The 288,358-nt window shown below is 40.8% G+C and overlaps 2 protein-coding genes and 2 non-coding genes across 4 annotated transcripts; all 4 read right to left on the bottom strand.

The window, feature by feature from the left end:
* Nucleotides 1–107,824: 107,824 nt before the first annotated feature.
* Nucleotides 107,825–107,928, bottom strand: LOC129538713 (U6 spliceosomal RNA). Its single transcript, XR_008682267.1, has one exon. It is a non-coding gene; the product is annotated as a U6 spliceosomal RNA (small nuclear RNA).
* Nucleotides 107,929–109,260: 1,332 nt separating this feature from the next.
* LOC129538349 (myosin-IIIb) lies at nt 109,261–243,364 on the bottom strand. Its single transcript, XM_055398473.2, has 10 exons — nt 243,260–243,364; nt 241,425–241,554; nt 203,916–203,995; nt 195,006–195,083; nt 192,795–193,000; nt 159,690–159,801; nt 158,155–158,317; nt 156,517–156,597; nt 138,833–138,932; nt 109,261–109,330 (listed from the first exon to the last, which is right to left on the bottom strand). Exons 1-10 carry the CDS (start codon nt 243,362–243,364, stop codon nt 109,261–109,263), a joined length of 1,125 nt encoding a protein of 374 aa, XP_055254448.2.
* On the bottom strand, nt 141,727–141,799 carry TRNAG-CCC (transfer RNA glycine (anticodon CCC)). The gene has a single exon. It is a non-coding gene; the product is annotated as a tRNA-Gly (tRNA).
* A 3,500-nt stretch (nt 243,365–246,864) lies between the features above and the next one.
* MYO3B (myosin IIIB) lies at nt 246,865–268,361 on the bottom strand. Its single transcript, XM_088841503.1, has 9 exons — nt 268,275–268,361; nt 267,207–267,323; nt 266,605–266,709; nt 262,781–262,864; nt 261,758–261,960; nt 256,607–256,705; nt 256,174–256,288; nt 247,901–248,027; nt 246,865–247,121 (listed from the first exon to the last, which is right to left on the bottom strand). Exons 1-9 carry the CDS (start codon nt 268,359–268,361, stop codon nt 246,865–246,867), a joined length of 1,194 nt encoding a protein of 397 aa, XP_088697629.1.
* Between the last annotated feature and the right edge of the window lie 19,997 nt (nt 268,362–288,358).

Here is a 288,358-nt window from a genome sequence, read left to right as displayed (position 1 = left end):
AGACCTATTCAGTACACTGAATAGGTGCTTCAGTGGTTTGATGGCTGTTGATTGGCAGGATCCAGATCTGGAAGTGAATGTAGGATGCTGGATTTCAGGACATAAAGTCTTGGGATTTCATGCTGGTTCAGGAAAAGCCAAGGAAGCTACTGATTGAGGGTCCTTGGAAACCCAAGTGTAGGCCCCATGGAGGAGCCCAATGCCCTCACCGGACAGATGAGGAAACTACAGTTTTGAAGAGATTCTGTCCCAGCTTCTACCCTCTTTGTCCTCTTTGATCATGTTTTCTCCCCTCTTTTCTGAAGTGTGCTTGGTGAGCTGTTAAACATCCCATACTCTCTTCCTCCTTCCATAGTCAATGATCAGTAAGGCTCACAGTCCATAGTTCCATTTATATATTTTAGAGTATTAATTATGTAGGGTTTCCCAAGTGGTTCAATGATAAAGAACATGCCTGCCAATACAGGAGAGGCAGGAGACGTGGGTTTGATTCCTCGGTCGGGAAGATCCCTTGGAGTAGGAAATGGTCACCCACTCCAGTATTCTTGCCTGGAGAATCCCATGGACAGAGGAGCCTGGTGGGCTGTAGTCCATGGGGTCGCAAAGAGTTGGACACGATTTAGCGATTCAGCATGCATGCATTAATCATGCAACCTTTTTTTTTTTTTTAAAGGGCAACAAAACCATTTTACTAGGTTTTTGGTTTAAGAATTTTCACTAGGCCAAGCCTATTTGATGTTTTCTCAGAATGGTTGGAAAATAGTTATAAAAAAGTTCTCTCTCCATTTCTCTGAGTAATAGTCTAGAGCAGGGGTTGGAAACTTTTTCTATAAAGGGTAGATAATAAATATTTTAAACTTTGTGGGCCATGAGGGTTTTATCATACTGATCTGATACTGCTGTTACTGTCTGAAAGCAGCGATGGACAAAACGCAGATGAATGGGTGTGGCTGTGCACCAATGAAACTATCTATAAAGAGAGACTGTCAGCTGGATATGTCAACCACTAGCCCGTTTTCCTGCATGACCATGGTTACTCACAATTCTTGCGTATCAGTACTGAAGAAAATCCATATTATTCATTTTACCATCTGGATATTAAGTACCAGATAGCTGAAGCAAAGGCTAATGAATTTTAGTCTTGATTTTTTCAGTCTGAATGTTCTGAGAAATGTAAGCAGAAGTGACTGCTAACCAAAAATTGTGGGTCATGGAATCAGCATGCTATTAATATTCGTAATGAAGGACTTTTCAAAATAAAGACATTGTGAATTTAGGGTTATACTTCTACATCAGTTGAATATTTGACTTAAGAAAAATTGGAGCATAGTTTCTTTATAATGTTATATTAGTTTCTGCTGTACAGCAAAGTGTACGTGTGTGTGTGTGTGTGTGTGTGTGTGTGTGTGTGTGTGTATCCCTTCTTCTTTGGATTTCCTTCCCGTTTAGGTCACTATAGAGCATTGAGTAGAGTTCCCTGTGCTGTGTGTTCTCATTAGTTATCTATTTTATCAACAGTTTAGCTTAGGTTTTTAGCTTAGTTTTTCAGCTTAGGTTCTAGCAGTCAGAACTACTGCCTATGGCTGCCTTTGCATAACACACCCCAGACTTTTTACTGCCTGTCAGTCTCCAAAAAGTTTGTTTTTCTTGGTTCCTTGCTTTAGTACCAGCTCTCAGAAGTTAGCACATCTGAGAAACTAATCACAACAGAAATGTAGATTGTGAGGAGAGAGTTTAATGCACTCTTCTTTCAGATAAAAGATGGCTTAGGTGGTCTTCAAACAGAAGGCTCACCATCATCTTCCCCATTGTTTTGTTAATTTTCACAAAGAAATCTAGGATATCTCTGCAAACTCCTGCTGAGGCTATTCCACACTGCCTCAAGACATCCAGTAATTTCATATTTCATAAGCTAATAGTTGTCTGAAGCTTCAAGTTTTTTCAAACCCTGCCCCACTGGACCGCACTGAACATTTCCACACCTCAGTTTCCTGTAAAAATGCTACTAATGATGATGATAACATCTATCTAACAGATTACTGTGAAGATTAAATGGAACATTAGGGGGTAAAGCCCAAGACTTGGCATATAGCGGTACTTAATACATGCCAGTTCTATCATTCTCAGATAAAAATTATATGAAAGCATCAGAATATTATATATTAAACTGCATTTTGGCTATCTGTCCCAGGTGGATCGTCATTTAACTACCAGTGTACCTTAAAGGACAGTGAAATGCAGGCTGCATGGCTCCTGGAAAGAACATGCTTATAGGACTCTGATACATCTGGATTGCCTATTGCTCTTTCCTCCTAGCTCTCTGACCAGGGTAAGGTAACCTTTCTGAGCTTTCTGTTTACACTTTTCTCCTACTTAACATAGCCAGTGTGAAGATTTGATAGGAGAACGCCAGTGAAATTGTGTGAAATAAATGCATTAAATATTTAAATTTCAAAAATGGCTTTAGATGTCCTCGATTATATCTGTAAATATGTGAAGTTGTTGGCAGGCACTAGGTCTGGTATCAACATCTTATACATTTGGAGAATTAGAGAAATATTTTTGGAAAGAAACCATCTCTTTTCTAAGAGATATCCGTTCCGTGTACAAATGAGGCAGGTCTTAGACAGTCTGATGTAACCAGGCAGCCGGACAGTGAGGCACAGAGAGCCTGGAACACAGAATAAATTGACTTAGAGCCTTTCCTCTCCTCTGTTGTTGCCTCACTGTGTGACCCCAGGGCAAGTCACTGGACCTCTGCTCTGTCATCTGTAAGAAGAGTAGATTGGCCTAGGAGTTTTCTAAGTCTTAATAACTGTCCCCAAATAGAACCTTTGTGCATACAGGGCAGTGACATGTCATTTTTATGTCCTGAAGTCTAGCAAGTGACATTCAACTATCCAGTGATGTCAAGGAAGGTTTAATTTGTAGAAATATTTTCTTGGCAAATCAAACTTCTTTTGTTGTTTTATTTCTGTTCCCTTCCTTTTGTTTTGAACTGTATATGGCTCAGTAAATCTACAAGAGTGTGTGAATGAAGAAAACATTCTGTGTGATTCAAAAGACTAGCATTCTTTGCTGGCTGGTTTGGAGAACAGTAAACAACAGAGGTTTACATAAGTGGGAAACATTATGCAACTAAATAAGCAAGCACAGGCTCTCCCCAGGTTCATGTTACTGGTTCATGTAATATCATATGTAAATGCACAAAATCCTTCGCTACCTGAACATAAGTTTATTACAATGAAAGCCTGATTTGACTGCGCACTTCAATAAAAATAGCCAAACTGGTGTTTACACATAGCTGGGTCAGTCTTTCAACCAATTAGCCTGATCAATAACTAGTCTGACTTTACTGAGAGGTCCTCAATGGATCAAATGATTTAAACCACTGGGTCTGATTAGATACAGTACTGTGAGCAAGTCATGGTTACAAACAAGAAAATATTTAAGAGGAAATATCTCAACATCCCTTTAAAATTTCTACTTCACACAAGGAAACCCTCCTGCACTGTTGGTGGGAATGTAAGTTGATACAACCACTATGGAGAACAGTCAGGAGGTTCCTTATAAAACTAAAGATATAGCTACCATATGACCCTGCAATCCCACTCCTGGGCATATATCCAGAGAAAAACATGATCTGAAAGGATATATGCACCCCGTATTCATTGCAGCACTGTTTACAATAGCCAAGACATGGAAGCAACCTAAATGTCCACCGATAGAGGAATGGATAAGGAAAATGTGGTACATATATACAATGGAGTATTACTCAGCCATTAAAAATAATGAAATAATGCCATTTGCAGCAACATGGATGGACATAGTGTCATACAGAGTGAAGGAAGTCAGACATAGAAGGAGAAATATGATATGACATCACTTACATATGGAATCTAAAGAAATGATACAAATGAACTTACAAAACAGAGACTCACAGACTTCGAAAACCAACTTATCCTTGCAAGGGGGAAGGAATAGTGAGGGAGTCTGGGAAGGTCATGTACATATTGCTATATTCAAAATGGATAACCAACAAGGACCTATTGTATAGCACATGAAACTCTACTCAATGTTATGTGCCAGCCTGGATGGAAGGGGTTTTGGGGGAAAACATTTAGATGTATGGCTGAGTCCCTTTGCTGTTCACCTGAAACTACCACAACATTGTTAATCGGCTATACCTCAATACAAAATAAAACATTTAATGTCTGAAAAAAAAGTTTCTACTTCACACAAATTTGACTTAGGATGAAGACTATCATAATTCAGTAATAGCTACATAGAAAAGGGGCACCATATGTAATTAAAAAAGAAATCCCCCCAAATTTATTTTAGAATATAGTCTCTGAACTTTGAAAGATATATATATATATATATATATGATATAATAGTCTCTTTCTCTTGAAGGTTATGTTACTGTCATCAGGGAACTGGCACTAAATAACTTATGAAATCCCACAAAGCAACATTAACAGTATGAAAAACCAACAGTCACAGCCCTGAACAAACCACTCTTCAATGACTGCTTTAATGTCTAGGGCAGTCTAGTTATTACAATGATTTTTCACTTTTGAACCTCACCTATTTCATTAACAAAAAATTAAATCTCTCCTATCTTCAGTCTAAATCTCAATTCTACTCCTTCTCTTCAGTCTCTGATTGCTTCCATCCTAAAAATCTGGATAATCCTACAACCTTCTTGAATTAACTTTCCACCCTTTTCCTTCTTTTTCCTACTAAGCTTCTGGAGAAGTAGTCGGCTGCCACAGGAAACTAAAGTGACTGTCCCAGACATCCAGTTAATAAATTACAGAGCAGTTCAGACCTTAACCTGTTTCTTCTGCATGGGGTCATCTTTAATTTATCCCTCCCTATCCCTTTCTTCCCTATTCCCTACCACTCAACACATAAATGATATTTTTGCAGGAGGTATTGTTTTCATACCCTTTCTACTCTCGTTCCATACTCTCACTAGGTGCGTGCTTGTGTGCTAAGTCACTGCAGTTGTGTCTGACTCTGTGCAACCCTATGGACTGTAGCCCTCCAGGCTCCTCTGTCCGTGGGATTCTCCAGGCAAGAATACTAGAATGGGTTGCTATGCCCTTCTCCAAGGGATATTCCTGATCCAGGGATCCATCGCATGTCTCTTACATCTCCTGCACTGACAGGTGGGTTCTTTACCACTAGCACTGCCTAGGTCTTTGCTTCCTTTTGCTGAACACCTAAGACTTCCAGCTGATCTTGCGCTCACTTCTCCCCTTCACAGTACTGCCAACAAGCCTTTGCCAAATCCCAGCTCCGTTCATGGCATTTCTCTGAACAAAGTCTCCAGTGGTTTCTTTTTGCCAGTAGAGTACAGACTCCCTAGCACAACAGTCAAAGTTCTCTATAATCAACGTCTCTAGTTTTACCTATTATATATGTTCTATGCACTAATCAAACCAGAAAAGGACCTGAATTTTCCTGCTGCTTTACTAGTCAAGATTCAGGATGAATACTGATTCCTTCATGAAACATTCCTTTAGGTTCTGTCCTCTAAGATTACTACTTTGCCATTTCCTAGTAAATATTTATCTACGTGTCACACCTTCCTTTCTATATTGTAAGCTCCTAGATCAGCTCAGTGATAGTGTCTTGAAACATTAATATCTGGAGGTTAGTCATGAGGTATAGAACAATCATTTATTTTTAATAATAGTTCAAATTTATTGAATGTACACTTAAAAAGGGTGAATTATATGGTATGTGAAATTTTTCTCAATAAAGCTGTCATAAAAATGGAAGTTCAAATACTAATATTTGTAAATAATTTAAAATCATTTAAATAATTTTAAGCAGAGCACTGGGCTTCCCTATTGCTCAGATGGTAAAGAATCTGTCTGCAATGCAGGAGACCTGGATTTGATCCCTGGGTCAGGAAGATCCCCTGGAGAAGGGAATGGCAACCCACTCCAGTATTCCAGCCTGGAGAATTCATGGACAGAGGAGCCTAATGGGCTATGGTCCATGGGGTTGCAAAGTGTCAGACACACTTGAGTGACTAACACTTAAGTAGGAAAAGTTACAACAAAGCAAATAAAGCATTCACACATTTGTATCTATTTCTTGAGATCTCATTTGAAGTGAAGTGAAGTGAAGTGAAAGTCTCTCAGTCGTGTCTGACTCTTTTCGACCCCATGGACTCATCCATGGAATTCTCCAGGCCAGAATACTGGAGTGGGTAGCCTTTCCCTTCTCCAGGGGATCTTCCCAACCCAGGGATTGAACCCAGGTCTCCTGCATTGCAGGTGGATTCTTTACCAGCTGAGCCACAAGGGAAGCCCAAGATCTCATTTAAATGGCAGTAAAGAAGAACTGAAAAGAATAAATGCAAAGTTGTCATGAGAATAAACTCAAAGATGGAATTGTCAAGGGAAATGATTTTAACATATTTCTGGAAGATGAAAAGTGGATAAAGAGAGTATCTGCTTCCAGTAATTAAGAAATAGGTAATTCAAACTGCCTTTCTTTGAGGTCAAACAGTAAATTAAGAAAAAATTTTAAATATACCTAACTGAAGGCATTGGAAAGCTAGCAAGAGAGTGAAGAAATACGGAACCAAGGTCTAGGTGAAGACAGAAATTCTAAGAGGATAGCTTAGCACTGAGGGTAACTTTTCTTCTGGGAGACATTTGTCAACTCCAGAAGAGACAACTAAGAAGCTGTTAGGTTGAGCAGTGTGGGGCCAATGGGACAAAAGTTGGACTCTTAAACACCTAGCCTCCAACACATGCACACATACTCTGACTTGGATTGCAAAGAGCTCCCCTCTAGCAGATAGGGAACCAGATGCAGCTGCTCTCACAGGGACCGCAGGTCCATTTCCAACCATCCCAGACTCTGAAGTTGGATTAAAGTTGTCCTGATTTATTCATACCCCAGCAAATATTACTGTCTTATGGAGGAAGAGAATACTATTCTGAGTCTCCAATTACCTTTACAAACAACTTTGTACATATAATTTCCATCATGAAATAAATAATAACTAAGACAGTAAGAAAACATGAATGAGAACCATATCTAGTAAAACTGTTGGAAACCAGAGAGAGGGGAAACCATAAAAGCAGCCATGGTAAAAGACAGATTACCTTCAAAAGAACAATTTGGCTAAAGCTGACCTCTCAACAGATACAATGAGAACCAGAAGATAAAGTGCTGTCTTTAAAGTTCTAAGAGAAAATAACTGCCAATATAGAATTGTACACTCATCAAAAATATCCTTCAAGAACTAAGGTCAAATAACGATATTTTCAGTTGACCAAAACCTTATAGCAGCAGACTCACACTAAAGGAAACTCTAGGCAGAAGGAAACAGATTCTAGAACAGAAGGTCAGAGATGTGGGAAAAAATGAACAGACATGAAAACAAAAATAATGTCTTGTGGGATATAAAATACGTGGTAAATTAAGATAACCCATAACAGTGGGAATATAGTCAAGGAATATGATAGATAGATAGATACTGTGAATATCTAAGGTCCTTGGATTCTTGCATTATCTAAGAAGAGGGTATAAATAGCATAAGTAATATTAGATTTTGATAAGTCAAGGGTACACACTGTAATTTCTTGGATAACCATAAGAGAACGATAAAAGTGTGTGTATTTGTCTAATAATATAGCCTCAGAATATATAAAGAAAAAAATTGACAAAAATAAAAAGGAATAGGTGAATTCATAATCACAGAGGGAGATTGTTAACATACTTCTCTTAACAACTAACAATGAACAGAAGCAGTCAAAAAATCAGTAACAGTGGGAAGATGACAATTGTCAAACTTGAACTACTGTGTATATATTAAAGGGTGTAGAACACACCTAATTTTAAAGTATATATGGACTATTTATAAAAGTTTTATTAAAAAAATCATATGCTAAGCCATGGGCAGGAGGAGAAGGGGACGACAGAGATGATGGTTGGATGGCATCACTGACTCAATGGACATGGGTTTGGGTGAACTCCGGGAGTTGGTGATGGACAGGGAGGCCTGGCGTGCTGCAGTTCATGGGGTCACAAAGAGTTGGACACAACTGAGCAACTGAACTGAAAGTCTCGACAAATCATAGTAAATTAGTTCTTTGGCCATAACACAATAAAGCTAGGTTCAACAACAAAAAGAAGAGAAAATGCCTGTATGTTTCAGTTCAGTTCAGTTCAGTCGCTCAGTTGTGTCCGACTCTTCGCGACCCCATGAATCACAGCACGCCAGAAATTAATAAATAAATTTCCAAAAATCTTATTTAAAAAAGGTCATAAAAGGAATGAAAATGTTTGAGCCCAATAAAAAAAATGGGCTTCCTTGGTAGTTCAGCTGGTAAAGAATCTGCCTGCAATGCAGGAGACCCCAGTTTCCAGTGCAATGTGGGAGACCTGGGTTTGATTCCTGGGTTGAATCCCTGGGTTGAGAAGATCCCCTGGAGAAGGGAATGGCTATCCACTCCAGTATTCTTGCCTGGACTATTCCATGGACAGAGGAGCCTGGGAGGCTACAGTCCATGAGGTCATAAAGAATCGGACACGACTGAGCAACTTTTACTTTCAATAATAAAAAATACTTGTATGTTGCTGCTAATTTTATACTTAGAGGGAAGTGATAGCTTAAATTAATATATCAGAAAGGAAGTCATAAAATTCTAAAAAGTTAGGAAAAATAACAGCAAATTATATCAAAGAAAATATACAAAAACTATAGCAGGAGAAGTGTGTAAAATAGAAATCAAATAGATAATAAAAAAGATGAACAAAATAAAAAATTGTTTTCCTTAAAAGACTAATAAAATTGACAAACCTGAAAAGACTAGTCAAGGAAAAAGAGAGAGAACACAAATTATCATCATCACAAATGAAAAAGGGGACCTTACTGTAGATTCTACAATATAAAAAATATCTTAAGATAGTTTTTGAACAATTCTAAACAAATCTGAAAATGTAGAAGAAATGGACAAATTTCTTGAAAAAGAAAACCTACCAAAACTGACAGAGAAAGAAATAGAAAATATGAATAGTCATGTTAATAAAGAAATTTATTCCATAATTAAAATTTTCCCTTATAAAAAACTGTAGGCACAAATAGCTCCCTTAGTGAATTAAAATTTTTTTAAGAAGAAATTATTGTCATGCTTATACCAACTATTCCAAAGAAAGACAAATTGGATATTATGAGAATTAAAATTTTACATGCCAATTTTATCATGAGCAGAGCTATAAAAATTTAAAAAAAATTATCAAATGCAGCACTGTGTAAAAGGATAATACAACACGATAGAGTTGTATATATTGTAAGAATGCAGATTTATTAACATTAGAAAATCAACATGCTGCTGCTAAGTCACTTCAGCTGGACACTTCGTGTCCGACTCTGTGCGACCCCATAGACAGCAGCCCACCAGGCTTCCCCATCCCTGGGATTCTCCAGGCAAGAACACTGGAGTGGGTTGCCATTTCCTTCTCCAATGCTTGAAAGTGAAAGTGAAGTCGCTCAGTTGTGTCCGACTCCTAGCGACCCCATGGACTGCAGCCTACCAGGCTCCTCTGTCCATGGGATTTTCCCGGCAAGAGTACTGGAGTGGGTTGCCATTTCCTTCTCCAAGAAAATCAACATAACTCATATTTATCAAAATATAGGAGAAAATTCATAGGCAATTTAAATACATACAAAAACCAAGGATTTGATAAAATCAAACATGTACTTATAAAGAAAAAACTCTCCTACAAGTAGAAGAGATAACAAACATTTGGTAAAATACTGAAAGTTTTCCCTTTGAGATTGGGGAAAAGATAAGAGTATTACTCTTAACCCTCCTAATCACCATTGTATTGGAAATCTTAGCCAGGTCAGTATGGCAGATTGATTATAAACATGATTCCATTTTCTATCTCTCCGTGTACCTATGCCTTTTGTTACATATCTGACTTTGCAGCGCCTCCCATCAAGAGATGGATTCTATTTATCCACCTCAAATCTGGGCTAGCCTTGTATTTTGGTTTGGTTTAAAGAATGTGGTGGAATTGACAATGTGCCAGTCCTTAAGAGGCATCTCTCTCTTTTGGAGACAGACACTGCCGCTGGGGATAACAGCAAATTGAAGGATGAGACATAGAACTAAGTTAGCCCAGCTGTCCCTGCTGTGGCTCTAGATATGTAAGGAACCCAGCCAACATCAGTAAAGCTGCTTAGCTGACCTGCAGCTAATTTCAGATGCACAAGTGGGCCCTGGCAAGAACAGCTCAAATAACAGAAACATTCAGCTAACCCATAGACTTGTGAGAAATACGTGGTTGATTTGTGTGGTTTATAGTGCAGCAATAACTAATTGAAACAGGCAGTGGGTCAAGAAAAAAACAAAGTATAAATATTGAAAAGGAAGAAAAAGTCTATAATTATTTGCAGAGGGTCTAACTGTATATGTAGAACATCCAAAAATATCCATAGACTTGTGAGAAATACGTGGTTGATTTGGGTGGTTTATGGTGCAGCAATAACTAACTGAAACAGGCAGTGAGTCAAGAAAAAACAAAATATAAATATTGAAAAGGAAGAAAATACCTATAGTTATTTGCAGAATGTCTAACTATATGTAGAAAATCCAAAAATATCTACAGGTACATTATTGGAATTAATGAGTAAATTTAGCCACGTTGATAGATCTCGAGTGCAAAATATCAATTGCATTTCCATGTAAGGACGATGTCTTAGTCTGTTCAGTCTGCTATGGCAGAATACCATAGCCTGGGTAGCTTAAACAACAGAAATTTCTCTCTCACAGTTCTGGAGGCTAGGAAGTCCAAGATTAGGGTGCTGACAGATTTGGTGTCTGGTGAGAGCCTGCTTCCTGATTCATAGGAAGCTACCTTTTCACTGTATCCTCACATGCAGAAGAGGCAAGCAAGCTCTCTGGGATGTGTTTTATAAGGGCATTAATTCCATTTATGAGGGCTCTGTTCTCATGAAAGTGAAAGTGAAGGTCACTCAGCCATGTCCAACTCTTTGACCCCATGGACTATACAGTCCAAAGAATTCTCCAGGCCAGAATACTGGAGTGGATAGCCTATCCTTTCTCCAGAGGATTTTTCTGACCTAGGAATCAAACTGGGGTCTCCTGCTTTGCATGCGGATTCTTTACCAGCTGAGCTACCAGGGAAGCCATGACCTAATCACTTCTTAAAGGTCACACAGACCATCAAATAAATTGGGGATTAACGTTTCAGCATACAAATTTTTGTGGGGACATAAACATTTAGTCCATAGCAAGCAACAAATAGAAATTTTTAAATAAAAAGTTACATATGGTACAAATTACATATGGTATATAGGAATACAACTGACAAAATGTGTATAGGATTTCTCACATAAAACTCTAAACCATTATTGAGAGAAGAAATAAATAAATAGAAGGATATATCATGTTCATGGATTGAAAAATCCAATATTGTATACATGATAATTCCTTCTAAACTGACTTATAGACCCAAGATAATTCCAAAGAAATCCCAATAGGTTTTATTTCCTCTGGAAATTGACTAATTCTACAATATACAAAGGGACAAAACTAATCACAGGTGTTTTGGAGAAGAAAAACAATGTTGCAAGATTTGCTCTGCTATATACTAAGACCTATTATCAAAGTATGGCATTTAAGGTAAGGATAACAGATAGATCAATGGAACAGAATAGAGTATCTGGAAACAGGCCGATGAACACTTGGTTTATGTAAATAGTAGTAATTTAGAACAGTAGGAAAAGGATGGCCTTTTCATTAAATGGGGCTGAGACAACTGAGTATCTATTACAGAAAACCTGAAAATTGACCTTTACTTTCCAGCATTCACAAAGTCAATTCTGTGTGGGTTGAAGATCTAAATGTGAGAGGCAAAGCAATTAATGCTTCCTGAAGATACTAAAGGCAAATATCTTTATGACCTTGTTAAGTAAAAGATTCTTGCTGCTGCTGCTAAGTCACTTCAGTCGTGTCCGACTCTGTGCGACCCCATAGATGGTAGCCCACCAGGCTCCTCCGTCTCTGGGATTCTCCAGGCAAGAACACTGGAGTGGGCTGCCATTTCCTTCTCCAATGCATGAAAGTGAAAAGTGAAAGTGAAGTCGCTCAGTCGTGTCCGACTCTTCGCGACCCCATGGACTACAGCCTACCAGGCTCCTCCACCCATGGGATTTTCCAGGCAAGAGTACTGGAGTGGGTTGCCATTGCCTTCAGGCTATAAAAGAGCACTAATCAAAAAGGAAAAGATTGATATGCTGTACTATGTTAAAGTGACAAACTTTTTTTCAATCAAAAGACTTTTTAAGAAGAATAAAGGTCAAGCCACCTACTTGAGGAATTATTTGCAACACATATAACTAACAATGTATAATACATTCCTCAAATTAAAGGAAATAATCAATAAAAAACAGACATGTAGCAAAAGCAGATATCTAAAATGGCCATTAAACACATATAAATATGCTCAATATCACTATTAGTCAGCGATGATGTGTGAGCTATAATCATAGTAATACCCTACTATATACTTGTCAGAGTGCTCGTATGAAGAAGACTGATCACAGCAAGAGTTGGTGAGAATGCAGAACAATGGGAGCTTTCTTATACTACCAGCATGACTAAATTGGTTCATCACTTAGGAAAAAAGTTTGGCATCATCTGCTGAAGTGAGGGTATGTGTACCTTCAGTTCAGTTCAGTTCAGTCACTCAGTCGTGTCCGACTCTCTGCGACCCCATGAATCACAGCACACCAGGCCTCCCTGTCCATCACCAACTCCTGGAGTTCACTCAAACTCATGTCCATCGAGTCGGTGATGCCATCCAGCCATCTCATTCTCTGTCGTCCCCTTCTCCTCCTGCTCCCAATCCCTCCCGGCATCAGAGTCTTTTCCAGTGAGTCAACTCGTCGCATGAGGTGGCCAAAGTACTGGAGTTTCAGCTTTAGCATCAGTCCTTCCAAAGAACACCCAGGGCTGATCTCCTTTAGAATGGACTGGTTGGATCTCCTTGCAGTCCAAGGGACTCTCAAGAGTCTTCTCCAGCACCACAGTTTAAAAGCATCAATTCTTCGGCGATCAGCTTTCTTCACAGTACCTTCAGTTCAGTTCAGTTCAGTTCAGTTGCTCAGTCGTATCCGACTATCTGCGACCCCATGAATCACAGCACGCCAGGCCTCCCTGTCCATCACCAACTTCTGTAATTCTAATCCTAGGTATATAGCCAATAGAAAGACATGCAAATATAAACTAAGAGACATATACAATAATGTTGTGGTAGCAATTTGCAAAACAGACCCAGATTTGAAACAATTTATATTTGTCTATCCAAAGTAGAATGGCTAAATAAATTATGGCATAATTATATCCTGGAATACTATAGTCATGAAAATGAATGAACTGTGTTTACATCCCATAACACAGATGAACTTCATAAATATAACATTGAATAAAAAGAACAGGCCCTCTCAAATTACATACTACATGATTCCATTTATATAAAGTTTCCCAAATCTATCTATAAAAGATAAAACCTAACTGTCGTGTTTAGGGATATATGTAAATGGTAAAACTATGAAGAAGATCAGGGAAGTATTTACCATAATGTCATGAGAGTGTTTCTCTTTGGGGAGGTAGGTGGGGGTAGTAGTGATTGGGGAGGAGGCTTCTAGGGTGCTGACAGTGTTCTGTTCTTGACTGTAGGAGTGGTTACATAGATACTCAATTTCTGATAACTGAGTTAAGTCTTCTGATTTGTGCATATTTCTGTATATGTACTATATTTAAAAATTAAGTTTAGAAAGGGGATGGAGGCATATCTGCAGATGAACCAAAATGGAGGAAGAAACAGCAGCTCAGAACATGAACACCAATGGTTTCCATGAAGTTTTAAAACACTGTTCTACTATTCTTGGAATTATTTCTATTTTGTCCAAGGATCATTATTCTATTTGTTTTTATATTACCTGTCAGTCTTCTGGTTTTCTTCATGTCAGGCATTCTCACAGAGCTACTATCTGAAGTCAATGGCACAAAAAAATAGGTATTTAATTATATAATTTAAAATTTAAAAGGTAATCAACAACAATATAAACACAAAATTGTAAGCACTGGAAGAAGAGAGGGGTGAAGAAATTGAGATAAATGCACATCTTTCATAGAGGGGAGAGTAGATATTGTCTAAAATGACAAATCAACATCAAAGCAAATTATTCAGAGACATGATGGAAACCGTTAAAAGAATTAGAAATAATTTTTTAAAATGACTGTTTCTGGGAGAGGGACTAAGTTTGGGGCATCGAGAAAAAGAATGCTCTGGACTGTTTGACTTTTGCTTTGTTTTTGCTATATGCACATTACCTTCATAAATCTAGTAAGACATCTATAAGATTCCAGTTTGCATCTTTCTCATCTAAAGATTTAGGAATTGCTCTTTGAGTTTGTGGCATTATAACTAGTCAAAGTATAACATCTGCAGTCTGTCTTATCTATTCAGTAACTAATAATGAACATCATTTCTAAAGTACTGTTGCTGCTCCTGCTGCTGCTGCTAAGTTGCTTCAGTCGTGTCCGACTCTGTGCGACCCCATAGATGGCAGCCCACCAGGCTCCGCCATCCCTGGGATTCTCCAGGCAAGAACACTGGAGTGGGTTGCCATTTCCTTCTCCAATGTGTGAAAGGGAAAAGTGAAAGTGAAGTCGCTCAGTCTTGTCTGACTAGTAGCGACCCCATGGACTGTAGCCCACCAGGCTCCTCTGTCCATGGGATTTTCTAGGCAAGAGTACTGGAGTGGTTTGCCATTAGGAGCTATGATATTACCGAAGCAGTTATTCTATGTGACCAGTTATTTTAGAGCTTCTGAATTATGATTTTATAATTACTTCTATTTCCTTTTAAACTTTATTTATAGATATATTTTAATTAGAAACAAGCCTGTGTATACAATTGTACGCAGACAAGTGGGAGATTACGAACATTTATATTCAACAGTTTGAACAGCTAATATTATCAAATCAAAAGTAGATGAATCAATGATGAAAGTGAAATTGCCAAAGCGACTTATATTAATAATAATGTTAAAATCTATATATTCTATATACTATATTTTAAACAATAAAATAAAATGCATTTGTGTTTCTGCTCTATTTGCATACCTTATGAACACACATTTAGGGTGAAGATCTGGAAAAAAGATCAAAACTCATTTTTTAAACAGTAAAGTTTATTGAATAATTGGCTCTATTTCTTTTTCTTGAAACATTACAATTTCTGAGATCTTTAAATGCCTCATTTCATTATTTGTGTCTGTAAAATGCTTATTAGAACTCTCCCCTTTAAAACTTTGGTAACAATTATTTTTTCTATTTCCTCAAGTTTTTTTTCTCAAAATCTAGGTACTCTCATATGTTCAGTTCAGTTCAGTTCAGTCGCTCAGTCGTGTCCGACTCTTTGTGACCCCATGAATCACAACTATCGGCCAAATATTTTTAAAGTAGAATATTAAGAACATCTTTTCTAGAGAAATGGTCTTGTTAGATTTTCATATCACACAGCAGTCTCACATATTGTTCGGTATAGAGTAGTTACTCAAAAGAGTTTGATGCATTGGATCACACTGAGTCATATGGTATAATATGATTAAATAGGACCAGCTATTTAATATTTATATTTAATATTAATATTTAATATTTCCAAGCTTCAGTGAAAAATCAAAGCTTATGGTATAAGAAAAGTGATCAATCCTATATCACATATAACTGAAAGTAACTTCAGGTATGTTTGTGTAACTAAGTCTCTCCACTCACTCAAGGGTGGGCATGTCCTCCCTGTGTTGGGCACTGTGCTAGGCTCTGTGGCCACAAAGGTGGACGAGACAAGATACTTCCTCTGCAGCTACTCATGGCCTCATGGAGACAGTCAACCAGGCAATGGACAGTTACAAAATGATGTGACATGAACTCTGATGGGTCCAAATTTTCTTTTCAGTTCATTCCTTTCTTTTTACTGTCAAGGTGATAAAGGTGTCTTAGTAAGGTGAAATAAAGAAGCAAAGCTTTATCAGAATAATAACTAGCAGGAGAGGGGTTCATTTGCCTTAAAGGAAGAACTTGAAAGGTTCAGGCTTCTTCCCCTAAGCATGAAACATTATCCTGGCCTCAGAGACCTTGAGTGTATTCCTCTGGGATAGGGGCACTCAGCAATGGAGCCCCAACCCTGTGGTGAGGCGGGAAGGATAGAAAAGACCAGCAAAAGGAAAGAGGGTGCAGTGCAGAGGTGAGGAGGAAAGGGACTCCTGGATTTTCACAGGGGCAGATTCTGCATGAAACGCTGTGGTAGGAAAAACAAAGAAATATCATCAGTGTCCTCAGGTGAGATTGTTACTCTCGTAGATGTTGGGGCATGAATTATGGGTATTGCTGTAGTGGAGGTGTGTTCATGTCCCACAGGGACTCAAGAGATAAGAAAAGGAGGGGTTGCTCAGCTCAGGCTACAGAGCAGATGTTGTGGGGGGAGAGGAGGAGGTGATGGAGATAGGAGAAAATGGTTTGGAATCTGAAGATTGTTCAGTAAGGCTCCAGCACAGACCACATGTCCAAAGAAGTTGATCCCATTGCACCTTTCTTATTAAATGACAGTCAGTGAATCACCATGATTGTCCTTACCCTCAACAGACTTGGGAGGCAGGAAGTATAGCTCAGTGCTGAGCAAAAGATGCCCCTTTTGAAGATGAAGGAAAAAAGAAAGGGTGGACTGAGTTGTCTTCCTCAGGGATAGAGTCCACAGGTGACAGAGATTTGTAATATTCATCTTCCCCATCAAGCACTTTGATTTGGCTGCAACAAAGGAAAGAGTTTCAGCGGAAAAAGAAAACAAGTGCAGCAGTCACCAATGGGGCAGCTAAAATTGTGTGAGTACCTGGAACAGGGCTGGGCCCTCACACTGGGTGGTGGGGCACAGCTTAGTGTAGCTCAGGGTCTCCCAGCATGGAAACTGGGGTCTGATTCACAAAGCCTTTCACATCTGGGTCACACACTAATAACGGGCCTGATTTAGTGGTGTCTGGAAGTTGGGATCATATTGCGGTTTGATTTATGTGAATTAACTTGTCTTGTTCCCTCTAGATGAGAAAGCTCCCCTCCTGACCATCTTTAGCTCTCAAACTACTACCAATTGCCTATCTCACTGCTATTCTCAATCGAGACGCCCACAGTCAAATCAGCCACAAACTCTGTAGTGTCCCCTGGCTAATCATTGGGAGAAAATATCCTCTGTGTACCTTTAAGGCTCCAGGGTAGAGGAATGTGGAAGAAGGAGTATTTGCACTACATGGAGTACTCTGATTGTGGGAGAGTTTTATACAGCCCAATACATGTCTCGAATTATAAGGACAGTATAATTCCCTGGGATAATTATGAGAAATAACATTTACATTTTGGTGGCAATTTCAGTCTTTTCAGACAGAATAGATTCAAGTTTTGTGTACTTGCTACTGTGAAAAGTAGTTTCCAATGTCAATAATAGTGGTGATACCCCCACTGCATATTTTTAGAAGCCTCTCTAGAAAGTTTTGCATTTTCTGTAATATCACAAAGGACCCCTTCTGTTTACAGTTGCTTAGAACTAAGAAGACAGGTATTTACCCAAGTTTTCTTGGCTTCCTCTTGCTCCCTTGATATTCTAGAGTTCCCTGTGGAGAGGGCCAAGAACACACAGTCAAAGCAAAGCAGCAAGTCGTTAATTTTTAATTCAAAGTGATTTTGTGTTGAATGCAAGCAGATGCTGATAATATCAGAAGTCACAGCATAATTTTTTTGATCAAAGGGCTCAAGTGAGCCTGATGAAGCATGCATCTTGCTCGTCTTTGATAAACCACATCAATTATTCACCGTGAAGGCAGACATCCTGACATGAAAGCAACAGATAAAGAGCCTAAGCACATGTTCAAGACGAGAGTATAAGAGAGTGGGGGTGGGGCTGGAGGGGCTGGAACAGGTATTAATAACAGAATTATTAACTGGAAACAAAGCCAGTGAAACAGCTTTATGGCCACTTTGAACTCACATTTAACTGGTTATAGTACATGGTGTCCTCAGGGCTACTCAACATTTTGGGCTCCTGACATCTTCGGCGAGGTGTTCGCTGCTTCTGTGCAAGACCATTTTCTGAATCTGCAACAGGATAGCAGAACTTTTCTGTCAACTGTCTGAGGTTCTTGGAAAATTAAGTGTAAAATTGCTCATCACATAAATGCATTTAGCAGAAACCCTGTCCTATTTTAACAGGCAAGTTAGAGCTTTGCTAATATCAGGAGAAATACGCCACACACACACACACACACACAGACTTCTAAGTGTAAACAAGGGCAGCTATCAGGGACTTTGCCTTCATCTTTCTTATCTGAGTCAGCAGTCAACAGTGACAGAAAGCAAATTGGTTTGTCCATGCTGGTGAAGTAGAGGTTGGTGGTCAGCCTTTGTCGAGTAGAGAATGCCCTCTTGGCGAGATAGTTAAGGCAATGAAGGCAGTCTGGGGCAGTTTGTACCATGTCCTATAGCGAGAGTTCAAAGACATCTGGAGAACACACATTGTTGGGTAGATGAGAAGCAAACTTTTTGGTGGGATACATTTTGGAGGCAAAGTGGCTTGAGCTAGTATTTTCTGAAATGCTTTGAACAATGCCACTGAGCCATGCAGTCTCTGGAGGTAGTGTAAAGGAGAAGGGGAAAGGATGACTGCACGATTTCACGGAGCAGCCTCTCTGTCTCAGTCCTGATTTCAGAACCCTGGACCAAGGGTGCACTGGAGATTAAGAAGCCACGTGTACAATGAAGTCATGATTTATTTCCCTTCCAAGCAGGTGCTTTTTGTGAAACCTGCTATCCTTTTGCACTATATCTGAATCAGAATTCAGCAGTTCCAACTTCTTGCCAACACACACACAGACACACACACACACACAGCTGCCATAAAATACTGCTCATGAGTGTCATGGTCTGGAGAAGAGATATCACTTTCCTGAACCAAGGATATGTATGCTGCTGCTGCTGCTGCTGCTAAGTCACTTCAGTCGTGGCCGACTCTGTGTGACCCCATAGACGGAAGCCCACCAGGCTCCCCTGTCCCTGGGATTCTCCAGGCAAGAACACTGGAGTGGGTTGCCATTTCCTTCTCCAATGTGTGAAAGTGAAAAGTGAAAGTGAAGTCAAAGAGCGATTTGTACTTGGAATCGTAGTTTGATTTTATTAGAGATTCTTACTCTACAAGGAAATTCTAGGGGAGTTTTCTGAGTGAAGAATGACCCAGCAAAGACCATTATGAAGAGCAAATTATCAGTTTCCTAAATATGAAGTTTTGCATTTTTTGAATTGGAACATATCTATGTTTGAATAAGACTATTAGAACCACACAGGGCTTTAGGAACTATCTGTTCTAAATACCCATTTTTTCACAAAAGGAAACAGGCCCATAAATGTGGAATGACTCACTCCAGTTTAAGTGGCAGAGTAGAGACCCAGCCCCAGATCTCCTACCTCCTATTCCAGCAGCTAAAAAAACTATACCATATTTTCTTTCTTAATAAAAAATTTCTTTTAAAAAGTCAAAGGTCTGAGTAAAAGTAAGCTCCATGAAAAAATATTAATTAGCACAGCAGAATGATGGTGCTTGCAGAGGATTCCAGTAGCCTGGACAGACATCCCTGTCCACTTCTTCAGGAGCTGTGCAGAGAACAGGACTCCAGCCTCTTGTACTAGCAGCAACCTCAGAGTATAAGAAATCCAGAACTGAAATGGGTACTTTCTGATAGTTCCAACATACCATATGCTTTGCAAAGTCCATATTTTGTAATATGGTAGAACCTGAAGTTGTGAGGCTCTTTTATGTTATACCTTCAGATTTATAGATTAATGAACAGAAGTGTTTAGAGTTAAGGTTGCCTGTTTTAAGCATGTACTAGAGATCTGACATCTATTCTCTTTTAGGCTTTCTACTGTTATAGGAATTCCAACCCTAGCAACTCAAAAGACTGATCTTAAATAGTTTGGGGGTTCAGCTGAAGTTCAGCCCAGTTCAGTTGTTCTTTATGTAAAGATTACAATTGATCAGAAGCCTTTATTTATATTCTCCACTAGAAATGCTTAATATAAGACGTGGTTCTCAATTTTTGCTCTTGATGAACTTGCTGTTCCATGGGTGGGTGTTCTTTTCCTGATTCTTAGAAAGAATCAGTTATTGGATTGAATATTCTCTTTTTAAAATTTCCCATAAATTAAAACAAAATATTAGTATCTGATGGTATCTATAACATACTAGAATCTAGAATAAGCTGGTGTCTGATTTAGCATCAAATTTTAATTTTTATTATTTTAACTTTAATACCTTCATTTTTTATGATGTTTTTCAAAACACTGGGACAGGTATTTTGCTATTGGAACAAAACAGTATTAGTGATATATGATCAATCACAAGCAGCCAACTAAATTGAGAAACAAATTCAATTGCTGCTGTTGCAACAACTGGACAGCAATGTGCAAAAATATAACTTAAATACAGAGCTTACAAAACATATTCTATATGTGAGGTAATTTGCTTGATAATGTGGGGAAGACAAAGAGAAATAAGACAAGGTCCTTGCCTTCAGTCTAGTAGAGGACACTGTGCCTTAAGAGGTTAGTGACTTGCCTAAGACCATAGCTATCGCTGCTGAACTCAAATTAGTTCTTTTTTTAATTCTAAATCTTTTACTTTTCTCAATACAGTTCTTGATTCTCACAGGCCACAATAAATTCCAGATGTTATATAGTTAAACATTTTAAATAGCCCCATGAAAACTGTAGAAGGAAATGAAATAGACTACCTATCTTAACTGTGGAAGAAGATAATAAGGACAAGGATGGGTTCAATTATATTAAAGTAAAATATTCTATATGATGAACAGTAACAAAACCTTCAGATGAAAGAAAGTACAACAGAAAGATTAAAAACAAATTAAAATATAGAGACATGATATTATACATAATGTGGAAAGGCTGAGGAGAGAAAGATGGTAGTTGCTAAGTCATGTCTGACTCTTGAGACACCATAGACTGAAGTTCACCAGGCTTCTCTGTCCACGGGATTCTCCAGGCAAGAATACTGGAGTGGGTTGCCATTTCTTTCTCCAGGGGATCTTCCCAACCCAGCAATTGAACCTGGGTCTCCTGCATTGCAGGCAGATTCTTTACCAACTGAGCTAACAGATATATTTATACATGTTGAAATACGATTATGAAATGAGATACTGAAAAATATTCAGCCACCTTGACAAAGAGCTTCAGTTAAAACAATTACTACTGCCCTTCTATTAGGATAAATTGAAAGGTCAAAAGACAATGTGGGAGTGGCCCTGGATACACAGATGAGTCTATAGGCTCCCCCTCTCCGGAAGTGACTTGACAATAGATAACAAAAGCTATGCAACTTGTTTCAAGGACCATGTTCCAACAAAGTAAACGAAAAGAGGACAAAAAGACCACTTGTATGAAGATGGATGTAACACTTTCTTCAACAGAAAAAAGCTAGAATCATAATAAATATTTAATAATTGGGGAGAAATTACGCTGAGATATAAATATGATGTCATGTCATGAAAGCACCAATGAGGATAAAAATGGGTATGATACTGATACATGAAAATTCAAAATAAGAAAAAGAAGCAAAACACAAAATAGCATATGGTACACTGATTAAATCTACGTATGCATGCACTTTGAGAAGTTTGTCAAGGTTTTATTCCTTAGAAATTTAAAATTTTAAAAAATAATAAGGCATGTAGAACAAAAATTATTGTTTTATTTAGCATATAAAGAAATTACAGGTGAGGAAGATTAAGTCTGTAAGTGGCAGAGTGGATGCATGAATCCCTGTCTTTTAGCCCTTGAGCCAATCAGTTTGACCATAAGAGATACAAAGCGACAGGATTATCTGGCAATTTCCTAGTTCATCTGACTGGTTTATGTTAAACTGGGCAATTTGAGTTCGAAGACATACATTAGAATATGACTTATTTGCTTTGGAGACAATGAAGTTCATATTCTGTAAGTATCCAACTTCCGCCTTACGTAAATATTTGTAAGCCAAGTCAAACTTTGGTTTGTAATACTTTGGGTTTTGTGTGTGTGTGTGCATGCGTGCGTACTCAGTCATGTCCTATGCTTTGTGGCACCATGGACTTTAGCCAGCCTGGCTACTCTGTATAGAATTTTCCAGGCAAGAATGCTGGAGTGGGTTGTCATGCCCTCCTCCAGGGGACCTCCCCGACCCAGAGATTGAACCCACATCTCTTGCATCTCCTGCATTGGCAGGTGGGTTCTTTACCACTAGCAGCACCTGGGAAGCCCATACTCCGGGTGACACCTACCTACTGTGCTTTTTAAAAGTATATTATATCATGAATACCAGTTTGCATTTAACATAGGTCTCTTTCCTTTTCAAGAATCTCTGTACATTTTTTTCCCCTGCACCATTTTGGTTTCATTTTTGAGATCTTGAACACAACCTTCTCTTCGGAGTTGTCACAGAACTCTATAATAAACTGGATATAAATCTGTCAGAAAATGCAAGGAATATGGAGGGAGTTTCAATAGCACCAGGAAATGTTAAGCCATGTCTGATTCCTGCAGACATTTATTAGGGGATACTCCTTATTATATGTGAACCGTGAACTTCCAGATGTTCAAGCTGGTTTTAGAAAAGGCAGAGGAACCAGAGAACAAATTGCCAACATCCTTTGGATTATCGAAAAAGCAAGAGAGTTCCAGAAAAACATCTATTTCTGCTTTATTGACTATGCCAAAGCCTTTGACTGTGTGGATCACCACAAACTGTGGATAATTCTGAAAGAGATGGGAATACCAGACCACCTGACCTGCCTCTTGAGAAATGTGTATGCAGGTCAAGAAGCAACAGTTAGAATTGGACATGGAACAACAGACTGGTTCCAAATAGGGAAAGGAGTATGTCAAGGCTGTATATTGTCACCCTGCTTATTTAACTTATATGCAGAGTATATCATGAGAAATGCTGGGCTGGATGAAGCACAAGCTGGAATCCAGATTACTGGGAGAAATATCAATAACCTCAGATACGCAGATGACACCTTATGGCAGAAAGCAAAGAAGAACTAAAGAGTCTGTTGATGAAAGTGAAAGAGGAGAGTAAAAAAGTTGGTTTAAAACTCAACATTCAGAAAACTAAGATCATGGCATCTGGTCCCATCTCTTCATGGCAAATAGATGGGGAAACAGTGTCAGACTTTATTTTTTGGGTCTTCAAAATCACAGTAGATGGTGACTGCAGCCATGAAATAAAAAGATGCTTGCTCCTTGGAAGAAAAGCTATGACCAACCTAGACAGCATATTAAAAAGCAGAGACATTACTTTGCCAACAAAGATCCATCTAGTCAAACCTATGGTTTTTCCTGTAGTCATGTATGGATGTGGAGAAGGCAATGGCAACCCACTCCAGTACTCTTGCCTGGAAAATCCCATGGACGGAGGAGCCTGGTAGGCTGCAGTCCATGGGGTTGCCAAAGAATCGGACACGACTGAGTGACTTCACTTTCACTTTTCACTTTCATGCATTGGAGAAGGAAATGGCAACCCACTCCAATGTTCTTGCTTGGAGAATCCCAGGGATGGCAGAGCCTGGTGGGCTGCCGTCTATGGGGTCACACAGGGTCGGACACGACTGAATCGATTTAGCAGCAGCATTTATGGATGTGAGAGTTGGACTATAAAAAAAGCTGAGCACAGAGGAATTGATGGTTTTGAACTGTGGTGTTGGAGAAGACTCTTGAGAGTCCCTTGGATGGCAAGGAGATCCAACTGGTCCATCCTAAAGGAAATCAGTCCTGACTATTCATTGGAAGGACTGATGTTGAAGCTGAAACTCCAATACTTTGGCCACCTGATGTGAAGAACTGACTCATTTGAAAAGACCCTGATGCTGGGAAAGATTGAAGGCGGGAGGGGAAGGGGGCAACAGGGGATGAGATGGCTGAATGACATCACTGACTCAATGAACATGAGTCTGAGTAAACTCCGGGAGTTGGTGATGGAGAGGGAGGCCTGGTGTGCTGCAGTCCATGGGGTTGCAAAGAGTGGCTGAACTGAACTGAACTCCTTATTCCTTAATTCCAAGTCATTACATGGCATGACTGCACAATTATTCAAGCCTGTGGTGAGAAACAAATGGCTGAATTCAGTTGATGGCGTTGTTCTATTCCTTTAAATGACTGGTTTGGGAATTTAATATTTTAATTTTCTTTATTGAACATGCAGGTATATTTTAACTAGCATGGCTAGATCAAATACAGAGTACCTGCCTACATTTGAATTTCAGATAAGCAACTGATACCTTTTGAGTGTAAGTATATCCTGTGCAATATTCAGGACATATACAAAAAAGTGATTGGTTATTTATCTGAAATTCAAATCTAGCCAGGTGTCCTATTTTCTCCCCTAAATCTGGCAACCCTAATTCAAACACAAGTTTAAGTCACAAATGAGGCTCTTTGTTTTTCTCCTAGCATCTCAGAAATAAAGAAGTACTTTCTCTGTTCTGTTTGACTTGCTGAGTTAGAGCTATTTTGACCACAAATGCTCTTCCCAAACATCGACCCTAAGACTGTCTCCCTTTTCATTAACTAATCCGGATGTGCCAGTTTTGGTAAATTTCCTAGCATGGTTACAGCAAGGGAAAGACAACCACAGGGATGGCAGGATGGGTCATGTAGCCCGAATATTCTCTGGCTTGGTAGGACAGTACGGATTCCAAGTCTTGAGAAGTGGGCAGGCAGGGAGCAGGGTTCCAGGAAAAGCCAGTCTTTTGCACCCTCCTTGAGTGCCTCAACAGATATGGATACTTTCTGAGCAGTAGGACTGCTGATCTGATTGCCATTTTGTGGATGAGGCATTTCCAGGGTTGCTTGCCAAGTAAAACATCCTCTTGAAGCAAACAGAGTGTTCAGTGGTCTGGATTTACCAGTCCTATATGAAGTTATGAGATACATTCTATACAGGGTCATTTTCTTCACACTACAGCAGATGTTCAGCTTTTAAAAGTACCAGTGTCCATATATAATGCAGAGAGCCCAGCTTGGTGTTCTGTGACGACCTAGAGAGGTGGGATGGGAGGAGGGGAGGGAGGCTCAAGAGGGAGGGTATGTATGTATAATGATGGCTGATTTGAGTTGTCGTACAGCAGAAACCAACACGACATTGGAAAGCAATTTTCCCCCAATTAAAAAATAAATTAAAAAATTACCAATGTCCAGATCAGGACTGACTACACATTCATGGACAGTAGCCCACCAGGCTCCTCTGTCCATGGATTCTCCAGGCAAGAAAACTGGAATGGGTTGCCATGCCCTCCTCCAGGGGATGTTCACAACCCAGGCATCGAGTCTGGGTTTCCTGCATTGCAGGCAGATTATTCACTGTCTGAGCCACCAACCAATATCTATATGTATAGATACACATAGATACAGATAGATGGATAGATAGACAGACAGACAGATAGATAGATGGTGCTGTTGGTAGTTTAGTCACTAAGTTGTGTTTGACTCTTGGGACTCCATGGATTGTAACCCCACCAGGCTCCTCTGTCCATGGGATTTCCCAGGTGAAAATACTGAAGTGGGTTGCCATTTCCTTCACCAGGGGAAATCTTCTTGACCCAGGGATAGAACCTGTGTCTCCTGCATTGCAGATGGATTCTTTGCTGCTGAATCACCAGGGAAGACCAGATGGATAGATAGATTTAATTTCCTTAGATGGTTATAACGTGCAGCATGGTTCAGAGCCATAGTACTAGACCAGTAAGAACCACTTTGGCATAAACTGTTCAATGATTTGCACTACTTGAAAAATGCAGTCTATGGGACTTCTCTGGTGGTGATTCAGTGGTTAGGACTCCTCACTCCCATTGCAGGGGGCATGGGTTTGATCCCTGGTTGGGGAACTAGGATTTCTCATGCTGCTCGGGCACAGCCAAAAAAAAAAGAATGCAGTCTATAGAAAATTGTATAATTATGAAGTCTGTGGAATTAGGGTTGCCAGACTTAGGAAAAGAAAAAAATATTTGTCTACATTTGAATTTCAGATAGACAACCAGTGTGTTGCAAACTGCTGGCTCCTGCTATGCGGTGGGACACGGGCTATGTCAGAGAAGCTCAGAGTTGTTGCTGGAGTTGTTGTTGCTATTCAGTTGCTCAGTCATGTCCAACTCTTTGCAACCCTATAGACTGCAGCACGCCAGGCTTCCCTGTCCTTCACTATCTCCCGGAGCTTGCTCAAACTCATCACTGAGTAGGTGATGCCATCCAACCATCTCGTCCTCTGTCACCCCCTCCTCCTCCTGCCTTCAATCTTTCCCAGCATCAAGGTCTTTTCCAATGAGTTGGCTCTTCACATCAGGTGGCCAAAGTACTGGAGCTTCAGCATCAGTTCTTCCAATGAATATTCAGGGCTGATTTCCTTTAGGATTGACAGGTTGCATCTCCTTGCAGCCCAAGGGACTCTCAAGAGTCTTCTCCATGTGGAAGAAGGCCAGGGTGGGATGATTTGAGAGAACAGCATTGAAACATGTATATTATCATATGTGAAATAGATCACCGGTCCAAGTTTGATGCATGAAACAGGGTTCTCAGGGCCGGTGCACTGGGATGACCCTGAGGGATGGGATGGGGAGGGAGGTGGGAGGGGGGTTCAGGATGGGGAACACATGTACACCCATGGCTGATTCATGTCAGTGTATGGCAAAAACCACTACAATATTGTAAAGTAATTAGCCTCCAATTAAAATAAATAAATAAATTAACAAAGAGAGAGTCTTCTCCAACACCACAAGTCAAAAGCTTAAATTCTTTGGCACTCAGCCTTCTTTATGGTCCAACTCTCACTTCCATACATACTGGACAGAGAGTCAAAGGGGAGAAAGTATGCCTTGGAAGTTCAAATTGTTCCATTTTAAGTCATGATATGGAGGATGATAATCTCTGTGGTTGAGCTCTGACGGTCAGGGAGCTTGGGCCCCTCTGCTGGCCTCTGCTCAGAACCTGGGCTTGGACTCAGGTCTTTTGATTCGAACCCCACAGCCTAGGTCATGGCCTGTATTTTGATGCTTGTTCTTTAACTGAGACATTCTGACAAGTTTTCAGCTTACTACCTCTAACTTCAGGAGAGACTAAGGAATTCAGTAGGTTTTTGTAAAACACACACACACACAACCAGAAAGAGAGATTTTCTCCTGGGGTGCATGTAATTCAGATCTTCCTTTCTAAGATGAAAGGAAAGCTACAAATTTTCCCAGTTGCCATGTTATGTCATGAACAATCTTCTTCAAAATTGCAAAATTGCTACAAAGAAAACATCCCTGAGTTACATTAGTGCCTGTGGAAGATGGTGGAGTTTTAAATTGTCTGTGTGGAATTTTCTCCTTATTAGTAAGGGAAGTGGTAATAACGTCTCCTGAAACTATTTCATAGCTCAGGGCTTGACATACACTCACCAAATAATGAATGAATGAATGGTGACTATTCATCAGTCTTGTTAAGGCCTGTTCCATTTCTGCGGTCCACTCTGTTTCTGTCAATTGGGATATTATTGCCAAGGACTTTCCTATCCTGGGACACCTCTGGGGAACCTTAGTCTGCCAACAAGGGAGATGAAAATGGCCTTTAACAAACAAGGTTTGTTGTGTAATTTTTTCTTAAAATCATTTCAATATTTTTTCTAGGAATATATATTGACTTCTTTAAAACAAAAAATTAGTCATTCATATACTTTGTTACTGCTTTTCCTCATACTTAACAGTAAAGTCATAAATATTTTCCCATTATTTAGCCTAATTTAAAAATAGTACCATATTTTGAGTTACATTTTTAAAGTAATGAATGAACATGATGTTTAAATAAGTTAAGCAATGAAAAGAAAAAAACAAAAAAACAAAAAATCCTGATCCCATTGCCATAATAAGCAGCAAATGTTGGAACACATTTCTTTATCTGTCTTCCAGATTTGTCTAAATGGCATCAATTCTAAAGTTGCATGCTATTCTGTTTTACGAATGGGCCATAATTAACTTATACAGTTTCTTGTTTTGGGCACAGAAGTTGCTTGCAGTGTTTTTCAATAATAAGCAATGCTGTGGGGCGCATACTCATAGTTTGAGCTTTGACAATTCACATTATTTTCTTAGGATAAGTCCCTAGAAGTGGAATTATTGGCCACAGATTATATATATTTTAAAAATTTACAATTTTTATTTCCAACTGCCTTCTAGGAAGTACGTAGCAAAATATACTTCTATCACCTGTACCTGAGATGACTTGTTTCTGAAGGCTTTCAGTATCATGGACCAGCATCTTTAAGAAAAAGCCTGACAATTCAATAGGTGAAAAAAATGGCATATCATTTGTTTTGATCTGCATTTCATTAATTACTTGAGAGGGTGAATGCCTGCTCTTTCCTCCTGTCCGTGGTTATCAGTCACCTGTGTTTCAGGATTCCTCTTGAGCTGGTAGCAGCAACAAAGTTCAAACGTCCTGGCTGGACCTTTGAGGAACTAGTTGGACTTTGGAACCATGGACCTTGAGAACCAGTTGCCTGTCTGGTGTAATGAAATGGTAGATGAAAGTTCCCATAGGCTAACAGGTGTGGAGATGCCTATTTTTAAAATTGCCATGTTGTAGGAAAGTATTTTTCAAACTTCTGTCATTCAACTGCCACATAAACTTTTTTTTTTCTATATTCAAGACACCTGTACTGTTCTTTAATATTTTAAAAATCAACTTAATTTCTTTTTTCACTTAAATACATATCTTTTAAAATGAAGCTTTACTCACTATTGTAAGTGGAAAACATGTGTTATTTGCCATAAATAGAAGAAAATCATAAAGTAAATACAGTGAGAATAAATATGATTACACCTGAGCTAGATTCTATTCCCCACAGAATGTTCTGGGCTTCTTAAAGTTTTGTTTAAAAGATAGGTGAAAAGAATTTAAGACATACTAATACCACTAAGACTTTGTCCTTAATCTGAAGAATTTAAAGTGAGAATTGTAAAAGGAATAACTTTCTTTTACACAATTCAATGTTATGTAAGGTCATATCCACACACCATCTAAAATCAACGTGCGAACTATCAGAGATCTACATCCCACGCTTTAAGAAACATGAATGTTGCAGAAGAAAAAAGGCAGGGGAGTCAGAAAAACCTGAGTATGAATCCCACCTCTAGTACTTGTTACAGGTCTGAACTTGCTGACGATGATCATGCAAGTAAGGCTGCAGTGAGGATGGCATATAACATATGGAAAGAGAAAGCATGGCAGCGGAGGCAGAGCAGGTACGCTTAAGGGGCTGTCATAATTCTTGGTACATGAAAGTGGTTCTCTGCCTTGTTTATACATTAGTATCACCTAAAGACCTTTTGTGGAGAAGGTAATGGCAAGCCACTCCAGTACTCTTGCCTAGAAAATCCCATGGATGGAGGAGCCTGGTAGGCTGCAGTCCGTGGGGTCGCTGAGGGTCGGACACGACTGAGCGACTTCACTTTCACTTTTCACTTTCCACTTGCACACATGGGAGAAGGAAATGGCAACCCACTCCAGTGTTCTTGCCTGGAGAATCCCAGGGACAGGGGAGCCTGGTGGGCTTCTGTCTATGGGGTCACACAGAGTCGGACACGACTGAAGTGACTTAGCAGCAGCAGCAGCAAAGACCTTTTGAAAAACACTAATGCCTCAGCCTCACCCCTGGAAATCCTAATTCAGTTGGTTAGGATTAGGTCTCTGGAATTGTTATTATTTTAAAAATGCCCCTCCCCCTTTCAGATGATTTTAATTTGTAGCCAGGATTGGAAAAGACCAGAGATTTAACTCTTTCTTAAGAGCTTAGGTTGATTTTGTGGATTTGTTAGCTGCCATCTTGAAAGTCAGCCCAGGATCAGAGAGAAGTTCTGCAAGGATAGAAGAAATTCTGGGAAGGGGAAGCATCTCCAATAGGACCCTCAATGTCATCAAGCATTTTCTTTGCCCTGGAAGCTGCAGCAAATGGCTTGAGCCCAAGGCAGACATTGATTTCCCTGGACACTGGGAAAATTATTTCTCTTATTCCAAAAGAAAAGTTTTGCTGATCATGGAAACATTATATCTGGTTTCCAGAAGTACAATGCTGCTCAGTACTCTTCTGGAAGTTTCTATATGAATGTGTGACAAAGCTGAAAAGCCATTCAAACCTAGTAAGACTTCCTTTAAAGCAAAACAAATGCAAGACAAAATCTCTGAGGTGTTAGGAGGCTTGAAACTGGTCAAAAATGTTTAAAAGGTACAAGCTTAGAATCAGTTGTACAGATTCCAGTGGGTTGTGTTACTTTTTTTTCTTTTACTTTGCATAGTGGTCAGAATGTTTACATCATCAAGTCCCATCTCTCTGCTTTTAGGAGTTTTTAAACTGCTTATTTTGAGGTCTCACAGCATTCCTTTCCAGCCAGGTGTCTTCATGTGGGGATGACCCACTTCTTCTGTTGTATAACTTTGGTCCTGTAGGGGGACAGGAATTAAGGCAAAAATGGCCGCCCAAACTGTGCCCAGTGGGAAAACGGCATTAATTCAGCTTTTTCAAAAATGTCAACATGAAAAAAAACCCCACAACCTGGATGTGCTGCTTAGCAGACCCACAGTGCCAGGCAGCAGGCTGGGAAATGCCATTTCTGGAGCTCCTAATGAGATGCAAATCACCTAGTGAACTACTCGGGAGATGGGAAACAATGTCCTGGGCAAAAGCAGATAAAAATGGAACGGAAGAATGTCTTTGAAGATTGGGACGACATTTTAAATGCTTGAGGATATGGGACACCAGATAGTGCTGGTTTTACTAAACTAATTGTGACTGGGTCTTTGATTCCTCATGGCAGGGGATTCTGGGGCGTTCATCCCCAGCTCTGCCTGGCTCTCTAAATTGGGCACCTGGTTCCGGTTTCTGTTGAGAGAGTGCAAAGGGCTAGTCAGCTGTACTGACAGCAGCACTGGCCTTGGGGTCAGAAGGCCTGGGCATAGTTCTGGGTGAATTGCCTACCTCCTTGGGCTGCCACGTTTTATCTGTAAAATGGAGTTGGACTAATACAGTGATTTTTTTTTTTTTTCAACAGAGGATGGTGATGTGGGATGTTACATCTGTTTTTGCCTGGAGATGCTGAGCTGTACTCCATGGAGTCATGCTCCTTCCCAGTGTGTGAGCATCTGTGTACAGTGAAAGATGTGCCTGATGGAGGTTTGTTGCATGAAACCAGTGTGAAAGCAGGTAAAGGCTGAGAACCATTAGCTGAGAGGCTCTTTAAGGTCCTTGCCAACTTTAAGATGCTGTAACTACAGACTTCCTGCTATTTGGCCTCTTAGTACCTCATCTGCAAAATGGACATAAATGCTTTTGACCCTACTGGCTTGCTGGCATTTAAAGATGATCAATCAAAATACATTTTGGGGAAAAATTCTCCATAACTATACCAGAACTTCATTCTAACACAATTCAGTCATTTAAAATGAAATGCTGCACAAGGTGGCCTCATCTGAACCCCTTTCTGGGTCATTTGGTTACTGATGGACTAAAAGACCACGTTTTAAGCTCACTTAGTCTTTCCCCAGGTGTGAGCAAAACCTGCAATTTACAGATTAATGTCATACAGCTGTACAAACACCCACCCAGGTTCATAAATTCTACACTATTTTTTACAAATAGAGAGAGCAGTCATTAGTATGAATGAGTTGGTTTGAGGGAGATTATACACACAAATGACTGACAGGTATGTGTGTACCTGTGGGAAACAGTAGGGAATGTGAATAACAGAGGAAATGAAATCACAGGTATGATTTTTGTTGGCATTAAACTAATGAGATGCAAAAGTGAAATCAATGTAGTATTGGTGGTGAAAAAATAGATTGTTCTGGTTCTTTAAGTTTTAATCTCCAAAAACCCAATAAAATAGGAAGTATCTGGGGGAGACAAAGTTAAATAGAAAATAATTACATTTGGGTTATTTTCCTATTTTGTGCTTCATGTTGGAAAAAAAATTCTTTGGTACACTGTAAACTAAATCTGACTCAACTATCCAGTAAACATTTAAAGATTTATAAAAATAGTGAGACTCAAAGCTCTCAGTTCTCTGCTCAGATTGAGTTTAGACTTCAGTTCTATAGGGTCATACAGAATTACTTATGTTTTCTTACAGTTTGATATGAGGTTAACAAAAACCTCATATGGTTTATAGTGGTATGAACTCAAAATACTGATCTCTCATGCCCTCTACTTCCCTTTATTTTTATAGAAAGTTATTTTGTCATAAGCAGGTCATACGAGACCTGAGTTTGAGTTTCTCCACTGGACTCAAGATCTCTCAACAAATGAATGTCATCAACTTTCTTCCCCTTTAAATCCCCCTTCTCTGAGTCACCTGACCAGTATAGCTATAAGCACATTCCAACATGTTGCAGAAAAAAACAAGCCAAGTTTAACCAAAGTAAATACTTACAGCTATTATCAGCATACCTGAAATGGGTATCTCCTGGGTTATACAGTGATTTAGGCCTTGAGAAGGAACTTATCACCTTCCCTCAGGCTTCTTTTGGAGTGATTCTGTATACTGACACATATGAGTCATTGTGATTACTAAATTTGACCAAAAGACACGTTCTGGTGTAATTTTAAGTTTCCAAACTAACATATTTCAGGGGTTTTGTATCAGGAGTCTTCAACTCTTGAACCTACAGGAAACACTCTTTCAGTGTTTCCTGGCTTATTCAAATGAAATTTTAGCAATCAGAAGCCTGGTAGCATTTATGTGACAATGTAGGGAGAATCATGTTAACAGGAGCTCTCCACTGGAGCGATCTTGGACATGCGTGATGGTGAGAGGAAGCGCGCCACTAGCTCTGGAAGGGCAGGAGCTCCCGGATGACTTGGCACCTTCCCACTTCCAGCTCTCACTGCCTCTCACCCTGCATGAGCCGGGGACCCAGCAGGGAGGGGTTAAATGAGTTGAGGAGCCAGTCCAGCTGGGGGTCATTAGCAATCAAGGACCAGCATTAAAAGGCAGCAGGAGACTAAGGGTCTCTGACAGGCTTGGCTCCGTGCACCATCTGGAAGAAAAGAGGCTGTTGAAGCTGGATTTAAAAAAAAAAAAAAGAGACTGTGGAGATCCCCTTCTTGAAGATACATGAACAGTGATATTATTTTCCAAGTGGGTCCTTCCTTTTTGAGAGCAGGGCCAAACAGCCTCATTTCCAGGTCAGTCCCTGGCGATAATGGACCAGTTGCTGGCACCTGGGGCTGGGCCAGCCCAGGAACCTGTCTAATGGCTTGATAGTGGCTAGTGATCAGAACATCCATGCTGGATAATGAGGTACTGGCATTGTGAAGCCTGAGTGAGGGGCAGACTTCATAGCAAATAACATATTTAACTGTATGTCTGTGCATTATAAACCAATCTGTGACAAAAAAGAGAAAACCTGACAGCTTTACTTAGGATATTCCAAGTTGATCATTCAAGTTATAATTTTTGACACAATGAAAATTTAAAAACAAGCCAAGTTCACTTCTTAAGGTCATTCTTAGGCAATGTGTACAAAGAGGTAGCAAATACAGGCAGTCATGCTGCTGCTGCTGCTAAGTCACTTCAGTCGTGTCCGACTCTGTGTGACCCCACAGACGGAAGCCCACCAGGCTCCCCCGTCCCTGGGATTCTCCAGGCAAGAACACTGGAGTGGGTTGCTGTTTCCTTCTCCAATGTGTGAAAGTGAAAAGTGAAAGTGAAGTCGCTCAGTCGTGTCCGACCCTTAGCAGCCGTCACAATTGCATCTACCTGGTCACTGACAGTCACATTATTCACTAAGTTGTTTTTCTCTTTTTCACTTTTGGGTCCCTCCTCCCCTTTCACCTTATATATAAATAAGAAAGAATCAAATGTTTACAATACAGAATTGTATTTCTTTTGGTCACAGATTGTTGTAGGTTTACAGATAAATAAACCTTATAACGTGATCCCTAAGATATATTACAAGACTAATTTAGAACAAGCTGCTAATCTCTTTATAAGAATCATTAACATTATAGTTGAATTTCAAGAGGAATTTGCATTCCAAGTTCATTATTGTGTGATTCTAACACTGGTCTTCAGTATACCTTTAACTCTGATAACAAAGAAGCCAGTGCAATCAAGCAGACTCAGGGTTGTATTTGTTTTTACATGGTTGGATGTACTCTTCTGGAATTGTTAAGAATGAATAGTAGGTAAAATCATCCTTAAGAAGCTTTTGGCAAGTTTATAGATGCCTGGGAAAGGGAAATGTAACAAGGAAGATCTAGGACACAGTAGTCTCTCAGATTTAGGGTCACCAGAGTGGAGTGGAGGGCCAGATGACACTGGCTGCTGATCGAGGCAATATACATAATTTGGAGAGAAATCAATGTGGTTGGCAGGCCAATAGAAACACAAGATTCTGAGAGTTGGGATTTGGATAATTTTTAGTCATCCTATCCTAAACTTTGGACAAATTTATATCCATTATTGGCTATCCAGTCACACAGGACAGAGCTTATTTAAAAGGATATATACAAATCCACAGAGACAGAACATTGTAGACTCAAGGCACGGAGGAATTCTACACTTAAAGTTCTATAGCTGGGCTCATGCTGATTTTGATGGTTCCCATGGGAAGTATTCTTAGGTGTATAAGTGTGAATACGTGAACGTGACTTCTAAATAATGGAGACTGAGCACTGATTAAAGTTATGGGTTCCTGGGAATGGATATGAGAAATTTCTTTCAGATAAATTGTTTGGTAAAAACATCCAACCTTGATACAAACTTCCTGCCAATCTCATACTAAAACTCCACAAAAGATCTGTCTACTATTGTCTCTGTAGTGTGGCATCTTTTATTTTATTGAAGGCGATAGCAGAAGACTTTTGCCATCTTCTGCCTTGTCCTCTCGGAGAAGGCAATGGCAAGCCACTCAAGAACTCTTGCCTAGAAAGTCCCATGGATGGAGGAGCCTGGTAGGCTGCAGTCCGTGGTGTCGCTAGGGGTCGGACACGACTGAGCGACTTCACTTTCACTTTTCACTTTCACACATTGGAGAAGGAAATGGCAACCCACTCCAGTGTTCTTGCCTGGAGAATCCCAGGGACGGGGGACCCTGGTGGGCTTCTGTCTATGGGGTCACACAGAGTCGGACACGAGTGAAGTGACGCAGCAGCAGCAGCAGCAGCAGCCTTGTCCTCTCCCATCCCTAGGAAGAGAGTCCTCAGGGAGGAAGTCCTGATCTACTGATTCCATTTCCAATCTGCAGAGTTCCCTTAGGCTCCCCTGTGCGTAATGCTCCCATTTTGTGCAAATGGTGAAGTTTTCCGACAATAGATATTATTCCAAGAGCTAGTTGTTGGACATTCCATTTTGCCAAGTGACTCTGGCCCTTGCTCTTTAAAAGGATAAAACAAACAAAGAAACAAAAAAACATAATTGTTTAACACATATGACTTGTTGATAGAATCTTTATTTAGACAAGTTTTCCCAGTCTTTGGTTAAATGTCTTATTTCTGTGTGATGTTACATAGGTTACTTTGAAGCACAGCAGCTTTCTGCTCCATAAAGATTAGGTGATATATCATCTAACTGCCAACAGAGCTAAGTTTCTAATTCTATTCATTCCAGAACATAGTTGGTTTGCAGTGCTGATGAATTTACTGTACTATTAACTGTGGTTGATCTGTGAGTCCTCATGAAGATTAGTGAAATCACAAACAGTAAAATAGACTCAGTGAATTTTTCTGACCTCCAAGATCTACAACTACTTGCTCCAGAGACTTTAGTCCCTTTTCTGTGATAACACAGCTTTGAAGAGTATATTTCCAGCTTTGTCTCTATGTACTGAGAATTACATGTACGAGCCTCACAGTATATAAATTGCTTAATAATTGCAACAAGCATCTCACATCTAAATATGCAATTCAGATTCTATCTACTACCTAAATGCAAAATCCTTGAGAGGGCTGAGTTATGAAATTATTCAAACAGAAATATTTCTAAAAAGTTCTCAACTGATAAAAAATACTATACCCTGTTTCTTTTTCCTGGGTATGATTTAGTAATAATTAGGTATCAGGATATTTAGTGTAAATATCAATATGTTCTATAAAATAGAATAATACTTACACATGAATAGGGAAAGCAATTTTAATTTATTTGTGAGAACTACCATAGCTGGAAAAGGAATATCCAAAGGTACTTCACTTCTGTTCTTCAAGACCCACCCGGAGTTTTGTTTAAAACTTATAGAACAGTACTGACCACCTGATAGAGGGTAGTCAGTTTCATCAACAGAACCTAGACATGTATAATCAGAGATCTTTGCCTCAGCCTCCCCTTTTGAAAATTTGTAACATTCGGCCACAGAGCATGATAATATGTTGGAAATAAAAATTTCTAAGTGTATACTATTTCAAATCCTGAAAGATGATGCTGTGAAAGTGCCGCACTCAATATGCCAGCAAATTTGGAAAACTTAGCAGTGGTCACAGGACTGGAAAAGGTCAGTCTTCATTCCAATCCCAAAGAAAGGCAATGCCAAAGAATGCTCAAACTACCGCACAATTGCACTCATCTCACACGCTAGTAAAGTCATGCTCAAAATTCTCCAAGCCAGGCTTCAGCAATATGTGAACCGTGAACTTCCAGATGTTCAAGCTGGTTTTAGAAAAGGCAGAGGAACCAGAGCTCAAATTGCCAACATCTGCTGGATCATGGAGAAAGCAAGAGAGTTCCAGAAAACCATCTATTTCTGCTTCATTGACTATGCCAAAGCCTTTGACTGTGTGGATCACAACAAACTGTGGAAAATTCTAAGAGAGATGGGAATACCAGACCACCTGACCTGCCTCTTGAGAAATCTGTATGTAGGTCAGGAAGCAACAGTTAGAACTGGACATGGAACAACAGATTGGTTCCAAATAGGAAAAGGAGTATGTCAAGGCTGTATATTGTCACCCTGCTTATTTAACTTATATGCAGAGTACATCATGAGGAACGCTGGGCTGGAAGAAGCATAAGCTGGAATCAAGATTGCTGGGAGAAATATCCATAACCTCAGATATGCAGATGACACCACCCTTATGGCAGAAAGTGAAGAGGAACTGAAAAGCCTCTTGAGGAAAGTGAAAGAGGAGAGTAAAAAAGTTGGCTTGAAGCTCAACATTCAGAAAACTAAGATCATGGCATCTGGTCCCATCACTTGATGGGAAATAGATGGGGAAACAGTGGAAACAGTGTCAGACTTTATTTTGGGGGGCTCTAGAATCACTGCAGATGCTGATTGCAGCCATGAAATTAAAAGACGCTTACTCGTTGGAAGGAAAGTTATGACCAACCTAGATAGCATATTAAAAAGCAGAGACATTACTTTGCCAACCAAGGTCCATCTAGTCAAGGCTATGGTTTTTCCAGTGGTCATGTATGGATGTGAGAGTTGGACTGTGAAGAAAGCTGATCGCCGAAGAATTGATGCTTTTGAACTGTGGTGTTGGAGAAGACTCTTGAGAGTCCCTTGGACTTCAGGGAGATCCAACCAGTTCATTCTAAAGGAGATCAATCCTGGGTGTTCATTGGAAGGACTGATGCTAAAGCTGAAGCTCCAATACTTTGGCCACCTCCTGTGAAGAGTTGACTTACTGGAAAAGACTCTGATGCTGGGAGGGATTGGGGGCAGGAGGAGAAGAGGACAACAGAGAATGAGATGGCTGTATATCATCACCGACTTGATGGAGGTGAGTTTGAGTGAACTCCAGGAGTTGGTGATGGACAGGGAGGCCTGGCATGCTGTCTTTCATGGGGTTGCAAAGAGTCGGACATGACTGAGCGACTGAACTGAACTGAACTGAAGTGGATACTGGTTGTTTGCCCTAATATCTCCTCCCCTCTGCTCTGGTAAAAGAGCTTTATCTTTACTGTGGGGAACATATTCCAGGAATGTGGATGTGGCTGCCTGCCCGTCCTCTGCTTCTTCCCCAGACCAGGCTGAACACATGATCCAGGTCTGGTTCCAGGCCTGGGAGCCTGGAAGAGTGTCTCCTACAGAGACTAGTTCATGGGTGGACACACAGGCCACAGGGCTGGAGCTCCTCTCAGAGATCTGAGATGGGGCACTGGAGGAGAAAGAGCGCTTTGCTCTTTGGGATTTCAAGTTCTACCTAGTGGATATTGGTTCAGGACTGGCAGTGGCCATTTGTCATTGAAAGTGACATCCTGAAAGGCTGAGCAGCGCTGAGAGAGGGAGACATAGACAGAGGCCTAATGACATTGTTTAAACCCTAATAAAGTGCATTGTGGCCTAAGCTAGTTTGAGATGGGTTTCTGGTTCTCGGATCTAAATGAGTCCTTGCATAGTTATTACAAACGAGTAACCTAAATAGTTATTGTCCTTCCTGCTAATTACCAGCATTGACACTCCAAACCTGCACCCAGTATGGAGCCCACTGAGTTCCTTTTTCAGGAATGCCTAAGTTTCTCAGATGGGTGTAGTCCATCACAGATTAGGTCATTAGGTCCTTCTGAGCCACTAAAAAGTTAATACATGGAGGTTCCTAAAGAAATATCATGCTTGTATGGTGTGTGTGTGTGTATAGCATTTCATAATTTTAATATTAGCTAGGGGTGGAACAAGCTAAGTGTGCCAGTGTAATTTGTGAGGCATCCACTTCTTATTAATGAAGTAAACAGAGGCATTTATGAGGAAACATGAGCAAGGAACTCAGCAAGCACGTGGGCAATTTCCCACCTACATCAGACAAAACATGAAAGAGTAACTCTTAATTACAACCAAATATTAGCTGGCCCCAGGGAACTCATCATCCCATCTCAAGGTCTATATTTATGAAAATTTAAGCAATGTCTTAAAACATGTTAATTTGTTCTTTGTTTATTTCTTTCCCTGACAGATTAATTTATTCCAAGGGACTTTGGTTCTCAAGCGCTAATGTATCGATCGGGCCCAGGAACGACATAACTAACAGCCTGGGGAGGAGATTTTGGTGGAAAACAAAAGTCTTTCTTGTAGTTTTCCTTAGGTAATTAACTTTGTATTTGTGGGCCCTGGAATGCTTCCAGTTTTCTTGGGATTTGCATCTCTGACTTTCAGATCAATGGTTAATTTCACAAGAGAGGCTAGGAGCATGGGGAGGGGAGGATGATGGAGAAAGGACTTCAGACTCGAATAAGAGGCTCAGAGTACATGGAGGCTATAAGAAAAGTTATGTGTTTGTTTTTTTCTTTTCCCCCTCTACTGGGTGATGTCTTTCCAAGAGCTTCTATGTAAAGGGCATTTAGACATTAATAAGAATCTGCAGTACTGGCTCTGGAGAAGGGAAGGTGAGGAGCCTGTGAGGAATGCTCTTTATCACTTATGGAAACATTTGTGAGTTTTGGATCTTCCCATCTTATATAATCTCACTGGGAAGTCTGAGCAATGCTTACAAAGTGCCATCATTTTAACTTCTGTTAATGGCTTATCAGTCACTTTGAGGCCCCTGAACTGTACTGAGAAGTCTGTGGAACTTACACACTATAAATATTTATATCTTGTATAAAGAGAAAGTACATAGCAAGTAAGACATGGGATTAACCCTACACTCTGTTCCCTCACCAACATCATGCTTATAACTATATCATAAGACTAACTTAGCAGAATAGAAAGCCTCCAAAAATGAACCTGTCCTCAAATTTCAGGCAACTGAAATTTTGTCTATAGGTTGTTTTAAAGGTATACAAGTTTTAAAAAGTACATAGAAATCAGTAACCCCTAATCATATTATTTCCCTTTCACTAATCTTTCAAATCAGCATGCAGAGAGATTTCTGTCACTCTCTGGAATTCCTGATTTCCACAAGCTTTGTGCCTTTACTTAGAACCTGTCATATACAACAAGCCTACATTATTACTTATAAAATGCTAAATACAAGTCAGAACTCTAAGGTACATATTCTGGCTGTGTAATACTGCTTTTACAAATGGGTTAAATGGCATAAGCCTAGTCCTATGTACTACTAGGACATAGACCTGAAATTTCGGTGCCTACTACCAGGTGAAAGCAGCTTCCTGGTGGCTCAGTGGTAAAGAAACCGCCTGCCAAAGCAGAAGACTCGGGAGATGCAGGTTTCGATCCCTGAGTTGGGAAGATCCCCTGGGGAAGGAAATGGCAACTCGTTCCAGTATTCTTGCCTGGAAAATCCCATGGACAGAGGAACCTGGCGGGTTGCAGTACACGGAGTCGCAGAGTCAGACACGACTGAGCACACATGCATGCACGTCAAGAGAAAGCAGTGGCTGCTCAGGATTACTGTAATAGAGTTACTTTTATCCCAGTATTCCTATTGCTACCCCTAAAGTGCTTCTCCCAGCAGAAAGATTCACATCCCTGCCCTGTTGAACTCAGGAGTGGTTATATGACTTTTTTAGGCCCATGAAACACAAAAGGATGTGTGTATTTCCAGGTAAAAGCTAGAATGTGGTTCATTCAATTTCTGCCACAATCTCTACCAGCAATGATCTGGACAAAAACCGCTACAATAGCCTGGGCCCTGGAGTGAAGATGACACAAAGCAAAGCCACTGCCAAGCCACAGTGGTACAGCATGAGTGAGAAACGAGCCTTTGTGGTTGTAAACCACTAAGGTGTGTAGGGTGCTTGTTTCGGCAGCATAGTCTAATCTATCCTGACACAATATCTTAAACTAGAGATAGACACTTCATTTAACGATCTGTTAGCTGGCATCTTATGAAATTGCCATTGGTAGTAATAAGTGATCTAATAGAGCAATCTCATGTGATTCAGCTTATTATAATTGAGAAAAATTGTAATATAAATTTGTATTCATGACTGCTTTCCTTCTAAGCTATAACTGCTTATTAAGAGCACAATTATTACTTTTATTTTCCTTTTATGAGGAATATCATAGCAAAGTCAGAAAATGGTGGGAATTTAAATATGCATTCCTAAATCCACAGCAATATCACTGATCAACTGTCTTCCATGTGTCAGGTCCTAGGGATGCATTGATGAGTAAGACAGACATGATCCCTGTCTCCATGGAGAGTCCATTCATTCTAGTGGTGGAAAGTGAAAAGTGAAAGTGAAGTCGCTCAGTCATGTCCAACTCTTTGTGACCCGGTGGACTGTAGCCTACCAGGCTCCTCCATCCATGGGGTTCTCCAGGCAAGAATACTGGAGTGGGTTGCCATTTCCTTCTCGAGGGGATCTTCCTGACCCAGGGATTGAACCTGGGTCTCCCACATTGCAGGCAGACGCTTTACCGTCTGAGCCACCAGGGAAACCCCACCCTAGTGGTGGAGTTCAACTCTAAACACGTAGATTATTGCAAATGACCTTAAATGAAACAAATCTTCCAAGGCTTTGATGTCCATGGAGGGAATTTGAATTTTAAGCCAATGGGAAGCTACTGAAGGAGAATGGGAAGAAAAAAGACATGCCACAGTTTACTTCTTTAATGCAAATCATTTTCTCTGGCTGGAGTACCACGTGCGTGGAGGCACAAGTGTGGAAGTAAGAAGACCAGTGAGGAGGTCGGAGGTGATGGCTATTTGGACAAGGCTGTGGTGGTGAAGAAGAAGAGGTTGAGACAAAATCAAGAAATGTTGCAGTCAAAACAAAAACAGGACTTGCCAAAGGACTGAATGTAGAAGGTGAGGGAAAGGGAACCATCAAAAGAGGCTTCCAGGCTGGCTTGGGTTCTTGAATGGATGGTATGCCATGTACTGAAATAGGGAACACCCAGGGAAGGCAGAGGCTTCTGAGGCTGTGAGGAAATCAGGGGTTCGGTTTTGGACGTGTGAAGCGTGGGATGACTACGAAACTTCTGAGTGGAGATGCTGAATGGGAAGCATGTGTGGAATGCAGAGAAACAATCTGGGCTGGACACAGGAACCGAAGAGTCATCAACACTTCAGTGGGATTTTAGGTTTGGGGAATAGGTGTAGATGAAGAAGAATATTGGATGCCTGAGGAACCCCAGCATTTAGAGGTTTTAGTAGGGAATCAAAGCGTAACCAGGAGGTTGGGGGAAAGCCAGGAGAGTAACCTTCACAGACACTAAGAAAGGGGCTGGTTTATGAAGGCCGAGAGAAGAGAAATAGGAAAAGGACAGAGAAGCTCCCCTGGACCTAGCAAACCGGAGGTGTTCCAATGACTTGGAAGTGTGTTTCAGGGGAGTGGTGAACCCAAGAAGTTCTGTAAGGGAGGAAATACAGGCAATAGGTACCAAAGATGTTTTAATATTTGGGATTGACATATACACACTAGTATATATAAAACTGATAAACGATAAGGACCTACTGTATAGCACAGGGAACTCTACTCTGTAAGACCTACATGGGAAAATAAAAAAGAGGGGATCTATGTATGTATATAACGGTCGGACACGACTAAGCGACTGAACTGAACTGAATAGCAAAAATTAACACAAAACTGTAAATCAACTATACTCCAATAAAAATGTTAAAAAAAGAGTACATTTGCAAAATCCGAAACAGCAAAAACAATTGGCTAAGAAGTGGAACAGAGAAGAAGGGCGAGGGAGGAGAGTTCAGAATTAACTGTATTTATTTTAAAAAGACTGTGGAAAACCCTGGAAGTGACTGAGCTTACCTAGAAGCTACCAGATTGTTTTCTACCATTAGCAGAAATGTAGGCTTGAGACTTAGCTAGCCAGTTATAACCCTGCACATCTGCAATACATGGCCACTTTCTGAAATACCATGTTCCTCAAGCATAGTCTCCTCCTCCACTTTCTTTTCCTATATTTATGGAAAATGCTGACCTAGCTGGATTCTGTATCTCTTGGTATAGTTCACTTTCCTCTTAGCTTAAGGGTTATTAGATGAGAGTAGAATTTCATTATACATTTTAGTCAAAACAATGTTTAATTAATATTTTTTAATTGAAAAATTTACACACTTTAGGTATAGGACCAGATAAGCACAAAAGATGACAGAATGAATAATTCCTCTCCAGACCCCTAGTCCTTGCTCCAGAGAAATCACTGGCATTACACTATTGTGTGAAATAGCCCATGTAGATACAAGTAGAAACCAGTCACTTCTGCTATTAGAACAAAACCCAAACCCCCAAACCCCTCAAATGTAGCGTATTTCTACACTCCGTGCCTTGCTTTTCTTATATTTCAATATAATATGGAGACTGTTCCATAAGAATACATATGGATACAACTCACTTTTTGTGGCTTCCTAATATTACATTTTTTATGGTTGCAACATCATTTGATAAGTTTCTATTGATGAAGATGTATTAGCATTTTAAAACCAGAAAAAAAGTCAAGTGATTATATAAAACTTTACCCAAGATTAATTGAACAGCTGTTATCCCCAATCCCGAAGAAGATTAGACTGGGAATAACTGATATTTTCATATTTTGTGATAAGTTGGTATTCTCATGACTTTTTCATTTATGATGTTTGGGGATATCAGCAACTTTAGCCTTTAGAAATAATAAGCATAAGTCATAGGAATACTAAGGAAAGAATGAATATGAAAATTTTAAATCATTTAGAAAAACAATCCTTTAGAGTAAAGAAACAGTATATGGGCTATCAAATGGCTTATATAACAAGTACATGGTATTTTTTTTTTCTTGAATAATAAACATGCTATTAGATTTTTTTCAACATGGCAAAGTTTTCTAAAGATACTTTCTTTCACACTTTATGTTACATGAACAATTAGTATTTTCAACTTCAAACAATAATGCTGCTTTTGGTAGAGGGGGAGGAACAGTCAGAGTTCGGGATTGACATGTATACACTTCTATATTTATAATAGATAACCAACAAGGACCTACTATATAGCACAGGGAACTCTGCTCAATATTATATAATAATCTAAATGGAAAATAATTTGAAAAAGAATATATGCAAGTATATGTGTAACTGAATCACTGTGCTGTACACCTAAAACTAACACAACATTGTTAATCAACTATGGTCCAATGCAAAATAAAAATTAAAAAAAATAAAAAAATTTAGAATCTGTCTGCCAGTGTAGGAGATGAGGGGTCAATTCCTGGGTCAGGGAGATCCTCTGGAAAAGGAAATGGCAACTCACTCCAGTATTCTTGCTCCTCCAGTAACCCCATGGACAGAAGAGCCTGGCAGGCTGTTGTCAATGGGGTCACAAAAGAGTGGGAAACAGACATAGCACCTAAACAACAAAATTAATGTATTATGGAAGTAAAGGGTGCAAATGCCTTCTCCTAGTATCATCACTGATTAGTAAGGTGTGTCTCAGGGGTTAGGGAGCTGGACATTTGTGTGAAAACACATAAAATAAGGTTTGGTTGTGAAGGTTTGAAAGTCAGCCTTAAAGATTTTGTCTTTTATCCTGTGAGCCTTGGAGAGGCACTGAGGTTTCTGATCAGGAACACGACACAGTATAGCTGTCCCTCAGCATCTGTGGGGTGCTTGGTTCCAGGATACCCCATGAACACCAAAATCCATGCATGCTCAAGTCCCTTATATAAAATGGCCCCTTGTATCTGTGGGTTCAACCAGACCTCAGATACAGAGGGGAGCGCTGACTGTAATTGGTAGTAGTGTCATAGAATGAATTAGAGGAGGGGGAAAAGGGAAAGTGGAAAAGGACTCAGCAGGAGTCCAAGCTGAGGTGATGAAAACCTTGGCTAGAGTGAGAACAGAAGAAACAAAATGTGAAAAGGACCCAAGAGTGAATCTTAACCTTTTTTCTCTGTCCCAGCATCCCTGAGAAGTGAGACAAATCCCATTAATTAACATTGAATCAAATGCAACAGAAAACGCAATTAAAAGGCTAACCATTAAAGCATGTCACAACAAATCATTAAAATATATAAACAAGGAAGTGAGTGTCTTCAGAGTTTTCTATTGCTTACATTGAATGGGCTGCTTTTGCTTTTTTTTTTTGGTGCCTTCCATGAGCCATTGCTGTTATAAGGCAGGAAGGCAAGACCTCCAGGAAGGGAAGATAGCAATGATGGTTGATTCATGAACCTAATCATTTGTGCTAGGTAAATTCCAGATGGTTTAAGAATAAACACTTTAAGGATATTTATATTAAATCTAAATGTTAACGAAGTCTTTAAAATGATAAAAGAGATGGGTGAATATATAATTGGGGTGGGAAATAACTCTATAAGTATTATACCAAAGACAGATAACTCTAAGGAAAATACTGAGTTGACTACGTTAAAATGAGAAAAAAAATCATAAAAAACTTTTGACAGTGAAAGAGCAAACAAAAAGAGAAAAAATATAAAACACAAACAATAAAGTGGAAAATATTCACAACTTTTATATTTAACAACAGATCACTATGCATAATGTATAAATATCTATCATAAATCTTTGAGAGGAAGGTATTTCCTACTCAGAGATCTCTTCAGGGAATACAGCCCACTGGATAAACCTGAAATGCCTCTCCTTTGATGGAAAGGCAGTCATAGTTACCCAGAGTATGGCCAAAGGATGCTCCCAGTGTTAACAGAATTATATACCTTAGCTTGATATAGTCCATTTTGCTGATTGGTGAGGAGACAGAGGATGACTAAGAACATGATGGAGATGGGGGAGGTCTTATAAAAATGAAGAAAGGATGCATGGAAACATCCTTTCTGTGTCATGTTCCTGATCAGAAAAAAATATCAGAGAAATAGCAAATCTATTTTTCAAGCAACACAACAAACTAAGAATGTGAAGGCATCTAAAACACAGAACCCAGCCTGCAGTAAGACACTTTATTAAAAGTGTACTGAATTTAAGCAAAGGCTTGACCAACTAGAGGCAGAGAGGAAGCAGGCCCTCCCTTTAATAATAATCACAATAAAAGCTAATTATATGATTATGACTTACTAGGTACCAGAGGCTTAGCTTAGCTCTGACATAGGTAATTTCATTTAATCCTCATTGTGACTTCTGAAAATTGGTACTATTATCCCCATTTTACAGATTTGGAAACTGAGACTCAGGAAACTGAAATGCCTTGCATGGGTTCACATAACTAGAAAATGGCCAGGGGACTAAATGTTGACACCAGAGGCCATGTTCTTACTACTACACTCTGGTCATTTCCTCACTGGCCATCTCTTAATAGCAGGGAGACCACATGTGGTCTGAATGGATCCAGGTTCTCAGCCTGCAGCCACAAGCATGGCTCTTGGTAGAAGGTAGAAGTTCTGAATTTCCACATAGGATGGCTGAACTCCGCAAGTGCCATGAAGAATCAGGCTAGGCTAGGAGGCTGAGAGACTAAAAAAGGAAAAGCCACCACAAAAGAAACGGTCTTTTTAGGCCTTCTACTTTTCAGTGACCAAACTGCACTCTGTTTATTCAGATGGAGGCAGGCCCTGGTGCCAAGCACTGTACGTTGCTGGGGACGTTGTCCGTGTGGTCCTTTGATGTCACGTGCATCCCAGGAACATCCAGCTAAAACAGGGAGAGCTGCTTCGTGTTTATGCCTCTAAACAGAACCATTTGAGTATACAGACCAAAGACCTGGTCTAGGAGCACTGCGTTTTCTCCAATAGGGTGATTCATTACTAATGTCTTAATTTTGGACACTGCAGTTGAATGTGAAGCCATATGCTTTAAATTAAAAGCACACTAAGCAAATCACAAGTTTCTCAAGATGGTGCTTAAAGTCTGTTTTGGCATCTGTTGGTTGCCAAAAGACCCATATGATCCTGTAATTAAACAACAAATATTTTCTGCAAAATCAATCACTTTAGCTGTCCCCAAATGGTATGATTACGTTTAGATGTTATGTTGAGAAATAAGTTGCACAACTAGACCGTTTTAGAATTGTTTGTTCCCTACTCTAGTACTGTCCTGATCTTTCTCTTGGCGATTTTATTCCAATTCATTATATCAAAATGCAAAGCTTTTTAGTTCCAATAAACATCAGAGCCACAGAACCAGAAATATTGGCAGCAGAACCACCACTAATAGATACTGTTATATATACTTGGTCAGAAGAGTCCTTCACCATGTGGTTGGTACCAGAATCAGCTAAGGGTCTTGGCTGCAGTCATCAGAAACCAATTGAGATCATCTTAAGTAAAAAGGGGAATTCACTGGAAGGAAGTCAGGGACTCACAATGGATAGGGAGGTAGTGAACCCAGCCTGGTAGGATCCAGAGGCACTCTGGAGAGCCAGGGAGTGGAAAGAAGCATGACCACTGCTGAGCTGATGCCTCCGCCTCTTCCTTCCCATGTCCTTGCCTGGTTGGCTGGTATCCTGGGGGGCACCACCTTGGCAGGACCTCTTTTAAGGGTTGCTCCATGGCTGTTCTGTAATAGAAGGCAAGATTGCTCATACTTTCCACCTAGATGGTGAGGAAATTACCCCCAAAAGATGGGGTTGCTGAGAGCAAGTCAAGGTCAACAATAGGCAGCCAAAAATTCTGGTACCACACTTCGAAGATGGAGACCATTTTCAGGCCATGTTTTCCGACCTAAGCAGGAAAATGTGTGGGTAGAAAACCAACTCTCTGAGGGTCACAGAAGATGTAAAGATAGGGTGAAAGTTGAAAGCTATATCGCTCAGTCATGTCCGACTCTTTGCAACCCCATGGGTTGTAGCCTACCAGGATCCTCCGTCCATGGGATTTTCCAGGCAAGAGTACTGGAGTGGGGTGCCATTTCCTTCTCCAGGGGATCCTCCTAACCCAGGAATCGAACCCAGGTTTCCCGCACTGTAGGCAGACGCTTTAACATCTGAGCCACCAAGGAAGATGCAATAGCGAATGAGCAGACGCTAGCAAGCGAAAGAGACTCCTTCCGGAAAGAACCGAAGCTTTCTTCACAGGCTTATGACTGGTGAATGTGTGTTTAGAGCAACGGCTTCCTAGGCCACTTCAGCTGGGAGGTTGCCTTCTACCACATGCTTCATTTCTTATCCTCTTACAGGGCTTTCTCCACTCTGGAAGCAGTGAGGCAGGTGGGCAGGGGTAGTTGAAGGGAGAAGTGGAAAAACGAACAAAGGAAGGGATGCTTATTTCAAATGGCTTGTTCTTCCCCCCGTGAATGTTATGGGTAGGAAGAAAACACATTATCAGAATTAAGGAATTTCATGGCCAAATTAAGGCCAATTAGGAATGTGAAGTAATGCTTAGGTATGTGGAACAGCTAGAAGCAACGTTCTGCATGATTTACATTGTACTGAGGCCCAGCTGAACTTAGCTAAGATCTCGCTCAAATGACAGAGAAGGCAATGGCAAGCCATTCCAGTACTATTGCCTAGAAAATCCCATGGATGGAGGAGCCTGGTAGGCTGCAGTCCATGGGGTCGCTAAGGGTCGGACACGACTGAGCGAATTCACTGTCACTTTTCACTTTCACACATTGGAGAAGGAAATGGCAACCCACTCCAGTGTTCTTGACTGGAGAATCCCAGGGACGGGGGAACCTGGTGGGCTTCCATCTATGGGGTCACACAGAGTCGGACACGACTGAAGTGACTTAGCAGCAGCAGCAGCAGCTCAAATGAGGAGGGGAAGATGGAGAGCCCCAGGCTGGAGCCCGTCAACAGAGGGCCCACCTAGGAGGTGAGACATGAGGGGCTGACGGGCCCACTTTCTCTGCGGGCTGGTACCAGAAGCAACAGCTTCTTGGGGGCCAGGGGTTAAGGGAGGGATACCTCTCAGAATGGTTGCGATGAGGCTTCTTGGATTCTTTTCAGTATTTGAAAAAACCCAGCCAGCATCAAAGACGGGCTAATTACAAACTCAAATTTCTTTCCTTTTGGCCTGAAATGAACTTACTCAGTGTAGTGCCATTGACTGTATCATGGTGTGTTAAGCCTGAATGGTAACCATTCCCATAATTAATAAAGTGGTGAAATTAATTTTATTAAATAAACTATATGCTTGGGAGAAGATAAAATTTCAAAATATATTATCCATAAGAGAAATAATAGTAGGTGTTATAAGTGACAAGACATGTTGGGAACACCTGCATTTGGGCATTTTGACTGCAAGTGTTTAGTTGCTCTGTTGTATCCAACTCTTTGCGGCCCCAAGGACTGCAGCCTGCCAGGCTCCTCTGTCCATGGGTATTCTCCAGGCACAAAACTGGAGTGGGTTGCCATGCCCTCCTCCAGGTGTGACTGGAAAGGTCTCCACTAAAATGCAACCAGGTCTAGGAAGCATGATTTCATTAGGTATAGGGACCACAGGAGCCTCATTCATTCATTAGATTAGTTGATAAAGGGGCAAGAATTGGTTGGGGTTAAGAGTGAGAAGAGAGGCCTATGAAGGCCCAGATGGTATGTCCTTTGGAGCTGGGAGACCCTGGAACACCCTTAAGGCACTTAGGAAGCAACAGAAAACAAGAAGTGGGCTGTGTTGGGTGGGGGCAGAGGTATAGGGCTAATAACGGCTTCTATCTCATCATCTAGTCTTGCCTGTCTAAAGTTGTACTGGACAGTTCACCTCTCCAGTGACCATGAGCTTTCCACCCGCCATCTGGTCATCTTTAGTTAAGGCAGCAGTGCAAGAATTACTGCCATTTTTTGAACACCTCCTATCCAAGAGGACTGGGCTGCCTGATTAGAATATACTAGAATATATTATCCCCATGACTCTGTAAAATGGTGGTCATGGTTCCTATTTTACAGATGAAACTTGGGAGGGTAAGTGACTTGCCCAAGATCCCAAGGGCTAGTGAATATGGGAGCAGACAGCTCCCATATTCTCTTGCACAGGTGTTCTGTAGATAGGGAATGGGGCGGGGGGTGAGGGAGTTGGCGGGGTACTTCCCTGACCTTGGGCTCCACACAACCCTCACAGCTGAGTCAACTGGGGCCAGTGAGGCTTTAATGATCACCTTCTGTACCTGGTACTGGGCTGCCTTCAGCAAAATAGATGAAAAGTAACAGATGAAGGTGTGTTAGTGCAGTTTGGCCCTGAGGGTGTGTGTGCTGGGAGAGAGTGCATGGCCACGGGGTGGCCAAGAGCAACAGGGAGAAGCAAGGGGAAAGCTGCGAGAAGGAGGGGGTGGAACACGGGTGGGGTTGGGGTTTGCATATGAGGGGCTGGTCTTGGGGCACAGTTTACCTCAACATGTCTGCTGCTGACTGGGGCATCAGGAGACGCTCGGGAGCTGCCACCCACAGGGAAGTAATCTTGTAGCACAAGTCAGCCATTTTGTTGTTTGCCTCTGTGGTGAAGTTCCCGTTTGCTATGAGATAACGTGTTCGATGTTTGTTATGAGGTGATAGGAGCCATTTCAAGTCTGTTTACCCAGCACAGGAAACATTGGTTTACTTGACAGAATAGTCTGTGAGGAAGGGTTGGCTTTAGGTGTTCTAGGGGGCTCACATCTTGCAACCTGGATTTCCTCTCTCCTACTGTCTCCTGCATCCCAGTGACCCTGCTTTTCTCTGTCTCTAAGCTCTGCTCCTCCCTAGGCATTGACCTCACTGTTTTGTACAGCCTTTCTCTCCCTGGCCGGAATTGGGGAGTGACAATGTGGAGGATGTGATCCGGGGGAGGGAGGCAGCCATATGTAAAATCACAAGTGGGCCTAACTTGAGGCATTTCTCCCACCCTGAACCAGTCGCAGTGGCTGCGGGGATACCAGATATACCCGGCCAGGGTCACATAGTCCAAGTTTAGACCAGGAATTGGCATAATTTGCCTGAGAGCCTCATCAGAAACACATGAAGTGTGTGTGTCGGGGAGCAATTTCCCAAAGGAAGGAAAGTGACAAGATCAGAAGAACCGGAGGAGAAGGAATGCTGACAACACTAACCATTGCCGGTTACAGTGTCATGAATATCACAGTGTACAAATTCAGAGAGCTCCACGAAATAATATGGATTCTCTAGGAAAAATGGGCTAACATCTCATGACACAGGAAAACCTCACAGATGCTCCTGACTAATGACTACCAGGGTGCACATCAGAGAGAACTGGAAAAAAAAATAACAGTGGAAAGCCAAGGCTGCATCGTGTGCAAGTATATGGAGCTCATTTATTTTAAGATGTGCAGTTCTCTTTTAATTATTTATGATACCTCACAGCATACTGTAAGTGGATCTCAGTATGTTTTGTGAGACTAATGACGTTGTAGGAATCACAGACCTCACTTGGGTCTGTATTCTCAGCTCTTGCTAAGAATTGGGAGAGAAGCAGGAAAGTTGATATTCAGATCTATTTATCTGCTTGGAGATGTACCTTTTCTATGCTGATGTGTGCAAGAGGCCACGGGCTTTGGAGTCGGTGGACTTAGAGAAACTCTCTGAACCTGGGTGAGGTACCTCAGGTCACTGAACCTCAGTTTTCTTCTTTGTAAAACATAAATGTTAAGACTCTCATTAAAATTGGTGAGAGAGTCATTCATTACTATGTTCAAACAGTGATGAGCATCTAGCATGGCTATGTGAAAGGCTCCAAGGATGCAGCACTAAACAGAATGGACAGGATCCCTGACATCAGCGAAGGAGACCAAGGAAAGGAAATAATATTCAAAAGACACCTGGCACAGAGCCTGGTACACAGTAAGTGTTTAATAACTATGAATTATTTTCCCGCCAACCAACTCACTCATCTTGTCTTAATCCCAAAATGGTAGCAAATCTCTTAATTTCTCTGAGCCTCAGTTTTCTCATGGGTAAATTGAGGGGGTTAGAGATATTCTTGGAGAAGGCAATGGCAAGCCACTCCAGTACTCTTGCCTGGAAAATCCCATGGATGGAGGAGCCTGGTAGGCTGCAGTCCATGGGGTCGCTAAGAATTGGACACGACTGAGTGATTTCACTTTCACTTTTCACTTTCACACATTGGAGAAGGAAATGGCAACCCACTCCAGTGTTCTTGCCTGGAGAATCCCAGGGATGGGGGAGCCTGGTGGGCTTCCGTCTATGGGGTCACACAGAGTCGGACACGACTGAAGTGACTTAGCAGCAGCAGCAGCAGCAGCAGAGATATTCTAATATTTCATCCTGCTTTAAAATTCTGCAGATCTTTGGTTCTCTTTCCTTTTCACCCAGGGCATAGAAAATGGGCTTATTTAAGGGAACCTCCCTGGGGACTGTCACTTAACTCCTGCCTTTAAAGGGCAGCTTTATTATTGTTGCCAAGCTGGCACCCATGCTATCAACCTGACCCCAGTGTAAAGCTTGCAGAGGTTTATACCCACCCCATCTAAATCAGCCTCAACAAGCACCTCTATCAACATAAAAGCACATATAAGAGTGATTTTATAAGACATGTAAGAGAGTGTGGTTATGGTGTGAGCTTTCATTCAGATAGATTTGGCTGAAATCTCAGCACTAATAAGGACTTTTTGGACAAATGATTTAACCTCTTCATGCCTCTTTTTCCATATGTGTAAGTGAGAGGAAAAAAAATCCGCTTCAACAGGGATGTTGTGAGGATTGAATAAGATAATGTATGGGGGGTGGTGCCTGGTGTGGAGTGTATTAGTAAATGGCATATACTACCTTGAGTTGAGAAGTGATTGGATGTTAATTGCAAAATGGTAAATGTCAGGATCTTCTGCTGGGAAATAAAGTACCTGCAGCTGGTTCTAAATTTAAACTATCACTCTTATTATGTTTTAAATGAGTTTAGTACATAATATTTGTGCATTCTGTAAATACATTATTCTTTTAGCAGAAGGTTGGGAAAGAGATATCATGGAAGTTAACCAGGAAGTGCAATGCTCACCTATGAAACAAGAGGGCTGGATTAGGTGGCCTTGAAGATTCTTTTAAATTCTAAAGTTCTAGAATTCCAGGCTTTGCTGTAAGTCTGTGGGGGAATTTGCCAAAAAAAGGGGAAAAAAATTCTTTCGTCCTACTCTGCTTCACTTTCTCTTTCCATACTGGACTAGTCAAATAATGGCCACCAACCTCTCTCGTCATAACCTTATGTTTTCATAGAAAATCTGTTTTGTTCAGTGCAATGTGAAAGTATGGTTTACAACCCCAGCACATCTTTGATTTTTAATCTTTTATCTTAGAGAAAGTGGTTGGAACTCACTTAGCATAATCATGAGAAACAACAGAGGGCCTGTGTGTCTTTAACACAGAGATGCAAGAGTTCTAGGCCTCCTGGGAATGAGGGTGAAGGTCTCAGATTGCAGGTGCATATTGACACTGAACAAGCTCTTAAATCCCCAGGAATCCTCTGGTGTTCAAAGGAGAGCAATCAAAACCTAAACTAGTTATTGTGTCAATAGATTTTGCTAAGGAAAGGAAAAAATTATCATGCCTGAGGCTATTGGAAAAAAAGTTCCAAGTAAGGAGGAGAGGTAGTAAAATATCCAAAGGCTCAGCTTGGTGATGTTCACTTTTAAATGTTGAGAGCAAATGTGGTATTATGACTGTTTTCTTCTCTCGGCCCATTGTGACAGGACTCTGTGGCCTCTGAATATTGGTACATACTCTTTCAAGTTAATTTACTCAAAGATCCCACTACAAATCAAAAGCCTGAGGGATGGCGAGTGTGAAGAGAGTGGTTCAGCCGAGTGTTCTTCCCAGCAGCACCCTAGACGTCCTAATGGAGAGAAGCCATATGAATACTCCAGCCCACATCCCAGGAAATTCTAAATTTGGCATCAAAGTGCAGCACCTCCTCCCACCCTTCCGTTGTACATTTAAAAGAGAGCAGTGGACCATTTTTGTTCCCTCCAAATTCAGCCAGATTTTCTTAGCTCAGTTCTATGTCTGTCCTTCACAGAGGTAAATATGCAGATGAAGAAGATCTCTCAGGAAACGATTCTGCAGATTCAGAGAGATTTGCGGCAAACAAAACAAAAAGAAAGAAAGAAACAAACGACCATATAATGCATGACTTCTGATAATGGAAATGAAAATGTTTGAAATAAAAGTTTGAAGACAATAGTTTTAGCTGGTGCAAGGAGTGGAGCATTTGGGTCCTGGCCTTCTTGGGCTTGGCTCCCTCATTACAGATGTATTAAAAATAAAATATTTTAAGGTGGGGGTGGGCCATAATGAGGAATTTCATTAGATGTAAAACCAAAATATAGAAGAGTAATTTCATTTGTTTCCAAACAGCTAGGGTGCCAACTCTTATTCTCAAAGCAGAAAAGTTAGGATAGAACTTTACAGAAAAAACAAAAAAACCTTTAATTTTTGAATCTTTGTCCTTTTATTCATAGGAAGCATTCACTCTCCTATGACTTTTGGTTGTTTTCAGAGAAAGTAATTGTACCAAGTATTCTGTTCTTGAAAGTAATTTCTTATCATGTATACATATATTTGGGCTTCCCTGGTGGCTCAGATGGTAAAGAATCTGCCTACAATGTAGGAGACCCAGGTTTGACCCTTGGGTCGGGAAGATCCCCTGGAGAAAGGAACGGCTACCCATGCCAGTATTCTTGCCTGTCAAGAATTCCATGGACAGGGGGCCTGGTGGGGTATAGTCCATGGGGTCGCAAACAGTTGAATACAACTGAGCAACTTTGAGACAGTGAGAAATACATATATTTATATATATTTGTATATATGTATACTTATGGACAGGGAGGTCTGGTGTGCTGTGATTCATGGGGTCGCAAAGAGTTGGACACAACTAAGCGACTGAACTAAACTGAACTGAACTGAACTGATACTTATATATCAGAGAAGGCAATGGCAAGCCACTCCAGTACTCTTGCCTAGAAAATCCCATGGACAGAGGAGCCTGGTAGGCTGCAGTCCGTGGGGTCGCTAAGGGTCGGACATGACTGAGCGACTTCACTTTCCCTTTTCACTTTCACACATTGGAGAAGGAAATGGCAACCCACTCCAGTGTTCTTGCCTGGAGAATCCCAGGGACGGGGGAGTCTGGTGGGCTTCCGTCTATGGGGTCACACAGAGTTGGACACGACTGAAGTGACTTAGGAGGAGGAGGATACTTATATATTTATGTGTATTTTATTTGTTTATATATGTATATATGTCTATGATGTAAAAATATATAATATATACATATGTGTATAGATAGTATATCTCTGTATATATACACAAAGACATATGTGTGCATGTATGTGTGTGCGTATGTATGTATATATATATATATACACATCTATCTATCTATCTATATATATATAAAACACTTTTCCAATGGATATTGGCAATTTGATCTCTGCCAAAAGTGTTACATATATATAACCAGGAACCAGAGATCAAATTGCCAACATCTGTCGGATCATAGAAAAAACAAGAGAGTTCCAGAAAAACATCTACTTCTGCTTTATCGACTACGCCAAAGCCTTTGACTGTGTGGTTCACAACGAACTGTGGAAAATTCTTGAAGAGATGGGAATACCAGACCACCTTACCTGCCTTCTGAGAAATCTGTATGCAGGTCAAGAAGCAACAGTTAGAATCGGACATGGAACAACAGACTGGTTCCAAATTGGGAAAGAAGTACGTCAAGGCTGTATATTGTCACCCTGCTTATTTAACTTATATGCAGAGTATATCATGCAAAATGCCAGCCTGGATGAAGCACAAGCTGAAATCAAGATTGCCAGGAGAAATATCAATAACCTCAGATATGCAGATGACACCACCCTTATGGCAGAAAGTGAAGAGGAAGTAAAGAGCCTCTTGATGAAAGTGAAAGAGGAGAGTGAAAAAGCTGACTTAAAATTCAACATTTAAAAAACAAAGATCATGGCATCTGGCCCCATCACTTCATGGCAAATAGATGGGGAAACAATGAAAAGAGTGACAGACTATATTTTTTTGAGCTCCAAAATCAACTGCAGATGGTGACTGCAACCATGAAATTAAAAGATGCTTGCTCCTTGAAAGAAAATCTATGACCAACCTAGAAAGCATATTAAAAAGCAGAGACATTACTTTGCTAACAAAGGTCCATCTGGTCAAAGTTATGGTTTTTCCAGTAGTCATGTATGGATGTGAGAGTTGAACTATAAAGAAAGCTGAGCGCCGAAGAATTGATGCTTTTGAACTGTGGTGTTGGAGAAGACTCTTGAGAATCCCTTGGACTGCAAGGAGATCCAACCAGTCCATCCTAAAGGATATCAATCCTGACTATTCATTGGAAGGACTGATGCTGAGGCTGAACTCCAATACTTTGACCACCTGATGTGAAGAACTGACTCATCGTAAAAGATCCTGATGCTAGGAAAGATTGAAGGCAGGAGGAGAAGGGGACAACAGAGGATGAGATCACTGGACACCAACTCAATGGACATGAGTTTGAGCAAGCTCTGGGAGTTGGTGATAGACAGGGAAGCCTGGCATGCTGCAGTCTATGGAGTCGCAAAGAGTCAGACACGACTGAGTGACTGAACTGATAATACTTTTGCCTCTGAGATCACACAATTTAGACAGTGCTCGTGATACGAATATTAACTATAGGAAGCAATAAGTTTGAGGCATATTTTGACCAAGCTAATACAGACATAAATCCTCTATGATTTTGTGTTTGGGAATAGTCGTTTTCTTTCCTTTACCTATCTTGTGATTTCAACAAAACAAAAACCCATACCATGCACTGTTGCAAAGGCATGTGTGAAAAGTTATCCAAGCCTTCTCTGCTACAGCGTTGATTTTTCTTTATCACAAAGTGTCCCTTCAGTAAAGGTGCTGCAGTTCTTACTTTGCTGGCACTGGGAAGAGTTGGCAAGACAGAAAACTAACATATCCATTTATTAAAAATATGAATTGAGTTCCAGACATTTTACTTAAGTGTTGTTTACACAAACTTTTAAATATTTGGATAATCAACTGTCAAAGTAGCGGTTCCTGGAAGAATATTTTTCATGAAGCTGCCAAAATATCTGATTTCAACACCAAAATTAATTTCCCAAAATTTTAGATTTAGTTTAAATCAAATTTAGATTTGATTTGGAGCCATCAGTAATTAAATTTTATGAGCACACGGCAGAATCTCTGGTGCCTGGCAAAGTCTTCAGGGCCACTGAAACCAAAACTTCCACCATGTGACCTTTATTCAGGGGCAGCTCTACTTTTAAATTAAGAACTTTTCATCTCACAGAAAATGAAAAATAATGAGCAATTTCTTTGAGTCACATATCTCTGTTGCCAGAAAAATAAAAGACATCGAATTTTTCAGTAACACACATAACCAGGCACCATTTTTGCTTTTATGTAAAGTATCAATTCCACATGTAATTGCTGAATATTTTCTAAATTAAGAGCCCATGTGGTGAGCGGGTGCACACAAAAAAGATAATCAGAAAAATCTCGGCATTAAAATATAGCCTGCAAGTAAAAACACATAAATCACTTTGGTGAGGCCCAGCCTGCTGTGAAAATGACAGCTCTCAGCCTCATATTTCTGTTGAGTCTAGTGCGGAGGAACCAAAAATCCACTGGGCCTGTGAACTTTAGGTCATAAGGTAAAGGCAACTGAAACAAATAGCTACAGAGCACGAAGTCAAAGACCAAACCTGAGCTTATGATATAGTCTCATGATAGTCTGTGCTAGAAGGAGAACTGCATTCTAGTTTCTACTATTCATTCCACTGCTCACTAAATTCATTTCTCCAAGGGTGCCACTTTCCCAACTGAGGACAATAAAACCTCCTCTCCCTGCACATACACCGTGTGATTTCTTAAAGTGATTTCCAACTCCAAGAGTTGTGACTTATTTCTTTATTCAGCTGCTTGTTCAGAGCCTGTTGCTAATGAAGTCACAGCTGTAGGTTATCTGGGTCTGTTACGTTGTTCACAAATGGTACCCCAGTGCTGGCTGGTCATCTCACAAATGTCACGAGAGGCAAGTCTGAGAGCACAGCTGTGCCTGATGTGACCCTGTGTCTACTCCTGGAAAACCATGAAAGCATTTGCAAAAGTGGAAGCGGCTTTACAAGAGCTCAAGGCCCTACAGTGCGGGGTGGGAGGGATGGGGGAAGTAGAGGGTAGTGGGGTTGAGAAGGTGAGCAGACCGTACAACCGCACTACTTCTTTCCACCCTGAGAAGCTTTCAAAGGTGACTGAGGTATAAGAACAGATACTTTTTTGGTCTCCCTTAGAAGAAAGATATGCTCAAGTGACTCCTGAAACTCTTTTTGACTCAGGACACAAAGAATCACTAGGAGTAACACATTATTCACCTGGGATGCATTATTCAGGCTAGTAGAAACATTTGCAACTTGAGGACGTGCTGGAATTTATGTGCAAGACTTATTTGTCAGGTTTCCTCTGTCTGCATATCCCCAGAGCTGTAGTCTTCAGCCTTGGCTGCACCTTAGAGTCATCTGGGGAACTTTCAAACAATCTTGATGGCCAGGCCACACCCTAGAACAATCATATCAGAATCTCTGCAGGTGAGATCCAGGCAGGTCAATATTTTTTAAAGTTCCCCTGGTGATTCCAACATGCCGCCAAGGTTGAGAAGTGCTGTATTAGAGGAATGACAATCTGAAGCACGGACCCTGACTCAGGAGCTGAGAAGGATGGAAATGCTATCAGTTATACTGACTTGTTAAAAGTGTCCCAGATTTCTAGAGTAACTACCTAGTGTCTACTGAAAAGTTATTTCAGTTTTCCTATTAAAGGTCAGAATCAAAGGCAGACAGCCTAAAAATAACTCATCAGTAACTTGTTTGGCTGATGAAAATTTTGGAAGTTCCAAGTTGTTTTTTAATTTAAGCTTATTGCCTTCTCCCTTTGAAATATTTTAAGTATTAAGAATCACCTTACAAATCATAAAAAGTCTTGTTCACTGTGTAAACAAGTGTGAAAAGTCCAAAACAAACCCTATGAGTATACCCCAGTGCCGACATAGCCTTCTACCTAAAATTCAAGAGACACTTAAAGAGGAAAAAACCAGCAAAGATATTTGAAGAGAACTGTATTTCCTTAAAGGAATGGCAAGTGATACATTTTCCACATTAATTTATATCCACCCTTCATCTCCACAGGCTCAATTAATAAAAGCTATGCATAAATCATAGGAGAGATCATTAAATCAACCAGTTCACAGTGCTGACTAATTGGTAAATAAATACTTCATGAAAATGGTGATGGGTCTACAGATTCTGTTTTTCTTTTAAAAAGAAAAAGTAACCATAAAAAACTTTTAACTATAGCTTCGGTAGAGATAGCCACACCTCATCCACTTTGATTTTATAATACTCCCGAGTTTGTTGAAGGGAGTTATACCACAAAGATAGAGCCCCACAGGGTGGGCCACAATTCTGGATGAAACGTTTATACTTAAATGAAAATTTCAGATTTGTTTAATTAGCCAGATGCCTGGTAGCATGTACACAAGACATCCTAAATCTGGGTGTTACCACTCTTCTGTTTTGGTCCAGTTGTTTGTCACATCATGAGCGTAAGTAGAGACAGAGGAAGAGGAAGCAAGACAGGCACAGGAGAGGGTGAAACAGACCTTTGCCGGGACACCCTGAAAACAGAGACACTCTGTAAATTAGCTTGCTAGCTGAGGTTTTATTTATTTTTAAATCTTGTAAGGTTCTGCTATATATGAAAATTCCTGGGTTGGGAAGATCCCCTGGAGGAGATTGTGGCAACCCACTGCAGTATTCTTGCCTGGAGAATCCCTATGGACAGAGGAGCCTCGTGGGCTGCAGAGAGTTGCAAAGAGTCGGAAATGACTGAGCAACTAAGCACAGCACGGCACATGCATGAAAATGACATCTTCAGAGAGAACAGTTTTTTCCCTCACCATGAGACCTGGGCTTCTCTGGCAGCTCAGTTGGTAAAGAATCTGCCTGCAACGCAGGAGACCCCGGGTTGATTCCTGAGTCGGGAAGATCCACTGGAGAAGGGAAAGGCTACCCACCCCAGTATTCTTGGGCTTCCCTTGTGACTCAACTGGTAAGGAATCCACCTGTAATGTGGGAGACCTGGATTCAATCCCTGGGTTGGGAAGATGCCCTGGAGAAGGGAAAGGCTACCCACTCCAGTATTCTGGCCTGGAGAATTCCATGGACTATATAATCCATGGGGTTGCAAAAAGTCAGATACGACTGAGCAACTTTCACTTATGAGACCTGAATCTGAGGTCAGGCTGTACTGCTTGATCACTGTGTTGTCTTGGGCAAGACGCTAAACATCTTTCCCCATCTGGGGAGAATAATGGTACCTACTTATAGAGACATTGTCTTATTTAAGATACTGTGTGAAAAACATTTTAACCAGGTGTGGGCAGAGAAGAAAATGCTTAGTAAATAATTATTGCTGTTATTTACTACCAGCCTAGTACCTGTCTTGATTTTTCTCAGAGAAATTCAATTCTTACAGAAATAGATCCAACAGAACAAAGACCCAGACTCAGATGTAAATACAGATCAATGAGCCTTCATAAAATAAATGAAAATTCAGGAAATTGATGCCTTGAACTCTGACCTGTCATCCTTGTTTCTCATGGAGATCTTGGATTTGGCCAAGGGAATGGTGAAGGCAAACTTAGAAGGGATGCATTGTTGCCATGGCCTGTGGGAAAAGGCTCAGGGAGAATGAACCTGACTGTTCACTGGGGGCCTCTGCCTCAGGAGGACAGCAAGGCTGAGCTTCCCTGCATTGAGTCAGGATGCAGTGGGGCCCAGAGGTGGACCAGCGGGGATCTGTTCTCAAGAATCTATCAATCTATTAGTGGAGACCAGAGTTAGCTAAACACACAAATATGCTTAAACACCAAAATCAGAGCCCCTTGAGTTCCATTAGGACCTGGGGGTGGGCTCTGCAGTGTGGCAGCAGTCCAGGGGCAGTTTGAGTGACAGGAGTGGCCAGAGGGCCTGGGGCAAGGTTGGGCTCCCAGTGCTCTGGCCAAGGCTAGTTTTGCATTTGTGGAGAGGGGTTATGTCTCCTTGCAAGCTGTGACTTTCACAGCCTTTGAAGTGAGCGTTTGCAGAAAAGGACCTGTCAACCTCTAGAGAGTAAGCTCAGGAAGGCATCCTGTGGAAAAGTGAAAGAAACAGTCCCATTTCTTCTTCCCTGGACCCCCAGAGAGAAAAGCCACAGCTATGAAAGGTTTAAATATTGAATGTTTGAACATTGCTGAGCACTTATTTCTCTCTTCTGGGGGACCTCAGTCACAACTCCAGCTGGGATTTGTATTTTCTTAAAGAAAAAGATGAGAGAGAAAGAAATAAGTAGAGGAAGGAAAGAGAGGCAAAAGAAGAAGGAGAACTGGGAGTAAAAGCAAGAGGGTGAGGAAAACTGGAGAGTTCTCACCAGGTGCCAATTAGAGACTAGACAATGATGTGTGTCAGAGACTAGCCAGGGATGTGTATTTAAATGCAGCAATCCCAAGAGGGAAGGGAGGAGGGAGAAGTGGAAGAGGGATGGACTAGGAATTTAGGGGTGGTAAACTATTGCATTTAGAATGGTAAACAAGGCCCTACTGTATAGCACAGGGAACTATATTCAATATCCTGTGATAAACCATAAAGAAAAGAATATAAAAAAGAATGTATATATGTGTGTAACTAACTGAGTCACTTTGTGTGCAGCAGAGGTTGGCACAACATTGGAAATCAACTATAGTTCAATAATAAACAAGTAAGTAAATAAATGCAGTGACTCCAGCAATGGGCCCAGAATTAAAGAGAAGAGTGGTGAAGTCATCCTTTCTCAAAAACAGTGCTTTTCCCCCAAGGCTTCATTCTATCCTGCACACATTTGTCTCCAAGCCTATATTGTTTTGTTTCCTTCCAGAGTCTAAGACAGGAAGTAGCAGTTGTCCACCAAACTTCCTATCTCTACCCTCAACCCTTCCCAAACTGTTTTCTCTGAGTAACATCAAATCCCAGGAGCTCAGGTTCCTTGCTTCCTGGGAATTTTCCAGACCTACTTACTGGTAGCATGTGTCTCTCCAGATATCACCAACTTCAATTTGCTTACAGTCCTAGAACCTCTTCCTCACAAAGTTATGTAACATGAAAGAGTCTTTCCTTTGACCCTGCAAGGGTTAAGTGGTTAGAAGGTAGTTTACAAATCAACTGGGTGTCTTACAATTGTTAGCCTATCCAACTTAAGGTTATCTTACATTGCATGCGTGCCTGCTAAATCGCTTCAATTGTGTCCGACTCTTTGTGACCCTATGTACTGCAGCCCTCCAGGCTCCTCTGTCCACAGGATTCTCCAGGCAAGAATACTGCAGTGGGTTGCCATGCCCTCCTCTAGGGGATCTTCCCAACCTACAGATTAAACTCATGTCTCTTATGTCTCCTGCACTGGCAGCTTCTTTACCAACAGTGCCACCTGGGAAGCTCATATCTTATGTTAGATTAAGATAATTCTTGGCTTTCTGGGTTGTTTTCACTTGTTAATAATGACACATACCTTTCAGCTCCTTTCCAACACATATTTTTTAAGTTTCATTAAAATTGCTACAAAAGATTCTTGCCTGAAAAGATAGCTTATTAACATATACCATCATCAAGAGCATAATGGTATTACTGTATCTAAACATTAGCTTTTGTAATAAATCAGATAGAAATTAAATTGCTTAGCCAAAATTGTGAGGGTTCAGCAAGACCCAAGCTTGCAGAGGAGGCTGTAACCAATCAGAAGGCCAAATGAGAGTTGGGCACAGCGTGGGGTTCCTCCTCATAATCTGACCAGCAGCCCTTCCACAGCAGCCTCAATAAGCACACAGTATCTGTAGAAGCTGGGGGACTACAGTGTAAACACAGCTTCAAGGCCAGTCTTCTAGCTGTTCTCCAAGCAGCTTACGGTCCCTAATGTCTGCCCATGTGGGGATTCCAGAGCCAGCACTGGCTACAGCTATCTGAGAAGCAGTGTTTGGAGTTTCCCATTTACTGAGGAGATGCAAAGAAGGAAGAAAATCCAACGGATTTTGTATTAAATCATTTAACAAACATTAATTAATATCTATCAGTGAGCAAGGAGCCCTACTAAGATGTCACAGAAAATGTCTGGAGTATAACATCCCAAATCCTTAGCCTGTTGACAAGACCAGCCCTTTGACTGAACTTCTTCCAGTCCTTCAAGTTTTGTGAATGTTCCTTGCTTTCCTTTTTCTCCCAGTTTTTTCATCATTCCCTTTGCCTGAAATATACTTTCTGCTATATTGTATGAAACTAATTTCTTCTCATCCTTTAAATATAAGCTTAATTATAACTTTTCTAGGGTAGTCCTCTCTGATCCTTGGGACAAGGCTATGTTAATTTTCTATTTGCTCCCATAGCCTCCTGAACTTCGCTTTTCACATAATTCCTTTCATGTTTATCACTGCTTAAATGTCTTTCTTCCTGTCTGTAAATTTCATAAGGCGGGAGCTCTCTGTCTTCTTTATAACTATGTGCCAATATCTTAAACTTCATGCCTAGTACATAATTTGCTTCATGTTTATTATAAGAATTATTTAATTGAATAATAATGTCCCCTGCCTACAAGAACTCCTCTAACAAGAGAGGGGGGAAAAGCACAGATAAATGCCAAAGTATATGTGTGTGTATATATTTAAAGTATACAAAATTAAAACCGGACAATAGCACAAAGAAAAAATTCCAAATCAAGAGTTGCCAGTTTCTGATTCTCCTAATATTGAGTAATATCACATGGATTTCAATTCCTCCCTATGGTCATTGTTACTGTTGTAGATATTTAGCCACTGCTCATGAGAATGAGTAAGAGGAACTCAGTCTCTATTTTGTTCCTCTATAGCTCAGGTTTAAAACTTTTAAAAACAGTGTGTGTGTGTGTGTGTGTGTATTTCAGGGACACAGTGTTCAGTCTTAGCTTTCTCTAAATAGGCAAGTTGTCTGCAGTATTATGATGATCAGTGAAGTGACATCACAGGGGCTTTGGCTGATCAAAAGCACAACAGTAAGAAAGCACCCAAGAGCACTGTCTGTCAGGATTCTGCATATAAACCTCTGCAAAATATTTACATAAGTCACTGGCTCCATATAACTATGCTAAGCTCTGAGGAAAAACTACAAAACTATATTTAATGCTATAAAGCATTAACAAGCAAAATGCAGTGTATAAAAAATACATTATGATCAAATAGAATACGAAGATTTCAAGGATGGTTCAATGTTTTTATAGTCTTAGAAATGTGTAATGCTAATATACCACGCTACCTAGAAAGTTAAAGAAAAACTTTAGTTCTGTGATTCATCTAAATCAATGAAGAAATAGAGTTTGACAAAATATGGTACTATTACATGTTATCAAACTAGGAATAGAAGATAATTAATTTCATAAAATTAATTTATTAAAAATTTACAGTAAATATCAAACTTAGAGGTGAAACTTTAGAGGCATTCTCATTAAGGTCAGGAAATACATAGTCATACTCATTAGTTCTCCTAATATCCAATCCTGTATTGAAGCTTCCAGAGAACATGATGGGATAAGAAAAAAACGAAGGCTATCAGTGGAAACGAAGAGATAATTTTTCTCTTATGTGTAGCATTGTCATAGGCTATATAGGAAGCCTGAGACAATCCATAAACTATTGAAACTAATAAGTGTTTAGCAAGTTGATATTCAAAATCAACATACAAAAATCAACAGTGTTTCAGTTCCACTTATAATAATAACAGAAAATATAAGTGTGGCAGGCCATCCCCAAGATGATCCCAATGAACCCCTGTCCACAAACCCTGCTTTCCTGGTATTCCTGAGTAAGCAAAAGGAAAATACATAAATAACAATGTATGACTTCCAAGGTTGGGCCATTTAAGATACTGTGGGTTCATCTTTTCCCTCTTGGATTACTTGTGGGTGGAAGCCAGTCACCGTGTCATGAGGACACTAGAACAGCCCTAAAAAGAGATCTATGTGATGAAGAAGTAAAGCCGATGAAGAAGTAAAGCCTCTTGACAACAGCCAGGAACTGAGGCTTCCTTCCAACACCCGTCTAGCCATAATTAAGCCTTCATATGACTGCAGCCCTGGCTGATATCTTGACTTAAATCTCATAAAAAATGCTAAGCCAAAATCACAGTTAAACTTCTGAACTCCTGGCCCTCAGAAACTGTGATACAATAAATGTTTGCTGTTCTAAGTAACTAAGTTTTAGGGTAATTAGGCAACAATAGATAAATAAGTTTCAGAAACATTTCATAAATTAATATAAGAAAAGATATGAAGACATAGAAAATTATTTTTAAAAAATTATTAAATGACATAAAAGACATATTGAATAACTACAATATTCTTTACTAAAGGGGAGAAATTCTTTCCAATTTAAGTTACATATTCAGGGCAAAATCCCAATCTATGTCCTCTGCAACTTGCTAAGCTAATCCTAAAATTTACATGGAAGATCAGAAGAACAAGAATACTCAAGAAAAATTTGAAGGATAACTCCAGGTGTGTGGAGTGGGATAGATAAGGCTTGTATCCCAGATATCAAAATTTATTACAAAGCTGTTCTAGCTTAACTAGAACATGGCATGGTATTGGCATAAAAATAGACAAACAAATCAATGGAACAGAATAGAAAGCCCAGAAAGAGAGCTGGAATCTTGACTGATGTGATAGGCAGAATAATGCCCAATCCCCACCTCCAAAAGATGTCCATATTCTAGTTTTCAGAATTTGTGAATATGTTAGGTTACATAGTAAAGGCGAATTAAGCGTATAGATGGAATTAAGGTTGCTAATCAGCTGACTTGACTTTAAAATAGGGAAATTATCCTACATTAACTGGGTGAGCGCAGTGTAATCACAAGAGTCTTTAAAAATGGAAGTGAGAAGCAGAAGAGTCAGTGTCAGACAGATGGCATTGTGAGAAGGGCTGGGTCTGGAATTGCTGGTTTTTAAGATGGAGGAAAGAGGTAATGAGCCAGGGAATGCAGAAGGCATGACGAAGATGGAAAAACAAGGAAATGAATCCTCCCCCAGGACCTTCAGAAGGAATGAAGCTCTGTCTAGACTTTGATCTTAGCCTACTAGGACCCATTTTGGACTTCTGACCTCAAGAATTGTAAGATAATAAATTTGTATTGTTTTACACTACCAAATAGTGGTAATTTGTTACAGGAGTCATAGGAAATGAATATAATCTATGTTACAAGCCAGTAGGTAAAGAACGTACTATTCTACCAATGGAGTGAGACCAATTGGTTAGCCATGTGGAAAAAAAGAAAATTAGTTCCCTCTCTCATGTTATATACAAAAATAAATTTGAGGTAGAGTGAGTACCTACATGTGAAAAGCAAAATAGTAAAACTTTTAAGAGACGTAAAGTTTAATATTTTTATGAGCTTGGAGAGGAAAGATTTCTTAAACAAGGCACAAAAAGCGTGAGCTATAAAGAAAAGAAATTGGCAGAACTATGTTAAAATTGAAATCATCTGTTCAGGAAAAGATACTATACATAAATACAGAAAACAAGACACAGGCTAGGAGAATATATGTGCAATGCATCTAAGGCACAAGAAATTAATATCCACAATACAGAAAAAAATTTCCAAACCAATGAAAGAAAGGCAACCCATTGGAAAAACAAATGAAGGATATGAATAATTAGTTCATAAGAAAGAAATTCAACTGCTCATTAACATATGAGAAAGTGCTTATCTATATTACCAGTCAAAGATGAGCAAAGAAAGCCATGCGTCGTTATGTATCTGACTGGAAAGATTTTTTAAAAATCTGAAAATTCTAAGGATTGGTGAGGATATGGGAAAAAGGAAGAGTCATAGTCTTCTGGAATGAGTACAAATCTGTACTTTATTTTTGGAGAGAAATTTGGCAATATTCTGAACATTAGATGTGCATCCTGTGTGACCCAGATTCCTATTTAGGCAGGGATGCGCCCTTGTATATAAGGTGATGTGCACAAGAACAGCTGTCATAGCATCATCTGGAACAGTGAAAACTCATGAACAACCAAGTGCCAGTGAAAAATAAAATAGACGCTGTGTTTCTTCCATGGATTAATAAAAGAGTGCCACATGTGTCAACATGGATAAATACTGGAAACATTTTAAGGAAAAAACTAAACTTGCAGAGTGATGAATACATTCTGCACTTGTAAGGCTTAAAAGATACACTATTTATAGCCAAGATATGGAAGCAACCTAAATGTCATCGACAGATGAATGGATAAAGAAGATGTGGTACATTTATACAATGGGATATTATTCAGCCATTAAAAAGAATAAAATAATGCCATTTGCAGCAACATGGATGAACCCAGAGACTGTCATACAGAGTGAAGGAAGTCAGAGAAGGAGAAATATTGTATGATACCCCTTACATGTGGAATCTAAAAAGAAATGATATAAATGAACTTACAAAACAGAAAGAGACTCACAGACTTAGAGAACGAACTTATGGTTGCCTGCACACACTGCTGTATTTAACATGGATAACCAACAAGGACCCAGGGTATAGCACATGGAACACTTTTCAACATTATGTGGCAGCCTGGATGGGAGGGGAGTTTGGGGGAGAATGTATATGTATCGCTGAGTCCCTTTGCTGGTGACCTGAAACTATCACACAATTGTTAATCAGCTATACCCCAATACAAAATAAAAAGCTTAAAAAATATATATACTATTTATGCTTTTGTATAGAGAAGCTTGTGTAGGATCTGAAGCTTATACAATTGCAGGTGGTGTCCTCATTAAGAAAAAGATTATAAATAAAAATTTTAAATATAAACTAGAATATAAAATTAGGTACAGAATTGAATATTAATTTTGAATAAGAAAAATACAACAAATCATAAAATTTAAAACGCTGACAAATATCTGGAATAATAAAATCCAGAAAACAACATAGTATGATTACTAGCTATTCAACACATCTTTATATAATACAATGTTTTCTTATAGTTGTTAGCTTCATTCTCCTTGACTGCAATTAAAAATTTTTTTTAACTTTTTATTTTATGTTGGAGTTTAATAAATAAACAATGTTGTGACAATTTCAGGTGGACAGCAAAGGGACTCAGCCATACAAACACATGAATTGATTCTCCCCCAAGCTCCCCTCCCATTCAGGCTGCCACAGAACATTGAGAAGAGTTCCCTGTGCTATACAATAGAATCTTGCTGGTTACCCATTCTAAATACAGCAGGGTGGACATATTGATCCTACACTCCCTTTCTCTTCCCCAAGTCTTCACCACTCCCCACAACCATAAGTTCATTCTCTAAATCCATTAGTGTGTTTCTGTTTTACAAATAAGTTCTTTGGGTCACTTCTTTTTAGATTCTGCATATAAGGGATGTTATATGATATTTCTGTTCTGTGTGACTTATTTCACTCAGTATGACAACTTCTAGGTCCATCCAAGTTAACTGCAGTTTTGTAATCAATTTTTTTTTAAACTGAGTGTTCAAAGACAATTCCATTTTTTTCTAGCATGGCTGATCAACTAATAAAAGACAAAAAAGGATCCTTTAGAGAAGATTCTCTAAGCATCACAACTCTAACTTCTATCCTTGCACAGCAGAATGGCAATTTGACCTTTCTGGGCAGAGCTCCCAGAGCAGCCTGGAGCCTGGCCCCTGAGCAAGGGCAGATTCTTCTCTGAGGTTGAGGGAAATCAACCAGGGGGAATCTATCAGGGGCAGAGCATCTCTGGCTTCTGGGAGCTAGAAGGCTACAGAGGTAGTCCTGGCAGCCCCAGGGGTCTGAAAATTAGACTGACAAAGACAAATAAACAGAATGAAAATAAATTTATTTAATATAAATTTTATACGATACAGGAGCCTTCATAAGGAAATGAAGACCCAAAGAAATGGTTAAGACTCAAAGAAATGGTTGACCCAAAGAAATGGTTATGCCAGGTGTGCTGAAGATTAGAAAGATGTGCTAGGGCAAAGGGACAAAGGTGAACTCAGCATAGGAAACTAGGGGAAACTAGCAAGGTGTGTTTAATCAGATTGGATCACCACAGAATTGATGTTTTTGAACTGTGGTGTTGGAGAAGACTCTTGAGAGTACCTTGGACTGCAAGGAGATCCAACCAGTCCATCCTAAAGGAGATGAGTCCTGGGTATTCATTGGAAGGACTGATGCTGAGGCTGAAACTCCAATACTTTGGCCACCTCCTTTGTAGAGTTGACCACTGGAAAAGACTCTGATGCTGGGAAGGATTGGGGGCAGGAGGAGAAGGGGACGACAGAGAATGAGATGGCTAGATGGCATCACCGACTCGATGGACATGAGTTTGAGTGAACTCCGGGAGTTGGTGATGGACAGGGAGGCCTGGCATGCTATGATTCATGGGGTCACAAAGAGTTGGACACGACTGAGCGACTGAACTGAACCGAGGGTATGAAATGAAAATTCAGGATAGTGATGACTGTGGGGATAAGAGACAAAGAGTAGGATTGGCGATAGGGTGAGGGCGGTTTCAACAGTATTTCGAATTAAAAAAAAAACTTGAAGCAAACAGGGTGAGATATTAAGACAACTTATGGGGCTATTTTCATACTATTTTTCTTCTTTTCTGGATGTTTGAAAATATTTTATTACTTTAAACATATACATATATAAAAATCAAAGCACTGACTGCTGGGGTTGTAACTGGCAGTGCCCCCTCCGTGCTCAAATGACTTGAAAAGGTTTTGTCCAAAGAAAGGATATTGTTTAAAAACGACAGATCTTTAAATTTGGTGATGCTTATTCTCCAGTCCTTTGCTGGTCATAGTTTCTCCATTGTATTATACAACCAAGAAGCACATTTCATAGCCTTAATATGAATAGTTGCTTCCATAGTGATATGCTGAATAATGAAATTCAATCCACAAACTTTTTGTTGCCTAGGATTTATGGACTAATTAGAATATGAATTTCTTAAAAAGAATAACTTGTTCCCCATAATATATAGAATTTCTGTAATAAAGTCATTTCTCTAAGAAAGCGATAAGCTCTTTGGAGCTACTGCTAAAGATCCAAGCCTTCAGTAAGCTTTCCAGGCCCTCCATGTAATGCTTCCATCAGTCGGAGGAAAACACAATTCCTGGGGGCTCTGTTCACTTAGACCATAATATCTACTCTTCAAAGCAAGTTTCACAAGTGAACAATGTGAATATTTTAACAGTTAGTTCAGAGAAATATGTGCAGATTGTGGATAATACAGCAAATATATTAATAGCCTAAGATATTTAATACATTTCAAACAAAGTATAAATTATGTAAAATGCAAATTTTAACAGTATTCACTGCATTTACCTTAGGATGCTTTTGAGACCCTTTAACAGGAAATGTTTATTAAGTTTCCAATACTCTCTCACAGGGAATTACTTTTGATATTATTTGTTTAAAACAAAGTACTTCATAGCAACTCAGGAGAGGGTGAAACTTCAAATACAGAACAGCTGTTCTGTATTTAAAGTCCAGGCCAGACCTTAATATTGTGTTTTATAAAACAGATCTAATTAACATTAAGTTGCTTGGTCACCTTTTTGCCCACTCCTGCCTCTTCCCCCGAAACAAACCATGCTGAGTCACTAGACGTGATAGCCCTAAGAGAGCACAGTGACCTTGTGTGTGTGAGAACCCACTTTCTCTCAGGCTGACAGCTTGGCTGTATTTGGGGGAGGGCACATGTATCTCCTACTTCTTCGAAAGGAACCCTGGAGAATACCCCAAACAAGTATTGTGTATGCAACCTTGTTTACAGAGGATGTGGGCATAACATTAAATTTATCTCAAAAGTATCAAATGAGAAACACATATGGCATGCGTGCACGTGCCCCCCTCACCCAGACATTCTCACATACCCTGCAGTTGTAGAACATTTTGCAGTTAGAGCAAAATCTTTCCTCTTCACATTCAATATCTGGAAATGCTTGAGGTTTGAGGAAAACATTTTCATTAAGTGTTTGATGTTGTGAAGGAGCTCCAGGCAGTGGAAGACTGCTTTGGTTCACATTTCAGAAGCTCCTCAGAATTTGGGGAGAGGAGCTAATGAAATATTTCCCTGTTTAAAGTCACAGGAAAATGAATCTTCTGAAAATTTAAGATATTCCATTTTAAAGTGCATAGTAATATAAAACACTACCTGAAAGCCATGATACTCCAAAGGGAGATAGGGACCCATCATCTCCTTAAAGAAATTCACATCCTAGTAATCTTCAACCCAATACTGATAAATGGGGTGCTGAGTCACAGATTACTAGAATTTATTCTTAAGTCCAGAGACTGAAGAAACCTAGCTTTTATGTGTGAGCTAGCAATATTAAAGTGAAAACGAAAAAATATTTAGTCTTCTGATACAAACCAATTAGCCCATATACCTATCTATTTACCAATACATTCAACCAGCATTTATTGACTGCCTCTCAGGTTACAGATGTTATAAAAAGGCCCCATTAGGCATCCAAACAAGAATGAGCTGCAAACTTTGCCCTTCAGGAGATTAAAGTCTAAAGGCAAAAACATTTTTTTTCCAATGGGGAATAAATCAGATAATAGGTCCATTCTATAACTTTTTATTACTTCCTAAATAGTTAGATATGAAATTTTTGCTTCTTATCCCCACAACTTCTACCTCTCCTAATCTGAAGGTCTTGGTACCCAAGAGACGAGTGTTTCCACCTGGGGATATAACAGTGGCTCCACTGAATTGGAAGATGAGACTGCACTTGGCCTTTCTGGCTCTATATTTCATTGAGCCAACAGGTTGTTACAGAAAGGGATTACTGGATGGGTTGATCTTGATTTTCAGAGAAATGTGATTACACAGTAGTTCAAAGAGGACTCAGGATGTTTTCCAGATACCTCTCAGTATTTCCACGTCCAACAGTAAAAGTTAATGGAAAACTACAGCAAGCAGAAATATGTAGAAGCAGTGAAGATTCAGACCCTTTAAGAATGAGGTAAGCAAGCTGAAATATTGTCTGAGAGATCACAGGGTAAGGAATAAGGATATTATAAGCATGAAGTAAGGCATTATGAGGGCTTCCCCATCTGGTAAAGAATCCACCTGCAATTTGGGAGACCTGGATTCCACCCCTGGGTTGGGAAGATCCCCTGGAGAAGGGCATGGCAACCCACTCCAGTATTCTTTCCCGGAGAAGCTCCATGGACAGAGGAGTCTGCGGGCTACAGTTCATAGGGTCGCAAAGAGTCAGACATGACCGAGCACAGCACAGCACAACACGTGGCTTTATGATTTTTTCATTTATAATAGAAGGACTATAGCAGTTCTATGTATTTTCTTTTAGCCTTTCTTATGCACAAGTGTGTATACACAAATACACTAATTTCTTTTTCCTTTTCTTCTTCTTCTCATACTACTAACTAATACTCTCAGTTTCACACAGCTTGTGATGGGATGGGACCTGACAAAAATCACGTTTCCTTTTCTATATGACTTCCTATTAGGCTCTGCCAACAGGAGGTGCTAGAGGGAGACTGTGAGGCTGGAGGGGGAAAGGTGGGGTTTGATTCCTCCTGTTTGCTCCTGTTCCAAACAACATCACTACAGCCAGGAATCTTCATTCTGGCAGCAATGCTTAATTCCAGCAGTCACAGTTGGTTCCAGCATGCAGTGGCCGCTCACTGCCAGAGCCAGCCTCACTGCCTCCCCTCTGATACCAGTGCCAGCTGGACAGTGACCCTTCCCAGAGGTCTGGACTTTAGCTCTGGGAGGCTCCTCATCCAAGTCTAAATTCTAACAATATGAACATCTTTTGTTCCTCAAGCTTTAAGAGTGATAGCTGCTTCCTAAAGCTATTATCTCCAGGAAACTACAGGGTCTCTCCCTTTTGCCTTTTCAGTTCTCTAATACTGGTTACCAACTAAAGAGCTAAATTTTCCCAGTTAAAGTAACTGGTATGGTTTCTGTCTCCTGACTGGACCCTGACTGATAAATATTTTTATTTCTCTAATATACTTTCTACCCCTTCAACTATACAGAGCAGTCCTATCTGGGAAAGACAGACCCTGCTCCTGACCCAGGGATAGGCCCTAATTGGTCTGAGTCAGAGCAGCTTCACTCTCTTCTTTAGATGATTGGTGTATACGACCCAGGCCTCAGCCTATTAGCTCACAGCAATGGGGACTGGTTAGGCTAGTCCGGAGAAGGCAATGGCAAGCCACTCCAGTACTATTGCCTAGAAAATCCCATGGATGGAGGAGCCTGGTAGGCTGCAGTCCGTGGGGTCGCTAAGGGTCGGACACGACTGAGCGACTTCACTTTCACTTTTCACTTTCACACATTGGAGAAGGAAATGGCAACCCACTCCAGTGTTCTTGACTGGAGAATCCCAGGGTTGGGGGAGCCTGGTGGACTGCCACCTATGGGATCACACAGAGTCGGACACGACTGAAGTGACTTAGCAGCAGCAGCAGGCTAGTCCAGTCAAATTGTGGGAGGTGGAAGCTCTATCTCCAGGGGAACAGGGCTTTGTTTAAATGTGAAATCTACAACTGCTGTAGCCATTTTGCCATCTTAAGAGAAACCAAAGAGAGAATGAAGGTAGACCAGGCAGGATGACAGAGTCAAGGGAATTTCAAAGAACAGAGCCTGAAGTCCTGAGCATGTCATGCCTCGTGTACTCAGGACATTTCAATTAAGTGAGCCAATAAATCCTCCTTACTGTTTCAGCTATTTTGAGTTAGGTGGGCAATTACTTGCCAGCAAAAGCCTTACAATGAAGTCTTATAATTAAACATATGTGTGACTATAAAGGACCATACGGACTTATATTATGATACGGTTTTATATACATGCTTTGCATTAAGCACTCACAGAGTACGTAACCCAAATGGGGAGAATACAGTAAATACTGAAGAATGGTAAGTCCTTCACCTTTGTTTGGGTCCTTCAACTAGAGTTATCTTTTATAACCTGTCTTCTTCCCTCTGTACCTTAAAAATTAAAAAAAAAATCTTTTTATCTTAATAGGAACAGTTTTTCTGAGTCTGTTTTTCATATTCATCAGGACATGTAAATATGTTTATTTTTCAATTTTTTGGTTGGTATTTCTAATATTCTGGGGATAGGAATTCAGATCCATTAGAATACATACAAGTTCAAATGAATCAAAACCTGGAAACAAATTTCCATCAGCTTCGCCTTCAGCTTCTTATGCTAGCATGTTGACAGGCCAATCAGGAGAAAAGGACCAGTGGCAGCCTGCTCTTATTTCTAGAAACCGGAGATCTTGAAGCTCCCTCCTCTGCCTCTGACCTATTTTTTTGCCAAGCCATTGAACCCATGCCCTCTGCAGTTGAAAATTAGAGTCCTAACCACTGAACTGCCAGGGAATTCCCTGTTCTCCTTCTTAAACATTCTTAAACACTGTCAAAGCCTCAACCCTGGGCCTTTGACCCTTTAGTGAGGAGAAAAGGCAAGTAATAAAAATCACCCTTCATATTTGCATAGTGCTCCAGTTTTCAAAATACTTTAGACAGATAATTTAAATTGGATACCAAACTTCCCGGAAGGGGAACAGGGGAGGTATTACCACTTTATTGACATGGAAGGCCAGGGCTATGACTGACTTATCTCGACTGACTTCTGTCCCCAGGCCAACCTAGCAAAGTGACCTTGATGTAACTAGAGGTGATCAAGAAATATAGGCGAGTGAATGAAACTGAAAGACAAAGGAGCCTTGGCACAGCGACTTCCCTACAACATTCTCAGGACTGCAGAGTTCAGTGGTGGAACTAGGACAGGAACAGAGAAGCTCCTCTGGAGGGGGCTGGCTTGGGACACGTTCGCACAGGGGAGGGCTGACGGTTAACCACCAAACTGAGCCTTCATGCTACTGCTAAGTCACTTCAGTCGTGTCCGACTCTGTGGGACCCCATAGACGGATGCCCACCAGGCTCCACTGTCCCTGGGATTCTCCAGGCAAGAACACTGGAGTGGGTTGCCATTTCCTTCTCCAATGTGTGAAAGTGAAAAGTGAAAATGAAGTTGCTCAGTCGTGTCCGACCCTTAGCGACCCCACGGACTGCAGCCTACCAGGCTCCTCCATCCATGGGATTTTCCAGGCAATAGTACTGGAGTGGCTTGCCATTGCCTTCTCCGGAGCCTTCATAAACTGACTCATTTTCTGACAAAGCCGACTATACAAACCTCCTTCCACATGTGGGACTCTCTCACGGAGAATTATTAGGCCACCAGGCCTCTGGTGTTTTTGCACAATGGCCTACAGAATTGGCTATGGGATTAAAAACAAAAAGAATGGAACCTCAAAGAAAAGGGAACTATACAAAATAAAAGTGACTTGGAGATTCCCCCCACCACCAAAAAAAAAGATGTTCCCCCACCCATCCTGCCCCTATCTAATGGTACCTAGGGAGAAAGTAGAAAGAGCACTGTACCTGGGCTGGGGCCTGGAACTGCTGGCATGTATCTTGAGTGAGTTGTTATGTTTTAGGAGTCTTTACTTCCCTTTGTAAAATAAAAGGCTGGACTGTTCACCCATTTCTAAGGACTCTTCCAGTCATGTGATTCTAGAGGGAACTGGGTATGGCAGAAAGGGTTTCTCTGTTCAAAACCTGCCCTTGCCACTTACCATTTGTCAAACTTGGACAAATTCTCTCTTTAAAAAGAAATAATGCTTATTTTTTTCTTCCTCTTATTAAAGTATAATATATGTATTATAGAAAATGTAAAACATACAGGCAAGTATGTTAAGGAAGAAAATAAGGATCTCTCATAATTCTGCTACCCAGAGGTAATCAGCTGTTTTAGGGTGTTTCTTTCAGTGATATAAATTAGGGGTTGGCAAACTCTGACCCTCAGGCCAAATTTTGTCCACTGCTATTTTTTTTATAGTCTGTGACCAAAGAGTGGTTTTCACATTTTCAAATGGTTGAAAAATAACCAAAAGAGTAATAAGATTTTGTGGCTAGTGAAAATTATATGAAATTCAAATATAGGTGTCCATAAGAAAAATTTTATTGGAATACAGTAATGATGGTTAGCTTATATACTGTCTTTTACTCAACAACAGAAGATCTTGTGCCCTGCCAAATCTAAAATATCTGGTTCATCACAGAAAATAGTTGCTAACCTTTGATATAGATAAAATAAATATAAATATGTATCTTATATTCTAAGATTATGTATCTTATATTCTACTTTTTTCGCTTAACACTTATATACAAACACTGGTCACTGTAAATATTCTTTGTAAACATGACTTAATAACTTCCTAATATTACATCATCATTTAAGATGTTGCTGGATATTTGTTTTATTAAAAATTTTCACTGATAATTTTCAGAAACATCCTTAGGCATAAATATTTGACCATGTCTCTTATTATTTCCTAAAATTAGATTCCTAGAAGGGAGATGACTAGCATAAATTATATGGATAGTTATAGATACTCAAAAGAAATGCGGTATCAATTTATACATACATTATTCTCAGTGAGTGAGAATGCTCATCTCTTAGTACCCTCTGAGTAAACAGCATTAAAGGAGAGAGAGGGGAGATGAGAGGAGGAAGGGGAGAGAGAGAGAAAGGGGGAGGTTAACACTGAGATTAGGTCCAGGTCTGTGAGCATAGTTCCTCTTCAATGATATGCTGGTAAGAGTTCTAGGAACTAAAAGGTTTGCTTTGAGGGTCAAAAAAGATGTGAAAGCATTTTGTAAACTGTTAAAGAAGGATCACTGTCTCATAATTATTATCATGAAAGCTACCTATATGAAACAGCCAGTAGTTCACCCCCAGGGTGGAAAAACCACTCACCATAACTGTCGTTTCTGTGAGAGAATCCGGTCTTAACTTTACAAAGAGTATTTCATCCCTGTGTTACATTCTTAAAATTAGATCCATGTGTTTCTTTTAATTAGTATTTGATACAGTATTAATATTCTTATTTATCTTCTGCATGCCATATGGATTAAATTCTCATTACCTTTGATCTTAATACTTTTAAAATATGTAAATCAGCAGACACCCTCTTTAAAGCAGTGTTTGCATCCCTGTCTATTATTGCCTTGGGCAAAAGGAAAATATCTGCATTGCAAAAAATCCCCAAATTGTGTTGAAATCTTGAAAACTATATATTACACAGGTCAATCTCAATAGATTACATAATGGCCAACTGAAAATGAAGCCAATTAGAATTAAATATTGCTTAAACCTGATGAAGGTTAATGAGAGCCCACCATGCATGCACATCATCAAGATGGTCACGTTTCAGGGTGAAACTGGTTAAGGCTTTGTGATTTACTTAACTTCAATAAACAGAACACAGTAAAGCTTTTCTGATTAACAAAGATAAGCATGCTATATTAAGTGCTTCAGTGTTCTGGGTGAAAGTCTTTTCGTTCGTTTTGAGCTATGGCAAGTCACTTTACTTTCTTGGTTCTTAGTTTCTTTCACCATGATATGGGGGTGATTAGGCTGTTGAATTCTAAGGCATATTTCAGCTCTAAGCACTAATTGGAAATAATAATAGGGCTGTTATATAACATATTTTAAAGGAACTTTAAACTTATTGGGGACTGTAGTTACTAATTAATTTAAGAACTGGAGAAGAAAAAGTGCACCTATGGTTGATTGATGGAAATTATCCTAAACAAGACCATTTATATATCCTTTTTAAGACCATCCAGTCTTTCAGAAAGCTTTTTATTAAAAAATGTATTGTGAAATATATATTGGCACTATCTTTTCACCTCTTAACTTGAAATATTCTTCTAGCTATTGCTAGGATAGTTTTTCCTTCCCCTTCGAGCTTGTTCAATTAATAGTATAAAATATTTTTAGGGAAACTTTGTGTCAATCAAAGGTCCATAATCTGCATGCCACTAAATACCACAAATTATTCTTCTTATTTATAAGGTTATTTTCCTTTTGTCAGCTGTTAATTTTACTTTGGAAAATAAAGTTTCCCAGGCTTATAATGGAGTTGAGAGCCCTCTTTGGTTTGTAGGAGGACTAGAGTTCTTAGGTCCAGATGCAGTTCTTCCCGGAAAAGTGCAATCATGTGTTCATTGTGAATTAATTACCAAAATAGCTACTCTCTAATTTCTTGGACTTTGATTGACAAACATCCTAGATCCTACTAGTTATTATATAACACAGTTTGATTCTCAATTCAGTAAAACTTTGCTGATACAACAGTCTACATACATATCTCCTAGAAGAAGTCGAATCTCTAGAATAACAGATATCTTCTATAGAGAGGAGGTTTTGCTTTAGAATTTACAATATACAATACACACACACACACACATCTTTTGTTTGAGCCCTAATGCTGACTAGTAACACACTGAGACCAACTTCAAGGTATAGCTGAATATCAAGTATGGAAGATTGGAGTTTATATGACAAATTACTGAAGGGATGAGGAATACCTAGAAGAAAACCAGTCATGACACAGATTCATTCTCATAACAGACTGACCCGGAAAAATGAGAACAGGCACGGATTCACAATTCTGTGAATTTGTTTTCCCACGTTACACTGTGAATTACACTGCGAATTTGTTTCCCAAATTTAGCCAAATATGCTTATGGCTATTTATGCTTATCAAAATCTGCGATGTTGCACCAGGGGGTGTCTTATGTGACTGCCAAACTTGACCATGAGGCAGGGCCTGTTCCATTGCTAGGTGGAGAAAATGCCAACCTTTGACAGCCTCCTCCACTCTTCTACTACCTGACCACCAAGTTTCATTTGTATATTAAGGACAAACCATTGTTTCAGACTTATTTCTCTAGCTTTATTTTATCATAACCTTAACAGCTGCCATTGAGACTCATTGCCTTAAAAAGTTATTGGAAAGGAATCACTTTTCTACAATGTGTTGAGGAAGAGCACAAGCCAGAATCTCTTTCCAATAGTTTCTACCATGAATCAATCACCAGGCCCTTTCAGCTTCCCTATGGGAATCATTCTATCTATCATCACTTCAGAAGATGTCACTCTACAGCTCAGCACACAAGGCCCTTTCTGATCTGACGCCTACTTACCTCTATAGCTCATTTCCTACTGCTCCTCAGAGCTTGGCCTATGCTCCAGCACAAGACACTCCATCTGTTAGCCCTGAAGAATCATCTCAAGTTGATCTTCTCCTGGAACCTTTCCTGATTCCTAAATGCAAGTTGAATGCCCTAACTCTGGGTTCCCATTTCAACCTGTACAGAACGACATAATAACAGTTATCCCACCTGACAGGTATGGAATCATATTCATCCTTCTCTTTCTGTGGCTTATATCAAAGTAAATAATAAATGAGTGTTTATTTAAGAAATGAACAAATCTTTTAGTTGCTCTTGCTTAAAAACATCCAAAAACATCCTTTAGAAATTCAATTCAGTTCAGTTGCTCAAGTTGTGTCTGACTCTTTGCAGCCCCATGAATCGCAGCACGCCAGGCCTCCCTGTCCATCACCAACTCCCGGAGTTCACTCAAACTCACGTCCATCGAGTCGGTGATGCCATCCAGCCATCTCATTCTCTGTCGTCCCCTTCTCCTCCTGCCCCCAATCCCTCCCAGCATTAGAGTCTTTTCCAGTGAGTCAACTCGTCGCATGAGGTGGCCAAAGTATTGGAGTTTCAGCCTCAGCATCAGTCCTTCCAATGAGCACCCAGGACTGGTCTCCTTTAGGATGGACTGGTTGGATCTCCTTGAGAATCCCATGAACAGTATCAAAAATACCACGTCAGGGAACAACAATGGCAAAAGGCTTAAGGAGAAGGCCATGAGAACTTCAGATTCCCGTCTGTCATTCACAGATGGGTTGCTGGGGTGCTGATAATCTGTGAAATAAATGTTTATACAGATATGTGTGCGATAACTGAGAAACTGTCTGGGGTGCTGCAAAACTACAAAGAAAAAATTGCAAATAAAGAATCTAAACAGTAGCCCAGAATAAAACACAAATGGTTATTTCTTCAAGGACCAATAATCAGAATGGTCATTTGCAAAATAGAATCAGCCCTGCCAGTCATACAAGAATGATTAGGGAAAACCACCAAAAAAGCAGGGTTAGGTATCTGCTACACTAGAAGTCTGTGTCCCCGCAACCCTGATTCAGTCCATTCGGACACGACTGAGCGACTGAACTGAACTGAATCCTGATTCAACTGATTCATACATTGAAATCCTAATCCCTAGTGTGGTAGTGTTTGGAGTGGGGCCTTTGGGAAGTGATTAGGAGCCTTCAATGGACCTTGTGCCCTTATTAGACTGAGGAGAGGTACCTTACCACTTCTGCCATGTTAAAGACACCCAAAAGACCCCTGTCTATAAACTAGGAAGCAGGCCCTCACCAGACACTGAATCTGCTGGCACCTTGATCATGGACTTCTCAGCCTCCAAAACTGCAAGAAAGAAATGTCTTCTGTTTAAGCCACCCAGCCTGTGGAATTTTTGTTATAGCAGCTGGAACAGATGGAGGCAGTGTAATGACACCAAGTGGAGTAATGTATTTGCTGTGGAAGATGATAGAGTGGTCCAGAGCCCAGGTTTTTCAGTGAGAAAAACCCATGTGGAATCTTGGCTCCTGGCTGTGGAGTGTGGGCAAGGAACCTAACCTTTTGGAACAGCAGTTTCCTTATCTGTGAAATGGAGATATTTTGCTACTTTGTTCACAAAGATCCAATTTAAAAAAGACTAATTTTAATTCAGAGTAACCCAAGGCTGCTGCTGCTGCTGCTGCTAAGTCGCTTCAGTTGTGTCCGACTCTGTGCGACCCCATAGACGGCAGCCCACCAGGCTCCCCCGTCCCTGGGATTCTCCAGGCAAGAGTACTGGAGTGGGTTGCCATTTCCTTCAAGCATAAAAGAAAGAGCTAAATAAAAAGGAAGACAGAAAACCAACTCAACTCCAACCCTCTAAACCAATTTTTTACATGCAATTTCTTTCCTTCAAACACCATTTTCATGCTCCTGTTACAGCAGCTGGGAGAACTTGGTTTTCACTCCAAACTGGAGAACTCTTTTTCTTCAGCCAAGAACTTGTGTATTAGATCTAAATTTGATTTCACAATGTTTGAAACAATAGTTCTGGCAGCTCAGTAAGTTAATCTTGGCTCTTCCCCCTGGATCATACCCGTGTCCGAGTCTCCTTAATCCTCTTCCAAATTAGTTAAATTAGGTTTAGGTGGGTGAAGTATTTACCAAATACTCTCATCTTCAAATAATCCACGTCACCTTATAATGAAAACATTGTTAAAAGAGCCAGATCCTGCAAGAAAAAAAAATTAGCAAAATAGCCTGAATTCTAGAATTTAGGGATTAAAAGAGCAAAATATTTTCCATGACTTTCAGTTTTCTTTCACTAACAATTCAAAACTTGAAGTTTGAGAAGGTAACCCAGTTTGGTTTTAGAGTCTCTCTCTTTCAAGGTCCTAGGAAGGAAATGACTCCTCTGCTTATAGGTTAACACATAATTCAAGTGCAGCTTCATAACTTCCAGTGAAATATCCTTCAGAGGCTGTTGGTGATGAAACATGTATCTTATTATACAACCGTTTTTACCTAAGACATCAACCACATTAGTAAAGAGAAGAACATATTATTTGAATATTGCTGGAAGTTGCATTTTTTTGTGGGGAATGGAAAAGTGAGACTGACTTTAGCTAACTTTTGGAAAGATGGGTGAACAGCCATCGGAGAAAGCTAAATCACACAAAACTGGCACGCTAATATTCCTTGGAATAATATTCAGGTCCCAGCTAATGGGAAAATATAGGTATGATGATTAACAAACAAAAAAGTGACTTTCACAATTTTATGAATCACTAGTATTTTAAGCTTTTTTTTTTCCCTCTCCTCCAACCTCCCTCACCACCAAGGTTGAAAGAGAAAATGACAGACTGGATGTCTAAAAATATCTGTGGATATTAAATACCAACTTATCTAATAGGACACATATGCCACTGACTTCATTTTTGTAGGCCTTGTCCTACAAAAATGTTTTTCAAACAGCTGGCTTTGTAGGCTCTAGTATCATGACCAGATTCCTACTATAGTAACTGCATTCTGGAATCAAAATATCAAAGTATTTTGGTCCATGGAATTTTCACAGTCTCCATTTATGCTTTAACCTTAATACTCCAAGATCCAACTGAAGACCACTGTTGAGAGTCACTGAAACTCACTGACAAGTAAAGGTATCTTAGGGACAAAAGCCTATACCTTTGCGAATGTGGGGAGGTAGATCACATAATCAAACCTGGGAGCTGGATGTTTCAAAAAGCTATGGTTCTCATCTCTTTATTGAGCACAAAAAGATCCAAACAAAGTCACACAATAGCTAAACCAATGCCATCTGTGTGGAAATCATACTTTAAACACAAACAAAATCAAACGCTCCATATGCCACCACTCCTGAACATTTGCTAGAATGTTTTTGAGTATTTATTGTTAGAGTGTCAGTGTGGTCAAGTGAAAAAAGCAAAAAAAACAAAAAAAACCCAACAGGAAGTCCCCTGAACTCTTCCAGGGCCTTCTTCCACACTCTGCCCATTATCACCATGCATGTCATCTGTCTTGTCTGGGGATGCTGTACTCTTTCTGCCTCTGGCTCTGTCCCTTCTTTAGAAGAAGGGACATGTAAAATTATGAGACTTTAGGAATTTTGCAAAGCAAGCTTTCAGCCTCTGCCATGTCCTGACACATACAGAAAAAGAATACCATTTGTGTTGTGTAAACAGAAGCACTCCATTTACCTGGTTGGGCCCTACTGCTTTAATATCTTGGCACAAACGTAACTCCCCCACAACACACCAGTGTACAGTGTACTGCAGCACAGCAGTTGAAGACCTATTGCAAAGTGCATTTGTTTCTAGGTGATGCTAATACTGTCACTTTAAAAAGTTCCTAAATAGAATATGAAATCTGTATTTGGAAGCACACAAAAATGTGCATGACTCTTCATCATTCCATTCCTAAATCTCATTGAGCTTTTCAGTTTGCTACTGCTAAGTCACTTCAGTCATGTCTGACTCTGTGTGACCCCATAGACGGAAGCCCACCAGGCTCCCTCCGTCCCTGGGATTCTCCAGGCAAGAACACTGGAGTGGGTTGCCATTTCCTTCTCCAATGTGTGAAAGTGAAAGTGAAGTTGCTCAGTCGTGTCCGACCCCTAGTGACCCCACGGACTGCAGCCTACCAGGCTCCTCCATCCGTGGGATTTTCTAGGCAATAGTACTGGAGTGGCTTGCCATTGCCTTCTCCGTTTCACAGTTTAGATCTGTGTTAAGACTACTTAAGACCCTAATTTCCAAACACTTGTAATTATTTCCGTTCCCCATAAGAAGCAGTAAAAGGGGTGGCTTTCTTCACAGTGACATTCACTTTGTGACTCTGGCTCTGTGTTGTTCTTTTCCATTGGACTTTCTGCCTGGATGCATCTCAGTATCCACTCAGCAAATCAAGTTGTTCCTTTCCAACTTCAGTCAAAGGCCCCAAACAAAACATCTTATGCTGATCAGAAGTGAAGCTCAGTGATTTATTCTTCACTGCTCTGATTGGATCTGTATCCTGTTAGCTTTCCTAAACCTTTCATTACATGACTTTATATGAACAAAGCAATGTCACACTTTCAGGTCCAAAGAGTTTCAAACATTTCTATAAGTCCCTTTCTTTGAATCTCCCACAGTCTTCACTAGCATCACCTAAAATTCACTGGTAGGGGAGAAATTTAACATTTTCAGTTGAGAAACTTATAGAAATTTACAAAGATCTTATTGAAATTTTTATTAATCTCATTAATACTCATCTAGTTTTGATTTTGGCATCAGAATGACAGTTTCAGTAGAAATATATTATAATCATTATTGTTGTTGTTCAGTTGCTAAGTCGTTTCTGACTCTCTGTGACCCCATGAACCACAGCCCACCATCCTCTACCTCAGCTGCCTCCCGGTGTTTGCTCACATTCATGTCCATTGAGTTGGTGATGCTGTCTAACCATCTTGTATGCTATCTAACCATATAAATACATAATAGTAATATGATAATAAGCTTATAACTAAACATCAGGTTAATAACTGAAATCATTCCCTCTTTGTCCCGCATTGCATCATTTTATTTTTGCTCTTAGAAAGAGTCTCTGCGAAGACAACATTCTCTTCATGACAATGAATGCAGTTCAAATTTTTGTTTTAACTGAAGGTTGCTTGCAAAAATTCTATAATCTGTTTTCTACAGGCCACTGGGTTGAGTTCTCATTTAAAAATATGACAATATTAAAGGTTAGATGACTGACGAATATCCATGCTAAAGTTCTAAGGCTCTAAGTGTGTGACTCAGGCAGAGAAGGCTGCATTTCTTCATCAGGTCACTGCCCTCCTCTCAAACCTGGACTCAATCATGCTGAGATGTGAGGACTGCATGCACTCTACTAATCTTCCTGACTTCTAGGAGGTACCAGTAAGACAGCAGGACACTAATCAGAAACATCTGAGCTTCAGAATTATACAGAGAGGATTTACGTACTGAGAATGAGACCCTTTTCAAAACGCCAAACCCATTCACACTTGGTGTATAATTTTTTAAAATTTGAGCTTTCTTTTGCTGGCATGATCTGATAATACCATAGATTCCCATACTTTGAATAAGTTTGGTGCAGATAATGTCAATGCTGTGGAAAAAATTAAAAATTTTCTCACTAGCCACTCATATTTTTCTCCATAAAATGGGTAATAATATTTAGTTTCTGGGGTAAGCAGAACTTAGAAAAATTCAAATGATAGAATTCTAGCCATAATGCGTATTCAAAATGAGCCTAAAATGTACGCTTTATTTTTTTTAGTTGTCTATACAATTTACATGGTAAAAATTCTCAAGTGTTACAATCAGTAAAATAATAATTCCATAGCCATTTTCTAAAGCTCGTTTTTTCTTAGACACCATGTTATGCACGTAAACTGAATTTTCTATTCAAAGTCCTTCTAACTCAGCAGCATTACTTCATCCTTCCCTTTGTAGCTTAAATAGTGAAGAACAAGTCTCTTAACCTATTTTAGATACTTTCTTACATTAAGTGATTTAAGTATATTCTGTTGGGAATTTCTGAGAAAATAATGCAACCTGCAGAAGTTTCTATTTCAACATATTTTCATCATTAAAATCCAAGAGCATTTTAATGTGCTATAACCTGCTGATATGAAGTCCAATATTTCAAGTTGTCTTCACTGATTACTCTAGTCAAATTCTTTTGCAACAAAGGTTAGGGGATTTTTCAGGTGTGTTATGGGAAAAGTGTTTGAACAGAGGAGGAGAAAAGACTTTAAAGTAAGCTACACCCAACTTTCAGCAGGGCCTGAGATCATCTCTCCAGACTATGCAAATTTATCTAAAATGAGTATGCTTGTCAATCAGATGACCCAGTTTAGTTTTTCTCTCAGTCAAAGCACTGCATAAGCTAAATAAACCACTGAGCAACCTGATTTGGTCTACCTTGCTCCCTACAGTTTTTTGCCAAGGCTCACTACTAATCTCTTTTTCCAGTCTTGTTTAGAGACCACATTCATTTTCATAGCTGATTTGTAAAAGAAAGAAAAGATAAGAAAGGAAAGACAGACACACAGAAAGAAATCTCATCCCTAAAGTCTCCCACTGTTCTTGACAGATGGCTGTGTCCTGTTTCCTAAGCTCTAGTCCATGGTTACCAATGTTGACCAGAAATATTTACAACATGAGACTAAAATGCAAGATGCTCTTTGAGACAAAACTCATTTTCCCCTAAGGTGTCTACCCATCTGAATTAATTTATCATTTAATAAACACTTATACAGCACCTACAGTGTGCTAGATACTATGTCAAGCACTTTCTTGTTTCTCATCTATCAAAATTCTCAGAATGTCCAAGAATTAACATCATTGGGTTCTTTTTTATACTTCAGTACAACTAGCCAGAGAATAGTATAAATTGCTTCCAATGAGCTTGTCCAATTATGTACAGAGAATAAGTTTATGGCACAGGTGTTTCGGAGTCAAATGATATATTGGCAGATTTGTCCTCAAAGAGGGTGTTGCCCTGACACAAACAATATTATGAGTGCCCTTGTTTCCTTGTTTTCCTGACAGCCCAGGTATTATCTTTTTTTAAAAAAATCATAGCTTGGGGCTCCCCTGGTGGCTCAGATGGTAAAGAATCTGCCTGCAATGTGGGGACCTGGGTCAAGAAGATCTGATGGAGAAGGGAAGGGCAACCCACTCCAGTATTCTTGCCTGGAGAATTGCATGGACAGAGGAGCCCAGCAGGCTACAGTCCATGGGGTTGTAGAGTCAGATATAGATGAGTGACTAACACTTTCATTTTCACTTGTAAAGCAAAAAAGAAATTTTCATTTTTTTGTATTAAATTTGAAGTTGAACATTTGCATAGAGTCCTAGGTCATTTGTATTATTTTTCCTTTTATGAACTTCCCTTTAAAGCTCTTGATGAATTCTTTCTAAAGGGGTGTTTGCTTTTTCCTTCAGTTTGAGGTGCTGATGGGCAGTTTGAGGGTATAAATCCTACTATTAATACTAGGATAGAGGCTCCAGTCATTTCAGTTCAGTTCAGTCGCTCAGTCGTGTCCGACTCTTTGCAACCCCATGAATCACAGCACACCAGGCCTCCCTGTCCATCACCAACTCCCAGAGTTCACTCAAACTCATGTCCATCGAGTTGGTGATGCCATCCAGCCATCTCATTCTCTGTCATCCCCGTCTCCTCCCACCCCCAACCCTTCCCAGCATCAGAGTCTTTTCCAGTGAGTCAACTCGTAGCATGAGGTGGCCAAAGTATTGGAGTTTCAGCTTTAGCATCAGTCCTTCTAATGAACACCCAGGACTGACCTCCTTTAGAATGGACTGGTTGGATCTCCTTGCAGTACAAGGGACTCTCAAGAGTCTTCTCCAACACCACAGTTCAAAAGCATCAATTCTTCAGCGATCAGCTTTCTTCACAGTCCAACTCTCACATCCATACATGACCACGGGAAAAACCATAGCTAGACGGACCTTTGTTGGCAAAGTAATGTCTCTGCTTTTTAATATACTATCTAGGTTGGTCATCACTTTCCTTCCAAGGAGTAAGCGTCTTTTAATTTCATGGCTGCAATCAGCATCCGCAGTGATTTTGGAGCCTCCAAAAATAAAGTCTGACACTGTTTCCACTGTTTTCCCATCTATTTCCCATGAAGTGATGGGACCAGATGTCATGATCTTTGTTTTCTGAATGTTGAGCTTCAAGCCAACCTTTTCACTCTCCTCTTTCACTTTCCTCAAGAGGCTTTTTAGCCTCTTTTTTCCTCTTCACTTTCTGCCATAAGGGTGGTGTCATCAGTAGATATTAAAGGAAAAGGAGACCTAGAGAATTAAAATACTCAAGAAAAACTGCAGCAGAACCTTGGCTAATGTGATAATGAAATCAATTCTCCCATGCTATCATAAATGCTTTGTAATATAATTTTAATAGTTATATATTATTCCATAATATATGGGTTTCACTAGTGCCTGCAATGCAGGAGACCTGGGTTTGATCCCTGGGTCCTTCTCTTTGGAGAAGGGAATGGCTACCCACTCCAGTATTCTTGTCTGGAGAATTCTATAGACAGAGGAGCCTGGTGGGCTATAGTCCATGGGGTATAGCGGTATCAAATTTATTTAATTGTTCTCATAACTTTTTCTAGACTTTAAAAAGGCAAATTATGAGTAAATTATTGGGATAAAGGACTTGACCATTTTTAGAAGTCCCTCAATATATACTGAAAAATATTTCTGCATAAAAATTGTTCCTTTATACTTCTACCAGCATTCTAAAAGTGTGTCTTTTCCATTGCTCTCATTTCTAGACTCTATCATAATAAGTAACTTCACTTTGTTTGAACAAACTGTTTCCACAAAATACACTTGAATATCTGTCTTAGAATTTTATTTGTTGTTATTGTTCGGTCTCTAAGTTGTGTCCAGCTCTTTGCAACCCCATGGACTGCAGCATGCTAGGCTCCCCTGTCCTTCACTATCTCCCAGAGTTTGCTCAGATTCATGTCCATTGAGTTGGTTGTGCTATCAAACCATCTTGTCCTCTTCCACCTTCTTCTCCACATGCCTTCAATCTTTCCCAGCATCAGAATCTTTTTCAATGAGTTGGCTCTTTGCATCAAGTGGCCAAAGTATTGGAGCTTCAGCTTCAGCATCAGCCCTTCCAATGAATATTCAGGGTTGATTTCCTTAAGGATTGACTGGTTTGATCTTCTTGCAGTTCAAGGGACTCTCAAGAGTCTTTTCCTACACCACAGTTAATTCTTCGGCACTCAGCCTTCTAAAGGTCCAACTCTCACATCCATACATGACTAATGGAAAAACCATAGCTTTGACTAGATGGATCTTTGTTAGCAAAGTGACATCTCTGCTTTTTAATATGCTGTCTAGGTTTGTTATAGCTTTCCTTCCAAGAAGCAAGCTGAATTTTATAACCATGTCTTATAAGTGGCCTCTTTCCTGCAGGTCTTGGTATTCCATGAAGAGAGATCCAAGGATAAATCTGATCATTAAGGAGGGACTATTTGATTCATATGACTTGAAAATTCCCCAGGTCAGAAACCAGCAAGAAACTATGTCCTTAGCATATGTGCCTGAGATGATTAAAGTCTATCTTGGGTAGGCACTACTAGTTGTCTACTCAACCTTCATTCTTGCTTGCTTCTTTCCCAATAGAATGCTTTTTCACAGGGTAACTGAGTAACTCAAATTGCTTTTAGGTTCTCCAGCAGATAAAGGAGGGCCCTGAGAAGTAAACAAAAGGCATTTCATAGGGCCTCCAGGAAAATCCTTTTTGTCCTTTCACAAAGAATGCAGCCATGGTGGCTGTAGCTCCAGCAGCCATCTTGAGATCATTAAAAAAAAAAAAAAAGCCAAGAGAATTGCAGAGGCATGGCCTTGCCTGACATTCTTGATCTCTTCAGTCAATACAAAAAACTGCGTACCTCCAGACTTCTGGTGGCATGAAGAAAATGAACACTTACCTGTTGAAGTCACTGTATTCCAGTCTGTTTATTTAAATAGAGAACAATTCCTAACTAAGGCACTGTTTTAAAAAATATATTCCAGAGAAGTGTTTTCATCTTTCATCTGTCAAAGAAAGTGTGAACTTATTAGGAGTGTGAATTTATTAGGAACTGAATTTATATTGGGTACTTTTAAGTGGTTTAGTAGTTCTTCCCAGTACATCCATTCTCCATCTATTTCTACCACATTTTCTGACCCAGAAACTGACCTGTATGGAGTACTTTGGCTTCCCAGTGGCTTGGCTAATAAGGAGTCCTAACAGGACATTGGAAGGAAGGAAGAAAGTGAGCAGAGAGAGATAAAATACTTTCTCTTATTCCACAGCTCCCTTCCTGTCAGGTTGTTGTGTGTTGACTATATTCTTTTTTTTTTTTTAATTTTTAATTGAAGGATAATTACAATATTGTGTTGGTTTTTGCCATACATCAACTTAGATCAGTCATAAGAATATATATATACACATATGTCCCCTCACTCTTGAGCCTTCCTCCCACCTCCCACGCCATCCCACCCCTCTAGGTTGTCACAGGGCCCTGGTTTGAGTTCTCTGAGTCACACAGCAAATTCCAACTGGCTATGGGCTTCCCAGGTGGCGCAAGTGGTAAAAAACCACCTGCCAAGCCAAGAGACTTAAGAGATGTGGGTTCAATCACTAGGTTGGGAAGATATCCTGGAGAAGGGAATAGCAAACCATCCCAATATTCTTGCCTGGAGAATCCCATGGACAGAGGAGCCTGGTGAGCTATAGTCCATAGAGTCACAAAGAGTTGGACACGACTAAGTGAAGAGGAACTCAAAAGCCTCTTGATGAAAGTGAAAGAGGAGAGTGAAAAGGTTGGCTTGAAGCTCAACATTCAGAAAACAAAGATCATGGCATCTGGTCCCATCACTTCATGGGAAATAGACGGAAAAACAGTGGAAACAGTGTCAGCCCAAATAACGGCTCCAAAATCACTGCAGATGCTGATTGCAGCCAGGAAATTAAAAGACGCTTACTCCTTGGAAGGAAAGTTATGACCAACCTAGATAGTATATTAAAAAGCAGAGACATTACTTTGCCAACAAAGGTCTGTCTAGTCAAGGCTATGATTTTTCCCGTGGTCATGTATGGATGTGAGAGTTGGACTGTGAAGAAGGCTGATCGCCGAAGAATTGATGCTTTTGAACTGTGGTGTTGGAGAAGACTCTTGAGAGTCCCTTGTACTGCAAGGAGATCCAATCAGTCCATTCTAAAGGAGATCAATCCTGGGTGTTCATTGAAAGGACTGATGCTAAAGCTGAAACTGCAATACTTTGGCCACCTCATGTGACGAGTTGACTCACTGGAAAAGACTCTGATGCTGGGAAAGGTTGGGGGTGGGAGGAGAAGGGGACGACAGAGAATGAGGTGGCTGGATGGCATCACCGACTCTGTGGACATGAGTTTGAGTGAACTCTGGGAGTTGGTGATGGACAGGGAGGCCGGGCGTGCTGCGATTCATGTGGTTGCGCAGAGTCGGACATGACTGAGCGACTGAACTGAAGGCGACTTAGCATGCATCTATTTTACATGTTAGTGTATGTTTCCTTGCACTGTCCATTAGTCCTACCTGCCGCCCCCACCACCGTGTCCATAAGTTTGTTCTCTATGTCTGCATCTCCATTGCTGTCCTGCAAATAGTACCTTCAGTACCATCTTTCTAGATTCTATATATATGTATTAATATACGATATTTGTTTTTCTCTTTCTGACTTATTTCACTCTGCATAATAAGCTCTAGGTTTATCCACCTCATTGGCACTGACTCAAATGCATTCCTTTTTATGGTTGAGTTAATATTCCATTGTATATAGGTGCCACAGCTTCTTTATCCATTCATCTGTCAATGGACATCTGGGTTGCTTCCTTGTCCTAGCTATTGTATATAGTGCTGCAATGAACCTTGCCATACACGTGTCTTTTTCAGTCTTGGTCTTCTTGGGGTATATGCCCAGTAGTGGGAATGTTGGGTCATATGGTAGTTTTAGTCCTAGTTTTTAAAGAAATTTCTATGCTATCTTCCATAGTGGCTGTTTCAATTTACATTCCCACCAAAAGTGCAAGAGGGTTCCCTTTTCTCCACACCATTTCCAACATTTATTGCTTGTAAATTTTTTGATGATGGACATTCTGAATGGTGTGAGGTGATATCTCATTGTAGCTTTGATTTGCATTTCTCTAATAATGAGTGATGTTGAGCATCTTTTCATGTGTTTATTAGCCATCTATATGACTTCTTTTTGTAGAAATGTCTGTTTAAGTCTTTTGCCCAATTTTTAATTGGGTTGGTTGTTTTCTCGTATTGAGTTGTATAAGCTGCTTGTATATTTTCGAAATTAATCCTTTGTCAGTTGTTTCATTTGCTATTATTTTCTCCCATTATGAGGGTTGTCTTTTCACCTTGTTTATAGTTTCCTTTGCTGTATGAAAGCTTTTAAGTTTAATTAGGTCCCACTTGTTAATTTTTGTTTTTATTTCCATTACTCTAGGAGGTGGGTCAGAGAGGATCTTGCTGTGATGTATGTCATAGAGTGTTCTGCCTATGTTTTCCTCTAAGAGTTTTATGGTTTCCAGTCTTATATTTTGGTCTTTAATCAATTTTGAGTTCATCTTTGTATATGGTAATTAGGAAGTGTTCTAATTTCATTCTTTTATACGTAGCTGACCAGTTTCCCCAGCACCACTTATTAAAGAGACTATCTTTGCCCTATTGTATATTCTTGCCTCATTTGTCAAAGATATGGTGCCCATAGGTGCGTGAGTTAATCTCTGGGCTTTCTATCTTTTTCCATTGGTCTATATTTCTGTTTTCGTGCCAGTACCATACCGTGTTGACCGTGTTCTTGACTGAAGGTCATCTGTCTTCTCAAGACCCCTCTACTCACGTGGTTCTTTCCTTCTGGGTTCCAGATGCCATGTCCTTTCCTTTCCTTTTAGGTATATATGCTAACACCTCCACTGTCACTAGCTCCCAGGGTACGGTAGTATGCTATATAGTTTTCTTATATTCTAGCCATAACCTTTTATTGTAAAATAATCTCTTGATTTAACAATTCTCAATCTATCCTAATTTGACTGTACAATCTATTTCCTGCTGGGATTCTGTCTGATATGTTTCATATTATACACATACATGCATGTATCTATATATCTATATCCACACACACACTCATATATACACACACATGTTTAGACTCACACCTTCAGGCCTCCATGTCAAGGTAAAGAGCACTAATTGTAATAGGATAGGAAGGAAAACACTGTTAGGTGGTGAGTAGACTCAAAGGAAGTCTGTAAAATGTTACAATAGTGAATCACAATCATTTTCTGAAAAATATTTTCTAAAATGCAGACATTGCAATCATTTTACTAGCTGGGGGGAAGATGTCAAGGATCTGTCAACACGCATACCTCATCACCAACTCAGATATCTTCTCTTTACAGAATTATACAACTTTTAGGGAATTCCGACATGACTTGATCCAACCTACTCACTTTTTAGTGAGGGCTAACCGATTGCCGCGAACTCCCAGATGTTCAAGCAGGTTTTAGAAAAGGCAGAGGCACCAGAGATCAAATTGCCAACATCCGCTGGATCATGGAGAAAGCAAGAGAGTTCCAGAAAAACATCTATTTCTGCTTCATTGACTATGCCAAAGCCTTTGACTGTGTGGATCACAATAAACTGTGGAAAATTCTGAAAGAGATGGGAATACCAGATCACCTGACCTGCCTCTTGAGAACCCTGTATGCAGGTCAGGAAGCAACAGTCAGAACTGTACATGGAACAACTGACTGGTTCCAAATAGGAAAAGGAGTACGTCAAGGTTGTATATTGTCACCTTGCTTATTTAACTTCTATGCAGAGTACATCGTGAGGAATGCTGGACTGGAAGAAGCACAAGCTGGAATCAAGATTGCTGGGAGAAATATCAATAACCTCAGATATGCAGATGACACCACCCTTATGGCAGAAAGGGAAGAGGAACTCAAAAGCCTCTTGATGAAAGAGGAGAGTGAAAAGGTTGGCTTGAAGCTCAACATTCAGAAAATGAAGATCATGGCATCTGGTCCCATCACTTCATGGGAAATAGATGGAGAAACAGTGGAAACAGTGTCAGACTTTATTTTTCTGGGCTCCAAAATCACTTCGGATGCTGATTGCAGCCATAAAATTAAAAGACGCTTACTCCTTTGAAGGAAAGTTATGACCAACCTTGATAGTATATTAAAAAGCAGAGACATTACTTTGCCAACAAAGGTCTGTCTAGTCAAGGCTATGATTTTTCCCGTGGTCATGTATGGATGTGAGAGTTGGACTGTGAAGAAAGCCGATCGCCGAAGAATTGATGCTTTTGAACTGTGGTGTTGGAGAAGACTCTTGAGAGTCCCTTGTACTGCAAGGAGATCCAACCAGTCCATTCTAAAGGAGATCAATCCTGGGTGTTCATTGGAAGGACTGATGCTAAAGCTGAAACTCCAATACTTTGGCCACCTCATGCGACGAGTTGACTCACTGGAAAAGACTCTGATGCTGGGAAAGGTTGGGGGTGGGAGGAGAAGGGGACGACAGAGAATGAGATCGCTGGATGGCATCACTGACTCTGTGGACATGAGTGTGAGTGAACTCCGGGAGTTGGTGATGGACAGGGAGGCCTGGCGTGCTGTGATTCATGGGGTCACAGAGAGTTAGACACGACTGAGCAACTGAACTGAACTGAACTGAACCGATTGCCTCAAGTCAGATACCTTGTCTCTAGACATTTGATCAGGTTTGTTGTTATAATTTGGGGATTTTATGAGGTTTTGTTTTGTTTTATCTGTATCTTGATTTTTTCCTAAATTCTATCTAGTTACAATTCAGCCTTCGTTGAAAGAGAAAAACCAACAGCAGTTTTAAAACTCTAAAATACAACATATGAGATTCCTGGGACCATTAATATTTTTACAAAATTAGTGGCCTAAGAAGTCAAAGCTGGGTAGCATCTAAGTTCAGACTGATATTAATGAGAACCAAGAAGAAACTGCTTTCAAGGAGAGCATAAATACTAATATATGTTGTGCATAAATTATCTGAGCATTTACAAGTGGCTCAGAAAATATTAACCCTATTTTGTAGGGAGTTCAAAATAAAACGCAAAATAATTTTATCTCAATCTTTAAGTTCCAACTTCCAGTCTAGAATTCTAAGAATTCTCCTTCTCTATGAAGCATGGAAAAGTGAACAATAGCTAAGTAATATTTTTTAATTAAAAAAGAGTTAAGGTGATGGAGAAATAAATGGGGTTCAATATTTTAGTCTTTTAAAGAATGCTGAGGTTTTTAAAAAAATATTTTAAAGGGATCAGTGTTTTTTTTATTTTAATGAAGAAGGAAAATACTATAGCAACCTGCCTTGGCATTTTTGAGAACTAGGTAGCTCTATCTTTTTTGGATTGTATGTATGTCTTCTAGTCCCAAGGCCTTAGATCTTGGCATTAATAATGTCCTGGATATGGTCATAGCTTTTAAAGGTTATTTGATAAATTACAGAATGAACAGCCCCAAAGAGAAGTCTCACTGAGAAAGCTATAGCAATCTACAAATAGTTAAAGAACTAAACTCGGAAAAAGAAGTAACTTTTTTTTTTCTTGTTCAGTTATTGGGAAACAGGAAGAGAAGTCCTTCTATCAAGCTTTCTAACTATAAAATTGATAGTCTTCAAAGTTAGTCAGCTACTCTCACCAGTACAGATTCTTAATCTGGGATGTAGACCCTGATGGGACTATGAAGATGTTTGGGGAGAGCCTGGCATTATGCACAAAATAGTATAGCTGTGCATTTGCCCACTTTTCTGGAGTTAGGGGATGTGAATTACATTAGTTTCTCAGAGGGGCTCTGGATATAAAAAGGTCTGCAAAAGAATGTGTGAAATCAGCCTGCATGACCATGTGTCAGGAGTGCCACAGAGAAGATAATCACTCTAAGCTCGATGTTTATAATTCAATGGTTACAGATAATGTAAGCAGAACTTTAATGTAGTGTGTGTTCAATCCTCTAATCACTCAGTCATTATTTATAGGTTGTCCTTCAGATGGGTTAATTTGCTTAGAGTGGTGGGTTGGAGGGAGCATCTATTTTAACTTCCCCTTTATGGGGCAATACATAATGTGATGTACTTTTTCCCAACGCTTTCCCACAGAGTTTGTTTGGTAGAAGCTGCAACATGAAGTGGGTTCACCATTAATAAACTGAATGAGAGGATGCAGTCTAGAACAAAGAATGGCAGCCTACAACAGATGAGAAGAGCCTGGTCCCCAGATGGCAGCCGAAGTCGAAAATCAGAGCACAGGGTGCAAGTGTGAGGCTGGGAGCTGAACTGCTCTGGTCATGGATAAATATAGCAGTGAAGGACAAACAGAACAGACACTTTGTAATTTGACCCTTGGAGATCTGGAGAGGATCCTTGGATACTCTGTCCCCGACTCATACCCCAAACACTCAGACCCTGGGTAATGAACTAGCATGCGAACTGTCCTTTTGGAGGACAAATCAGTTAAGAGCTGAAACAAGCCTCAAGCTCTTTGCACTTAACTGATTTCTACACAAAGGCAGAATTTGGCATTTAAAGCCCACTGGGGGAGCCCAGCCATTGTATCCTGGCATCAAAACTTCTCCTTTGAAATTAGGATAGTGTGTAACTCATCCCTCAAGAGTTTTGCAGATCTCTTGCATTTGTTTCTGGGGCCTGTTTGAATTTGTTCTTTTAAAGAGGCTGCTCAGAGAAATTCTTGGCACTAATGTAATGAAAAGGGATATCATTAATTTCTTCCTTTAAAAAGGAAGGGTCCCTTTGGGACCACTGATCGCCATGTATATTAGGTTAGACAAATCCAGCCTAATATCTGGGTAGACTGGCTGTTCTAATTGCTGACTGCCAAGCAGCCTAACAGACCTTCTGTATAGTGGAGAACAAAAATGGGGTTTTGAGTCAGAGGAGCTCTCAAAATCCCTTATAACATGTAGGTGGATTAATGAAACATAACTCCTTCCCAATACACAAATTGTCAGACAAAGCAAATGTCAACGAATTAGTCCAACTCTTTTTAAATGTGGTAAAGTTTCAGGGTGATAAACTCTTAAGACTTGTGGTGGCAACGGGAAAAAACCAAGTGCAGTTTGTAGAAATCAGCACACTCTGTAAGACTTGACAATTTGAACAGAAGGAAGGAAGGAGTTGTTAACTTGAAATTAAGAACTTTCGGAAGGATTCTCTGAGGAGTGGGAAAACACAATGGCAACAGCTAAACATTTATTAGATGCTCTACACATGTCAGGCTCTATCTTCATGCATTAAGCCCATAATCTGGAGTCAAACTATGGTATTTAGGATGCATACTTAGGGGGTGACTTCTAGGGAGGAGGAGAATCATAATCAGGAAAGGGTATCAGAAGGCTTCTGAGGTGCTGGCAAGTTCTATTTTCTGATCTCAGGTGTAATTGTATAAAGACATCATAATAATTCATTATGCTGTCCATCTCTATTATAAACCTTTTTTTTTTCTGTCAGCATGTTACATTTCAGAATTTTAAAAGGTGTTTCATATCTCAGTGGGTAAAGAATCTGTCTGCATTGCAGGAGACACAGGAGACACAGGTTCGATCCTGGTTCAGGAAGATCCCCTGGAAGAAGAAATGGCAACCCATTCCAGTATTCTTGCCTGAAAAATCCCATGGACAGAGAAGCCTGGCAGGCTACAGTCCAAGGTGTTGGAAAGAGTCAGACACAACTGAGCAACTAAGCATTCATGCACATTAAAACAACCACAATCTTATGTCTCTCATGTGAGAGCCTTTCCTGGTGTGAAAAGGAAACAGGCAGAGGGCCAGAGACATCCTTCTCCATTCTGTCTGGTAAGTTCCTGATCCCCTTCAGTTCTCAGCTCTGCTGTCAGCCCACTGACCCTTCTCAGCTCCCACAAGATCACAAGGGTATCCCTGTCGTAGCATAGCTCCAGGGGCCACTCTTATTAACATCCTGACCAGAGATCTGCTTTCAGGTTTACTTGTCCATTTCTCCCTTAGAATGTAAACCCACAAGGGCAATCCTGGCTGTTGCTCCATTATATACCACCGACACCCAACACAGCACCCACCACCACTTAATAACTGCTCAGAAAACACCAGCTGACCAAATACTTGAATGAATGAGTAGTAAAGGTGCACTTCATGCTCTCCCACGCCTCTTTGAACTTAAACCAATAATTTTTCCCTTGCTAAATTCAGTTTTTACTGAAAGAAGACAGCCCAGAGTCTTCCTGGGACTAGTTTAAGTAACTAGGAGTTCTAGTTACTTTAAAGAGTCAGATAAAAATGAAAAGAGAGAAAAACCTTACCGTGGTTCTGCACACAGTCATATAACCAGATTCTGCCCCCCGACCCCACCGCTTATGTAATTTTGGACTATGTCTTTCTTGCCTCCCTGTAACACTTAGAATTGATTACATTTAAGGAACACACTCGTGTCATGGTCCTTACACGCTCAACTACTGAACAACCAATCACCTTGTTCATCTTAGGCTGTTTCATTTTCTTGGATAGGGAGTAGGTACTGTGCTGAGAATCAGGTTTATTTAAAAAAATTTTTCTCCTTGATTATGTGCATTAAAAAACTCATTACTGCTCCACAAAATACACTGCTAAGAGAAGGAAAAGACAAGCTCCAGACCGGGAGAAATATTTGCAGAACACATATCTCTCAAAGGACTGGTACTGAAATATACAAAGAACTCTTACACCCTCAAATAAGAAAGCAAACAGCACAATTTAAAAATGGGCAAAAGATCTGAACAGACCCTTCACCAAAGAAGTTATACAGATAGCAAATAAGTATATGAAAAGATGTCCCACATCAGAGAAACAAAAATTAAAACAACAATGAGATACCACTACATACCTATTTAAACGGCAAAAAGCCAGAACACTGACAACACCAAATGCTGGTAAGGATGAAGAACAACAGGAACTCTCATTCACTGCTGGTAGGAATGAAAGATGGTGCAGGCACTTTGGAAGACAGTTTGGCCGTTTCTTATAAAACTAAACATACACTCTAACCATATAATCTAGCACTCACACATTTTGGTATTTACACAAAGGACTTGAAAAACTTATGTCCACATAAAAACCTGTACAAAGGCTGTCTTTTCACCTTGCTTATAGTTTCCTTTGCTGTGCAGAAGCTTTTAATTTTAATTAGGTCTCATTTGTTTATTTTTGCTTTTATTTCCAATATTCTGGGAGGTGGGTCATGGAGGATCCTGCTGTGATTTATGTCGGAGACTCTTTTGCCTAAGTTCCCCTCTAGGAGTTTTATAGTTTCTGGTCTTACATTTAGATCTTTAATTCATTTTGAGTTTATTTTTGTGTATGGTGTTAGGGAGTGTTCTAGTTTCATTCTTTTACAAGTGGTTGACCAGTTTTCCCAGCACCACTTGTTAAAGAGATTGTCTTTTCTCCACTGATTACTCTTGCCTCCTTTGTTAAAGATAAGGTGTCCATAGGTGCGTGGATTTATCTCTGGGCTTTCTAGTTTGTTCCATTGATCTATATTTCTGTCCTTATGCCAGTACCATACTGTCTTGATGACTGTGGCTTTGTAGTAGAGCCTGAAGTCCAGCAGGTTGATTCCCTCAGTTCCATTCTTCTTTCTCAAGATTGCTTTGGCTATTCGAGGTTTTTTGTATTTCCATACAAATTGTGAAATTATTTGTTCTAACTTTGTGAAAAATACTGTTGGTAGCTTGATAGGGATTTATTGAATCTATAGATTACTTTGGGTAGTATACTCATTTTCACAATATTGATTCTTCCAATCCATGAACACAGTATATTTCTCCATCTATTAGTATCCTCTTTGATTTCTTTCACCAGTGTTTCATAGGATGCTCGGGGCTGGTGTACTGGGATGACCCAGAGGGATGATCTGGGGAGAAAGGTGGGAGGGGGGTTCAAGATGGGGAACACATGTACACCTGGGGCAGATTCATGTCAATGTATGGCAAAACCAATACAACATTGTAAAGTAATTAGCATCCAATTAAAATTTTTAAAATTAATTAAAAAAAAAAACCTGTGCAAAAATGTTTATAACAGCTTTATTCATAATTGCCAAAACCCGGAAACAACCAAGACATCCTTCAGTAGGTGAGTGGATGAACAAACTGTGATACATCCATATAACAGATTATTTTCAGCAATAAAAATAAATAAACTGCCAAGCCACATAAAGACATGGGGGAACCTTAAATACATATTGCTAATGGAAAGAAGTCAATACAGAAAGGCTAAATACTGTCTGATTCCAACTATACGACATGCTGGAAATGGCAAAATTATGTGAAAATGAATGTTGCTTCCAGTTCTTTGCGACCCCATGGACTATACAGTCCTTGAACTTCTCTAGGCCAGAATACTGGAGTGGGTAGCCTTTCCCTCCTCCAGGGGATTTTCCTGACCCAGGGATTGAACTGTGGTCTCCTGCATTGTAGGCAGATTCTCTACCAACTGAGCTATCAGGGAAGCCAAAATTAACAGTTACCAGGAGCTTAAGGTAAGAGAGAGAGGGATGAATAGATGGAGCACAGGGGATTATTAGGCAAATAAAACTATTTTGTTTGATACTGCAATGGTGGATACATGTCATTATATATTTTTCAAAACTCACAGACTGTACAACATAAAGAATGAACGGTCATGTAAATTATGGACTTTGTTAATAATAATATATCAATACTGGCTCATCATTGTAGCAAACAAGTCACTCGAATGCAAGACGTTAATAATAGGGGAAAATGGGGAGAGAGGGAAAGGTGAGGAGAGTAAATGGGAACTTGCTACTTTGCACACGATTTTTCTAAAAACCCAAAACTACTAGAGAAAACTATTAATTTAAAAAAAAAATAAAATTTATTACTCCCAATCTTGGAAAACAAACAAAAGTAAAATAGAGGAAAAATCACTCCATTCCTACTACACAACTGTGTGTTTCATTTTAAAGTTGAAAAGAATCCTTTAAAATGAAACAAAGGAGCCAGCCAAGGTTAACAATGAGTTTATGCTGTTTCAAATACATAAAGTAAGAAAAGAATGTAAAAATAAAATTCCTCTTGGCACATTTTACAGCCACGCCATCAACATCCAATTCTGGAAGCCAAGCACCCTAACTTGACTCATTCCCTCCACCCTTCCCCGCCCTGCTTGTTTGGCAGCTGTGCTCCTGATGTCCTGGGTCAATGCCAGAATCTAACTTGGCATTGACAGAGTGCATCCTGACCTAATGCACTGAGGAAAGCACCAGAAAAGTTCCTGCTGATCCTCCTCAGATACGTTTACAGTAACAATTTAAGCAGAAATAATGTCCAAAAACTACCCAACTTTGTAACATGCTTTAATGAGCTGCAGGAATGAGAACATGCTGTCACAGGGCTTCCCCAGAGGTACATGACCATAAGAACTGTGGCTGACAAATGACCTCCATATCTTCTAGCCACCAGCCCTCAAAGGGCAGCCACTTTCCCCTCTAGCCTCAACTCCTGCAACGGAGACAGAATCTCACCAACTCAATTGGCTGAGGGGTGGCTGGTGCCAACCTATGTGGACTGCATCCTTTCTTCCTTAACATCATCACCCCCAAATTTCAGGGGAAATGGTCTGTCAAGGAATCTTTGCCTCTTGCTAGGTATTCTGCACAGTTCCTATAGAAAGCCACAATTTTGCACAGAGGCCTCAGTCGGCGTAAACTGCCATGAACAGCAACTGATGACACAAGCACTCTACATTCGCCAAAATTATGAAATTTAGCAAGACAAAACCAAACTCAACACCCAGACAAGATCTAGTAAGAACGAGGAAAGTCTTTTGAAGGAAAAGTGCATGATTAACATAAATGGCACTGGATTAGAAATCAAATTTGGGATTTAGAGAGAACCATAATCCCTCCCCTTTTTACTTCCATTTATTTGCCCTCATGCCTTCAATTCTTTTGCAAAAAGCCAGGACACAAACTTTATGGCAATGATATGTGTATTAGAGATACATGCAAATATTCAGATCTGGTAGAGTTTGGAGCAATTTTGCCTTGTGGGAGGCTGGCAGAGGTAGTAGAGTTTATAAAAGACAAAAATCTTTTAAAGGCAGTAATTCCTAATAATTTCATAAATTGAGACACTTTTAAAAGTCTGGGACACTCCTCTCATCCTCCTCTACAGCAAAGTGACAAGTAACTGTAACTTTGTTTTGGACAACTTCCTGACAATTCAATGAGACCACTTGAGATAAATATGGACATTCAATATGTTACAAAACTTGCTTTGGAAAATGACAGCTGCAAAGACCAAGCTGTTATAATTGCATTTGTCTCTTAAGTGTCTTATTTCACTGCCTGGCCTGTGTTTGGTATACAGTAAGTGCTCAATAAGTGTTAAGTGAAAGAAGAGAAAGGCATCTATATAAAGTTTACTTTTTCTGATTCAATGTAATATCATAGAGATAGGGGATGTAGTTTTCAAAGGGTAGCATTGTATAACCTGGGAATGTGACAAAAATGCAAATTCCTCCTCTCCTGTACCCCACACAAAATTGGAAACTATGGAATGGACCAGTAATCTGCATTTTAACAATCACTCTGGGTGATACTAACACTTATTGAAGTCTGAGAATCACGTTTGAAAAGGACCCTTTAAGAAAGAGATTAACTCCAACACTAAAGATTAAGAATTCCATACCAGTAGTACCTTCACTATTGCACTGAGAAAAGTCCTGAGACGGAGGCTTCATGATGAGAGTTTATGGTGAATTCTGTGGCACCCAGGCAAGAAGAAAAGATGGATCAGCATTATGGGAGTCAAAAAGAGCAGGGATTCGAGGCTTGAGAGGTTATTAGTGGTCTCCAAATCTTGTATGTGGCTTTCTGTCATGGCACTGAGTGTGGGACAGGGAGGCCCAGCAGCCTTGCCTCCATAGGGTCTGGCTCCCATGTGCTTTCCCAATAGGGATTATGTTGCCTTTGAGTCTCTGTTGTAGGAACATGCTCTCCCTGTCAAATGGGTGACATCTGAGCCCTTTACGATCACAGTGGTTGTGGTTTGGCAAGCTGCTTGCATCCCCTTCCAAACACAGGCAGCAGTGTGAGCTGATTCTGTAGCATAAATCTAAGGTTCAGTTTTGCCTGATTCAATGATCTAATTAAAAAATTAGTTTTCACCACTCAAGTTCAACTTCCAATACTATTATAGGGTGACCAATTTGTCCTAATTTGCCTGGGACAATTCCAGAAAATCCACATCTTGGAAAACCTTCAGCCCCAAGAAAATTGAGACGTTTGGTCACCCTAATGATTTGGGGTTCCAAGGATAAAAACACAGCCCAAGTTTGCTTTCTGATAGCTGAACTTCTGCCAAGACCAATAAAATTTAGTAATGAGCAGTGAGAAAGGCAAACAGAGTAGATGGCATTAGAGAAGCAGTGGGTGAAAGAAAATGTGTATGATTTGCTCAGCAAATCTGAAGATGACGTGGAACCAGATCACTGAATTCTAAAGCCACTTTGATGGGGACTCTACCACACCCTGACACTGCAAGCTGCCAGAAGCAACCCCCTTGGGAGGTTAGTACAATACAACCTCTCCCTGGCTCCCTGAAAATGTACTAGACTCCATTTTAAAAAGCCATATAGCTAAAGTTACTCTTAGCAAATGCAATGACTTTTTTTTACCTTCCAAAAGACATATGAATAATTTATACTACTTGTAGACAAGAAGATAACCAAGGGCAGGACTACCTAATGTTAGTGAGGTATCACAGGAAACCTGTGGCTGACAATGAAGGCCCTTGAATAAGCAGGTCACAAACTTAAACTTGTACACTTTACACTAAGAAAATGCAGGTAAAACACCTAGTATGTGCCCAAAGTCAATACTTACTACATCTGTGGCAGTTCCCTTTCTTTCTTTCACTGGGATTTCCTCACATCCCCCACTCAGATTCCCTTTGTTAAAATGTAGAAAAAACAATTAAAATTTGGTTTTTATACCACAACAAGGAGAAAAAGAGAGAAGGCAAAAGGAAGGTATGTTATAAAAAATGAGTACATTAGCCATAGCAGGAAATAACAGCTTTGTGTTGAGAGAGAAGAAAGTTAAAATAATCAGGTGCATTAACTAGAAATCATAACAGTTGAGGGTCATTTATTTTAAGGGTAGATGGCTCGGTGGTAAAGAATCTCCCCGCCAATGCAAGAGACACAGGAGACTAAGATTCGATCTCTAGGTCAGGAAGATCCCCTGGAGAAGGAAATGGCAACTCACTCCAGTATGCTTGCCTGAAAAATTCCATGGACAGAGGAGCCTGGTGGGCTACAGTCCGTGGGGTCGCAAAGAGTTGGACACCACTGAGTGACTGAGCACACAAGGTGGTCCCATTTCACAATGATCTCCAAGGATCTCTGCGTTAGCACCAGTGTGAGCACCTGTTACTAATAATCACGTCCCACGATATTGTGAATAAGGAGAACTGTGTCCAATACAGTCAATATGAAAGGGGAGTCATAGTTTAAGAAAGTTTCAGCTGTCTGGAACATGTAACTTAATAGAATATCTCATTCATTGATGATGTCTATCATCTCTCCTCAAACCAGTCAATCCCATTTCACTGAGTTTATACCCTTGCTACTCAAAATGTGGACCTTGGGTCAACACCATGGTGCCACCTAGAAGCTCTTTAAATAGAATCTCAGGAGCCACCCAGACCTGCTGAATCAGAACATTCTTTTTAACCAGACTCTCAGGGTTTGGTAGGACATGTGTCACCTGGCTCCTTACTTTCTATGATTCTCTTTCTTGCTCTCTCCGCTCCAGTCACCCAGGTTTCCTTCTACTCCTCATGTATTCCCCACTGTCTCCTCAGGACATTTGCCTCAGCTGTTCTCTCTGCCTATAATGCTCTTCTCCTAGACATCCACATGGCTAATCAGCCCACCACCTTCAAGCCTTCTCTGTGCAGTGCTCTCTGACCACCCCGTTTAAAAGTAAACCATCTTCCATCCTCGCCCTCCATGCTTTGGCCACCCCCAATCTCCCTTGCTGTATTTTCTCCCCTATAACACTTCACCTTTCTAACATCCCACACAACTGATTTAGGATTATGCTTATTGTTTATTGTCCCTTTGCTAGAATGTAGCATCATGAACCTAGGACTTTTTGACTGTGTTGTTCCTTGATGTGTCAAGGAACATGACCAGAACAGTTGCCCATGAAGTGTGGTCTACAGGCTGACTCTTGCCTCTGGTCTCAACTAGATCACTGAAGAAATTTAGAGTAGTTTAAGTTTGAGTAAGAAATTTAGAAAAGTATAAATCAATTTGATATTGACGCAACACCTATATGGGTGATTATTTATACCTGGTAATTCATTTCACTGTATTTTACAAAAATATCAGACTGTGCAATTTGGAAATTAAAACATCCAATTCCAATTTGGTTTTTTTTTTTTTTTCCAATTTGGTCTTTTTGAAAATAGTTTGAGAAGCACTGGCCCAGGAAAGTTCCTGGCACTTAGTAAGTGTTAATAATTGTTTGCTGAAGAAATAAAGAGAAGAACAAATGCCTGAAGAATAAACTTTTACATAGTAAAGGACTGCTGCAGTCCACGGTGTGGCAAAGAGTCGGACACAACTGAGCAACTGAACTGAGTAAAGGCAAATCAGGTTTGTATGTATGCCCGTCAGTCCAATTAAATAATTTCTGCTTGGATTAGTGGCAAAGTGATTTCATGTTATGTACTTCCTCGATATACTGTGCTTTCCTGTCCCATGTGAAAAATATAAGGCTCAAGTGATCAAGGAAGGAAATTTCTGAGACTCCCTGACTAACTGACTGAAGATAGCCTTTGTCCAAGCCCAACACTTGGACACTTTTTTGCCTGGCTGTTCTGAGCAAAGCTGGCCTGATTAAGTAACTTTAGATTTATTCCCTGCTTTCCCCTACCTTCACCTCCCTCAAATCTCTTTATAAAACAATGAAGTTAGCACTCACTGAAAGTTAGAAGGCAAGCTTGTTGGATGTTAGTGTTTTCTTAAAACTGAAAAGGTCATAATATTCTCAGGCTTCTATAGAATCGTGGATTGCGATAATGGATCATTTAAGGCAATGAATTAAACTCAAAGGTATAACCAGCTAAAATGTCTCTTACAGAGTAAATACACTCATTCCTGCAGCTTATCACTGTGAACATATAAATAAAACTGGAAATCTTTTGTTCTTCAGCCATCTTTGTTGGCTTCTAAGGTCAAGAGGAATCTGATTTATAAAATGCTTTTTCCTGCCCAAACCTTCCTTCCCTCTCCCCCTGTTCAAAACAACAAAATGAAATGGCTTGGATCTTTTAAACTGGTATGCTATACCTCTTTGGGGGTGTTAAGAGACCATGGTCAGAGGAGTCTGGCGGGGCACTGTCCATGGGGTCACAAAGAGTCAGACATGACTGAGCGACTAAGCACAGCACAAGAGATCTTTATTTTGTTCCAGGATTGTTAGAAATAACAGTTTAAAACTTCTCTGACTCATTTACTTGAGTTTCATTTCATTCTTGCTTCCACTATATCCTATCACAGTTGTGAATGCTTAAGAATTCAATTTGGGGACTAGGCCAGTTTGCAAGGATAGAATTCGGAAATGAAAATACACAGTTCTAGAGAGTTTAAAATCTAGTAGATGCGTGTAAATAACTGTAATACAAGGAAGGATGTGCTAATTACTAAAGGAAAGTCAAAGCGCTCAGAGAGAGCCATGGTGGACTCTGAAGAATGGAGGGGACTTTGAGAATGAACAGTGAGGCAGAGGCAACATGTTGCATGAACAAAATCACAGAGGAGAGAAAGAATACACTTGGCATGCATGGAGGATAGAGAGTAGTTTGGTATTCCAAAGCACAAAACGAGGAAGAGAGATCAGTGAAGACAGAGCTAGAAAGGAAGACAGGAAGAACTAGAATAGAGACAGCCTTGTACGTTGTGCCAAGAAGCTTAAAGTTGATGCTAGAACAACGGGGAGCCACTGGAGATTATGGTGGAAGAGAAAGTTATGCCTAGGGAATGCTTCAGAAGAGCTCTTCAGATATCCATGCATGAGACAAGTTGAGAGAGGAAAAGAAGCAGGAAGACCACTTAGGATACAGTTTACAAGAGTTTAAGGAGAAGTCATGGTGATGGTGGCAAACCAAACAGAGAAACCTCTAGATGGGAAGGAAGGAGCAATTGTGACAGGAAGTACATATGAACATTTGCAGCAACTTATTAATAAGTTTGACTTTTGCAGACACTTATCTAAAGATAGGGAAAGATGATTATAATCCAACCTGCCTCTTCAGTACATTTATTTATTCAAAATGCAATATATTTTTACTCCTCCTAAACGATACCACCAAAACTTGATGCCTCAAAATAAGAACTTTATTTCTCAACCCATTTTTCATATTTAACTTTGCATTTGTGTAATGTCAATAGCATAAGTACCATTGCAACATCTGACATAACAGTGTACCATTATGATGAGCCACAAACCATGCTGTGCCTTTTACTTCTACTAGCTTATTTAATCCTCAGTACAGCTTTTTGGCTATGAATTACCATTTCCCTCATCTTACATGTGTAAGTACTGAGGTAAGGAATTGTTACATAAAGCTATGTAACAGGAAAGCAGAGATTTGCATCCAGGCAGATCTGACTCCAAAGGCAGAATCTGTGCCTTTGGCTATTCAATCATGCTTTAAAAATTTCTTTTTACATGTATTTTAAAGTAGAATGCTAGAAGAGAACAAAGACCAGAAGGAACAAAGAAAACAAATAGCAAGATGACTGATATAAACCAAAATATGTCAACAGTCACATTAGATGTAAATGGTCTAAACAGCCAAATTAAAAGGTAGAGATTATCTGTTTGGATAGTGAAAAATGCCAACCAAATTCTTGCATAATAGACTCTATTCCACCACATGATCTTTTTCCTCAATTTTCATTTTTGCACCATTCTTACCTTACCTCACTGTGGCCTTATTCCATATTATCTGGCTGTGAGGAAATTAGTCCATTAGACAGATTTATCATTTTCTGCATGTTCATTTAAAAGGTTTTGTTATAATACACTAATCCTCTCTCATCTCTCTTGAAGAGTTAAATTTCATATGTACCAAATGTACTAACACATATATTACACATTTTCTACTTCATATTTTACCATTTTGTCACTGAAAAACAGACTAAGAAGAAACTTTGAGAAATCTAAGAAACTACTATATATCACAGAAAAATAAATGAGGTCAACAGTAAATGTACAGTAGTTTCTTAGTATTTTAAGTTGAAAAGATTTCTTCCTTGGGAATGATCCAAAATGTGTTTAGGATTTTCTGGTTCATAAATATTTCTTATGATCTTGCTTCTAGTTTATCTTCCAGAAGTATTGATTATAGCTACTCATAACACCCCAAACTGACTTTTACCATATTGTATAGCAAGAATTTATAAAGGGGGCAAAAAATACCATTTTCCATGAGTGTGGCAAGATGTCTGAATTCTTGCTAAAAGAATAGCCATGTTGCCAAAAGGGCAGAACTACTCTCTAAATCCATATTCTTTACCAAGCCCTAGATTTTGACTCTGAACTATTTGCTTCACTGAAAGCTGGTCAGTTGTCTATCTTCTCTTTAAGAAAATAAAGTTTTGTTTTTTTTTTTTAATATGGAATGCTTTGCAAATTTGCATGCCATCCTTGCACAGGGGCCATGCTAATCTCTGTACCTTTCCAAACTTAGTATACATGCTATTGAAGTGAGCACAAGAAAGTTTTAAAGGAGTTTCTTAATTTAGGCTTCTTACAAGTAAAGGGAAAAGTATGATCTTTGATATTCACTTTTTTTCCTTCAGAAAAAATAAACTTAAGTGGCACAGGTAGGTAGTAAACTTCTACTTTTAATGAAAGTTTTGTTTCCAGTCTTTAAGGTTTTCCATATCTGAATTTTCTGCTAACATTAGTCCATACTAGTATCAGAGTACTGCCTTCTACACAGTCTGTCTAAACAACTCATTAAAAAGTACATAAGCATGCAAATAGTAGAAATAGCTTGCAATTCAAAATGTTCTTCTTACCAGATTTTGCAGGAGCTCCCCTCGAGGGACTCAGTCCTGGGCAATCTGGAGCAGCATGGCATATCTGAGAAGACAGAAGCAGTCCCAGAAACTGAGTGCTTCAGAAAGACCCAGTAAAATAATTATTATTTTTATCCTCTGATGAATCAGCCTTAAGAACTTGGCTTCCATTTAACTAAAGGAACCCTGAACTTCAATTGTACTAGGGAAAAATTTAAGTATATTGGGGTCATGTGGTGAGTTGCTCATGTCTTACAGCAGAATTGAGTGGAGGTCCTCTCCTTGGGGGCAATTAGCTGCAAAGTCTCAACACCTTTGCCTCATCCATTTATTTCTTCCTCTGAACAAGCCAACCTAGCCCCCTCGTAAATTAATTATAGTCCGTATAAAAAACAGCTTGTGCTGATTTTCTCCTATACTTAATTTTTATCCCTGAGAAAGAAAAAAGAAAACCTATAGGAAGGTATTAATCTACTTAACATTTCTAAGTACATCATCCAAAGGATTTTGTTTTTTTAATCTTACATATGCTCAGCAGAGTTACTGGCAAAAACTGTACATTTTCTTCATTTCATCCTTTCAACATCAAATAGTAGGCAGCAAAAATTGGATCAGACTTCAAAGCCTGCTGTGGGCTCCAAGTCACAGAGAGACGCCTCCATTTCACATATTGAATTCGAGCAGGATATCAAAGTGCTACCAAAGAACCTCGGGTCCTTACTCAAAAAGAGGCTCTAACATCTGTAGAGAGTGGAGTGCACAGACAAACCACCTCAGGGATCAGCTAGCATTTATTCTCAGAATCAAATTTCCAGGCTTTTGATTCTCCCTTCGCTGTACCTCCCTGCCTTTCTGCTGAACCAGAATTCTTAAGCAAGCTGGGCTTTTGTCTCAAAGCCTTCAAAATATCACTAACAGTTCATGTCTGGATGGCTTGACCAAGCAGCCGCAGACAGGCACCACGACCACAGACTTGGACGAGTCTGTAATAAGGATAGACAGTTACTTCAGAGTCAAGGATGTCAGGCTACCTTATTTGAGTGTCCTGCGAAGACATCACACCCTTTGGAAGAACTCTGGGCTTGTGAATGCCTAAAAATAAAAATACAATAATAATTATAATAATATTTTTAGAAGGCTTGAAAATTATAATTAAAAAAAAAAATCTTATAGAGGACTGCTTTCCTCCAAAGATGGATCAGAACAAACTCATTAAGCACCTATTGCTTTCCATTCAAATCCTTGGTTAGAAGGACATGGTCACCTTAAGGAAATGTGTCCTATCAGGTGCTGCTCATACACCCACAGTCAGCCTGAGATCCTAAGACCTAAGAAACTGCCCCGTTTAAAGCTGTGTGATCTAATCTACTTTACTACTGGGTGTTCACAAACATTACCAAGTAGCCAACCATGATGCTAAGGCTGAACTTCCAATCCAGCACCTTAATCACATTGTTAAATAATTCAAAATAGATCCTGTAGTCAAATAAGTTTGGGGAATGCTAAGATGTGTGTAGTTTAAGAGGTTTCCTTACTGCAGAATAATCTTTCACAATGACAATATGCATTTAAGGGTTTCTAAAATGGGGTGTGTGGGGGGGAGAATTCAGTTCCCTAAACTACTTTGAGCAAGAAATTGAAAAAGTGATAATTAACATCTATTTAAATACTAATGTTTCATGGAGCAAAGTTTGAAAAACTCAACTTGTATAAAAAATCCAGAAATTGAAACACATGGTATAAAAGTGTGATGAGGGACTTTCTTGGAAGTCCAATGGCTGAGACTCTGCACTTCCACTGCAGGGGCATGGGTTAGATTCCTAATTGGGGAATGAAGATCTCGTACGCTGCACATTACAGCCAAAACACAGTAGAAATTATTTTTTAAAAAATGTTTAAGAGTGTGATGATTATAACGCACTCACTGCTAAAACCGGCTCTTACAATTCCTTTCAGATGGAAGCCAGGAGTATGGAAAGCACTGACTAGGCAAAGGGAAGTCTGGATATCCAAGTCCCGCTTCAAACTCCATCCTCTCTCTCTGGGCATCTCTGTTTCTTACACATACACACAGGCATGCCCAATCACACATATTTATTGGGTCAATTTCTATGGTATTCTGGATTCTACTTTTCCTCATCTATAAAACGAGGGGATTGAAATAAGCTATTCCTGAGAGTTGGACTGTGAAGAAAGCTGATTGTCGAAGAATTTATGCTTTTGAACTGTGGTGCTGGAGAAGACTCTTGAGAGTCCCTTGGACTGCAAGGAGATCCAACCAGTCCATTCTAAAGGAGATCAATCCTGGGTGTTCACTGGAAGGTCTGATGCTGAAACTGAAACTCCAATACTTTGGCCACCTCTTGTGAAGAGTTGACTCACTGGAAAGGACTCTGATACTGGGAAGGATTAGGGGTGGGAGGAGAAGGGGACGACAAAGAATGAGATGGCTGGATGGCATCGCCGACTCGATGGATATGAGTTTGAGTGAACTCCGGGAGTTGGTGATGGACAGGGAGGCCTGGTGTGCTGTGATTCATGGGGTTGCAAAGAGTTGGACACAACTGAGCAACTGAACTAAACTGATGGTGGCTCGGAGGTTAAAGCTTCTGCCTGCAATGCGGGAGACCCGGGTTCGATCCCTGGTTCAGGAAGATCCCCTGGAAAAGGAAATGGTAACCCACTCCAGTATTCTTGCCTGGAGAATCCCATGGACAGAGAAGCCTGGTAGGCTACAGTCCACGTGGTCGCAGAGAGTCGGACACGACTGAGCGACTTCACTTCACTTTGTCAGCACTTAACCCTGTGCCTGGTATACTGTAAGTGCTCAATAAGTATTTCACAAGTTGAATGAATAAAAGGATGACTAGTGGACTCCCAAAATATGGACCATGAAGTATACCCTTTACATTAAAATTAAATTAACTAGCATTTATATAGTTTTCATATTTTAAAAATGTGCTTATAAATCTAATAAGGATTTCACAACCATTTGAGCCAAGTGCTTTAATTGCCTATATTATACAGATGAAGAAACCATAGGTCGAAGAGGGTAAGAGGTCTGCCCAGGGATCATGGCACATACCTGGCAGAGCTAAGACACTGATCCCTGTTAGTCTGATTCCAAATACTCTGCTCTTCCTCTGAAGAATGACACCCCCATGCCCTTTGGCCCATGGAACTCATTCCTGTCAGCTTAGGCATGTCCCAGTGGTAGTGGGACACCTATAGAGAGGTGGATTCAGGTCTTCCAGGAGTCCTGGTGGGACTAAGGAAGATAATTTGGCTGTTGAATTACCAACAGGTCTCCAATTTCTGTCTTTCCTGACCCAACAAAAGAATGAAACCTTTTAACTCCCCTACTTTGCAAGGATTTTCAGGACCCAAAGGTCAGTGCACATACCTTCCAACAATACACTGAGGGTTGGCTCATCAATTTGACTACCTTGCCATTCAAACCTTTGGGAGGATCTAACGCATCTCAATACAATTTTTACATGTGTTACTTGGTTTTAAAAGGCAAAGATAGGATGAGTAGTGTCCAAAAGCAAACTGATTAGAAAATACTTGATTAAACAAAGTTAAGCAGGTTTCTTTCCTAAGAAGATTTCCAAAATCTTTAACTTAATAATATGCACAATTAAACCTCAAAAGTAGGAGAGAGCAGGCAACATTTCCCAGCCATTATCCTGACAATCCTCCCTTCACTGGGGCATGTTGAGGCCCTGGTTCTTACAACACATCTTAGAAAACACTAATCTGAGCAGCCCTTATTTGAAACAACTTCCAATTTGCCTTAAAAGAAGAAGAAAAAAAAAAGGGTATAAGTCACTTTTCTTCAAAAGTCTATAACTGCCTCAACCCTTTTGCAGCAATTTTATCAGATTATCTTGTCATTTGCCTCAGGGACTTGAGCCTGGCAGCAAATGGATAACACTTTGCAAGTTGTCATCACCAAAATACAGTCAATACTTATTACCTGCGTACATGCCACCAGACCATGGTCAAAGTATGGATACACGTTTATCTCACCTAATACTTCCAACAACTATGTGGATTAGTTCTATTTTTATACCCATTTTACAGGTGAGGGAATTAAGGATCAAGAAGCTAATGACTCCCTGGTGGCTCAGCTGGTAAAGAATCCACCTGCAATGTGAGAGATATGGGCTCAATCCCTGGGTTGGGAAGATCCCCTGGAGAAGGGAAAGGCTACCCACTCCAGCATTCTGGCCTGGAGTATAGTCCATGGAGTTGCAAAGAGTCAGACACAACTGAGCAATTTTCACTTTCCAGAAAATGACTTGTTTAAATGTCATAACTAGTAAACAGTGCAGCATAAAACCTGCCTACGTAAAAAGGAGACTCCAAAGGGAAATTACTGATTCAGATACAAATTATCAATTGCTGATAAAACGTTAGACAAATGGTTGATGGTGAATAGGACGTGCAATATAGTGCCAAAGCACCACCATACCAATTCCTTCTTTAGGTCACAAGGAGAGTAAGGGAACTGCATATTGGATATTTATACCACCTCAATTCAGTGCCAATCTTAGCACCACTAATGCCCACACAACACTGTCTTGTGATGTGAGACAATATGAAATATTCAACATCACCCAGGATACTTATATTTTTTCATTTAGTTAAAAACTTAACTTTAATCAAAGCTTTTAGATCTAATATATAGTTTATCTAAAACACAGTATAGAAGGGGAAAACTAGGACTGCAAAAAATAAAGCAGGCAAAGATAGAAGATGAGTTCTTTTATGGGATAACTGGTTCATTCCTTCAACAAATCAGTCTCATGAAAAAGGGGAGTCATATATGAGTAGAGATTTAGGGGACATAACAATTTGATATAATATAATGTCCTACATTAGATCCTGACTTGGACAAACAGGTATGAAGGATAATTCTTCAAACAACTAGGAAATTTTGATTTGTATTAGATGATAAAAACAAATTATTTATTTTAAAGCATGGTATTATTTTGAACCTGTAGGAGAAATTTTTTGAAATATATTGTTCTCAGCCTCTGTTAGAAATCTGACGCTAAATGACAGAAGCAGTCCATTTGGTTATTAAACGGTGGTGAATAGGAGGTACTTATCTCCCTGGAAATGATCCACTGCATATTTCCAGGGCTCCTGTAGCCTCTCAGAAGCCATGACTGAAGTCTCAAGCAGATTGCCTCAAGGGCTTGGCCACTTCGCTGCTTTACTGCAGTCAATTCATTGAATTGTGTGTTCTTGGGGAGATGAAAACTCTGTCACCATTGAAAACCCTTCTGCTCGGTCTCTCCCTTGAATAAGCCCCTCAAACAAACTCAAATCGAATTCTCTTTTCTTAAACCAATCCCAATGCAACCGGATGAGAGGCAGGGTGAAGGCTAGCTCTCGAGCACATGGCTGCTGAGAATGCCACAGCATCTCTGTTGTGCAGCAAAGATCCATGAGGCCAGCTGGCTTTGTCATGCTGGGCTGGCAGCACTAGGTGAAGTCACCTTGGTCCAAAACTGGGTCTCAGCTTTGCAGCCTCCAAAAATTAGTCTGCCAGTTCTTTGAGGGGCAATGTATTTGTATTAACCAAACTCAAAAGAGTCATATTTGAAAAGTAGAATGCTATTATGTGACTTTACACTGAGTACAATAATCTGGACCAAACTTTTGCCCTGACTAGTTCGTTGTTATACTCTGCAGACCAAATTACACATTAGAAGGAAAACAAAGGAAGCAGGGTGCTCTTCGAGGATCTTACCAATCAGGCTGGTCTTATAACTAGTCTTTTTCAACTTTAGGGTTAGAATCAGTCACTTTTTTTCTTAGACAGTAATAGAGACATGCTGGCTACCCTTTGACTTGCCATTTTCTAGATTTCATTTAAATTTCTTTGTGCAGTTTTTATTAATTTTGATAAAACTTGCAAGATTGTGTCTTATCTTTTATCAATTATAATGTAGAATGGTTTCTAGAACTGAGACACCCACAAGTTGTTCACTAATGAAACAACTAGTCATTCACTTACAAGCATATTCTATTTTAAAGCAGCTTATTTTAAAATTAAGGTTGAATAACCTTAATTTCTGCAATCTCTGAATAAGATGGCAGTTATTCATTGTGGGTAGATTTTTCTTAGCTTCCTACTGTCTTCAGATTTGGGAATAGTTCCTGGAAACTCTTTTCTTACTTGGCAGACCTGGGAGAAAGGCTAATCAGCATAACCAAGTAAATTTGTTCCTGCCTCTTTGATAACTCTGAAATAAACCTTTTGTACATGGAGTTTTTAATATGAAGAGGTCAATTTCTCTTTTCTAAGAAGCAGCAATCAATCTACCCTGCCAAATTTATGCTCAGACTGAGATATTTTAACACAGTAGGAGACCCATGAATCTTGAGGGAGGCACTCTTCAGACAAATAAGTCAAACAATTTTCCTTCTGAAAGTTATTACTATGAAAGATAATAGAAAACATAAACACCTGAGAAATGGTTTCAGTAAGTTCAAGTTCTGAAGGTAAATCAAGACATTTAAGGGACAGTATCAGAGAAGAGGACACTGCCCTTTGTAAAAGATCCCATGCTAACCTGAGAGCTAACAAGTCTTCTATATGACCTGGCCATAGGCTGAACCCAAATGGCACCTCAAGAATTCTTGTTTAGTTCTCATATGGAATGTGAACATTCAAAGGGCTGAGGGTATAAATGTGAAACAATACCCAGATCTGAATCTACCAACATTGTATCAACTATGTATTAACTCTTTCCTGAATTATATCAGCTAGGTGTCATTGCGTATTCTTACTGCTTACATTTATTTAAATAGCTTTGAAAGCACAGAAGATTGGAGGATAATGTTTTAAGAACACAAATTATTAAGTTGGAAGGCACCCAAAGTGTATAAGTTAATGCATGTTTGTTACAAAAACTGGAAAGTTAAGATTTCTAGAATGCTGTGTTGTTTTCTATTCACCACCACCACCACAATAAATATTTGCCAAGCACATGCTAAATCTCCCCAGGGTTGTATTCATATTTCTGTGCTTTTATCTGCAATGTCATCTTCTCCCTTGACCACCTGGCCATTGCATCCTTACCCTTAAGCTCTGGTGTTGGCTCCTCTGAAGAGTCTTTCCTGCCTTACCCCCACCCCGGCCACCTCTCCCACTTGGGGCAGAGTTGGAGGTCCTTGGTGTATTTCCACAGTCTACTGAGCATAACCATACTGAAAACTTGGTTCTGTACGGACCAATTAAAAATGTCTGAAAATCATCTATTGAAGGTGAGCTTTATCAAATTTTGATCAAGGGAGAGAAAGCAAAGAGCAAGTACCATAATACACTTGGCCTTTGAGATATCAGAGCTGTTCCTATGGCTGTGCTCATCAGTTTTATCTTTTCTTCTCTAGTTTTTATCTGTTGAAAATGCTCTCAACTCCCAAGTGGTCTGAATATTCACCAATCACTAATCAACGAAAGTGCAGCAATATCTGACTTTCTCCCCAAAGTAAATGACTAAACAAACTGGTGGCAAAATATTTCCTTTTCCCCTCTTTCTGATTAAAGGTTTTCTGATTAAAAATATATATTCACTGTTGTACTGTATAAAATACAGATATTCAAGGAGAAGAAAATAAAGTAATGGAAGAATATCCACACCCAGATGTAATATCTTGCTTCATATATTTTCAGATGCTTTTCTACGTATATAATATATATTAAAAAATAATGGCTCATGATATATTTGTCATTATAACTTACTTTTTGTATTATGAGCATCTTCCCATATATTTATGAGGAATACAACATAACATTTATGTAGTTACATATTATGTAAATATACCTATGTCATATTTACGGCTGTACAATACTACATTGGTTGGTATCACAAGTGATATAAGTAATCTCTTATTTTTGGGTGTTTGTTTCCAGTTTTATGACATTATAAATGTGCTCAGTTACTCAGTTGTGTCTGACTCTTTGTGATCTCATGGACTGTAGCCTACCAGGCTCCTCTGTCCATGGGACCTCCCAGGCAAGAATACTGGAGTGGGTTGCCATTTCCTACTCCAGGGAATCTTCCCAACCCAGTTATTGAACCTGCATCTCTTTTTTCTCCAGCATTGGTAGATGGATTCTTTACCACTAGAACCACCTGGTAAATAATGGATCACTAAGGATATGTGCCGGAGAAGGCAATGGCACCCCACTCCAGTACTCTTGCCTGGAAAATCCCATGGGTGGAGGAGCCTGGAAGGGTGCAGTTCATGGGGTCGTGAAGAGTCAGACACGACTGAGTGACTTCACTTTCACTTCACTTTCATGCATTGGAGAAGGAAATGGCAACCCACTCCAGTGTTCTTGCCTGGAGAATCCCAGGGATGGGGGAGCCTGGTGGGCTGCTGTCTATGGGGTCGCACAGAGTTGGACACAACTGAAGCGACTTAGCAGCAGCAGTAGCAGCAAGGATATGTGCATATAATTATGAGTATATCCAATTGAATATCCAAAAACTTTTCCAATTTTTGATTAGGATAAATTTAATTTAAAGCTATTAGCTTAAAAGATGAACAAATTTTCTATTTTAAAGCATTTGAATTGTATCATCAAATTCTCCTTTAAAAAGTAACAAAAATTAACACTCATAACTATAAAAGTATGAAAGGCCCCACTTGTCATATCATCAACACTGGGTATTATCAGTATTTTTCATCTTTGCTTACCTCTTAAATAAAAAAAAAGCTAACTCACTTTTATTTTAATTGACATTTCTTGATTCTGAAGAGGGAAAACATTATTCCTGGACTTTAATATATGATATGAAGGAAATACAAAAAGCACAGGAGAAATAAAAAGAGTAATCATACAAAATAAGATCACCACTATAGTAGGAAAAAAGGAAATGAAAAGGAATGATCACAGCTTTTATTTTTTTTTTTCATTGGGTTTGCTACTTGGTAACTTTTCTGTTTTGAATGCACGCACTGTATCTTACCCCAGGTCAGTTTCATTACTCAATAAGTTGAATATGCAAATTATGCTTAAGTATATGGATATTTGTTTGCTCTTGGACACACTCTAAATTTTAGAACATGGCTTAAGGAGAAATTCATAAAAGGGCTCAAAAAGGCTGACAAATGTTTCATGATGCCATTGCTCCAAGTTAGCACTACTGGTTTATGTACTTATGCTAATTTCCCAAATCCCACTGAGCCCTTTAAATTTGATCATATTTGTCTGCCTCATTGCTTTTCCCCAACCACGAGTCCATACAACCTTAATTTGCCACTTTTGTATTCTCATTTCTTTTAATTTTTTTCTCCCTTCCTATTTTATTACAGGCAGCTGTCACTGTGTAAAGTCAAATGTAAGAGCAGAAGATTTTCTTCATTCTACTGGGAATTCTTGTCTTACTGGGGGAAAAAAAAAAGGACACTCAACATAAAGCTGACTTCAGTTCTTTGTGACCTCAGGCTTGGGGATGGAGTTAAGATATAGTAGTGAGGAAGAACACATGACCCAAAGGGCTGTATGCCATGGGCTTGAGGGCCCCAGCACAGCCAGCTGACCATTCAATCGCCACATCTATACGGGCAATATAGAGCCTACCAGGGTCTCCACTTCACAGTTGAAGCTTAGGCTTTTTGAGGAGCTTGCCCTGGAAGCACCTAGATCTGCATATACAAACCCAGATCCCATGGACACAGAGCCTGTGCTCTCAGCCTGCAGTGCCATTTTGTTACTGGACTATTCCAGACATTCACTCAATCATATCTGGGATCTTAATAAATGACACCTGGGGTGACAAACATCTAACTATAAAAAACATGCTGGGGGCAGATTAAATTAAACTAGGTCTGGAGATAACTCTTAAACCCTGACCTGCTGACCTTTTACTAACCTTATGTCTGTGGGCTAATATTAAGATTATAAACATTTATGCCACACTCAAGGCTCCAGTTTGGTGGCAAGCTTTGAAATTCTGTATGATTGTAAGAACAATAGATACTACATTGAACAATATAAGGTCCTGAACAGCCTCTCAGGCATCACTCATTTATTCCACAAATATTTTTTGAGCCCCTTTAATTTATCTCCTACTGTTTTGGGGATACAAAAGTGAACAGGAAATCTAAGATGCCTCTGCTCCTAAGAACCTATATTTCTAGCAGGGAGAGTAGACAATAAATGAAAAAATAAGTAAATATGTTAGCATGTTAAACAGAAGTAAGAGCCAAAGAAGAAAATTAAAGCAAAGAAGGGGTAAAGGAAGTGTTGGAAGCAAGGTCTGCAATTTTAGATTAAGTGGGTACAGAAGGTGATATATAAGTAAAGATCTTAGTAAATAAATATATTTCCCTGGTGGTTCAGACAGTAAAGATTCTGCCTGCAGTGTGGGAGACCTGGGTTCGATCCCTGGGTTGGGAAGATCTCCTAAAGAAGGGAATGGCAACCCACTCCAGTATTCTTGCCTAGAGAATTTCATGGACAGAGGAGTCTGGCAGGCTACAGTCCATGGGGTCGCAAATAGTCAAACATGACTGAGCGCCTGACACTAGTAAATAAAAGAGAATTCACGTCTTTGAAAATGTTGTCAATAAAAAGCTCCTGAGGAGATCCAACCAGTCCATTCTAAAGGAGATCAGACCTGGGTGTTCATTGGAGGGACTGATGCTAAAGCTGAAACTACAATACTCTGGCCACCTCATGTGAAGAGTTGACTCACTGGAAAAGACTCTGATGCTGGGAGGGATTGGGGGCAGGAGGAGAAGGGGACGACAGAGAATGAGATGGCTGGATGGCATCACCGACTCAATGGACATGAGTTTGAGTGAACTCCGGGAGTTGGTGATGGACAGGGAGGCCTGGCGTGCCGTGATTCATGGGGTCGCAGAGAGTTGGACACGACTGAATGACTGGACTGAACTGAACTGAATGGGTGAAAAAACTTTATATGTTATGGCACCTTAGGGCTAGAGGACTGATGTAAACACTTGGTAAAAGTTTAGCAACACACTTTATGATGTGTGTGTCTGTGTGTGTGTATGTACTCATGATATATATATACACATATTTATGATACATTAGTTCCAAAGCACTTAGGCTAGTATTATTATATAAAATATAGGACACCCAGTTAAATTTGAATTCCGGGTACAAGATGAATAGTTCTTTTACTATAAAAATTTTCAAATACTTCATAGGACATACTTATGTTAAAAAAGCAATCTGTTTTTTACATAAAATTAAAATATCAGTGGATATCCTGTATCTTTATCTGCCAAATATGGCAACTCTAACTTGGGCAAATCAGCACCTCAGCTTCTTCATCAGCAAAACATAAATAAAAAGTCTTGCCAAACTGGGGCAAAAAGATTAACTTGTCCTTTCTGGCAGAATAAAATAAAAATATAAGATAACAGGGTTTTAAAAGGGTTAAATTGAGATGCGTATATGGTTAGAATTTAGAAATAAAACACACACTCAGTAACGTGTTATACTTATAAAAGTTCTGCAAGACAAGCCCCTGAACAGGGGCTCCACAGGATAGAGAATGACAGTGACAAGTATCTGGAATGACTTTCATTCTGCATCCTTCCTCTCTCCTTTGGGTGGGGTTATAGGTAACTCGTGGGTTAAGTTACAGTCTTAGCACTTTAAAGACTTGTAGAGGCAAAGCAAACTTCAGGGACCATTCACTACACTTTTTTTTCACATCGTAAGTGGGTAAACTGAGGCCCAGGGGCTGATATAATGTGTTCAAGTGAGTTAGAGGGAGAAACGGGTCTAAGAGCCACATTCGTTGGATGATGCTCTTGTCACCAATGCAGCCCTCAAAGATAATATTTAATCCTGTTTTCCTCCCTTAGTTCTGAAAGCAGTGCTCAGTTTGTGGAAAGAGAAGCAAGAAGCACTGAAACTCAGAGCAGGATGAGCATGGCATGAAGTGATGGGACCCACAGACAGGTGAAGGAGGGGGCATAAGACACACTATTTAGGAATGTTGAAAAATGAAGTGAAAAAGTCCGACCAAGATTGTGTGTAGTGGGTGCTGACCAGTCAGTGGGGTCACAGTGGAGAAGCTCAAGGACAGATACCTAGCAGTGCCATGCTGATGTGGACAGACATGCAGGTGTGGATGAGAGGGATCAGTTTCCAAAGAGAAAGTGCTGATGGACTGCCCTGTCTGGAACAGGGAAGCAGTACTGTCTTTTTTTTTTTTTCATTTTAACATTTTAATTGAACTCAACTTCATATTTAGAAAAAAGATACAAGAATAGTATACAGAATTCTGTATATTTCTCAGCAGATTCTCCAGATATTAGAATGTGCACATTTGCTTTATCCTCTCTTTATGTCTCTGACTTTCTTTTGGTACACGTATACTGATAACACACACACACAAATACATAAATTTTTTTTCCGAATCATCTAAGAGTCAGTTGTACCTGATACTCCTTTACCCCTAAATACTTCAGTGTGTGTTTCTTAAAAGCAAGGGTAGACTCCTATATGACCATAGCTCAATGCTCAAAGTCAGGAAATTAATATTACTACAATGCTATTACCCAATGTATAGATTACATTCAGATTTTGCCAATTGTCTCAATGATGTCTTCCATAGAAAAAGAAAATTTTGGATCGTACATTGTATTCAGTTGTCATGTTCCTTTAATCTCCTTTCACCTGGAACACTTCCTCAGTCACACTTTGCATTTGATTTTGAAGCCCACTGGTCAGTCATTTTGGAAGAAGTCCTTTTTGTTTGGTTTGTCTGCTGTTTCTTCATGATTAAATTCAAGTTATGCATATTTTGCTGGAAATCCACTGAAGTGATGTTGTTTTCACTGCATCCTATCAGGAGGCATGTGCTGTCAACTGTCTGATTATCGGTGATACTAACTTTCATCACTTGGTTAAGGTGGTGTCCGCCAGGTTTCTCCCACTGTTCTTTTGAAACTAATAAACATCTTATGAAGATTTCTTCTAAGACACTGTTACCCTGTAAGCTTTCACCTGTTAGTTTCAGCATCTATGGACGATTCCTGCCTGAAACAATGATTATTTTGATAGCTGCCAATGGTGATTTTCTGCCTTCATCATTCTTTTTACATGTGTTTCACATTTGACTGCAAGGAAAAGCTTACTCTGTTTTTTTCTTCCTTTCCCACCTCCCTTCCTTCCTCCCCTACCTCCCTTCCTTCCTCTACATCCTTTGTTTCTTCATTTCCTCCCTCCTTCTATCAATGTGGATTCATGAATTCTTACTTTATCCAATATATTATATTCTTTTATCATTATTTACTTTGATAGTGAAATTGCCCTCAATTTGGCTTAATTTTAATGGGTTGGGAGTAACAGACTTCAAAACAAGGACTTCAGAAAGGAATGTATAATACTAAGGAGTACATAAAGAAAGGTGAATTCCTCCAAAAAAACAATAACTCTCCTTATTACTACTATTTATGAGTGCTTTTGTGCATCAGATGAGATGCCATGTGATTTGTATAAGTTGTCTCATTTAACTTTCATGACCTTATGAGGTAATCATTATATCAATTTTACATTCCATTTAAAGATAAGGAGACAGAGACTCTGAGAAAATAAGTAAGTTCATCAAGATCTTACCCTTAGTGGTAGCAAGTCTAGCGGACTCCAGGGTCCCTGCTCTCAACTACTAGGCAACCCTACAAATAGGTGTGGAAACCTTCAGGAAAGGAAAAGGTCTTAGAAGCAAGGCTGCACTGTTCCTGTGGGCAGCTGGATATTAGTACCAGGATTTGCAGAGTCATCTAAAGCTTTTTTGCATTTTTACAAATAGGGCAATAATTGCCTATAATTCTGTCATTAGTGTAGAAACTTCCCTAACCTGAATTGTGAAAAGCATCTAAAATCCAGGGAGGAAAACATAAAGGACTCACTTGTGCCAATGTCAGCTGACACAGATCCAGAAAGACATGAGTTGGCCAAGTCACCAAAGGAAGCATTCCCATGGGTTGAGACAAGTGAAACCCGAATTTAGGCAGAGAAGAGACAACTGAGGGAACAGTAGAGCAGGGATTCTGAAGAAATTCAGTATCTCTTCAACTCTTGAGATCCCAGGTGAAGGCAGGGCTGTGTAGCCCTCCCGCCAAGGCTAACATACAAGATCCTTCTTCCTGCAACAGTATTAGCATCTCCATCACCACCACACTACTTTTATTATTATATTTCAGATCCTATGAGAATAAGTTTGGGTGAAAGAAATATACTACCTGCTAGTGAAACTAATTCAAACAACCATTTTGCCCTAGAGGGAAAAGCACAATTGAATCTGAGAATAGCATCCTTACCCTCCCAGGAGGAAGAAACTAAAAATAAAAGACAACAAGGTGCTTCCTGCCAGTCAGTAAATCCAATAAGCAAAGAAGATGCCTCAACCTGGCACTGGGTAGTTAACAGTCAGCCTGACTCTCCAACCACGGAGAAAAGCCATGTGGTTCTCAGAGCTAACAGCTGCCAAGCAGAACCTCTCAGATTAACCTATAGGTGGTGTTGAACCACTTCCCATTAAGATATTTGCAAAGCAAACAAAAATGATAGCCCCATTCTGAGTGCTGGGAGCCGGCCAGGAGCTCTAGCTGTTCTTGTTGACACAAAGAGCTCTCCAGGGAGGGTCTGGGCCAGAGCGTGGAAGGCCACTCCTGCCTGCCTCTCCAGACTGTGTTGATCTTAAGCCATTAGAATCTCGGTATCAGGGACTGTTTATTATCTAATTTCCCAATCACAGCAGTTGCTGGAGCTCTGTTTCACCAGAACTCTCTATGTCTCCCTGACCTACACTATTCAGATGGAAAGAAAAAATTCAACTCTCCTCCTGTTATGTCTACTCATTAAGGAGACAAGTCAGAAGTTACTAAGATGCATACAGAGAGTGTGGCATTGCCACTGTCAACAGTTTCTGTGGCAAACACTTGTTAGGGTTCCTTCTGAACTTAAAGTAACCATGGCAATGCTAATGGGAAATATGCTTGCATATTTGTGTCCTACAGGTAGGAGCAAGCTGCTGTTTAATTCACAAAATACACTTGGAGCTGAAACACTAATATTTTTTCCTTCTAATCCAGAGGGTAAAATGAAATAAGGTTTAAAAGGCTGTGGACGCATGCAAAGTTAATCTTATTTCAACCTGTAGGATTATAGTCTCAGTTTTTTTAACTGTTCATAAAGAATTGCTTTCATATAGAATTCATTTTCATACAAATATTGTTTCCTACAATATTTTCAACTTGAACAAGTTTTCTTTTCTCAAGTTTCTTTTCTTTCAAAATAGCCTCCATATGCAAGGGTGAAAGGGAAATGAAAGCTGCTTAGTTGTGTCCAACTCTTTGCGACCCCAATTCTCCAGGCCAGAATACTGGAGTGGGTAGCCTTTCCCTTCTCCAGGAGATTTTCCCAACCCAGGGATCAAACCCAGGACTCCTGTATTGCATGCAATTTCTTTACCAGCTGGGCCACAAGAGAAGCCCAAGAATACTGGAGTGGATAGCCTATCCCTTCTCCAGCAGATCTTCCCGATCGGGAATTGAACTGGGGTCTCCTGCATTGCAAGCGAATTCTTTACCAACCGAACTATCAGGGAAGCCCCATATGCAAACGTATTTTTTGTCAAAAACTCATTCTGAGCTTGAATTGAGCAAAGGTCTTGATGAGGATACAAGCAAAAGTTGACACCAGAAATGTGCTGAATTTCTAGAATTTCCTAAACTCACGGAATGAGTAATGCAGGAAGGGAACAAGGGATGGCAAAGTGGTCAGAAGAATTTGTCAGATTTTGTCATTACTGGAAATTGTCCTGAAGTTGTCCTTTAGGTTAGAAACCAGGATGTCAGAGGTATTAATTCTACAGCAAGAGAGACAAAGAAAAGAGAGAGATTGAGAGAGAGAGAAGGAAAGGGAGACAGATAAAGGCTGAGATTTCTTTAGAAAAAGTACAGGCATTATCATACTAAAAAAAAAAAAAGGCTTTTTATAAAAAAGAAGAGAACTGCTTGACATTTACAGCATAAAGTTAGAAAGCAGCTTTTTAGACTTTTGAAAATATAATTCAGTTTTAGATGATGCTTCTCCAACTGTTGCTGGACCCAAGCTCTGTAAATGTGCAAGTTTTCCAGAGAGAAAGTGAATCTAACACTACAGGTCAACTTTGCTGAACTCAAGACATTGTTTGCTAATGTTCTTATCATTTGCTGATGGCAAATATGTTTAGGGACAGATTAAGTCTGTCCACGGGTGATCACGTTAAAGACGTTGCTGGGGTGGTAGAGTAACCTCATCTATCTGTAAGACGTGTTGGACATATCGGAAACTAGCTCTCATGCCAAACTGTCCAAATTGTTTCTGGACGTGCTCTTGTGTTTGTCTGAGGTACCAGACACAAAAACATTGCCTTGAAGTGTGGATCTCACATAGGGGTGGAGGTGGCCAGAGAACCCAAGTCAGACATGCATTCTAACAACATTTCTGCCTAAGGTCACTACATGCTGGTTCCTGGCAACTAATATCTTTAAGATATCAACCATAGATGGCTACCTGCCAATAACTAAGCTTCTAAAGAAAACACATAATTAAGCATCTTTCCAAACTCGGGGTTTATTTTTGAGCTAGGAAAGTATATCCACTACAGAATAATTACACAGTGAAATTAAAAGACGCTTGCTCCTTGAAAGGAAAGTTATGACCAACCTTGATAGTATATTAAAAAGCAGAGACATTACTTTGCCAACAAAGGTCCGTCTAGTCAAGGCTATGGTTTTTCCCGTGGTCATGTATGGATGTGAGAGTTGGACTGTGAAGAAAGCTGATCGCCGAAGAATCGATGCTTTTGAACTGTGGTGTTGGAGAAGACTCTTGAGAGTCCCTTATACTGCAAGGAGATCCAACCAGTCCATTCTAGAGGAGATCAATCCTGGATGTTCATTGGAGAGACTGATGCTAAAGCTGAAACTGCAATACTTTGGCCACCTCATGCGACGAGTTGACTCACTGGAAAAGACTCTGATGCTGGGAAAGGTTGGGGGTGGGAGGAGAAGGGGACGACGGAGAATGAGATGGCTGGATGGCATCACCGACTCTGTGGACATGAGTTTGAGTGAACTCCGGGAGTTGGTGATGGACAGGGAGGCCTGGCGTGCTGTGATTCATGGGGTCGCGGAGAGTCGGACACGACTGAGTGACTGAACTGAACTGAACTGAACAGCATCTCCCTTCATTTATATTGTTAGCATTGTTGACTTTTGAGAAAGTCAGCTTCCTACCTTATCAAAAATTAATTATTGTGTTCAAGCTAAAGTCAAAATAAATAGGAAGCATTTCTTAAGTAAAAATAATGAAAGTTAGCTTTAGATCCAACAGAAATAAAAATTCAAGGTGCATATATTCACTCGTCCATTCATCCGTTCATTTTATTTTATGCCTATAATAGCTGAAGATTTTAGATTCTAGATTCAGTGAGTCATACAGAAATAAATGACAGTTTCAGTGCTAGAGTTTATTATCTCATGTAGAATATAGTAATGATGGCTAACATTCCTGTGTACTTACTATATTCTAGGTAGTCTTTTAAAAATTTCCTATGGCTCATTCTCACAATAGCCATACGAGATAGGTGCCATTATCAGAAATATGTTTAACTTGTTACTGAGCTACTTGGACACAGACCAGGTGAGAAAAGAAAACAAGCTGTCTCCAGAATCTGTAGCCTAAGTTGTTTCCTCTGCCTTCACAGAGCCCCTAATACACATGGGCAGGAATCAGACTCAGATGCTGGTGGGACCTTGCCATGAACTAAGCAGGACTGTGGTTTACTATTAATGGAAAACAGCCTCTACTCAGTTCTAAGTGATTGCTGCTAGATACTCCAGATTTCAGGAGCCATCAGAATTCTGAGCTGTGATTTGAAATACTTCTATTTTTATATATTAGAAACATTGAGAATTTCAAAGATATTGTTCAGGTTAAAGAAAATATGTCTGCAGACCATATTCTATCCGATGACTGTGCGTGTGCATCTTTTGGCTTATAGAATAATGTCCACAATATCGTGTAGCTTTTAAGGTCTCCCATATCCAGTTCCCATCTGCCTGATTCCCTATCGTAGTTCCCCCTGCATCACAGCACTCCTACCCACACTCAGTCCTTATCCCACTGGACATCTCTCCCCAGAATCCACCCCCCACCCCCTGTACATCCTGCCTCTGGGCCAGGGCCCACTCTATTCTGCCACCTAGGCTACTCTTCTCCTGGCTCTAGTCTGCTTCAAAGCACTGCACCATGAGATGCCTCATGGGTGAGACCTTGAAGGATGGTTAAATACCAACAGGTAAAGAAAGAACTGGCAAGGGAATTCTATTCAGAAGGAACAGCATGAAAAACTACACAGAAATAGGAAAACAAAAGATTTTGAAAACCATCAAACAATTCCAAATATTTAAAAAGGTTTTTGGCCCTGAGAATCTGGTCCTATAAACAGAACTCTGATTGCTGACATCCTGGACATCCATGGTCCTTCTAAAAGAGTTCTTTGCATAAGGATCACTGATGATTTAAGGTTTGCTGAAACAGTTCAGATAAATATTTATGTACAGCCATAAGCAAATCCACAAGGAAAAATATAATTCAAAACAGACTTTTTGTTGAAGATCCCTTCAGCTGGTGATAAGGTTTCTGGCTTCAAAAAGGTTTTGAAAATATATGTGATCAATTACTATTTTAAACATCTAGAAGCTCTAAGAAGGCTCTAACAATCAAGGAAACTTTGAAAGTTATCATTTGAGGGTGTTGTCAATGAAACCTAGCTATATTGACAAGTGTGAGTCTTGGGCCCAAAATCAACCTCAGATTTATTCCTGAGGTAAGAGCCAGGAATACAGAAAAGAAAATTTGGCTCTCAGTTTAAAGCTGAGAGTGAGCATTGTTCTAAAGTACTGGAATCCTCAGTGCTTATTTTAGATCACTGCTCTAGAACTAAACCAGAGGTCTTAACTCTTCATATAAAGGTAGCTTTGCAGGAACCTTTTAAATACTACTATTACTACTATTCAGAGAAGGCAATGCAACCCACTCCAGTACTCTTGCCTGGAAAGTCCCATGGGCGGAGGAGCCTGGTAGGCTGCAGTCCCTGGGGTTGCTAAGAGTCGGACACAACTGAGTGACTTCACTTTCACTTTTCACTTTCATGAATTGGAGAAGGAAATGGCAACCCACTCCAGTGTTCTTGCCTGGAGAATCCCAGGGACGGGGGAGCCTGGTGGGCTGCCGTCTATGGGGTCACACAGAGTCGGATATGACTGAAGTGACTTGGCAGCAGCAGCAGCATTACTATTATTGCTGCCACTTCTATCACCACGATCAACAATAGCTTGCATCATCTTTTATCGGGCATTTATTATGTCTAGAAGTGTGCTAATTACTTTGTATAGATTACATCTAATCTTGTATAGATCTAATCTCAGATAACTTATTTTTAATTTTTTATTAATCGATATTGGAGTACAGTTGCTTTACAATGTTGTGTTAGTCTCTGCTGTACAGCAGAGTGATTTAGTTATATGTACACATATATCCACTTTTTCTTAGATTCCCTTCCCATCTAGGTCACCAAAGAGCATTGATTAGAATTCCCTGTGATATACAGTAGGTTCTCATCAGTTACCTATTATCTATTTTATATACAGTAGTGTATGTATGTCAATCCCAATTTATCCCACTCTCTTTCCCCTTGCTAATGATAAAATTGTTTCTACATTTGTGACTCTGTTTATGCTTTGCAAATAAGGTCATCTATACCATTTTTCTATGAGCGACTTCTCTTTCACTTTTCACTTTCATGCATTGGAGAAGGAAATGGCGACCCACTGCAGTGTTCTTGCCTGGACAAGCCCAGGGACGGGGGAACCTGGCAGGCTGCTGTCTATGGGATTGCACAGAGTCGGACACAACTGAAGCGACTTAGCAGCAGCAGCATACCATTTTTCTAGATACCATCAGTTCAGTTCAGTCTCTCAGTCGTGTCTGACTCTTTGTGACCCCATGAATCACAGCACACCAGGCCTCCCTGTCCATCACCAACTCCTGGAGTTCACTCAAACTCATGTCCATTGAGTCGGTGATGCTATCCAGCCATCTCATTCTCCGTCGTCCCCTTCTTCTCCTGCCCCCAATCCCTCCCAGCATCAGAGTCTTTTCCAGTGAGTCAACTCGTCGCATGAGGTGGCCAAAGTATTGCAGTTTCAGCTTTAGCATCAGTCCCTCCAATGAACACCCAGGATTGATATCGTTTAGAATGAACTGGTTGGATCTCCTTGCAGTCCAAGGGACTCTCAAGAGTCTTCTCCAACACCACAGTTCAAAAGCATCAATTCTTCGGTGATCAGCTTTCTTCACAGTCCAACTCTCACATCCATACATGACCACTGGAAAAACCATAGCCTTGACTAGATGGATCTTGGTTGGCAAAGTAATGTCTCTGCTTTTTAATATACTATCTAGGTTGGTCATAACTTTCCTTCCAAGGAGTAAGCGTCTTTTAATTTCATGGCTGCAATCAGCATCCGCAGTGATTCTGGAGCCCCCAGAAATAAAGTCAGCCACTATTTCCACTGTTTCCCCATCTATTTGCCATGAAGTGATGGGACCAGATGCCATGATCTTTGTTTTTTGAATGTTGAGCTTCAAGCCAACCTTTTCACTCTCCTCTTTCACTTTCATCAAGAGGCTTTTGAGTTCCTCTTCACTCTCTGCCATAAGGGTGGTGTCATCTGCATATCTGGGGTTATTGATATTTCTCCCGACAATCTTGATTCCAGCTTGTGCTTCTTCCAGCCCAGCGTTCCTCATGATGTACTCTGCATATAAGTTAAATAAGCTAGATACCATATATAAGTGATATTGTACAATTATTTGTCTTTCCCTTTTTTACTTACTCCTGTATGACAATCTCTAGGTCTAGCCATGTCTTATTTCATTCCTTTTTGGCTAAATAATATTCCATTGTATATATGTACCACATTTTCTTTATCCATTTCTGTGTTGATGGACATTTGGCTTGCTTCCACGGCCTGGCTATTGTAAATAGTGCTGCAGTGAATATCAGGCTGAATGCATGCTTTTGAATTATGGCTTTCCTCAGATATATGCCAGGAGTAGAGCTGCTGGATCATATGGTAGCTCTTTTTAGTTTTTAAAGGAACCTCTATACTGTTCTCCATAGTGGCTGTACCAATTTATACATCCACCAACAGTGTAGGAGGGTTTCCTTTTTGCCACACCCTCTCCAAAACTTACTGCTTGTAGATTATTTTGATGATGGCCATTCTGACTGGTGTGAGGTCATATCTTATAGTTTTGATTTTAATTTCTCTAATAATTAGTGATGTTGAGCATCTTTTTCTGTGTTTTTGGCCATTTGTATGTCTTCTTTGGAGAAATGTCTATTGAGATGTTTGGCCCATGTCTTGATTGGATTGTTGTTTTGATACTGAGCCCCATGAGCCATTTGTATATTTTTGAAATTAATCCCTTGTCAGTTGCTTTGTTTGCAAATATTGTCTCCCATTCCGAGGGTTGTCTTTTTGTTTTGTTGTGGTTTCCTTAGCTGTACAAAAGCTTTTAAATTTAATTAGGTCCCATTTGTTAATTTTTGTTTTTATTTTCATTATTCTAGGCAGTGGATTGAAAAATATCTTGCTGCAATTTATGTCCATGAGTGTTCTGTTTAGATTTTCTTATAAGAGTTTTGTAGTAGTATCCAGCCTTACATTTAGGTCTTTAGGCCATTTTGAGTTTATTTTTGAGTATGATGTTAGGGAGTATTCTAATTTCACTCTTTCACATGTAGCTGTTCAGTTTTCCCAGCATCACTTCTTGAAAAGATTGTGTTTTCTTTTGTTTTGTTCCCTCTGTCATGCGCTAGGTGGTCATAGCTATGCGGGTTATCTCTGGGCTTTCTATCCTGTTCTATTGATCCATATTTCTGATTTTGTGCCAGTACCATACTGTCTCATTTACTGCAGCTTTGGAGTAATTAAGATTGCTTTGATTATTTGGAATCTTTTGTTTTTCCATACAAGTTGCAAAAATTTTTGTTCTAGTTCTATGAAAAATGCCATTGGTAATTTGATAGGTATTACACTGACTTGTAGATTGTTTTAGATGGTATAGTCATTTTGACAATGTTGATTCCTTCTGTCCAAGAACATGGCAAGTCTCTCTATCTGCTTATTTCATCTTTGATTTCTGTCATCAGTATCGTAGTTTCCTGAGCACAGGTCCTTTGCCTCCTTAGGTAGGTTTATTCCAAGGTATTTTATTCTTTTTAATGTGATGTTAAATGGGATTGTTTCCTTAACCTCTCTTTCTGATCTTTCATTGTTAGTGTATAGAAATACAAGAGATTTCTGTGTATCAATTTTGCATCCTGCATTTTTTACCAAATGCATAGAAGAGCTCTAGTAGTTTTCTGGTAGCATCATTATATGTATAGTATCATGTCCTCTGCAAACAAGAACAGTTTCACTTCTTCTTTTCCAATTTGGATTCTTTTATTTCTTTTTCTACTCTAATAACTGTGACTAAGATTTCTAAAACTATGTTGAGTCTAACATGTCTAAAACTATACTGAATAAAAGTGGCAAGAGTGGACATCCTTGTCTAGTCCCTGATCTTAGAGAAAATGCTTTCAGCTTTTCTCCACTGAGTATGATGTTAGCTATAGGTTTGCCATATTTGGTCTCTATTATATGGAGGTAGTCAGTCAGTCAGTTCAGTTGCTCAGTCGTGTCGGACTCCGCGACCCCATGAACCGCAGCACGGCTGGGCCTCCCTGTCCATCACCAACTCCCGGAGTTTACCCAAACTCATGTCCATCGAGTCAGTGATGCCATACAACCATCTCCTCTGTTGTCCCCTTCTCCTCCTGCCTTCAATCTTTCCCATCATCAGGGTCTTTTCAAATGAGTCAGCTCTTCGCATCAGGTGGCCAAAGTATTGGAGTTTCAGCTTCAACATCAGGCCTTCCAATGAACACCCAGGACTGATCTCCCTCTAAGCCCAGTTTCTGGAGAGTTTTTTGTTGTTGTTGTTGTTGTTCATAAATGGGTGTTGGATTTTGTCAAAAGCTTTTTCTGCATCTGTTGAGATAATCACGTGGTTTTTACTTTTCAATTTGTTAATGTGGTATAGGGGAAGGGGATAACAGAGGATGAGATGGTTGGATGGTATCACCGACTCAATGAACATGAGTTTGAGTAACCTCTGGGAGTTGGTGATGGACAGGGAGGCCTGGCGTGCTGCAGTCCATGGGGTCGCAGAGAGTTGGACACAACTGAGTGACTGAACTGAACTGAACTGCATGTGGTATATCATATTGATTAATTATGTATATTGAAGGATCCTTGCATCCCTGGGATAAGTCCCACTTGGTCAGAGTGCATGAAAAGTATTATAAACCTATTACAGTACAGACCTATATACCTGATTGTGTTAGTGGGGCATTTGTGTGTATGCTCAGTTGTGTCCAATTCTTTGTGACCCCATGGATTGTAGCCTACCAGGCTCCTCTGTCCTTGGAATTTTCCTGGCAAGAATACTGAAGTGGGTTGCCATTTTCTACTCCAGGGAATCTTCCCATCTCAGGGATCAGACCTGTATCCCCTGCTCTGGCACGCAGATTCTTTACCGCTGATCTACCAAGGAAGCCCTCCCTGTCAAACTGTGTTTGACTTAGTGAACAAATTTGACTTATGAATGTGCTGTCAGAATGGAACGCGTTTGTATGCAGGGGACCTACTGTAGTTAAACTAAGAGTCAGTCCCAGGCCTGTCACTTGCTTTCCACTGGAAGAAGGTAACACACAGCATCATAAGCACGTCATGAAAGAAGGCCCCCCAACCTCCTCTCACACCTGCTGATATTTCCCCCCTGGTGTCATGGGGAGGTGGGGTGTCTCCAATGTGTCAGTGCACTAACTTGGCCACAGGGGCAGGAAATGTGCACTAGCCCCCTGTGTGGGTGAAATGAAAGTGGAAGGAAAATCAGCATGGGCATTGAAGGGTGGGAGAGGAAAGGTGGAAAAGGAGACCTCCTCCGGATACTGACATGGAAAGAAAAGTTTTGTTTTGTTGAATCTTCTTAGTGCTGCCACATATTTCTACAATGACCCCCCACACAGTCTGTCAAGATATGTGGCAATCTGTACTTCACAGCCCACAGGAAAATCTGGCCCACAGTCAGCCCTGATGGGAAGGCTGTTGCTCTGGCTCATCAATTCTGAGGTCAGCCCGATTGGCTTCAAGCCCCGGGCCGTAAGGATGACAAACGGGAGAAGTATGTGTTCATTTTCCCCTCTTGCAAAGTGCCAGCTCCCCTCGAGCTGTCTGAGTCATGAAGTTTCAGTCTCTCTTGAGCCTGAAGTGGCCCACGACGAAGCAGCTTCTCTGGGGGTGTGTTACAAGCTGCTGGGTAAAAACATCTGCACCAGCATGATCAATATGCTGCCTCCCTCATTGGGGCTTCTTTTTACACCACAACAGGCTAGCTGTGCTAAAGAATGTCAAATAAAAGCCTTGTGAGAGCTTTGCCATACGCAGGCCAAATTAAATTAAGGGACATAATCCTCACTATTGTACTTATCGGCATTAAAATGGAGGATTACCATCATGGGAACAAAGCCCCATGGCATAAAAGACCACTTCCATTCTGTCATTCACTGTACACAGTTACAGGCTTACACAGGAAGTGGAGCAGAGAAGCATCAGGCCAACTGACTTGGACTTACAACATGAGGTTTCTTTCTCCTTAGCCAAGTGAGCCCCGCTCCAACATGTACCCATGGTAACACCTTCCCCATGAGGCCAGAAGCTTTGCCCCAAGGTTCAGAGCTAGAATGTAGAAAGCTTGATGTACATTCGGACACAACCTCATTTTCTTATGAACCAATTACAAGTTGAGAGTTTGTTGCCATCAGTTTGTTACTACTTAGCTAGTTGTGATTCAAGATTTGTTGCAATGACAGCATAGAGAACATAGAATAAAAATACCCCTGGGCTAGGCATTTGGAGCCTGGAGAGGCAACAGAATGTACTGGCTAAAAAAATGGGCTCTGGAGTTAGAGCTGTGTTCAAATCTTGACTCTGTCACTTTACTGACTAGGTAACCCCAGCAGCAAGTTCCTTGTACTCTCTAAATGTCAGAAATTATGTAATATGCACCTCTCCCACAGGATTATTATGAGGATTAAAAGAATCATTCATGCAAAATCCTTAACACAATGCCTAGGAAGTTGTTCAGTTCAGTTCAGTTCAGTCGCTCAGTCGTGTCCGACTCTCCGCGACCCCATGAATCACAGCACGCCAGGCCTCCCTGTCCATCACCAACTCCCGGAGTTCACGCAAACTCATGTCCACGGAGTCGGTGATGCCATCCAGCCATCTCATTCTCTGTCATCCCCTTCTCCTCCTGCCCCCAACTTTTCCCAGCATCAGAGTCTTTTCCAGTGAGTCAACTCGTCGCATGAGGTGGCCAAAGTATTGCAGTTTCAGCTTTAGCATCAGTCCCCTCCAATGAACATCCAGGATTGATCTCCTTTAGAATGGACTGGTTGGATCTCCTTGCAGTATAAGGGACTCTCAAGAGTCTTCTCCAACACCACAGTTCAAAAGCATCGATTCTTCGGCGATCAGCTTTCTTCACAGTCCAACTCTCACATCCATACATGACCACGGGAAAAACCATTGCCTTGACTAGACGGACCTTGGTTGGCAAAGTAATGTCTCTGCTTTTTAATATACTATCAAGGCTGGTCATAACTTTCCTTCCAAGGAGCAAGCGTCTTTTAATTTCATGGCTGCAATCAGCATCTGCAGTGATTTTGGAGCCCAAAAAAAAAAAAGTCTGACACTGTTTCCACTGTTTTTCCATCTATTTGCCATGAAGTGATGGGACCAGATGCCATGATCTTTGTTTTCTGAATGTTGAGCTTCAAGCCAACCTTTTCACTCTTCTCTTTCACTTTCATCAAGAGGCTTTTGAGTTCCTCTTCACTTTCTGCCTTAAGGGTGGTGTCATCTGCATATCTGAGGTTATTGATATTTCTCCCAGCAATCTTGATTCCAGCTTGTGCTTCTTCCAGCCCAGTGTTCCTCATGATGTACTCTGCATATAAGTTAAATAAGCAAGGTGACAATATACAACCTTGATGTACTCCTTTTCCTATTTGGAACCAGTCTGTTGTTCCATGTCCAGTTCTGACTGTTGCTTCCTGACCTGCATACAGGTGTTAATGAATATCAAATATCAGTTGTTACTATTATTGTTAGAGATAGAAAATCCAGACTCAAACCCTAGACCTGCCATTTATTCTCTGTGACAGTGAGGGAACCCCATGCTAGCCAACTGGGGCAGGAGTAGGTAAATCTGATGCCTCCAACCCAGTAGTGGGCTCCAGTCCAGCATTTGGGAGCTAATTGACTAGCCGTCCCTGTGTTCAGCGGACTGATACAGAACATCATCCAAAAGACTGGTGTGTGCATTCCGTGAGATAACCGTGAGGAAGACTCGTCACTGCCATAAACGTTGGGTGAATCAGAACAGTGTCCTCATACGTCCTTGTCATTCTAGCCTCACAGTGTTTCTTGTCATGTCTGGGTCTTCCTTATAAACTCTTCCTTCTGATTTTGCCTTCCCTCCATCATTCCCTGTACCTATCTGTTCCGTCACTACCGCTTTAGGATTCTTCTAGAACACTTTATGTGTTGCTTCTCTAACCCCCTTTATTCTCTGCTTACTTTCTTCTGCAGAAGCTGAAAATGGTCACCTTTCCAGCTTCCCTTGCTGGACTCCTCTCCCCTGCAGAGCCACCTCTGCAAATTTCATCTGATAAGATGTGAGAGGAGTATCCTGGGGACTTCTGGGAAAGGTCTCCTTCATGCCCAACAGGGAGAGACTCCTGAGGATAGGCCTTCTCCATCCATCTCTTCCTTCCTTCTTTGGACAATGCCATGTGAACAAGGATCCTCAGCATGCTGCTTCAGCTACCTTGTGCCTCTAAGTGCTGATGTGCTGGGATAGCGGGACAAAGTAATGGAAGGAGTCTGTGTCCACATATCTGAGTGGCCAGCCCAGCACTGGAATGTCTCTCTTCGGACCTGTTACCCTGAGGGGTCCTTGAATCTGCTGAGTTTTGTAACTTGCTGCTGGGAGAGTCACCACGGGCATGACCCAGCTCCCTTCTCATTATGCCGCGCCTGACCCCTCAAGACTTCCTTCCTTTCGATCCCTGGGCTGCTGCACAGGGCATTGAGGTGAACATCAAACACAGGGAGAAACATGGGCTCCCACCTCCCCTAGGGCATGGATGACCTGAAACGCTGTCTGATGAATTATTCTGAATCCTGTTGTTGCCACCACCACTTAAAGATTGAGGAGGGAGAACATTCCTTTCAGAAAAATATGAGTTCTGAAGAGTGGTCTTGGAAGTCAGCCTGACAAATTTATTGAGACCCATTGCATGTACTAGAAAAAGGAAGAAGGGAAATTTGGCCCTTGCCCTTGAGAAGCTGAGCTGCTGGCCCACGGTCAACCACAACACCAGACAAAACATGGAGAGCCGCAGAGAGAAATATGCCAAAGTGGTCCGAGGGCCAGTCTGTCAGTGTTGCCACTCACAGTGCCCTAAGGAGTTTGTGTCAGAGTACAGATCAGTTCAATCAGTTCCCAAGTATCTTGTTTCGTTTGGCTGAGACTGTACATGGGGGAGGGGGAGCAAGACTTCCTTGAAGAAAGCTTGATGTACATTCGGACACAACCTCATTTTCTTATGAACCAGCCCTTTGAGTAGTGCAGTCATAAATGTACCATGATGGTTCAAGGAGTGTTAAAGAGAATTAATACTCACTGGAAAAGAGTCTGATGCTGGGAAGGATTGGGGGCGGGAGGAGACGGGGATGACAGAGAATAAGATGGCTGGATGGCATCACCAATTCGATGGACATGAGTTTGAGTGAACTCTGGGAGTTGGTGATGGACAGGGAGGCCTGGCGTGCTGATTCATGGGGTCACAAAGAGTCAGATAGGACTGAGCGACTGAACTGAACTGAACTGAACTGAAGGACTCTGTAGAGACGAGAGATACGATGCTGTATCTTGATGAAATAGGTGAGAGCTGAACTGAAAGGAGAGGGCAGAGAGAACAGAAGGGGATGCACTGGTAGGAACAATGTGAAGTCTGACTCCAGGAAGCCAGAAGGTGCATATAGGGTCGCGCGGGAGCTGAGTCTAGAGGACAAACGAGTGAGATAGAGAGGCTTGCAAAAGCAGACTGAGGAGTCTGAACCTCTTTTGGTCTAAAACAGGAAGCCACTAAAGTTCTTTGAGAAGTCAGAATCTGCTTTAAGACAATTGACCAGGTGTTAGAAATGAAAGCTGATCTGTAAAGAGGAGAGAGTGGAGAGAGAGATAATGTTCGGTCTGGGCCAGGGAAGGATGCTAAGAAAGTGATTGGAGGTGGGGTTAAGTGAGATGTAGGGAACAAAAACGAGCACTAGGTTTGAAGACCAGGTCACAGGAGAATGTGTGTAGCACTCACGGAAGTGGCGAGGTCTGATGAGCTGCTGGAGGTCCTTTGGTGGGCTTTTCTGTTGAGGCTCTGGTGTGTGGATCAGGAATCCACGGGCAGCAGGAGATGGGTGTAGTAGGGTGGAGCTGAGAACAGAGACCTGGGAATCATGCTGTCTCAGCTGAGAGTTGGTACCAGACTACACTAGTGAGACAGGCTATCACCCAGGGAGAAGTGAAGAAAGAAGAGAGTCAAGGACTCGGAGCACTGCCTGTATTTCAAGGTGGGTGGCAGAGGAGCAGGATGAGGATGGAGGACACCTGGGAGAATGGAGCTGAAGACCACGGTGCTGCAGAAACCATGGACGAGTGCAACTCATGGAAAGCATGGTCCATGGCGCGAGTGTTGCACAACCTGATGAATCCAAGGCTCTCTTAACTGGGAGCTAAGCTTCCCAAGGACTGTTTGAGGGATGTGGTGAGGGCACGATGACTTCGGGTTTAGAGAGGGAGAGATTGGTGAGGGAATGAGGCAACCGAGCTGGCTGTCAGTCTGAGGGAGTCTGAGGTGTAAAAGTAAGAAGAGGGAGGGACAGGGCCAAGGGAAGACTTTTGTTAGATGGGGAGAGGAATCAGCAAATGGGGACGAGGCAGCAGAGGGAGAAAGATGGGAAAGCCAGGGCTGGTCTGCCTGGTGGTGGCAGGGCCTGGAGAGCAGGAACATCACAGAGGTGAGCCAGGGAGAGCTCACCTGGGTGAACAAAGGAAGAATGGACAGTTGAATAGAAGGAGCAATTCTAAGGTGGAGGGAAGGGAAGTGGACATTGCTCCCAGCACAGCCCTGATATTCTGAGTAAAGCTGGTCATCAGTGGAGGTTGATGGGAGTCAGGCTAGGGCTGGTGCCATTTCCCAAACTATATTCATTGACTTGCCCAAGATCACAGGGCTGGAAAATGCTAGCTTTAGGATCAGAACCCAAGTCTTCCACCTACCAAGTTCAGTGGTCTTTCCGCTGAAAGAAATTTTGAACTTTGTTCAAAATATGAGAGTATCTCTAATATGAGATATAGGCCTGTAATATTTCATCAAGTACCCGTACAAGAGCTATTCTGACTATTAAGTACAATCTGCCCTCCATTTCTATGGGTTTTGTGCAAATCCAAGGTTGGTTGAATTTGTGGTTGTGAAACCCATGGATGTGGAGGGCAAACTGTACCACAACATTCTATATGTAAAGGACTTGAGCAACAGCAAAGTTTGGTATCTGTGGGGGCTCCTGGAACCATTCCCTGTGGTTACTGAGAGACAGCCACAAACTACTTTAAAAGCAGCTCAAGCAATTTGAGACTGCTAGAGAAGTACTGAGGATTTAATTTGTCAAGTTTCAAAATATTAATAAGATGTCTCAAAAAATTAAGAATTATTTTTAGAAGTTACAAATTAAGACCACCTCTTTTTCCAAAAAGATGCAATGAATTTTCTAATGGCCTGCTTATTTCCTCAAAATCCTGGAGTAAACTTTTAATGAATATGATATACACTTTTTGCGTTAGCTTAAGTCCACAGTTTTTTGTCCTTTTAGGATAGTCAGTTCTTTGGTGGGGCGGTAGCTGTCTTGTGCACTGTAGACTGGACAGCAGCGTCCCTGGCCTCGATCCACTAGACATCCTTCACACAAACCCTCTGTGAAGAGTTGTGACAACCAAACATGTCCTCAGAAGGAGAGTGGGAGGGGGCAAAAGTGCCTTGAGTTGAGAACCACTGTTTTAACCTTCTGAGGCCAAGTACAGGTTTCACTATGAGGAGAACCCACAGGAGGGTTGTAACCAGATTGCCCTGTAGATCAAAGACTTTTGCCCACGGAGTAATGACTTCTGACATGGGGGAATGTGGTGGGCAACACTTTTTGGCTCCACTCTCTCCAACTCACCAGAATAACACAGTGTAAGAAATACTTTTCTTTCATTGTCTGTTGGAATAAAATCTTACAGATAAGACTCACCAGTTTTTCTCAGTGACAGGAGAGGTGCTTGAAGTCTCTGCATGGCCATTGCTGGATTCTGCTTGTGGGATGCTTTTATGATCGCCAGAGCTCCTCAGAACTAAGAGAAAACCAACAAGTGCTTAGAGACTGAGGATAAATTCAGAGGTAGGCAGGGTTTGATTTCAGTAGCCATCTATTCTCTCTACAGCACCTCGCTGCCTGTCCTCGTGCTGCTCCCTGACTTTCTGCAACCTTTGTCTAGGACACATTATCAAAACTGACTTGTTCCATGATGACAGGCCTTGCTTTGTCCTCAGTCCCAGCTGGCAAACTGGATAGAATAACTCATCTTGTAGGAAAACAAGCCACCTGTCTATGACAATAGACAGTAGACAGGTTGGAGGCCCCAAGGTGAGGAAGTTGGTGAGCAGCAGAGCACATGAGCTGGAGTGGGGTGGTGCTAGGCAGTCTTAGGAGTCCCGCTTCCAGTCTTGGCTGGGCTGGGCAGAGCGGCCCGTGGATGCGGACGGTGGTCAAGAAATGCCGTCACAACGTGTGTAAGTAAGTGAAAGTGAAGTCGCTCAGCCGTGTCCGACTCTGCGACCCCGTGGACTGCAGCCCGCCAGGCTCCTCCGTCCATGGGATTCTCCAGGCAAGAGTACTGAAGTGGGTATCCATTCTCCTCTCCAGGGGATCTTCCCAACCCAGGGACTAAACCCAAGTCTCCTGCACTGCGGGCAGATCCTCTACCATCTGAGACAATGTGGGTAGGATTACTACAACCAGGGATTCATTTCAGGAGGAACTCAGCTCTGTACTGTGACTGAGGACAGCTCACTGACAAGTTGCTCAAGAGTGGGAGTGACAAGTACAATTCCTCCTTTTATGACCAGGGCAGCTGTGACTAACTAACCATTGCCTTCTTCTCTTGAACTTTCATTTGGCTTCAAGTTCCTTTCTAACACAATGTTTCATGTCAGTGGTTCTCAAGGTGTGGGCCCCACATTATCACAGCTAATCGAAAATATATCACAGAAAGCATCAACATCACCTAAAAACTTGTTAGAAAATAAAATTCTTGGGCCTCACCCTGACCTAAATAAATCAGAAAGTCTGGGGGTGGAGGCTGGCAATCTGTGTTTTTAACAAGCCCTTGAGGTAATCAGGATCTATGTTGAGGTCTGGAAGACACTGCTCCAGATCAACAATTCTTAATCTTGACTGTACATTAGAATCACCCAGGAAGATTTTAAATATTCCCGAACCCAACTCCCAAAGATTCTGAAACTGGTCTGCTGTGGGGTTGGCATCATTTTTAAAAAGCTCCCTAGATAATTTTAAGGTGTGGCCAGGGTTGAGAACCATAGTTCCACATCGTTACCACCAATCCATTAAGGTTGGAGGGAGACTATTTACCTATTTACTCTCCTTATTTTAGATGATCTAGAAAGAGCCAAACTAAAATACAACCAATAAAGATAATCTACACATTTTTCAATTGTGACATAGTGTGGAAGGTGCATAAAATATTGAAGGTTTCTGTTATAATGATGGAAAATATAACATGAGAAAAATGGAATGCATCAAAAGAAATACGGAAATCAACTGTTTTTGTTTTGTCTCTTCTGTGAAGAGTATGCTCTGATTTTACATTATTCGTTTGGTTCCTTAGGCATATTTATCTCTGTGTAGCAGAAATGTGGTTTTTTTCACTATCAGTGGTAGATAAGACCATCTGTTGTTATTACTATTGCTATAAACACCAAAAGGATAAAAAGAAAATTTTATATGGAACATTATTACATTTTTATTATTATATACATACACTCACATGCAAACACACATTATGACCAAACCGTGAAACAACATTATTAAAAGAAGTGGGAAGCAGAAATCAAGAAAAATAGCTGCAGCCTTTTAGAATTTCATGAACCAATTCCCTGTACTCCCTTCCCTGCCTTCTCTTGATTCATGAACTCCTCTGGTTAGGGGACCAGGCAGGCTTCCCTCTCCTGGAGATTTAAAAATGTTGTTTGACCCAAGCTCACTTGTAATACCATGAGAAGCAATATAAAAGTGAGAAATGATATGAAAAGAAAAAAAGAGAAACTCACTTTAGGGACAAGAATATCTATTTCCTTACTAAGATGGAAAATCAACGTAAATAATTTTTAATCTTGTTCTCTGGCCCAATTCAGCAGCACCAAGGGCTATCACTCACTGATCAAAGTCCAGATGGTCTTGTCCACATAGAAGGTTGATGTTGTTGCTGTCTGCATCTATTTTGAGATCCTCAGTATGAAAATGAGAAATAGCAGTTTAATAGCAGTCCAGAGAGGAAGAAGCACAAGTAAAGCGAGGAAGACCATTACCCCATTTGGTTTGGGCTCTCCTTATGAAGGTGCTGTGTCCATCACCAGAAAGAGAGGAGGCAGTGACACCTTCATCTGACACTTAGCAAACGCCCCCAGGTACTCTGCCCAGGTTTCCAATAAAAACCCATAGAATTTCTGATCGTGTAATTAAAGGGAAAACTCATTCATGCTTCTTATTCACTTGCACTTCAGTCATTAAATATTGATTTTTGAGAGTTATTTGAAGTTTAAAAGCCAAATAGAAAGATACAGAATAGTCTTATTAAAGTTTACACGAAGTCTTCTCCTCTGTCCCCTAGCTTTGTCAGAAGAGCAGCGACAAGGATTGGAGTCAAAGAGATAAATTTAAGTCAGAAATGTTGTACACCTGACACAAATATAATGTTGTAGGTCAGTTATACCTCAACTTTTAAAGTTTTTTAAATGAATTTAAAAAGATTATCGAACCACTGAATTCAAAGAAAAATCTTAAATTGTCAAATACTTTTAAAAATATTTATTTGGCTGCACAGGGTTTTAGTTGCATGCAGGATCTAGTTCCCTGACCAGGGGTTGAACCTGGGCCCCCTGCATTGGGAGCGCAGAGTCTTAGCCACTGGACCACCAGGGAAGTCCCTGTCAAATACTTTTAAGTATCTCCAGTGACAGTTGGGATAATTCAGCATCTCTCTGGAAAATTAATTGTTAAACAAGGAGACTGGAGAAATGGAAATATGGAGAAAAAGAATAGCATAAAATAGAGTGACTGATTCTAAGTGAACAGATCAGGCTAAAGGAATTAAACCAGTGACATGGCTGAGAAAACTAAATAATGCATTTCAATAGCAGGAACGTTCACAAAATATCAGACTTGAGGTATGTGCAGGTGTGACAACAGAGGCTCCTCCAGACAGGGGTCTCCTGTCTCCAGGGAAGCATCCTGAAGTGTTCTGGTTAAATGAAATAAAGAGATACTGGGAGGGACTTCTCTGGAGAAGTCAAAGCCTTCCAGAGTCAGACTGAACTCCAGAGCTATTCATATTTCCCAGAAGAACTGAGGCAATTCTTCACACTTTGAAATAGAATGAAAGAGCATTTGATCATCAGGAAAAAAAAAAAAAGAAAACAACGTAGCAGGTGTTGCAAATTAAAAGTCTTTGGGGTCACTCAGGTAATACAAATGAGGTTTGTGGAGAACCAGAGGATCTACAGGAGAAGGCAATGGCAACCCACTCCGGTGCTCTTGCCTGGAAAATCCCATGGGGGAGGAGCCTGGTGGGCTGCAGTCCATGGGGTTGCACAGAGTCGGACACGACTGAGCGACTTAACAGCAGCAGCAACAGCAGAGGATGTCACCCAATTTGAAAACATTTGGGTTCAATATTTTTTGTTCAAAAAAAAAAGTTGGTCTGGTCAAATAAACCATACCTGTGTGTTGATTACAACAGGAAGACCTCCTATTTCTGACATCTGCTAGGTAGAACGGATCTAGACCGTAGGTCTGTAACATCTAGACAGCCTTCTTTTGGAATTGAAGTGTCTTCCTGTCTCATCTCAAAGCCTCCTCAAGTTCAACAAACACTGCTGCTCCTGGGGCTCCCCCTCTTCTCTGTTTTCCCTCTCCCTAACCTCCTTGCCCTGAGGTGAGGCTTCAGTTGTGCGTTTTCTTGAAACCTAGGCTGGGTTGCAGATTCCAAAGAAGCTGGAAGCACCCAGGCCTCACTGCTAGGCCTGGAGTTACACTGTACCTCCAAGCTCAATGGTGAGATCCAGGGCAACTCAGCCTCACATTTCATACATGTGAGCATCAGCATTAAAGGTCATATTTTTAAAATCATAGCTGCTTCTTCAAGCAGAAGTTCAGGGACCTTCAAACAGAAAAAATGGAGGATTCTAATATCTTTTAAATGTTTGAAAACCATTGATCTAGTCCAATTCTCTCATTATACAATGATGGTAATTAATGGAAGGCTTAGACTAGATACTCAAGTTTTAACTTCTTGTCCACAGTGTTCCTTTCCCCTATGAATGTGATCAGTGTAGCAGTGTCAGGATCATAGAAAGATATTCCTGAGAAGCTAAACTTTCATGAGGTCTTAAGGTAAACAAGATAGAAACATGTCAGTGTCTGCTCCAAGAGGAGGGACTGAAGGGAGGCAGTTGGCAAGGAGAGCTGCCACTAGCCCATCTTCCCCAGTGAACAGGTAACTGGGCACCCGGGCAGCTGCAGAGGGGTTGAGCCCCAGAGATAAGGGGCTCCCCTGCAAGGCTGCCCCTGAACTTAATCAGCTGTCACCTGTAGAAAAAAAAAATTGTGCCAGACAGAGGGATCACATCAGGTGATCATTTCCAGCTCTGGAATCTTCTCTGGAATGTCCATAAATATAGGACACCCATCTCAAACTTCTAATGACCTCACCTTTGTGGTCACCAGGTTCACTGGAGAACTGAACCTGCACAGTTCCCCTGGGACCCCCTGTGATGGTGGGCTATGGATCACTCCTTTGGTCTGAAGGGCACCCTGTGGTATGAAACAACAACATTTTCTCAAGGTTATGCCCTCCACCTGGATGAATTACCAAAGTGGGGAATACAGCATGGCTAGGGAAATCCACATTTTTCTTATGGTTTGAGACTCTGAGGTGATGAATCTCAGCCATGGATTTGGAGCTTATTTTGAAGAGTTAACAGTGTGGTTGTGAGGGAACAGGAGACTTAGTAACTCTCCTGGCCGGGCTGTCTACCAGCTTGGTGATATGGGGTAGGTTGGGTAACCTGTCTCATTGATTGCAGTGGTCAAATAGGGAGTTGGGTGACTGAGGTCATGAGTGCACCAGGTGGGGGTTCCAGGTGTGACAACTGGACAGCCTTCCCATTACCTTTCAGCGGCACCACCTGAGGAGAAAGAGGGATGAGGCCTCCTCTGTCTCTCTGCATGTCGACCCTGGGGCAGGCCTCTGACCTTTGTGGGTCCATGGTCAATTATGCTGTCATGGAAAAGACAGACTACACGCTCTTTAGTGGAAGAACATCACCAGTGCAGTTTTTCATAGTCCAGTTAGCTTACTTCAGTAACTACAGTTAACTTACTGCAAGGAGATCCAACCAGTCCATCCTAAAGGAGATCAGTCCTAAAGGAGATCAGTCTTGGTTGTTCATTGGAAGGACTGATGTTGAAGCTGAAACTCCAATACTTTGGCCACCTGATGCGAAGAGCTGGCTCATTGGAAAAGACCCTGATGCTGGGAAAGATTGAGGGTAGGAGGAGAAGGGGACGACAGAGGATGAGATGGTTGGATGGCATCACCGACTCGATGGACATGGGTTTGGGTTGACTCCAGAAGTTGGTGATGGACAGGGAGGCCTGGCGTGCTGCAGTTCATGGGGTCGCAAAGAGTTGGACACAACTGAGCAACTGAACTGAACTGAACCAGCTTACTTCACAGTGATAAACATCTAAAGACTTCTCTACCAAGACCACTAATGGCTTGGGTGGGAAAGTGCTGCAGGGATGTTCCTGGCTTTCCAAAGTCTTCTTCCATGCTCCATGACCCTCAAGGTCACAATGGGTTGAAAATGTTCCTACATCTCAGACCACCTATGGTATCTGGAGAAGCCAGGTTCTTTCCAACTAGACCCCTTGGCTTTAGAAGCAACTGTCCTGCCAGTGGGGCCCTCCTCTCCACAGCAGGCCCCTCCCTGAGGTTTCAACCCTAACTCTGTGCTGTCTCCTTCCTCCCTGGCCTGTGATCCAGAGGCTGTTTGCTCTAGTCTTGCACTGCTTCCTGACTCAGGCTATTTCTAATTCTGCCAGAAGTGCTTCTAGACATACCATACTAGAATATTTGGGAACTTTCTCCTTATTTCCTGAGATGTGTTTCTTTCTATCCTATCTCTCTCCCTCCTCCTGGATGGTTCTCCTCCCTCAAGCATGGCCCTCCTGGTGGCACCATGTCTCTCCATTGCTTGCAGGCAGCCCCATAAGTATTCTGTGACAAGTAATGCAGGCTGCCTTAGACCACACTTAAGCAGGCACAGAGTCCCTGTCCTCACGGAGTTTGCATTCTGACACAGAGATTGAGCATACAAAGAGATGTTTACCCTGCACCTTAGAATGTAATCTTCTTTGGAAATAGAGTGTATGCATATATAATTGGTTTAAAATAAGGTCCTGTTGGATTAAGGTGGGTCTTAAACCCGATCATCAGTATCCTTATAAGATGGCCATGTTAAGACACAGGACATGTTAAGGCCATGTTAGGACACACTCTCTCTCGGGAGACCTGGGTTCGATCCCTGGGTCTAGAAGATCCCCTGGAGAAGGGATAGGCTAACCACTCCAGTATGCTTGGGCTTCCCTAGTGGTTCAGATGATAAAGAATCCTCCTGCAATGCGGGAGACCTGGGTTCAGTCCCTGGGTTGGGAAGATCCCCTGGAGAAGGGAATGGCTGCCTATTGTCCTAAGCTCTTTACAAAAATTAATTCATTTACTCCTATAGGAACTCTCAAAGGTAGAGACCACTATCATTCCCATTTTACAACTAAGGAGACTGAGGCAGAGGGAGCTTAAATGGTTTTCCCAAGAAAATCACACACAGCTGGAGGCTGGCAGAGTCAGGATTCAAACTCATGCAGTTTTCCCCTGAAGTCTGAATTCCTAAATATTACAGGGTGTAGCCCATTTATTTAAACATTTAAAAATCATTAACCCCCACTGTCTTAGAAATGGAAACAAAAATTCAGACTTTATTTCATTCATGTGCCTGGGCCTTTTACAGTCCCACAGCTCAGCTGCTGCAGGAGGCAGCTCTGGCATTGCCTGGTGTTTGATGACCCACCTAGAGGACAGACCCAGGCACTGCTTCCAGCAGGGACACTGTCTGGGTAGGTCTCCTGGCCGGTGATCTTTGCCTGGTGAGCTTTCCTGTCCTCACCATGGACCTGGCACAGAGGGTGCTTACAGATGAGACGCAGAGACCCAGGCTTCCCCTCCTCACTACTGCTGGCCAGTGGAACAAGAAGCCCATGCGGTTTCTGGCTGGAGTTATAGCTGGTCAGTAGCCATTTTACTAGAATTTAAAGAGGCCAACTTGTGGGAGATCCAACAAGCAAATGCCACCAAAAGCAGCCCAAAGTCGAATTCTTTTCTTAAAAGACAGAATCTCATTGACACTTTTTTTTTTTCCTACAGCTGTATCACAAAGCCTGGCCTCCGCCTCTACCACACAAAACAAATTTAGTAATTTTAGGCCTATGAGCATTTTCCACTCTGATTCTCCACTACTTTATTTCAAATTAATCAAACTTTGACAGAGTTCAAAGAAAGTCTCGTCTGGTAACCGTTTTCTCTAACTTGGAGGATAAGGAGGAAGGCCTTCCTCTCCCCTGGAGATGAGCTTCCTGCCTGTCCTGGAGCATCACTGAGGAATTCCTCTTCCCTTCAGGCATCTAGCGACAGTGGCTCTCCTGTCTCCTGACTCCCAGAAGCCTTAGCCGTGGATTCACTTCTTATAATTTATGCCCTGCTTGCTTCCAAAAAGGACTGAGGCAGGGACGCTTCACAGATCACTCGCTCCTTGTGACTGGGTTAGTTGGACCTGGCTTAGTAATCCTTTCAAGCCTGTGGTAGGCCAGGTTTCATCTGAGACTGTCCCCCGCCCTTGTTCAAAAGTCTATATTTTCAGAGCAATTTTAGGTTTACAGCAAAATGAAGGGAAGGCACACAGATGTCCCATATACCCTTTGCCCCCACACACACTCAGCCTCCCCAATTATCAACATCCCTCATCAACTGTACATTTGTTACAACTGATGAACCCACACTGACACATCACACTTACCCCAGATCCATAGTTTACATTACAGTTCGCTCTTGAGGCTATACATTTTATGAGTTTGGACGTTATAATGACACATACCCATCATTATGGTACCATACAGAGTATTTTCAGTGGCCCTACAAATCCTCTGTGTTCTGCCTATTTGTCCTTCCTCACAGCTCCTCACCCCTTGACCACTATTGATCTTTTTACTGTCTCCACAGTTTTGCCTTCTCCAGAATGTCATATAGTTGGGATCACACAGTATATATTCTTTTCAGATTGGCTTCTTTCACTTAGTAAAATGCATTTGAGATTCCTTCACGTCCTTGCGTGTTAGTCACCCCATGGGATGTAGCCCATCAGGCTCCTCTGTCCATGGAATTCTCCAGGCAAGAATACTGGAGTGGGTTGCCATTTCCTTCTCCAGCTTCATGTCTTTAGTGGCTTGATCACTCACTTCTTTTTAGCACTGAAGACTATTCCATTGTGTGGATGTGTCATGGTTTATCCATTTACCTACAGAAGGACATCTTTGTTGCTTCCAAGACTTGGTAATTATAAATAAAGTTGTCTTAAACAAATATTCCTGTACAGGTTTTTGTGTGGACATAAATTTTCAGCTCCTTTGGGTAAATACTAAGGAGAATGACTGCTGGATTACATAGTAAGAGTATGTTTAGTTTTATAAGAAATTGCCACATTCTCTTCCAAAGTAACCGCATCAGTTTGCACTCTCACCAGCAGTGAGAGTTCGGATTGCCCCACATTCTCACCAGCATTTGGTGCTGCTAGTGTTCCAGATTTTGGCTATTCCAGTAGGTGAACAATGGTATCTCATTGATGTCTTAATTTTATTTTCCTGATGATATATGATGTAGAGCATCCGTCTTTCCATCTTTTGAAGGAAAAAAATTCAGTATTTTTATGTAGTTTATGTGACTACCCAAAAAGCATTCAGCAGAGTGTTCTGAATGACAGGATGTTCAAAATACATTTTGAGGGAAGGACAGGAGATCAGGAGTTATGCAGTCTGAGTTGCAGGGAGGTTTCTTAGCCACAGTCTGTACAATGAGGTAAAATCTCTAACCTCCTTCTCAGCGTTACTATGATATTATAGGAATAAGGAGACTGAAAGTCCTTTGTGTGAATGTATGGATTGTAAATTGCTGTGCAAAAAGTATAAGATGTTATAAAAATAAGTATTTCTATTGGTTAGTCAAGAAGGAAGCAACTCCTACCTCCAGTATCATTCTGGCTTCTTATAAAACAAAGTTATTTACTTTCCTCTACATTTTTCTTAAAAAGACAAAGCTCTGAATGTATATGGTAGCTTTACTCATCATCACAGGAACTGGAAACAAATGTCCTTTAGTTGGCAAATGGACATAATTGTGGCACATCTGCAGACCAGAATTCTGCTCAGCAATGAAAAAGAACAAACTGCTGATTATGGAGCAACACTGATGAATTTCCAAAGCATTAGGCTAAGTGAGAGAAGTCAGATTCAAATATCTACATACTACATGGCTTCATTACATGGTAGTTTAGAAAACATAAAATTACAGGGACAGGAAAACCAGTAGTGGTCACCAGAAGCTGGGGGTGCGGAAGGGATGGACGACAGCAAGGGCTTGAGCGAACTCTTTGGAAATGTCTTTTTATTGATTGTGTTAGGGGTTACCTGACTATATCTGATCATCCAATTTTATCAAACTGAGTTTCACTATATGTAAATTATACCTCAATAAATATGACTTTTAAAAATTTACCAAATTAAAAAAAAAAAAAGGGGTAAAGCCTCCTTCTCCCCAAACTGGATTGTTTCTGGACAGCAGGATGCAATTGCTGCTAACCCACTAGGAGGAGTCTGGGGGAAGAGCCTTGCTGTCAACGAGGGACACTTCACAAAACATTTGCATCACTGACCATAGCTGGTTTTGACACTAAGCACTTGGCTCAAAGTCTATGAAATTAGCAGGCTGTGGTTGCTTATATATCTCACCCATCACAACTTTATTGACGAGAATGGCTACCAGCTGTCACCTCTGCCTCTGCCTCTGTGTTTGGTGATTCAGACTGCATGGCCACAGCAAATCAAGCCATGATCCTGCTATGGCTCTTCATGTTGGGGTTTGAACTCCTGGCCAAATGGCTGTTGCTCAGCTGTTATGCTGCCAATCACCCGTCACTGTGGGTTAAATGTGATAGGCTCACCCATATCTTCCAACTCTTCAGACATCTCAAAGGCAACTTGCCTTCCACAGCAGGAGGCAGCAGTCTTAGTGATATTCAACTCCTGGATTCTGGAATTCCTGACTTCTGGGAGGGGGTACAGAGGAAACTTGCTATTTTACAGAACAAGCTGCAGAAGGGCCTCAAACCCATGAGTGGGAAAAATGATGTCAGGAGCATATCACCTAAGTCATAACAATTTTGAGGTCACTGAAAAACGTATCCACACAAATGAACCAAGCTCTTGGCATGATGGATCATAGCTCATTACAAAAAGAAAGCCACCTGAAATCTTTCACATGCAATTGCTGTGTTTTAATTTTTCCCTGTCAGATAGGCAAAGACATAAGATTCAGAAAAGTCTCTCTTTTATAAAGGTTTTATTATAACTGTATTTGAGATCTGACATGCACTATCTTTTCCTCCAAAAGTGAGAGAAATAGTTTCATCTTTCTGAAGTTACAACATTATTATTCTAATCATAGAAGAGTATTTCACAGACTCATTTTTTTCCCCCTCAAGTAACTTCACACTTAGGAAGTGGGGACAGAGAGGAAATTGACACTTACTGAATAGTTGCCATGTGCCAGATCCCATGCGGGATACTTTGTGTAAATTACCTGCTATGATCTTCACAACAGTCCTGAGAATTAGACCTTAATGAGTCCCATTTTGTAGCTAAGGAAACTAAGGTTCAGAAGTTAAGCAAGTTCCCCTAAACAATATGACAAACCTGGTGGTACAGCTAGGATTTAAAGTAATTTTGACTCCAAAGTCCACATGCTTAGGATGGTATATAAAACTCTCCCCAGAGCTTTGACAGGTGCCATATCCAAGATGGAAACCAATGTTAGAGCTGGTCTACTAAAAAGAGCATTGGGTGAAGACTCAGAACAGGGCTGTGATATTTGTCATTAAGCTCATGTAACACATAAGGCGAGACAACTTAATTAGACTCTCTGTGCTTCTGTTTCAATCTGTTTGGGGAGAAAACAAAATCTGCTTTTCTGTACACAGAAGTCTTTTGAGGAAAAAAGTTCAATAATTCTTGTCACAGCACAGCTAATTTTCCCCCTAAAAGTTTCTTTACTATTACTTGGACAGAGTCCAAAAACTGATAAGGGTTTCATAAAATGTGACATCACATTTCATGATTCTGTGTGAAAAAATGAAAGACATAAATGCAATTCAAGAGTGTTGTTGACATCATTATTAATCAATTATTGACTATAATGCTGCTTCACTCAATGGTGAGGTGGTAAAGATACCATCTGAAGAGCTACCTTTTTGCAGCCAGATTCTGGAGCTCTACATGAAGTCCATAAGAGAGGAAATGATTCCCACCTGAAGAGGTTCTATCCATGGGTTTACTCTGAAATTTAATCTTGAGTCCTGGGATGCCAATCTCTGCACCAAAGTTTCATCTTCAGCATTTCTATGCCATGTCAGTATGATATCAGGAAAAAGCAGACTTCAGTTCCACACTGGCTTTTCAGCTTCTCTGTTAATTAGGTTAACAGTACTTTACCCGCTGGGTGTATAATTCTAACATGGGCAATAACTTGATTTCAGAACAAAGGACATTCCTTTGCATCACAAGTTACTTCATGGCAAGAATTTTACTGTTTGTGCCCAGTGAGGTTTGGCAGAGCCCATTTCTTGACAGAAACCTTGAGGCTAAGGCCAGACTCTGTCTCTGCCATACACCACTTCCCTGAAGCCATGTTTCTGGAGCTCTCTGAATGTTCTGACCCAGCTCACAGACAAGGCACATTTTCCCAAAGTAAATCACAAACCTTAACCACCCCCACAAACATTATCCTTCTCTAAGAAGTTATACCTGTGGTTGTCAGAAATCAATTGCAGACCTTTACCTACAGAGAGAGAAGGCCAGACAGTGCAAGTGGACTCTGCAGTACCCTCACATGGCCTGAAAGTCACCTTCCCTCAGTTAATCAGAGCTCTGGAAGACAGTGGAGCTAGCGTGAGCTCTCTGTTCATCTCAAGCTCAGGTGCGCCAGTAAGTTCCTTCCCCTAGATGTTGTTTTACTCTTGTGTGGAAAGGCCTGAAATACCAGGAATGGAGAGGCAGCTGGCTCCTGCCAAGAAGAGTTTGGAACTTTTCTTCCCTCACATTTTGAGAGATCACATTTTTTGTGCAAAACGACCAGGAATATTTCCAAAAGATAGAAACAGAATGAGTGAAGAAACAATGGAATAGGGTGGAATGATAGAGAGGCATAAAGGAACATACTTGTTTTCCTCCGATCTGTCCAGAGTGGATATTTTCCCTCACTGGGTACATTCATTTGACTTTCCTCTACTGTTTGACTTGTGATCAACAATGTGCTTATGCACAGATTCATCAAACTGAAAAATATCTGCCTAATCATTTTTACCTTCAAGAAGCTTGGGCCATTTCAATGTATTGTTGTTGGTTGTTTAGTTACTAAGTCATGTCTGACTCTTTTGCAACCCCATGGACTATAGCCCACCAGGATCCTCTGTCCATGGGATTTCCCAGGCAAGAATACTGGAGTGGGTTGGCATTTCCTTCTCTGGGGGATTTTCCTGACCCAGGGATTGAACCCATATATCCTGCATTGGCAGGCAGATTCTTTACTACTGAGGCACCAGGGGAACCCATTTCAAAGTATATCCTCAGCTATCTATTATAATGATTTTGACTCTTTGGTGTTTAACAGAATCCCCTTCCAAGGAGTGCTGGCATAACATAGAGTACTTGATTATACAAACAGCATCCACTGGAGGGAAGCATATTTTTCATCCTCTGTGTTGAAGATGAAAAATCTGAAGCCCCAAACTAAATCCCATTGTTCACCTTGAGAATAGCTCCAGCATAAAGCAGTTACTTAAACAGTAGTTGAATAAGTGAATGAAATAAAGAAATTTCCTAATTTAAAATATAGTTGTTCTGTACACCTAGGGATATTTCTGGAAATCTAGTTCTGGGAAATTATTGCAACAACCCAGTCATTGCCAACCCACCAAAAATGCTAAAGGAATCAGCCTTTCAAAATTAGAAAAGACTAGGAGGAAGGCTTACCCTGAGAGAGGTTTAAAAGTTCAGGCGTTTTAAGTATTAAAACTTGGTTCTGTCAGGATGTGGGGTCAGACTTTTACAAGAAGTTAACCTGGAGAAGGGGGAGAGCCTGTCTGGATTCTATGCTTGCTTTCCTCTTTGGAAACTGCATTTAAAGCAATTCCCATTGGCTGGTGTCATATGATGTGCCCAGGGGTTCCAGCTGGAGCTGGTTTAAAATGCCCGCTCACAGGCTCAAAGAAGAGCCTTAGTACGACTGAGGATGCCGTTCCAAAAACCACTCCCCTCAGAGGGCATTAGAAAGAGAAACGGCAATAGATTTTAATGCTGTTATTCCCTGTAGGACCAAGGAGGGGAGTAAGTAGGAAGCTGATCAGATAACAGAGAGAAAGAGAAAACAATTTCCAAAGCACTGAAGCAATTAGATGAGAAAGTGCTATAAACCAGTGGGCTCTTCCTGCTCCTGGAGGGCTGGGGGAAAGGGGAAGAGAGGCTGCAAGAGCCAGCTCCTCCTGGAGACACCCTTTGAAGTTCCTTCCCAGTCCCTTGGGCTCCACTGTCATGAAGGGCTTCTCCCCTGTGAGATGAGGAGTCTGGCACTTTGCTCTTGCTTAAAAAACAGATCTTGAGTTAGAGGGGTAATTTTTAAAAATTGTGCTTTCAAAAACTTAGAGAATGAGACATTGCAGATCTTTTTTAAAAAAATTCCCTGCAGGTTGTTTGTTTTGATAGTATTTACTGAGGAATGTATGTAATTTTAGTTGACAAAATCTAGTTATATCCATTCTCTGAAACTTAAGAATTCATTAAAAAAAAAAAAAAACCAAATACCTTAATGATGGGGTGACAACTATTAGTTTTTACATAGACTACCCCATCTATCCAAACAGGAATACGTTTGCAATTATTTTTCTGATTTAAAAAGTACATATTTTTAATTGCTTTGTTATGTTTTCCCATAGCAAGGGCCTATTATCAGCATTAATCAAAAATAAAAACAATAAAGCATGCCACTTCTCACCAAGGTGACATTTGAAGTTGTTTCCCTTTCCTTCAAAAAAGAAACTGAGGAAGGCTAGTTTGGCCCAGATCCTCATCAGGCTCTCTCCCTTTGAGCCCACATCTCACAAAGGCCCTTTATTGCTGGCACAGTGTTCTGCACACAGGAAATGTGTGCGCATGTGCCTTGCATGTTTCCCCATTTGTTTTTTTTCCAGCATTGCTCACTGGCTGGTGAACAGTTCAGGCCCACAGAGAGCTTGAGACCACCAGCTCATGTATTTGAAAGGCATCTGTTTATTTTGAAAATGCAAATGTGGCCTACCTCAAAGCCTGACAGGCAGGAAAATACCAGGGAGCAAAGGGAGAGGTTTCCAGTCTGGAGCCCTGTCCCTCCCTCGATCATGCCCGCTGAGATCACTGGCCATCAGAACCACTTGAACAGCTCCGGGAGGCTGAATGAACGGCCTACATTTCAAACAAGCAGGCTTGTCTCTCCCAAGTCTAACTCGGCAGATCATAGCTCACCTGATTTAAAGTACTGATTGAGTCATTTCCAAAAGGACCCTGGGACTTGGAGATGGTGGTGCCCAGGCCAAGTACTGCCTGGAGGAGGGCCCCTAACACAGACACGGGTCTCCTAACAGCCAAAGCCCTGTCCTGGGGACAGATTCCTGGAGAAAGCCAGGGAAGGTTAATACCCTGACTTTGATCTCTGTCAAGGCATACCAGCAAGAATTAATTTACATTTCAGATGAAAAAGGTTGACAGCATGAAAAGGCATCTTGTTTCTGGTATGTGAATGTGCCGTAATAGATCGGGAATTCTGAAAGGAAGTTCTGAGGAAGCTAAAGGGATAAGCCGAGCGGCTGCTTTTATTGGGAAGGAGATGAAAGGAAAACAAATTTCAATATGCGCCGCTCTGTAGCAACATGTAGGCCAAATGCTTCCTAAATTTCAAGGGCTATTCTTTCAAAAACTATATAACATAGCGTTGCAGCATGATTTAAAAAAAAAAGACAATAGGCCAGAACTTGAAATATAAATGAAACACATTGCAGAGTCTACATTTCAAATGAAATGATTTGTTGAAAAAATAATAAATTAGAGAATAACCTTAGAAAATATCCAGAAAAGGTTATGTTGTGATAGCATCCCTAAGCCACTTCTGCAGGCTTCAAAAGTAAGAGTACCCCTATATTTGGGGTTTGTTCTACTTGAAATGTCCCAGGGACATGAAGAGCTTTTAATGAGAGGATTATACTTTAGGAAGAGCACACCCCAAAACAGAGACACTGGAATGAGTTGCCTTGCTTTTAGATCAACACTGCCTTTGAATCGAAAGATAAGGAAAACATTTTCAAGGAAAAGTAATCTGCCCATAAAATTGCAAATGTCGTTATCCTATCTGAGTATCTTTACCACTAACACAAAACCAGCCCCCCAACTCCTGTCCGTGATGTTGGCTGAAGGGCAACGAGACATTGCCCACCTTTGCTCTGGCTGTCACACTCTCCTGCCAAAAGGGTGAAGTGGTGTCAGTACCACCCTCAATAACTACATGCCTGCCCAAGCTCTCGGGGACTTGGGAGCTCCCAATACCACTTGATACGCAGGACACTGGCTGCCAGGCTAAGAAGGAGGGTGTTTCCAAGGTTTAAAGAAAAAGAAGCTACTTAAAGAAACATGTTCTCTCTAGTCCCATGAAACAAAAGGACCCTTCCATAGTGTACCCACCCTACAGGTGCTGCGCTGAAAAGATGCAGCCAAGTGTCCTGATATAATGGAACCACCCACCTGTCTGTTCTTATGCATGTGGCAATAACAGAGTCCAAAAGGGAGCCATCTAAAGATGATTTTCAGAGAGGGAAAATTTGATTTATGATCCTGCATACTTTATGATAAGGGAATCAACAATAGATAAGCTCAAAGTTTATATTTGAAAATACATGTTAGGATTTGAATCAAACAGCGAGATCAGTCCAGTATCTTCTCTTAATGGTGTGGGTGAGGGTGAGGGGAACTCTGTGTGTGTGTGTGTGTGTGTGTGTGTTGGACAGTGGGGAGAAAGAGAGAAAATGCATTTTGAGTTGTTTTACTTGTTGCAACTAGAGCTGCATCCTTCTTCTGATGCTCTGAAGCTGTAGAGCTTAGAATTCCTAGGGGGTTGTGCTAAAAGTTGCATGTTGGGGTTGAAGTGACACTCTTTCCTCACAAACATTTTGGTTTTGAATAAAGTTGTCTGGCCTTTACAGGGCCAGAGAGTTCTGAAGAGTGCCCCAAGGAGCCAGGCTCTGAGTCGGGATCTCCTCGAAAGGGGTGCAGTTGTTTCCCCTAAAAGTTCGTTCCAAGTGTGACGGTATCTGAAACCCCCTCTCTCTCTGCTGCAAGTCCACTGGCCTGGCCACTTCTCTCTCGTTCTATCTCTGATATCTTGTGCTCTCAGAGCCCGGGTGTGTCTGCTCTGGGGCCTGTCTCTTCCAAAGCCTCAGTTAGGCACATGCAGCTTCAAAAGACAGAGGGAGCTGAGCCCCACAACCCCTGGGGACACTGCCCTTTGCAGAAGAGCAGAGTGACCTGGGAGCCAGAGCTTGAGGTACTCAGGCAGCTACAAGCTGAGCCACAGCATGCTAACCTCATGGGGCCCAGAGGACCACTGCAGTCACACACAGGCCTGGGTGTGGGAAACACAGTTTGCCAGGAAAGTACCTGAGTTATTCCTATCTCTGTGCTATGAAGAGATAGACTGAGCATATAGTTAGAGAATTCCAAGGTTGGAAGACCTTTCAGACTTTTCTAGCCAATGTTCTTGTGTGTAGACAAGGGACGGGTGACTCCAGGAGGGGGAAAGAAATTGCTCAGTTGGCAGTATGCAAAATGGACTCTATCCAAACTGACTGTGAATAAATGCTGACTCAGCCTCTGACTAGAGGCTGAGTATGACTATGGACAAGTTATTTCACTTCTCTGTGCCTTGTTTTCCCCCTCTATAAAATTGGGAATACAAGAGAACCTACTTGGAGCATCCTTAGCCAAGGAATGGCATGCGGCCAGTGCTCTGAATCATCACATGGAGCGGGGTGAATCAGAACAAGCGCTAGACCCCACTAGAACTCTAGACTCCTCTTCCAGTGCTCCTGAATTATTAACCTTTCAACTTTTTGAAACTCATATGAACTTAATCACAGAAGATTTCCAAGTAGATGCTATGAAAATGATGTTTTAATTACCTGCGTGAATATGAACAGCAGACTCACTCCTTCTGTTGCTTATTTTCTTAAATTTCCTCCGAGCATCATATCCTCTCCAGGCTAAAAATATAAAACCATGTGCTAGGAATGACATTAATTTAAGAATGTGCCAGAGAATTGATATAAGCTGTTTCCCTCCAATCCTCTACCCCTCTTCTCCTCCCCACTGCTTTCTCACTGAACAAAATAAGCAGAGCTACGTGAGTGATGGTGGGGAAGAGGGGCCTCTCTGTACTCTCAGCTCGGCCTCCAAGATGCTTTTGAGAAGGAGTCATTTTGGTGCAGGCAGTGAGTTTCCACAACCTCTGGATTCCACTTATGAATCACTTGGAGCCCTGTCCAGGTGAGGTGGGCCCCTGTCATTCCAACCCATGGAGGAAACTCTGTCTTCAGGACTTGAGGGGTAGGAGAGGACTGGAATGGCCTGACTCGCTCTGTATTTTTTACTGGGAGAAAGGTATAAAACATGAAAGGTGAAGGAGAGAAAAATAAATAATAATGATTAGTAGCATCACATTCGGAGAAGGCAATGGCAACCCACTCCAGTACTCTTGCTTGGAAAATCCCATGGACAGAGGAGCCTGGTAGGCTGCAGTCCATGGGGTCGTGAAGAGTCGGACATGACTGAGCGACTTCACTTTCACTTTTCACTTTCATGCATTGGAGAAGGAAATGGCAACCCACTCCAGTGTTCTTGCCTGGAGAATCCCAGGGACGGGGGAGCCTGATGGGCTGCCGTCTATGGGGTCACACAGAGTCGGACACGACTGAAGCGATTTAGCAGCAGCAGCAGCAGCAGCAGCATCACATTTGTGTTTGGTGAGGGGAGACTATGTATAGAACTGTGTTCAGGGAAGGAATGCGTGACAGAAAGGGAAAATGCATGGGAAATGAGTGAAGAGAAGAGAAAGGGAACCTGGGGCAGGGGGCAGGGTGTTGAGTCCTTCAGAGTCCTAGGCACTGAGCTGCTACCAGGAGCATGACCAGCTCTCCTTTTCCTTCCTCCCTGAGCGCTACAGCTCTCTGTCACTGAATGAGATCAGGAAGTCCAAGTGGCCGTTATGGTTCTGGGTTATGAGAACACAAAGGAAATCATCTGCTGTGTTCAAAACCTGGGACAACTGCCTGCAGTAGCACAGGAGCTCAGATGCTATTTGTGACACAAATAGCACATGTGTATGCAAAGAGGCACTGACAGGGCTGGGTGTATGACAGAGCCTAGTGATGAGCTGCCTTCTGAGCTAGAAAAGCCTCCTGGATGTGACAGTAGCAATTCTGATGCTGAAAACCTGCTGATGGACATGAAGTGTGGATGAGGTGGGTCATCTGGGAGCTGGGGCACATGTCTGTGTGATTTGGGTTTTACATCCACCCACTGCTACTGCCTCTATCTTGCCGTGGGTAAGGATGGCTCGTTTGCTTATCTGGAGGTCAGAGACTGTGGCAGTCTTGCTCACAGCTATACCCCGGGTACCAAGCACAAGGCCTGGCCTGCAGGAGATACTTGATAAATATTTGCTGAAGGCAGGAGGGAGGGGAGAAAAGGAACCACTGAGAAGAGCAAAAGGTGAGTGGCCTCAAGCACTTGATGAGATGCCGAGATTCAGGGCTGTTTACCTGACTGGATGGCAACAGCTCCCTTCTCTCTCTTCTCTCTGACTCTTCTGTATCTCCTGGCTCCCAGCCACCCCTTGGCATAGGCCTGCAGCACAACCACTCTGCCTATGACTTCCCGCAGAAGCAAATTTAACTGCTCGACATGATAATACTTGAGAAAAACCTGAAATAAGACATCAGTTTTAGCATTACATATAGGCTCCCAAGGGCTCCTCTAGTGCTCAGGGGTAAAGAAGTGTGTTAGTCGCTTAGCTGTGTCTGACTCTTTGCTACCCCATGGACTGTAGCCCACCAGACTCCTCTGTCCATGGGATTCTCCGGACAAGAACAGTGGAGTGGGTAGCCATTCCTTTCTCCAGAAGATCTTCCTGACCCAAGGATCAAAACTGGGTTTCCTACATTGCAGGTAGATTCTTTACTGCCAATGATTCTTCAGTGGTAAATAAACCACCTCCCCATACAGGAGATGAGGGTTCGATCTCTGGGTCAGAAAGACCCCCTGGAGAAGGAAACATCAACCCACTCCAGTATTCTTGCCTGGGAAATGCCATGGACAGAGGATTGAGGCAGACTACAGTTCATGGGGTTGCAAAAGAGTCAGACACGACTGAGCGACTAAACTACAAGAATAATGGACTCCCACATAGAAATTCACTCAGCTCCAACAAATTAACATAAATATTAAAACACCATCTAAATAAAGTTTACAGTGACTTGATTTATGCTAACATTACTGATTTCTTGGAAGCAAATACAATTAATTCCCCTTGTAAGGTTGAGCCAATGTGGGACTATTAATATACACAGATGACAAAGTTAACAGGGTTTTAGGAGATCCTAAATGTTTTCCAGGCTAGCCTCAGTTCTGCCATGAGTTACATTTTCTTAGCTTGATCTTTTTCTCCCCCAGCTCTGATGGAGGTGTTAAACCAGAAATATTGACCAGGGTCAACAGAATTTCTGAGGGAAAGGGGCCTGAATGGGTCACAGTGATCAAATTTCTGCAGAGGAGCAGCAGCATTGCCATCCACACTCAGGCTACGGCTGGCATTGTAGGGCAATTCAGAATGGACAACAAAAACCTGAAATCTTGTAGGAATATGATGTTTCCCCAAATGAAAAGGTAGACATGATGAGACTACTAATCAGAGTGGGCAGTAAACAACACGAGTCTAACGAAAAAAGGACAAAAGTATAAACGATACTCATTATTGTCATTAACATGATTTGTGTATTTGCCTGCAGTGCTGCAATAAGCAGCACTGACAAAAAGGACATTTAAAAATGAGCTCAAAGATCTCATTCTAGAAATGTTAAATGGTTCTCAAACTACATGCAGAACAGGAAGCAAACTCTCCTCTTTTGGCCTCTGAGGTCCTGGGACTTCAGACCCAAGACCAGCAAAGATCACTGTTAGGTTGGGGTCTTGTCTGGTAAGTTGCAAAACTTACAGAGCTATTCAAATCACTGATAAGAGACCGAGGTACACAACAGAGCATCTCAAGTGACAATCTAAACAACAAAGAAAGAACTACCTTTGTTTTTCCCAGCAGCCAGTGATCTAATCTGGACTTTTCCAAGATAGCAATGCAACTCTCTTTGCTAGCAAGAGGTGTTTGATGTGCTCTGAATGCCAAGTAATAATACCTACAAAATAGAACAGTGAAATAAAGCATTTTTAGTCACCATTTGATTCAGTATCATAGAGTTACTCTGGGCCCATTGACATGTCTTGTTTTTTAATATCAAATATTTGTTGAGCATCAATAATAGTGTACTAGGTAGTGAAAGACACACAATTCATGCTTACTGGTTCTTATCTACTTTCATATTTTCTGCTATGTGTATGTTCCTTTCAGTATTGCTTGTAATACATATTCAAAGCATACTTGGCATCTTTTACATGCAAAATCAAAGTATCTAATCCTTTAAAAAACTGAAGTTTAGACAGCTCTCCCAGCAAAAGTTATCATTTTAAATGTATTACTCTTTTAAAAATAATTTGTCATCTCACCATATGAATTTTGGCTCTGCTTTGAAAATTCTATCAGAAGCAATGTGTAGATAGCAAAAATGATCACAGCTTGACACTACTGATTTTGTCTGTTAAGCTTTATGTCTCTCTCAAGGTAAAAAGTGGGTACGTTTTCTTGAGACAATCACCAAAACCATATTTGTCTTCCTAAATTACTCATTTTAATAAACTTCCATACTTTCAGATGAAAGAGTTTCTGGGTAGATTCAAAGAACATGACCAAATTTTATATATATATATGTCAGTTTGTATATGTATATGTGTGTGTGTCCATATGTATGTCTATATACATGTATATGCACAAATATGTACATGATGTTGAATATATCTTTTTAGAAAACTTCACCTTAGCTTTTCTTTTAAAAACTTTCAAGCATCTTTCCTGTACTCCTTGTTGCCATCTGTAATTAAATTCAACCACTTGGAAGTATTTCCTTGTCAGAGGATTTTCCTGTCATTCCTCAGACAAGGGTGATCTGTCATTTTAGAACTGCTTTAAAATGTAGAGCCATTTTTACGTTTTAAGAAAATCACCAAAATATAAAATATGTCCTTTGTTCTTCTTACCAAATATTCCCATGCTTTCTGTTTATGGAACGATAAACATACTTGATTAGCACTTGAGCCATTTAACTTTATCTTTGTCCTACAAAATTGCTTTACAAGTTAGGATCGAATGCTGATTTTGCTGAAAACATTTGCATTCAGAGATTCTGAGAATGTTTCTAAGACTCTGAGTCTCTGTTTCCACCTTTGAGGAAGAGAAGCAGTTTTCTCTCAGAACCCCTGAATGGTGGCCAGGACCATGCTAGGTCATCTGGCCAAGCCCAGGAACCTGTTCACAGTATATGTTCCTGGAGCTAGGTGGGAGGAAGGGCAGCCAGGAGTCAGGCTGAGGTCTGGGTAGTTCATGGCATCAACACAGATTCTTTAGCCCTAGTCTCTCAAGGACTGTAGTTTCAATCATGGGTTCTTGGATTTGGCTTTGGCTAAAGCAAAAAGATTGTGTACTAGAGTGCATGGGGGTGGTAGAAATAGATGGCAAATCTCTGTGGGGTGAATGTCCTAGGAAAGGTAAAGTACAGATGGCTTAAGATGTAAAAGTCACTGATAAAAGCAGGACTTCCCTACTCTCTTTTCCTTTAGTCGTGGCCATTTATGAAATGGGCTATATGTTATAAATAACATATGGCATGATTATATGTTTATAATATGATTAAGGGCTTCCTTGGCTTTAATCAGACAGGATTGCTCAGGATGATTGCTCAATATTCTTGGTGATGAAATATTTAAAGAGAATCTAATGGATGACCAGAACTATGCAGTATATGGGATTACAAGATATGTTCTAACTATCCATTCAAGGATTTATCCTTGTTTGGGGGGCATCCATGGATGCTTCTTAGCAATTTCTAAATAGGCAGAATATATCTTGAATTAATATATATATTAGAAATTAACTTTGATTTTTAGCACTTCAATTCAAATCTCTTATTATGATAATAACATTCATATATAGCTTTTAGTTCAGAAAGAGATGGATAAGAGTACTGTCAAGATGTGAAGATTTCATAAAACATTAAGGGAGCATTTAAGTGATCTGTCTGCAGTAGTCAGGTCAGAGAAGTATCAGTACAGTGTGCTTTCTCCACAGAGTATTCTAATAGATAATACGGTTAAAAACAAAACAAGACAAATAAGCACTTTGGCTGAGCTTCTGTATGCTTCAATACTTCAATAAAAGGGCAAAAATGAAATGAAAGGCACAAAGATAAAAAGTCTGCCACCAAGGGGACACCTTTTCGAGAAGATCCACTCCACACCTTTCTTGAAGCAGCTTGATGAGTTAAATAAGCAGGAGACAATGCAATAGCAACATAATACATGTAAAGATTTGTCTTGAAGGTCTGAGTACGTGAGAACATTGTAAAGACCAGTTCTACCTCTCTATTCAAGAGTTCCACCCTGAGCTATTCACCAGTTCTGCCCTGAGCTGTCTCTGATAGGTAGAATTCATCTCTCAGATTGGAGTTTGAGCCCTGAGTTAAGAGTGAGAAGATCTCTAACCATAGGTAAGTCACTTGTATCTGAATTTTCACAGGGAGCAATGGGAACCAGATAAGTGGTTCTTAACTCTTCGGTGGGGGAGAGGGTGGTGGAAGACTCTATGAAAATCTGGTAAAAGCTATAAACATTTTTTCTTAGGAAAATGCTCTTGATACAACATATCAAGGGTTCCAGATAGTTTGTGTTGGCCCTCCAATGACCTAAGAGCCCTTCTCTATTTCAGAGCTCTATGGAAAGTGATACATTTTACAAGACCTTATCTTATTAAAACATATAAGTTATTACAAGAGTAAATATCCAGTTGAAAAATATCTCTATCCAAAAATGCTATTTAGTGTTCTGCCTAAAATGTTTTATTGTATGAAATACAAATTTTTCAAGGAAGAGTTTTTAAACTAGTTAAACTAGATGTACCAGTTACTACATAACAAATAACTTCAAAACTTAATGGGTTAAAGAGTAGACATTTATTGTCTAACAGTTTGTGAGGGTCAGGAATTTAGGAGCAGCTTATCTGGGCATTTCTGGCTCAGGGTCTTATATGAGATTACAGTCAAGATGTTGGCCAGGGCTTTGGTCATCTAAAGGCTTGAGGATCTATTTTCAAGATGGTGCCATCACAAGGCTAATGGTAAAAAGCCTTAGTTTCTTTCTGGCTATTGACAGGATGCTTCTCAGTTCCATGCCACATGGACCTCTTCAGAGGACTATTTCCGTATCTTCATAAGAGAAGATGGTTTCTACCAGAACAAGGGATCCCAGAGAAAAAGCAAGAAGGAACCTGTAATGCTTTTTATGACTGAGGCTTAGAAGTGATACGCCATCACTTCTTCCATATTCTTCTATTCATTAGAAGCAAGTCACTAAGTCCAGACTACATTTAATGAGAGAATTTAAGTTTCACCTCTTAAAGGGATTTAAGTATCAAGTAATTTGTGGCCTTATCTTTAAACCATTGCAAAGAATCTCTCTGAATCATCAACTCTTATCAAAAAATGCACAAATATAAAATAAGTTAAAAGTAAAAACATACCATACTAATACTAGTCAAATTAAAACTGGACTGGTTATATGAATATAAACAAAGAAGATTTCAGAGCAAATAAATATTATGAGGGATAAAGAAGTTTATTTCATAGTGATAAAGAGGTCAATTCATCAAAAAAACTAAACATTCTAAGCATTTTTTCACTTAATAACGCAGCTTGAAAATACATGAGCCTAAAAGTACTAATGCCACAGGTACTAATACTGTTAATTGTGTCTTGTTAATAAACACAATTATAGTCAGAGAATTCAGTACCTTCTTCCAATAATTGATAGGACAAGTAGACAAAAAAAAAAAATCATCAAGGATATGGAAGGTTTGAATAACCAACATAACCTAACCGACATTTATAGAAAATTCCAGCTAAAAATAATAGAACACATTTTCTTTTCAATTACATATGAAACACCTACCACAATAGACTATATTCTGGGCAAAAAACCCCATGACTTAGTCATACAAGGTACATTCTCTGACCATCAGTTCAGTTCAGTTCAGTCGTTCAGTTGTGTCCGATTCTTTGTGACCCCATGAATCACAGCACGCCAGGCCTCCCTGTCCATCACCAACTCCCGGAGTTCACCCAAACTCATGTCCATCAAGTCGGTGATGCCATCCAGCCATCTCATTCTCTGTAGTCCCCTTCTCCTCCCACCCCCAATCCTTCCCAGCATCAGAGTCTTTTCCAGTGAGTCAACTCATCACCATGAGGTGGCTAAAGTATTGCAGTTTCAGCTTTAGCATAAGTCCTTCCAATGAACACCCAGGATTGATCTCCTTTAGAATGGACTGGTTGGATCTCCTTGCGGTACAAGGGACTCTCAAGAGTTTTCTCCAGCACCACAGTTCAAAAGCATCAATTCTTCAGCGATCAGCTTTCTTCACAGTCCAACTCTCACATCCATACATGACCACTAGAAAAACCATAGCCTTGACTAGATGGACCTTTGTTGGCAAAGTAATGTCTCTGCTTTTTAATATGCTATCTAGGTTGGTCATAACTTTTCTTCCAAGGAGTAAGTGTCTTTTAATTTCATGGCCGCAATCAGCATCCACAGTGATTTTGGAGCCCAAATAAATAAAGTCTGACACTGTTTCCACTGTTTTCCCATCTATTTCCCAAGAAGTGATGGGACCAGATGCCATGATCTTCGTTTTCTGAATGTTGAGCTTCAAGCCAACCTTTTCACTCTCCTCTTTCACTTTCATGAAGAGGCTTTTTAGTTCCTCTTCACTTGCTGCCATAAGGGTGGTGTCATCTGCATATCTGAGGTTATTGATATTTCTCCCGGCAATCTTGATTCCAGCTTGTGCTTCTTCCAGCCTAGCATTCCTCATGATGTACTCTGCATATAAGTTAAATAAGCAGGGTGACAATATACCACCTTGACGTACTCCTTTTCCTATTTAGACCATATCTCTGACCATAGCAGAATTAAATTAGAAATCAACAAGATACATGGAAAATTCCCAAACATTTATGAACAGATTTCTATGAAAAAATAATCCATGTATCAAAGAAGAAATCAAAAGAGAAATCAGATTGATCAAATGAACATGAAAACACAACCTGTCAAAAATTTGTGGGATACTGCAAAAGTAGTAGTATTTAGAAAGGTATACCATTAAACACCTATAACAAAAAAGAATGGTCTCAAATACATGAGCTCAGCCTCTAACATATATTAGGAAAAGAACAAAAAAATGCAAAATCAGCAGAAGAAAGGAAATAAAGATCATGGTGAAAAATCATTGAAATAAAGAAGAGACACTGAATGAAATTGAAAGGTTATTTGAGAAAGTTAATGAAATTGGTAAACCTTTAGCCATATAGGTTAGGAAAAGGAAAGAAAACAAAGGTATGAGATTAGTGATACTCTATAGATTCTACAAATATTAAAAATACAATAAGGGAATATTAGAAATAACTTTGGGGGCCTCCCAGGTGGGCCTAGTGGTAAAGAATCTGCTGCCAATGCAGTAGATTAAGAGATGCGGGTTTGATCCTTGGGGCGGGAAGATCCTTGGAGGAGGGCACAGCAACCCACCCCAGTATTGCCTGGAGAATCCCATGGAAGGAGGAGCCTGGTGGACTATAGTCCATAGGGTCACAAACAGTTGGACGTGACGAGTGACTGAGCATACACACACAAACTTTATGTCATGTTAACAAGATAAAAGAGAAAAAACATATGATCTTACTAAATGAGGAAAAGGATTTGACAAAATCCAACATCCAACACTAATTTAAAAAAAAAGAAACTTTTCAACAAGCTCAATTCAAGGGAATTTCCTCAATCTGAAAAAATAAAGTATCTATGAAGACTCTACAGCTAACACTATATTTAATGGTGGAAGACTGAATACTATTCCCGTAAGCTTAGGAACAAATAAAGGATGTCCATCGTTACCACTTCTATTCAGCATTGTAAAAGTTCCAGCCATTGCAAACAAGAGAAAGAAATAAAAGGTATCTCTATAAGAATGGAATAAGTAGAACTATCTTAATTTGAAGATGACACATTATCTATGTAGAAAATCGAATGGAATCTATGAAAAAAACAAAAATCCTACCAGAGCTAATAAGTGATTTTAGTAAAGTTGTAGGCTACAGATCAAAACCAAGATAATGGCATCTGGCCCCATCACTTAGTGGCAAATAGATGGGGGAAGAATGGTAACAGTGACAGACTTTATTTTCTTGGGCTCCAAATTCGCTGCAGATGGTGACTGCAGCCATGAAAAAAAAGACACTTGCTCCTTGGAAGAAAAGTTATGACAAACCTAGAGCACATATTAAAAAGCAGACATATCACTTCGCCAACAATGGTCCATATGGTCAAAGCTATGGTTTTCCAGTAGTCATGTACAGATGTGAGTTGGACCATAAAGAAGGCTGAGCACTGAAGAATTGATGATTTACAACTGAGGTGCTGGAGAAGACTCTTGAGAGTCTCTTGGATAGCAAGGAGATCAAACCAGTCAATCCTAAAGGGAATTAACCCTGAATATTCATTGGAAGGACTAGTGCGGAAGCTGAAGCTCCACTACTTTGGCCACCTGATGAGCCAACTCATTGGAAAAGATCCTCATGCTGGGAAAGATTGAAAGCAGGAAGAAAAGGGGGGAGCAGAAGATGAGATGGTTAAATAGCATCATTGACTCAGTCAACACGAGTTTGTGCAAACTGGGAGACAGTGAGGGACAGGGTAGCCCGTCGTGCTGCAATCCATGGCAGAACAAAGAGTCAGATGAGACTGAGCAACAGAACAACCACAACAAACAGCCACAGATCAATATACAAAAATCATTATACTTCTATACACTAAAAACATAGAGTAAAACTGAAAAACTGTATCACTTATAACATTTAAAAGTGTGAGATGCAATAGTGATAAATCTGACAACAAATGCCATTTCTTCAGTCTTTGTTTGAAGACAACAGCCAGAGTTCTACACAGTAGAGGGCCAGGGTAGATCTGAAAGGAACAGTGTATAGCATCTTTGTGTTTCTGTTGCATACAGGTGATTTGGAGATTCAGCTCTTTTTTTAAACTTTGGTTTTTTTTAAAAATATTGTTTAATAAAGTTTAATTAGCTCCAGAAAAAAAAAAAAGATCTGTGCACTGAAACTCATAAAACGTCAGCTAAGAAAAATTAAAGAAGACCTAAATAGATGGAGAGAGATATTATATTTCTGAGTCAGAAGATTTAACATTGTTAATATTCGAGTAAAGCACATTATCCTTCATAATGCAGTGAGCCTCATCCAATCAGTTGAAAGCCTTAAAAGTCTGTGGTCCCCTGAGGATTAAGGAATTTTATCACCATGCTGCCTTTGGGCACACGACTACATCAACTCCTGCTGGAATTTCTAGCCTACAGATTTCTAACTTGCCAGCCCCCACAACTACATGAGCTGATTACTTAAATCAATTTCTTCTTGAGAGAGACACAAATCTATATCTGTATATATAAATACACACACATCCTATTGGTCAGTTTCTCTGGTGAAATCTAATATAGTCCCAGTTCCTTTTTGCTGTTATTTAAACATGGAGTGGAGATAGAGCCAACTGTGGTGATAAACTTCCTACTAATGATAGAGGCAAGTTTTGTGCAAACCCATGAGTTTGGTAGGTTGTTTTTTGTAACTTTCTTTCCTCTCTCTCATTTCTTCTCCCTTTGTCACTGAACTCCCCAAGTTTCCCACAGATGTTGGGTTTGTGTACCACACACTGGGGGTCCAGGACATTCAAATCCAGCTGTTCCTCCTCATGTTCACAAACAGATCTTCCCTGTCCTGTGTCAAAACTCTCCGTGCCTGGGCATTGTTGCAGGGCCATCTGTGCAGGGGATTAGCTGGCTCATCTAATAAACATTTAGATCCTGAAGGGAATTTAGACTCATCAATAAAAATTCTTACTTTGTTTAGAGGAGAAAGCCTGGGAGAAAGCCAGAGAGCCAGAGCAACTGGCTTCAAGGCCACAAACTTAGAATAAGAGCTGAAGCTTTGCCAGGTCTTCTAATCCCAAGTTCAGGCTTCTTTATACTCATCTAACCTGTGTTTACTCTTAGCTATTATTATATACACAGGTATTATCATTGTCTCTCTAACAGGGACCTTTGATCCTTCAGCACTTTCCAGCTAACTGGAGTGTCTACAGTGATCTGGAATATTGGGACTTGACTTAGAAGTGTTTATTACCTACATCTGAACATCAGTTGTCAGGCACTCCTTGACACATGATCCAAATAATACTCTATTTGCACTAGTGTATCAGTAAGGTGTTGCTGTTTCAATGGAAAACTACATTGTCTTTAGCATATTCTCCAGGGTTATCAGATTCTAGCCCTGGTTCATCTTCTCTGAGCTATTTTGCAACTCTTTCTAAACTGTAGGTAACTGATACATACATAAATTCTGTCCATTCTGGTGATAATTTTAATTGACTTCTTCTCCACTGTGGAAAAACCAGTGGTGTTTCTATTCATGATTCATCTTAACATTCCTTTACTTTATATAAGCCTGTGCTGGTTTGACTTTTCCTTTGAACTGATTATAACATGTGTCTGGTTCCCTCATATCATGTGAATAAAATAAATTCTTTAAACATGTTCATTTTTATATCTGTATGTAAGTCATGATTTTATCTTCTGAAAATTATCTTTAAACGAGAAGAAGAAAGAAGTCGAGAAATTCAGGCTATGGCGTTTTGACCCAAAGAAGCACAAACACATGAGCAAGTGGATGCAGGAAGTCCTCACACCTAGGTAGACCCGGTGCTACCAAGCAGTCCTAAAAGGTCTAGTGTGCTCAGAAATACTGCCGACTCTTCCACCTCTGAAATGCAAATGCTGGTTAGTGCAATAGGTTCATTTTGGAACTTACTGAAAAAAGTTATTTTCCAAAGTGATCACACCAATTTATAGCCTCACCAGTGGAATACAAGAGTCCAGTTGCTCTCTATCCATGGCAACCCTGGAGATTGTCAGACTTACTGATTACTGCCAAATAGGTATGAAGTGGTATTTCATCGTGATTTTAATTTGTGTTTCCTTAATTACTCATGTGGTTGAAATTTTCCTCTTGTTTTCAACAGTCTTCTGACAATGACATCTTCTAACAATATATATAATGAATTTAATTCTTCTAGTTTTTCCTAATGATTATCCATATGCCTAGAATGGGAAAGGAGAAGAGGAGAAAAAAACAAAAACACTAAGAGTATCTAATTCAGGTAAAAATTGTATCAGCATTGGAGATCATTTACTTTTTGTTATGCCTGACATTTTCAATCTGTACCTCTTACCTTAATCATTCTCCTTCTGCATCTTTGTGTTGTTTGGGAAGGATGTGCCTCTTTTAAAGATGCTTTTGAAATCCCAACCTATACTGAATGAGCTCTGCTCTTCATCCCTCTGGTTTGAATTTTGCTCTCAAAGGCAAGCAAAACATCTATATTCTAAATGAAGATGTGCCCTATCTAAGTCAATAGTGAGACATTTTTAAATAGGTTAGTTATACAAAAAAGCTTGAAACAAGTAACTTCCTTTAGGATGAGTCATTCATTCTGTATAGTTTCAGAGCTCTGATATAACCATGTTATTACTATTCATCACTTTCTAAATTTAATTGACTTTTCATCCCCTCTCTACTCATTTGTTTGGGCTTCCCAGGTGGCACTAGTGGTAAAGAACCCACCTGCAATGCAGGAGTTATAAGAGATACAGGTTTGATCCCTGGGTTGGGAAGATCCCCTGGAGCAGGGCATGGCAACCCACTCCAGTATTCTTGCCTGGAGAATCCCCATGGACAGAGGAGCCTGGCAGGTTACAGTCCATAAAGTTGCAAAGAGTCAGAAACGACTGAAGTGACTGAGCATGCACTACTCATTTGTTCATTAAATAAAACTTCATTTAGGACCTATTAATGTACCAGATACTGATGGAAGAGCTGGAATGACATGAGTGAGCAAAGCAGACAATTTCCCCACCCTCACAAAGCTTCCATTCTAGTGGGGGAGATAAACATTTACAAGTACACAAAGGACATCATTTTGAGTAGGGACAAGGACTCTGAAGAATAGCAGATTAGGGTAGGGGGTTCATTAGTATATTTGGGGATATATTTTGGCAGGCAGCCTTTAGCAACCAGGATGGTGAGGGAACTCAAACCATGTTATCTGAGGAACTGGTGAAGACATTGGGGGCTTCAAACTTAGAAACAAAAAATTTAACAGGGTCTTATATGGGAGGAAAAAGTTTTCTTTGACTCTCTTAGGGTCCCTCCCTGTTGGGGTCTGAGAATTAGACTTTCACAGAAGATTCACAGAAGAAAAGCATTCAAATCTATTCACACAAGTTTTATGTAACACAGGAGCCTTCATAAGGAAGACATGAATAAATGATTAGATGTGAGTGTTTTTATGCTGGGTGTGATGAAGAGTGGAGAGCTGTGGAAATGTGTGATAAGACAGGGGATGAGCTAAGTATAGTAAACTGGGAGAAACTTAGCAAGGCCTGTCTGTTCAGATTCTGCTCTGTGTCCCTTTGTCTGCATTGATAAGGATGTTTATTTCCTCTGGGTCTAACAAGGGTACCTTTCACAAGACAGTTTCTTTGGTAAGGTACTCAAAAATGTTTCAAATTTTAATAAGATTCTGTATCAGTGTGTTAGTTGCTCAGTGGTGACTAGCTCTTTCTCTATACATTTATTTACTATAATTATACATTTACATATAATAATATACATTTATTTACTAATGAAAATTGAAATAGCACATCAAAATTTTTATTACAGTTCAAATTTTTGAAAACCAGATAATTTAGTTAATACACCTTTCTCTAATTATGCTCTGGCCACACTACCCAATGTTTTCTTTACATTCCTTCCATACAAGTTAATCTGTTTCAAATTCTTGATATTGGGTTTCATCTTACTGACTTCAGACTTTCAAAACAATGTGCATGCTTAGTCACTCAGTCATGCTCAACATTTGCAGTCCCATGGTCTATAGTCCCCCAGGCTCCTCTGTCCATGGGTTTCTCCAGGCAAAAATACTGGAGTGGATTGCCATTTCCTTCTCCAGGGGATCTTCCTGACTCAGGGATAGAACCTGCATCTTTTGGCATCGGCAAGTGAATTCTTTACCACTAAGCCATCCGGGAAGCCGCAAAACAGGTGATACTTGACACCTATGAGTGCTTCTCTGTGTCAAATCAAGAGGTGGAACTAAAATATATTCAAGTCACCCAAACGCAAGTTTCTGTATCAAGGTAGAAAAGAGATGTAAGGAAAAAAGACATCACAGAACTTACATCACAGGTGTTACAATATCGGTACATAGTCTGTCCTAGTGCAGAGTAGCTTTCCCAGGCTGCTTAATAATGATCCTAAAATTACTAGCAAGAAAACAACAGTACAAGAACAACGTTTATGGCTCAACTGACTGCTGCTTCTGCTGCTAAGTCGCTTCAGTCGTGTCCGACTCTGTGCAACCCCAGAGACGGCAGCCCACCAGGCTCCCCCGTCCCTGGGATTCTCCAGGCAAGAACACTGGAGTGGGTTGCATTTCCTTCTCCAATGCGTGAAAGTGAAAAGCGAAAGTGAAGTTGCTCAGTCATGTCTGACTCTTAGCGACCCCATGGATTGCAGCCTACCAGGTTCCTCCATCCATGGGATTTTCCAGGCAAGAGTACTGAAGTGGGGTGCCATTGCCTTCTCCGCAACTGACTCTATGTCATAATTATTCTCCATGAGAGTATCCTCAGAAGGATCTCTATGTACAGTCAATAATGACAACTACATTTAAATCTTTCCAGAGATTGAGTCTCAACTACCTTCTGCCAAAGTTCTCTCTGAGTCAGAGGAGATTGGTTTCCATCAGTTCAGTTCAGTTGAGTTGCTCAGTCATGTCCATCGAGTTGGTGATGCCATCCAGCCATCGAACCCGGGTCTCCCGCATTGGAGGCAGACGCTTTAACCTCTGAGCCACCAGGCTTTGGACTCTCAAATTGCTACCAACTAGCAAGGAAGACGGAGAAGGCAATGGCAAGCCACTCCAGTACTCTTGCCTAGAAAATCGCATGGACAGAGGAGTCTGGTGGGCTGCAGTTCATGGGGTTGCTACTAGTCGGACACGACTATGTGACTTCACTTTCACTTTTCACTTTCACTCATTGGAGAAGGAAATGGCAACCCACTCCAGTGTTCTTGCCTGGAGAATCCCAGGGATGGCGGAGCCTGGTCGTCTGCCGTCTATGGGGTCGCACAGAGTCGGACACGACTGAAGTGACTTAGCAGCAGCAGCAGCAGCAGCAGCAAGGAAGAACTATAGACCTGGGAAAGAGCAAGAAAAATCTAAACTCTTAACTGTGGTGAGAGAAAAATCTCACACAAGACAGTTCTGTGCATGGAAGGTCAGGAAGTCCTTTTTACAGACACCATTTCTCAAATTCCTTCAGTTGAAAATATTAAATATGCCGCATGAAGTAATTTGGTATAGTATGGCCTGAACTCAGTCCCTTAAACTGTCAGACCACCTTCATCAGATCTATGTGGATATTTCATAAAAGATGTGGATACCTGGGCCAGACTCCAGATACCAAATCAGAATCTTTGTGTCAGGGCTCAAAATCTCTATTTAACAAGCTCCTATGGTGATTCTGATACATAGTAGAGTTTGAGAACCACTGACTCAGGGGTCCGTAACAGCTGACTTAAGTGGAGAACAAAGCTGATTTTTCTTACATCCAGAGGGAAGAACGCGGATGGCTGCATAGGAGTCTCCTGAAGGCTGGTTTTGGTCAAGGTTAGGAAGGACATGGTTGTGATCAAACATCTGAAAACATTTACTCTCAGGAGCCAGAGAGTAAATTCTCAGACCCAGAGCTATTCAGGAGGAAGCAGACTGACAAGGCCAAGCACGCTGTAAAAGAAATTCTAGTTTTAAGCTATGTACTTGAATTGAATGACCCTTTAAGAATCCTTCCAATAGAGTCTATGTTGAATTGTCACCTGGCCTGCAGAACTACTTCTGGGATTTCAGAACTGATGTCTATCTTTAACCCAGTACTGCTACTGTCACAAATCCTGGGTTATTGTTATTACATTTGGGTAAGTTGGAAGTCTCCTACTAGCATTATCACCTGGAAACTTGCACATACAGCTCCCCACTGAAGCAGAGACTCTAGGGCTCAGCAACCTGTGTTTGAACAGATTAGCCCTCCAGGATAGTCTCATGTGGGAGAAAGTTGAAAAATCACTGATTTGGAGAAACAGTATCCTATGAAAGTCATGTGGCTTGCCTAAGGTGATCCAGTCTATCTGAGGAAAGAAACTAGCTCCTATAGCTGTCATCTTTTTTTGTTTTTTAGGCCCAAATGACCTTCTGGAGCACATCGTTTTTTCTTGGAAAGGGTAACCATTTAAAATCTACCCTAAAGACATTCTCACACATGTTTAATATTTAGGATTCTTTATTGAGCCTTGTTGGCAAACAATTGGACACAATGTCAATATCCACGAGGAGAGGAATGGCTAAATAAACGTCACAGATTCAATGATAAAGTTAAAAGGAATCTGTCAGAGCACCATGGATTTATCTCTAATACCTATTGTTAAATAGGAGAGCAAGTTGCCAAATGGTATAAAGTGTGATCCAAGTTAAGCTGAAAATTTAGGGGTTTTTCTTTTCTCAATCCGTTTTTCTCCTGGTGTGTGTGTGTGTGTGTGTATTCTGAAAGGATTAAACTACCCTGAAAATAGCAATGGCTACTCTAGAGAGGGGACATAATGCGGACACTGGGAAATCGAATTAGAGATGCAGAAAGAAAGACTTTAGTCTAACATACAGTATTTTAAAATTTTAGAGGAAACGGTATTCAAATACTATTTTTACAATTTGAAAATTAAATTTCAAATATTAAGTAAAAATTGCTATGCTTTAATTACAATGGGCCCAAATCCTGGTCAAATATTGATTTGACCAGGTTTGATTAATATCTCCTCTATCTAAGTAGAAACATTCTTAATCATATGGCAAAAGAGTATCTTTTCATATTTTAAAATATCCCCTGAGGAACCCTAAATTTCTATCAGTGATCACCCAGACCGTCTACTCAGATACCCAAAATACAGGACAATTATCTGAACAATTCAATCCATAAAAATAATTTTCTATTACGTAGATAATAGAGGAAACTGAGCTATTTTGGCCTGGATAATTTGATAATCACCCCCAATTGCCCACTTCCCTTTAGTGTGTATAAAAATCCAGATTTAGTTTATTAACTTCTTTCCCATATTTACCATAAGTCCCTTTTATTTTAATTTTTTCCCTTCATGTTTGGCCTTTAATAAAGAGAGAACAGCTGGCCACCATCTGCTACCAAAAAAAAGTCATTATACCCATTATATCCTTAGGAAGATTCTTCAAATTTGGCCTTGTGATAAAAAGTCACATTGATCTGTGTTACTAGACTGTGGAAGTCCTGAGATTGTAAATTCTAATTCAGTGTTACTATAGCACTTGGTGCACACAATAAGTGCTTAATAAATGTTTCTGAATGCTGTTGCTGTCTCCTCATAAGCTCTAAATGGGAGGTTTTCTAAAGAAAAAAGAATGGAATTAGAGATTGTGTCTGAGTTTATTCACAAATTAATTTGTAATAGAAAGTTAAAATTTAAATGGATCATTCTATTTCACCACTAGTAAAATTATTAATTTTTTTTTTTCTGCCTGAATTCTACTGACTTTGCAATGATTATTTGGATGTGTTCAACTGTGTCATTTAAGTATTTTAAGGATGGGCTTTGAAACCAGACTGATTCTCATTTCACATCCTGACTATACCATACACTATCTATGTGATGACTTTAACCAGTTTCCTCTTCTGTAAAACTGGAATAATTTCATCTATTTGGGGGGCTAGTGGTAAATGTAGGATGCATATGTAAAGCACTGACAGGAAGCCTGCCTTAAGCAAGTGGTCAATAAATGCCCCTCTCCCCTTTCTTCTCTTCCTTTCTTTGACAAAAATGCATTTTTTTTCTCCTCCCCAACTCAAATGTCTATGACAAAGCAGCTAGCAATCTTTCCTCTGAGTCATTCCTAAAACATGGTTTTTAGGGTTGGGCTGATATGTACCATAAAGTGAACAGAACACACTAGAACAGGAATGACTGAGAGATCAATTAATGGACTGGGCAGTGGTTTGCAAGAGCACTGTATTAAAGGGAATTACAAAGCCCCATCTGGGCTTGGAAGGAAATGTGCCTTGACTGAGAAGCCACGTCTGCAGCTGGGGCTGGAGAGTGAAGTGGCGCTCATTTGCCATCTCTGCCAGGAGGTTTCCTTTCAAACTCCTTCTCTTCTTCCCTTTGTTCATTATTTTCTTCATTATTTTTTTCTTTCTGCTACTTCATTGTTATTATCCAACAGAAGCCAGTTCGCTGGAAATTTGTTTTAAGGAATCTCCAAGCAGGAACATAGAGTTAATTTAGCCTCTGATTTTCATAGAATAAGCTGGGCAGCCAATCCAGAAATCTAGGGTGGCAGTCTTTTCTACTGCAGTGATACTGTCTAACATCTTCATAGCATCTTTCTTCTGTTTTTCCTTTATTATTTCTTTATATACTATTTCCATAGCTGTTCCCTGTGTTTCTTTTTCTACATGGGTTCCTCCCTATCACTGAATTAGCTCATGAGGCTGCACACAGAGCAGACACCAAGGAAAGCAAGACAGACAGCCTGGGTTTATTACTGCTGCTACTCAGTATCTTTGGAGAGCAGTGAGATTGATATTACTTCTTGTATACACATTTAAAATCACTACTATAGAATTTAGGCTGAATTTTGCAGAGCTTTCAGCTATAGAAATGATGTTTCTGAATAGATAAGAGACAGCTGTCAGCAGTGTGGGCTTTATGAGAAAGGCAGGACCTTACAAGAATGAATTTTGGGATTCTGAATCATCTATAGTCAAGTTGGGAAGGATCGTCAGGCCAAGCAAGGCGAATTTGAATCCATACTCCATGCTGAGAATGCAGAGGTGGTCACAGAAATCCTCTTCAGTCTATAGTAACCTGGAAAGTTACTGATATTGCCACTTTCTTGAGATGGGACCTTGGGAAAGCTACTTCATCTTTCTGGCCTCAGCCTTCTCATCTGTGAAATGGAAGAGTTGGACCAGGCCATTTCTTAGAGTCTTTTAATGATATTATGAAAGGTAGTTTTAGAATGCTTTTTGTTGATTGTATTAATCAAAGTTGTAACAATGGTAATATAAGAGTTAAGAAAGAAAAGAAGTCATCCAAAGTCTCACCTACATAAAACACATCAACACACACAGTTAGGGACCAGTAAGCAACTCAGTCTTTCAAACAGAAAACAAGGGTGGGAATGACAGTACACAAGAACAGCAGGTATTCTAGATCTCTCCCAGAGAATGCTACCACACAGTTGTTGCCCCTAGAAGGTGATATAAATGCAGAGACTGTTCACATAAGCATGTAACATGTTTTACTCACAATGCTGAAGCAGTCCATTATCCTCCTTAAGTATTCTCTCTTAACATGTCCCTCACAACTATGTAAATCAATTTGCATTGATTGATGTACTGAGAATGCTGTTCACTGAGTTGTAGATATACTAGCTTACCTAAATGGCATATTGCAATCTATTTCATGTCAGGTTCTCACCTGTGTGATTCCAAGTGAAAAGAAAAAACAAAAAAACCAGTGAATCACCATCCTAGCTCCTGGAGGATTTGTGTTTTCTTATTCACTGCCAACTGCCCAGAAAGTAGCCGCTTTATTCTTTGAAAACTGAAATTTGGATTTCAGTCTTTCTTGAGATGTCTGGATTCTTCTGTGATCCTGATTTTTCTCTCAACTCCTGTCCGGTGAGCTAGAACTAACCCTGGGCCTCTATAAGGAAATGTCAAGGACCTAGTCCTCATAGGTGAAGTTTTCACAGGGTAATTGAGAATAATTCAATTCAAGAGCTAAAAGAATTTGCTGCAGGCTTAAAACTGCAAACATCCCTCTCCATGACAATGGAATTAAATGGTCCTCAATATCTTGCCACTTTCTACTCAGGCACTTCTGCACTTTTGAATTTTAAAGCTACAATCCTGAGGAAGAACCTAGGTAGCAAGGAGTAAGACATGAGTGGGTTGTGAAGACCTGAAATTATTTATTCAAATTCATCCAGCCCCTTAGTCATTCATCCACTCCTTTATTCAATTAATAAACAGTAGATCTATTTTCTGTGACAAGCATTATTAGTGGCTCACCCATTTCCACTCCCACTTCTTCCTACCTAACAGAGAACCGATTTTTCTCTGGGTCATGATGTGCCCAGCCCCAGTCCTGTTCCTCACTTTCAAAGCCCATCTTTGTAGCTAGAAATGGTCATTTGACTCAGTTCAGGCCAATGAGAGGTTTTGTGAAATGGTTTCTGGGAAAATGTTTTCTTTCCTAATAAAAGCTGGGCAAATGTGACTGACTTAGCCATTCATCCTGCCCCTTCCCTTTCTTCCAGCCTTGAATGCAGACATAATGCCTGGAGAGGCAGTAGCCACACTGTGGCCATGAGACACTAAGCCATACACTAAAGATGGTAAAAAGGAATGAAAGGAGGTCAGAAGATACTCAGGGCCCTGATGACATCACTGAACAGCTAATCTATTATTAAAATATGTTAATTTCCTTTTGTGAGAAACAAATGAACAAACAAATCTCTTTGGCAATAGTTAGTTCTCAGTATGGGCAATTTTGCCCCCCAGGGGACATTTGCCAATATTTGGAGACAAGTTTTATTGTCACTACTTGGAATGCAAGCTATTGGTATTTTAATAGGTACAAGCCAGGGATGCTGCTATACATCTTATAAGGCACAGGGATACCTTCCGCAACAAAGAATTACCTGGTCCAAAATGTCAGCAATGCTGAGACTGAGAAACTCTGGGTTAAGCCACCAAAAATATTTGCTTGCTTGTTATTCATTGTCAAATGCATTGCTGACTGATAGAGTCCCTCAACTGGGAAATATTAAATATACACCATGGGCCAGTCACCATACAATACAAGATACTAGAGATTTTAAAAATGAGTACAAAGTCAAGGATCAAAGTCAAAATATGAAAGATTTGAAAACCAAGGTTAATTCCAAACATGTATGGATGCCTAGAGTTGCTCCAGACCATCCACTGGAAAAAATATCTGGATCTCAAAGGATTGCTCTAGAATCTGAGAAAGTCAATTGGTCAACTCTGGAGATGTCCACAGTGTAGGCTTTTATGGCTCTTCTCTCTCAGAGTAAAAACTGAAATAGAAAGAAGGCTTTGTTAAGGAAATATTAAATCATAGCAAGAATTCTGTAGTATAAAAGGGAAGAAGCAGCTTTCTTGAGCAAAATAATTACTAAAGACTATTCTTAGAGCATAAAGAGAGGTCAGGAGAGAGACTCTGACAAAGAAAAGTGACATCCAACATAGTGCCACATGGGACAAGACTATCATGACATATACTGATGAAGATCGGAGAAAAGTATCCAAAATGCTAGAAGATGAACTCAAACTAGGCCAGAACAGATTGAGTTTTTTTTTAATCCCTTGATTAATTAGAGCTGGAAACGTTATCAAAAACCTGCTGTATGGTGGAGCTGTGGTTCAAAAAACAAATACCTTCCCAAACAAAAAGCTGGCTATGCTTAGCTTAACTTAGTAGACTGTATATAGTTCTCATTCCAGTGTTAACATTGTTATTATCAACAGAAGTTATATTCGTCTTAGAATAAACTAAAGACCTCCTCCAGGGACTTCCCTGATGGATCTAGTGGCTAAGACTCGATGCTTCCAATGAAGGGGGCCTGAGTCTGAGCTCTGGTCCGGGAGCTAGATCCCACATGCCACGACATGCTGCAACTAACACCAGGTGCAGTTAAATAAATAAAAAATAAGTAAAACAAACAAGCAAAAAATAACTCCTCTAGCTCTCTTGGTTGGGGTGGGCCTTTCTGCACTGTTATAGTTGATTCTAAGATAGGGCATGGTCAAACACGGGGTAATGAATGCTTATTGTTTTAGCCTATCCATCCTTCTCCTCTCCTTCCTTTAACAGAGCCCCTCAGACCACGGTTCACATAGGGCTGACTTCCATCCCCTGGCACTTGGCTGAAGACTCCACCAATTAAACACCAGCAGGTGACCCAGCTGGGACAGCAAGAGTGTTCCTTGAATGGGAATTCTCAGGAACTTGCTTGCTGCTGACGTTGCTAAACCTTTAGGATGCTTCCTACAGAAGCTTCCAGGGACCATCTTTGTGAACACATGGCAAAGAACTGCCTACCTGACAAAAAACTCAAAAGAGGGAAAGCAAAGTTGGTGAAAAGAAAGACAATGGCTTGGTAAAATTGCTTGATGCCCTGGATCCAGACTTATCTTTGAACTTTCTAGTTATGTAAGCCAATATATCATCCCCTTTTAAATTTTGCTTCAACTCATTTGAGCTTCAGTCACTTGTTATTAAAAGATTCCTGACTAATACACCAAGTAAGCAGTCTTCTTTCACAGGCTATTGCCTTAATAGGGCATATGCTGTGCTGTGTTAGGGAGCTCTAACTGATTCTTTCTGTTCTGGAATGTGAGCCGAGAGGTGAGAAGATTAGAAAAGAGGCTAGAAAGCCAGGCAGAAGCCAGACAGAGAATCTTCCTTGTCCTATGAAGTTTGTCTTTTCTTTGGGGCGGTGGCTGGGAGAGGGGGATGTAGATCAATCAGTATTTATTGTAGAGAGAAGTAAGACAAATTTGTTTAAATGTTACCTTTTTTAATGTATTAAACTCTAATAATTCAAGCTGGGTTAGAGACTTTTTATTAACTTATTATGGTTTCTTACCTTTTCTTGAAAAAGAGCTACTTAGCACTTACCTGAAATCTTGTGCTCTAACAATCTAGATGCTACTTTTTACAATGCAAGCCAAACTTAACCTCAACAAAGCCAGCTCCTGTCATGCATTTTAAAACTGCGAGGGCCAAAGAGTCAACCAAGAAATGGTAAAAGAAGGTAGTGATGAAGAGGAAGGAATAAGAGTTTGCTTCAATTCAATAAATATTTATTAAACACCTAATTTGTATTGGGCACAGTGCTGGACAGTACAGATATGAGTTTAGCTGGAAAATACCCCTGCCTCCCAGGTGGTTAATGTCAAGGGAAGATACCAGCAGCTAGTTTCCACCTCAATGTAGTAAGTGCTACTAATGAAGCTCATCACAGAGTCTCCAAACCTAGCCTGGGAGGATCAAGGAGAAGATAATGCCTGTTCAGAGTCTGAAGGAATAAGCAGAAGTTTGACTGGTTAACCTTTCAGGTTAACCTGAAAACAACAATCACAGAAAACTAACCAGTCTGATCACATGGACCACAGTCTTATCTAACTCAATGAAACTATGAGCCAGGCCATGTAGGGCCACCCAAGATGGATGGGTCATGGTGGAGAGTTCTGACAAAATGTGGTCCACTGGAGAAGGGAATGGAAAACCACTTCAGTATTCTTGCCTTGAGAACCCCATGAACAGTATGAAAAGGAAAAAAAAAAAAAAAGGAAACTGAAAGATGAACTCCCCAGGTCAGTTCAGGTCAGTTCAGTTCAGTTCAGTTGCTCAGTCGTGTCCGACTCTTTGCGACCCCATGAATCACAGCACGCCAGGCCTCCCTGTCCATCACCAACTCCCGGAGTTCACTCAAACTCATGTCCATCGAGTCAGTGATGCCATCCAGCCATCTCATTCTCTGTCACCCCCTTCTCCTGCCCCCCAATCCCTCCCAGCATCAGAGTCTTTTCCAATGAGTCAACTCTTCTCATGAGGTGGCCAAAGTATTGGAGTTTCAGCTTTAGCATCAGTCCTTCCAATGAACACCCAGGACTGATCTCCTTTAGAATGGACTGGTTGGATCTCCTTGCAGTCCAAGGGACTCTCAAGAGTCTTCTCCAACACCACAGTTCAAAAGCATCAATTCTTCGGCACTCAGCTTTCTTCGCAGTCCAACTCTCACATCCATACATGACCACTAGAAAAACCATAGCCTTGACTAGACAGACCTTTGTTGGCAAAGTAATATCTCTGCTTTCTAATATGCTATGTAGGTTGGTCATAACTTTCCTTCCAAGGAGTGAGCATCTTTTAATTTCATAGCTTCAATCAGCATCTGCAATGATTTTGGTCAGTAGGTGCCTAAAATGCTACTGGAGATCAGTGGAGAAAATTCTCCAGTAAGAATGAAGAGACGGAGCTAAAGCAACAACACCATCCAGTTGTGGATGTGACTGGTGATGGAAGTAAAGTCCAATGCTGTAAAGAGCAATATTGCATAGGAACCTGGAACGTTAGGCCCATGAAACAAGGCAAATTGTAAGTGGTCAAACAAGTGATAGCAAGAGTGAACATTGACATTTTAGGAATTGGTGAACTAAAATGGACTGAAATGGGTGAATTTAATGGTCAGATGACCATTATATCTACTATGGTGGGCAGGAATCCCTTAGAAGGAATGGAGTAGCCATCATAGTCAAAAAAAGAGTTTGAAATGCATTACTTGGATGCAGTCTCAAAAATGACAGAATGATCTCTGTTCATTTCCAAGGCAAACCATTCAGTATCACAGTAATTAAAGTCTATGCCCCAACCAGGAATGCTGAAGAAGTTGAAGTTGAATGGCTCTATGAAGACCAACAAGACCTTCTAGAACTAACACCCAAAAAGATGTCCTTTTCATTATAGGGCACTAGAATGCAAAAGTAGGAAGTCAACAGATACCTGGAGAAACAGGCAAATTTGGCCTTTGAGTCCATAATGAAGCAGGGCAAAGGCTAATAGAGTTTTGCCAAGAAAACGCACTGGTCTTAGCAAACACCATCTTCCAACAACACAAGAGAAGACTCTACACATGGACATCACCAGATGGTCAATATCGAAATCAGACTGATTATATTCTTTGCAGCCAAAGATGGAGAGGTTATATAAAGGCAGCAAAAACAAGACCAGGAGCTGACAGTGGCACAGACCATGAACTCCTTTTACCAAAGTCAGACTGAAATTGAAGACAGTAGGGAAAACCACTAAACCATTCAGGTATGACTTAAATCAAATCTTTTACAATTATACAGTGGAAGGAAGAAATAGATTCAAGGAATTAGATCTAATAGAGTGCCTGAAGAACTATGGATGGAGGTTCCTGACATTGTACAGGAGTTAGGGATCAAGACCATCCCCAAGGAAAAGAAGTGCAAAAAGGCAAAATGGTTGTCTGAGGAGGCCAAACAAATAGCTGTGAAAAGAAGAGAAGCAAAATGCAAAGGAGAAAAAGAAAGATATACCCCTTTGAATGAAGAGTTCCAAAGAATAGCAAGGAGAGATAAGAAAGCCTTCCGGTGATCAATGCAAAGAAATAGAGGAAAACGATAGAATGGGAAGGACTAGAGAACTCTTCAAGAAAATTAGAGACACCAAGGGAATATTTCATGCAAAGATAGGCAAAATAAAGGACAGAAATGGTATGGACCTAACAGAAGCAGAAGATATTAAGAAGAGGTGGTAAGAATACACAGAACTATACAAAAAAGATCTTCATGACCCAGATAATCATGATGGTGTGATCACTCACCTAGAGCCAGACATCTTGGAGTGAGAAATCAAGTGGGCCTTAGGAAGCATCACTATGAACAAAGTTAGTGGAGGTGATGGAATTCCAGTTGAGCTATTTCAAATGCAAAAAGATGATGTTGTGAAAGTGCTGCACTCAATATGCCAGCAAATTTGGAAAACTCAGCAGTGGCCACAGGACTGGACAAGGTCAGTTTTCATTCCAATCCCAAAGAAAGGCAATGCCAAAGAATGCTCAAACTATTGCACAATTGCATTCATCTCACACGCTAGCAAAGTAATGCTCAAAATTCTCCAAGCCAGGCTTCAACACTATGTGAACTGTGACCTTCCAGATATTCAGATTTAGAAAAGGCAGAGGAACCAGAGATCAAATTGGCAATATCTGTTGGATCATCGAAAAAGCAAGAGAATTCCAGAAAAATATCTACTTCTGCTTTATTGACTACGCCAAACCTTTGTCTGTGTGGATCACAATAAACTGAGGGAAACTCTTAAAGAGATGGGAATACCAGACCACCTTACCTGCCTCCTGAGAAATCTGTATGCAGGTCAAGAAGCAATAGTTAGAACCAGACATGGAAAAACAGACTGGTTCCAAATCGGGAAAGGAGTACATCAAGGCTGTATATTGTCACCCTGCTTATTTAACTTATATGCAGAGTACATCATGAGGAACGCTGGGCTGGAAGAAGCACAAGTTGGAATCAAGTTTGCGAGGAGAAATAGCAATAACCTCAGATATGCAGATGATACCACCCTTATGGCAGAAAGTGAAGAGGAACTGAAGAGCCTCTTCATGAAAGTGAAGAGGAGAGGGAAAAATTTGGCCTAAAACTCAACATTCAGAAAACTAAGATCATGGCATCTGGTCCCATCACTTTATGGCAAATAGATGGGGAAACAATGGAAACAGTGACAGACTTTATTTCTGGGGGCTCCAGAATCACTGCAGATGGTGACTGCAGCCATGAAATTAAAAGACATTTGATCCTTGGAAGAAAAGTTATGACCAACCTAGACAGCATATTAAAAAGCAGAGACATTACTTTGCCCACAAAGGTCCATCTAATCATAGCTATGGTTTTTCCAGTAGTCATATATAGATGTGAGAGTTGGACTATAAAGAAAGCTGAGCACCAAAGAACTGATGCTTTTGAAGTTGGTGTTGAGAAGACTTAAGAATCTTGAGAGTCCCTTGGACAGCAAGGAGATTCAACCAGTCCATCCTAAAGGAAATCAGTCTTGAATATTCATTGGAAGGACTGACGTTGAAGCTGAAACTACAATCCTTTGGCCACCTGATGAGAAGAACTGACTCATTTGAAAAGACCCTGAAGCTGGGAAAGATTGAAGGTGGGAAGAGAAGGGGATGACAGAGGATAAGATGGTTGGATGGCATCACCTACTCAGTGGATAAGAGTTTGAGTAAACTTTGGGAGTTGGTGATGGACAGGGAGGTCTGGCATGCTCCAGTCCATGGGGTCACAAAGAGTTGGACATGACTGAGTGACTGAACTGAATTGAAACGGAGAAGGCAATGGCAAGCCACTCCAGTACTCTTGCCTAGAAAATCCCATGGATGGAGGAGCCTGGTAGGCTGCAGTCCGTGGGGTCGCTAAAGGTCGGACACGACTGAGCGACTTCACTTTCACACGTTGGAGAAGGAAATGGCAACCCACTCCAGTGTTCTTGCCTGGAGAATCCCAGGGACGGGGGAGCCTGGTGGGCTTCCGTCTATGGGGTCACACAGAGTCGGACACGACTGAAGTGACTTAGCAGCAGCAGCAGCAGCAGCCTGTTTAAGTTAATTGACCAAGAATTTGGAAAAGGGGCATGCAGGCAACATAGTATGAACATAACATGACCAAAAGCACAGAAGTATAGAACAACATGGGGTGTTTATGAAACTCTAAGTAGTCTGGATTTTGCAGAAGTATGAGCTGAGAGGTGGGAAGACAAGAGAGAAGAGATTGGAAAGGTGGGTGGGGTTCAGATCAGGGAGATTTCCCCCTATCAGGCTGAGAGCCTGAGGCTCATCCAGTGAGGTCTGAATGGTCATTTCAACTAAAGATTTTAAGCAAGGAAGCAACATGATTAGATAAGAGTTTTAGTTAAAATTGTATTCTGGTGGCTCTTTGGAGATGAGAATAGGTAGGATGTCCATTTAGGAAGCTAAGTCAAAAGGGTAGACAAAAGAGCTTCAAGAGGTTTGAAATAGATTTTGATCAATGGACTAGAATTGATAATTCAGAAATAATTTATGACCAATTTATGGTCAATTGATTTTTAACAAGAAAGCCAAGACAATTTAACAGGAGAAAGAACAGTCTTTTCAACAAATAGTGCTAGGAAAGCTTGATATCCATGTATAATATAAATGAACGTAGCTGAATCTATATGTACCTCACACCATACATCAGTTCAGTTCAGTTCAGTTCAGTCGCTCAGTCGTGTCCAGCTCTTAGCAACCCCATGAACCACAGCACGCCAGGCCTCCCTGTCCATCACCAACTCCCAGAGTTCACTCAAACTCATGTCCATTGAGTCGGTGATGCCATCCAGCCATCTCATTCTCTGTCGTCCCCGTCTCCTCCTACCCCAAATCGCTCCCAGCATCAGAGTCTTTTCCAGTGAGTCAACTCGTCACCATGAGGTGGCCAAAGTATTGCAGTTTCAGCTTTAGCATCAGTCCTTCCAATGAACACCCAGGACTGATCTCCCCTAGAATGGACTGGTTGGATCTCCTTGCAGTCCAAGGGACTCTCAAGAGTCTTCTCCAGCACCACAGTTCAAAAGCATCAATTCTTCGGCGATCAGCTTTCTTCACAGTCCAACTCTCACATCCATACATGACCACGGGAAAAACCATAGCCTTGACTAGACGGACCTTGGTTGGCAAAGTAATGTCTCTGCTTTTTAATATGCTATCTAGGTTGGTCATAACTTTCCTTCCAAGGAGTAAGCGTCTTTTAATTTCATGGCTCAATCAGCATGTGCAGTGATTTTGGAGCCCAAAAAAATAAAGTCTGACATTGTTTCCACTGTTTTCCCATCTATTTCCCATGAAGTGATGGGACCAGATGCCATGATCTTCGTTTTCTGAATGTTGAGCTTCAAGCCAAGCTTTTCACTCTCCTCTTTCACTTTCATCAAGAGGCTTTTCAGTTCCTCTTCACTTTCTGCCATAAGGGTGGTGTCATCTGCATATCTGAGGTTATTGATATTTCTCCCAGCAATCTTGATTCCAGCTTGTGCTTCTTCCAGCCCAGCGTGCCTCATGATGTATTCTGCATATAAGTTAAATAAGCAGGGTGACAATATACAACCTTGACATACTCCTTTTCCTATTTCGAAACAGTCTGTTGTTCCATGTCCAGTTCTAACTGTTGCTTCCTGACCTGCATACAGGTTTCTCAAGAGGCAGGTCAGGTGGTCTGGGATTCCCATCTCTTTCAGAATGTTCCACAGTTTATTGTGATCCACACAGTCAAAGGCCTTGGCATAGTCAATGAAACAGAAATAGATGTTTTTCTGGACTCTCTTGCTTTCTCCATAATCCAGCGGATGTTGGCAATTTGATCTCTGGTTCCTCTGCCTTTTCTAAAGCCAGCTTAAACATCTGGAAGTTCATGATTCATATATTGCTGAAGCCTAGCTTGGAGAATTTTGAGCATGACTTTACTAGCGTGTGAGATGAGTGCAATTGTGCGGTAGTTTGAGCATCCTTTGGCATTGCCTTTCTTTGGGATTGGAATGAAAACTGACCTTTTCCAGTCCTGTGGCCATTGCTGAGTTTTCCAAATTTGCTGGCATATTGAGTGCAGCACTTTCACAGCATCATCTTTCAGGATTTGAAATAGCATAACTGGAATTCCATCACCTGCACTAGCTTTGTTCATAGTGATGCTCTCTAAGGCCCACTTGACTTCACATTCCAAGATGTCTGGTTCCAGGTGAGTGATCACGTTATTGTGATTATCTTGGTTGTGAAGATCTTTTTTGTATATTTCTTCTGTGTATTCTTGCCACCTCTTCTTAATATATTCTGCTTCTCTTAGGTCCATATCATTTCTGTCCTTTATCGAGCCCATCTTTGCATGAAATGTTCCCTTGATATCTCTAATTTTCTTGAAAAGATCTCTTGTTGAACCCCACTCCAGTACTCTTGCCTGGGAAATCCCATGGACAGAGGAGCCTGGTGGACTGCAGTTCATGGGGTCGCTAAGAGTTGGACACGACTGAGCGACTTCCCTTTCACTTTTCACTTTCATGCATTGGAGAAGGAAATGGCAACCCACTCCAGTGTTCTTGCCTGGAGAATCCCAGGGACGGGGGAGCCTGGTGGACTGCCATCTGTGGGGTCACACAGAGTTGGATACGACTGAAATGACTTAGCAGCAGCAGCAGGAGATCAGGGTGGAAACTTCCACTCATTTTAATGGCTATGCCAGACACTGCACACTTCCACTGTACTCTATTGATCAAAGCAGTCACTGGCCAGGTCAGATTCAAACAGAGGAGATATAGACTCCATCTCTCAATTGGGATATATGCCCAATTAAATCCCTACACTAATACTATAAATATAAATGTTTATATAATGGTTTCTGGAAAGTTCTGGATATGTGCAAATATGTATAAGTTTGCTATAAACATGAAACACTGACATCCAGATAGTAGGTAGGCCAACCCAATATCAGATTTCAGGAAAAGGAGGCATATATGATATTTCCACTTTCTATTTCTATATTTATATAGACAACAGTGTACGACCAATAAAGTATACCTTCAAGTCAAAAAAAAAAAAAGAAAAAGAAAAGATCTCTTGTTTTTCCTATTCTGTTGTTTTCCTCTATTTTTTTTGCATTGATCGCTGAGGAAGGCTTTCTTATCTCTCCTTGCTATTCTTTGGAACTCTGCATTCAGATGCTTATATCTTTCCTTTCCTCCTTTACTTTTCGCTTCTCTTCTTTTCACAGCTATTTGTAAGGCCTCCTCAGACAGCCATTTTGTTTTTTTACAGTGGCAGTAAGAAATAGATTTAAGCGTCTAGATCTGATAGATAGAGTGCCTGATGAACTATGGACGGAGGTTCGTGACATTGTACAGGAGACAGGGACCACGACCATCCCCAAGATAATTAATTCAAAATGCACTATTGATCTAAATATAAGGCCTAAAGCCATAAAATTCTTAGAAGAAAACATAGGAATATAGCTTCATGACCTTGAAGCAATAATTTCTTAGATATGACCCCAAAAGCATGACTAACAAAAGAAAACAGAAAAATTGGGCTTCATCAAAATTTAAAAATTTTAATGCTTGAAAAGATACCATCAAGAATTGAAAAGACAATTACAAAGAAAAAGAAAACTGCAAATAGTATATCTGACAAGGGCTAGTATCCAGAATATATAAAAATCAACAATTAAATGGGTAAAGGATCTGAATAAACATTTCTTTGAAGGAAATATTATAAATGAGTAATAAGTATATGAAAAGATGCTCAGATTAGATAGCAGTCAGTTGCACAATTCATGAATATACTAAAAGCATAGAATTGTGTACTTTAAAAGGTGATTTTATCATATATGAATTATATCTCAAGCTGTTGCTATTATTATTAAAAGACCTTGGGAGAAAGGATGGGAGATTAATAAAGCCTTGGGAGAAGGGATCAAGAAATTCCCAAAGGAATCTTTTTGATAAACCTTAGCTGGTAAAGTTGACAGGACTTTTGATGGACTGTTTGAAGAGAGTGAGAAGACAGAGGTTACACCTAGCTTTCTGAAGGGCAGGAAGTAGAGGAATAGAAGGAAGAAGGAGAAGATTCCAGGGCACCATGTGTTTCTCATGCAATCATGAGAGGAAGTGGAAGTTGCTGATGAGAGAGAAGATGGCAAAAGTTTCACTTTGTTCCACAGACACTGATTTAACGACTATTATGAATTGAGTCCTGGGAGATGCAGTTCTCCCTCCTGTGAGCTCAACCGGGAGAGGTGGGCCTTTCTGGAAAACTTAGAGGCTAAGGCCCAGGAATCCACATGTAATCTCTTAAATCTTTAGGATGTGGACTCTGTGTATTCCTGACTTCTCATCATGCAGATGATGAAACATCCTTTATGGAAATATTAGGTTACTTGACAAATACTATATCTAAGGGAAGACTAGAACTTCAATCTTCTCACTAAATTATACTATTTTCTATGACCAACCTTGATAGTATATTAAAAAGCAGAGACATTACTTTGCCAACCAAGGTCCGTCTAGTCAAGGCTATGGTTTTTCCTGTGGTCATGTATGGATGTGAGAGTTGGACTGTGAAGAAAGCTGATCGCCGAAGAATCGATGCTTTTGAACTGTGGTGTTGGAGAAGACTCTTGAGAGTCCCTTATACTGCAAGGAGATCCAACCAGTCCATTCTAAAGGAGATCAATCCTGGATGTTCATTGGAGGGACTGATGCTGAGGCTGAAACTGCAATACTTTGGCCACCTCATGCGACGAGTTGACTCACTGGAAAAGACTCTGATGCTGGGAAAGGTTGGGGGCGGGAGGAGAAGGGGACGACGGAGAATGAGATGGCTGGATGGCATCACCGACTCTGTGGACATGGGTTTGAGTGTACTCCGGGAGTTGGTGATGGACAGGGAGGCCTGGCGTGCTGTAATTCATGGGGTTGCGGAGAGTTGGACACGACTGAGCGACTGAACTGAACTGAACTGAACAATAGTTTAGTAAACAAACCATAAGACTTTGAACTGAATATGCTGTACTATCCTTTAGACATTTGCCAGAACACATCCAAATATGTGCATCATGCACGTGTCTCAGAGCAGACCTTCTGCTGGACCATACTTCAGAGTCCATTGACCATGAAGCCAAAGAGCATTCATAGTTATTTCCTGTGATAGCTCAACAGTAGGATTTCTAGGAGGTTTCAGCTACCTGACCAGCACTGTCAGGTGGCCTTTTTCATGCCTACCTGAGAATAGATGAATGCTTCCAACCCACTTGGCACCACTGTTGAGAGGGTGTTGAAAATAGCACTTTTCTTGAAGGCTCCCTGAGTAGAAAACTGGGAGGGCATTTCTAAGTCATTTTGCCAGAAAATTCAAGGATGATGAGGCAAGGAAACATTTTAACTTTGGCCAAGTCTGCAGACATGGATGACTTGGGGAAGTCCTTCCTCATTTTCCAACCAGACAACATAATCCTCAAAGCACTGCCTTTCAGGTGTGTGCAAGTCAGGATTTCAGTCCTGAGTGCCAGAAAACACAAAAGGTAAAGAGTAACACTAAACAAGCCTTTATCTTTTATTTACTGCCACCTGATAAGCCCTGCCTTTGATTGTTTTGTCTGCATATTTCCTGCTAAGAGTTTACAAAACAGCACTCCTGAACAGGAAGATAAGAGGTGCACCTATTTGTTGAATAACATCAAGGGGGGAAACTGCTAACTCATCCATTTTGTTGTTAAGTTGCTCAAAAGGATCAAAATACCAATTAACTTGCTGGCTCAGAAATCTCTGATACCTTCAGATTTACTGACATTTTGAAACTCCTGTTCATACTTGCCTACTGGCTTTCTGATTACGAACAAAGAAGTGCCAATCTGTTTAGCATTTGACCTGCTTTCTTAAATATTTTTTATGTATTCAACTCTTGGTAGCTAAAAATATGTGACTAGTCACATTCATGAGCTAAAATCATCTTTTTTTTGTTTGTTCCACCTCCAAATTTCGGATGGAAGAAGAGGCTCAAAGACACTTTCTTTTAAAAAGCCATTTCATTCTTATTTTTAATTTAACAGCTCTCATTGACAAAAGCTCTTTTTGCCCTTTCATCTGCATGGAATTTAGTGGCATTGGGAAGATCCAATGAAGTGACTTGCCATATTAGGATCCGTTCTTCCCTGAGGAAAAGTTGGAAAAATGACCTTGGGCAGAAGTTTCAGCATGGTGGTAAAGAGAAACTAAAGATTGTTGGTGGGGTGCAGCAGATTTTATAATGAATTTAAATTTTCCTCTCTGGATATTCTTAGATAATAGTGCTTCTCAGAGATTCTCTGTTGTTGTTATTCTTATTTCTTCACAGAAAGTTTTGTGAAAATTCTACCTGTATGTATATGTAAGACACACCTATGGCAGCTGTTCAGAAAAGAGCAACATTTCACTCAGGTAAAGGCAGTTTCTGGGTTTAGAAAGTTCTACAGCAATTTCTGCAACAAACTTTTATTGAATGGAGAAGACTGAAGAGATTAAAACTGTGACTGTTATAGCCAGACTCCCTGGGTTCAAGTTTTGGTCCTATCATTTATTAGCATTAGACTTTGGTAAAATCACTTACTTTACTTCTGTGCTTCAATTCCCTCATCTGTAAAATGGGGATAATAATAAAGCCTAGCTTATGGGGCTGCTGTATGGATCAAAGGAGATTACTTACACTTGGGATATTTTAGGTGCTATGTAGATGTTAGCTATCATATTAAATCATGCCAGATCCTGAGAGAGGAGTGGGAGTTGTATGCATTTACATTTGGCAGAATCTTGAGCCATTCATGGAAGAATACTTCCATTACAGCAAAAAAAATCTGGAGATTTTGAAACCTAAGGTTTATATATATATGTTTATACATAACACATACTATATATGTGTTTATCTGTAACACAAAAATACCTATAGACATTTGTATTTTTCAGATGTGATCAGAAGGGGGGCTTCCCTAGTGGCTCAGACAGTAAAGAATCTGCCTGGAATGCAGGTGACCCAGATTCGATCCCTGGGTCAGGAAGATCCTGCGGAAGAGGGCATGGTACCCAACTAAAGTATTCTTGCCTGGAAAATCCAATGGACAGAGGAGCCTGGCAGGCTATAGTCCATGGGGTCACAAAGAGCCAGGCAGACCACTTTACCTGCCTCCTGAGAAATAATGTATGCAGGTCAAGAAGCAACAGTTAGAACCAGACATGGAACAACAGACTGGTTCCAAATTGGGAAAGGAGTACATCAAAGCTGTGTATTGTCACCCTGATTATTTAACTTATATGCAGAGTACATCATGGAAAATGCCAGGCTGGATGAAGCACAGCTGGAATCAAGATTGCCAGGAGAAATATCAATAACCTCAGATATGCAGATGTCACCACCCTTATGGCAGAAAGTAAAGAGGAACTGAAGAGCCTCTTGATGAAAGTGAAAGAGGAGAATGAAAGAACTGCCTCAAAACTCAACATTCAGACAACTAAGATCATGGCATCCACTCCCATCATTTCATGGAAAATAGATGGGGAAACAATGGAAACAATAACAGACTTTAAATCAAAATTGTGGGCTCCAAAATGACTGCAGATGATGACTGCAGCCATGAAATCAAAAGGCGGTGACTCCTTGGGAGAAAAGCTGTGACAAACCTAGACAGTATATTAAAAAGCAGAGACATTACTTTGCCAATAAAGGTCCATCTAGTCAAAGCTATGGTTTTTCTGGTAGTCATGTATGGATGTGACAGTTGGACTATAAAGAAAGCTGAGCACCAAAGAATTGATGTTTTTGATCTGTGGTGTTGGAGAAGACTCTTCAGACTCCCTTGGACTGCAAGGAGATCAAACCAGTCAATCCTAAAGGAAATCAGTCCTGAATATTCATTGGAAGGACCAATGATGAAGTAGAACCTCCCATACTTTGGCTACCTGATGCGAAGAACTGACTCATTGCAAAAGACCCTGATGTTGGGAAAGATGGAAGGCAGGAGAAGGGGATGACAGAAGATGAGATGGTCGGATGGCATCACTGACTTGATGGACATGAGTTTGAGCAAGCTCCGGGAGTTGGTGTTGGACAAGGAAGCCTGGCGTGCTGCAGTCTATAGGGTTGCAAAGAGTTGGACATAACTGAGTGACTGAACTGAACTGATCAGAAGGGAGCTTAACTTGTCTTCCAGATGACTGCAATTCAGTTGGAGTACAACAGAAACAATATTTAAGCAAGTAAATGGCAGCTGGAAAGTCTTCCCTGGTGGCTCAGTGGTAAAGAATCCACCTGCCAATGCAGGAGACGATGACTCCATCTCTAGGTTGGGAATATCTCCTGGAATAGGAAATGGCAACCCACTCTAGTAGTCTTGCATGGGAAATCCCATGGACAGAGGAGCCTGGCAGAGTCCAGGGGTTGCAAAAGAATCAAACATGACTTAACAACTAAACAACAAACTAGCCAATCAGTGTTTGGAGGCAAGAGGGCTGGGGATGATCCCAGGGGACAATATGGATTTGGCAGAGTTGTGTTTAATATAATGTATTTCCCAAAATACCAGCCTGACCTTTTCACAAACTCCTCGAAGAGGATGCGGTGAGAATACCCCTGCTGGCGGATGCTGACTGTCTCTAGGATGCCCGTGGAGCGGAGCTGGGCCCGCACTTTGTCTGTGGAGAACTTCAGGGCCGTTCGGTCATCATTGGGCTTGATGCAGCGTACAAAGTGGGGCTGTCCCACCACCATTTTAGAGAGCAGATCCATCAGAGAATACTACCAGGGGGGAAAATGCACAAGAAGTGAGGTTACCAAAATCATAATGATAATTACAACAGTGGCTGGCCCAGGCTTCCAGGGCAGTTTGTCAGCTTGTAAACAACTCATGGAACCTTTGAAGCTAAACAAGAATCCAGCAAAAAGAAATAACAATATAAGTTATGACTTATATTGTTCTGTACTTATAGCTGCTTATGGATTTTCTTTAAACATCACCTAGGGCCAAGCAATATTCCACTTGGCATAAACTCAGCCATCTAAGAACTTGCTTAGATTATCTCATAACTCTGTTGCCAGAACTAGCTTGTCTCTGACATTTCAAAGTGATGCTCCATAAACTGTATCTGTAATTTTACAGGTCCAGCTTTCCGGGAAGGGGTCAGTTGCCTCCTTAACCTAATAATCACCAGAAAGTCTAAACCAATCTTACAAAGGCAGAGGCGAAATGAGAAAAATAAAGAGGGCAAAGAAAGCAAGAAAACTGGACGGTAAAAGATTATAATGAAGGTGAATTAACGTATGGCAAATGGCTGTGTGGGGAACAGAAAGAGCGTGTGGAAAACTAGGGGTGCTCTCTGTTTCTCATGGACATCCATAGTGGCAGTTCTTTTGGACATGTCTTTGGGGCAATTACAAGCCACACATAAAATCGGTCCCATTTTTTCATAATTTTACCTGCTACTGATCCAAAATGGTGCTACCTAGCTTGGCAATGTGCTATTTTTTTAGCATTTGGGGACTAGTATTTTGAGGACTAGTTTGTTATGGATATACTTCTGAAAATTGCACACCAGTGGCTTCTTCTGCTGAAAGAGGGACAGTAGGATCTTGAGGATAACCTTACAGTCACAGCCTTCAAATCCCATACATGCAGAAACTAGGACAGTATAGTCAAACCACTAAGGGGATCAGGATAAGAAATAAATGGCAATTAGAAATGTCTAACCATGAGTGATGAAACAGGGGCTGAAAACCTACCTGTTGGTGAAGCCGTAGCAGGCATCACTACATCGATGGAATGCTGGACCCAAAGACCTCTAGGTCCCTACAATCCGTACACTGAGGCCCATTCTAGTCTACCTCTAGAACACAGGTCAGACTTGGCTCTAGGTCCTTCTTGAACCTGCTAGCTTTGGGTGGAACCTTCTTTCCTTGGTGTTGGCTCCCAGGCCCACCCTCCAACCTGCCTGGCAACTCCAGCTCATGATCCACTTGACTTACTATCCCTGCCAAGCCCCTTACTTTGGCAACCCCACCTTACAACCTTATTTTGTTGTCCCTGGTTTCAGTAGTTCTGTCTTTGGTCTAATAGCATCTCCATCATGAAGTTGCCTGGACCTCAGTTCCCCATGGTAAGTGATCTCTAACGGGTTCCCAATCCCAGTGCTTCATAACTTGAAAATAAACAAATCTGTGCAAATCAGTACAAAGTGACAGTCTCTTACCTTTCCTCTCTAATGTACATTTGACAGAGTCCTTATGGAGACAACATTTTTACACAAAAGAGTCATTCACCAGGTAAAAATATCAGGAACTGGGGTAACAGAGATGGGAAATAATTGAGCTGAGGCAAATGGCTCTTGCAACAGGTCAATTCAGTCTAGGAAAATAAAGTTGAAGCTAAGACATAATTTCTCATGAACTTGATAAGCCTCCTTCTGGAATTTTATTAACTACTTTACTTCTCAGTAAATATGCTGGAAAAGTGGCTGACTCCAGTAGCTCTAAGGCCAAGAAGCAGCTGAAACACTAATAGAATCAGCATATTCAATGGACTATGTGCCAGTGGCAGAGAGGGCCCTCTGTAGACACTTGCGGTCTCACACTGTACTCAAGGGTGGGTTCCCTGTTATAATTCTCCTTTCCCTACACCTCCATCTTTCCTAATTGACTCTGAGCTTTGCTCTTGTTTCAGTGACTCTGGTATCTAGGCCTCTTGTGAGAAGGGCTGACTCATCTTTTTCTGGAAACAGGCAGAGGAGAGATCAAGAAGACTCCTTACCCGGAAGTAAGAAGCCATGGTTTGCCCCTTCATGTTGGTGGTTTCTTCCGGATGCCGTATCACCTCCAGAGTGTCCACCTGGGACATAGGCAGAGGACAGTGGTTTGGGTATAGAAACAGCTTATTTTCTGACATTTCCCAAAATGTGAAAGGCTATTTGGTCAAATACCTGAGGGACCTGATGTTTATGACATAATAGTACATACTATGGTACATAATCATTTAAAGACATCTTAAAGAAAAACAGAATTTACACTGTTCTACTTATTTGACAATGACCACACTCTGTGATACACTGTATGGTCTCAGTACAAACCCCAACCATATTATTTCTGTATTTCTCCATATTCTACTGGGCCTTTACTAAGTTCTCCAATAATGTCATATGAGACCATGCTATTTTTAAAAAGAAAACTGGGTAACAACACATGAAGCTGGGCTATTACAAAGTGAAGTGAAGTGAAGTGAAAGTCGCTCAGTCATGTCTGACTCTTTGCGACCCCCATGGACAATACAGTCCATGGAATTCTCTAGGCCAGAATACTGGAGTGGGTAGCCTTTCCCTTCTCCAGAGGATCTTCCCAACCTGGAGAATTTTGGCCTGGAGGATTCCAATGACTGTATCACCCATGGGGTCACAAAGAGTCGGACACGACTGAGCGGCTTTCACTTTCACTGTAAGTACAAAAACACGGACCCAAAGCCCACGTTGCACCACAAGAGAATTAGTGAAATTCTAACTGCCTTCCTGCTATCAGACTCTGACCCTGCAACATCCCTCCCGCTGCCCACAGTTCCCACGTGTTTACTGTGGACCAGAGCTTAGGGTACACCTGTTCCCAAGCATCTGCCCCAAATACCTGGGCTGACTGGAAAGAATTTATGAATGAAAACCACTGTAGCAAACGATTGCAGGCACCCTGTATTCCATCATTTTAACTCAATGATAAAATTCCTGCTTCTGCACACACAAAGCTATTTGGTTTGCAGAGCATATGAGCAGCGTTTCAGCACCAGCCTCCATGGTAGCCTCCCATCTGCTCAGAACAGGTGGCAAGGGTATGAAGCAGGAACATTTGAACTGGAAGATGCTGCTGTCAGCACGTGTATTCCACTCAATGGACTGCTGTCCAGGCAGCTACCTCCCCGCAGGGTGAGGATGTCTGCAGCCTTGTTCAACAACAGTGAGAAGAGGTTACTTCTAAGGGACAGGACCATGGGAGGTGGCTGAATAACGAGACTACTCGAGGGGACTGTTTGCAAAACTGAAGACGACGCTTCAACTGGCTTGTATAAAGAAAATGCTTCTGTTTAAGAAGGGGAATAAACATGGAACTAAGTTTTCAAACTGGAAAAGCAACCTAAATAGTGAGCAGGAATCTGAGGGTATCTCTGAGCAAAGTGCCATGAGCAGGGGCAGTGCAGCTTTCTTTCTCTAGGCTGCAGACTGGATCTGTTCCCAGAGCCATCGTTTCATCTGGATGCAGCTGAGCAACAGTACAACCGCCTGTAGCTGTTTTTATTTTTTTAATGAGAAAGCAGGAAATGACAGCTCTGTGTTGAAAAGGAAGGTTGCTCTCACATAAGAAAGAAAAAACACAACATACCCGCCCCACCTGCATAGGTCTGATGGCGCTACCTGCAGGGACCATGCGGAAGGTGCCTTCCCTATCTCACCCTCACTAGGAGGACACAGCTCAGCACTGGGGAGATTTGGGGAAAGCTAATTAGGACTGAAGCAAGAAAGATCTTGGCTATGGTCTGCCTTGGGCCAAACTGTAAATTCTGACAGTTTTCCTAAACATTCTTTCTCCTTATTTTCTTTCTCCCTACCTGACTTTCATACACACACACACCTTTTGAGAATTTTTCCACTATTTCTTTTTATTCAGAGATCCTCCCTGAAGAACCACAGCTTGCTTTGAACTCTGCGTTTCCTCCTTCATTTCCCTCCCTTTTTATTCAAATTAGCCGGCTAGTGCCAGCCCCCCAGGCTCTAATACACTGTGAAAGGGCAGCTGGGAAACTCATCCTATTTCTCTTATTAGTAGAATTTACCTGTTACCCTTCTTCAGAACATACAGCAGGCCCTTGGCATTTGAGAATTTAACAGTTTAGTGATCAGGAAAATCTTTGATGTGTATTAATTCTGCTAAGATATAACTTTAAAAGTGTGATATGTATTGTTTTCAAGATCAGTACCCATCCCCTGTAGCAAGTTGGAAAAATACAGAATTAAGCACCAGTTTGCAATCCAAGATACAGGGCTGGAAGTATTATTAACTTCCCAAAGCCTGTGTTATTTAAAAACCACTGCTGTGCGCACACACACACACATGAGGTCAGTCAGTTCCCCTTCCTTTATTACCATGTTTGATTCAATTTTAGTAATCACCCAGCATGACTTTAAATTCTGCTCTTATACTCACATACAGAGTAAATCTTGGGTAGTAAAAACCTATTCTGCTATATATAATTTGGAAATGTTAATGCATGTCTATAGTTCACCACCTGCATATCTAGTACTATATTTTAAAGAATAAATAATATACTATTGGGGTACCTTCTAATTTTAGAATCTGGAAAAGTCTTGGGTTGGTCAAGGGTCTCTGGGATTGGCAAAGGGTATTTGCATAGTTATGAAGCTCCCCTGTACATGGAGTGGATCTAAAAGAGGGAACTGCCCTTCAGACAGGGACATTCCAGAAGTTGCCTCTCTTGAACTTTTAAAGTAGGAGGCCTTTGTCTGCATTGGGCCTACCATGAACTCTGTGCTGTGCTAAGTTGCTTCAGTTGTGTCCAACTCTTTGTGACCCTATGGAGCCTGCCAGGCTCCTCTGTCCATGGGATTTTTCCAGGCAAGAATACTGGAGTGGGTTCCATGCCTTCCCTCCAGGGGATCTTCCTGAGGGATAGAACCTGTATCTCCTGCAGCTCCTGCATTGCAGGCAGATTCTTTACTGCTGAGCCACCAGGGAAGCCCACCATGAACTCTACAGAACTGCAAAAATCTCAAAGCCAAAAGAGATGAGAAGGTTATTGTATAAATGAAGAGCTTTTCTTTCTGAACTGAATTCGTTAATAGTTAAAGTTCAGTGTTAGTCGCTCAGTCATGTCAACTCTTTCGGACCCCATGGACTGTAGCCCACCAGGCTCCTCTGTCCATAGGATTCTCCAGGCAAGAATACTGGAATGGGTTGCCATTCCCTTCTCCAGGGGATCTTATCCACCCAGTAATTGAACCCAAGTATCCTGCATCGCAGGCTGATTCTTTACCATCTGAGCTACCCAGGAAGCCCCCAGTTAATGGTTTTAATTAAAAAAATGAAGTTTCTTAGAAACAATCCAGAAAGTAGATTCTATTGAAGCCATCATCTAGCAAACTGTTCTTTCCAAAGGCGGGGATTTCACAAAAAAAACAAAAGTCTTTTCTGTAGATTCTTATAAATTTTTACCTCAGACAGGAGGGAAAGAGGTTGGGAGAGCTTCCAATGCTCAGGGGGCTTGTGCTATAGGGCTCAGGGCTTGGAACTAGACACACTTTATTCAAATTCTGGCTCCTGTGCTTAATCGTTATGTGGACTTTGACTTATTACTTAACTTTCCAAAGTCTGTGTTATTTAAAAACCACTGTCTTGCACATGCGCACACACAGAAAAGGTCAGTCAAGTTCCCCTTCCTTTGTTACCATGTTTGATTCAGTTTTAGTTTAGTAATCCATGGGGTTGCAAAGAGTCGGACATGACTTAGCAACTGAACAACAATAATAATCAATATTAAGAATTCTGGGTTTTTATTTCATGGAATAAGGTGAGTACTAGCTCCCATGCAACACAGCAAGGAAATCTTTTTATTTATTGGCAGAGAAAATACTTCCAATGAAACCAGTTTCAAAATGATCAGTATAACCAATGTTCTGGATAAAAACATTGTCTGTCTAACCCAGTATACCCTTCTTCTACACCACCAGTTGATATAACCATATAAGCCAACTGGAGCTAATCAAGCTTGCTTTGTCAAGAAAGCCCACATGACAAATGTCCTGCCCGATTCCTTGTGAGTGGTGCTGGTTAGCCTTCAAAGTAGTCATGAATAAGCTTTACAGTTTGTGGTACAGACTCCAGGCCCATAGGAAATGAGCAAGCTTCCGTATACATATGGACTACACACATGGAATTTTAGATGGTTATCAAAACATGAGTAATAAAACATTTATTGTTTCCAATGTGAAATCACTATACTAAACACTTTGCCTATATTATGTCAATGAATTCTCAAAAGGACACTATGAGGTAAACATCATTATTACTACTATTCTACATATAAGGAAGTTAAGGTTCAAAGATTTTAGGTGAATTTCCCAGAGTCTTGCAGCCAGTAACTGGCCATGCCTAAGTCTGAACCCAGTTCTGATTCCAAAACATACTCCTTAAACATAATATACTGCCTTTATATGTGATTTGTTATGTTATAAAAATCAGTCTGAAAGCACGGTGTTATTAAAAAGATTTGCCTCATCTGTCAACTAAATCTACTCTAGGATAAAGACATAGCTTCCAAAAAGCCTCAAAAACCGTCTACATCTCAGTAATAAATGAAAAACTGGAGGAATTTTTTCCTTTGGTCTCAGTAAGTACCTACTATTTGCATCTCCAAACCTCAGAAGTGTTTATATTTAGCCTCTTGACAAAGCCTTTGGTCAAGAACTTTTACTGCATCAAGTGATGCATCCACCTCTTAAGGAAAAAGCCCCTACAGCATCACTCCCCTCAGAAGTCTCCATGGCTCTGAAAGAGGAAGCAAGGCTGGTGCTGACACCAGCCCGGTGTGGGGGTGCTGAATGTGGTGGAGGCTGGCTTCCTGCAGGCTCACCTCTTCTACCTTTTCTTGGATAAGGCAGAGAGGAATTGGTGGAGATTTTTATTGCTGTTGTTACCCTCATATTTTCTGATGCCTTAATTAGAAATTTCAACTCATCTTCTCTCCAAGGGAAAATAAATCTCTAGTCATTTTCATCTCACCTATATATATTGCAGTGATGTAAATACACGCCACACACTAGAGGGCACACTTCTCACATAGGCAGTGCAGGGAAGGAGATAACAATGTGTGGATAGGGAGTGTGGAAGGCAGAGGAATAGGTCCTGGCAGAATCCAGAGGTCAAAACATCAAACTGAGCAAAGGAAGGGAATATGGGCTGACATTGAACAGTACACAGGAGACTTTCATTTTTTTTTTTTTTTTTGGTCATGATACTTTTTAGGAGGCTCAGTCAATCAGTTCAGTCGCTCAGTCATGTCCGACTCTTTATGACCCCATTGACTGCAGCACGCCAGGCCTCCCTGTCCATCACCAACTCCCAGAATTTACTCAAACTCATGTTCATTGAGTTGGTGATGCCATCCAACCATCTCATCCTCTGTCATCCCCTTCTCTTCTCGCCTTCCATCTTTCCCAGCATCAGGGTGTTTTACAGTGAGTCAGTTTTTCAAATCAGGTGGCCAAAGTATTGGAGAAGGGGTCTGGTGGAAGTCAATGACTCGAAAAAAAAAAAAAAAAACCACACATATGGTTGATCCTCATTATTTGTGGATCTGTATTGGTGAATTTGCCTACTTGCTGAAATGTATTTTTAATCTCCAAATCAATCAATGCTCACATGCTTTCATGGTCACTTACAGACATGCAGAGTGGTGGAAACTGATACCCGGATGTGCATGCTCCCAGCTGAGGTTGAACAAAGTGACACTCTCTCTGCCTTCCTGTTCCAGCTCTCACACCATAAACAAGTGTCTTTTTCAAGGTGTACTTAAGTGCCAGAATTTTTTCTTTTTTTTGTGCTTTTGACTGGTGATTATACTGTTCAAAATAGCACCCCTAATCACAGTACTAAAGTCCTATCGAGAGTTCCTAAGAGTAAGAAGGCTATGATGTGCCTGTTGGAACATATCTGTGTGTTAGATTAGCTTCACTCAGGCATGAGTCACAGTGCTGCTGGCCTTGAGTTCAATGACACAAATACTGTATTTGAAATAGTGTTTATACAAAGAAATACAGCATATAGTTAATTATTTGTAAGCAGTATCTACAGTGGACCCTTCAGCCACAGAGGTTTGAACTACGTGGATCCGCTTACATGCAGACTTTTTTCAGTAGTGAATGCAGCACTACTACACAATCCAAGGTTTACTGAATCTGCATCTGTAGGACTGTGCATACACAGAGCCCACTGTAAAGCTATTAGTGGATTTTTGACTGTATGGAGGGTTGGTGTCCCTAACCTCCATATTCTTCAAGGATCAACTGCATTAAATATAATGTTTTTAAAGAGAAACACACACCATACAGGTTATATATTAATCAGTTGACAACAGTGTTGTGACCAGAGGCTTGCAGGAACCTAACCATGTATTTCTTCTAGGAGCAGTGCTTCAAGATTCACTGATTCAGCATTCACAGAAGACTCACAGAACATAACTTTTGTGAATAATGAGAATCAAGTGCATTGAACACAAACAATATTTATATACAATATCAAGAGACTCTCAGAACCACTGGAACCCCTCTGTAAACCTGACCTAGGGTCCCACATAGCTCATGTTAAATAGCCCTAATGTCCTGCCACAAATACACATGGTTGAAAAGTAGAATATTCTATAAGATTGTGCTAACAATGTGGATGTAAGAATTACTGTTAATAAAGATGATCTGAATCCTTACTATGTGCAGGTCTTCTATTCTCAGAGGAAGTAAGTATAGATATGTATGTCTGTATCAATTTGGGGGTAATATTCATGTATTATATGTGGTTGTATTGATTATTCTTTATTAAATGAATCATTTAATATTCAGTATAAACAAAGGGTAAGAAAATTCAGAGACATGACCTGTTTATTATCCCCCTCACCTTTCAGATCATTATTTCTTGCTGCTAGTATACACAATGAATATTAAACAGCCATTCCTTGAGATTTGGGCTAAACATTAGCAGGAAGAATGGAATAGTTAAAAATATTTTACAGCAGGATATTTAGTAACTTGTCTAACACCCTCTTTGCATGGATAAATGCATCACTCATTTTTCAGAGAGCAAAGCAGAGTAATAGGAGGGGGGTTGGTTTCTTTCCTCCCTGCTGACTCCTTTTGTTATCCTACTCTGTACATTGGTGATAGCTTCAAGAAAAAGTGGCATGTGTGCACTTCTTCCTGTGGATGTGGATGTGCATGTGCGCTAAATTGCTTTAGTGTTTGACTCTGCAATCATGGATTGAAGCCCACCAGCCTCCTCTATCCATGGGATTCTCCAGGCTAGAATACTGGAGTGGGTTGCCATGCCCTCCTCCAGGGGATCTTCCGTTAGGATTGAACCTTCTTTTCTTACATCTCCTGCACTGGGTGGTGGGTTCTTTTCCACTAGCATCACCTGGGAAGCCCTTATATCTTCCCAGATGGACTTTATTTTCAAGTGCCATTGTTCTATAAACCTAAGTAGTATTTCCGAGAATCAGGTAAAGGGGTCTGCATATGCCATGTGGCATAGGGATTATTTTGAACTGAAGACATATAAATAACAACAGTCGCAAGAAGAAGCTTTTCTGAACTCCCCTAATCTGCCTAAAAACAAAGCCTCTAAAAATAATGCAACTGTCATAAGTCCCCTCCCTGGGAGCTTTGCAATCAGAGAAGATTGACTCCTATCACCAGAGATGAGAAGTCAGCACTGGGATAAGAAATTGCCTAAATAGATACTGTCATATAAAACTGTTATATTTCCCATTTATTTTCCTAAAGGACCATTTATTTTCTCCAAAAGTCACTGATTGTCCCAGAAGTGTCCTTCTTCCTCTCTTCATCTCCTATTAAGATGGTATGCTGCTGTTGCTAAGTCACGTCAGTTGTGTCCGACTCTGTGCAACCCCATAGACGGCAGCCCACCAGGCTCCTCTGTCCCTGGGATTCTCCAGGCAAGAACACTGGAGTAGGTTGCCATTTCCTTCTCCATAAGATGGTATGCTGCTGCTGCTGCTGCTAAGTGGCTTCAGTCGTGTCCAACTCTGTGCGACCCCATAGACAGCTGCCCACCAGGCTCCCCCATCCCTGGGACTCTCCAGGCAAGAACACTGGAGTGGGTTGCCATTTCCTTCTCCAATGTGTGAAAGTGAAAAGTGAAAGTGAAGTTGCTCAGTCGTGTCCGACTAGTAGCAACCCCATGGACTGCAGCCTACCAGGCTCCTCTGTCCATGCGATTTTCTAGGCAAGAGTACTGGAGTGGCTTGCCATTGCCTTCTCCGATAAGATGGTATCAGTTCAGTTCAGTCTCTCAGTCGTGTCCGACTCTCCATGACCCCATAAATCACAGTACGCCAGGCCTCCCTGTCCATCACCAACTCCCGGAGTTCACTCAAACTCATGTCCACAGAGTCGGTGATGCCATTCAGCCATCTCATTCTCTGTCGCCCCCAACCTTTCCCAGCATCAGAGTCTTTTCCAGTGAGTCCACTTGTCGCATGAGGTGGCCACAGTATTGCAGTTTCAGCTTTAGCATCAATCCTTTCAATAGAAACCCCCAAATCTAACTGGCCCTTAGAGTCACTTTTTTGGTGAACCTCTGTATGTATATGATTAAAATATGTTTTTTTTTTCTCTTGCTAATCTGTCAGTTCAAGTTTAATTCAGTCTTCAAACTCTGAACTTAAGAGGGTAGAGGAAAAAAAATTTTCCCCTCACACAGGATTGTAAAGGATGTTTCAAATCTCTTAACCTCAAATTTCTAAATGCCTCAGTGTCTATTCTAGACTTCCCAGGTAGTTGGGTCAGAAAAAGGAAACTAATACTGCCCACCTAGGATGATCCCTAGGGTAGGATGGTCTTGTGGTCCACAGTATTTTGGGTACAAACCTACTACTCACCTTGAGTCTCCCAGAACTGAAATGCGGAGGCAAAGATCTTGAGGCTGCTGTTATCCTGGCTTTTGTCTGGGCCAAGTTACCTGTGCAAAGAAGACAAAAAATTAAGGCAAAGGAAAAGTTAAAGAATAGTATGATAAGCAATTTTTCCCTTTGTGTCCCTGTATTTTTCAGAATGTTCTAAATGATCTGCCCTGAACTTGAAACATTTGGAAAAATTTTGAAATTCAATGATATAAATTATAAGTAAAATATAACATTTATAAGCTATAATTTATAATATAAATTAAATTTATATTAGTTTAATAAGAAAATAAGAAAGCACAAAGTCTCATATTCACTTAACAAATTAGTGCTTAGTCACTCAGTCGTGTCTGATTCTTTGCGACCCATGGACTGTAGACTGCCTGGTTCCTCTGTCCATGGGATTCTCCAGGCAAGAATATTGGAGTGGGTTGCCATGTCCTCCTCCAGGGGATCTTCGTAACCCAGGGATCAAACTAGAGATTGAAGGAAATTACTATAACATAAGAGAACCATATATGAAAATCCCGTAACTCATGTACTCAACAGTGAAAAATTGGAAGTTTTTCCTCTAAGATTAGGAACAAGACAAGAATGTCCACTCTCACCACTTTTATTCAACATAATACTGGCAGCCCTAGCTAGGTCAGTTAGGCAAGAAATAGAATTAAAGCCATCCAAATTGTAAAGTAAGAAGTAAAATTATCTCTATTCACAGATGACATCATCTTACATATAGAAAACCCTAAATCATACACATGCACTAGCCAATGAATTCAAAGTCGTAGGATATAAAATCAACATAAAAAGTCAGTTGCATTTATATACACTAACAATGAAAATATGAAAAGGGAGTTAAGAAAACACTTCCATTTACAATGGCATCAAAAAGAATAAAATACTTAGAAGTAAACTTAACCAAGGAGGTGAAAATTTATACACTGAAAACTATACAACACTCCTGAAAGAAACCAACAAAGGCACAAATAAATGGAAAGCTATTCCATTGTGAGGGAGAAAATAATATTCTTTTTCCTCTACCTGTTAGGGGAAGCACACTGATTGAAACCGCCCACCCTGGCCAGGCATCGTAGTAACTATTTGTATGAGTTGTTTTATGATAGGAGGTCCTGGTAAGGAACAGGGAACTAATAAGCCTCCACCAACCAGAAAAGTTTGAGAAAGGTCAAAAGGAGACACCACCTGTCTGACCACCTCCCAGAATCCTTCTCTCTGGCATCCATCTTGGCTGAACAAGGCGTGCACCACCAGGAAGGACTCTGAGTCAGAATGATTGGCTAAAGACAACCCGGAAACTAATCCCATCACCATAAAACCCGAGACTGCAAGCCATGAGATAGAGCTGTTCTCCTGGGTTCCCTTACCCTCCTGCTTTCCACCCGGGTGCCCTTTCCCAATAAAATCTCTTGCTTTGTCAGCAGATGTGTCTCCTCGGATAATTCATTTCTGAGTGTTAGACAAGTGCCCAGTTTTGGGCCCTGGAAGGCCCAAAACATACCCACCTACAACATACCCACCTTAGGTTCATTGGCTGGGGCCCTGCAAATTAGACTGACAGAAGATAGAGTAGCAAGAGAAAAACAATCAGACGTTTACTAATGCATGCATTGCACATATATATAGGATTATTCAGTGACGAGTAATTCAAAGGGGTGGTTAGAACTTGGACTTACATAGATCTTAACAAAAGAACAATACATTTATAAAGAAATGAAAAACAAAGAAAAAGAACTTTGAGTTTCCAGGGGTGGGAAATTATGGTAAGGGTAAATTGGTTTTTCCCGTGGTCATGTATGGATGTGAGAGTTGGACTGTGAAGAAAGCTGATCGCCGAAGAATTGATGCTTTTGAACTGTGGTGTTGGAGAAGACTCTTGAGAGTCCCTTGTACTGCAAGGAGATCCAACCAGTCCATTCTAAAGGAGATCAGTCCTGGGTGTTCATTGGAAGGACTGATGCTAAAGCTAAAACTGCAATACTTTGGCCACCTCATGCGACGAGTTGACTCACTGGAAAAGAGTCTGATGCTGGGAAGGGTTGGGGGCGGGAGGAGAAGGGGACGACAGAGAATGAGATGGCTGGATGGCATCACCGACTCTGTGGACATGAGTTTGAGTGAACTCCGGGAGTTGGTGATGGACAGGGAGGCCTGGCATGCTGTGATTCATGGGGTCACAGAGAGTCGGACACGACTGAGCGACTGAACTGAACTGAACTGAACTGAAATATATAGGGAAGGGCTTCCCTGGTGGCTCAGTAGTAAAGAACCCACCTGCCAGTGCAGGAGATGTGGGTTCCATCTCTGGGTCAAAAAGATACTCGAGAAGGAAATGGCAACCCACTCCATTCTTGCCTGGAAAATCCCACGGATTTTCCATGGACTGTGGTGGGCTACAGTCCATGAAGTCACAAAACAGCTAGACACAATTTAGCCATTAAACAACAACAAATATATAGGGAAGCTATTAAAAGGGCTAATTTATTATATAGATTCCTTTAGTGCTGTCTCTGAGTTGATAGGGTCTAGATGGTCCAGACCATCTGGTTGTCTCTGGTGATTAACTTCTGCCTTCTTTGGTAGAGAGGAGAGGGGGCACATTTTTACAAATTTATGCCCTGCTTTTGGGCAAATGCAGGGAAAGCAGAGAACTTTTCTTATATCTGCTCCTTTTCAATTGCTTTCAGCTTAAAATAATCCTTATGCTAAACTGGCATATTTTGGGGTGGCATATTCTGTTACCCTGCACTGTGTTCATGGATTAGAAGGCTTAATATTGTTAAAATGTCCACACCACCCAAAGAAATCTACAAATTCAGTGTAATCCCCATCAAAATCTCAATGACATTTTTGGACAAATAGAAAAAATCCTAAAATTCATATGGAACCCCAAAGGACTCCAAAACAATCTTCAAAAGGAAAAGAAAAAACTGAAGCCCTTATATGTCCTGATTTCAAAATACATTACAAAGCTATAGTAGTTAAAATAATCTGGCAAAACAATCTGACATGAGGATAAACATACAGACCAATGGAACAGACGGATAGCCCAGAAATAGACCCATGCACATATAGTCAAATTATCTTTGATATGGGTGTTAAGACTACACAATGGGGAAAGGATTATCACTTCAACAAATGGTGCTGTGAATACTGGGCATTTACATGCAAAAGAATGAAACTGAAACCCTATCTTATACCATACTCAAAGATCAACTCATAACAAAGACTTAAATGTAAGGCCAGAAACTATATAAGCATAAGGGGAAAGCTTCATAACATTGGTCTTGACAATTATTTCTCAGTAGGACTCCAAAAGCACAGGCAACAAAAGCAAAAATAGACAATTGGGACTGTATATCAACAGGGGGAAAAAAAGATGGGAGAAAACCATCTGTCTAGTAAGAGGTTAATTTCCAAAATATATAAAGAACTCCTGCAACTCAACTCTTTGTGACCCCATGGACTATACAGTCCATGGAATTCTCTAGGCCAGAATACTGGAGTGGGTAGCCTTTCCCTTCTCCAGGGGATCTTCCCAACCCAGGGATCAAACCCAGGTGTCCCACATTGCAGGCAGATTCTTTACCAGTTGAGCCACAAGGGAAGTCCTACAACTCAGAAGCAAAAATAAAATAAGCTGATTTAAAAATGGGCAAAGAACTTGAATATGCGTGTCTGCAAAGATTACATACAAATGGCCTGAAGGTATATGAAAAGATTCTTAGTATCACTAACAGGGTAATGTACATCAAAGCCACAATGAGATATCACCTCATACTTGTTAGAGTGGCAATTATAAACCTCATACTTGTTAGAGTGGCGGTTATAAACGAAGAGGAATAAAATATCTCCTTTGGCATACTGATTATTTTAAGTTGTTATTTTTGAGAAATGTAGACACACACAAGGCTCTGAAAACTGAGCCAAAATTACCCTTTTGTAAGAAAACTTTACAAGAGGAATGAATCTCCATATGAAAAGGTGTCTCCCTCTCTGTACTAGAAAGAGAAGGATGACTTCCTAATTTTCCAGGCTGTTATGGGCACTGGATGAAATAATTCATGAAAAGCATTATCAACACAGCTCTGGTGCATGGAAAAGTGCTCACTTCGTGTTACTAGCATTGATGATGATGATTTGCTATGAACAGTTCACACGGTCTCAGTAGAGGGCAAGAGAACAGGGACTTTCACTAATTTGCTACTATTTGTAAAAAAAAAAATAATAATGAAAGATGAGAAGAAATGATAAGCAAATCCACTTTGAATGTCCATCTCTTGGCCTCTCTGATTTCTACTGCTTTTTGCCTTTGAAGGGTCTGAGTGGCCTGCTGGAACTCTCTTCTCCCTTCCTCTCCACCCACCCTTCATCTCCTCTCTCATCCTTAGCCCCCAAACCAAGAGATCTGTTTTACCTAAAATGTCATTTGCTTCTGTAGCAAAATAAAAAGTTGTCAGTGGAAGGAAAAGCTGCAATTTGTACATTTGCAAGACACTAAAGATTTCAAAGTTTTTAGCAAGTCTAGCACAAAGATGTCCAAATGTTTTCTCTGGCGATATCTTCAGAGGCTAAACTGTGATTAATAGCCCAGAAAGAATCCTTTGAAGCAGGATTGGTGACATCAAAGTCGTAATCCAGGGGTGGCAGGAGCTTTATAATGAGTGGGAAGCATTTTAACACATTTCAAAGGATTTACAGCATGAATAAACAATAGACCTCAGCAGATGTGCCACACACACCTTTCAGAAACATAACCTATAAGAAGTTTCCATTTTAATTTAAATGTAAATACAGTGTTCACACTTCTTTCAAATGTTAAGCAACCTCAGTGCTTCACCCCCAGACAGTCTCTGGCTAAGGATGCCTCACTGCTCCAGAGCACCCTCCTGTGACTCACTGACATATCGGAGAGCAAAAAAAACGGAAGTCAGAGGCATTGGATGGAATTTATATCCTATGTGGGAACTGGGTTAGGAAACAATCTAAAATGGAGCTTGCAATGATCCCAGATAATTTCTCTGCTTCCAACTTAAAGGGAAAGAGACAAGTGGTCTGAAGACAGAGCTGAAACTTTTAAAAGATGGCAATTTCCTGCCTGCTTCAGAGGATTTTCAGCTCTTGGAAAGCAACCAGCACCCAGGATTTCAGTTGCCTCTTAAAAGTTGCCCAAGATGATGGGTTGCTGTTTTAAATAAACAGGCTTGAAATTTGACTTCCCTCTGCTGCCCTCTCTGGGTTTAAACGATTGGTTGCAGGGTTCTAGTGGTGACTGCTGGTGGGCATTTGTTTAGGAAATTTTCCTGTTTTAATTTTCCATAACACAAGAAATAGGCTAATAAGCTAATAAATGATTGCAAAGAAATGCTGAAAAGTAAAAGGCTGGTGTCAGATGCTGTCCAAAAAGGAGCTGCAAGGAAAACATCAGCTCTTTCTTTTGCCAGATTAAGTTATGTGAGTAGACCTGAGAACTACTATGTTGTACCCCACAGTCAGCGTGGTGAAAGTGAAAGTTGCTCAGTCGTGTCCAACCCTTTGCGACCTCATGGACTGTAAGCCTGCCAGGTTTCTCTGTCCATGGAATTCTCCAGGCAAGAATACTGGAGTGGGTAGCTGTTTCCTTCTCCAGAGGATCTTCCTAACCCAGGGATTGAACCCAGGTCTCTTGCATTGCAGGTGGATTCTTTACTGTCGAGCCACCAGGGAAGCCCAGTTTGGATACTGAAAACCAAAATCACACCTTTCTGTCTAAATGAGAATGACCTTGTCCTATTCCTGTCCCCATTAACATGATTTTCTTTCCAGGAGTCTCCTGTCCAGACAAATGGTTTGATTGTTCATTACAAGAATCTCTCCAAAGACCCAAGACCCATCAACTCTTTATGAAAAATGTCCATTGTTTAAACTCCATGGTTCTGTGAATCCCTTGTTTCAAATTCACACGTTGCTGTTTCCACCAATTACGGGCTGGTTATATTGTATGTGATCCTTGTTATTACTGTTCAATCCCCTAGTTGTGTCCGACTGTTTGTGACTCCATGGACTGCAGCACACTAAGCCTCCCTGTCCCTTACCGTCTCCCGAAGTTTGCCTAAGTTCATGTTCATTGCATCGGTGATGCCATCCAGCCCTTTCATATTCTGACACCCTCTTCTCCTTCTGCCCTCAATCTGTCCCAGCATCAGGGACTTTTCCAATGAGTCAGCTGTTCACATCAGAGAACCAAAATACTGGAGCTTCAGGATCAGTCTTTCCAATGAATATTCAGGGTTGATTTCCCTTAAGATTTCCCTTAAGATTCCCTTAAGTTTGATCTCCTTGCTGTCCAAGAGGCTTTCAGGAGTCTTCTCCAGCACCACAGTTTGAAGGCATCAGTTCTTTGGTGCTCTGCCTTCTTTATGGTCCGGCTCTCACAACCGTACATGACTACATGGAAAAACCATAGCCTTGACTGTACAGACCTTTGTCAGCAGAGTAATGTCTCTGCTTTTCAGCGTACTGTCTAGGTTTATCATAGCTTTCCTGCCTAGATGCAATTGCCTTCTGATTTCATGGCTGCAGTTATCATCTGCAGTGATTTTAGAGCCCAAGAAGAAGAAATTTGTCACTACTTTCACTTTTTCCCCTTCTATTTGCCATGAAGTAATGGGGCTGGATGCCATGATCTTAGTTTTTTTAATATTTAATTTTAAGCTGGCTCTTTCACTCTCTTCCTTCACCCTCATCAAGAAGCTCTTTCTTTCCTCTTCACTTACTCGTGTGATCCTTATGTAGTTCTAATTAAGCCTTCTTACTTAGAAAGACTCATCTTAAATCAAACTTGACCTCTCAATAAATTCTGACCCAGCCTTTCCTTCTCCGAGACACTGCCAAACTTTGAGAGATGGTGGTCTCCCTTCCTGTAGGGAGCAACGAACTCTACTTTGTCTAATTATAATAACAGGCAGGGTGAGTAATGTTTAGAGGGTCAGCTTGGGATCGACTTATGCAGGGGTGATACTTGGAGTGAATGAAACGTTTTAATTTTAGTTAATAACACTGTAACCAATAAAAATGCAAGGGGTTAAATTCAGTAGTTGTATAAAACATACTATTTTGTATGCTTTTTTAATAAACCACTTAGATAATGATCTATCCTATAAATCTATATAACAAGAACTTGTTTTAGATTTGATACACTGAGATAACTGAAAATAGTGACAAGAAAATGACACAGTTGTAGGAGGCGGAGAGAGAAAGGGTAATGTTAGATTTTGTTCTGCAGGTTTCACTCTCTCCTGGGATTTATCTATGGCTTTGAGTGTTAATAAATGGACAAGGGGCAGGTGGAAGAGTTCCCAGTCTACTTAATCCATCAAGAAAAGAATACAGATAATTTATGTATATATGGAAGTGGCTGTAGTTTTGTGGAGGGAAGAAATAAAGAGATCAGCCTATACTCTAAGCTGTTCTAATGAAGAAAGATACCCACATACAGCAAATGTTCTTTTCTGAATGCACAGCCTAGACTTTATCCTGTATGTGGGAAATTTAATGCCCAAAGGGCACCTTTCCCCATTTCTGCATTCATTGGCATTTGTCTGAAAATTTAAGGAATTTCTGCACAATGAACACCTTGAGACTATCTGCTTGAAGGAAGCCAAACCAAGGTTTTCACTGATTTTTTTTTTCCCCATTTAGAATGAGAACTACTCTTTAAAGATTTGCGGCCCAGAGATTTTAAAATTGTATAGTTGAGGAAAAACTAATAACTTGTTTCCTCTTTAAGTTTGGAAACTCATAAACAGGACGTCATCTCAGCAAACAACTGCATCAAATCATCAGAACGTGTCAAGGAGGCAACCAGACTTCCCTTCAACTCAGTCAATAGTGGAGCTGAGGCTCTCTGATTCCTGCATTTTATTGCCACATGGGTGGAAAGTGCCAGTTCAGCCTATCTTAATAAAGATAGAGCTAGTTAAGAAAAGCCCTGGGTATTGCCTGCCTTCCCCACATGTTTCACTTGGAGTTTGCTTGGAAATACCATGACTGCTAAGTGACATGACATATGTTCACAAAAGTGCTGGAACCTAGAAAGTTGATACCTATCCACGAAGACTTAACCCACTGAGAAAAACATGAAATCCACATACACATACCTGCCAGTACCCACACATGTAAGGATCATTTATTTCAGTCTCAGAGCAACATCCATATGCAGCAGAGTGGTTTTTAGTCCAATAAAGCCTAGTCTTGGACAAAACTGTAATTTAACCAAAGGATATATTCAAAGTCCCATACATGGCTTTTCACATCCCTATTCCCACTTCTGAAGGCTTAATGCTGCGTCTCTTCCCTATCCCAATAACCAGTTTTCCCTATTTCCTTGCCCCACCCTGGAAATCTCTCCAGCAGACCTTCTCCATATTCCTACTGAAGCTCCCCTGTCTATGTTCTAAACCTTCATGTTACTCTTCTTCCCTGAGAACTAATCCAGGTTCACTTTCTTTATGGATGGATAAATGTGTTACTTCACATAGGTGAGATGTTTGCATATGATGGGGAGCAGAATTTGTCATCCCAAAATATGCCTCTCTAGCATAAGTATTATTTCAGGCTAATTATTTTTGAGAACTAGTCATCATAGGAGAGACTCTGAAAACTGAGTAGAAATGACCCTTTTGTAAAAACTTTGGAGGGAGAAAACATGGAAAAGGAAGACTTTATTAAGACATCATAAATTACTGGTGGGACCATGGACAAAAGCTTAGCTAATTTTGCTCTTCCAGTGGCCTTATGTAGCTACTCATCCAACCATGTGGCCAAAGGTGAATGGTTTGGATTCAAGCCACTATGGGACTTACATTTGTTAGTTACTACAGGGGGCAGAGTCTTGAGTAAAATCTCTTGTGGGTCAGGTTGTAGCAATACAGGGAACCCACATTTCATAGTCTAAATGATAAGGCAAGAGAGAATAAACTGATTACTAAATAATAAATAAAAAATATTTTACATAATATAATAAAGGGATATAATTACATTTTATATAATATAAAATAGGATAAAAAATCCCTCCCTGGAAGTTCTGCTCAACACAACTTATCTATTGATGGTGGGTCAGTTATAGATTTCTCTATGTAAAGCATAACATCATGTTTTCAATTAAGTCTGAGAAAGCCACACAGTGTTTTGGAAAACAAGAGGCTGGTAACTTCACATTTTGCAGGATGATGACTGAGTGCTTGAAATTATAAGTGCTTATTTAGTTCTCCTTCTTTAGCCCGGAATCAATGAAAAGAATGCTAGACTCATAACTGAGAAACCTGAATTCGTATCCCAAGCCTATCTCTGACTTTAGGTCACTTCCAGTCTCTGTGACTCAACAGTGTGACACCCAGATGAGAAGTTTGAGTAATGAGCAGTCCTCTACTCGTGCGTGCTGCAGCATTTGCCATGGCACTCACAGAACAAACCCTCTGTGCTTTGCCGCTGAATCTAGATCAATATCTGCTAATGTGGTATAAGAGCAGTAGACTCTTGAGAGATGGGACTACAAGGGATAGTGTAATGTTTATCTGGTACCAAAAAAAGATTGCATGACATCTGTGGCCAGGGCATGTGAAAACTTTACCTAGGCTATAAATCACAGAGCTGGTCAGGGCAGTAAACAATATTGCTCAAAAGCAACATCAGGGGAAAAATTCACAAACGATACATCTGATAATGGACTATTATCAAAATATACAAAGAACTCTTGAAATTCTACAATGAGAAAACAAACAACCTGATTTTAAAATGGGTCAAATACTTTAACAGAAACCTCACTAAATAAGATACACAGATGGCAAATAAACATATGAAAAGATGCTCCACATTATATATCAACAGGGAAATGCAAATTAAAATGAGATACCATTACACACCTACTAAAATAGCCAAAATCCAGAACACTGACATTATTAAATGCTGCCAAGGATGTAGAGCAACAGAAACTCTTATTCATTGCTTATGGGAATACAAAATGGGGTAGCTACTTTGGAAGACAGTTTGGTGGCTTCTTACAAAAATAAACATACTCTTAAATATGATCAGCAATTATGTTCCTTGGTATTTACCCAAAGGAATTGAAAACATGTCCACACAGAAACTTGTTGCCAAAAATTGGAAGTAACCAAGATGTCAGTAGGTGAATGGAAAAACAAATTGAATTATATCTAGGACAATGGATTACTTAGTTCTTAAAAAAGAGCTATGAAAGCATGAAAAGACATGGAAGAACTTTAAATCTATATTACTAAGTGAAAAAAGTCTTCTGAAAAGGCTAGATATTATATTATTCCAAATAGAAAATGTATTATTCCAAATAGGAAAGGCAAAACTATTCAGACAATAAAAAGATCATGGGTTCAGGGAAAAAATTAATATAGTAAATGAACTGGAGTAAAAAAGGTTAAGTAGTGTTGGGTTTCCATTCAGGTATGAAAGTCTATTGATAGCTGTGAAATAAATTTTAAGAGATTGCTGAGTTAGGGAAAACAAGAAAGAACAAAACAAAGAGGATAAAACTAAAATCTACATGATGTATTATTTCCTAGCAATTTGGGAAGCAACAGAAGAGGGGAGGATGGTGAAGATAATGCGTGTGTCTGTGTTCAGTAGACGCTTTGGGACACCATGGACTGTAGCCTGCCAGGCTTCTCTGCCCATCAAATTTCCCAGGCAAGAATACTGGAGTACGTTGTCATTTCCTTCTCCATGGGATCTTCCCAACCCAGGGATCAAAACTGTGTCTCTGCATTGGCAGGCAGATTCTTTACTGAGCTCCTGGGAAGCCCAGCTTAGATAAATAAAGGAAGCTTAAGTAATGATTTGACAGAGGCGAGGATATTTAATTTGCTAACTCTCTTCACAGCTGATCACCATGAGAAACTAACCCTGGCTCTGTTTCTGGGATCTCTTTCTAGTTACTCCTCCACTTCCTTTTCTTTTTTGGCTAAAGTGAGCTTATTCAGATCTCTAATTTGTATATCACTCTTCTTCATAACACATGAGAGAAGGGATAGAGATATAATATTTTGCTCCCCCCAATGATGTTTTAAAGATTAAGTAATTCAAGGTGATAGGGACAGAGTAAAAGAAGAAAGTAGGTGATTAAACTGAAAAAGTACAGGAGACCCCTGTAAATGAAAGATCATCCCAGAAAGCAGGTTTCTTAGCAATAAAATCATGTGACAGAAGCATGAGACACACCCCCCAAAACAATGAAACAATGGTGGAATGAGATGCACATCCTGCCCAGTGAGCTTAGCAAGTGAATGATTCATAGGACATGCTTCTCTGCATTCACTAAAAACAAAAATATAAGAAATGATAGCATTATATTAAAACCTGAAATGATTTATCATATTTTAGTATGCTACTGCCTTTTGGTCTATTTCTGTAGCAGCATGACAGTTTCAGTTTGACCATATAGGGACAAAAAAATCTCCCTTTCCCAACGTGGAGGAGTGGTTTATGACAAAAACTTGATGTCTACTCAAGAAAGATACAGAATATGGTCTTTCCAACCCTCCTCATTTTTCCTCTGATTATAAAAATGTAGCCACTAAGTTCTCAGGGCAGCACTCCCTTGCCTGCCTGCTTGCATCTCTTACAAGTGTCCTACACTAATAAATTACTTACTTAGCTGTCACTCTCTCACTGAATTATTCCTACACCAAGACAGAAAATTCTTTGTTTCACTAAGCCCTGAAACACATTCTGTGATTTCAAAGGTGCTTATCTTCAGCATCTTCATAATATGTATTCTCCAAGTGAAAAATAATGCCTCTTTCAGTTTGCATATTAGCAAATACCAGTCATTTTGACGGAGAAGGCAATGGCAAGCCACTCCAGTACTCTTGCCTAGAAAATCCCATGGATGGAGGAGCCTGGTAGGCTGCAGTCCGTGGGGTCGCTAAGGGTCGGACACGACTGAGCGACTTCACTTTCACTTTTCACTTTCACACATTGGAGAAGGAAATGGCAACCCACTCCAGTGTTCTTGCTTGGAGAATCCCAGGGACGGGGGAGCCTGGTGGGCTTCCATCTATGGGGTCACACAGAGTCGGACACGACTGAAGTGACTTAGCAGCAGCAGCAGCAGTCATTTTGAAAAGCTGATTGCTAATATGAATGCAACTATCGCTTATACAAATCTATTTTTTTTGATTGAGACTCTGAAAGCATTCAAGGTTAACTTTTGGTCTATAGGTAATCAAGTCCAGTTTTCTCATTTACCAATTATTTTGCTTTCTTCCAAGGAATGACTATTATCACCTACCTTTTCAAAGACCTACTCTAAACATTCAGGTGCGGATCTTGGAGAAAAACTGTAGCTGCTTAAAAATCCAGAAAATAAGGAGAGGCAAACTGAGAATGAAAACACTCTATAGGCAACAAAGCTTATAACAGGCCTACCTGGCCAGTGTGACTTGTATCTAAGCTACAGTGCCATAGGTTTTCTAGACACCAACACATACATATTTCTCACTCTCTTCTTTCGCTCTCCCTCCCTCTCTCTCTCAAATTTTCATTTGTTTTTACCATTCATAAAATGGCACTGACAAAAAGATTCTTCTACTGACTCTGATATGTGTCATGGTGCTGAAGGATGAAGTTTATGTAAGTTTTATTTTTTAAGTCCAGGCATTGCTTTTTTTTATTGACTGTGTGGACCACAACAAACTCTGGAAAATTCTTAAAGAGAAGGGAATATCAGACCACCTGACCTGCCTCTTGAGAAATCTGTATGCAGGTCAGGAAGCAACAGTTAGAACTGGACATGGAACAACTGATTGGTTCCAAATAGGGAAAGGAGTATGTCAAGGCTGTATATTGTCACCCTGTTTATTTAACTTATATGCAGAGTACATCATGAGAAATGCTGGGCTGGATGAAGCACAAGCTGGAATTAAGATTTCCGGGATAAATAACCTCAGATATGCAGATGATACCACCCTTATGGCAGAAAATGAAGAAGAACTAAAAAGCCCCTTGATAAAAGTGAAAGAGAAGAGTGAGAAAGTTGGCCTAAAACTCAAAATTCAGAAAACTAAGATCATGGCATCTGGTCCCATCACTTTATGGCAAATAGGTGGGCAACAGTGGAAACAGTGACAGATTTTATTTTGGGGGGCTCCAAAATCATTGCAGATGGTGACTGCAGCCATGAAATTAAAAGATGCTTGCTCCTTGGAAGAAAAGTAATGACCAACCTAGACAGAATATTAAAAAGCAGAGACATTACTTTGCCAACAAAGGTCTGTCTAGTCAAAGCTATGGTTTTTCAGTAGTCAGGTATGGATGTGAGAGCTGGACTATAATGAAAGCTGAGTGCTGAAGAATTGATGCTTTTGAATTGTGTATTGGAGAAGACTCTTGAGAGTCCCTTGGACAGCAAGGAGATCCAACCAGTCCATCCTAAAGGAAATCAGTCCTGAATATTCATTGGCGGTACTGATGCCGAAGCTGAGACTCCAATACTTTGGCTACCTGATGCAAAGAGCTGACTCATTTGAAAAGACCCTGATGCTGGGAAAGATTGAAGGTGGGAGGAGAAGGGGATGACAGAGGATGAGATGGTTGGATGGTATCACCGACTCAATGGAAATAAGTCTGAGTAAACTCCGGGAGTTGGTGATGGACAGGGAGGCCTCACGTGCCGCAATCCATTGACTGAGGGACTGAAATGAACTGAACTGAACTGATTGCTTTTTTTGAGAACTTGGCTTTATGAAACTGTGACACAGCATTCAGAATAACGGTTTGATGTCCAAATCTCCCTTAATTAAAATCTTATCCTATTCTCTGATAAAGGAACTCTACAAGCATCACAATTCTGTACTAAATCTAGAGGCTTCAGGTAGTCAGTGCATATGTGTTTGAGTCCTTTTAAGTCAATGCAAATATTTTACCTTATATTGGCATTTGTCTTTAGAAATGGTTTTTTTCCTTATACCAGTTACAAGATCTCTGAAGCCAGGCACTATTTCTATTCTCATTCATTAATTCAAAAATTATTTCTTCAGCACCTTCTACAAGACTTGTGAAGAGCTCTACAAATGTGTGTGTGTGTTTAGTCGCTCAGTCGTATCTGACTCTCTGCAACCCTATGGACTGTAGCCTGCCAGGCTCCTCTGTCCATGGAATTCTCCAGGCAAGAATACTGGAATGGGTTGCCATTCTCTTCTCCAGGGGATCTTCCTGACCAGGGATCAAACTGAGGTCTCCCACAATGTGGGCAGATTCTTTACTGTCTGAGCCACCAGGGAAGCCCACTCTACAAATAGTAGGTACTAAAAAAGAAAAGTTTATTGAAGATGGTATAATTCACTGGTACTACATTTCAAATGATTGCTACCCTTGCCTTATTAGGTGGATCGTATCTACTACCTCTTGGCAAACTTCAGTATCACAGATTCTTCTTGCAGTCATCCAAAAAGAAACACTCACTATTCCAAAGAAATAGCTATTGACTGTGAACCATTTTACACAGTTAGTAGAGCACCATACATGAGCAGAAAATGTCTCATCAAAGCCAAAGATGTTCCTTGATGTGAAATTGAAAGCTACCCATGAATCTAATTAAAACACTGTCTGTGACTCCTCACTGGAGTCTAAGCTCCATTAGGGCAGGCACTAAGTCCATTCTATTTACTACTCTAGATCTAGTATTTGGCACAATTTACCTAGCACATAGTAGACACTCAGTTAATATATGTGAATGAATGAGTGAATATGTGTGGCATCACATTTATTTAACATGACATCCAATGCCCTTTTAGGAGTAGGCCCCAGCTCACCTCACTTCCCTCCATGTACCCTGAATTTTATGCAGCTCTCTGGCCATGCCACACTCCCTTCATATTTCAGAATCTTTGCTCAAGCTATTGGAGACCCAGATTGCAGAGGTGAAGTGGTTAAGACTGTGAGTGCTAGGGTTGAACCACCTGGGATTTTTCTCAACTCTGTCACTTACTTGTTAGGAATGCTTGAATGAGTTACTTACCTTCTTAATGTCTGGATTTCATCATCCAGAAGGCTGGATGAACATTTATTAAGTTTTGGGAATAAAGTGTTTCTGTTAAATTTATAGTGAATAGAGTTTCAGTGGTGAGTGGAGATGCAGATGTTGCTGGTATAGGGGATTTAATTAGAGCCACATGGAACCCCTAGAAGCCCTACTTGGCCAAGAGTTTTAGTTTAAGCTAAATCAGTTGACTCAGTGATCATTTCTTCAGCATATATTTTGAGATTTACAAAATGTTATTAACTAGAGGTTTTGGCTAATCAGAGTTTTATAGACTATACAAGTTTCTATTGCCTGCTGCTGCTGCTGCTAAGTCGCTTCAGTCGTGTCCGACTCTGTGTGACCCCATAGATGGCAGCCCACCAGGCTCCGCCATCCCTGGGATTCTCCAGGCAAGAACACCTAGAACCTTATTAAAGGTTGGATTGGATGACTAGAAAAGAAAATAAACTGAGGATGTAAGATTTGAGGGTTTATTTTATTCTTTCCTGTTTATATTCTTAAGATACTATTTTCAAAACAGAGAAATCACAAACACTCAACAGAAAGAAAAAGGAAGCAAGAAAGGAAGGAAAGAGGAAGGAGGAAGGAGGACTTATAGGACTATATAGTTTTATTTACTGTCTTTTATTTATTATTATTATTATTTTTAGAAAATATAGCAGTCTAATTGGAAAATAGAGGAATAAAATTCACCTACACATTCTCATTTTGACCCCAGATTCCTAACTATATTTACTGTCTTTTAAAAAAATCCATCAGAGATAAGGAAATATATGTCGAAATCCACTTATTTTGCTCTATATTTGCCTCTCTGCTCTGGATCAGAAAAGAGTTAATAATATTTAAATACTAACATTTACTGTATGCATGCTAAATCACTTCAGTCATGTCCAACTTTTTGTGATCCTATAGACTGTAACCCGCTAGGCTCTTCTGTCCATGAGATTCTCCAGGCAAGAACACTGGAGTGGGTTGCTGTGCCCTCCTCCAGGGACTAGAAACCACATCTCTTACATCTCCTGTATTGGCAGGTGGGTTCTACACTACTAGCGCCACCTGGGAAAACACTACTAACATTTATTGAATGCTTACAATGTAGTATACACTATGTTAAATGTGTAGAATGAATTATTTAATACAACAGTGTGAGCCATGTCCCCAGTTCACTAAGAAAGAAAATGGTGGCAGAGTATACAAGCCTATGGCCAAAGGTCAGATATCCGCTGTGCAAAGCATGGAGCAGTGATGCTGAGGGAGCCCATCAACGAGGATGGCCTAATTATAGATTTTGTGGTTATTTCAGGGTTTCTGGTCATATTCAAGGAAGACCACTGAGTAATTAAGGGGACTGCTGCCTGGCCAAACTGATTGAACCCAATTGATTTTAGATGATGTCTGAATTTTTTTGTCATTTACACACCAAACCAGGTCAACTGCACACAGTTCCCATTGATTACCCAGCAATCATTATCCTTGTGACTAAGCCAAACCTAATCATCTGGAAAACAGTTGATCTGGGATTTATGTAACTTGAACTATACTTATGAAACGTAAAGAATGGAACCACTCTACTAAATGCTCCTCTCCCACTTCCAACTCTCCAGTAAAGTTAAGTGACATTTTATTTAGTTTACTGACATCTCACATGTGCAAGCCAGTAAAGTTCACAATTGTTTCTCCACACAGCTGTGGTTTACAGCTTCTCTTTGCACACAACATGCTGGCACCAGAGCAAAATGATTAACTTTTATATGCTTCTAACATATGGACCAGACTGTTAGAAGCTGGTCTTGTGTTCTAAAGAGAAAAATACAGTTTTTATTAACATGACCCAAATTCCTGGGGAAAAAGCGTTAAGTTGTGATCCATTTCTAAGCAGAGAGATTATAATTATGATGGCTTTGTTTCTAATTCACTTGATTTGGAGTGCCTCGAGTTATCTTCTAGTAAGTTGAGGGGTGAGGGAAGATGACCTGAAAGCCCCATTATAAAGAGATTTTGTGGTGGGATGAATTAATAAACTATAAATGGCCTTGAGACTTTTCCTCAATATGAGCTATGAAATAAATGCAAAGAACCTTTCATCTTAAATGGGAACATATTTCTTCTCTATGAATGAGAAGGAATGCTGGTGAGAGAAGCAGAATTTGTTTTTCTTGCATTTTTGACCATTTGAAAAATTAAAGCTGCTATATTTGCTGTACTTCCCAAGATCAATAAAGAAATAAAATGGCCCTAAATTGTACTGCCACTTAAAAATAAAATGTGCATTCACTGTCACATGTAGGAGCTATGAGAAAAGTATTATATTAAAATGTACTGAGGAAAGATAGCAGATCTGATTCACAACAGATACTTTCCCAATATTAGAACCATTATATTATAACTCATTAGTGAAGGTTATTTTAGTTTTTGTTTTTCAAGGACACAGTAGGAACAGGGTCCCTAGAGCTAGGAAAGTATGAGGAACTTTTGGGAATGGATTTAAGAGCCACACTGGAAGACTGCCCTGGAAAAGAAAGACTCAGAGAGAAAATTTTCCTAACAGCATTGCCTCATTGAGTCCCACTTGATTCTTGATCCTCAAGATGCTTTTTGAAGCATCTTACTGGTTTCAGAAGATCTATACATGGGAGCCATCTCTCGGTATTTCTGCAGTAAAGACACTTATTGGAAATTCATACTTGGTATTCCCCACACTTTTTACCATGGAAATCTCATTTTCACATCACACCTCATCACATCTCACAAACCTAAGTTTTATGAAACACATGTCGGAAAACATTGCTCTTGATGCTGATAATGTGGGACCTTTCTATCCCTGCAAAGAGAGCCACGGGAACTTTTAACAAGCTTGTGCTGGAGCTCTGCAAATCCAGAACAGTGACTTTTCTCACACACTGGGAAACAGGCTGAAGTATGAATGTAATAAAATATTACTTTATGAAGAAAGAAGTATTTATTTTCTTTTGAAGGACCAGCAAGAAGGGCTCTTTGGCATTTCTTCAATTCTCTTTGAGGGCAGAAATGAGGCACATCTGTGGCCAGGGGAGCAATTCTCTGAAGCCACGTTATTCAGTGTAGTGGCTGCATAACACATGAACTGTGTGGCTCGTCTGAAATGAGATGCACTATAAGTAAAAAATACACAGGTTTCAAAGACTTAGTAAAACAAAAAAAGTAAGATATCTCAATAATTTTATATTGATTACAATGTTGAATGATAACATTTTGATATGATGAGTAAAGATATATTAGTAAAATTAATGTTTTCTGTTCTATAGACTAAATGTTTGTGTCCCCCATCCCCTACACACACAAATTCATACACTAAATCTGGGCCTCTAATGTGACAATATTTGGCAGTAGGGCCTTTGGGAGTTAATTAGGTGATTCACAAAAGCAGAACCCTCATCAATAAGATCTGTTTCCTTATAAAAGAGGCCCTAGAGAGTTCCCTCACCCCTTCGGCCATCTGAAGACACAGTGAGAAGACAGACAACTATGAACAAGGACATGGTCCCTCATCAACCATAAAATCTGTTGGTGGCTTGATCTTAGACTTCTCACTCTCTGGAACTGTGAGAAATAAATTTCCGTTGTTTATTAGCCACCCAGTCTGTAATATTTTGTTATAGCAGCCCAAATGGACTAAGGCATGTTTCTTTTTACTTTTTAAAATGTGGCTCATGTAACATTTTCTTTCCCACTGGAAAGCATGGTGCAAAAGACCAAAGAACAGAAGAGAGCCCAATGAGAGCTTTCAAACCACAGTGAAATAAAAGTGAAGTCACTCAGTCGTGTCTGACTCTTTGCTACCCCATGGACTGTAGCCTACCAGGCTCCTCCATCCATGGGATTTCCCAGGCAAGAATACTGGAATGGGTTGCCATTTCCTTCTCCAGGAGATCTTCCTGACCCAGGGATTGAACCCAGGTCTCCCGCATTGTAGGCAGACACTTTACCCTCTCAGCCACCAGGGAAGTCAAAACACAGTAACTGAAGACAAAATCTGGCCTAGGAGTCACTAGAGGTTGGTCTGTTTGATCTCAATCTTCCTTCTAATTGAGGGGTTCTTCTTCATGCGAAGCTCTCACTTTGCAGATGGGAAGCTTGTTCAGAGAACTGAATTAAACCCAGTGGATGCAAAGTACCAACTCAGGTGGAGCTAAGCTTGTCTCCTGACTTACAATCCTGACAAGCTAAGCTTGTCTCCTGACTTACTTACAAGTAATGGCTTGTTACTCCATCACGGCTGATCAGTTCAGTTCAGTCAGTTCAGTCACTCGGTCGTGTCCGACTCTCCGCGACCCCATGAATCACAGCACGCCAGGCCTCCCTGTCCATCACCAACTCCCAGAGTTCACTCAAACTCATGTCCACAGAGTCGGTGATACCATCCAGCCATCTCATTCTCGGTCATCCCCTTCTCCTCCCGCCCCCAACCTTTCCCAGCATCAGAGTCTTTTCCAGTGAGTCAACTCGTCGCATGAGGTGGCCAAAGTATTGCAGTTTCAGCTTTAGCATCAGTCCTTCCAATGAACACCCAGGATCGATCTCCCTTAGAATGGACTGGTTGGATCTCCTTGCGGTACAAGGGACTCTCAAGAGTCTTCTCCAACACCACAGTTCAAAAGCATCAATTCTTCGGCGATCAGCCTTCTTCATAGTCCAACTCTCACATCCATACATGACCACGGGAAAAACCATAGCCTTGACTAGACGAACCTTGGTCGGCAAAGTAATGTCTCTGCTTTTTAATATATTATCAAGGTTGGTCATAACTTTCCTTCCAAGGAGTAAGCGTCTTTTCATTTCATGGCTGCAATTGGCATCTGCAGTGATTTTGGAGCCCAAAAAAATAAAGTCTGACACGGTTTCCACTGTTTTTCCATCTATTTCCCATGAAGTGATGGGACCAGATGCCATGATCTTTGTTTTCTGAATGTTGAGCTTCAAGCCAACCTTTTCACTCTCCTCTTTCACTTTCATCAAGAGGCTTTTGAGTTCCTCTTCACTTTCTGCCATAAGGGTAGTGTCATCTGCATATCTGAGATTATTGATATTTCTCCCAGCAATCTTGATTCCAACTTGTGCTTCTTCCAGCCCAGCGTTCCTCATGAGGTACTCTGCATATAAGTTAAATAAGCAGGGTGACAATATACAGCCTTGATGCACTCCTTTTCCTATTTGGAACCAGTCTGTTGTTCCATGTCCAGTTCTGACTGTTGCTTCCTGACCTGCATACAGGTTTCTCAAGAGGCAGGTCAGGTGGTCTGGTATTCCCATCTCTTTCAGAATGTTCCACAGTTTATTGTGATCCACACAGTCAAAGGCTTTGGCATAGTCAATGAAGCAGAAATAGATGTTTTTCTGGAACTCTCTTGCTTTCTCCATGATCCAGCGGATGTTGGCAATTTGATCTCTGGTGCCTTTGCCTTTTCTAAAACCTGCTTGAACATCTGGGAGTTCACGGTTCACATATTGCTGAAGCCTGGCTTGGAGAATTTTGAGCATGACTTTACTAGCGTGTGAGATGAGTGCAATTGTGTGGTAGTTTGAGCGTTCTTTGGGATTGCCTTTCTTTGGGATTGGAATGAAGACTGACCTTTTCCAGTCCTGTGGCCACTGCTGAGTTTTCCAAATCTGCTGGCATATTGAGTGCAGCACTTTCACAGCATCATCTTTCAAGATCTGAAATAGTTCAACTGGAATTCCATCACCTCCACTAGCTTGTTCGTAGTGATGCTCTCTAAGGCCCACTTGACTTCACATTCCAAGATGTCTGGCTCTAGGTCAGTGATCACATTATCGTGACTATCTTGCTTGTGAAGATCTTTTTTGTACAGTTCTTCTGTGTATTCTTGCCACCTCTTCTTAATATCTTCTGCTTCTGTTAGGTCCATACCATTTCTGTCCTTTATTGAGCCCATCTTTGCATGAAATGTTCCCTTGGAATCTCTAATTATCTTGAAGAGATCTCTTGTTTTTCCTATTCTGTTGTTTTCCTCTATTTCTTTGCATTGATCACTGAGGAAGGCTTTCTTATCTTTCCTTGCTATTCTTTGGAACTCTGCATTCAGATGCTTATATCTTTCCTTTTCTCCTTTGCTTTTCGCTTCTATTCTTTTCACAGCTATTTGTAAGGCCTCCTCAGACAGCCATTTTGCTTTTTTGCATTTCTTTTCCATGGGGATGGTCTTGGTCCCTGTCTCCTGTACAGTGTCACGAACCTCCGTCCAGAGTTCATCAGGCACTCTATCTATCAGATCTAGTCCCTTAAATCTATTCCTCACTTCCACTGTATAATCATAAGGGATTTGATTTAGGTCATATCTGAATGGTCTAGTGGTTTTCCCTACTTTCTTCAATTTAAGTCTGAATTTGGCAATAAGGAGTTCATGATCTGAGCCACAGTCAGCTCCTGGTCTTGTTTTTGCTAACTGTATACAGCTTCTCCATCTTTGGCTGCAAAGAATATAATCAATCTGATTTCGGTGTTGACCATCTGGTGATGTCCATGTGTAGAGTCTTCTCTTGTGTTGTTGGAAGAGGGTGTTTGCTATGACCAGTGCGTTCTCTTGACAAAACTCTATTAGCCTTTGCCCTGCTTCATTCCGTGCTCCAAGGCCAAATTTGCCTGTTACTCCAGGTGTTTCTTGACTTCCTACTTTTGCATTCTAGTCCCCTATAATGAAAAGGACATCTTTTTTGGGTGTTAGTTCTAAAAGGTCTTGTAGGTCTTCATAGAACCATTCAACTTCGGCTTCTTCAGCGTTACTGGTTGGGGCATAGGTCTGGATTACTGTAATATGAATGGTTTGCCTTGAAAACGAACAGAAATCATTCTGTTGTTTTTAAGATTGCATCCAAGTACTGCATTTCGGACTCTTTTGTTGACCATGATGGCTACTCCATTTCTTCTAAGGGATTCCTGCCCACAGTAGTAGATATAATGGTCATCTGAGTTAAATTCACCCATTCCAGTCCATTTTAATTCACTGATTACTAGAATGTCTACGTTCACTCTTGCCATCTCCTGTTTGACCACTTCCAATTTGCCTTGATTCATGGAGAAGGAAATGGCAACCCACTCCAATGTTCTTGCCTGGAGAATCCCAGGGACGGGGGAGCCTGGTGGGCTTCTGTCTATGGGGTCACACAGAGTCGGAAACGACTGAAGTGACTTAGCAGCAGCAGCAGCAGCATGGACCTAACATTCCAGGTTCCTATGCAATACTGATCTTTACAGCACCGGACCTTGCTTCTATCATCGGTCACATCCACAACTGGGTATTGGTTTTGCTTTTGCTCCATCCCTTTATTCCTTCTAGAGTTACTTCTCCACTGATCTCCAGTAGCATATTGGGCACCTACCGACCTGAGAGACGCCGGCCCCCGGCGGCGCAGACGCGAGAGACGCCGGCCCCGGCGGCGCAGACGCCAGCCCCTGCGCAACCGACCAGGCAAAGAGGCGCAGCCGACTGGAGCTACCCCACGCCTGAGGCCAGGCCCAGCGGCCGAGAGGAGCTGCCCCACGTCCAACAGGCGGTGGCTGCATGGGCGCAGGAGGGCCGAGAGGAGCTACTCCACGTTCAAGGTCACGAGGGGCGGCCTTGAGGAGATACCCCTCATCCAAGGTAAGGTACAGTGGCTGCACTTTGCTGGAGCGGCTGTGAAGAGATTTTCCACGACCAAGGTAAGAGAAATCCAAATAAGACGGTAGTTATTGCGAGGGGGCATCAGAGGGCAGAAACACTGAAATCATAATCACAGGAAACTAGTTGATCTGATCATATGGACCACAGCTGAACGTGGTCCACTGGAGAAGGGAATGGCAAACCACTGCAGTATACTTGCCTTGAGAACCCCATGAACAATATCACAGCTGATAGGGAAGAACAAACTGCAGGTAGACTTTTTATAGCCAGGACATGGAAGCAACCTAGATGTCCATCTGCAGATGAATGGATAAGAAAGCTTTGGTACATATACACAATGGAGTATTTCTCAGCCATCAAAAAGAATGCATTTGATTCAGTTTTAATGAGGTGGATGAAATTGGAGCCAATTATACAGAGTGAAGTAAGCCAGAAAGAAGAACATCAATACCGTATATTAACGCATATATATGGAATTTAGAAAAATGGTAACCTGAACCCTGTATAAGAGACTGCAAAAGAGACATAGGCATTGAGAACAATCTTTGGGACTCTGTGGGAGAGGGTGAAGGTGGAATGATTGGAGAGAATGGAATTGTAGCATGTATATTATCATAAGTGACCAGTCCAGGTTCGACGCATAAATTTTCCTCTGTTCAAAAAAAAAAATAAAATAAAATAAAAGGAAATAAAATTTTAAGCTGCTTACATATGAACAAAAAGACAAACGAATTAACAAGCAAAAACAAAAACAGTACTTGGAGAATACAACTCAAAACCTGAAGGCATTAAGGGAAAAGAAAAACAAAAGAATTTCAAGAGATGCTCTCTTCCTCCCACAACCATATCACACACCCATTTTGTCCTCAACAAGTCTAACAAAGATAACCAGTGATTCTTCTAGACAAGGGCTGAAAACCATTAACAAAGGGAGATGTAGGAAGGTGAACCATCTCCTGGGATGGTTCAGCTGCTGCCAGGACCCTCTGTAAAGGGCAGAAGGGGACACTGTTCCTCATGGAAACTGACAGCAGAGGCCTTCTGTTCTCCAGCCGGCTGCGGCAGCAATAGATGGGAGCGTGACTTCACATGCACCCAGAGTCCCCAGGGCAGCGAGGTTTCTAAGAGAAAACATGGATCTCGTGCTTCCCAGCAAAGTACAGTCCGTGCTTTAAGCATGAGTATGCTGCTTGCTTCTGGGAAAGCCCCACCCTGCCCACTCCACATGAGGAAGGGGGCTGGCAATCAATCTCAGATGCTGGATGTAACTACAAGTCCATCTGCACTTCTCTAGAACCTGAGTCCTAACAGGGCATCACACTTGTCTCTCCAGATTCCAAATCCAGAGCTCTAGATGGAGCTCTGAATTTCACAACTTGTTAAAACAAATCTCTCACATTGGTGGGCTCCCTGTCAGCACCATAAATCAGGACGACTCACACACATTTCTGATGTGTTTCAAGTGCTCTCAAGACCATGAGGGAAATCCGTTCTCAAAGTGCACTCCCTGCCTGAATAGACAGACTCTCCTGAGCATTGCCTATGTGCCCGGTGCCTCTCCAGGAGCTAGAAAGAGGAGCCTACTAAATGGACAAAATCCTATCCTCATGAAACTTACACCCAGGGGTTTCAGTTTATTGGGGATAAACAAGAAACAGCTCCACTTTTTCCTGTTACTTCCCCATCCATGTTGTTACCTCTCCTTTCTTTGAGGACGGCAGCTCCCTTAACTATATTTTAGCCCCACTTCACAGATTTTCTGTTATTAGAGATTACTTTTGGATTTGAAGATTCCTTCTTATTTGTTTTTGACCTTTAATAACATCTCAAGTCGAAGCTTTTTTCCCCACTGCCCCTTTCCCTCCAGGCTGGATAGATACCTCCAGGACTTGAAGGAGGCCTGTCTCCCACACCTCTGCTCTGGCCTGGCTGCTCTGGTGCTGGAGGAGGGAAGAAGGAAAGGAGAGAAGGCAGAGCTCTCTTTCTCTGACTGGGTGAGGCTGTAAACTCTCTCTGGTTAAACACAATAGTCCCTGGGCTTTGTAGGAAAAAGTGGTGGCCTCACATGCACCCTGGTAAGGGGGCTTATATGGAACAGCTCCTGCAACAATTAGTGATCCTGCTGCTGCTGCTGCTAAGTTGCTTCAGTTGTGTCCGAATCTGTGGGACCCCAGAGATGGCAGCCCACCAGGCTCCCCTGTCCCTGGGATTCTCCAGGCAAGAGTACTGGAGTTGGTTACCATTTCCTTCTCCAATGCGTGAAAGTGAAAAGTGAAAGTGAAGTCGCTCAGTCATGTCCAACTCTTAGCGACCCCATGGAACGCAGCCTACCAGGCTCCTCTGTCCATGGGATTCTCCAGGCAAGAGTACTGGAGTGGGTTGCTATTGCCTTCTCCAGTTAGTGATCTGCCATGGGCTAAACTGTAGCCCCCTCCCCACACTGAATTCATATGTTCAAGTCCTAACGCTCAGTCCCTCAGAAGGTGACCACCTTTGGACATAGAACCTTTAAAGGGTGATTCAGGGCAAATGAAGTCATACAAGTGGGCCTCAATCCAATATGACTGACATCAGTATAAGAAGAGGACACAGACAATGTACACACAGACCAAGGCGTGACCATGTGAGAACGCTGAGAAAGCAGCAAACTACAAGCCAAAGAGAGAGGTCTTAGAAGAAACCAAACCTGCACACATCTTGATCGTGAACTTCTACCCTCCATAATCCATCTAGTCAAGGCTATGGTTTTTCCCGTGGTCATGTATGGATGTGAGAGTTGGACTGTGAAGAAAGCTGATCGCCGAAGAATTGATGCTTTTGAACTGTGGTGCTGGAGAAGACTCTTGAGAGTCCCTTGGACTGCAAGGAGATCCAACCAGTCCATTCTAAAGGAGATCAGTCCTGGGCGTTCATTGGAATGACTGATGCTACAGCTGAAACTCCAATACTTTGGCCACCTCATGTGACGAGTTGACTCACTGGAAAAGACTCTGATGCTGGGAGGGATTGGGGGCGGGAGGAGAAGGGGACGACAGAGAATGAGATGGCTGGATGGCATCACCGACTCTGTGGACATGAGTTTGAGTGAACTCTGGGAGTTGGTGATGGACAGGGAGGCCTGGCGTGCTGTGATTCATGGGGTCGCGGAGAGTCGGACACGACTGAGCGACTGAACTGAACTGAACTGAACTTTAAGTCACTGTTTGTCTGTGGTGCCTCATTATGTCAGCCCTAGGAAACTAACACAGATTAGAAGTCAAGAATTGGATTTTACCTTTAGATTTTCTACCATGCAGGAGTTAATGAGTTAGTTGACAAATATTTATGCATTACGAAAGGAGGGTAGGGGGCAGGTCATAGAAGAGAAACAGACAAGATTATGTCAGCTCCTGATGGAGACAGTTAAACGGGGTGACATGCAGAGTGAGTGGGGAAGCACAGGGCTATCAGCCATTGGGTAGACAGAGAAGGCCTCTCTTTGGTAGTGACATTTAAGCTAAATTCTGGATCACAAGGATAGATCTGTAAAGATCTGGGCAAAGAATGTCCCAGGCAGAGTGAGCAGCTGGTGCGGAGTCAGGAAAAGGCTTGGACTGTCTGAGGAACAGAATGAAGGCAGAGAGGGAAGGGAAGAGTTCAGAAGATGGGGACATTACGTTAAGAGTTTCAATAAAGAAAGGAGTCTGGATTGTATTTTAGGTGTGATGAGGAGCCATGGGAGGCTTTAAGCAGGGCAGTGACATGATCAAATTTCTATTCCTAGAAAGACGGCTGTTTAGCTGTCAGACTGTGTGAGGAAAGAGCAGAAACAGTTTGGTTAGGAGATGCAGGTGAGAGGGGCTGTAGAGGCACCACCTTGCTCTCTGACTTCATCTTCACCTGACATTCTCTGTGTGACTCTGTCCAAATTTTCCTTTTTAATAAGGACACCAGTCATACTGGTGTAGGGCCCATCTTGGTGACTCCATTTTACCTTGATTGCTTCTTCAAGGGCCCTGCTTCCAAACAGAGTCACATCCTGATGAACTAGGAGTTTGGATTTCAACATATGTATTTTTTGGGGGAGGGAGACACAATTCAACCCATAGCAAGCAGTCAAAAAGATAGAAGATACTATGTTGTTGAGGATGACCACGTTAAGAGGAATAAACAGCTGATGCAGAAGAGAGGAGGAATAATTGCAGGATGAAAGCCCTTGTGAAGGTGAGGAAAGGAGGGAAGAGGCAAGTGGAGAGTCGTATGTAATGAGAGTAAGGATGGTTCGGTCATTTAGATTAGCAGGAAAACAAAATGGGAACAGATGCAGGTAGATGGGTAGATTTGGTTCAACCATCCATTCATTTACTCAGCAAATACGTAGAGAGTGGCTACCATATACTAGGTATTGCTAAAACTTTGAGGAGACAGTAATGGACAAACCAGACAGAATTCCTGCTATCTGGAAACTTACAATATACTGGAGGAAGACAGACAGTAAACAAGTAAATTATATATAGTAAGTTAGCTAGTGATAAGTGCTAAGGAAAAAGATAAAGCAGGAAATGGATTTATAAATATTCATTAGGTTGAAATTCTTACCAAGGTAGCCAGGAAAAGTAGATTTTGAGAAAAGACTTGAAGAAAGTGAAACAGCAGCCATGGGTATGTCTTGGGGAAAATATTCGACATAGAGGGGATAGCAAGTGAAAGGGCACCTACATAATAACAACAGCTAACACCATACTTAACAGTGAAAGATTGGATGCTTTACCCCCAAGATCTGGAACAAAGCAAGATGTTTCCTCTCACCACTTCTATCCAGCTATATACTAAAAGTCATAGCCAGTCAAATAAGGCAAGAAAAAGAAATGAATGGTGTAAGATTGGAAAGAAAAATAAAAAAGGGTTCTCATTAACAGATAACATGACAGTCTATGTAGAAAACCCCAAGAAATCTACAAAAACAAACAAAACTCCTAGAACCAACAGTGAATTTAGCAAGGTCATTTAAGACAAGGTCAATCCACAAAAATCGATGGTACACTAGAACAATACTAGTTCCAAACACTGAAATACTTAGATATAAATCTAACAAAACATGTACCACAAGATCTGCATGTGAAAAGAAAATACAAATTAAAGAAATCAAAGAAAATCCAAATAAACAGACATGGTGTGTTCATAGATTGAAAGACTCAATGTAGTAAACATAAAAATTCTTCCTGGACTGACCCATAGATTTCATACAATGGCAATCAGAATCCCAGTAGGCCTTTATATAGATATAGATAAGCTGTTTTTAAAGTTTACATGTAAAGACAAACAAACTGGAATAGCCAAAAAAATTTTGAAAAGGAAGAATAAATCTGAGGCAATCACACTATGTGCTCCTAAGATTTACTATAAAGCTATGAGTGAAGACATTGTGGTATCCATGAGTTAGACACACAGACCAATGAAACAGACCCACACACATATAACCAATCGGTTTTTGACAAATGTAAAAGCAATGGGCCTTAGAAAGCATCATTACGAACAAAGCTAGTGGAGGTGATGGAATTCCAGTTGAACTATTTCAAATCTTGAAAGATGATGCTGTGAAAGTGCTGCACTCAATATGCCAGCACATTTGGAAAACTCAGCAGTGGCCACAGGACTGGAAAAGGTCAGTCTTCATTCCAATCCCAAAGAAAGGCAATCCCAAAGAATGCTCAAACTACCGCACAATTGCACTCATCTCATACGCTAGTAAAGTCATGCTCAAAATTCTCCAAGCCAGGCTTCAGCAATATGTGAACCGTGAACTCCCAGATGTTCAAGCAGGTTTTAGAAAAGGCAGAGGCACCAGAGATCAAATTGCCAACATCCGCTGGATCATGGAGAAAGCAAGAGAGTCCAGAAAAACATCTATTTCTGCTTCATTGACTATGCCAAAGCCTTTGACTGTGTGGATCAAAATAAACTGTGGAACATTCTGAAAGAGATGGGAATACCAGACCACCTGACCTGCCTCTTGAGAAAGGTCGGGAAGCAACAGTCAGAACTGTACATGGAACAACCGACTGGTTCCAAATAGGAAAAGGAGTATGTCAAGGCTGTATATTGTCACCTTGCTTATTTAACTTATATGCAGAGTACATCATGAGGAACACTGGGCTGGAAGAAGCACAAGCTAGAATCAAGACTGCTGGGAGAAATATCAATAACCTCAGATATGCAGATGACACTACCTTTATGGCAGAAAGTGAAGAGGAACTCAAAAGCCTCTTGATGAAAGTGAAAGAGTGAAAAGGTTGGCTTGAAGCTCAACATTCAGAAAACAAAGATCATGGCATCTGGTCCCATCACTTCATGGGAAATAGATGGAAAAACAGTGGAAACCGTGTCAGACTTTATTTTTTTGGGCTCCAAAATCACTACGGATGCTGATTGCAGCCATGAAATTAAAAGACGCTTACTCCTTGGAAGGAAAGTTATGACCAACCTAGATAGCATATTAAAAAGCAGAGACATTACTTTGCCAACCAAGGTCCGTCTAGTCAAGGCTATGGTTTTTCCCGTGGTCATGTATGGATGTGAGAGTTGGACTGTGAAGAAAGCTGATCGCCAAAGAATTGATGCTTTTGAACTGTGGTGTTGGAGAAGACTCTTGAGAGTCCCTTGGACTGCAAGGAGATCCAACCAGTCCATTCTAGAGGAGATCAATCCTGGATGTTCACTGGAAGGACTGATGTAAAGCTAAAACTCCAAAACTTTGGCCACCTCATGCGACGAGTTGACTCACTGGAAAAGACTCTGATGCTGGGAAAGGTTGGGGGTGGGAGGAGATTTGGGGTAGGAGGAGACGGGGACGACAGAGAATGAGATGGCTGGATAGCATCACCAACTCTGTGGACATGAGTTTGAGTGAACTCCGGGAGTTGGTGATGGACAGGGAGGCCTGGCGTGCTGTGATTCATGGGGTCGCGGAGAGTCGGACATGACTGAGCGACTGAACTGAACTGAAAAGCAATCAGTGGAGAAGACAGTCATTTCAATAAATGGTTTTGGAATAACTAGATATACTTATGAAAAAAAACAAAACAAAGCTCTATCTCACATCTTATATAAAAAATAACTTATGCTAGTTCTAAACGTAGAATGTGGAAGTGTTTATTGAGCATCTATTCACACAGAGCTCCACATAGACTCCTTGGTGCACCCTGGTTCGAATTAGTCTTTAACACCCTATTTAAGTTTTCCTTTCTCACCCTAAAGCTGTCCCTGCAGGAGCCCACCTTGCCCCCCACCCCGAGCACTTCGGATCAACATCAGGAGCTCACTATTGTTTTTCCATTTGCTTCCCCTCTCCTGTTGGCTCAGCTGGTAAAGAATTCACCTGCAATGTGGGAGACCCGGGTTCGATCCCAGGATTGGGAAGATCCTCTGGAGAAGAGAATGGCTACCCACACCAGTATTCTGGCCTGGAAGGCCTGGACTCAACTGAGCGGCTTTCACTCCACTTCACCTCTCCCTCTCTGCCCTGAGTCCACCACCCTGCCACCTCCCTCTCATTTCCAGGGCTGTACGCCCTGGTGCAGAATGTCTCATTACACCAGACTGTTCAATTTTCTCTAGTCTATTAGGGGAAAAAAAAAGTCTCTTCCAATAAGCCTCTCTTAGTTAAGAGAACTCTTTCCCCACTCTGACTCATGATATTTCCATGACTTTTCCTTCTATTTGTACCTGTATAGATATAGTGCTTATATGCCCCCCATTTATTGATGCATACAGGGTGTTGTGCATCCTTTATACATTTTAGGATTTAGCAGTCTTTCTCTGTCAGTCTATTCTGGCTGGGAGTTTCTTTTATTCCTTCTAAAAATCATCTATGTATAGGACCATATCTATTAATAGAAAGATGATAAATATATATTATCGGTTGACTGAGATGCACTCCCAAATTAGAAGAAAAAGGCAGGTCTCTGTACGAGGAGGGAATGAGTCACCGTGGCTCCCTAATAGGGTTGGCTTATTCCTTCCTCCATTTCAGGAAGAGCCAAGCACTGTCCATGTCTGTGACTTGGAACTTTGTCACTGAGTCAGCTCATCTTGCCAGACTCATATGCTGAACTGCCAGAATGGAAAAAGAGCCAGAAGTGGAAAATGAAAACTCTGAGAGATGGTTACAAAAAGGCATCCTCTTAAGAGCTCAATGCTGTTAATTTGGGGAGTTACAAAATCAGGATCAGGCAATTCACAGCAAGGATTTCAGCAGGGTATTACACAGTTTTGCAGATACAATGTGGGGGCTTGTCTTGTCCCCCCTCCAAATTATAAGGGGAGCCAATGAAGTCAAGATGGAATTTACCATTGATTTTTACTTGCAAATTCCAAGAGAGGAAACCTCAGAATCCTCAGAGAGAAGGCAGCAATAGAAACAAACTCAGTTTCAGATTTTGAGGCAAAACCAGACTCTGAGGCTCAGAGAATAACTCCCCAGTTTTACTCTTGTTTTTTTTTTTCCCTAGCTTCTCCCAAGTTCCTAATTCTTTTAAAACCCCAGACTCCCATTTGGAAGTCAAAATTCATGATTCAAAGACAGAAATAGATTTTTCAAGTTCTTTTTGAAACGTCCTCTTCTCTTTCCTCCCCTGAGCCTTTTGAACTTTTCTCTAGTTTACTTGTAGCAAGTGGAATATTCCCCAAACAGGAAAATAGGCCATGAAACCATGTTATAACATCTTTCCTTTTAATGTTTTTCTACCTGGATCATTAGTTTGAAAAGTCCCAGCTGAAGGGTTAGAAAGCAGCGTTGCTAACACAACAAATTTTCACATATAAAGTCTTCAGAGAATTTCTTATCAAAAGGAAGGATTACAAAGAAAATTTCATCATGTCTGTCTGAAGTGGCCAAAGAGTGGTTGCAAAAGCAAAAAGGGGAAGAGAGAGGATCCTTACTGACTATAGCTGCCTGTTTATCTGATGGTCACTGGGCATCTCAGAACAAGAAGGCACCCCTTAGGCAGAGGTGATTCCACCACCAGGCACAGCTGGGTGCCCACAGAAACAGCTGCTGGGAAGGGCGCTGCAGCAACCTGGGAGAAGCTAAGGACCCTGAACCTCATAATCTCACGCTCCATGTTTTATAACCTTTTCAGGGAACAGGAAGGTGGGTACAGGAGAAAGGAAAACGCCAACTGTAGTACTCACTCTGATTTTATATTATAGTTTTACACAAACACACCCAGAGGCTAATCCCCTTAACCTTGATAAGAGATTAAGCCAAGTGCTGATACTTCTGTTTGAAATGCACTAATGAAGGGATTGTCACCTGCCCAGCAGTCCTGGAGAGGAGGCATTTTACGATAACATCTCTATCCTTTGGGGAGAAAAAAAAAGTATTATTATGAAATAGATTGCATGTGTAAAAAAGTGTCCAAAATGGAAATATACAGCATAATGAATATTATAAAGCCAATATCCATGTAGTCACCAAGACCAGGAACCAGAGTATTGCCAAACTCCCCTTGGAAGTCTCTCTTCTTGAAACTGAGGAGCCAAATGCTGGACCTCTTTTTAAAGTTTGGGATTAATAGGCTCCAAGGCTTCCAATCTTTGACCTTTCTCCTTCCTCTCTGTAGTTCATCCCCTAAAAGAAATTTGTAAAGTAACTGCCCATAATATCTATGCTGATTGAACTAATGCCCCTTTTAAGTGTTTGAAGCAGGATAAATTAAAATTAAAATAACCAAGAAAACAGTTTCTCATGCACTGAAAATATTAGCATATTTTCTTACAAGAGAAGCTCCCTGGTAGCTCCATCAGTAAAGAATTTGCCTACAATGCGAGGGACCCAGGTTTGATTCCTGGGTCGGGAAGATCCTCTGGAGAAGGAAATAGCAACCCATTCTAGTATTCCTGCCTGGAGAATTCCATGAATAGAGGAGCCTGGTGGGCTACAGTCCATGGGTTTAAAGAGCTGGACATGACTGGTCAACTAACACAGATATATTCTCTTGCAAAATGCTAGGATGTGTGGGATCTCACTTCCAGCCCCAATGCTGAGATGGATAGCCACACCGCCCTTCCTAAAGGGTTCAGTTCAGTTCAGTTCAGTCGCTCAGTCCGACTCTTTGCGACCCCATGAACCATGGCACCCCAGGCCTCCCTGTCTATCACCAATTCCTGGAGTCCACACAAATCCATGTTCTTTGAGTTGGTGATGCCATCTAACCATCTCATCCTCTGTTGTCCCCTTCTCCTCGTGCCCTCAATCTTTCCCAGCATCAGGGTCTTTCCAAATGAGTCAGTTCTTTGCATCACGTGGCCAAAGTATAGGAGTTTCAGCTTCAATATCAGTCTTTCCAATGAACACCCAGGCTTGATCTCCTTTAGGATGGACTGGTTGGATCTCCTTGCAGTCCAAGGGACCCTCAAGAGTCTTCTCCAACACCACAGTTCAAAAGCATCAATTCTTCAGCGATCAGCTTTCTTTATAGTCCAACTCTCACACCCATACAGGACTACTGGAAAAACTATATCCATGACTAGACAGACCTTTGTTGACAAAATGATGTGTCTTCTTTTTAATATGCTGTCTAGGTTGGTCATAACTTTCCTTCCAAGGAGTAAGCGTCTTTTAATTTCATGGCTGCAATCACCATCTGCAGTGATTTTGGAGCCCAGAACCCTTGAGAACACCATGAACCCTTGAGAACAGTATGAAAAGGCAAAAAGATAGGACACTGAAAGATGACCTCCCCAGGTCAGTAGGTGTCCAATATGCTACTGGAGACCAGTGAAGAAATAACTCCTAAAGGGTATGTGCTGGAAATAAGCATTTGCATTTTCAGCAAACACAATACAACCTTTGCTGTCCAGTAAGCTTTTTCACTTTCAAAGATATAATATAGTAAAACCAAAAAATATAGACTGTGGAACTTTTAAACTTTAGAAGTTTAATTAATGTTCAGACCTTCAACAGAGGATACACAATCTCTTTAAAACTGAGGTTTGAAGGAAAATATTGTCATAATGAGATAAATTAGTGCTCAATTCTAGGTAGAAAGTGAAGGTAAAAGAAAGTTCCAGTTGCTGTTAGGGCAAAGCCACATTATCTTTATATTCCAATTTACCGCCTATACAGTGCCTTATTTATTAGAAACTCTTCAATGAATGTTTGTTGATTGAAGGTATTCTACTTCCCTGGTGGCTCAGATGGTAAAAGTATCTGCCTGCAATGCAGGAGACCAGGGTTCAATCCCTGGGTTGGGAAGATCTGCTGGAGAAGGAAATGGCAACCCACTCCAGTATTCTTGCCTGGAAAATCCCATGGAAGGAGGAGCCTGTTAGGCTACAATCCATGGGGTCACAAAGAGTCTGACACGATTTCACTTTTCACTTCACTTTCTATGAATAATTTCAGAAAAAGAAAACAGAACTGTGCTTACTAAAGTTTTCATAAGTATACTCAAAATGTGGAGAAAAGAAAAGCTAACGATTTCAAAAGAAACTATTATGCATAATATACAACTCAAGAATACAATTCTTGCCTGGAGAATCCCAGGAACGGGGCAGCCTGGTGGGCTCCTGTCTATGGGATCGCACAGAGTCGGACACGACTGAAGAGACTTAGCAGCAGCAGCAGCAAGAATACAAGGAAGCTTGTCAGGAAAATATGTTCTTGGCTCAGTTCTCACTTTTGTTTCCTCCAGGTGGTGTAGGGTGCAGTTTCAAGGCAAGATCCAGAAGGAGTTATAAGACAGGAGGAAAGTTTTTTCAGAGAAAAGCAAAAATAAGAAGCAAGGGTATCTGTTTTTGTTCCTCCCCAGCTTTTAGGCAATCATGGGCAACAGTGGCTGCTGCAGAGCATGACTTCTTTCACAGCTCCACCCAGTGGCCAAGACTTGAACTTGTTTTTATTTTGACAAAGATTGAAAAATTCAGTTCAGTTCAGTTCAGTTCAGTCCAGTTCAGTTCAGTCGCTCAGTCGTGTCCGACTCTCCGCGACCCCATGAATCACAGCACGCCAGGCCTCCCTGTCCATCACCAACTCCCGGAGTTCACTCAAACTCACGTCCACAGAGTCGGTGATGCCATCCAGCCATCTCATTCTCTGTTGTCCCCGTCTCCTCCCACCCCCAATTCTTCCTAGCATCAGACTCTTTTCCAGTGAGTCATCTCGACGCATGAGGTGGCCAAAGTATTGGAGTTTCAGCTGTAGCATCAGTCCTTCCAATGAACACCCAGGATTGATCTCCTTTAGGATGGACTGGTTGGATCTCCTTGCAGTCCAAGGGACTCTCAAGAGTCTTCTCCAGCACCACAGTTCAAAAGCATCAATTCTTCGGCGATCAGCTTTCTTCACAGTCCAACTCTCACATCCATACATGACCACGGGAAAAACCATTGCCTTGACTAGACGGACCTTGGTTGGCAAAGTAATGTCTCTGCTTTTTAATATACTATCAAGGTTGGTCATAACTTTCCTTCCAAGGAGCGTCTTTTAATTTCATGGCTGCAATCAGCATCTGCAGTGATTTTGGAGCCCAAAAAAATAAAGTCTGACACTGTTTCCACTGTTTTTCCATCTATTTCCCAAGAAGTGATGGGACCAGATGCCATGATCTTCATTTTCTGAATGTTGAGCTTCAAGCCAACCTTTTCACTCTCCTCTTTCACTTTCATCAAGAGGCTTTTAATTGTCAATGGATTTGACAAGTCATTACTCTTATTTACAGGAGGGTATAAAGGCTAGCGAACAAGTCACTTGGATATATTTTATTTAAGAGGATGTCTCCTATTAAAAATGGCTGCCTCTTTGACTCTGCACAGAGTCACCAAGTGAGTATACACTTGAGTCTCTGGTGAGGGAGCCCCAGCTCTGTCCACAGCTGCCCACTCTCCCAGAAGTTGATAATAAAACCAAATCCTGGCTGTGCCCAAGGGAGGTCTGGAGAAGAACCTGGAGGGCAGCCTTCGGAAGGGCACTCTACTATTCTTAAGGGAGCATGTTTGAATAAATTTAAAAAGCTGGTTTCAAAGTAAAGATGAAGCAAAGGTTGTAGACTGTGAGTTTTTCCTTAAGTAAGCTTTTCATTCCTGTGCACGTTGCTAAAATTCAGACCTGGCACCACTCTCTTTTAGCTTGCATAGGCTCCAAGCTAGACACACTGCCAGTGATCAGACAAGGGATGTGAAAAGAAAAAGAAATTATGAACAATGATAAAGAGGCTTCTCTGCCTCCTTTTTTTAAAACTAACTGTTTCCAGACATAGCCTCAAAAACATAAGGCCCTTGAGAGGAGAGCTATGGGAAGCTCAAGTCTGTTGCCCAGCCAACAGCAGCAGAATCCCAGTAAATCAAAGGCGCTTGACCCAATTAGAACCCATTGGGTGAAACAGCAAAGACTAGGATGGTCCATCTTTTGGCCCTCCTCATCCTGCATGAGGACCGACTTAACAACTACACAGAAGCTGACTCTAAGGAGACAAAGGCTGTGAATATAGGCCAGTGACACATCTGTTCCAAGTTGGTTAGAAACAGTGGTGGGCTTAGTCGACGACTAAGTGGGAAGTTGGACCAGCTGACTTCTGAGGACTGCCTGACTGGATGACTCTGACTGGTCCCAGTCCCATTACTTGAAATCACACATAAAGTGAAACAATCTTCTCAATAGTTCTAGGTAAACCAAGACCACCCTAAAGCATTTAGCATGAACTATGGGCTTCCCTTGTAGCTCAGTCGGTAAAGAATCTGCCTGCAGTGCAGGAGACCTGGGTTCATTCCCTGGGTTGGGAAGATCCCCTGGAGAAGTAAATGGCAACCCACTCCAATATCCTTGCCTGGAAAATCTCATGGACAGAGGAGCCTGGTGGGCTGCAGTCAGTGGGGTCACAAACAGTTGGGCATGACTGAGCGACTAACACTTACTTACTTACTTATGATAATATAAACTTTGGGCTTCCCTGGTGGCGTTAGTGGTAAAGACTCTGCCTGCCAATGCAGGAGACATAAGAGACATAGGTTCGATTCCTGTGTCAGGAAGATCCCCTGGAGGAGGGCATGACAACCCACTCTAGTATTCTTGCCTGGAGAATTCCATGGACAAAGGAGCCTAGAGGGCTACAGTCCGTGGGGTCACAAGGAGTCGGACATGACTGAGTGACTGAGCACATAATAATACAGGTTTTTATTTTTAATTTTTTTTTATTGACCACACAATGTGGCTTGCAGGATTATAGTTCCCTAACCAGGGATCAAACCCATGCCCGCTGCAGTAGAAGCATGGAGTCCTAACCACTGCACCCCCAGGGAAGTCCCAACATACTCTTCTATAAATGGAAGAATGAAAGGAATCAGGCAGAGAAAGTGAGAAGTCTAAAAGCTGATGTTATGGAAAGTGTGTGTGTGTGTGTGTGTGTGTGTGTGTGTTTAAGGCTGATGCTGGGCAATTAGATGCAAAAGAAATAATCACTTTCCTTCTCTTGAACTTAGGTGAATAGACTTTTATCCCTGCTCAAATTTCAAAATGTTAGTAGCACAGCTCTGGTGGTATTTAGACACAAACTGGAAAACCCCAGCAAGACTTGTAGAAGCATGAGGCAGGCCGAGGGCTGTCAGAGACGTTACAAGTACCCAGTTTTTTGTTGTTGTTATTGATGATGATTGTTGTCTTTTTAATTTTTTTAATTTATTCTTTGTAGTCATGCCACATTGCATGAAGGATCTTAGTTCCCTGACCAGTGGAATCATGGAGTCCCAAACACTGGACCACCAGGGAAGTCCCTCCAGTACCTGTTTTAGTCAAGGGGATTGAGAAGAGTTGCTGGAGAAGCTGGTTTTCTGATGCCCTCAGTATGACCACCACATCAGCAGGGAGAGTGTCTCTGTTTTTCTCAAGAACCCCAGAAGCATCATATAATACCTGCAATGTAAAGAGCAAATCACAAGTGTGCCAATACCGTCCCCATCACAGTGTTGCCAGGCAACACTGGCATTGCCTGAGGTCAGTCATTAATCAATCTCTGTGTAGAATTCATCTTTACATAGCCATGCTTTTAAACTCAGGCCACCAGATAAGGGAGAAGAATTGAAATTTTTGAGAGGCCAGTTTATCTTAACTCCTTGTTGAAATGTTCTTTGACGAAGAGAGTCCTATCAAAGATACATCACTTCAGAATAATTATATTGGGCATTCACAATATGAGAAGCATCCATCCGATGAGGTTAACACTACTGCTATTGCCTCCATTTTACTGTGGGCAAACAGGTTTAGAGAGAGGCTGAATCATGTGGCCACAGTCACACATGTCACCAAGGTGGGCAGGCAACCCAACCTGAGCAGTTTGGCTCCATGCTCATACACACTTCACCCTCACTGCTTCCCAAGGTACTTGTAGCACCTTAGTGGTGGCTCAGGGGTTCTGAGCATTCTTGGTTCTCAGGGCAGAAGACATCTAGATCAGAGACTTTTTAAGGAATATTCCAAAGAAATGAATTCAAGAAAGGACATAGAGCCTAGAAGGAAAAGGATCCTTTCTTTTTCCTTTTAACATCAAGAAAGGACAAGAGGGAAAAAGAGTGGTAGTGACAAAACCGATGTAAAAGGACAGAGATGGGAAGAAAGGTACAAGGAAGGGGACAAGCATGGAAGGCAGGAGAGAGAGGAAGAATGGGAACCGGGGATCAGAGTGCATGTCTTATGCAGTCAGCCTCCAACACTAGGGTAAATAAAGTTTTTAGGAGGGAAAACTGGATTGCAATTTCTAGCCAAGATCCAAGATAGATACTGTCATGTATCATGTGAAGACAAAAACAATCTCTTCACTTACATTAAATTGCCTTTCAAACAACATTCAGTCAGGCAAAATTAATTTCCATGCCATGATATGAATGTGAAAAATAATTTCAACAAGTTTTAAATCAACAAAATAATCCAAAATGGCTTTTATTGAACTCCTACCCATTTTCTGGGCCCAGGGCCTCAGCAGACCCTGCCGGAACCAATTAGCCATAATTCACATGGCTCCTTAGAGAGTAACACGAGCAATGAATTGTTGGCTACAGGAGGGGGGGATTTCCTGAATCACTCACTAACCTGCTTCAGGAACTTGAAATTGAGACTGAGGAATAATGGATGAAAAGTGGAAATTTCAGTTAATGTTGTAAAATCTTAACATCTGGATGATGAAGTGAATTTCCCCCTTTTTATCTAGACATTTTTGGTGCCCTGTAGACATATGCCTGTGCTACAAAGTGCTAAAAATTGAGCTCCACTGTGATATTAACCCTCCTTCATTGCCTACACATCTCCAAATTACTTTTGAATGTGAGCATTCACCACTAAATGCTGCAAAAGCTATCATGTTTTCTCTCTGGAGAGCTGTCACTTCTAGGCCAAACCTCAGGTGAGAAGCAGATGGCAGCTCTGTGGGCCACCCCAGCGAGAAATTGCTTTTTGGCCAGGGGCTACTTTCCATGAGCAATACCACTGAGAAGGTTTAAGAATTATGATTAGGTATTCAAGAAGAATTAAAAGGAGAAAGAAATCTGCAAGCAATTTCATGAGTGCCACAAACAGGGTACTGTGGACACTTGTTCCTTGTCAAAATTCAGGTTTAATAACTCACCTTTCCAGCATAGTGCTGAATGCCAAAGCACAGCTCCATTCCTTTGGGCCTCCAGAAGTATTTGCATCGAAGATTATCTTCAAATTTATCTGTGTGGATTTTCATGTTTAAAAGTTACAATGTGAACTCTTTGGTCCTTTAGACAAAAATACTTCTCAAACCACGATGATTCAGAATAAGGAACTTCAGAGTAGCTTGATATTACTTATATGTACAGTGATGGAGAAATATCCCCACCTCACCCCACCCCCCACCCCCACATGATGGGCATTTACATTCAAGTTCTCATCTAGCTGTTTCATGTTGTCTTTTGTGTCAAGCTGATCTCGATGATATCATGTTCTGCTCTGAGAACTCTAAGAATAAACACTGATGACACCAGAAAACCAACCAATTAGCTTTAGAACCATGAAGATACTCCATGGAAGGCAAATGATCCTGGTTTATATTCCTCTTGACAACTTGCGACAATTTTATAACTTAAAAGGAAGTCACTCAAAGGTGACAGTCTCAACTCCTAGAAGTGAATCTCTCCCACAAATCAATTTTCCATCTGGGAAAAAGGCTTGAAACTTCCTCTCCATCCCTCCCCAGACAGTTTTGCTGCTGTGGTCAAGGATGGCCTACCCTGTGTTAGGAACTGTGCTAAGCAGTAAAGGGATGCAGGGGTCAGACTTTGTTGCCCAAGGATCTCACAATGTGAGAGATGGGGTCACACACAACACTGAAGATTGACAGAGGAAGAGGAGGAGGTGGAGAGGTATGGGGGTAAGTACAGAGGACTCCGAATGCCAGAAGGAGATGTTTTACCATCACTCCACAGATAATGGTAATTTAAAGAAAAGGTGGCTTTACAAAAACTATAGTAGGTGGGATGTCCAGTATAAAATATGAGCCAGGAAGTCAGAACATCAGCAGGGCTTCTATACAAAGTTGTACGAAAGATGGCTGGGGGTCCAGGTGGAGATATGAGAGAAGGGCATGTAAAAGGAGGGTATCAAGTGCTGGTCATGGAAAATAAGGGGAACAGAAGGTGTAAAAATGACACTGACGTAGGGTAAAGGTATTTCGCTTTACAGAAACAGGAAAGTGAGGAGAGTTTGAGAGATGGTGATGGGTTTGCTTTAACACACAAATCCTGCCAGGATGTGTTCTGAATATTTCAATTTATTAAAAGCAGAGTCTCTATTTTCACAATTACCAGGTAGCCAAAATACACAGGAAGGATTCCATAAACCATTTGATGATATGAGCCAAGTAGCCAAGCTCTCTTCTGCACATATGTATGCCTTTTCTAAAAGGTACCTACCAACTAGGGTCTGGTCCGTTGCCTGAGGAAACCGACTTTCCTCATCCAAAAGTGCAAGCAGTCCCAGGGGTTTCTGGAGGAACATATCCAAGAGGGGGCGATTGTCCTCATACTCCACGAGTGTGGCGTCAATGCCCTCGTTCTGATACTCCATCTGGAATGAAATGGATCATGAATCACTCCAGCCCAATACTGGCCTAGGTACCAGCAGGCTGCATGCACTTTCTCTGTCTGGCAACACTGAATAGGGTGTGTTTTATGTGAGTAGAACAAGGCTTTTCTGCATCCAGCACTGTTGAAGCTCAGGATTTAAGACTGACCTACAGGGAGCCTATGGCAGGTGGTAAGGGTGACAAGAGAACCTTGGCTCTCTGTCTCTCAGACATGGACTTGGTAACTCAAATTGAGAAGCTGATGTAGAAAGGAAGGGAAGCTGAAAATATTTTATTCTGGTGACAAGTATGGTTGAAACCAGGAGGAAAGCAGATTTCTGTCTTCTGCAAAGGAATTATCTTGAACTAAAAAAAGACTAAAAAGAACTCCAGATTTCCTGGGAAAATAAATGGAAGTAAACTGGATTGAAACAAGGTCTACTTTTGGACAAGATGGGTGGGGGAGGAGTGCATTGTGGATTTGTCCAGTTTCCATGATAAAACCAATACTGGTGTTTTTAGTCCATGACTTTGTCTAACGTAGCAGTTTAATGTGTCCCTTGTTCTTGCATTAAAACAAGGAGTTTGGTCAGAATGTTTAGTTTTTACAACTGTATACTCTCTCTTCATACAGGAGAGTCTTGGGGTTGAGGTTCGGGTTGGGGTGGAGGATAAGGGCCCCAGACTTCGGGTCCACTAGCTTTACATCCTGTTTTATTTGTTATTAGACTCATGGGGGGAAGATTTCCATTTGAAGAAAACCAAGAATGTATCTTACTCCTCTCTGAAGATACCCATCCACTTCTGGTGGGGTCTAATATGCAGGAGATAGGGGATTCACATGGTCAGTGAGTTAAGGAAACCAAGAACCTTATCCCGAGTTCCAGATCATCCTGTATCATTTTGGACTTGATCACAGATATTTTTAGTTAAATAAAGCAGAAGAGAATGTAGCATTTTGGGCAATGCATATGAATCAGTTTGGAAACAGCATTTAAATAATTGGCTTTTCACCAGCTTCGCTCAAGGGAGGAAATGTACCTTTCCACAGAAATCGAGACCTCTTTTTATCAAACTACATTTAGATTGTCGAGTTATTTTGACAGGACTGCCTCATCAGTGGTTTTTCTTTGGAGTCTTTGACCTGTTAACCTCACTAAGGAGGTTTCTGCTTCGAACTCTGGGCAGTCTGCAGGCATGTTCCCCACCAGGTCCAGTGCCTTCAGAGTTCACTGTTACCTGCTCGAGAGCAAAAACATGCTGATTGAAATAGTATTGAATTTGCTCATTGGCGATGTTTATGCAGAGCTGCTCAAATGAATTTCTCTGAAAGTTTTCGAATCCAAAAATGTCCAAGATCCCCACATTCATACCATCATCTGCAGTACTGCATGAGAGAGAAGAATAAAACCTTTTAGAGAAGGAAACAGCAGTTTCAGGGCAGTGAGAATATTCCTGCCTACATTTTTATCAACACATGTAGCTACTCAGGGAAAGCGGTATCCCGCCACCTTTCAGAAAGAAACAGTCTGTGTGTTAAACAATTGGTTTCCTGAGTCTTTCAACAGTACTTCCAACTTCTCTTATTCTAAGCAGCAAAATTTCAAATTTTCCTCAGAAGCTCCATCTATAGAGAGATTAAAGAGGAGCCACCCTGTTTAAAGGGGCTGGAACTGCTGTTCATTTATTCTTCTACTTTCTCACCCACAAGGCTTAGTTGGAGGAAGACTCTAGAATTTGATACTGTCAGTTCCTCCACAATCTAGAAAACACTAATGCTTAGCACAGATAAAGCTGTAGAAGTAGCAATATTGTGAGATTTCTGTGCTTTAACATTTCTCATGAAATGTCTCAGTTGATTCTAAAAACAGCAGTAGGAGGAGGATATTATTCTCATTTTATAGATGAGGAAACTATAACTTAGGATGTGCACAGATGAAGCTGTGGAGTCTGGATGCAAACCCAGTTTGCCCAGCTCCCAGCTAAGCTTGCTCTTTTAAATACCATACCGCAGTGGCTCTGTAACATGAGCCTCTCAGATGTAAATACACCATCTTTTAGAGGATATGCCCTGCGATCTTCATTAAAGAAAACCCAAGAGGAGACCAAATGCTTCCTCTTGGAAATTCCAGGAGACACTGGGGTCAGTGATAGCTCTCCTCAAGGTCTCTGCTCGTCAGGGGCACTTGCCATATGTTTTTGTCTGGCTGCAGGAGTGTATTGATGCGATTTACGATCCAGCTGAAAAGCCTCCCATACAGGGCTTTGGACATGGCATCTCTGACATCCGAGGCCCTGTCCACAGTGTTGGCGCGGATGATGGTCTCGCCCCGGGTGACCACGCAGTGTGAGGTGAGAGCTTCCTGGAGCTCTTCAGGGCTGATGCAGAGAACCGAGGCAGCTAGAAGAGAGGGTGAGGATAATGTTGGAGAAGGTAGACATCCATCTGTCCAGTCAGCCAGACAGTTAGCCAGCATTCATTCAACATCAGCCATGTGCCACGCTGTATCTTCAGAACTTTAGAGCCAAGGATAAACACGTGGGGCCCTGAACCCCAAGAAACACCTAGACTGATGCAGTGCCTCACAAACTATTCTGAAAGCTCTTTACATGTGTTAGATGAAAAAAATATGGAAGGAGGTGGTCTTTGACCAAATTAGTTGGAGCAATTACTGGAGAGTATAGTCTGCTCTCAGAAAATCACAAAGCACATTAGCATAGTTAAGTATTACAGTTTAACACACGAGGTGTTTATTTAAATAAGGGTTTTTTTTCTAACTCAGGAATCTTATTCCTTGTACCACTATTATTACTTGTGGAAATTTAAAAATATATAGGTGCATGTGTTATCCCCTCCAGATGCTGATTCAGTGAATTCAGAGTGAGGTCCAACCTCTCATAGTTTTTTCAAAAATTTGTAGATGATTTTGAAAAGCAGCCACTGGTGAGAATCACTGCCCAAAGTTACCTGCCATGGACTTTTCAGAAGAACATCTACATACTTGCCACTTATGAAATGAACGCTGATGTTCTACAAGATATTCTCTGGGAAATACTGGTTAGTGAAAACACCCAGAGCCAGTTAAGGACCAGGACATTATATCCTTGAGTCTTGAAAAATTACCCAAGTAAAAGAAACATGTACTTTGGCAACACAATGCACAGGAATCAGATAATTACCATTTTCCAAGGCTTCTGCATTGGGCACCTCACTTTTATCAGTTTGATGCTGAGAGGAAATAGCTGCAAACTCAATGTTTCCAATATTCAAAATCCCAGCTAATATCCTGTACGCTGAGTGCACCTCCTGAAAAGGACATCAAGAATCAAACCAATAAACTTAGCAGCACTGTGGTAGAAACCACTAGTCCACCCACATCCATCTCCACCCCACTGTCCTGGGCATACAAACAAATGTCCAAGCCTTCCTTGCAGTTAGGCCATGTAACTAAATTCTTAACAAAGGAACAGGCAGAATGAGGTGGGTCATTTCTGGACTTTCCTTATAGAAGGGAGCATGCCTCCTTCAGGCCTTTTTTTTCCATTACTGCTGAATCGAACTCCCAACAACCCACTTTCAATCATGCCACTGATTAGAATGCCTGAGACCAATGACTGGATGGAATAGAGATGTTCTACAGTCTGAACCTCTTGCCTTGGAATGCTTACATTAGAGAGAACTGATCTTTGTTCTTTAGGACACTTTTAGCCTTTAACCCTAGCTGATACAGCTCCCAAATTCAAGTATGGGTCTTTCTTCAAGACAAGAGTAGAGATATTCCTTAACGTCTTTAATATAGCTTATATGAAATAGTTGGAGGGCATTCATTGACGTTTCACTAGAACATCTGAAGTTAAATTATAGAGTATATAGTTATGAATGAGGTCAAAGCACTTTGAAAGACTCACTAGAAATTACCTGTCATGCTTTACTACAATAAGAAATAAACGTCTGGTCCTCATACCCATTTCTGGCACAAGAGTTTCTAAAACTCTAGGACTTTTTGAGTGGTAGAGCTGAGAAGGGTGTCCTTTGTTCGTCACGATAAGCCCCCTTCATCCACATCTAAGTTTGTGCTAAGGAGAAGACTCTTGGGGGATGGGTGTGCTGGTTGTCAGAGGAACCAACAATGTGATTTAAGGGTTGGAAATCTTAGCTGGACTCCAGACTTTGAGGAGGGCACAGAGATCGAGTCAATCATCAATAGGCAATGACTTGATCAGTCATGCCTAGGTAACAGAGCCTCCACTAAAACCCCTAATTGACCAGGTTTGGAGAACTTCTGGGCTGGCAAACACATGAAGGTAAAAAGAGGAGGTGGTGCCTCCTCTTCTAATACCTTGGCCTATAAATCTCTTCCACTTGTCTGTTCCTCAGTTCCATCCTTTAAAATAGACCAGGAATATTAAGTGAACTGCTTTCCTGAGTTCTGTGAATCCTTCTAGCAAATTATTGAACTTGAAGAGGAGGGTCTTGGGAACTCTCTATTTACAGCCTGTCCATTAGAAATAGGAAAACATGGGAGTTGCAACTGGTATCTGAAGTTGGGGCAGTCCTGTGGGAGTAAGCCCCTAACTTGTATAATTTGAAGCTAACTTGAGGTAGGCAGTGTCGTAATTGAACTGAACTGTAGGAGAACTGGTTAGTATGGGGAAGAAAACTCCACACATTTGGTAAGAATAGAAATGATGTGTGATGATCTAAGTCCTATTTTTATATTTAAAGTGGAATACATAAGTATAATTAATGGTAAAAAATAAAATAAAATACAATTATTTGTTTAAATATTTGCATTTCCTATAGGTGAGAAATGAAATATATAGCCAAGAAATCCCTGCATCTTATGCTTATAGATAAAGTACTTTGACAAAAAATACTCAGGCTGGGCACTTGATTTAGTACTATACATAGCAGCAAACTAATAGAAACTGTCATTAGACCATTGATAAAGCATTGCCTCTGAATTGAGCCTTTCTGCAAACACTGCTCAGTAAAGCCAAAAAACTGAACACGGACTGTAATAGTGACATCTGCTGGATACCTGATAATGCTACAAAGACAAATGAGGATTTTAAACTAGGCTTCCACTATAGAAAAACACTGTGCTTCAAACTCCTAAATCAAAGGCAAGATGTCATGTTTCTGACTTTAAGAATCACTGTTTTAATCACACAACTTAAGAGTGGCTAAGGAGAACACCTACCAAATGGGTTTTCTGGGACTAGCATGGATTTAACATGACAGAACCTCATTACTTTGATCAATACAGCATGAGGCTTGCAGAATACATCCAGAGACTCCCCACAGAAGCAGATCCCAGAGAGTAAAACAGAGACTCCACAGCAGTGAGTTATATATCTATTATTTCTATACATAGTTATCTCAAGATCTTATCTAAAACTCTCAACACTTCCTCTAATTAAAACACCCATACACACACCATGTATAAGTATACAAGCTATGAAACCTCCCAAAATAAGGCATCCAGGCATTTCACCACTAGGATGATCATCCACAAAGGAAATGACAAGGAACACACCCTTGAGACCAGCATCTCACCCTGTGTGTCTTTGGCAATATTCTTTTCAGCACAACGCTCAGAGATTTCCTCTTTCAAAGAGGAAAACTACCTATATATTTCAGCAAAGACTTTGGGTTCATGCACTGTGTAAAAGACCGAAGTTAAAAGCAGATTGGGTCTCCTTATGGAGGTATTAGCCTTATAGTGCTGCCTGTGCTGTTTCCAGCCTATTCCCCTTGACCCTTCAGTCCCACTGTTGGGCCAATTAGTTCTTCCCTTCTGGCCTGGGAACCTACATCCATTCCTGTATTTAGGTCAAAACATTATTCATCTAATGGTAGAATTCAATCAGTGATATGTCCACCTGTGTAATTACTCCTCCCTCCCCAATATGTAATCCAGTGTATCTTCTCTTCTCTTCATAGCCAGCCTAGGAAGAACTTTTCACCTTCCTCACCTTGCTCATTTCCTCTTGCCTCATCTCCAGCTAGGGAGGCTTTCCTGGTATTCCTGCCTTTCCTAAAGAACCTTGCTGTCTGCTTGCCATTCATTGTTGTTCAGTTGCTTAGTCATGTCCAACTCTTTGGGACTCCACGGACTGCAGCATCCCAGGCTTCCCTGTCCTTCACTGTCTCCCAGAGTTTGAGCTAACTCATGTCCATTGAGTCAGTGATTCAATCTAACCATCTCATCCTCCGCTGCGCCATTCTCCTTTTGCCTTCAACCTTTCCCAGCATCAGGGTCTTTTCCAATAAGTCAGCTCTTCACATCAGGTGGCCAAAGTATTGGAGATTTAGCTTCAGCATCAGTCCTTCCAATGAGTATTCAGGGTTGATTTCCTTTAGGATTGATAGGCTATCTACTCTTTATTTCTTAGCAATTTCCAACTTTCTATATCATAAAATGGAGTCACCTCACTCAGGATAGGAACAGTTAGCAAGAAGACCAACAATTCCTTCAATTAGGTTTCCCAGTTCACTGCTGATGAGTATGAATTTGGTTTCACCACCAATCAGCACAAGTGGGAAAGTCTTCTCTACCAAAGCCCCATGCAGGACGTATGACCTTGGCTTCTTTTTCTTTTTCTCAGAAGACACTTCTTCCACTAAGGCAGATATTCTCTCTGTAAAGATGAGGCTAAGTGGACAGTTGAGAAGAATCCTTCTTTTCTCTGTTCAGTTCAGTCGCTCAGTCATGTCTGACTCTTTGCAACTCCATGGACAGCAGCACGCTAGTCATCCCCGTCCATCACCAACTCCTGGAGCCTACTTAAACTCATGTCCATCATGCCGATGCTGCCATCCAACCATCTCATCCTCTGTCATCCCCTTCTCATCTCGTCTCCAATCTTTCCCAGCATCAGGGTCTTTTCCAAAAAGTCGGTTCTTTGCATCACGTGACCAAAGGATTGGAGTTTCAGCTTCAGCATCACATCAGTCCTTCCAATGAATATTCAGGACTGATTTCCTTTAGGATGGACTCGTTGGATTGCCTTGCTGTCCAGGGGACTCTCAAGAGTCTTCTCCAACACCACAGTTCAAAGCATCAATTCTTGAGCGCTCAGCTTTCTTTATAGTCCAACTCTCATATCCATACATGACTACTGGAAAAACCATAGCCTTGACTAGACGGACCTTTGTGCAATCTTGATTCCAGCTTGTGCTTCATCCAGCCCAGCGTTTCTCATGATATACTCTGCAGATAAGTTAAATAAGCAGGGTGACAATATACGGCCTTGTCGTACTCCTTCCCTGATTTGGAACCAGTCTGTTGTTCCATGTCCAGTTCTAACGATTGCTTCCTGACCTGCATACAGATTTCTCAAGAGGCAGGTTAGGTGATCTGGTATTCCCATCTCTTTCAGAATTTTCCACAGTTTATTGTGATCCACATAGTCAAAGACTTTGGTGTAGTCAATAAAGCAGATGTTTTTCTGGAACTCTCTTGCTTTTTCAGTGATCCAACGGATGTTGGCAATTTGATCTCTGGTTCCACTGCCTTTTCTAAATCCAGCTTGAACATCTGGAAGTTCACAGTTCACGTACTGTTGAAGCCTGGCTTGGAGAATTTTGAGCATTACTTTACTAGCGTGTGAGATGAATGCAACTGTGTGGTAATTTGAGCATTCTTTGGCATTGCCTTTCTTTGGGATTGGAATAAAAACTGATCTTTTCCAGTCCTATGGCCACTGCTGAATTTTCTAGATTTGCTGCCCTATTGATTGCAGCACTTTCACAGCATCATCTTTTAGGATTTGAAATAGCTCAACTGGAATTCCATCACCTCCACCAGTTTTGTTCGTAGTGATGCTTCCTAATGCCCACTTGACTTTGCATTCCAGGATGTCTGGCTCTAGGTGAGTGATCACACCATTGTAGTTATCTCTGTTAGCCTGGAGCTAATTCAAGAAAACTGCCCCTGGTTGGCTTCACAGGCGTCTCGTTGTAGTTATATCTCGGTATCTCTCTAGGAATTTACTCACCCTTTCAGTCTCTCTTTACTTTACTTCTTTTTTATGTCTTTAGTTTTTACCAGTTGGTTTTTTTTTTGTGCAAAGCACTGCATTAGGCCCAGCTAACAGGCATTCTTCCTTACAGGCTCTTTACTCAGTTTCCTTTTCAGAGGCCCACAACATTCATAACTTTAAAGTCAATGGTTGGTTCAAAAAATTTTTTTGTTTTGCATGTCAATCATACATCAATAAAGAGGTTTTTTTTTTAAATAAAAAGTCAATCATAAGTCTTATTGTCTGTCATTAAGGCACTGGAAATCTTCAACACCCTCAATTAACACTTTAATATGTACCCCTCTAGGATGTGAGAGTTGGACTGTGAAGAAGGCTGATCGCTGAAGAATTGATGCTTTTGAACTGTGGTGCTGGAGAAGACTCTTGAGAGTCCCTTGGACTGCAAGGAGATCCAACCAGTCTATTCTAAAGGAGATCAATCCTGGGTGTTCCTGGGAAGGACTGATGCTAAAGCTGAAACTCCAATACTTTGGCCACCTCATGCAACGAGTTGACTCACTGGAAAAGACTCTGATGATGGGAAGGATTGGGGGCAGGAGGAAAAGGGGATGACAGAGAATGAAATGGCTGGATGTCATCACCGACTCGATGGACATGAGTTTTGGTGAACTCCGGGAGCTGGTGATGGACAGGGAGGTCTGGCGTGCTGTGATTCATGGGGTCGCAAAGAGTCGGACATGACTGAGCGACTGAACTGAACTGAACTGAGTCTATCCTCAGCAGTATTCTCCCAATTCATGATCTGTTTTGAAGAAAGGGAAAAAAATATTCCCTAATCTCAAAGGCTTCTCCCTAAACTCTTCATCAAGGGATCTGCAATAAATGTCCAATCTTGACCATCACAGATAACCTGCCAGAAAAGTCTTCATGTACTTTAAAACATAAACATACCTAAAACTCAATTTATTTAATATGTTATGGTAATTCATATACCAGTAAGACAAGCATAATATTAAACAAAAATAGTATGGTTTAATCAAAAAATAAGAGTAGAAAAGCACTTATCTTCATTATTGGGTTTTAGGTATAACCCACCCCACCCCCAACTGCCCACAGGGATTTCATTGTCACTGGAAGACTCTTTCTACCAGTGAAGTTTCTACAATAAACCTAGGTTCAAGGGTTCTTTCAGATACTTTTTGCTCTAAGGGTTTGGGAAAATTTGAAGGGCTTCCTGCAGGGAATTAGTGACACTGTAAGAAAGGATAGAGACCATAATTTTTATTAAATTGATGAGTTCAATCAAGCTCTGTCTAGAAATATCCCTAAGAAAAACTTAAGAGAAAGTTCTGTTACATCAGTTAATTAGCATCTGCTTCCTGACTACAGTCAATTAAGTCTTTCTGAATTTAGTCAAACTACTTTGAGTTTACAAACATAAAAGTAAATTGAGTTAATTCAGCAAAATAGGTTGTCAATAGAGACACAGACAAAGATACAATGAAAAAAATCAGGATAAGAAAGATCCAACCTCTTCCTGCCATTTCCAGGACTGTTGACATAAACTGTGTTTATTTTCAGCATGAATTAACATGGGAGATAATGAATATACACACACATACATATAATCACAGTCTGATTATTCATTTAACAGTCCAGACCAGACATAAACTAAAAATATTTACTACCTTTTGTGTTTCTTTATTTTCATATCTGTTCATGCAATCATTCATTCATTTCTACTAGATTTTATTCCCATAGGAGTTAGGGATGGCTTACTTCAAGGATATATACTTAGCATACTTAGTTTCTTTTGTTTTTAATTTTCTTATCTTAAAATATCATCAGTTTTATTATTATTTCTACCATTAGGACAGCGCTGATATAATAGCCTTTCCTTTTAGAATTGGCATCAATCTTTCCACAGTATTCTACAACCACTGTTGTACTTATTAGAAGCAAAATATTATGAACCCTATGACTGACTTCTCTATTGTTCCTGTGCCCTTTTAAGAAAGTATGCCCTTAACACTTCAGCATGAGCTAGGTGACTTTAAATGGCTCTACTGCCAAGCTTTGACTCTTCTGGTGACGCATCTTTGATAACAACCAGCTCTATAAATTAACAACCATAAAGGTCCTTTAATAATGCTGGAACCTGTTTAATTGCTCTCCTCTAAGAAGCCAAGGGAAATATATTTCTATTTGTATCTGACCTTTGGGATTTTCCGCTGTCAGTTTAAAGTCTGTGGGAGGCTTGACAGAGAAATTTAACAGCTAGCTAGAAAGAAGAAATGTATTATTATAACTAAAATCAACAAAGCTGGGGAGGAAAGGGCTGGCCAAACTCCTTGGATTACAAAAGCAATCTTTTATCCAGAGTGGCTGTCCCAAGCTAACTCAAGTGTCTTGTAATCTAATCCCTGAAGATTTAAACATTTTCACCTATCTCCTAATCATTCACCTTCTTTGTTGGAAAGGCAAAAGAATCTGTATATTTTACAAATTTGATGGCAAAAAGCCCAGAAACTATGACACAAATGTATCACAGAGTATTATTTGAGCCTAGGGTAATAAATATTTTCTGTCACCCCCAGTATATATTTAATAGAGACGGCCTGTATCTAGTATGATAAAGGCAATATAATACTTAGAACTATAGCTAATAATTGCAATTCTGCACCATGGAGAAGAAAGTGACTGCAAGAAAGTTGAAAAGGTTTAATTTGTCTGAGGCACAAGCAACTACTGACACAAATATATTCCTGTGGCTTGGGGGTAACCTTCATATTCTTATACTCCTATTAGACAATTCACTCTAATGTTTGGAAAAACCCCAACTCAGAAAAGGTCAGTGTTGTTTGGTGTTTGTTATCAAAGCTGGAGTGAATTGATGACAGAGGTAACAATTCACAGGTATTTGGGATTTACAAAAGTACTTCTACATCATTTTTAAAATTTTTATTTTTAGTACTTCTACTTTAATGTTCCCCTCGGATCTTTCTAAAATGCAGATTTTGTTTTAGCTGTTCTTGGTTAGACCTGAGGATCTGCATTTCTAACAAGCTCTTCCGTTCCGTTCCGTCGCTCAGTCGTGTCCAACTCTTTGCGACCCCGTGGACTGTAGCCTACCAGGCTTCTCCATCCATGGGATTCTCCAGGCAAGAATACTGGAGTGGGTTACCATTTCCTTCTCCAGGGGATCTTCCCGACCCAGGGATCGAACCCAGGTCTCCTGCATTGGAGGCAGACGCTTTAACCTCTGAGCCACCAGGGAAGCCCTTAGGTGATGACAATGTTTCTGGTCCTTGGGTCACACTTTTAAGTAGCAAGACCTTATAACATGACCAGCATGGCATTTGAAAAGCAAGGGTACTGCCCCAAGTTGGAACTTTCAGGTCTTCATTCTCATTGACCCAAGAATATGAACAGTTGCGTTTCTTTTTGTCCTGGCAATCACTTACCTTGTCAGTGAATCCTATAATCCTGAAGCAATGCTGAATTGCTTCAAACTGTCTTCTGTAAGACTCCTTGGAAGTTATGTCATGCATCACCCTTCCAGTTTCATCAGCTATGTACCTACATGGAGTATGACCACACAGAATGAGTACTGACTTGGCAAATGGCATCCCAAATACCAGGGTATCATTGGGCTCCTTCTTTGTAAGAGCATTTTCTTAAAGTCTAATACTGTGATGAAATAATGGTGTGCATGGCTAAGTAAAATGGCTGCAATTGAGTTTTTAAACTTCCTAGAAAATGCAAAGGGAAATAAATTTCCTGCCATCTCATGTGGGCATTTTGGCACGTGTATCCAGTTAGGAGAACAGCTCCATTTCCAAGTTTTGCTAGTTGTATATTCACTACAAATTAACAACTAAAACCCCTGACACTTACCTAGGAGGCTTTTCCTCAGGAAGTCGGAACTCAGAAAGTTTCTTTTGGTGATAAAGACCAGCATAAATATAGTAAAATATGTGAAAATTTTTCTCTCCTCTGGAAAAAAGTAGGGAAGGGACATTGTTAATAATCATTCTGGGCTTCTCTACTCGATGGCTTTTCCCTTCCATGCAAAATATTATTCTGTAGCCAATTTACGTTCATAGGCAATTAATATGCTATATTCCTGGAGAAGGAAATGGCAGAATACTCCAGTATTCTTGCCTGGAAAATCCCACGGATGGAGGAGCTTTGCAGGCTACAGTCCGTAGGGTGGTAAAGAGTCAGACACCACTGAGCACACAGTACAATATGTCACATCCCAAAAACAGGATAGTACTAGGGACAGGATAGGATAGCCATTTCCACAGTGTCACACTATTAAACACATTATGTTTATACAGAAGATTTCAGAGAATGGAACATTTATAGGAGGTGACAGCTCAGGTTACTTACCTTTAGAGCTCTTTCTATTCCAGACCAAATAACTGTGCATCTGTGTCACACATCTTGTTTGAAGCCCACGTTGCATCAGAGACAGTGATATCCAGCTTACAAAGATCACCCAAACTCCCTACTTCACTGAAGCTCAAGACAAGAAGCAGCTCACCAGTAGTACAGTAAGTTAGGGAAGGGAACTGGTCCCAGAACTAAGGTCTCCACTGTCTCAAACTTGTGTTCTTTCAAATACAATCCAAAAATGGCATGCATCAGTCTACCTAGTCTCGTGGAATGTACCTTTTTTAGGTCACTCTGGCCAGGGTGGGTGCTGCTGGACTGTGGTCTGTGGACTGCAGTCAGCTTATGATGAGACCAGAAACTGGAAATTCTGTGTCCAGACATTTTACAGTAAGTGGTATTTCTATGATATCTGAGAGTATGATGATTTTTCTGGTAATACATTTATATTTTACAAAAATAAAATCACAATTTATCATGAACTATTAAAAAAAAAAACCTAGTCTTTCAACGAAGATAATTTGAAAAGTCCTTCTCTCTATCCTTACTTTCCTTTGGAGGTCAGTCTCTTCTGTTGATGCCCTAGGATTTTCACAAATCCTCACCTTGGCCAACATAGCTCTGCGGAAAGAAATCTTATCTTCCTTCTACTCCTTGTCCCTGTCTGTGACATGGGCCCCACTCTTTTCTTCAGTTTCTCCTGGATATTCTAGCCTTCCTCTACTTGATTATTCTGTCCAAGCTCACCTGGTACATTTTTATCTCTACCAGCCATTCCTCACCCATTTGTTCACTTAACTAATAAACTTCCTGCGTGCCAAGTATGGCAGGCACTGCACCAGATGCCAGGGATATGGGAGAGAGGATTCCTGCTCTCTGGAGCTTCCTTCTAGTGATGGACAGAGATGAATCAGTATGAAAACTGGTGATAAGGACTTTGAAAGAAACAATCAAAGGGCTGAGACGAACAACATTCGTGGATGAGGGTCACTTGTACCCAGTCAAGGGAAGGACTCTCAAAGGAAATAACATGAAAATCAAACTTTAAAGTGTGAGAAGGGAGTGGAAGGAGCTACAAGGAGAAGAGGGAAAGCATTTCAAGGAAATGGAGCAGCACGTACACAAAGGCTCTGAGCATGATATCCACGTGGGGACCAAAAGTCTGCTGATGAGAAGCCAGTGGACAGGTGGGCAGGGCCAGCCCACACAGGTCTTATCAGGCTATAATGAAGATTTTGTTGATTATGCAAATAGAATCCTTTGAAGTGTTTGAAAATGTAAATGTGAGACTAGATTGTAAGAAGTTAAGATGGATGCAAGGAGACCAATTAGGAGGACTTGGTGAGAGAATCTTCCTATATGCCAGAGGAGAGCAGAACCAGAAAGATCAGACAACCAGGACTTACACAAGTCCCACCTTCTTCTCATCCAATGTCTTCAGTCTATTCAGTGCTATCATATTGACTAAAATTAACAGCAATAATAAGTTATGGGTTATTCAGTTCAGTTGCTCAGTCATGTCCAACTCTTTGTGACCCCATGAATCGCAGCATGCCAGGCCTCCCTGTCCATCACCAACTCCTGGAGTTCACCCAAACTCATGTGCATTGAGTCGGTGATGCCATCCAGCCATCTGATCCTCTGTTGTCGCCTTCTCCTCCTGCCCCCAGTCCCTCCCATTAGGTACCAATTATTCTATATTTGGAAAAAATTACATATCATCTCATTTAATTCTCATAACAGCCCTATGAGGTTTGCTTTGAAAGTGAAAGCATTAGCCACTCAGTCATGTCTGACTCTTTGCAACCCCATGGACTATAACCCACCAGGTTCCTCTGTCTATGGAATTTTCTAGACAAGAATACTGGGGCAGGTAGCCATTTCCTTCTCCAGGGATCTTCCAGACCCAGAGATTGAACTTGGGTCTCCTGTATTGAAGGTGGATTCTTAACCATCTGAACCACAAGAGGTTGGCTTTATTATGTCTTCTTTTGCATATGAGGAAAGTAAGCTATAAGGATAGTTCTATTAATAAGTGACAGAGCTGTGATTAGAACCCTCCTTACATTTTCCTTGTAAAAGACCACTTTACATTTGAACACAGAAAACTACAATTTCCATTTTGTCAGAGGTAGTTTCCTAAACTTTAAAATAACCCTAATTTAGAAAGAAAGAAGCAGGGCACCTCATAAAAATTAATCAAGACACCACAGGGAAGCTAAAAATGACTGATTCTATCCTTTCATGCATTTGTTTAACTTTCAAGTCAGTCCCTGTTTTGTGAGGGAACTGCAGGTATCTGATAAAAGAAGATGCTGGGGTTCTGAACCTAAAACAAGTCCTGTGGGTTCTACTTGCACAGCCTCTCAGGTTCATCAGCTCCCCTGCTTCCCCATCTCCACTGCTACCATCTCAGTTCAGGCTAACATTCTCTCTCAGGTTGATTTGAAAACAGCCTCCTAGTGGCCTCAGTGTAACAGTATTTCTTGCATCTTCTCCAATCCATTTGCTCCACTGAAGCCAGAGCCATTATCTCATCATAACAAAATGCAAGTTGGGTTTTGTGACTCCCCATCTTGAAAACATTAAATGGCTTCTTTTTACCTTTAGAATAAGGCTCAGAAGAATTGTCTTTAGAATAAGGTTCCTCAACCTGGCTCCAAAGCCCTGCATGATCTGGCCTCAGTCTTGTCTTTGCTCCTCTCTTCCCCCACCCCTCCACTCCTAGCCCCATCCCATCTCTTTTGTTGGCTGCTAGTGATCCTCAGGGCTCAGATTAAATGTCTCTCACACAGGAAATCCTCTCCTCCTAGGCTAGGCTATTGCCCTTTCACCTGTTTTACTTTCCGAGTGCCTTACATTCCTTCCTGGTATCTACCACAATTGTTATGTGTTAAGCTTTTTTTTTTTTTTGCTTAATGCCTGTGACCCTTCCCGCACCTGTCCCTCTCTCATTCCCCATCCACTCCAAGCTCCAAGAATACTAGGACCTTGTCTATTTTGTTTACTCTTGCAACCCCAACAGAGAGCAGAACACTGGCATGCAGGAGGAATTCAATAGATAGTAAATGCATAAATGGAGCCATGCTCCTGAGGAAGTCTGATGTCCTCTAACAGTAATAATAATAGGAAGAGAGGCTAACTCTTTGATAATATGTACCAATCCAGGCACTTTTAAAAGTTCTTTTACATAAACAAACTCACTAATTTTCATGGCAAACATGAGGTAGGCTCTAGGAGCATCTTCATTTCACAGATGAGGCTCAGAGAGGTTAGGTGATGAGAGTGTTAATTCTTAGGTAACTTGATAAGGAGTCAGGGGCCCTTGAGGAGGAGAAAGGAATAAACCTTTTTTCTGTATTGCTTTGTCTTAATCACATAAGACTTTTTTTTCTTAAACTCTAAGTTATTATGACAACAATCTTTAAGACTAACTTTCTTTAAGCCCAGAGCTAATGATTACACAACAAAACAACTCATCTTGCTCAAAGTTGTTTTTCCTTAAGGTCTGTACTAATGATTATATAAGAACAATGTATCTTGCATTGCAGGAGGACATGTCTCTCCTTCTTTACAAGAATCTTCTGACTAATCTTGTTATCTTAAGATGTATGTTGTGGGAGTGGGTCTGGTAAAAGTATATAAGGACTTAATAAGACTAGTGAGTGGGTCACTCTCTGTCCCCCTTCTGATGTCTATGTCAGAAGCTTTCTTTGTCCTTTTTCACTGCAATAAAATTTCTGCCACACGAAAGCTCCGCGTGATCAAGACTGGTCCCTGAAAGTGAAAGTTACTCAGTCATGTCTGATTCTTTGCAACCCCATAGACTGTATAGTCCCTGGAATTCTCCAAGCCAGAATACTGGAGTGGGTAGCCTATCCCTTCTCTAGCAGATCTTCCTGACCCAGGAATCGAACGGGGGTCTCGACCTGCATTGCAGGTAGATTCTTTACCAACTGAGCTATGAGGGCTAAATCTTCTTTGGCGATCATGAATCTGACATCGTTCTCCATAAGTTATCAGTGACATACCCAAGGTCACACAGTAAATGTCAGAGACAGCCTTGAACCAAGAGCAGTTCATGCTATTGACCACTGCTATGCTGCTATTTTTTTTTTTTTTTTTGCTGCACCATGCAGCTTGTGGAATCTCAGTTCCTCAACCAGGAATTGAACCCCCAGCAGCAAGAGCCAGAATCCTAACCACCAGACTGCCAGGCAAGTTCCTATACTGCTCTCCTTAAAACAAAATAACTTTTTCCTCTCTCAAACTAGGGGAAAATTAACATGTGGAATATTCTCAGTGGTTTTGTTTTTTTCTTAATAGACAAGCTCAATTTTAAGGGAACTAGTAATTTATAAAAGTAACTGCATATTGTTAAATTCTACCTGGTATAACCAACTCCAGGGAATGTGCATACCTATCCCAAAGTAATCCCATCCAGCCCTTTCTACTGTGCTTGTAAACGTCTTTTAGATTAGAAATCACCATTTATCCTTTCCTTAGATAGTTTCTTGCCTTTGGGGAGGCTGAGGGTAGGAATGGGGGCAGGTATACTAAGAACAAAGAATGGAATGTAGCCATAAAAATTCCCAAAGCCTCCTGTCTACACTGCAGCATAAAACCAGAGTGAGAAAATAGGGCACCTACGCGGCCTGTTTTATAACTCTGGATTTTTCGAGGAGATATTCAGAGATTCTTGCTCCCATCACAGCTCCAGTTGGTGTAAACATCATTTCCAGATATTTTCCAAAACGGCTGGAATTGTCATTGATGGCAGTGCACGCATTTCCAAAGGCTTCCACCAGAGAGTTGACTTGCAGAATTTTTTCTCTCAAGGTCTGATTATCTGCCTGTGCCAAACAGAGAACAGTCCAGTGGAGTCTCCAGAAGCATTACTCCAGTAGAGCTGCCACACACCCATCCCAGTCCACAAAAATCACATTTATCTTTTTGGGAAAAACTCCCATTTGGGAAGTTAACATCAACCACCAGCACTGTTTTCTCAGATAAGCATCACCCCAGGTGCACAAGTATCAGATAAGGCTAGGTTAGGTCAGTTTTTACGCCCTGCCACGCTTCTCTTAAAATCCTTGACAGACAAAATGCCTAGAGTTTAGAAATAATTTTAAATAGAGAGATTACATCACTTTTCTCAAGTTATTCATTACAATATTCAATAAACCTCCTCTGTAAAAAACACTTAAATTTGTTCTTAGTCTCATAATACACTGCTTATAAGTAATTGCTAGGCTATTTTTACAGCCATATCTTCAATGTCCATTTCACCAAGCTAAAAATTTCTATTTCCCTCAACTTTTGCTCAAAGGTTTCTACTTTCCAATCCTTTAATCACCTTAGTGACTCCCCCGATCCTGCTCCTAGTGTTTAACCACTTTTACTACTTAATGACTAACTGTTTGTATTATACTAAGAACAAGAAAAATAAATTGCCAAATCTAGTAAATTCGTGCTGGCATTATTTTCTTCACTACATGAAAGGAGGAGGACATGCTGACATCTTATAAGGTCTAGCAATCAGGAGGCGAACATAATAAAGATGGAATGTTTCTATGTACCCTCTAATAAAATCCAGTATTTCCATCATTTTAGAAATATGCAATTACTCTGAAGGGACTTCAAGCTACAGTACAGAAAGCAGGCCATCATTACCTTTCCCAAGAAAGTCAAATGCTGAACGATCAGGTGGGCACTTTCCGTCTTCCCAGAGCCACTTTCTCCACTGATGACAATGCACTGATACAGAAAATGAAGTGTCAGTGAAGAATGCATAGCACAGTAAACATCCTGTGTGTTCAGCTATGGTTTTCATATAACATCCATCCACCACCGTTCACATTAACTCTTCACTGAGCAATAATACATCTTAGGAATCTTTTTATTTCAGTACATTGAGAGCTTCTTTAACCTTTTTATTCATTTGTGGCTCCTTTGTACAGATGTCCCATAGTCTATTTAACCAGTCAGAATGGATACTTGAGTTTTTCCCTATGTTACTACAAACAATATGCAATGAACAGCCCTATGGATAGGTCATTATATTTATGCAGGTTCATTTGTAGAATAAATTCCCAGAAATAGAGTTGTTGGACCAAAAGGTAAACACATTCTTAAGTTTGATAGTTAATACCAAATTGCTTTCCTAAGGACTGTAATGAAAGTGCCTATTCTGCAGCATCACCAACTGGGTATGTTGGATTTCTGCTATTCTGATAGGCAAAACACTGTATCTCAGTTCAGTTCAGTCGCTCAGTCGTGTCTGACTCTTTGTGACCCCATGAACTGTAGCACGCCAGGCCTCCCTGTCCATCACCAACTCCCGGAGTCCACCCAAACCCATGTCCATCGAGTCGGTGATGCCATCCAACCATCTCATCCTCTGTCATCCCCTTCTCCTCCTGCCCTCAATCTTTCCCAACATCAGGGTCTTTTCAAATGAGTCAGTTCTTCGCATCAGGTGGCCAAAGGATTGAAGTTTCAGCTTCAACATCAGTCCTTCCAATGAACACCCAGGACTGATCTCCTTTAGGATAGACTGGTTGGATCTCCTTGCAGTCCAAGGGACTCTCAAGAGTTGTCTCCAACACCACAGTTCAAAAGCATCAATTCTTTGTCGCTCAGCTTTCAGTACAGTTTTAATTTGCACTTTTATTATGAGTGAGATTGGGCATCTTTTCATAAGTTTAATGTCATTCATATTTTCCTTTTTTGTATCCAGTCTATATTCTTTGCCTTCCTTTTTTTAATATTGGTCTTTCTATCAGTTTTTTCTAGGAGCTCTTTATATATAAAGGAGATTAGTGGGTGTGGTATAATAAAAAACATATATTGGGTCTTTGCCTCTGGTTCCTGACTCTGAACTCTTAAACTTTTGGAATAGCATATTAAAAGGCAGAGACATTACTTTGCCAACAAAGGTCCGTCTAGTCAAGGCTATGGTTTTTCCCGTGGTCATGTATGGATGTGAGAGTTGGACTGTGAAGAAAGCTGATCGCCAAAGAATTGATGCTTTTGAACTGTGGTGCTGGAGAAGACTCTTGAGAGTCCCTTGGACTGCAAGGAGATCCAACCAGTCCATTCTAAAGGAGATCAATCCTGGGTGTTCATTGGAAGGACTGATGCTAAAGCTGAAACTCCAATACTTTGGCCACCTCATGCGACGAGTTGACTCACTGGAAAAGACTCTGATGCTGGGAGGGGTTGGGGGCAGGAGGAGACGGGGATGACAGAGAATGATGGAGGCATCACCGACTTGATGGACATGAGTTTGAGTGAACTCCGGGAGTTGTTGATGGACAGGGAGGCCTGGCGTGCTGTGATTCATGGGGATGCAAAGAGTCGGACATGACTGAGTGACTGAACTGAACTGAATGATAGAAGTGGTGGAGCATCCTTTGTTATTCACAAACAAGTCGCTTTCAAGTAAATATAACTGCTAACCAAGTGGTTCAAGGTGGAGCCCAAGATAGCTTCAGGATGGAGGCTGATCACCAAAAAAGACCAAAAAAGATTTAGGGGGAGGCAACTTTCAGCCTTACCATTCCAGCTTCTGGGGCGGAGAAAAGGGCTAGAGACTGATTGAGTGATAAAAACTCTTAAACAGTGAGATTCAGAGAGCTTCCAGTGTGAATGTGCTGCAGGCCAGGGAGGGACCTGTGCCTAGAAAATGCATGGAACCTTTGCACCATTTTCTCCCTTATATCTTGCCCTAAGCATCTCTTCCATTTGGCTGTTTTTGAGTTGTGTCCTTTATAAAAACCCAGCAAACACAAGTATTTTTCTGAGTTCTGTGAGTCATTCTAGAGAATTATCAACCTCAGGGGGATTGTTGGAATCCCTAAATTTGTAGTCAGCCAGGTAGAAGAGTGGGTAGCCTAGGCACCCCATTCACAACTGGCGTTGAAGTACAGGTAGTCTTGTGGACTGACCCCTGAACCTGTGAGGTCTGTGCTAAATGTGGATAGTTAGTATCAGAATTGAATGGAACTGAATTGTTAGACATCTGGTTGGCATCAGGGAATTGGAGAATTGGCTAGTGTTGGTAGAGACACAACATTTGGTGTCAGAAGTGGTGTCAGAAAAAAGATAACATAGTGTGATAACTTTGTAACTTGAAAAAGACATATATCTCCCTTCATTTACTTCTGTCTATGAATTCTGTGGACATTTCACAAATCTCTGCTGCTGCTAAGTCACTTCAGTCGTGTCCGACTCTGTGCGACCCCATAGATGGTAGCCCACCAGGCTCCACCATCTCTGGGATTCTCCAGGCAAGAACACTGGAGTGGGCTGACATTTTCTTCTCCCACAAATCTCTGGGAAAGGTAATAATTTGCAGAAGCCAAGTTTCTAACCCACAGTTAATCCATGTATTCCATTTTATAATTTGCACTATTAAAATTTCAAGTGTTCCTCAACAAATCCAAAACTGGACTTCACAGGTCTCAGGAAATATATACATTGTGCTTCTCTCATAAAAATTTCTCATGAAATTAGACTGTTTCTATTTCAAACAGAATAAACACACAAGGGAAAAAATACATATCCTTCTCCGATTACAAGTAAAGGAAGGGCCAAAGGTTGGATATGCTACCACAGTGCACTGGAGGTCCAGACAATTAAAATGTATGGGTAAGCTTTGTGTTAATAGCATTGAGTTTAAGATTTGTGCAGTTTTTCTCATTCATCACAGTTTCTCAGCAGCTAAACAGTGCGGTACGTGACCATTATCAGCCTGTATGCAGTATTTCATACAAAAAGGACTGGACCATGAACTTTCTGAAATCTTCCTAGGAAAGAACTTTATTTCTGTCATTCTCCATCTTGTTTTTATTACAGTCATTACCATGTCATCAGTTTTGTGTTAGCTCTATGTTCTCATATAAGAATTATCTTATTATATTTTAGGGATTCCCTGATAGCTCAGTTGGAAAAGAACATGCCTGCAATGCAGGAGACCCCAGTTCAATATCTGGGTCGGGAAAATCTGCTGGAAAAGGGACAGGCTACCCACTCTAGTGTTCTTAGGCTTCCCTTGTGGCTTAGCTGGTAAAGAATCTGCCTGCAATGTGGGAGACCTGGGTTCCATCCCTGGGTTGGGAAGATCCCCTGGAGAAGGGAAACGCTACCTACTCCAGTATTCTGGCCTAGATAATTCCATGGACTCTATAGTCCATGGGGTGGCAAAGAGTTGGACATGGCTAAGCAAATTTCACCTTCCTCTATTTTATTTTACCAGGGAAAATGAGCGCATTTGAGGAGGATATCTCACATTTCTTGAAAAGTGCTTCTACATTCTCTTGTTCCTCTAGTTTATCACTACTCCTGTCCCACTGAGCTACTATTTCATTGCCTATTTCCTTGAGTCAGTATCAGCAACTAGAAAGGCAAGTTTTTAGGAAAACTCAAGAGCTGCAAAGGAAGACAGAAAACATCCTACTGTGGGACTTGGTGGGGAAGGACAGTTAAGTTCTTACCTGGTCTTTGCTGAAAGTAACCATGCATTGGTAAGCAGCATCTGCTGATGCAAAGATGTGGGGGGGATTTGAGGCACGTTTCACTCCATGATACAGTCTGGAAAACTGAAAAACATTAATTTAAAGAACGCTTCTAATGTCCCAGTACCCTTTGCCCATGAAACCAAGGCTTTGTCACTTTTCAGGGGAATTGTGGTACCAGGGAGGCTGTTGAGCAGAGGCTCTGGACTCTACAGGCCTGACTTCAAATCCCAGTTCTTCATTTACTGGCTCCATAGCTTGTTCAAGGACACTAACTTCACTATGTGAAGGCTCCTCATCTGCCAAATAGGGTTACTAATAGTACCCATCATGCAGGGTCATGAGAAATATCCAAGGCAACCCAAAACCCAGTATATAGTAAACACTAATTAAATGTTAGCTCCCATCGTTACATCTTAACTTAAAAAGTCACCCCAAAATGTATGAATTTTGTTGCACTATTATTTTCGGTTTAGGGTACGTCCACCCATGGTATTTTATTCTCACTTCTCCCTTTTCATTTTTCCTTGAGATTTCAAATTTCCTGTTAAGGAGTCACATGCTCATAAAACATTCCTTACCTGTGGAGAGTATATGCTGAGATTCTGGAAGGGGTTTAAGGCAATTAAGATATCTCCAACATATGTGTAAATAAGTAAGTCCACATAACGCTTCTGCAGCTGATGAATAATTGTATCCTAAGAAGAGGATAAATAGTACCAAGAGTAAACATTATTTCCAGTCAAGAGAGAGATCCTAAAAATAACGAGTGTATGCTTACAAGAATAGTTTTCTCCAAAAGAGTAAAACAGTCCATTTAAATCATACCCTATTGATTAGGACCCTAATGATCCTAAATGCAGATATTTACCTTAAACGAAGAAAAAATTAGGAATATGCTATTTAAAAGAATTCAGCCCATTTAGGACTTGCTAAAAAACACAGACATATCTGACAAAAATTTTATTATGAAAAAACTGTTTGACCCCATCCAAATGTTCTATTTAGAATTCGATTTAACAGGCCATTCCTATTAATAAGTACAGATAAATTGTAACTTCATTTCTCAAAGCATTACACTTAAAATTTGCGTGGTGGGAATGTAGAATTGAACACTTTTTATATCACACTTTAGTGATTCATACATTGCATTTAAGGGTCCCCAGAGCTAGAAACAGCAGAAGCAGGTCCAATGCAATTAACAGCTCTATTAAACATGCATATTTTAAATGGGGAGTATCACAATTTTCAAATTTGGAATTCAAGCTATATTACCTTCACTATTTCCCTAAATGAAGCTCTTCTTTATGAAGAACAAACAACTGTCTTAATTTAAGGGTTAAATTGCACTGTTCTATAAACAGAAAATAATTTCAGCTGATATAAAAACATCTTTTAAGCGTGCAATATAAAAAGCCTTCACAGGAAAACTCCAAATCCTTTTCATCATTTAGGACATTTAGGGGACTATAAATGAACACAGAACAACATGGGATCATAGTCACAGCAGCCAAACATCCTTGAGTTTCACCCCAGGGCTACACAAAGTTTCAAGTGACCTTAGAAGAACATGGTCTACAGCAGAAAGATCAGACCAGTCATGTGAAACAAATGTCTTTGGTGAAAATTGCCTATTAAATATTTAGTACCTCATCCAGGACCTCCATATTGACCAAGTCATCCTCAAGGCAGTATTTTTCAGCATCTTCCACATGATAGGGTCTTTTGGTGTGCATCCTTTCATGCCTAGAGTTTATCCAGAGAATATTAGTACTAAGGCAGTAAAAAATATAGCAGAAACTAGGGCTTCCCTGGTGGCTCAGAGGTTAAAGCGTCTGCCTCCAATGCGGGACACCCGGGTTCGATCCCTGGGTTGGGAAGATCCCCTGGAGAATGAAATGGTAACCCACTCCAGTATTCTTGCCTGGAGAATCCCATGGACGGAGATGCCTGGTAGGCTACAGTCCACGGGGTCGCAAAGAGTTGGACACGACTGAGCGACTGAACAGAACAGAACAGGCCACAAGAACAATTCAGCCACTGTCTTATCACACAACACGTTCAGAGACTTCAGAGAAGGGACAGGAAGATCAAGCCTAGTCCAGGCCCCCAGCCCTCTCTCATCACTGCAGAACTTCCAGGGGAAAGGGGTGCTCCAGCATTCAAACCTTCCGCTGCGGTGAGGTGCACTGCCAAATGGGCCCATATAATACTCATATCTGCTTTTCTTAAATGGCAACCACAGTACTTCCTCACATTATTTTCTGTTCAGCATCAGACATATAATTCTCATTAAGGTACTTCCCTTTAGGTCCCCTCTTGCTTCCACCAGCACCACTCCCCATTTTCTGAGGAATTTTTAAAGCCACAGAAAACTTTAGAGTATAATATAGCAAATACCAATGAATCAAGAAATGCTCATATTTTATCTTGTTTGTTTTAAATCCCTTTGTGACCCACTCCACTTTCCTCAGTTCAGTTCAGTCACTCAGTCATGTCCGACTCTTTGTGACCCACGGACTGCAGCACGCCAGGCTTCCCTGTCCATCACCAACTCCTGGAGTTTATTCAAACTCATGTCCATTGAGTTGGCGATGCCATCCAACCATCTTATCATCTATTGTCCCCTTCTCTACTGCCTTCAATCTTTCCCAGCATCAGGGTCTTTTCAAATGAGTCAGTTGTATGCTTCAAGTGGCCAAAGGATTGGAGTTTCAGCCTCAGCATCAGTCCTTCCAGTGAATATTCAGGACTGATCTCCTTTAGGATAGACTGGTTGGATCTCCTTGCAGTCCAAGGGACTCTGAAGAGTCTTCTCCAACACCACAGTTCAAAAGCATCAATTCTTTGGTGCTCAGCTTTCTTTAGAGCCCAACTCTCACATGCATACATGACCACTGGAAAAACCATAGCTTTGACTAGACGGACCTTTGTTGGCCAAGTAACGTCTCTGCTTTTTAGTATGCCGTCTGGATTGGTCATAGCTTTTCTTCCAAAGAGCAAGCGTCTTTTAATTTCAAGACTGTAGTCACCATCTGCAGTCATTTTGGAGCCCCCCAAAAATAAAGTCTCTCACTGTTTCCCCTGTTACCCCATCTATTTGCCAGGAAGTGATGGGACCAGATGCCATGGTCTTAGTTTTCTGAATGTTCAGTTTTAAGCCAACTTTTTCACTCTTCTCTTTCACTTTCATCAAGAGGCTCTTTAGTTCTTCTTTGCTTTCTGCCATAAGGGTGGTGTCATCTGCATATCTGAGGTTATTGATATTTCTCCTGGAAATCTTGATTCCAGCTTGTGTTTCATCAAACCCAACATTTCTCATGATGTACTCTGCATAGAAGTTAAATAAGTAGGGTTACAATATACAGCCTTGATATACTCCTTTCCCGATCAGGAACCAGTCTGTTATTCCACGTCCAGTTCTAACTGTTGCTTCCTGACCTGCATATAGATTTCTCAGGAGGCAGGTCAGGTGGTCTAGTATTCCCATCTCTAAGATTTTTCCACAGTTTGTTGTGATCCACACAGTCAAAGGCTTTGGCATAGTCAATAAAGCAGTAGATGCTTTTCTGGAACTCTCTTGCTTTTTCGATGATCCAGCGGATGTTCGCAATTTGATCTCTGGTTCCTCTGTCTTTTCTAAATGCAGCTTGAACATCCGGAAGTTCACGGTTCGTGTACCATTGAAGCCTGGCTTAGAGAATTTTGAGTGTTACTTTACCAGCGTGTGAGATAAATGCAATTGTGTGGTAGTTTGAGCATTCTTTGGCATTGCCTTTCTTTGGGGATTGGAATGAAAACTGACCTTTTCCAGTTCTGTGGCCACTGCTGAGTTTTCCAAATTTGGTAGTATATTGAGTGCATCCCCTTTCCTGAGTGACCACTATTTGGTGGGTATTCTTCCTGTCTATTTAAAAATACTGGTCATATACTGATTTGTACTCATGAACAACTCAGAGATTTTATATGTTTAATTATAAAAATGGTATCATACTGTTGGTTTTATTCCGCAAATTTACTTTTTTTTCATTCAACATCATGATCCCCCCTCACCTCCCTCTATATACATCTAGAGAAAAAGAGAGCGAGAGAGAGTTTTTATGATAGTGGGTATAAAAGGTAATAGGGATAGACAGACAGACAGACATACACACACATACAAAGAGACAGAGAGAGAAAAAAAGCAATGGGGAGAGAGAGATAAAGACAGTGCGTGACCAAGTATCACTTTAATCATTGGGTAATATTACATCATATAAATATATACTGATTTTTTTACCCAGTCTTATATTGATAAGCATTTAGGCTGATTCCAGCTTTTTACTATTATAAACAAAACACCACTCAGTGCTGCATCCCCTTGCATATATTTGTGAGATTTTCTGTAGGGGCTGTTGCTCCCCAGGCATTAAAAAACTTCCTGCTTATTAAATTAAAAGTTACTTCCTGATCCCTATTATTGATAAATTTGAAGAAGGAATATTTTAAGCATGGTATTAGTCATCTCTAGTACTAGAACCAATTTTGCTGCTAATTCATATAAAGCTCCAAAGTAGATGAAACTTAATTATACTTAATAAAGTCAAATTTATAACCCAAGCATTTAAAAATTATTATTAAACAGAACAGTTTATTCATCTCTATTCTATCATATTAGAGATATGAAAGAAAAATTAGTTTGGAAAACAGCTTTTCATTAAAACTCAGAGCTGCTTCTATCTAGCCACTTTGCTAAATAAAAAAGCAAGAAGGTCCATATATCTGGCCAAATCCTCTTCACATAAAACCCAATCACTTTTTTCCCTTAAAGTTCATCATAAAACCAAATAGTGTAACATATTTTTAGTAAACTAATTAAATTCTCATCATATTAAATTCAGCTAGTTTATCTCCTTCCTAAATTTATAGCTTGCAATCATATGAAATAGGTTATGTTAGAGTTTATTTCAAGCATCTTTTAACAAAGAAAGTCAGGAATTAAATAACAAAGAAAGTCAGCCCTGGTTCCAGAGTAAGGACTCTCCATTCTCTCCCCGTACTGAATGCAAGTAAATATGTTGGACACAATGTGTGGTATTCTGAGAGGTACATGGTAACACGCTGACTGAGGGAATCAGAATTCAAAATATCACTGAATAAAATGGCAAGTTTCCTAGGAATTGTTTTTCTTTCAGTAAGTCCTTACCTGAACTTGAAGTCAGCCTGATCTGCATACAGGGAGGTCAATCTTCACACTGTGTGGCATTTTTATAACCAACTAAAAATGGAAGCACTGACAAACCTCAGTTGCAGTATCACAAATAAATAAACTCTACTAGAAAGTCCAGTTGAGCTATTTCAAATCTTGAAAGATGATGCTGTGAAAGTGCGGCACTCAATATGCCAGCAAATTTGGAAAACTCAGCAGCGGCCACAGGACTGGAAAAGGTCAGTCTTCATTCCAATCCCAAAGAAAGGCAATGCCAAAGAATGCTCAAACTACCACACAATTGCACTCATCTCACACGCTAGTAAAGTCATGCTCAAAATTCTCCAAGCCAGGCTTCAGCAATATGTGAACCATGAACTCCCAGATGTTCAAGCAGGTTTTAGAAAAGGCAGAGGCACCAGAGATCAAATTGCCAACATCTGCTGGATCATGGAGAAAGCAAGAGCGTTCCAGAAAAACATCTATCTCTGCTTCATTGACTATGCCAAAGCCTTTGACTGTGTGGATCACAACAAACTGTGGAAAATTTTGAAAGAGATGGGAATACCAGACCACCTGACCTGCCTCCTGAGAAACCTGTATGCAGGTAAGGAAGCAACAGTCAGAACTGTACATGGAACAACAGACTGGTTCCAAATAGGAAAAGGAGTACGTCAAGGCTGTATATTGTCACCTTGCTTATTTAACTTATATGCAGAGTACATCATGAGGAACGCTGGGCTGGAAGAAGCACAAGCTGGAATCAAGATTGCCGGGAGAAATATCAATAACCTCAGATATGCAGATGACACCACCCTTATGGCAGAAAGTAAAGAGGAACTCAAAAGCCTCTTGATGAAAGTGAAAGAGGAGAGTGAAAAGGTTGGCTTGAAGCTCAACATTCAGAAAACAAAGATCATGGCATCTGGTCCCATCACTTCATGGGAAATAGATGGAAAAACAGTGGAAACAGTGTCAGACTTTATTTTTCTGGGCTCCAAAATCAGTGCAGATGCTGATTGCAGCCATGAAATTAAAAGACACTTACTCCTTGGAAGGAAACTTATGACCAACCTTGATAGTATATTAAAAAGCAGAGACATTACTTTGCCAACAAAGGGCCGTCTAGTCAAGGCTATGGTTTTTCCCGTGGTCATGTATGGATGTGAGAGTTGGACTGTGAAGAAAGCTGATCACCGAAGAATTGATGCTTTTGAACTGTGGTGCTAGAGAAGAGTCTTGAGAGTCCCTTGGACTGCAAGGAGATCCAACCAGTCCATTCTAAAGGAGATCAATCCTGGGTGTTCATTGGAAGGACTGATGCTAAAGCTGAAACTGCAATATTTTGGCCACCTCATGCGACGAGTTGACTCATTGGAAAAGGCTCTGATGCTGGGAAAGGTTGGGGGCGGGAGGAGAAGGGGACGACAGAGAATGAGATGGCTGGAGGCATCACCGACTCTGTGGACATGATTTTGAGTGAACTCCGGGAGTTGTTGATGGACAGGGAGGCCTGGCGTGCTGTGATTCATGGGGTCGCGGAGAGTTGGACACGACTGAGCGACTGAACTGAACTGAACTGAACTGAGTTAAATAATTTGTTGTCACTGGTTAACAGATGACACCACCCTTACAGCAGAAAACAAAGAAAACTAAAGAGCCTCTTGATGAAAGTGAAAGACGAGAGTGAAAAAGTTGGCTTAAAACTGAACATTCAGAAAACTAAGATCATGGCATCCGATCCCAACACTTCATGGCAAACAGATGGGAAAACAGTGGAAACAGAGACAGACTATTTTTGGGGGCTCCAAAATGACTGCCAATGGTGACTGTAGCCATGAAATTAAAAGATGCTTGCTCCTTGGAAGAAAAGCGATGACCAACCTAGACAGCATACTAAAAAGCAGAGACATTACTTTGCCAGCAAAGGTCCGTCTAGTCAAAGCTATGGTTTTTCCAGTAGTCATGTATGGATGTGAGAGTTGGACCATAAAGGAAGCTGAGCACCAAAGAATTGATGCGTTTGAACTGTGGTGTTGGAGAAGCCGCTTGAGAGTCCTTTGGACTGCAAGGAGATCCAACCAGTCAGTCCTAAAGGAAATCAGTCCGAATATTCATTGGAAGGACTGATGCTGAAACTGAAACTCCAATCCTTTGGCCACCTGAAGCATAGAACTGACTCATTTGAAAAGACCCTGATGCTGGGAAAGATTAAAGGCGGGAGGAGGAGACAACAGATGATAAGATGGTTGGATGGCATCACCAACTCAATGGACATGAGTCTGAGTAAACTCCAGGAGTTGGCAATGGACAGGGAAGCCTGGCATGCAGTCCATGGGGTCACAAAGAGCTGGACACAACTGAGCAACTGAACTGAACTGTCAACTTAAAATTTCCTTTAAATTCACATGCTCCACCTAGTGCCTTACTTGAGAATAGCATTGATTATCAACTGTTGAATACTTCCTTATTTAATGTGAAAGTTACAGATTTCCAACTGTATCCAACTCTGGGTCTAGTATTCCAAAGCTTAGAGGGATGGAGAGATAGATAAATGGTGGATAAAGTAAACAAAGGGCTTTCCTGGTGGCTTAGACGGTAAAGCATCTGCTTGCAATGCAGGAGACCTGGGTTCAATCCCTGGGTTGGGAAGATCCCCTGGAGAAGGAAATAGCAACCTACTCCAGTACTCTTGCCTGGAAAATTCCATGAATGGAGGAGCCTGGTAGGCCACAGTCCATGGGATTGCAAAGAGTTGAACACGACTGAGCAACTCCACTAAAGTAAGCAAGAGGTATTCTATTAAACTAAGAGTTATGGTAAGGAATTACAGTTTTGATGATTTAGAAGACATTTTTAAAATTCAGTTTTTTGCCAGATTTTCGATTCATTTTTATGAAACCCTAAGTACATTGTCTGCCACACCTGGATTTCCAGATAAATGGAGTTTTAGGGTTAAAGCTTACAGAAGATGAGACTCAAAGCTCTGGTTTAGGCTGGTTCACAGAGTATGGGTTTCGTGTGGTAGTGAGGGAAGTAGTAGTGAGTAGGGTTGACTAGTGAGTAGGATTCAGGGTTTAGGAAAAGAGGAAACTGGTATCTGAGTCCCCAACTCAAGTAAGGTGGGAATGAGCGTAAGTCTGAAACATCCAGTCTAAGGACATAATCACTGGATCTGAAGAGTGGGTGAGACAGTCAGAGGTGGAGGCTAGGAGCTCCTCTAAAACAAGAGTGGGCACAGAGGGGACAAGGATGGAGGGATTTTTTGGAATGCCTTAGGTCCAGCTCATAAGGAGGAAAGGAGCTGTAGAGGGTATGAAGTGGATTCAGACACTGAGAGAATAAATCCTGGAGTGCTGCTGCCATCACTATGATTTAATCTCTATATCTGTATTAGGTTAAAACCATTTCTGTGTGTTCTCTTTAAAATCTCATCACTGACCTGCGGACTTCTTTATCTGAGCCGTTGGCCCTATGAATAATATTGATAATATAACATATATTATGTCCAAAAGTGACTACTTAAACCCTTAGCCTGTTCCTGTCCATCACCTCTGCCTGTGGAAGCAGTAAGTTCCATGTAGGTAGGTCTAACAGGGCTGCAAGAGCTTCACATAGGTGTGGCAGGATACATTCTCCCCTCCACCCCAACTATGTAAAAGAACAAAGTGATAGAAGGAAGGCCTCTAAATTATAACTGAAGAGTAGGAAGGAAACAAAATCTTTTAGCCTAATAATGACAGGGAATGTGCTAATTAGAGGTTAAACTTTGCAGTGAAAAATGCCTGATTGTCTTTTAGACAGCTGTCCTGCGGCAGGAGGACCCCTGGGAAGGCCACCTCTACCTCCACCCCTCCACACACAGGATCAGAGCCCTGCCCGCCATCCAAGAGAGGAACCAGTAAGAGTGAAAAATGATTAACCCTCTTATCAGATTCCAGATAAGTAAAATCTGCTGGGGGTGGAGAAGAGAATGAGTAAGGGAGAAGCTTGGACTCAAAGGTGGTGGTCCTCAAGAGTCTAAGACAAAGATTCTATGGCTAGATACAAAGCTCAGGGACATACTGACAATTTGGATACATTTAGAGAAACCTTTCCTTTATCATCACATTCAGTGGCTCTCATATAGTAAGGAAAATGTTATTCAAAGTGGGGATAGAGTACTATTACTCAAACAATGATGTTGAATATTTCTTCCAAGTCATTATTTCCATTTCAGTATATCTCCTGATATCAAGACGGATGAAAGAAACTTTTGACTATTATTATTTAATCATGAACCTAGCATGAGAAAAATAATGGCAGACCATTTAGGTATACCATTATTTTCTGGTACACCTAGAGGGCATGGTAACCCACTCCAGTAAAAATCTGGTCCACCTAGAGGGCATGGTAACCCACCCCAGTATTCCTGCCTGGAGAATCCCCACGGAGAGAGGAACCTGGCGGGCTGTAGTCCATGGGGTCACAAAGAGTTGAAAACGACTGAGTGACTAAGCACATCTAGGTGTAACTTCATCCTGTTGTTTATTTGCTAAGTTGTGTCTGACTCTTTTGTGACCCAATGGGAAACAGGAGAAGACAAGAGTGAACATCGACATTTTAGGAATCAGTGAACTAAAATGGACTGGAATGGGTGAATTTAACTCAGATGACCATTATATCTACTACTGTGGGCAAGAATCCCTTAGAAGAAATGGAGTAGTTATCATAGTTGAAAAAAAAAAGTCTGATGCAGTACTTGGATGCAATCTCAAAAACAACAGAATGATCTCTGTTTGTTTCCAAGGCAAAACATTCAGTATTACAGTAATCCAAGTCTATGCCCTGACCAGTAATGCTGAAGAAGCTGAAGTTGAACAGTTCTATGAAGACTGATAATCTAGAACCAACACCTAAAAGAGATGTCCTGATCATTATAGGGGACTGGAATGCAAAAGTAGGAAGTCAAGAGATAGCTGGAGTAATAGGCAAATTTGGCCTTGGAGTACAGAATGAAGCAGGGCAAAGGCTAATAGAGTTTTTCCAAGAGAACGCACTGGTCACAGCAAACACCCTCTTCCAACAACACAAGAGAAGACTCCCATATATGGACATCACCAGATGGTCAATACCAAAATCAGATTGATTATATTCTTTACAGCCAAAGATGGAGAAGTTCTATACAGGCAGCAAAAACAAGACCAGGAGCTGACTGTAGCACAGACCATGAATTCCTTATTGCCAAATTCAGACTTAAATTGAAGAAAGTAGGGAAAACCACTAGACCATTCAGGTATGACCTAAATCAAATCCCTTACGATTATACAGTGGAAGTGGCAAATAGATTCAAGGGATTATATCTGATAGACAGAGTGCCTGAAGAACTGTGAACAGAGGTTCATGACATTGTCCAGGAGGCAGGGATCAAGACCATCCCCCAAAAAAAGAAATGCAAAAAGGCAAAATGGTTGTCTGAGGAGACCTTACAAATAGCTGTGACTAGAAGAGAAGTGAAAGGCAAAGGAGAAAAGGAAAGATATACCCACTTGAGTGCAGAGTTCCAAAGAATAGCAATGAGAGATAAAAAAGCGTTTCTCAGCAATCGATGCAAAGAAATAGAGGGAAACAATAGAATGAGAAAGTCTAGAGATCTTTCAAGAAAATTAGGGACCAAGGGAACATTTCATGCAAAGATGGGCACGATAAAGGAAGAAATGATATGGACCTAACAGATGCAGAAGACATTAAGAAGAGGTGACAAGAATACACAGAAGAGCTATACTATCTTCACGACCCAGATAATCACAATGGTGTGATCACCAACCTAAATTCAGACACCCTGGAATGCAAAGTCAAATGGGCCTTAGGAAGCATCACTACAAACAAAGTTAGTGGAGGTGATGGAATTCCAGTTGAGCTATTTCAAATCTGAAAAGATGATGCTGTGAAAATGCTGCACTCAATATACCAGCAAATTTGGAAAACTCAGCAGTGGCCACAGGACTGGAAAAGGTCAGTTTTCATTCCAATCCCAAAGAAAGGCAATGTCAAAGAATGCTCAAACTACTACACAATTGCATTCATCTCATATGCTAGTAAAGTAATGCTCAAAATTCTTCAAGCCAGACTTCAACAGTATGTGAACTGTGAACTTCCAGATGTTCAAGCTGGATTTAGAAAAGGCAGAGAAACCAGAGATCAAATTGCCAACATCCACTGGATCATCGAAAAAGCAAGAGAGTTTCAGAAAAACATCTACTTCTGCTTTACTGACTATGCCAAAGCCTTTGATTGTGAAGACCACAACAAACTCTGGAAAATTATGAAAGAGATGGGAAAAGCAGACCACCTGATCTGCCTCTTGAGAAACCTGTATGCAGGTCAGGAAGCAACAGTTAGAACTGGACATGGAATAACAGACTGGTTCCAAATAGGAGAAGGATTACTTCAAGGCTGTGTATTGTCACCCTGCTTATTTAATTTACATGCAGAGTACATCATGAGAAACGCTGGGCTGGATGAAGCACAAGCTGGAATCAAGATTGCCAGAAGAAAAATCAATAACCTCAGATATACAGATGACACCACCCTTATGGCAGAAAGTGAAGAACTAGAGTCTCTTGATGAAAGTGAAAGACAAGAGTGAAAAAGCTGGCTTAAAACTGAACATTCAGAAAACTAAGATCATGGCATCCGGTCCCATCACTTCATGGCAAATAGATGAGGAAACAGTGGAAACAGTGAGAGACTTTATTTTGGGGGGCTCGAAAATCACTGCAGATGGTGACTGCAGTCTTGAAATTAAAAGACACTTGCTCCTTGGAAGAAAAGCTATGACCAACCTAGACAGCATACTACAAAGCAGAGACATTACTTTACCAACAAAGGTCTGTCTAGTCAAAGCTATGGTTTTTCCAGTAGTCATGTATAGATATGAGAGTTGGACCATAAAGAAAGCTGAGCACCAAAGAATTGATGCTTTTGAACTGTGGTGTTGGAGAAGACTCTTGAGAGTCCCTTGGTTAGCAAGGAGATCCAACCAGTCCATCCCAAAGGAAATCAATCCTGAATATTCATTGGAGGGACTGAGGCTGAAGCTGAAACGTCAATCCTTGGCCATTGATGTGAAGAACTGACCCATTTGAAAAGACCCTGATGCTAGGAAAGATTGAAGGCAGGAGGAAAAGGGGATGACAGAGGATGGGATGGCTGACAGCTGAACTGAGCTGAACTGGACTACAGCCCACCAGGGTCCTCTGTGCACCAAATTTCCCAGGCAAGAGTACTGGAATCGGTTGTCATTTCCTTCTCCAGGGGATATTCCTGGCCCAGGGATGGAACCCAAGTCTCCTGCTTGGCAGGCGGATTGTTTACCACTGAGTCATCTGGGAAGCCCAATACCTCCTGCTGCTGCTGCTGCTAAGTCACTTCAGTCGTATCCGACTCTGTGCAACCCCATAGACGGCAGCCCATCAGGCTCTGCCATCCCTGGGATTCTCCAGACAAGAACACTGGAGCGGGTTGCTATTTCCTTCTCCAATGCGTGAAAGTGAAGTCGCTCAGTCGTGTCCAACTCCTAGCGACCCTATGGACTGCAGCCTACCAGGCTCCTCCGTCCATGGGATTTTCCAGACAAGAGTACTAGAGTGGGTTGCCATTTCCTTCTCCAGCCAATACCTCCTACTGAGATCCAAATATAAATGAAATTACCACCTAGATAACTTTAAGTACATTAGTTCTATCTTTATCTGAAATTTAAGCTTATATCTATCAAATAAACATTATCATACACAGATTAAAAAATACAAGAATTAGTTGTGTGGAAATCTCTAAAATATCACCCCATTTTTTCATTTAAACATAGTTTTGACCATAATTCCAATAAATCAGCATCTTATCAATTATATTAAATGAATTTGATATAGCTACCTTCTCCAGGCAGTAAGAATCAGTGACAGCAGCAGAAAAGTAAACATCAATTCATTTAAGTTACAGACAGACAGAGACAGATTTGCTGTTCAGTCGTGTCCAACTCTTTGCAACCCCATGGACTGCAGCATGGCAGGCTTCCCTGTCCTTTACCATCTCCCAAAGCTTGCTCAAACTCATGTCCATTGAGTTGGTGATGCCACCCACCATCTCATCCTTTGTTGTGTCCTTCTCCTCCTGCCTTCAATCTTTTCCATCAGGATCTTTTCTAAAAAGTTGGCTCTTTGCGTAAGGTGGAAAAGTATTGGAGCTTCAGCATCAGTCCTTCCAATGAATATTCAGGACTGATTTCCTTTAGGATTGACTTGTTTGATCTCCCTGCAGTCCAAGGGAGTCTCAAGAGTCATAGCTCAAAAGCATCAGTTCTTTGGCGCTCAGCCTTCTTTATGGAGTGGATTTGTTTCTTGTCTGTTAGGAAAATCCTTAACCTTCTATATGTCAATCATCTTCAGCACTTGATGGAGTAATCATTCAAAATTTGTGATTTACACAGGAGTCCAAGAAACGAATAGTGTGTGTGTGTGTGTGTGTGTGTGTGTGTGTGTGTGTGTGTGTATTGGGGCGTTACACGTTTACAGGTAAAAGAGGAAGCCAGTGAGTAAGACTTACTGGGAAAAGCTCAGCAGTTAAGCAGTGAAGTAAATATCTGTTTTTAAAGGTCATTGCTGCTGTTTGAAAAGAAATCAGAAAAGCTGAGGTCATTGTTTTAAAGCCTCAGGCAAATTGCAAGGGTATAATCAAAATCCATTAAACAGAGCAGGAAACAACCGGCAACTTAATTGCTCTACCAAGTAATACTTGGTAGTAGACCCTTGGCATTTGAGGGTTTAACATTTGTGGTTTCAGCTAATCCCAAACCACCCACTGGGGAAGAAACAACATGCTGGATTTTGCAATTTTCCTGAGGCCAGAAGTTGAATCCACAATGGGAGGCTGGGAGGTGGGAGAGGGTCAGGTCACAGCACAGCCAACCGTTGCTTTCCTTGCCTCCACTCCCACTGTAGACAGTGGTTTTACTCTTCTCCCACTAACTCTTGTGAAGTGTTTTTTTAAAAATTCATGTCTTCTCTAACTTTGATATTGACAGGACACACCAGATTATATTGGTGAATTCAGGGATTTCCAAAAATGATTTGGGGGAAAAGTCCTTTTGAAAACCAAAGAAATGGGAGCTGATGTAAAGGAAATGGCCAAATTGTTTCACAGCATCCCTTACAGGTTAAGTCAAAATGTAGTTCTAAACTGTTGTTCACGGAATATCAGGGTTATTTAACCTCCTTCAAGAGAGAGTCAGCTTTGGATACATAACCTCTCTACTGTTCCTGTCAACATATGCTACAGCAAAATTTTAAATTACTGGAAAAACTTAAATTCCAACAGTTTCACTCATTTAATCAGCATCAAGAATTGGCATCAAATCTCAGATAGTACAACATAATGTGAAAAGGGAATGGATCAATCTATCTGTGCCCCAAAACTGTACCATTCAGAAGAGCTAGAATGCTTAGACCACGAGAGAGCATCTGGGGCCTCACCACTAAAGCCCTTTTTTTATTCTGTGAATGAAAAATACTGCCTGCCTTATCAGTGAACAAAGGATGTTGCAGCCATCAAGCCATCACATTACAGCCTCACTGATGGTGAACTCTGAGGGAATTCAGGATGGAAACTGGATGCCTGATGCCCACCGTTTAACAGTCAACTGCTCCAGCCACCCTGGATGGTGTACCCCGAGGAGACATAGGATGGGAAAGCACAGGATGCTGGCCCCAAATAGCTAAGGTGCATATCAAAGGAATGATTCCAGGGAGCCCACAATCTTGTATCTTCTCATACATAGAGAGGTGCTAAATTCCTTAACTTGAGATATCTAGTTTTCTTTAATTAACTGTAATATTTGGATATTCTGACCATTTAGTCTTCACTGCAAAAAAAAAGAAAAAGAAAAAAACTTCTACATATCCTGGATCCTTGCCTCTTTGAAGCAGTTCCCCAGAGTTATCTGAGATATTGTGTCCCAGGCTTAAGTCCTCAGTTTTGTCCACCAAGTAAAACATAACTCTCAATTTTTAGGTTGTACATTTTTTTTTCAGTTGACAATATACAGTGAAGCTTCTGCTCTATTGTGAATAAGCCCCCCATGATTCCTAACTTCACTCCTGAATAATCTATTTCTTCATCACAGCTGAAATGGACCATTTCCCTACAACATTCCTGTTCACCCCTCCCCCACCTTCTATCCACTTACAGTGAGGGCATAGGGGAAAGGAGCATCCTCCTTGCTCCCCTCTGCCTTTTTCCGTCCATTGTTCTCCCTGACCAGTCTCTCTCTTTTAAAAAGTTCACATCATACTCAAGTCATCTTCTCCAGCACTTGACCCCCATTTTTCTTTCTCTCTACTCCTTCTCCTGATACCAGGCTTTGGTTTTCCCAAACCCTACCAATCACTCCTCGTTCTACTCTTTCCCCCCTTCTCACTACTGCACTTGACTAGTCTTTTGCAGACCTGCCCCCTCTTCTAGGTATTAAATACATTGTTCTTGTCTTGATTTTAATTTTAAAAATTTGGAAGTCAACACTATCTTATCATTGAGACAAGAGCTGGGACTTTATTTGGGGGGGGCTCCAAAATCACTGCAGATGGTGACTGCAGCCACGAAATTAAAAGATGCTTGCTCCTTGGAAGAAAAGTTATGACCAACCTAGACTGCTTATTAAAAAGCAGAGACATTACTTTGCCAACAAAGGTCTGTCTAGTCAAAGCTACGGTTTTTCCAATAGTCATGTATGGATATGAGAGTTGGACTATAAAGAAAGCTGAGTGCTGAAGAATTCATGCTTTTGAACTGCTTTTTTAACTGTTGGAGAAGACTCTTGAGAGTCCCTTGGACAGCAAGGAGATCCAACCAGTCCGTCCTAAAAGAAGTCAGTCCTGTACATTAATTGGAAGGACCAATGCTGAAGCTAAAACTCCAATCCTTTTGCCACCTGATGGGAAGAACTGACTCATTTGAAAAGACCCTGATGCTGAGAAAGATTGAAGGCAGAGGAGAGATGGTTGGATAGCATCACCAACTCAATGGACATGAGTTTGAGTAAACTCCAGGAGTTGGTGATGGACAGGGAGGCCTGGCATGATACAGTCCATGGGGTCGCAAACAGTCAGACATGACTTAGTGGCCAAACTGAACTAATCACTTTGTTTATTCTTTTCACACTGAGATTTCAAGAGTCTTCTTTGTTGATTCTTTAAAAATTTTTATTTCTCCTCTACTGAAGTTGTCCACAATTGTGCTGTGACTAGTTCCCAGTAATCTCTCAAAGGTTCCTGAGAACTCAGTTCCACAATCTCTTTTCTCACCATCTGCATCTGCTCTTTGTCTTCATTGTAACTGCCAGTCCCCCGTCCCAGACGCAAGTTCAAAGTCAATAAACCACTCTGGCTTCACCTTTCTTCCACACTCCCAAAAGACCTCAGGGATACACTCCTACTCAGATTCTTTTGCCCCCATGTCCACCCATAATGTCCATCCAAGCCAGTCTCCAACCTGAAGAAGACCACAGTATCTGCTTTGTCTCTTCCTGCTCCTGTGGCTAAGAATTGCTAGAGATGATAGATGGAGAAGGTGACAGTGTTAATGGTACAATTTTTCAGAGATTCTAATGCCAAATGGTCTCCTGAATGCTCTACACGCATTATCTTAAACACTGATTAATTCCACTAAAATACATTGCTATTTGATGAAGTTCCACCTGGGTTGTCTGTGCTATTGAGCAATAGTTGCATCCATCTTCAATAAACTCCTTATCATATTCGTCATATTGGCTATTTCAAAGATTTAACACTTCCCTGGAGTCCACAGCTCATTCCCAACTTTGAGACCACTTTGCTCACCTTTTTTGAAAGCTAAAGGTCATACAACATCAATTTCCTCATAGCATCTCCTCTTCCCCCGCCCTTCACATTTTCTGGGTATCACAACCTTTCTGTGTCTTTTTCAACCTAGATGTGTTTTCCAAGGTCAGTCTTTCTCTTAGATGCTTGATCCACCTGCCTTGCTCTTCTTTTGCCACCTTCTCTGTGTTTTCAATGTCTCCTTCTTTAGAAGATCCTTCCCTCACCTATCCAAGTTCTTCCCCGTCATGCCTTCTGCCTTCTGCTGCCTTCTGCTCCACAGCCCCCTGAAAATGATAACTTTTCTCTCCTCTTGGGAAAGTACTAAAGTGGATAGAACATTCCCTGCCTTTGCAGGAACAGTAAAACATGTCCACCCTATAGGCTATAGTTCTCATTTCACTACATTAACTCTCAAAACTAAACAAGTCTATGCAGCTGAGGGACCCAGTACTGTCTGGACCATTGAAGAACACTTCTTTGGGCAGAAAGCTAGAACCTTTGTGTAAATCTGTGTAAGTACACAGCATAGCATGGACTGTGTAGGGCATCTGATAGGATATGAAGAGGAAGCAAAGCCTTTTTACTGGCCTTTGTCTCTCAGTGTCTTGCACTTTTTATTTGATTGCAGTCTGAACCAGGGTAAGGAGCCCAATTCAGGTAGACCTGTAACACTCCTCTCTTTCCCTAATCTCTCTGCAATTCACCACTAAGTCCTGATGATACTATTATTGCACTTTAAGGTTGGTGCAAAAGTAATTGCGGTTTTGCATCGTTGAAGTTAGCCGTTTTATATTCGAATACATTCTTAAAGAAATGTGGTGAGGTTATACATCATTTAAATGCACATTTCTTACTTTATGTTTTTTTTGCTAATGAGATTACTTGCTATCTATATTTATTTTAGACTGGGGAAATGATGTTAGACAAAAAGAAAATTCAAGTGATTTTCTTATTCAAGTTCAAAATGGGTCATAAGGCAGCAAAGACAACTTGCAACATCAACAACGCATTTAGCCTAGGAACCGCTAATGAACATTTACTGCAGTGGTGGGTCAAGAAGTTTTGCAAAGGAGACGAGAACCTAGAAGATGAGGAGCACAGTGGTCAGCCATGGGAAGTTCACAATGACCAACTGAGAGCAATCATCAAGGCTAATCCTCTTACAACTATGTGAGAAGTTGCTGAAGAACCTCAACCTCAACTATTGTGTGGTCATTCTGCATTTGAAGCAAATTGGAAAGGTGAGAAAGGTTGACAAGTGGGTGCCTCATGAGCTGACCAGGAATCAAAAAAAATCATCATTTTGAAGTGTCATCTTCACTTGTTCTACACAACAACAAACTGTTTCTCTATTGGATTGTGACAGAAATAGGATTTCATGATGACCAGCTTAGTGACAGGACTGAGAAGAAGCTCCAAAGTACTTCCCAAAGCTAAACTTGTACCCCCCCAAAAAAGGTCATGGTCACTGTTTGGTGGTCTGCTGCTGGTCTGATCCCCTACAGCTTCCTGAATCCTGGCAAAACTATTACATCTGAGAAGTATACTCAGCAAATCAAGGAGATGCACTGAAAACTGCAATGCCTACAGCCAGCACTGGTCATCAGAAAGGGGCCAATTCTGCACAACAACATCTGACCGCACATCGCACAACCAATGCTTCAAAAGTTGAATGAATTGGGCTATGAAGTTTTGCTTCATCCACCATTTCACCTGACCTCTCACCAACTGATTACTACTTCTTTAAGCATCTTGACAACTGTTTTGCAGGGAAAATGCTTCCACAACCATCAGGAGGCAAACAATAGCTTTCCAAGAGTTCATCAAATCCCAAAGCAGATTTTTATGCTCCAGGAATATACAAACTTATTTCTCATTGGCAAAAATGTGTTGACTATAATGGTTCCTGTTTTGATTAATAAAGATATGTTTGAGCCTAGTTATAATGATTTAAAATTCATGGTCCAAAATTTCAATTATGTTTGCACCAAACTAATATCTTCTGTTATTTACAATTGCCACAATCTGCTCTTATTGGCCCTCCTAGTTCCAACTCTGCCCAACTCCATTCCATCACTGCGGTCAGAACAGTCTTCCTCAAGCACATCCCTGCTTGAAGTCCTTCTGCTGCTCCCAAGTGCCTAAGAACACATCCAGGCTCCTTAGCCCATCTTGCCCTGGCCCCTACCTGCCTTGCATCCCCTTCCCCCAAGTTCCAGCAACATCAACCAATTGTTCACCAAATCCCCTAGCTCTCTTCAGCCTCTGTGTCTTTGCCCTCTGCTCCTCCTTCTCCTCCATGTGGAATAACTGTCTTCTGTTTGTTCTTCATGATGGTTCAAGGATCACCTTCCCAACAGTTTCCAGGTTATTCCTTTCCCAAGTACTCTGGGAAGTACCCCAGGAAACCTTCTATCCAGGTACTTTTCACGCGGAGCTGTTCTCATCTGATTCTTGTCTATTTCACACACTGGACTATTAGCTCTTTATCAGGAGCTGTATCTGATTTCTCTTGTAGTTCCTCTGTTTGACAGAGGGCTTGAGACATGTACACATATAAATGTCTCTGGAATGAATAAATTAGATTTTAAATAAGAGACAGAAATTTGTAACATTTAATATCTCTGTACTGTTTATTCTCATGATGTTGTTTGGTAAGTAAATAGAGATGAATTTCCACAGATTAAGGCCAAAAGAAATGGAGGACTCTGAATTAAACAAATCTCAGTGTATTCAACTAAACTACTGCTAACAATGACTGAGTTATCAATTGAGTATCAATGTTATCAGAGTCATTCAGCTCCGTTATCAACGTTAACTATTTTTTAATGTATTGACTCAACTCTCAAAATAATCTCCATTTCACAAGAAATTTTGGAACAGAAAGATTTAATAACTTGTCTGTAAGTGGTTGAGCTGGGATTCAAACCTGGCAGAGTCAGGTTTTTTTTAAACCACTGCATTGTACCACTTGCTGTGTGACCACAACTGTGCAGAAAAAAAAGTAAATTGGGTATTTGCCTCACTCATCTACGCACTTACCCCACTTATTCTTTGCTTTTTCCACCTTAACTTGGAAACTCACAACTTTAAATATATTGAATCACCAGCGTCAAACATTATCTAAGAATTTTTCTGGATGGACTTAACAAACACCTCTGTAGCCAGCTCCCTGCCACTTGCTAAGAGGAAGTAATAATATAGGATAGGTCGTAAGATGTGTCAATTACATGCATTATGTTTCCTTTAGAATTAGTTTTCAATTCAGTTCAGTTCAGTTTTACTTTCTCCTAAAGAAGTGCCTGCTTAAAATTTTGACACCTATTTGTGAGGTTGTATTTTTTTAGTGACTTTTTCAAAGAAACATACACTTCTGAGTGAAACTTTAGATTACAAAGACCCTGAGAGAAGGGTCTTTGACCCTATGAAGCCTGTGACATCAAAGGAATTAACAAACATAAAGAGAAATTAGAGGGGGAGGTGAGATAGCCTGGAGTCCTGGCTTTCTGTGGCAAGTGGAGAAAAATCTTTAAAAAGAGGACATACATCTGGACATGCAAAATAAGACAAAAGTACAAAGCTGAATCACTTTGCAACTAAGTTTCAGAAACTGCTCTGCAGCAAATCAGAAGAAACAAGAAGATACCTGATTCAATGTAAAGTATTTAAATGCAGGGTTTGTTTCTCCCTTGGTTTGTATTTTATTTTCATCTCCATTTCTCATGGCAGTTTTGTGTGTGTGCGTGTGTGTGTGTAAAGGTGAGTGGTAGAGGTGTGGTGGCTGGCATAGGAACAGAAGCAGAAGAAGAAAAGATTTCAGTTCCCTGAGGCTTAAACACAAATTCTACTGCTTCAAAAAGCACCAAGTGACAAGAATTTCTCTACCCTGTAGGCAAGCCATAGAAACAGAAATTGCAGTGGAAAAGGGAAAAGAGTAGGAAAAAATTTGTTTTGAGCTATCAAAAAGGGAACCTGGTGGTGGTGGGGAAAAAAATCAGCAAGATATATTCACCTTGAAACTATGCCTCTAGCTTCCAGAGTTCTGATGTTTTTTGATTTGTAAACAGTTTTCTGCAGAATACATGAATACTTCCAGCACTTGTGACTTGTGATATTTTAGTTTCTTCACCTCCAGTCCTTTGAATGTTCTTTTAATAATAATGGATTAGAGCTTATCTGCATCCGGGCCAGTTTTATAAAACCAAGTAATTGCTGAGCCGGGGAAGTAGCTTTATTCTATTTAATTTTTTTTAAAGAGAAATTCTGCCACCCTCTGGACAGAAACCAAACATCTATTTCTTAGAGACCACCACAGAATACTGTCTTAAGGAACTGCCTTTGAAAATAAACATTAAAAAAAAAAAAATCTACCCTATAAAAGTAGAGGGGAGGGGAATCACAGTTACTTTAGATAGCATAGACAATATCTGGGGGAAAAACTCATATAAAAACACTAAATTGCTTCTAAGGAATTTTTAACTAAAGAAAATGGGCTCAAAGCACCTTAGAGAAAAAATCTTCAGTGTTGAACTCATAATCTTTCCAAAACCACATTATAGCCTGTACTTCTGCTTTCCGGCCTGCAACAGCCAAGTAAAGATTCCTCACACAATCTCAGCCATGGCTGGTTTCATCCAGTTTTCATTATTGGTGGAATTTTTAAAAATCTACACGT

The sequence above is a fragment of the Moschus berezovskii genome, chromosome 2 (assembly GCF_049115385.1).
Source record: "Moschus berezovskii isolate FMDL1 chromosome 2, NW_MosBer_1.0, whole genome shotgun sequence".
Classification (NCBI taxonomy): Eukaryota; Metazoa; Chordata; class Mammalia; order Artiodactyla; family Moschidae; genus Moschus; species Moschus berezovskii.
This window is presented reverse-complemented; position numbering and strand designations above follow the sequence as displayed.

Excerpts from the sequence above, each read along its gene's own strand:
- MYO3B (XM_088841503.1), bottom strand. The coding sequence starts at position 268,361 with ATGCACACCAAAAGACCCTATCATGTGGAAGATGCTGAAAAATACTGC. Across the intron at positions 266,710-267,206 it reads TCAGCATATACTCTCCACAG|TTTTCCAGACTGTATCATGG; the intron begins GTAAGGAATGTT and ends AATGTTTTTCAG. Across the intron at positions 256,289-256,606 it reads CCTGAGGAAAAGCCTCCTAG|GTACATAGCTGATGAAACTG; the intron begins GTAAGTGTCAGG and ends TACTCCATGTAG.
- LOC129538349 (XM_055398473.2), bottom strand. The coding sequence starts at position 243,364 with ATGAAAATCCACACAGATAAATTTGAAGATAATCTTCGATGCAAATAC. Across the intron at positions 159,802-192,794 it reads TTCGAGGAGTTTGTGAAAAG|GTATTATTACTTGGCATTCA; the intron begins GTCAGGCTGGTA and ends TCTATTTTGTAG. Across the intron at positions 158,318-159,689 it reads GGCTGCTGGGAAAAACAAAG|GTTTTTCTCAAGTATTATCA; the intron begins GTAGTTCTTTCT and ends GTCTTATTTCAG.